Here is a 277,943-nt window from a genome sequence, read left to right on the forward strand (position 1 = left end):
ATAGAATATTATTTGAAAAAACAGAAATTCTGGACCACTCTGAAAGCCACTACGTCAGACTACACAGAGAAGCAATTGAAATCCATAAGCACATGGACAATTTTAACAGGAAGGAAGAAACTATGAAAATGAACAGAACTTGGCTGCCAGTGTTGAAAAATACTAGGGTCAAGACTGTGTCAAACCAGCTCCACACAAACACAGGATGACCATAGACAAAAGAAACAAAGGCCAAGATACTTCTATTCAGATGCTCCCACCAGTGACCTTGCTATCTACAGGGTTACTCCCAGGCTATAGTCTTCATTGTTACTCATACTTCCATTCAGATGCCCTCAACTATTGACCTGGTTGCTGCCTTTGTTACTCACAGGCAAGGTTTCCCCACCCACCCTGGACACTCCAACAGATATATACTCCACTTGCTTTCCCAACATCAGATCCTCTGAAGATGCCAGCCACAGATGCAGGCGAAACGTCAGGAGAGAATGCTGCTAGAACACGGCCATACAGCCCGGAAACCACACAGCACCCAAGTGATTCCGGCCGTGAAAGCCTTCGACAATACATATATCCACAGTTGGCTATTAGAATATAAGATTGCATGAAGTAAACATCAGATGACATCTTTTTGTGTGTAAGAACTGCAAAGAAGAGGTGAACCTCAAAGACAAAGGAGAATGACTTTTCCTTCATGTTTTCATCGAAGCAGTGTAACATTCAAAATCTATGCCCGCAAGCAAAAACTGTGCATGGGGAAGTCTGAGGCAGAGAGCTTTTCCTTTCTAAAGAGTCAGTTTGATGGAACGAGCTTTTTTGTGTGTGTCTTATAAAAAATTCTTGCAGGGATGCAAATATGCTGACCACACAAAAAGTCAATGTGAAGCTAGAATAATGCACTTACGAATAGTTGGAGACAGTCAATGTGCTATTCACTGTTCGTTGCCATAGAGATGCAAAATTTGGTTTTTCAGCTCATTGATGTGTATGGAATTTCAGTCCTTTATGCAGAAGCTCAAGACAATTTTAAAAACATGAGAACTCAAATGAGTGGCAGTCTTCTGTGGAGGGCGAATCACCCCACCAAAAAGTTAGAGTACTTTGCCACACAGGCTGTATGACCCCAGAGCAAATACCTAGACTGTGAGCCCTACAAACATCTTTGCTGTTGTTGTTGCTGATATAAATAACGAACCAATACAGAATAAAATAATGATGTAAGTCTCATTACAATTCAGTGGCTGTTCCCTTGGAATAAGGAAAAGGAGTTTTGCATTTAACTAAATCAACTGCAATCTTTCCTTGTGAAGTATTTATCTTCCTCATTTTGGAAGATAATTTTTCAGGCACGAATGAATCATTTGTCCAATTGTACACTGTACTCACAATCAATTATTCCACTCCCTGCTTCCTGGGATTTTATAAAGCATCTTTGAAGGGCTAGCTTGTTCTTGGGCCTTTTTCTTTTGAGCACAAATATTGTGATGCGTCAGAACCTGAGCAGGAGCAAAGCATAATCACTGAGATATTCAAAAGGAAGATTACATTGATGAGAATTCCCTGCCACCCTGCATCTTGTGTTTAGTTTTGGCAATGTCCTGTGCTAGAAAGAAAGGGGGAAGGAATTAAAACTATACACAGAATGATGATGAGAGTTGGGAATAATACCTGAATATCTGGGAATAATACCTGAACTCAGCAGGCTAAACACAGCGAATAATCAGACTTCATATTCCAATTTCCTTTTATGGTCTCCCAGGGGAGACTTAGGAAAACTACTATCCTCCATCTGTAAAATGGGGATGATACTACTGAAATATTATGAAAGGCAATTGGAAGGAGTACAGCTATACAATGTTGGTGTCTCTGAGTGTTCTAGAAATGCTAAATATTGTTATTAACAAACTGGAACTTCAATATAGAAATGATAAGGCTGCCTTCTGTGATTCAAACAGGCAAGCAAATTATTTCCTGACAGACATTTTCGACCTTGAGCAAGTGGCCTCTAGCACTTAGTATAATCCAGTATAATCTTAGTATAATAATCTTCATATTAAACTTGGTTAAAGCCATTTGGTAGTCTTTACATATAGACCCAGAAATATTACATGGTGAAATTAGAACTGCATGTTGCTTGACATGTAGGACCAAGAGATCAGGAAGGAAACTGTATTAACATCCCTAAATCAAGGGGTAGCTGGGCAGGTTCTCTAATCAATCTGTCATTGAAACATTTGAACAGCTGTGAATTTTGTCTCATTTGTTTCGTTGTCCAGACACTGTTTTGGTTTAGAAACGACAAACTGACTGTGATTTTTAATTCTGGTGGTGCACATACCATAATCGCTGGATGTGTGTGTAATGGCAACCTATGGTTTATTGCTACTGAGGGAGTGAGAGGAATTGCAGGAGGGAGGAGAGAGGAATGAGGGAACTAGAAGCTGCCTCTCGTCATGTAGCATCAAACCATGACTTGACATTCCTTTTGCCATTCAGGGTTCACTGAGCCACAGGTGGAATCCCCACTGAGAAATTAAATCTAGATACAACCAGGTTTCAAAAGAAACGGCACCTTTTCATCGAGGTTTCACCATCTCCACTGCAGCATGTTTCTAGTGAAGACATTGATGTCTATCATGGATTCAAACAATGTTACGCTCCCCATGAACACGCGATTGGCTTGGCGGGTCTATCCTGATTGGCTGTCGTACTGTGTTGGGGTGGGAACTTTTTTTAAAAAAAGAACAAATTTGGCATGAAAACGTGCCCATGTTTAAACAGCTTCTGCTCCTCGTGCCCACGTTTAAACAATGCCACGTAGTCTCTGCCAGCATGAAGCCTCCGCCTGGCATCTTCAGAGGATCTGATGGTAGTAAAGCAAGTGAAGTATATACTCCACTTGCTTTACTACCATCAGATCCTCTGAAGATGCTAGCCACAGATGCAGGTGAAACATCAGGAGAGAATGCTACTAGAACATGGCCATACAGCCCGGAAACCACACAATACCCCAGTGATTCTGGCCGTGAAAGCCTTCGACAATACACTCGTGGTATTGTTGGAAGGCTTGGTTGTCAGGGTGAGCTATGTTGAGCTTGAGACCTTCCCAGGGCTGCTTTGACTTCCCACCTCCGCATTGGGAAAATACTAGAAATATGGAGGGTAGAGCCTAGGGTGGGTAGGGTTTGGAGAGTGGAGTGACCTCAATAGGATATAACATCATGGAGCCCACCTAGGGATGCCAGGTCTCCCCGGACCTTTGGTGGTGATGGGATGAGTGGGGGTGGAGAATCTTACCAGGCTTAAAGTGAGGTGCCTTGATGTCTCCTGTGTGATGACATCACTTCCAGAAGTGACCAGATGATAGTGAGGGATGCGCTGATATTTGGGTATAAACTCTATGGTAATGATGTCATCACGCTGGGGAAGTCAAGGCCTAAGCCTCATTTTAAGCCTGGTAAGATCCCCCGCCAGCTGGATGGCAACAAGTAGGGGGCCTCAAAGTGGAGGAGTCCCCACCCCAAGTGGGGATCTGACAACCATAGGTCCACCCTCCACAGGTGCCATTTCCTCCAAGGGAACTCACTCCTGCAGTCTGAAAATCAGTTGTAATTTTGGGAGATCCTCCAGCCCTTTAGAAAACTAATCTTGGACTGTAATCAAACATCTGGTGGTTGATTACAGATGAATGCTTCCTGTGAAATATTCATTCAAAAGCAGCATGTCAGGAAGATACGAGACTATAACTCTTTCCCCTCATATTTAATTTTATGTCTGCCAGGATTTTTTTTTAAATGGCAAACTTGAGTCATGAAGTTCTTCCACCTGTAGCCTGAAGTGGCCCAGTGTTAATACATGATTAACTGCGGGTGTGTAGACTGAGCCCATTCATTTTTTCCCTGCCGTTCTGTTAAGATTAACAACCCCAAGTTGGGAAATTCTTGGAGATTTGGGGGTGGAACCTGGGGAGGGTAGTATTTGGGAATGGGGAGGAGCTCTGCAGGGATGTGATGTCATAGAGTCCACTTCCCCAACCAGCCATTTCCTGTGGGGGAACTGATCTCTGTAGCCTGGAGATCGGTTGTAGTACTGGGAATGCTCTGTGCCCCACCAAGAGGTTAGCAACCATCCTTTCTGCTCTCTATTCTGTTTACATGGTCTTTAGTGGCCTTTGTATCTTTTGGTGATAGGAAGCAGACAGCTATTTCCTCTTGAGTCTCTTGCTATAGTAACACAATCACAGCTTATTAGAGGTTTACAGTAACACTGAGTTTTTATTTGTACACGTAGAAAGGTAGTCCTTATTTGACCTGAGATGTAAACAGGACATGGAAACAAACCATCCTAATTTAGATTTACAATTCGATCTGTAAATTTGCATGGAGGGTTGCCAGCCCCTGGCACCTGTTTCCCACCGTCAACTGCATGGCATCACTTTCAGAGTAAACCCAGAAGTGGCACCATACCTCTCCAGGAAAAACATAAAGAGTTTCCAGTGATTTCTTGAAAGGGCATCACTGCAAGGGAAAAACTGGAACTCAATCTGTTGCCAACTGCCACCCCCTCCCATGCCTCCTGCCTGACTATGCTATTTGTATGGGTATCACGTCACATAATTTGGATTAGAGTTCCCAAACTTCAGGTGGGGGCTGGAGAACTCCTGGAATACAGATTTCCAAACTACAGTGATCAGTTCCCTTGGAGAAAATGGCTACTTTAGAAGATGAACCTAGGTCACTAGACTCTGCTAAAATCCCTCCCCTCCAGACCCTGCTGTCTCTAGGCCCCAAATCTCCAGGAATTTCCCAGTCTGGAGTTGGCAACTGTAATTCAGACAGCCCTTGAAGTAGATCATTATTGTTGTCATTTTACAGATGAAGGTACAGAGTCTTAAATATACTGCTTCGCTCTACGTGTCTGCATATGAGTTTGGATTTAATCTCAGCCATTCTAGCTCTAAATCCTGCATTCTTCCAATTTCCACACGATTTCCACACATACTTCAGAATATTAACAAAAGTTGGCCTCCTAGTGCATTTCCTCCCAACTCCTTCCAAGTAGAAAACAGCAGAACGAATCTGTCAGTATTCAGCGTATAATGTAAACATGGACCTATGTCTGAGTGAAAAAACCCTCTCCTCCAGCATTCTGGTTTGAAAACTCAACAGCAACTCGCTCTGCTCTTCAGAAAAAGGAAATGCTCACACTTCCTTGGTTGTTCTGGTTTGTTGCTATAACAGAGCTCATGGATGATTTGTTGGGGCTGTTATGCAAGAGTGGGTTATCGCCCAAACTGCAAGGAATGGGTATAATTATATCCTGCTGTATTCTGTAGCTTCATATCAGTGGATCTAAAAGTGTGGTAGTTCTTTCTGAACATCAAGTGTTTCAATTATGTTTTTATCCGCCACCCTTGCATTCTGCAGTGCCATGGCCTCACACACTGCAATTTCCGCAGTCATCCAAGAAATCTGTGGGAGTCGCTTCTTGTTGATTATTCCTGTTGCTACTGGCAAGTCACTTACAAAAAAAAATGTAAACTTTTATTATAGCTATTTGCAAATAGCACGATTGTGCCAGCAAATTACAGAGTGTGCTTTCTAATTTACTTAGGGTCTTGCAGAATAGTGAGAATGTGTTGTTGAGGATGCATTTTTTTCTCTCCCTTTCAAGTCTGAATCTTGAGTTGTGATATTTCCAAAAACTGTTTCAGCTTGTGTAACCCCTATGTTCAGAATGGGTTGATCCAGAAAGGGGTGGAGATTCAAAGCAGCAGGAGGCTGCAAAAACACTGCTGTTTTTGCCTATGGTAAATAGCTCAAAAGACCAAGAGGAGGATTAAGGATAATATAAAATAAATTTCAGACAAACTTTTGTGTTAGTGTCATTAATCATTGGTCACAAACCAAACCAAAGATCAGTAATGGCGAACCTTTTCAAGACCGAGTGCCCAAACTGCAACCCAAAACTCACTTATTTATTGCAAAGTGCCAACATGATAATTTAACCTGAATACCGAGGTTTTAGTATAGAAAAAACGGTTGGCTCCAAGGTGCGTGTTACTCGGGAGTAAGCTTGGTGGTAGTCGGTAGCTTTGCTTTGAAGCAACTGTGCAATGCTTCAAACGGGTGAATCATGACCCTAGGAGGGTTTACTCAGAAGTAAACCCCATTGCCAGCAACCGAGCTTACTCCCAGGCAAAGGATCACGCTTTTGTTCTTCCCATGAAAATCAGTAGGGTTTAACAGCACTTAACAGGGTTACCTACACTGCTTCCCCAAAACTAGGTCCTAGGTTTAATGCTAATAATCTCCCTAAAAAAAATTACACTATTATCACACATGGCCGAACTCTATACATGCGTGCGTTCTTTTACGAGAGAGGGCTCTGGAGTATACCGCTGGCACCGTGCCATAGGTTCACACTCACTGCTCCTCGTGCATTTGCTTCTGAAAACCCATGGGAAAAGTACAAGTACCCATGGGATTTTCAGCAATCGTTATGTCACAGATGAATACCAAATTGTCTTGCCAAGTTGCTAGCCCTCTGTTTCCTTTGATCCAGGTGTTACTAATCCTTGTTTGAAATAAAAAGCTATCTTCCCCCACTTCCTGTATAAAATCAAATCATGATGGGATGAGCAAAATGCTTATCAGACCTCCAGGAAATGCTGAACAGACTGGGCATTTTGACACTAGCCACTTGGTTCAGTTTTAGAGCAGAAATAATTTATATTGTTTAAAAGAAAGCCAAACGGTGACTGGAGATGCTGCTCCTTCTTTTGGTCTTATATTGAACTTTATTCTGGTAGTGGAGAAGTGTAGCAGCAGATTTTTGGCCAAATTGGTTGATTAGAAGTGCTTTTTCTTCTAGGTGACATTTCCCTGTAATTACCTGGTTCTTCAGTTATAGTCAAGATAATTATCAGTTTGACCTTCAAGTAACTGTATGGAAAATGCCTTACTAAAAAAGATAGAACTTCCTACTTCTTCATAGTGAGGAAGCCAGATTGGAAGACTGTAATATGTGGACTGTTAAAGACTGTTAAACACAGAATGTCTGTAAACATGATTGAAAGAGGAGAAACCCCTGTGAGAGGGTTGGCAGCAATCATAAAGCATGTGTTGCTTGCTGTCCAGAGGAGAAGACCAGAGAGAAGAGAAGGCAGAAAATGGCAGCCTTCCCTTCTCAGTTCTCTTATGTCCTGTCTTGGGTATGAAACTGACTGGATAATGAAGGGCCAGCCCACAAAACTTCCTTTCACAGACAGATTGTTCCTAAGAGAAAACTTTACCCTGCTTTTATTAAGCTGTTCAACTCCGTTGCCCACAGAGAACATGAACAAGTAACTGAAGCAATAAAAAAAATTAAGAACTGCAGCTTCACAGACAAGTTTGCCATTTCCTTTGGACTGTAATGCAGCAAACAATAGGCAGAATCCCACCATACATTAAATGTTTCCAAGTCCCATTCATTTCTGTGTGAGAAAACTAAGCATCTGTTTATCTCTCTGAAATCAATGATACTTAAACCTGCTTCACTTTGTCGAAGGCTTTCACAGCTGGATTCAACTGGTTGTGGTGGGCTTTCAAGCTGTGTGGCCGGTGAGATGAGCCCAGGATCTTGTTCCTACTGTATTTCACTTCTGCATCTGTGGCTGGCATCTTCAGAGGTGTATCACAGAGGGAAGTCTGTTACACACTGTGTCCACTTTTGTGGTACACCTCTGAAGATGCCAGCCACAAATGCAGGCAAAACGTTAGGAACAAGATCCACCAGACTCTAACTACAGAGTCCGAAAACCCAAAATTCACAACCTGCTTAACTTTGCCTAGATGGGATTCAGTATGCACAATCAGGTCTCATCTGGAACAAAAGAAAACAAATATCCACAGGCACATGCATTGTACTGAGATTGGACTGTCCACATTTCAGGGGTGTATTTAGCTAATATAGCAGTTGGGCCTCACCCTGGGTGCCTCTCCTAGCTGCAGGACAGAACTGGGAATAAAGCTGAACCACCTCCCAGGGCATGCAGATTCTGAACACAAGTCCACAAGGACGGGGACAGGACAGGCAAGGGTCTTGCATGCCAGGCAGAGACACTTAGCATGCAACACTGTGTCCACTCTCACCCTGCCTCTCCTGTCTCAGCCCTTTCAGAGGAGAAGAAGGGGGGCACTGCACACCACAGCTGAGCCTGGGCAAAGTGAGGAGTGACTGGACCAGGGAGGGCAACAGCAGGTTGGGCTGGCGCTTAGCCGCTGTGGGAGGGTGCGGGAGGGACTGACCACCCCATACTTAAGCTCCCACATGATGTCTGAAAGTGGCGGCTGGGGTGTCTGCCCCCTCTGTCTCCCCTAAATATGCCATTGCTGCATGTTTCTTTGTATGTGAAAATATTCTTGTCACATATTTTAATCTTGGCCGGTATCAGATATGAGCTGGTGAGATGCTGGTGTAATAGAACTCTTGTCTCAATTGTGTAGCCCAAGGTGGCCTATTTAATCTGCAACAGAAGATAGAAGGAGGTAGATTACTTTTTCACTGCCTTGATATTGCTTAAGAGGCTCCAGCAGTTTCTCTGCTAAGCTTTTGTTAAATCAGCTGCATTTTTCTTTATACATCATGATGACTTTGGCCATGGTAAATTATAGTCTGCTCACAGCTGTGTGAAGTAGAACACTGAAATGGAAATAACCTGTAAGTGGAAAAATAATTTGCCAGAAAAATAAAAAGTTGCTGAAGTCTCTGGGTTTTTGTGTGTGTGTGAAAGAGAATGATACATATTGGTCATTTATGCATGTGTGGTCTTCTCTTTGCCCAAACATTCCCTTTGGGTTTGATTCTTGGTTATGTTATCTTCCCTCCTTGACACTTGCCCTACTGTTAGATCAGAGAATCCCAGTGGTTTCTGAAAGTTGCTAAAGTGTGACTTTTTCTCTCACTTTGCAGGGAAAGCAAAGGAGAGCGTTATGCATTTAACTTTCCTTGAGTTTTCTTACTCCTTCCCACCTTTCCCCATTCAGACTACAGTAGGTCCTCCTGCTTCTTGGGCCATCATTTCAGAAGGATCAGAAGGGCTTAAGATTTTTATTTTAACATCAAAGGTCGATCACTGGAGTGCTGAATGAACCTAAGTGAAACTGACAAGCTAGTCTAGTGAAGTAATAGTGGACCAAAGGTGGCATCACCCCCCAAAAAGTGGCACACAACCTCCCCAAATGTGCTGCCTTCTGAATTTGACAGATGTTAATTCGAAGATGTTTCAAGTGCTGCCCTAGTGTTCTTGGGATGGCGATTATTATTATTATTATTATTATTATTATTATTATTATTATTATTATTATTATTATTATTATTATTATTAATATTATTATTATTTATTATTATTAGTTATTTATTGTTGTTGTTGTTGTTGTTGTTGTTGTTGTTGTTGTTGTTGCTGCTGCTGCTGCTGCTGCTGCTGTTGTTGCTGTTGTTGTTGTTGTTGTTGTTGTTGGATTTGCAGCATGAAGATGCACTGAAGGATTATAAAATCATTTTGATAAGAAGCTTTTTCCATTTTGCATTGGATTTGCACAACATGACGGCAGTAACAAGAACTTTCAGCACTCTGAATGAATTACATGATCTTTTGATTTAAGAACAAGATAAGGATTTAATGGTCAATGATAAACAAACTAATTACTATGGCTAAACTAACCATCCTTGTTAATAGGAGACCAGAATTTAAGGAAAAATAGGGATTTTTATTTCAATTATAATACAGTGTAAAACCTTATGTAGGTATGTGAGTATTGACCAAGATGTTATGGTTTACCTGTATTCAATTTTCAAATTTTCTTTTAAAATTGTAATAACTGTAATAATCATTATTGCAGTTAAAATCAAATAGATTATTCAAGTGATTAAGATTAACCTTTCCTTCAGTATAATAACTATTATTGCAGATCCATGTAATGTTTAAATTTATTCTTATTTATCTATTTCTTATTTTCTAATTCTTTTTTTTCATTTTTGTAATTTCTTGTTGAATTTTTAAATTTTTTTTTTTTAAAAAAGGAGAAGTTGATCCATCCCCAGGTACCATCCCCAAACTTTCAGTAATTTTCTAAGCCCGGAAGGTTGACAATTCCTAGTTATCACGTGGTGGTGAACCTTTGGCACTCCAGATGTTATGGACTACAATTCTCATCAGCCCCTACCAGCATGGCCAATTGGCTGCCTGGCTACAGGCTGAAAACTGATGGGAATTGTAGTCCATAACATATGGAGTGCCAAAGGTTCACCACCACTGAAAAGCAGGGCTTTGTGATCAGCTCTGAGAGGCAGCTGGACCTGAATGGTTTTTCCCTCAGAACTTACAGTCCTATCCAGGAGATGGAGGGCTGAATCCTCCCATGGAAATGGCATGCGGCTGCCCTGGCAGATATGCCCTCTCCAGGGCATTTGCCCTGGCACAGAGGCAGTTCACCAGTGTACAGTGGCTGCATCCCTCCCCAGTGCTGGGACATGGCGCTGGATGCAGCACCAGCATCCCAATATCTCTGCAACTGCCGCTGCCACTCACTGGCTTCCTGATGGCCATTAGCCACCTCACGCACTGAAGCATTTTAGGCTTTTTTTTATGGCATCTAGTGCCTTAAGTCATGGAGTGTCATAGAACAACTGGTGGCCCTCCAGATGTTATGGACTACAGTTCCCATCATCCCCTGCCAGCATCATGTTGGCAGGGGGTGATGGGAACTGTAGTCCATAACATCTGGAGGACCACGAGTTTGACACCTGTGACTTAAGTCTATTAAGCCCAATGGGGGCTTCTCAGTGGTGGGGAGGGTTTTTTTTTTTGCTTTGCAGGTCTCAAGGTCATTGAGTTAAAATTCATCTCCAAAAAAAATCTGGCACTTCATCTAGCCACCCTTGAAAGAAAGAAAGAAAGAAAGAAAGAAAGAAAGAAAGAAAGAAAGAAAGAAAGAAAGAAAGAAAGAAAGAAAGAAAATGATGCCGTTAGAGTGGGAGAAAGGGATTATGAAACAAGAGGAAGTTAGAAAGTTCAGTCTGAGAAATCTAAAGGGGAAAAATAAATCTTTAGTTATATGTTGAGCAAAGCAACCAAGATAACCCACCAGATGTTGCATGAAAGCAAGTGCTAGAAATCAGGTACAAGCAAGGAGAAATGGCATAAATTAAAGATTAAGAAATTCTATGTTTAGAATGAACATTTGTGCCAGTGGAAATGGAAAAAGTGAGTGGAAGATGAGAAAAAAAATCTAGGTTGTTCAGTATGACAGAGAAGCACATCTTACTGTGATGTGCCTCTGAAGATGCCAGCCACAGATGCAGATGGGATGTTAGGATCAAAAACTACCAGACCACAGTGGTAACATATAGCAGGCTGGTTACATATATCTTGTAGCAATTACATTGAGCTAGGAATGCATCTCAATCACCTAGATACAACCCCCCGATGCAGGGTCCTTGAGTTTCTCCATTGCGAATGGTCTCTTTGGAATGGACTTTCTTACGTTTTGGAGCTTGAGCTTGATTTCCGCTGACTAGATAATGGTCTGATGATCCAACATCTGCCTTTCTGTAGACCCTTGCATCACGCTATGCTGACCTCCACTTCTGACTGATACAGCTGAAGTCGATGCCCATCTGGTGACTGCCAGGTCTTCTTGTGGATCCTCCGATTTTATAAATATATGTTCCCAACACGCAACCCATTGCGTTCACAGAATGCCAGGATTGCTCACTGTTGTCACTGAGCTGAAGAGAGGATGTGTGGGCTCCGATCACATTCTCGAATACTTTCTGGCTGCCACCTAATTGGGCATTGAAATTACCAGTCAGGAGTTTTAGGTTGTGATGTGGGATGTTAGCAAAGATGTCTTGGAGCTGTTCGTAAAATTCATTCTTTATTGCATCATCTGCGCTGTCTGTTGGTGAATAGGCTTGTACGACAGTTGCTTTGGCATGTCCATGCACAAAACCGGCTTTGATGATCTGGTCGTTGGTGGGTTGCCAACCGATGAGTGCTTTTTCAACTTGTTTGCTCTGGATAAGGCTGACTCCACTTCCTGCTAATCTTCATGACCCGCATACAAGATGGCCTTGCCACTGCTGTTGATCTGGCCATTTGTTGTCCTCACTGATACCTAGAATATCCAGCCACTAGTCGTCAAATACTCATAGGAGTTGGGCAAGTTTTCCACTTTGGTATAGGGTTTGTACATTCTATGTTCCAACTCTTTTGGCAGAGAAGATCGTTTGTGACATCGGGTACAGGACACCAGTTCTGGTTTGCTCTGACACCGACATGTTATGTAAAGCCAAACTCCCGCCTGGTTTCCCAGAAATGCTTGAAGTTCTTTTTGTAGTGACTGGGGGGTTATGAGGATGGGTTGCTAGCCTGACGCATAACCCTCCTCCTTTCTCATCCAGGCTTGGGATCGGCAATGGCGAAGTTAGTCAGAATACCAGTTATAATTCTAGGAGATCTATAGGCCTCACCTAGAGGTTGACTCCCTGGAGCAACAGCCTGAAGTCCAGGAGACCTCTATAATCAGCTACTTGACCCACAGAGCTGGGTTTATCTCTTGTCCAGAGTCACAAACTAATCCTTCAGAAGTAGTCAGTCTCATCCAGAAGTGCCCCCCTTGGACTAGTCATGGATGTGACACACTGTCCTAAGGACATTTCAGGGTTTTTTTAATCTGTAAAATGAGCATTATTCAATTCCTAGCTGGTTCTTCTGAGGGTCAGCAAGACTAGAAGGTACTTAAATCTCTCTAAAATCAGTAAGGTTTAAACCAGTTTAACTTTGGCTTGTTTATAAAGCATTTTGTTGTGGAAATGGTTAATAATGATAGTCAGTGCAGTCTTGCTCTTTTGTTCCGTTTATAAGAATTTGCTCAGTGATTCAACAACCAGGTAATTTATACTTTAAATTCATTCCTTATTTGTTTTATCATTCTCGAATATCTTTGCTGAAGGTTTATAGTCAGACTTAATTGAGGTGAAAGTACATTGTGCATTTTGAGTTACACAGTGTTCACAAATGTAAGATTTAAAGTTTAGTTTTAAAGTCCCTTTAAAAAGGGGTATGGAACAATTATAATCTCTCTTACAACACATTGTGGACTGAACATGCAAATGCTTTTTAACCTCCCAGAGATTAAAAGATGGTTTAGGCTGTATGAGAGTGGCTGCTGAGGGAACTTCTTAGGAAAATTGAAGAATATGTAGCAATGTTGTGTTGCCCATAGACCATATGGGGAGTACCTATAGCTTCTATTTATTAAAATTATTTAATATTAATTCAAAATTATATCCACCTTTCCTTTTGGTTCAAGGTGGCTCACAATGATAGTTAAAACATCCGCACCTAAAACCACAATGGAAAAGGCTCTGGTCAATGCCAGAAAGGCCACCCTGAGTGGTGGGATAGCTAACAGATGACTGCCTGATGATCTCAGTAGATGCCCTGGGATTCAGGGAAAGAGACGGTTCTTTAAATATGTGGGTAAAAGTCATGAAGGGTTTTGAAGCTCATAATCAGCACCTTGCATTGAACTTGGGAACGGACTGGCCGTCAGTGTAGCCATTTCAGGATGGGTAACATGCGTTCCTGGTGGCAAACCCCTGACAGCAGTCACACTGCCAGTTGTAGTTTCCAAGTTGTCTTCAAGGGAAGCCCCATGTAGAGCATGTTGCAGTAGTCCAACTATGAAGTTACAAAGGTGCTGATCATCGTGGCCAGATCAGCTGAGTCTAGGTGATGAGAAAGTGACCAAATCAGATGCAGCTCATAGAAGGCTAGTCCAAATGTACCAGAACTTGCAAGTTGGTACTGTAAACTTCCAGTTATTATTGTCAAAGTGGGATCTGGGCTCTCTGGCATTCTTCCAGAATTACAACTGATCTCCAGATGACAGAAATCAGTTCCCCCACAGGAATTTCTGCTCTTCAGCAGCTCTCAGTTATGCAAGCATCCCTTCCATTATTCAAGCGTGTAAATTATGTAGGGCACCAACAAGTGATGCATGTTAATACTATCTGAATACATTTAGCTAGTCACCGAACTTGGATTCTGTGTTCTCAGCTTTCTTTCTTTCTTTCTTTCTTTCTTTCTTTCTTTCTTTCTTTCTTTCTTTCTTTCTTTCTTTCTTTCTTTCTTTCTTTCTTTCTTTCTTTCTTTCTTTCTTTCTTTCTTTCTTTCTTTGGGTGGCTAGGTACAGTGCCAGATTTTTTTTGGAGATGCATTTTAACTCTGTGACCTTAATGATACCTTTAAGGGAACACCATTATTCTGGGACATTCAAAAGTCTATTTCACCTGTACTATGCCAAATTCCCTTTAGCGGCATTCTTAAGCAATCACAATAAGAGTTTGCAATAACGAATAGGCTATTTTTAGATCTAGTGTACATCCAGAGGAACGTGACTGAATTTTTAAAATTTGGGTGAGAATATTGTTCACAGGTTCATGGAGCAATACTTGATCAATACAAAGCACTCCGTTAGACAAACAGCCACTTTTTATGATTTGTGAAAAAGGGACAGAAACTGCTGAAATGCAACTATGTCCAAAACATTAACATTCATTCTTTAACTTTGCCGGGGTGTTAGTATCTGAAGGTTTCATTTGAATGTTTAGGGTTTTTTTCCTATTGTGATTTTTAAAAAATACAAGCTGGATCAGAGCATTTTCCCTTTTCCAAAACACGTCTTCAGACTGGTTGGATTATTTTGGTGTGGCAGAGAAAACTTCTAGTTCTTATAGTTTCAGGAAGATTGGATAATGTAATTAGCTGAATGAAATCTGCCGAAATTTGACAAAGTTCAGTTGCAGTGGGCAGTGCAGAGAACTGCTTGTAAGGAACTGGACTAGGAACCTTTGCTTCCATGGAGATGGAGTCTGAACCCTGAGATGTATGGGAGGGTTTTTTCCCAATAAAGAGCCAACAGTGCAGTCCCAAAGAGAAGCACACCCTTTATCTGCAAGTCGATGGGCTTTGAAGGATTTAACTGTTTAGGATTACACTGCAAAATTTACTACAGAGAACTCTCGTTGAACATCGTTCTCTCTCTCTCTCTCTCTCTCTCTCATGTACTCAGACAGGTCTTTGACATTGGTCCTAATATTGTCCTTTGAAAATGACATAGCTGCAATGGAAGAAGCCCTCTTTCCCCTGATTAGTTTAACATTTCATTGATTTATGTTGATTTTAAAAGTTTTTGTATTTTAACAAGTACCTTTATTTTGATTGCTATTTTATTTTTACTTCTGCCACAAGCCTCTTTGTAAACCAGCTCATTGAGAGCTGAAGAAGAATAAGTTTTCTGTCAAAAATAACAGGGAGATTATGGGAAGGTTAACTAAAATGGATCTGTATGCTGCGTGTTTCTCTCTCTCCTAGGTATCGGTTAATCTAATCAAATATATCTACTTGTGGCACCAACTATGCATGCTTTTTCATCATTTCATCAGGGCTGGTGCGAGCCAGGAGAACCTCTGATGAATTCTGCCTTCATTTTGGAAAAAATAATATTTTCCATTTCTCTTCTGAGGATTAACCAGTATTGCTTTTGGTACTGAGTTTCTCATTATTTCTCAATAGAATCTGGTTGATTCAAATCTGATGCTCTTCAAAGCAGAGACATTCTTCTGCTCACAATGTGCTGTTATGTAAGGCTCAGTTAATTCTTTGTCCACATTTTGCCTTGGGCGGCTGACTGGTGAAGCTCCTTAGAGTTAGTTCCATGTGGTGTGATATATTATTGTCAGACAACTGTGGGCTCCTTTGCCCATTATTTGAGGTGTCAAGATTCTGTCTTTGAATTTTGTTTTGCTCGAGGAATTTCCATTGTGCTTCCATTGCTGCTCAAGATTTCACAAACCCAGTTGTGTATGTGGTGTTTACATATGGCCAAAGAAAACTCTTCCATTGTCAACACTCAAAACTTGACAGGTCCCTTTGTATAGCTTGGTCTGGAACATTACATTGTCTTGGGTCAATTGTTATGCTTTGTGGTGAAATTCTGATTGGTTTCTTGTAAAGTATAAAATTCAATTCTGCTTGGTTTCAGAATGGGATATATTTTTCTTTTCTCTTTCTTTCGTTCTTAAACTGTTTTTCCCCGTTTCAGTCAATTTAATGTTCTTGTGCTAGAAGATCAGTTTGAGAAATGGATTTCTTTCTTTATGAACTGCTGACATGAAATGTTCTGCTGCATTCTTTCTGGAAATAGTACCTACTGATTCTGCTTCACTGGAGCTGGGTGTGTAAACTGAAATTTCTTGGTAGTATTTTTCTAAGGGCATACAACTGTGCAACTGACCTGCTTTCTCCAGGTGGGCAAGAAGAAAAAACATAAATCTAAGCCCTCTTGTGATCTGCACAGCACTTGGGTATTCAACCCTATATTTTAAAGTTACATCAAATGTAGGCACTCTGAATGTATTGCTGGAAAAGTTCCAGTTAGCTTAGGAGGGCAAACATGACTACATCGTAAACGCCAGACTTACACCAGTGCTTCACACAGTAATATAGGTATTCACATAAGTACACACATCTCAAAATCTCTAAGTACAACTACAGGGTGCTGTCACTGAACCAGAGTTGCTAGATATCAAACTATGCATATATTTGTGTATACTGTCTATTTATGTATGCTACTGTGGGAAATATCAACATATATGTGCAGTGGTTTCAGTAGTCCTGGGGCGATTTAGATTCTGAACCTCTCTGATCCTACACTGTAACCTCTGCACCATATTTTCCTTCAGTTTTCCTTTCCCTGGGAAAAGTCTGACCAAGTTGCAAAAGGTATGTGTAGTAGCAAGTCATTCAGGTGAGTGGTGTGGTGCCCAGGCTAGGCCAAGTTATACAAGGTGTGTGGAAGCTGCTGCTGAGTCCAGCTGAGTTGTCTGCATCATGTTGTGCAGTAGCCACTGCGGCATCTGGGTGAGCTGAGCAAATTACATGATGGCAAGTTGCTGCAGGGTCTAGTCATGATGAATCTTCCATCCAAGTTGGGTGGAAGGGCTGCAGGAGTGGACTGGCAGGCCGAAATAGTCCTGGAAAGGGCAGTCTCCTTGTCTTTTTTTGACAAAAATCAAGATTTAAAGGCTGCCAATATTATGGCTGCCTAGCAACCTCCACAAATGCCAATAGCATCACAGAGGGCATTCATTTCTAAAGGTACACGTGCTGCTTCTAGTATTTTGGGAGTTCCCCACCCAGTGCTTTTTTAAAAAAAAAGATTTTTTATTTTTCTGCATACTTGGAGTATCCATAAAGAACTCAGAATCAGACAAATTGATTAATGTACTACAACTAATTAGACCTTGATCTATCTCAATCATTAAAAATACTAAGTCACAATATCAGACAGTTAGATATTAATGAGCTTTTCATCTATGAGAGTTGGGGGAGATAGAGAAATGGAGATACTTCATAAGCTGAGGGACAGAAACCAGTGAAACAGGTGCAAAAGTTGATTTAAAACCTCAGTAATACACATCCCAATTAACAAGGTCAATCCTTAACCTTTTTTCCCTGTGTAGTTGAAGAAGAAGAAGAAGAGGAGGAGGAGGAAGAGGATTTATATCCCCCCTTTCTCTCCTGTAGGAGACTCAAAGGGGCTTACAATCTCCTTGCCCTTCCCCCCTCACAACAAACACCCTGTGAGGGGGGTGGGGCTGAGAGAGCTCCGAAAAGCTGTGACTAGCCCAAGGTCACGCAGCTGGCGTGTGTGGGAGTGCACAGGCTAATCTGAATTCCCCAAATAAGCCTCCACAGGTCAAGCGGCAGAGCGGGGAATCAAACCCGGTTCCTCCAGATTAGAATGCACCTGCTCTTAACCACTACACCACTGCTTCTCCTTTGGGCACACCTTTATCCATCAGCTCCAAGTCCAGTTACGGGGTGGGGGGGGGGAAGTCTTGAACAAGGGAGAAATGTAAACACTAATAGACTCTGCATGAGTACAAGAAACTGACTAATGTGGAGGGGTGGGGGAGCAAGCAAAGATGCTAGAATTTTATGAAAGCTACAAGAGAGCATTTCTTTGCCAATAGAATAGCCACATGTGGCTCACAAACCACAGTTAGGAATGCCAACTTCCACGTAGTGTCTAGGATTCTCCCGAAATTACAGTTCCACTACAGACTACACAGATCAGTTTCCCTGAGAAAATGGATGCTTTGTAAGGAGGACTGTATGGTATTGTGCCCCAATGAGATCTCTATCTTCCCCAGGCTCTACCCTGAAATCTCCAGGAATTTCCCAGTCTGGACTTGGCATCCTTACCCCTTTCCCTGCCTCCATCAGGGGCCAGGGGGTACCTGACAACCCGAGCTGCAGTTTGTACAGATACTACAGTTGTTTGTGGAACAAAGGAAATATGCATGTGTACCACAAGAAGCAAAATTATTGTCCATCTTCAGCCTCAGAATAATAGGCTGAGCTGCTGGACTGTTCAGCTTCACTTAATCTCGTGTTCGTTTTTCAGAAGTGAGTTACTTGTTTATGCTTGATAAAGCAAAATTAAGGGGCAAAATACTTGTTTATGTTTGACATGTGTCAGGACACCAGTGCTGAAACAAGTCATAGTAAAACTAGAGTAAACACTAACTTTTAAAAATGTTTTAGTTGCCCCACATGGCTTCAGATGCCGCAAGGGAGAAGGAAGGGCTTTAGGCGTCCAGAAAAAGCCATAGAAAGGGCTCCCCACAGCGATTCCATTTGGAGAAAATGGCACTGGAAGGAAGCCTGAAACCACTCCTTCCCCTGTGTAGCATTTACAGCCACGGAGAGTGACAAAGACATTTTAATAAGCTTTTAAAGGTTACTTCCTGCCCTGACATTTGACTATAGGTTGAGCTGGGGACCTAGGCCCTGACACATGGCAAATATAACATGTATTTTGGCCCTACTGAGGCATTAGGCTGACAGGCCCCTGCCTAACTTATGGCTAATATATCAGATGCAGACTGTAAGAAAGAAGAGGACGAATAAATAAAAATCCGGAACTGTGAAAATAACATTCTTTTCAGGGGCCTTTTGTTTACACTTAGCCCTCTAAAACTGTTCTTTTATCCCCCTAATGTGTGTCTATAAAAAGGCTGTACATAAACCCAGTAGGGTTGCTGCTTTTAGTGTACGTTTTCCATTACTGTCATTTAGGGGAAAAAAGGTTTCCCTCCTTAAATACATGTCCTGAAATAGACCAGTTTGGGGGGGAAAGGTTGGCAGGTTTTTGTAGTTGCTGCCATTTGGAAAGTAGCATGTTGGCGGGGTGATCTTAGCTGTGGAATTCACTGAAATCTAATAACATTTAATTAAGCAGTTATTCTGGATGGAATTTCCTTGACAAGGATAACTTTAAGTGCTATGCACAACTTACCGGTATCTAAGAAACGGCGCAGTATGTGATTTACTATGTATTCCAATTATTTATCATTTTTTCTTTGATGGTAAGTTTTTTAAAAATAATTGATTGAGAAATCTTCAAAATCCATGATGCTGGCAGGACAGAAGAACTTACCTGTGTGATTTGGCACATACCACCTTCTTGATCAAAAATGTGTTATTCTGCTATAAGTGCCATATTAATATACCAGTATAAGACCTGTAAATCTCTTCCATGATACTGATGCACATAGACAGGCAGAGGGCCAACAAGGAGCTGGATCCAACTATCTGTTCAACTGGTGAAAAGGAAGGGGTTTCCCATTTGACCATCAAAAAGGCTATTATCATGGTATCAGCTTAGAAGTGGTGGTGAACCTATGGCACTCCAGATGTTCATGGACGACAATTCCCATCAGCCCCTGCCAGTGTAACCCCCATGCTCAGAATGGGTTGACCCAGAAAGGGGTGGAGACTCAAAGCAGCACGAGGCTACAGAGCTCTTTGAAGGAGACAAGGCTACCAGACTCGGACCTTGATTTCTATAAGCCCTTAACACCTTGTTAAGGTAACTGCAATATTGTTGGGAACTACAGGGAAGGTAGTTGTTTATTTTTTGCTATGTTGTAAATGTTGGAGTTTATTGTTTCAGGGTTTCTTTTTGTGGTTGTAATGGGTGAGAGTTCTCCTGGAAACCTTCATCATGTTGAATCCTGTTCATCAAGCCCTTGGAGTCTTCAGGAGCCAACCCACTTGCAAAGAAGAATTGGACTTGGCAGTATCAGTAGACTGTAAATATAAGGACTTGAAAATGCAACCTGAACAGGACCTTGAAATGTTGATGTTATATGTTAAGAAAGTAAACCATTTTGTTTTTAAAAATTTGTTGTTGCAAACTCATTCTACGTTCTGCCCCACAGAACCCACAAGCTGAGGTTACACCAGCATGGCCAATTGGCATGATGCTGGCAGGGGCTAATAGGAATTGTAGTTCATGAACATCTGGAGTGCCATAGGTTCGCCACAAAATAGGAAGGGGCTTTAGTCAGGAAGAAGATTATGCAAGATGGAACAAAAAAACTTATTGGATCCAATCCAAGGTAGTGATATATACAACAGCCCAACATTTTATTATTCTGTCCAGCCCACAACACAGGCTTTATGTGCTGTTTAAATTAAGCTTTACGTGCAAGTTTAAAATTAAAAATTTGGAGTGCTCTGCAACAATTTTTAGGTGTTAATATTTCAAATATTGACCCCAGCAAAGCACACTTGCTCCTTGCCAAGTAACAACCATGCCTAGTTACAAATGCATCTATTTTGTGCATCAAGGAGAGAGGGAGAAAAAAAATTAAAGAAGCAAAACATATTTCACCTGAAACAAATAAAAGCACAAGAAAACAAAAGAAAGGGTCAGAGAATGAAATATTAAGAAAAGTAAAATAATAAAAATACAAGCACACAATAATCAAAACAGAACATTCATACTGTCCTGAGATGTATATAGAGTTGAGTGTATAGGTTTGGAGATAGGTAGAGGGTTTTGGGGATTTTTAGGGGTGATATTTTACCAGAAGAAGCTTGGGGTCCAAAAAACAGAGTCCAGCAACCTGCACTGGGCTGCAAGGAAGTGGGGTAGAAAGCAGATGGCATGACCAGCAACTGAATAAAAGGCTGCTCAGAAGTACTGAGTGTTGGAAGAGGAACTTAATCTTCCTGGACAAAGGAAGGTCCTTGTCTTCCTGGGGAACATAAGGAGGAACATTACACTTAAGTGCTGGGTAGTTAAAACTAATGGCTGAATACAGGACTTAGTTGGCTAAGCTTGGGAGTGCCCAAAGGTGGGAAGGAAGCTGACTCAATCACAGCTGTAAAACAACGGCAATGCAAATAAGGTGGTCTAGGAGAGAGTTTAGAAGAAATTAGAAAAGTGAGATTAGTTTTCTCAAAGAATAGATGGCAGGAACTTCATTGACACAACTATATTAGCATGTTCTTTGTCTCAGGGAGACAGATAGACCAGGGTTGGAGATGGGAACTGGCTGTTTCAGCTGAAGGCATTGTCTCTTCTATTCTCTTTAGGAAGGGAGAGGCAGATTGTTTTGCAAGGCTGATGTGGGCAAGGGCAAGTCCAGGCCCATTTTATTGTCCTCATGGGTAACATTGAGTTAATGCAGAGAATGGGCACCCCATCTTGGCACTGCACTGCTAGGCACCCCAAAGTTCAGAGGGATGGGTAGGAGCACATACTTTGAAAGCATAGGGGCCCCCCTCCACACAATAGTTTGGTCTAGTAACAACCTGATGTATGTCTAACTATGAGTCATGTAGCTTGACCCTTGGGTAAATTATTTAAGCATGCTATGGCTTTTATTGTGTTGATCTGGGTGGCCCAGGTTAGTCCAATTTCATCTGATCTCAAAAGCTGAGCAGGTCAGTCCCAGTTGAGACTTGGAAGGGAAACCACCTGGGAGGTCCCAGATTGCTATGCAGAAAAAGACAATGGCAAACCACAAAATACTATAGGGTTGCCATGTCAATTGTAATTTGGTGGCACTTTTCATCAGCATCACCACAACTTTCATTGCAATAGTTAGATCTTTTCTAGAGGGACTGGATCACAGGTAGCTGCCATAAGCTGTAACATTTTGTCAAAACTATCATTTACCATTTTACAAATATTCCTAAGGATTTAAAATGCCTTTTAAGGGGCCATTTGTCAGAATCCTATTTTGTTTTGCTTTCGTTTAATACTGTAACTTTTGATTTAGATCGATTATGTTGCAATCAGATAATGTGCCAAGTAGATTGATGTGGTATTACCTTCTCAGCATGAGAGATAGTGAACAAACCATCATCTGCGTTGTGGAGAATCTCATAATCCCTGTTTCCATGGTAATTTCTGCCCTATCTGAACATTGGCTGACTGCACAGGTTGGGGGTTGTAACACTCAAATAAAAAAAGAGAACAGGAGATAGCTCCGACCTGTTCTCCTGTCCAGAGGAAATGGACATTTCAGCCCTTCGATTGTAACATAAGGAAAGAATCACTGGTTTATAAACATCAGAGTCAATTGAATGGTGTACTGTATGGCCCTCTCTTTTAGTAATGTATTCTTCAAATGAAAAACGACATCTTGTGTTTCTTCCCTCACCAAGCAACAATTTCCCCCGTTCTCCATGAAGGCCCTAGGGTTTCCAAACAGGTTCACAGTAGGCAACATTCAGGTCTAGAACTGAAACCTATGGTGATAATATCCCCATTTTACAGATAAAGAGTTGAGGTTGAGGTCATTTGCTCAGCACTGTTGTATTCGTGGCTGAGAAGAGTTGAAGAATATGTCTCTGTGTTGTAAGTTTGACCTATGGACCACTGGACCTCAAATTCTCTACTTAATGAAATAGTTTTACTTTGATTAATGAATAGCTGAGCAATAGCTAGAACATTAATAACTATGTGTGGTGTGCAGAAGCAGCCCCAATTTTGGGAACATAAACTTTGTGATTACCCATTTTCTGTATCCACTTGAGTTGCTTTGTGTATGTATGTTAAATATCTATCAACAATGTGCATATTACGTCATTCCTGCGGCATAGTTTTTCAACCATTATTTACCTTGGTAACTTTGATATCTCTTGCTACTGGCTTTTTATCCTATTATTCAAAATTATTTTTATGTCAGAAAGCTAAGATGTCTATTTAAACTTGTTTAGCGGGTGTTTGGTTTGAAGGTCACTTTGGGTGAAGTATTTCAGCACACAATCTACCAGGAACTTTTCTTCAGCAGTGTGTGTCCATTTACTTCATGTTAGCATAGGAGACTTTGCCTGGAGTCATCCACAGAACACCTGCAAGAGAAACAGATCTGGTAATTTGGTGGAAGGGAGTTGTGTTTTTCTGCAGACAAATGCTGAGTTTCATGCTGAGAAAATATAATGTCCCCATAGAAACTACACTGTGAAGAACAAAAGAATACCGACTGCACCATTTTGCTTACTAATCATCTGAAAAAAACCCTCAAGTAATACACCAGTTGGCATATATATTGTAACTTTTCCTGGTAGTATGTTATGAGAACATGCAGGGGCAATTAGAGCCACAGGCTAGCTGCTGATGGTTTTACTGCAGGGTTGCTGTCATAATTTGAACTGGTGACCATTAGGGATGAGGCTGATGGTTGTAATAGGAGTTTAATAGGGTGTTTGAGTCATGATGTCAACAGCATCCAGTTCCTTTTTGTTATATTTACAATTAGACTGGTAAAGTCCACCCAACTTCTCTTGTCAAACCCAATTATAATGATTTCAGCCATTTCGTAACAGAAAGCTAACTATATAGGACAGACTGATGTATTTTTCACTTCTAACATTTCAAAAGAAGGCATATCTAAACATTAATGAGCCACAAGCAATGTATGAGTAACCTGGTATTAAAATGTAGCAATGCCTTTTATTTTCTGGAAAGATGTTCTTGTGCCTGAATTAGAACATAAAATTCACATTGCTGCAGTGTATTTAAAACATATTTTAGATGCATGCATTTAGTATCTGGCATGGAAGAATTACCGATCCTTTAAAGACAGAGCTTTGCTTTTGTATTCGAAGTGAAAGTCTCCTGTGATGGAGAAAGTCTGATGCAAAAGTCCTCCTTAAATGGATGAAAATTGCTATCATCAGCTAGAAGCAACTCACATGATTGCTACTGCAGTTGGGGCGGCTGATGACCAATAACTGTAGTTTTCATTTGGTAATGTACATGCCAGTGAATACTCAAGGCTGGAGAGGGTTACTGGCACAAGTACTAAAATCAGTGCCTGACCCAACTCTAAGAGATACCGTTGTCCAACTGTACCTTCCACACTTTTGGGGTACTTTTGTCTAACATATGGTAATATCCAACCTGAAAAAGAGTCCTGCAAAACTCAATAATTGTTTTGTAATATCTGGTTGGGCTCACAGTATGAGCTGAAGTAGCATCCTGTTAACATGCCCGCATACCCTGTCAATGTTTTGATGTTTAAAAAATTCTAATGAAACCAACACAGCTGTGAAAAAGATGTAAATACTCATTCACTTTAAAGCAGTGTTTTTCCTTCTTGCAAATCAGTCAATTTCTCTGGCAAGTTCACATTCAATAGATAAAATTGCTAGATGGCTCAGCCTGTCATGCTTCATAGTAAAATGTCTGCAGTGTTTGACGAGTGCCGGTTTACTGAAAACTCTTTCACTTTCTGCTACAGTCATGAGCAGCGTGCACAAAATCTGTAGGGCTACGTGCATGCCACTGTAAATCAGTTGCTTGTTTTTGGGCGGGGGGGTTGTAAATCCCATTTAATAAGTGTGGATAGTTCTTATGCTTTTTAAAAAGTAGTGTATTTCCTCAATCAACCTGCTGCATAAAAGATCTTTGTTCTGAAACAGAGGATTGATTGGTAGTTTGTTTGTTTTAGGTTCCTTTGTTTAACCTTTATATGTTGCTTGCTGCCTCCCTTGTGCAACTGGGAGACACAACAGTGTGATTGGTGTGAGTGTGAAGTAATACTCGCCAACAGCCGGCAGCAGTTCCCACAGTTCCTGGGAACAATGTCCTGATTATTATGGTATTTCATCCTCTCATCAGCTCTCCCTCCTTTCTGCATGTGCACAAGGAACTTTGGGACTGGTGGTGAACATATCACATGGGGAAGAACAAATTTCTCTGTCTTTGAAACTGCAGGCCTGACTTTAATTGCCCAAGGATACTGGTTCTGAAGGGTTTGGCCACACAGCCCGGAAAACCCTCCAGACCAGTTGAATCCGGCCGTGAAAGCCTTCGACAATACATTGCTCAAGGATAGTTCCTCTGTTCTAGAAAAGAAATGGGCCCAGGCCAGGAATTCATTGTTCTGAACATTATTTGTTCCGTTCTACCCTGTTTCCCCTAATATAAGACATCCCCGAAAAATAAGACGTAGTAGAGGTTTTGCTGAAGTGCGAAATATAAGGCATCCCCCGAAAGTAAGACATAGCAAAGTTTTTGTTTGGAAGCATGCCCGACGAACAGAACACAGAAAAATAAGACATCCCCTAAAAATAAGACATAGCGCATCTTTGGGAGCAAAAATTAATATAAGACACTGTCTTATATTCGGGGAAACACGGTAATACTGCTTCTCTGGCTCCAACAAACCTCACAAGATCAAGGTAGCCCATATAAGTATGTGTCATAGGCACAAGGAAAAATATTTCCATAAATATAATCTACAGTTCAGTTTTATGTTTCTTCTTCATAGTAATGGGGTTATAGCCTGGACTGGCAGAGACTTCTGGATGGATCTCTGGCCCCCAGTAAAATGTATTTCTTCTTCAGCTCCCCCCACGCTAGACTCCTGATTATGATCACTGCATGAGGGGGATACACTGAAAACCATAAGCAAGGAAGATTCCAAATTTTGCTTTTCAGATCCCAGATGATCCTTAGGGCTGCAGGGACTGCACAGAAAAGTTGTTTGACAAAATGAGATCTGGGAACCTGTTTCAGCATGGGGCCAGGCCTCTGCTTAAAACCCAAGACTGGGCAAACAGAGAGACAGTTGAATACTGACACGCTCTCCCCTCCTGCCCCCATCTTTTCACTTCTCTGCTTTCTTTGTCACTCAGGGTTTCCCTCCCTTTGTCCTGCTTCTTTTGGCCTTGAGCGAGCAGCTGGCTGACCTTTCTCTTGGATAGGCCCCCTGCTGTGCAGCCAATATCTTTGGTCCAAAGGGGCCTCTGATATCTTTGTTACAGCCACAAAAAATTACTTCCAGCCTTTTCTTTTTCATCTGCTTCCTCACTGACTTGTAGTCATCAGCAGACTTCCATGCTGGGTCCTGAGTCATGTCAAAATTATTATCCTGCCCATCTTTTACATTTGTTTAATAAGCTTTCCATCCTTATTTCTACTCTATTGAAAAAATAGGATGTGGAAGATTCTGTTCGAAACTATAAGAGGAAGCCACACCCATTTACAAATTACAGAATATACAATACTATTGCCAGCCCTGCCCCCCAGCTGGTATTTCCCACCCCATGCATAACATTTTAAAAAATGGCCATCAGTCAATCGTATAATGTCACTTCTGGAAAAACCCATAACTGGCTTGTTCCTTTCAAGGAATTTGCCAGAATATGGTGCATTCTGCACAGCATGTGTATAACGGGTTGCAGTCATTAAAAAAGAGACCCATTTTCCTTTTTCCCGTTCACATGAATGTCCTTCACCTGTTCAGGCAGAAATTGGTGCCCATGGAAACAATCCAGGTTGCTTTCGCATGGAGACGCTTCTCTCTTTAAAAAATTTCCTGCAACACATGTGTAGCTGTGCAGGCATACAGAAAGAAGCCCCTGCAGCCATGCCGATTGTCCCACAATACGACCAGCTGCACCTGCATAGCTGCGCATGTGCAACACACAAAACAAAGAAAAAGGGACCTCCCTGCAACAGCGGGCAATAATGAACGTGTTGCTGTAGATCTGTCACACTCACTGCCATGTGGAGAAAATATGCTTGGGGGGACTTTGTACCCTGTTGGGCACTCAGAGAATCCGCCCTCAATTTACTGGGCGACCTGCACAGAATGGCAGGCGGGTGGATTCTCTTTGACAGTGGACAGTGTGTTAGTGAACGGGTGGAAGGGATGGGAAAAAAGCATCTCTTGCCTGTTGTGTTCGCGCAGGAGGTCTCCAACCTGGGATAGAGCAAAAGTGATCTTCTAAAATCCCAGATTGAGGGGAAGAAAACAGGCCAAACTTGTTTTGGGAACAGGACTTGTGTGAAGTCTCCTTCTCCAAATGGTTTATATAACATCCTACAGCCATTATATATTTGGCTTGTGCGGAATCCAACGATGATAAAACCATCGTTTTTGGTGATTCCTAGAGGTGACTGATGTTATAGCCACATTTTTCCAGAAGTGACCATCACACCAATGTCCAAACAGGCAGCCTGGAAGACTCCAGTGCAGTTGTATTTCAGTAAATCGGGTGTGAAGATTGGAGTGTGGAGTGTTTCTTCAAAGGGGTTGCCAGCTCTTCACCCAGATGTTTTCACACCTCACTCTCTCCATTAAAAACAGCCACAGCCAGATTACTAAAACATATATTAATAAAAATAACAAATAGTATAAAAAATACAACAATCTGACTAGCAGCAGACAGAAAATCCTCCCAGCCAAATAATAAAATTCAGTAAAAAAATATAAAAGTATGTACCAATTCAGTAAATTGCTGCAGAGATGGTGTGTACATCTTAATTACCTAAGATGGAATACCAATGATTCCCCACCAGTGTCTCAGCTCACCCTCCAGCCTATCATGTCTAGCAGGACTCTTGTTCTTCCTACAGGGGGAAAGGACTGGGGGAAGAATGGTGCAGGGGACATGGTAGCTACATCTTGTCACTGCGCCAGGAAGCATTTAAGGATATTATCCATGTCTTTAGGAAAGCCCCTTGTGACCTTGTTTCTCAGCAACCAAGAGCTGTGTGCTATCAACAAGCACAGTAATCTTCTTTCATAACAAGCTCACACCTTGAGCTACTGCTCTCACTTTCCCCTTGGTTGACTTTAGTCTCCAAGCGCTTTAGGTATCATCTCACCAACAGCTTTTCTTGGCCTTTTAATAGTTCACAGGAGAGGGAGGGCCAGGAGATACAGGAGATACCGAAATGCCAGGTATACCTGTTCTTTTTTCACATCATTTGTTACCATGTCTAGTTCTTTGGATAAACATTGCTGTGGCTTCAAAGGGAACTGAGGCCATGAAACTTGGAGTCAGAATCAATAGGCTTAAACTGGTGGAACAGACAACGCTTGTGAGGTTTTTGTCAATCATTTTTTAGATTTCTTCGATTTCCACTGACTAAATGGGATCATGGCATTCATTTTCTCAGTAGAGAAATGCATATGGTGCTGGGAATTCAGAGGAAATGAATAATCCATGTGATGACGATGATTAAATATATAAAATGTTATCCTGCAGTATCTCTCTAAGCAAAAAGTGATTTTCTAAGCAATCTGATTGTTTGGGGAAATAATAATTTTCCAAACAATCTGAAAAGCAGAAGTCCTAAAATCAAAATAGTTGTCAATATTTTTTAAAAATTTAGAGCAAAACATTCACAATTATAGTTCACATGAAATTTCTAGACTGGAGAAGCAAAGTCTGTTGATTGAAAAAGAAACATCACATTTCACTGGGGCTTGGGTGGCATTTTCTTCAGCAGGGACCTGAAGCGCAGTGCACCTGGGGGGGGGGGGGATTCTCTGATGCTAAGACCTCCTCGCTGTCCTTGGAGCTAAACCTTGCTTGCAGGCTCATGAATATAATCCACTGGCTCCTTGCAGAAGAAACCGTTATAAAGCATCCTTTTTGAAACTTCCCAGGAACTGCAAACAGTTTACTCTCGAGTAGCAAGTTATACTGTATCAGCACCACCACCAAGGTTCTGATCTGGCTTACATTGCCCTTAAAATGTGATAACTGAAACAGAGCCTCCACTGCACCAAAATACATAGCCTGCTGTTCATACAGGATGTGCTTAGCTTCTGAGATCTGACAAGATTAGGCCAGCCTGGGCCATCCAGGTCAGAGCATAATTAGGCAAGTGGAAAAGCAAAGGAGAGGCAAGGAGAGATGGTCTGAAGACTGGATCTGATACATGGAGCTAGATAAATGGAATGAGGAGCGGTCTTTTCCATCTCATGCGATTCCTTAGCAACTTTCAGAATTACAGATAGGGTACCCCAACTGCAGGTTACTCCATCTTAGATTGTTGTGTCATGATCAGGATGGCTTTCCTGCAAAAAGTAAAATCAGGATTTGATCTCTGGCGCACTGCTGTTCAGTGAATGACTCTAGTTCAGGGGTGTCCAACTCTGGCTCTCCAGATGTTCATGGACTACAAGTCCCATCAGCCCCTGCCAACTCTAGCTCTTTCCTCCCTCCTTCTCCTCAGTTTTGAGTCCACATTAATTTGTATCTTTTCAGGTGGAGCAATTTTCTACAAACTGCTGCTTCCAAAATCTATTTATATCGATCAGTCAGCAATATCCTCTACTGTAGCATTATTGTCATTAGCAACACAGCAGGGACGTTAGAATGAATGACATTTCATAGTAAATCTTATGAGAAGCAATCATAGCTTGATATTTAAGCATATGTTCTATATAAAAGGACAAAAATAGATTATTTTTATTGCTTTTAAATGGCTTTATGCAAACTCTAAAAACAGATTTCAAAATGCTAACAAACGTATTTAAAACAAGAACTCCTTCATGGATGCAGATTTTCATGAGGTTCTTGACCAAATGAGATGTCCAAGGCCCAATTCCTGCATAATGTGAGTTCTATTAACCTCCATTTTGGATTAGTGCATTGTGAGATACGTGGGGGCGACATTCAAAGATGCTTTTGAAATACCATTTAGTTCAAAATATAGCAGCAAGACTGCTGGCAGAGGTTGACTACAGGCAACATACCTTGCTGCAGTTTAGAGAACTTGTGTGTGTGTGTGTTTAATGCTATGAAGTTGCTTCTGATTTATGGTGCCCCATGAGTTAATGACTGAAACAACTTAGCTGGCTGCTAATGCATTTCCAGACTCAGGTCAATCAGCTAGTATTGACTTTTTGAAGCTCAGCAGCAAGGGTACCTTGAGGACCACTTAGAACTTGTCCTGGATGAAGCTTCCCAAGCTTCTGAGATCTTCATGTTCCCTTTCTTTGGAGGTAAGGTGGGTAGCAGTGAAAGATACAGCATTCTCTATTGTGGGAACTCATTTGTAAATGTCCTCTTCTTGATTATTTGCCTGATGCTAACAGCGCAGGCATGAACAGAGTTACACCCTTCTACTCCAGGTGGACTTAGAAGGGTGTATGTCTGTTTAAGAATTTACTGTACATTTGTTAACCTTTCAGTGCCAGGCCAAACGATCTCTATTCTCCCATGAAGGTAATTTCAAAGAGTAGCTGTGTTGGTCTGAGAAATCAGAACAGTTAGATTTGAATCCAGTAACATCTCACCAACAAGAGACCAACAAGATCTTCCAGGTATAAGCTTTCAAGAGTCAAAACTCTTAAAAGCTTATACCCTGAAAATCTCATTTGTCTCTGAGGTGCTACTGGACCCACATCTATTTATTCTCCCAGGCATCTTAAACTAAGGTTTTAAACCCTTTCTGGGCATTTCTGAACACCTTTCTTTTAAAACATATGCTGTTTTTATAAAGTGTATATTTTTATTTATCAAGTGGAAACCCATGATACTCGCACAAGGAGGGATCTTTCTCCACTATTGCTACTGCCATCATCCAGCTTCCTCTTTGCTGGGAGCGGGGGATGGTGGGAGTGAGGCTGCTCCACCTCCACACCTGGTTCCCTGGTTACTGGCTGGGTAGCAGGGGGCAGGGAGGACCTTATGCAAAATCCAAACTCTACGTGAGTAACCCCAGGTCCCTCTGTTTTATCTCCTGATCATACTGCACTGACGAATAGATACAGAGGCATAGCAAAGGGGGAAAGCGCCCGGTGCACTGGTGTGTCCTCCACCCCCGTCCCACCCCGGAACGCCCCCGGAACGTCCTTACCACCTCCCTACAGGGGTGCATGCCCAGTGCGTTGTGCATCCACCCCGGCCCCCTTGGAGCTACGCCTTTGAATAGAAGGAATTTCTTATGTGAAATCTAAATGTACATGTCAGTGATTCCAAGTGCTGAGTCCAAACCCAGTCTTAACCCTCCTTATTTTTTAGATACTGTAGCCTTTAAAAAAAGCTAAGTACTGTAAATGTGTTATTTTAATATTTGTACTGATATTTATATTTTAATGGTTTTAATTATTGCATAATTAATTGGTGTTGTGACCCACCCTGAGCCCTGTGGGGATAGGGTGGGATATAAAACAAATAAATAAAATAAAAATGCTCCAGAAATGTTTTTGAGTGGTTGGGAAAGAGATTTTCATGATACCATTGGTATCAGCCAAACAGTGTGGCCAGTGTTTGCTCCAGACTTCCAGAATCAGTGTTTTCTGAGCTTGAAGCTAGAGAAAGTGATTTGTGGAACTACAACAAATACAACTTCATCTGTCAAGTTTTATCTGTATGCAGCCAGAAATTCAATTATAACCAATGGTGGGCACAGTCAAAGAGAAATCTGCCTCAATTGTCTTGGAATCCAAATCTGGTTAAATCTGAGTTGGCCTAATGATTTGATGCTAATTGACTGCAAACAAACAAATAATAATAATAATATTCAGTTCATGAGAATATTCCCTTTGTATATACTACAGATTACGTTTTATCGCTGATCTGTGTTTTTAGTGTATTTTTGGTATACATATAGTTTATGCTAATGCACAAGTGTCAAACTCACAGCCCTCCAGATGTTATGGACTACAGTTCCCATCAGATGCTGGCAGTGGATGATGGGAACTGTAGTTCATAACATCTGGAGGGCCGCAAGTTTGACACCTATGTGTTAATGGTACTGTGGAATTGATGCATATTTGTTTTGTTGTACTAGTCGTTGACTGTAAATAAATGATTGAAAGATTGAGATTTGAGGCTGCTTGAAGGCCCGCCTCCTGCTGTACTGTCCAACCTTTCAGTCAAGCCCCTACTCCCTGTCCCTGCCCTTGGAGGTGACTAGAGACAGGCCTTTTTCTGTGGTGGCTCCTTTCCCATAGAATGTCCTTCCCCTTGAAGCTTGCCTGGCATCTAGCATACTATCTTTCAGGTGGCAGCAAAACATTGCTTTTTATCAGGGCTTTTGGCAGATGGGTTTGAGCTTTTAAAAATGAACGTACAGTTTGCTTCTAATCTGAGTAGTGTCTTATGAGGATCTTTTAATGCTGCTAAATGTTTTATGATGTTTTTGTGCTCTGACTGGGTTTTTAATGGTTATTAATTTAGACTGTTTTATGCGTTATGGTTTTAATGCTTTGTCAAGCCCATCCCTGGCAAGACAGCATACAACATTTTTAAAACCAAGTAATTAAAATAATGGAGGCTGTTGGACCATATATAATCACTGCTGACAGAAAAGGTCCATTAATGCACTTATGTTCTGCCTCAAGCAAGCTTACCTTTCCTTGCCATATGTCGACTTCGTGCACTGTTTTTGCAGTAAAAAAGTGCCTTTGACCTCCATTATCATGCACAGATTCGGCTTCACAAGTAGTAAATGAGGTGGTAAAATAGATTGTGCAAACTGTAAGTGGTGACCCACATGATGATTGAATATTCCTCCAAACACACAAACAAAAAATGTACATAGAAAATTAAACATCAATGAAAAAAGTTCTAACCTCACCTTGTTCCTGACAGACTCAATTTTCTATGACTAGAAATTCTTTCATGTGAGCTATGTATAACCCATGGGGTACACAATGGGCAGCACAATCCAGATTATGGGGTGAGTACTGTTGTGGCCAGGGACCTCTGAACTCTCTCTGCCCCATCTACCTCACAAGGTGTCTGTTGTGGGAAAAGAAGGGAAAGGAGTTTGTAAGCCACTTTGAGACTCCTTATAGTTGAGAAAAGTGGGGTATAAATCAAAATGCTGCTGCTGCTTCTACTGGGTGGAGCTCTTGGTTTCAGTTTCTAGTTCTTGTTGGCTAATGCTTATGGTTGTAAGAGGTGCTTTCCTTCCAAATAAAAGTTGTTTTGGACCAGTTTGTCTGTGCTGAATGGACCTGAAATGAGTGCCGGAATGAGACCTCCACCCAAACTCTTCTGTAAACAGAAAACCACAGAGGAAACCCCACTGTGAACCAAACAGCCTCGAGGCAACTAGTAAGTGCGCAAAAGCCCTCCGACTGTTTTTAAAATCACATGACCTTGTTTCTGCTCTGTCTTTCTTTTATTTTGTACACTCCTATTAGTTAAGTTATCTGATCCATTCTTATGCATCCTGAAGCGACATTTGTCAGAATACCAGTGGCATCAGGTGTTTCTAGGTTTAAATTGTCTTAATGAGTAATGGAGAGATGCAAACTTTATTGCCCATTCATTTATTTCAGGGACTCATGGCGACTTGTCTGTAACATCACTCTTACATTTTCCCTGTGGAAACATACATGTCCCTTTGACTTTCAGAAATGGATTGTGGTTGGATGCACTGCAGCACCCTCGGAGAACTCAATTTCTGTACAGTTCATCCACAGTTGAAATAAGTTTTGATAGCACCACTCTGCATGAACTAGTTCTTTAAAAGATTCTTTAACTTCCATTGATTTTGACAGGCAGGCCAGGCTCTTTGACAAGTTGAGCCTGAAGGTTGCTGTGTTACAGAACAAGTAAGCAAAACATTTCTCTTTGATGAGTGAAAGCTTGATCCAAGACCTCTTCTAGGCAGCTCTGTAGGGAAGGACTTCCATGAATTCCTGCCTGGTTTTGAAAACTGCTTTTATGTCATCAAATCTCGAAAGGTTACTGACGTCTCACAACATCTGATGTGTTTTCCCCTTAGGGTTTCTCAACTGCAGTCCTGAGGCTGTGTATTTTGTGAGATGTTCCACTGAAATCAAAAGGATTTTTTTGCCAAGTAAAGGTATTTAGGAGTCAGTCATTAAGGATCAGGTGATTAATTTTTTGCATCGGACAGGCACGCTCTGCATTTGAATAGATTAAATGATGATTGTTCAGTCTACCATCCTGACAGCCTCTTTGTTGTCTCCTTGGCTGCATTAAGGTACAGGCAGGATTCTTAACATCAGGTCTTATTCCTTGGTCCCTCCTCCAGCAGATGCTCTGTCCTCCATCAGTTTAATGTGGTAGAGGGACATAGAGGGACATAGAGGGACATAGAGACTATGCCTTTCAGAATGAAATTCAAAGTCCTGGTCAGATACACTTTAAGAGCACTTACAATTCATAATAACTTCAAACAATGTTCTTAATAAAGAACAAAAAGATGTGTGCACAACCTTTCTCCATTTCCCGTTTTAGCACATAGGGACTTTCAGTTCCATATGACAACCGCCATTCCAAACAAGAGACTGCATTGGCCTGGGATACAGGTGAACTTAAGATGTGGGCTGAAACATTGTGTAGGGGTACAAAATGGTGTTGCGGATCTCAAATAATTTTTTCAAAAGAAAGAAGAACAACTGGTAGGGAGCAGAAGTGACATGTCTTATACATCATGTGTCATATTGAGCAAAGGTCTGTATCTATTTAAGGAAGCAGTAAATGCTGCGTAGGTGGGGAAAGCAATGGAATGTAGATCGGGGTGGGATGTGACATCAGGTTTTGTATTTCAGATCCTAGCAATGAGATGAAGATGGTGATTTTGGGACATTTTGCTTCCTTGAATATGAATTTGCATTCTTAGTTTCCATTAACCATTGCAATCACTTTAAAACCTCTACTTAATGACTGGGCTTTGTTTCTGTGTAGAACAAGTTAAAATATAGTCTCTAGTAGTCTATCTGTGCCAGTGGTACCTTTAAAAAAAGCTTTTCCCCTCATTGCCACTGCCCTGATTACATTTGGAGTACCCTGTGGTTTCGTTAAAGAACAGAGGCTCAAACACAAGGAAATGTCAGCACAGATGTCCTGTAAAACTTGTAGCTTGATTCTTGCAGGTGGGTACAGAGGTTAAGCTAATACTGTCATGGAAAAAGTAGCATGTTGTGGAGGGATTTAAAGGAAAGTATTTTGGGAAACAGTTTTGGCAACAAGAGGAAAAATAGACGCAAAATAAATATTGATTTGAATCTTCAGAAAGCATTTCAGCCTCCTAGGACACTCCATGGAAAGTCTTCAAAGGCAAATCAACAGAGAGGGATCCATGTTAGAATTAATTAGCAAGTCTGATACTGTGGAGTTTGACCTCATCGCAATTTGGGAATGGCAAGTTTGGAACAAAAAGTGACCGTCTCATTCTTTAGATATATGTTTATATATTTGTATTTGTTGCTAAGGATTCATCACCAGCAGCCATTAGTTGGAAGCAGGTCAATCCCACAGTGATTGAGTCATATTTACTTAGATTTCCATATTCATTTGTTCTCTGCTTCGTACTATGACACGCCTATAGATGTCTTTTGAATTGCTTGATCTTTTGGCGTCATTTAGTTAAAATCCTCTCTTTTCTTTTCTCAATCAGAGTGCATATGCCTATCCACCTGGGTGATTTTCAGTGCCATTCTAAGTAGACCGATACTCTCTTAAGTCCTTTTAAATCTGTGGGCTTAGATGGGTGCTTGTATTACAGTATTACAATAGTGTACTACAGATACATAGATACACTTGTATTACAGATATTACAGTAGTGCATTCCAGGAGCCTATCAATCATGTGTGTTGGGATCACTTCTTGTGATGCTCCTCATACAGGGACATTGTGTTGTCGGAGAGGGGCAAAATATAGATTCTGCACGCATGAACAGACTCTGGACCTGCAACAAAGACCCCTGATTTTTTTTAAGACTTCTGATTCAAAGCTTTGTATTTCCCTTTTTCGTCTACACAGCAACTGTACTCTGTGTTCCCTAGCTTCCTGGTACCAGTAAATATAACAATGTCTGGAAAAAGCCCTCATTATGCATCTTATGAAGAGGGTTCCATTCTTTGAAAGCTTACAAAAGGTGCCAGAAGACAGATATTTTTTGCTACAACAGACTGCCCCCTTCCAAGGTGGAACGGGGTCTTAAGCAGGAGACCCCAAGGCCGCTGCAGATGGTAAAGAAAACATTTTTAACTCTAGACATAGCACATTTCCCACAACGAACCTCTTAGCTTTTGAGTATTACAGGCAAGATAAGCCTTTGGCCAGCATTAAGGAGAATCAGTCATTTAGTTTCAACCCAAAAACAAAATGCCACATCTGTTTTCGTTACTGTCTCTGCTTTGAATCCTGACATGATGTGACATTTCCTCTATTACCTGTGCAGGACAAAAGCAAATGAGGTCTCTCACTGAAACCGTGTTTACCACTGTGTTTTAGAGATCTAATTTTCCATATGCAACAAGGAAATACTGTTTCTTATGTGCTGTTCTTTTCCAAGTGCTGGTTGTGTAATGAAAGGAAGGAAATCCAGCAACGTTTTTGATTTATTATAGCAGCTGGAAGTTTCTTATCCAGCCAAGGCAGGGGAGTGAAACAGAGTATAGAAGAGAGCAAGTCAAGATGAGAAGCCACAGCAATGTCAGGATTAGCACCGGCAAAGAAAGAGAGCAGATTTAGGTGGCTGCTGAGTTCAAACACAATACAGACGACATTTGTCTCCTCAGCTAAATAATCCTCATGTGAAAATGTCGGAGTAGAGAAGGTCCAGACTGTGAGTAGTTTCTTCATAACTCCTCTGTTTCTTCAGAACGGGGAGTTCACTGATCATTTTCTTGCACAGAGTTTGAATGGACAGTCATCACAATCCACACTTCATCAGCCCTTCTTTCACTCCCTTCACCTGCCCACTGCTGGGCTCTGTGCCTGATTCAAGCCACTGGGAAAGTAGAATTGGTTTAAACCTTAACTGGTTTGGACTCCTTTCCTTCTAAACTAAACCAAAGCTTGCCCCTGCCAGAGGAGCTCCAGGAGTGGCTTCCGCAGTAACAATACAATAGTCCCTGGTTTAATGTATTGTCGAAGTCCCTGGTTTGCCTCTTTCCTGTGCGTGTGTGCGCACGCATGTGTGCAAAAGAGGGTGTCTGGCTCACTCTTAACTATCTCACTTGCTCCAACTTTCCTTGATGGGCTTTTCTGCATTCTCATATTCCTTACCTTTAATATCCTGTTTCTGGGGGGGGGGGGGGGATGTTGGTTCTGCTCCTTGCAGTGGTCCTTTTTGCTCCTTGCAGTGGTCTATATGACATCATGCAGTTTTAAACAGAACATTAAAAAACTTAAATCAGTGGGGAGATATGCAGCATTTAAAACCACGTAATGTCAAACCAAGTACTAAAGGGATCAAAATTCATGTGGAACTGGACACCCCCGCCCCATCCCGGTCATTTGGAACTTCTGTTTTTATGCCATATGCCAACGTGGTGGTAACATATCCCTTTTATCTAATTGCAGATTAGGAGTTTCTGCCATTAGAGCCAATGTCAACTTTGGGCCTTATTCTCCAATTACCACCTCAAAATCGTTCACCAGTAATATCCTCAGGTATAGATTGTAAGCTTGCTGGCCTCACCCCCATTTTAGTGGGACAATTAGCTGTTGGTGCCTGAGAGGCAAGAGCAGGATCATCCATCAGAGAAAAAGGTGACAGCTAGCAACTGTTTCCCTGACGGTGCCCTGGCCTCCCTGGGACATGCATCATACTTAACCGGCTCCTTTCCCCCTGGAGTACCGCTGGGAATTTGACTTCCCAGTTCAGCAAACAAACATGTCTTTTACAGTCAGAGCAAATCCCATTCATAACAAAAATAACTCCAGATGATGGTCTTGGCTGTTAGCTCTGCTGCCAATCCAAATGGTTACATGTAGCAGAACCAATTTTGCCAGTACAAAAAACCACCTGGGGACAATTTCCTCTACAGAAGGAAAGGTTTGGTTGTAAACATGCTTTTTGATTATTCCTAATAGCATTCTTCCATTAGGTTTATGTAGAAAATGGCACCCCACTGTAGATGACAAAGTTCACAATTAACCCGCAGGGTCGTCGCAAGGAATAGGGCGACGCTGAGGAGGGGTTTCATCTACGGAGAGCCGCCAGCAACAGGAAGCTGCCAAGTTTTCATGATCCTGGACAACTCTGCTCTGCAGCTGGTCTCGCACCTTTATTAGGGTTTCATTGTGGGCGCAAAGGAGGTGGGTAGGAGATGAGCCGGAGACCGAGACCTGGAGATCATCATGGATGCATGATCTCACCTGGCTACGTAATGAGAGGGAGCTGCAGCTGCCTGGAGTCAATCCTCACCTGGGGGCAAGACCATTGTCCCCACTCGTGACTGAGCCAGACAGTTCGCTATGACCCGCGGACTCATAGGGGATGAGGGAGTGGGGCGCGGTGCGACCCAGCAAGGTCAGAGGTCCATTACGCCCCAACGTTTCACCACGGTGCTGCTGGGTCAGCAGTGCATCACTACATCTCCCTCCTTTTACATTTGTGAAAAAGGGGACCCAAATGCTATAAGTGATTTAGCGGGACGGGCTATTCTCCGGCCATCTGGTCAAGCTGACCAAGCTGCTTGTGTAACATTAGGAACTGGCTGGCGGGTAAGGGAAATTGAGGGGCTTCTTGCACATCGCTACAGGCAATATTAGACTTTCACATTGAACTAAACAAGATCCGATAACAAGGCACACAATTAAACCAATGTAGAGCTGTCAACACTCAACCATCCCCCGCAGCCAGCTCCAGGAGGGCTGACCACCAATGGGCAAAACATCATACTTCAGATTAGATACAACTTTGCAGCTCACTTGTATTTCATATGAACCAATTGGGAATTATCAGAAAGATTAAAAACAACACATACATGTACATTCTCACAACCTTGGTGATGTAATAACAATAAGTAATCAATAGCTGCACGATTGTCTAGGGTCGCTGACGAAAGTTCCTGCTGCCTCGAGGCCAGAGCCGCCCAGAGCAAATGGAGGTAGAATTGATGGGCTTCACAAGAGGGCACAGGCCAGCCGCCAATAGTCTTGGTGTTACAGGGAACAAGTCCGGGCTCCCACAAGGAAGCTGCTAGGGGACAGGTCTGCCTTGAGAGGGCTGCACTGGCCAAGCCACAGGAGGGATCGAAGGCAGAGCGAGCCGGGCGGCGGGCGGGCGTCCGGGTTCTGGGGTGGAGCCTGGGTAGCAGAGAGTCCCGGCAGACAGACAGGTGGGAAATGCAGTAAATAACAAATAACATAACTTCAAAACTAGGGTATGCACAAATTTAAACAACAAACATGGCTAAACGATACATAGGCTGGATGATGTATGGAAGGGAAGGCAAACCCGTATTGCATAATTGTCCAATGTAATGGCTCCTTGCTGTTTGACTCACCAAAGCTAAGCAGAGCCATGACGCTAGGAGTCCATGGATTTCAAGAGCCGAGGGAGAGCTACTGATAGTCTTCTTAGCACAGGTTCAGTGGATTCCCACGAGCAAGGTTGGTGGGAGAGAAGCGTGTTCCAACACTATTCAAGCTGGCTGAAAACAGCCGGAGAGTTCCAAGGGTTAATCTATCAGGAATGTTCCTGGCTGTACTCCCAAGTTTCAGCCAGGGGGGCGGCAGAGAGGGGAGAGAGAGAATGGCGGCTGTAGATGAGGAGCAGCCACACACAGCCAACCTTGAGCCATAGCTGGGTCCTAATGGCAGCCTGGCTATGACCTCCGGAAGAATGTGGGTGTACTTGTTCCCGAGAGGTTCCTCCCATCTTGGCCCAAGCGGGAGGGTGATCGGCTCTCAACAGGGCGGGCGGGCTGGATCTCTCCAGGGGAGGCCCCCCCCCCGGCTTCCATCTCCTCGGGATGGGCTGGCTCCGGCATGGCGGCTGGACCCTGTATAGAAGAGAGAAAAAAACAAGCCACGCCCCAGGGTTTTGTAGAAGTGGGTTGGCTGAGTTAATTGCCTATAGATGACAATGGAAAGCCCCGAGCCCTGAGTGGGGGGGGGCGGCAATTTTGGATAGAGAATAGAGAAGAGTACTTTGATATGGTCTGTTGGATGAGACCTTGATTGGGTCAATAGGGGAACCACTCCCCTTTTCGTTTGTTTTGGCCATTGCTTAGGCTGAGTTGGCCCATTCCTCGGCCAAATCCATCACTCTTGCAACATTCAAGCAGAGATAAGGCAGGGAATTGCCCGGTTTAGGAGAAGGGAGAGGTCATATCCAGGTCGGATGTTTGTTTGAAACAATCCCACCACCGCTCTGTGTGGGTTTTTTGCAAAGCAACTTGAACAACAATTCACACCATAGTCATATTCAGAATATAGCCGCCTATAGAAAGATATAGAGAAGATGCAAAGAAACAGTTCCTGGGCTTGAGGTTTGATCACAGGAGCAAATTGAGAGGGGTTTGCAAAACCCTTTATCAGATCCTAGATCTAGAGGTGGGCAAAGGCCAGCCCATTAGAAAGAGGGAGGGTGGTGCAGAAAGGAAGGTGCAGGGGGGAAGGGTTTTGAAGTCAGCTCTACCTTCCCCGTAAGGGGACTTTGTCGGCTTGAGCTCTTCTACCTTCACAGCGGAGGGGCTGTGTAAGATAGGTGTGGTTGAGAGACCCCTTGGCACTGTGACTAGCCAGGGAGCCAGCAGAGAAATGTGGGAGCATGGAAAATGATTTTGGCTTCATAAACTCTGCTTCACGCCAATGTGGCAGTGTAGGCTCAGATGGACTAAGGAAAAGGTTCTCAAGGAGAGGTTTGAAGAAAAGTTTTGAAGGTTTAACCAAGATGGAGGCGTTTTAAAGCAGGTCCCATCGGTATCCAGGGGAGCACGCACTAGCTGTGTCCCGCTTATGACAATAAGCTAAGCCTTTCAAGGCATTGGCACAATATAATCAGAAGGAGAAAAAACTTTAATTGAAGCACAATAAGAGCATAGCTTAGAAGTAATGGAAAATCCCCCCCATGAGGGAAAAAACTTTAGGGGCCCTTTGAAAGGGGCAAGACATACAGAAACATACATAGGCATACAGAAAGCACATATATAAAGTAATCGAGGAGGATTGCAACTCTGATTTGAGATTTTGCCTCTCTGAGGTGCTGGACGATTTTTTTGTTGCCACTGGGAGCCTCGAGCTTAGGGCTTTGCACAGGCTTCCAGAGGCTATGAGATCTTGGTTTGAACCCACAGCTGGAGAGGGCCAAGGGGCTTCTTCACGGCGGGACTTTGGCTTAATGTCATTAAAGTGCTAGCATCTTCCCCTCCATGCCTCTGCTATTGTCCTGAAGATTGGCTAAGGGCATTCTCGAGGGAGGGCTCTCAAAACGGTGCAGTCCCCTTCCGCCGGGGCATTCCTTCTGCTGCAATTCAGTGACCGTGGACTCTGTAGAGATTTTGAAATGCGTGCAAGCATTCTAAAATGGCACCATGGAGGTATGGTGACTTTGGAAGTAGAAGGCTAGCAGAGCAGGAAGTATAGACGAGAGGGGAGCGAGCAACCAGGGATTTTAGATTTGCTGAACTTCTAGATTAGACTCAAGTGAGAGCATAGAGGCAGGGTGTTCCCGTGAACTTGGCAGTTTCTTGCAGGATGTTTGTCCATACTTGGATGTGATGGTTCTCTGGTGCATGTGGGATCGATGACCCCTGGGATGATGAACAACCCCTGTTCAGCTGGGCGGAAGCTGGCGCAAGACCAGCCTAATGGTCTCCGTGGGATGGGGATCATCACTATACCGAGCTGGCAGCCAAGATCCTGCATGGGGAGCCCGGGGAAGGGCTTCCGAGGCGCGATCTTTTTTTTTGGTTCCGGCTGGGGAGATGCCCCGGGCTAAGGCCTCCCCAGCTGGCATTGGGAGCCGCCTGCCCTAGACTTCCTCTGGGGGTTCCTCGGGCCTCTGGGGAGAGACCCTCCTCAGGGCTTCGGTAGGCCCTCGCTGGCAGCCTACAATTCCTCGAAATGTCCCGCTTGCCGCAATTGAAACATTCTCGGTTCTCGGGCTGCCCTCATGGCAGCTGGAGAGGGCGGGCGACTAGGAAGGCTGGCTTGATGGGCTTAAAAAGACCCGACATCCTGGCAAGCTTTGGAGCATTGCCGCCAGCTCGGGTCTCTTCCTAGGCCCGCGGATCGCTTGGCGGGCACTCCAGCCGGAGTATGCTCTCCTGGCAAGGGCGCTTAAGGAGTTCGCCTCCTGGGCCTCCTCGCTGTCAACCTGCCTTGAGGGCCTCCTCGGAGCCTTGGTTCACAAACTCAGCATAGGGTCCTTGAGGCTTCTGCCGGGTGCTAGAAAACTTTGGGTTGGCTGTCCGGGCATTGGGGACTTTCGCTTTAAAAACGCCTTTGTAGGCTTATCTTCAGAGTATTTTACCGTAAGGGTGGCCACCGCAGGACGCATCTGATTGTTAGGTTACTTTGAAGGCATCAAAGCCGTGAAGTTGAGCGGCTGGTGTAGGCGCCGCCAGAGGCGGGCTGCCCCTGCTAAAAGCATTGTCATGCGAACTGGGCTTCCTCCCAGATCACAAATTGCAGGGGCTCCAGGAGACGCGGAAGGTGGCTATTTTCCCCAGTCGTCCGAACCATTAAGTGATCTCCTCGCGAATCGCCTTCTAGCGCACGCCTCCCCACATAGGGCTGGTGACTCTCACGCCCCGCATCAGCTTGGCGGAGCTCCAGTGAGAGGATGCTATAGCTTAAAAGGGCTTGCAATTTAATAACCCGTCACATGACGCCACCCCTCCCCCCTCAGTATCTGTGAAGTGGACGGGCACAACGCAAGAATCTTCGGCATCGTCTCCTCGCCAGGGTTTTCTTTCGCAGATCGTGCGATCACACGCTCTGGGCGAGTTTTGAAACCAAGGCCATTAATGCGCATGCTGACGGAGGTGCAGTGGCTTCGGAAAATGAAGGCGGAGCAGTAGAGGGCTGAGCCAGCGTGAGAGTTTGAAATTGGGGTGAAGGAGCCAGGGGCAGAAGGAGGACATCTCAATTTAGCGGGATAGAGAAAAATCTGGGTTGGAAATTGAAGGTGAAAGATCTAAAGCGAGGGCGGCTCTACAGCAAGGGGAGCCATAGGTCTGCAGGCTGATGGCTTACAAAACATTGTCTCCCACGTCAGTAGCAGCTGCACATCGGGCGCTACGCAGGCTCCTGTGCCAAGAGTGCTCGGGATGTTTTCCCAGTCCTTAAGATTCAATGTCCCCTCTGGGCACCACATGGACACTCGAGCTTCACAATCTCTCAACCAATTTGGCGCGAGTTCTCTCTCTCCCTTACGGGACCCTGTCCGCGATTTCGTTAACGCTTCAGTTCGGCCAACGCGTTTGGTCATAAGCCCTGCTTTTGCAAGCTCCCCATACTCACCGTGTTCCGGCCGGACGAGAGAGTGTCCTAGGACGCTGTAGCACCTTCTGGATGCTCGCATCCAGAGTGACAGGGCGATAACCGAACGGGTGGTCCCTGGATGCGCCGATCCAGCTGGACTTCTGGTATCGCTGCCCTCCCAGGCGACGGGTGAGCGGTGGGTGGAGGTTCGGAGATTCCCGGTTTCTGCACCAGTTTGTGGTCAACCCCGCAGGGTCGCCGCTAAGGAATAGGCTGCAGGACGCTGAGGGAGGTTTCATCTGGCTGAGAGCCGCCAGCAACAGGAAGCGCTGGGTTTCAGCGATCCTGGACAACTCTGCCCTGTGCTGGTCTCTTCGTGCACCTTTATTAGGGTTTCATTGTGGGCGCAAAGGAGGTGGGTAGGGAGAGCTGGAGACCGGGAGACCTTGAGATCACTCATGTGATGCATGGGCGATCTCACCTTGGCTACGCATGGAGGAGGAGCCGTAAGCTGCCTGAGCCTCAACTCACCTGGGGCAAGACCATTGTCCTCGTACAGCCTCGTGACTGGAGCCAGACAGTTCATGACCCTGACTCATAGGGGATGAGGAGGGGTGCTGGGTGCTGCAGCGACCAGCAAGGTCAGAGGGTCCATTACGCCCCAACGTTTCTATACTCACGGGGTGCTGCTGGGTCAGCAGTGCATCACTACAAAGTCCTAATTAATAATTTTTTGGGCACCAGTCTTTATGCTGCCACTGTTGAATGGGAACTAAAATAACTGTTATGGTTTGAATGCAGGCTGAAGAGAGACTGGAGCATGCAAAACGTTGGTAGGAGTTGTTAATCACTAGTGAAGTCTAATTCATCATGTGGGTCCTTTTTTAGACAGGAAGGATCCAGCCACAGTTAGGTGAATTCTGATTACCTCCAGAGTGGACGCGTGCAGTGCACTCTTTGTGGGATATTTGGAGAGTGTTTGGAAACTTTATTAAGAAGAAGAAAAGTTTGGATGTATACCCCACCTTTCTCTCCTGTAAGGAGAGTCAAAAGGGCTTACAAACTCCTTTCCCTTCCTCTCCCCACAACAAACACCTTGTGAGGTAGGTGGGCTGAGATGGATCTGAAAGAACTGTGAATAGCCCAAGGTCACCCAGCAGGAATGTGGGGTGACTCAACAGAACCAAATCTGGCTCACCAGATAAGCCTCGCCCACTCAGGTAGAAGAGTGAGGAATCAAACCTGGTTCTCCAGATTAGATTCCACCTGCTCTTAACCACTACACCACACTGGTTCTGGTCCAGATTATGGCTTCCTGGTTGTTAACAGGACTGTCCTTAAGAGAGAAGTGCACTTTGTATATAGTTGCTAGTAAAGGGGAAACTGCTGTTTTCAAAGATTTATGATACTGGATAACATCCAAAGAATGAGGACTTCTTTTTCATTGTGTTGCTCAGATTTGCCAATTGTCTAGCAATCACAGTTTCCAGATTCAGTTAGTGCTATCTTAACGCATGTTTACCTGTAAGTAAGTTCCTATAAATTAAAAAGACTCCTTCCCTCCCAAGTGAATGCGTAGAGACTTGCAGCAGGCTATAAGATTTTAATTAATTAGTGGCTAAATTCTGCACCAAGGGGAGTACAGGATCATAAGTTAAAATTACTTAGCTGAGCTGCTGAATTTGTTCAAAATCCGTGCCGCATGAAAACATGCTGAGACCCTAACCATTGTCAAGTTTAAGAGACCCTGTAATATTATTTAAAAAATGCAGTTTAGTAATTTTAGTTACTTTTCTGTATTTATAGACCTCTCATAGTCTGAATCCCTAAAATGTGGTTTATGTAGCATTTGTAGAAATCCAGCTCTGGATAAAAAAAGGCCAATTTAATATGTGTGTGTGTGTGTGTTTGTGTGTGTGAGAGCTCTTTCCTCTCTGCAATAACACCACAAATCTCTAAAACAAGTGTCCATGTCACATCACAAATGCACTTGTTATGTCAGACCAAAACAGCTCAGTAGTGAACTCTTCTTTCCTCTGCAGTTTGTGAACAGCAACTTCTACGTGTGGCTTTGGCCACCAGTAAACTGGTTGCAACATTTCGACAAAGACTTTCACAAAGGAAAACTGTTTCTCATTGCCAATAGTTAATTTGTCTGTAAGTGCTGGGAGTAATGGAAAGTACTGTGCCAGAAGTGAGATGGGGAAAATAAGCACAACAAGCTTGTTTCTGGATGTGGTCAATTAAACAGAGCTGTAAAAAAAAAAGTGAGTGGCTGGGGGTGGGGGGGAGGAAGCTGTCAACTTGCCTTCTTAAAATAAAAACAGGCAATTTGTGGGCCAGTTTATGTAACCACATTATGCAGTGCTGTGATGAGAAGGCTTACTGCTGGCAAAACAGAGTGAAAACATTCAGAAATGTTAACTAATAGCCGCTTTTCAAAAATGACCTAGTATACAAGAATGGGAAGGAGCTGCTCCAGAAAACTACCCTGTTTTATTTATTTGCATATTTGTTAATAGATCTCCTCATGGATTTAAGGCAACTTATAGACAAGGGAAGAAAAAAATGGAGGACAAAACATTTTTAAATGTCTAAGAACTTTAAAGGTGAAGTTAAAGATGGTTTGAGAGTGGTTTTACTTCCTTCATCTCTTTCTTTTGTTCATTTGTCATATCTGCTCAACAGGTTTTGAAGGTATTACCAGAGGTGAAACTGAGGCTAGTGGACCCACCATGAGCCACTGTTCCTTCTTTCAAGAGGCCTTCTGCTCTCTTAAATGGGTTGGCCGTCACATAGGGAGCATGGGTCACAACTAAGCTGCACTGAGTTTAGACATGCTTGTTTTCCCAACGGTTCAGTTTGCATCAGGATTGTGTGCCACTATCACAGGAACATTTGATGGGATGTTTGGCTGCATTCAAGGAGGTCAAAAATGTTTGCCTTTTTTTTTTTAGTTGACAGATCATGCACAGTTATCAGTTCTAGTATCCTGGCTTTGCAGCCACAACTGCTGCTAACTGAAAAGGCAATTGGAAAGAAATCTAGACAAAACCCTTTAACATCCCATATTCACCAATTTAGTGTCTGGGTTTGTGTGCCTTAGACAGCTTACTTCCTGTCTAGGAATGGCAGCCAGATGTTTGGATCCAGAGCAATTCTGACATGTGTATCCTTGCACAACCTCATGGGAGTTGTAGTTTCTTTCCTCCTCTCCCAACATCCGTGGGGGGGTGGGGGGTGGGTTACACTTTTTAAATTATAAAGCCAGTAAAGGGAAGCATTGCACATGTAAGGGAAGGCTTACACTGATTACCGAAGGAAAAAAATACCATAACAGTGCAAAGTTCCTCTAGTCTAAGCCCATTGACTTCAGTGGACTTTGGCTGGAGTAACTCTGCATAGGATTTCTGGTGTCTTAGTCAGCCCCAGGAACCCAAAACCAGTCAGTTTATTCAATGCAGGTCATTTAAATGACGTTCATCAGCAAAGATAGGGCAAATTGAGTGATTTGTGCTTGAAAAGTAGGTCATTTTTAAGATCCCATCATGACCCTGGAGGTAAAAATTGACTTTCCTTCCTGAGCAAGTGCAAAAATGGCCTCAAGCTGCGACACATAAAATTAGCTATGACTCCAGATCACTGCAAAGCTCAGAATTTCAAAGGGACAGTAAACAATATGATGATCCTTAGCAAGGGTGTTGTATTGCAATGAATTAACAGAACAAATAATAGGGCAAAGATGCGAGTGAATTGTTTTATAGAACTTTACTAGATATACTAGATAACAAATGAATTTATACTGTGGCCAAATCCCCACCGGGAAATTCAATCTAGATCAAACCAAGTTTGAAAATTTTCATCGAGGTTTCAACCTCCCCACCGCAGCATGTTTCCAATGAAGACATCTAGGCTTATCTCGGATTCAAGAAATGTAACAATCCCCACTACAATGCAATCGGCTTGGTGGGTCTCTCCTGATTGGCTGTCGTGCTGTGTTTTTTTTCTCCTGCAAAAACGTGCTCATGTTATGACGTCATCACGTCAGCATGTCTCCCCACCCAAGTTTCTGGTTGGTTATTGTTCTCTTGTGCTCTCGCAAGAACAGCACCACGTGCAATGATTGGTTATAAGGCATTTGTGTCATGCTCCACAGTGGGAAATTTGAACCAAGATTAGATCCCTGATCCTCCCCTTCAAACTGGACCGAAGACATGTTTTTTTTTTTTAAAAAGTAGTACTTTCAAGCAGGTTCGGCAAAGACGCGGGATAAGGGAGAGAATGTTCGCCAGAACCAGGATGAATCCTTGTTCGTTGATCAGGCAGTAGGGAGTTCTTCCTGAATCCTTGATATTTCGCGTGAATATCACGCAATTAATTGACCGTGGGGAATCGGCCTATATATAGGAACAGGAAACTCTATCTATGCAAATGCTCAGTCTGGGTATCTGTGCAGTCCATCTGTGCCTATGTAACTGCCTCTCCTCTTTTGCTGGAAGAAGAAATAAAGAGATCTTTCCAGAAGCTCATGTGATTCTAGGCATGTGGCTTCAGCAGTTAGCTCTTGCTTGACTGAATGAAGCCGGCACTTGTAAAATCCTAACAAAGGGTCAACTCTAGTGTGGTGTTTAAATGACGTAATCAGTGGTTTGATCAGTGATTGTGTTTGTTATGAACTTCTTGGTATTCCTAATTTGCTTATGTTTCTCTCTTCTTTCATGAAAAGCTCAGAGTAGTTTGCATGATGATCCTCATGATCTACAATCAGTGACAGCGTTCTGGACCAAGATTAAGGGTTATTAATCTTATTGATGCTGAGGCCATCACAACAGGTGCTCCCAGATCATTTACTGACCCTCAAAAGATTGATTTTGTTATCTTAAAATTGCAACCTATTTCCACATTTTCAGTGGAATTTATTACCATATGTATGTCCCTGGTGTTCCTTTCTTGCTCGTTAGTGACAGATATATCAATGAAACAATGGGCGAATCCCCACTGGGAAAATAAACCTTGTTTCCCCCAGTTTCATAAAATACAGCACCTTTTCATCCCAGTCTCTGCCTCCCCACCACAACATGCATCTCTTGAGGGGGTCAAAGTTAATCCCAGGATCAAAAACTGTAACTATTTCCATGAGCCCGCCCCGCGATGTGCTCTGCAGCTCTTTCTGATTGGCTGTTGTTTGGGGGCAGGAACACGACCCCGCGGTCCCTCCCCTCTGCTTGAGGAAGACTTTTTTAAATTTCTGGTTGCGCAGCTTCATAGGAACATAGGAAGTTCTACTGTTTTACTTTTTGGCTTCGTTAGTACGCACACTCAACGCTAGTTCTCCTTCTCTTTGCAGGTTCATGCCTATGAAGCCACGACCAGCACAAAAAACCCAAAACCCTTCGCACACTCTGTGCCCAGCCTGCTGCGTCGGATTGGTGCGTGCCTCCTAGGGTGGGAAAAATAAACCATATTGGTTTTCTGCTGTCTCCCCACTGATTTTTCAAAAAGGTGTACCTTTTTGCTGGTTTTTGAAAAATGCGGGCTGAGGAGGAGAGTGTGTGCCAGAGCTGGAATGGAGCCTAGTTGGGCACTGAAGCCGTGGGGGTTCCTCACCCAAACCGGGACTTTTAGCATGAGTATCACGTGCTTTTTGGACCATGGGGAATCGCCCTATGAAGGAAATGTGTTTGAAACAAAAGTGTAAATGAACAGAGAAGTCATTTCTATTGCCTTTATAAACTGGGTGCTGATAAACTGGGTACTGATTGTTACTGGGTCATATTTCTTGGATTAAACTTTAAAACCAGGCTATTCTTACTGCTCAAAATCATCTCTTTGAGAAACATTTTCTTGATAAAATTGCCTTGTTATCCAGCCAGTCTATAATGGTAAGTACAAATTACTTGGCTCTAACAATGGAATCATTATGGCTCCCTGGGAACAGAAATCAGTGGCATTGCTAAAGGTGGAAAAATGACTTGTCTGAGATTTTTTTCCCTTATAATAATGCTGCATTCATAGAATTAACTTCCACCTGAGTTGATTTAAACAATGATCCGTTCAGTAGCAGATCATACACTGTGAATGGAAAACAGTGAATTGTTACACTGAATTGTTTTATACTTGTATTCAAAACCTTCATTACCTGAAATGGCATTTCAGTTATGTGGTACCACAAAATTTGTTTTTTCCAATGAAACTGGGTGTTTTTATTGGGATACTAAATTCACTTATGTCTCATCTTGATTTCTTGATGTGAACAAAATCAATAATACCATTTTATGGGTGCACTTAGAAGGGCATAATTCTGTTCAAGATTGTGGAAGGGGTTCCCTAGGAAGATTGGGGTGCCATTGTTAGCAATTTCAGGTAAGCGCATCAAAACCAGGGCTTTTCATGGAGTGTGTATGTGTGTAAAGTTCTGTCAAGTTGCTGCTGTCATGGAATTTCCATAGGGGTTTCACGACAAGTGATAGAACAGAAGTGGTTTGCCATTGCCTTCCATTGCCTTCCTCTGCAAAGTCTTCCTTGGTGGTCTCCCATTCAAGTACCAATCCTACTTAGCTTTTAACATCTGTCAAGGTCAGGGTATAATATACCACTCTACCACAACCCTTAATCTATATATATAAAAAGCTAACAGTGACTTTGTTAGTCACGCCCTAACGCCGAAACGGCTGGACGGATTGCCCCCAAATGTTCACATGACGTCCCTCCCTGTTCTGGGCAGGTAATCGGACCTTCAAATCGCCGAAAGTCCATACCTGAGCCAGGTAAAATGTATTTTTCCTGGTGCACCAGGCCATGAAGCTGGCTGTGTTTAACTGTCACCTTTAGAATGTTCGTGCAACACTACCATATAACAATGTGAATTGAAAAGGGAAAGAGGGATTCCATTTGACCACCCCAAAAGGCTATGCAGCGGATCATTGGACCTGCATGGACATCTGTGTGGGTTGTGGACTGTGATGAGAAGGACAATTGCCACAGCAACACGTGGCCAGGCCCCGCTAGTGAGATATAGAATGCAGGAATCTTTCAAGGTGAAGGGGTGAACTGGAATTTCTGCTGTTATTTATCTATGGCTGCATATTCTACTAGTCTATGCAGCCATTCACTTGTTGGAATTTGAGAAGATTTCCAGGATGAATTGGTGGACATTGCCCAATTAGTCTGGATTCAATATATATCAGAGACCATCCGCAATATCAGCAATTAATGATAATTCAATGACTTTACATTTATTAAACTGATTAACAACTGTAATGCAAGATATATCTAAAGTCCTTGTTACAACTTCATTGGTTGTTTGGGGACAGAGACCTTGCCTAAAAAAAAGTAAATCCTAATCATGCTTCTAAAATGTTAAAAGCCTTTTTAAAAATTAGGGAAAGCCTTTTAAAAAACTCTTAAGAATAAGGATTTCCCCATAACCTAAGTATTCTTGTAGCAAACCTGCCATGTATCCCAATGTTCTCCTCAGTTTTAATTTATTTATTAAAATATTTATTTCCTGTCTTTCCCCATGTCTTTAAGCCATTGTTCTGCTAAACAGGAAAGAGATTTTGGTTCATGATAGATAACTCAACTAAAATAGCAGTCCAGTCTGTGGAGGCAGTGAAAAAAGCAGAACTCACACGTAGGGATCACAAGGAAAGTTGCCGAAAATCAAATGGTCAGTATCGTAATTTGGCATATAGCATGCACTTTGGTTCTCCCAAAGGAGATGGGGAAAGTGAAATTAGAAAAAGTAGAAAAATGTGTAACCAAAAAAATTGCAGTATTGTACATTTGAGGAAAAGCTAAAGAGTTTAAGAACGTTTAATTTAGAAAAAAAATATGGTAAAGGGATGGAACCTGGGGATGGCGGGGTTTGGTGACAGCAGGAACCTCATCAGGAAATGCCACAGAGTTGATGCTCTAAAGCAGTCATTTTCTCCAGGGACACTGATCTTGTCCCCTGGAGATCAACTGTAATAGTAGGACTTCTCCAGGTGCCAACTGAAAGTTGGCAATCTCATTTGCTGTCAGTTTACCACTGTGGAATATGTTGGCTTACGCAGCAGCGCCCGTTGGTGAATATAGCTGCAAAAGGGGGATTAGCCAGGTTCATGGAGCACAGAGCAGAAGGTCTCTAAATGGTTATTGGTATTGATAACTAAACAGAACCGCCTCTGGCTGCCGATTGATGAGAGACGGGTGGGGGACTTGTGGGCTTAATTCTGGCCACTGTTGGGTGCTTGACTGGATGGTCTGAATTGTTGCTGCATTTGGGGGAAAGGGTGGGGGGGGCTGCATAGATTTGCACAGGCAGAGATCAGGCAGGCGGGTTTCAGAGCATGTTCACCCTCCCTCCCCTGTCCCAGGCGGGATCCCGGCTCTGGAAGGATGCCGAGACTGGTCCCCAACGTGCGTCCGAGTCTGACAAATGACCCAGTGCGACGCTCTCTGGGAGCCTCGGCGCGGTTGCTACGACAACCACCCCTGCTCTTTTGGTTTGCATCGAGCCATGTGACAGTGACTTTGACGTCAGCCGGGAGGCCGGCTCTCCGGAGCCCAAGGCTCGTGTGAGGATCTGGCGGTGGATGCTGGGCTGGTCTCGCCGCCGCCGCCGCCGCTATTGCTGCTGCTTCCTCCTGGGCTCGCCGGAGCATGGAGTATTAAGACGCGCCTTTCTGCACTGCGAGGTAACACACACACACACACACACACACACACACCCCGGGAAATCAGGGGCTGGCTGATTCCCTCACCCTGATTTCTTTCCCCGGTTGCAGGCGGAGTACTGGTCGCTTCTCCCTCCCTGCAGCGCTGAGCGTGTTTCCTTTGGCGGCGTTGCAAGTTTCTCTCCAGGAGCAAAAGCCGCTTCGGGGTGCTGCGCGGGGGGAGCCGACGCCGGCCGCTTCCGCGGGCTGCAGCCGCGCTCGTGCGCAGCCAGGGGCAGCGGCGGCGGAAATGTTGCGCCGGGCGCGGGTTAGTGGAAGGAGAGGAAAGAAAGCGTGGGGCGCTCAGGCCAGGAGAGACAACATGCAAGGCGGGGCTGGGGGTCGCTTTCTTATCCGCCGTCGGTGCGGTCTTCTGCTTCGCTTCGTGCAGAGATCCAAAAAGCGTGTTTCCTAAATATTGCACTTTCAATCCACTTTCACAATTGTTTGCAAGTCCATTTTGCCATTCCATACAGCTGCAAAGTGCATTGAAAGTGGATTGAAAGTGTATTATTCTGCATGTGTGGAAGGGGCCGGAGGCGGTGGGGTGCTGTGCGCCCGCGCGATGTTTAATCCTGGCCCCGAATTTATGCTTCGAAACAAGCGTCATTCATATCAGTGGGATTTTTCTTCCTAGTGAGTTTGTTATCCGGACCCTTCCCTCCCAGCCCTCGCTAGAACCAGCTTTGGGGGAATGTGGCGATGTCTCCTCCGGACTTCAGTAGAGCTTAACTTCTGAGTAAGAGGCCACCAGCAGTTATGATGAGCAGTTAGATCGGTGGGAGCTGGGAAAGTCTGCACATGAATCTTATTTTTTCCCCCTCCCGTCTGCGTGAAGTTTAACTTCTCTTGCACATGGCCGAGGACTGCTTAATGGGAGCCGTGGAAAGGGTCAAGGCAGCTGAGTTAAAAACGCGGCCGATTCTTCCTCCCCTTTCCCACTCCTCCCTCTTCCTCCAGTCGCTGTTTTTCATTAATTCGTATCCTGAGGAGGAAAGGAAAGTTGCAGTAGCTAAAAAAAGACCTCTTGTTTGAGCTGTATATTCGCAGATGGAAAGAAAAAGGTTGCTGGACACCGGAGGGGAGGGAAAGAACACATTGTAAAGTGATGGTTATCCTTGTACAGAAGTCATTGGTTATCAAAAACTTGGATGCGCTTGTTTTGTTTCCATAGTATGCTGCAGGGATGGGTCACCCACCTGCTGATACTGCTCTGATACATCATCAGAACTGATATTGCTGATACATCTTCAGAACTGGGGCAACCTTTGTACATATAAACTTTTAATGGTATGATCTGTCATGTACTTTCGATCCAACCTATAAGGCATTATTGTTGATTGTGACAGTCACTGCCCTTTCAATGAAACGGTGTGCAGCCAATGTTTTTCTGGATCTGTGTTGTGCATTTAAAATGCAGCGATTATTTTAAAACACACCCATTAAACTGATGTGGGAAAGCACTCTGATTTTCACACCCTGATGGCTCAGTTCTGTTCATGTTGACTTGACAGGAAGTCAAATTTACTCTCCAATATATGTGCACAGGTTTGAAGCTTTCCCTTTGAAAAATGACTGTCAACAGACTTTATTTGTCTAAATATGATGCGCTTAGTATATGGGAAGTTATCAGCAGAACTGATATTCTGTGGGGTAAGAGGAAGAGAAATAAATGCATCTTCTTAGGTAAGCATGCTTATCCTTAGACTTGGGCAAACTACTGTATTATTTCATGTTAAAGCTTTCTGGATTTTTTTTTTGCTACTCAGTGAATATTTAGGTTATGCTGTCCATCCTATAGACTTAGGTAAAATGTATAGCGGTCTAAAAAATTGCAGCAACTTTGAAAGTTCGATACAGGCAATGTAATGTCACTAGTTGGTTAACATTCTACATGGAATTCCTCCTGGTAGGAACAAAGCATTTGAAACACCCCACTGTGTATATTAATGAGACTTTAGGCTTGATGGCTAGACTTGGAACCCTGTATGCCCCTGAACAGTAGAAAAGTATATATTTCATTCAAGAGAAGTATTTCTGTGGATAATTGCAGTAAACTCTAGCAGTTCATACAGTGTTACAGTCTTTTAGTGTCTGGAGGCACAGTGGTTGCAATTCAGAACCCATTATTTACTACAGAATAGGCTTGTTTACTGGCACCCACAACCTGTTATTTACTCTGAAGTTGTCCTGTCATGAAGTAGTGGGTTGTGCTTGGCAGCCCAGGTTGAGGTCTCTGCAAGATTCATACTGTCATTTCTTGGATCTGAGGTCAGACCTTGCAAACTCATCCAGCTGAACCTGGCTGCGCTGCAAATGCATCGGCCGTTCAGGCGAGTTATTTAAACATGCATGTTTGTAACTGGCTGATGTATGTTTTGAAGATGTAGAAAGAAAATTCCTGAGGAAAAAAGTATCCTCCACAAAAAGATGTACAGAGGTAAAGACTGTCCACCCCTGAGACTGGAGTGACGCTTTGGTTTTGTGGCTTGAGCTGAAGCTTGTGGCTTGTTTGCTTAACAATTTAGGCTGCTGCTGTTGCCCAGAAGTCTTAGGTTTGGTGGTCAGGAGCTGGGAAGTCTCAATTCTAAAGACAAAATTAGCTCTCAGGATCCAGAAACCCTTCACAGTCTGTATTGCGAAACCTAATGGATGGGAGGTGGTGGGATAGCTTTTTGAAATTTTACAAAATAGTAGAATGATATTCTTATGGACATGGGGAGGTGATGCAGTGATACAAAGCTGAACATGTTGCACTTCTGCCTGATTTGCAGGAATGAAAGTGGTGACACTACTTTCCACTTTATTGTGTGGCAAGGCTGGCTTGCTTGAACCACCTCTGGTTATTTTATTAAGATGAAACAAGGGTCGAATTTCACCTTAAAGACTATGAATATTTATTTCAATATGAGCTTTCAGTAAACACGGGTCACTTCCTTAAATACATGAGGAAGTGATCTGTGACTTATGAAAATCTGGTATTGAAATGAATGTCAGGTGCAGCAGTGGCGTAATGGTTAAGAGCAGGTGCATTCTAAACTGGAGGAACCGAGTTTGATTCCCCACTCTGCCACCTGAGCTGTGGAGGCTTATCTGGGGAATTCAGATTAGCCTGTGCACTCCCACACATGCCAGCTGGGTTACCTTGGGCTACTCACAGCTTTTCGGAGCTCTCTCAGCCCCACCCACCTCACAGGGTGTTTGTTGTGAGGGGGGAAGGGCAAGGAGATTGTAAGCCCCTTTGAATCTCCTATAGGAGAGAACGGGGGGATATAAATCCAAACTCCTCCTTCTCCTCCTCTTCCTCTTCTTCTTCTTCCTCCTCCTCCTCCTCTTCCTCTTAAAGGTGCCACATGACTTTTGCTTCATTTGGCTTTAACAAACACTTGTACCCCTTTGCAATAATCCTATAGCTGATAACCTGCGCTGAGCATCAACATGGAGACTGTATCACACGAAAGCATTTTTCTATGGCATCATTGTTTTCTATGAAGATACCCTAGTCTAATGTGCCCTCTGCTTGTGGCACAAAACTGCTTATCATGTACGCTGCTTTGATAAGTATGTTTCAACCAGTTGCAGTGAGGATGGTCCTGCTTGAATTTCTGGAACCTGGTTTCCATGACAGTGAGCTCTATAACAAATAGTACATGTGCATATGTAAATAATTATTATGCCGAGTTTTGGTTTAGTAGCGCATGATGGGGGTGTGGTTTGATTTATTATGCTTATAAGGCAGAAGTGCTTTCTGGTGAAATGTTGCCCACAAGGTATCATATTTAAAAGTAATTTGAAAACAAGCTAGTTGGCTACGTATAGCAGGCACAACCAACCAAATGATATGCAAGTGTCATTTACTTCCTTGAATCCTTTTGGCATAAATCCCATTGAAATGGAAGTTGTTCAGCTGCAGTACTAGCTGGTTACAATCTAAAAGCTGAATTCTTACGATTGTCCTGTCAAATCGCACTGATAATTTTGCAGCTCTGCCAGAGTCAAGTGTGCCTAGAATTTCAACATAACTCATGCTAGTTATGGTCTCGTTACTTCTTCCTATTGCTCTCATTAGAATGAAGCAGTATCAATCCAATAATGATAGTACAGGGCTGGAATAATTCTGGGTGCATAATAAGCCCCACAACTAAACTTGCAATGCCGGTGCCTTGGAATTTGAAACATCAGTTCCATAATAGACAGGGTTTAGCTCTAAAACATTCAGGGCTGGCTCCCAGAATTTTTGAGTTTCTGCAGCCTCAGTAAAGAGGAACATCAACAGACATCAGTGCTAGCCAAGAGAGACAAGTGTTGGCTGTAGCCGGAGTCCTTGAGGTAGGAATATTAGTGCTGCAAGGGTCTCATATATCTTTTGTGACTTAACAGTGTCATCTTGAAGAAAGCTACATCCATCTAAGCCAGTTCACTACAATGGATGTTGCAAATGATGTAGAAGTAGGACTGTTCTATTCAGCTGCTTGTGAAAGACGGGACGACAGATGTTCTTAGCTTGAATTGAAAGCGTGCTATGGATCCCCCTTTGAACATATGTTCAAACTTCCAAACTAAATCAAGCTCAATAGTAACTGGGATTTTTTTTGTTTCTTGGATAATCCAGTTGTGCAGATGGCTAGAACTGGCTAGCTCTTGTGGCTCTCCCAACTGATTTGCAGAGGGTAGTTAGTAGGCCTTGGTAGAAATCCCAAAAGCCTACTCCTAAACCAGTGCTTCCAGTAAGCAACAAAAGAGGCGTACTTTAAAATAAAACAAGGATGGAGGCAATGGATACAGGTAAAAAAGATTACCCCTATTAAAACTGCTTGAAATGTGGAGATGGATGAAAATCTACAGCGAAATTGTAGCTGGGGACATATGGCAGCTGAAGAGAAAAGTAGAGCTCTCTCTGCAGCAGAAAAACCTGTACCAGCAACTGGAGTACGTCAGTCATAAGCTCAGATTTGTCTTCATTGTTGGTTCCTGCAGCTCTGGTGTAGAAGAGCCATTGGACAAATTGTGCTGGTGGTGTTTGGGCTAGGAAGCTCTAGCCATTGTTTTCCCCAGCCCTGCCAGTTTACTTTTTCTTTAACTTGGGGAGGAGGGGGATTTAAACCTCCCTCACCTTTTTTTTTCAGTTTTCATACTTTTCTGAAAATGTGGGCGTTCCACTCTAGTTTGCTTCTAAGTCTGAATATGTGGTGGCAGACGTTTCTGATAAGAGGATTTCAGCATGAAGCGTAAGACCAGTATGACCCAAAATATACATACCAAAAAGAATCTTTGAAGATGATAAAGTTGAAGAATGAAATTTCTTTTACCTGAATGTAACTATTTGAATAGAAAATACATTCCTTTCCCTTGCAGCTTTCCTGGCATTATTTTCTCCTGGGGTTATATAGGGATTTGGCACGTGTAACTCCCATTAGTCTTAATGTGAGATGCACATGTCAATCCTTTGCACGCGGTCGTGGAGGAAACTGTCTGCCTCATGGACAGCCTCCTCTCTTCATCCAGAGAGGCAACTGGCTCTCAGCCATGATTTGAAAAGAATCAGAGTACTGTGTACAGTCATTTTACTCTAAACAAAATCTTGGCTAAAAAAACTAGTATTAAAGTACATCTGAGCTGTATTGATCGAATTCATTTGAAACTGGCTGAATTCACAACCATGTTGAAATTCTTCCTGTAGGTTTTTATTTGATCACTTCTGGGTGTTTCTGCAGGTGGCCTCCCATAGTCTCTGCTGTCTTCACTATAGAGACTAAGATGCAATCCAGAACAGAGTTACTCCAGTCTAAACCCAATGAATTCCTAGAGTGTCATTATACGGCACACATTCCTCCGCTCCTCAGTTTCTCAGGAACAGGAAATTGAAGTGAAGGCTGGTCATACTCTGCCTGGATAGGTAAACAGGAGACCTAGTAATTGGTACAAAATAACGTTCAAAATTGCATCTTGGTGAAATTTGGCACAAAGAAATGGAATATTGCACAGAATAGACTCCTGGAATAGAGTTGCACAAGAGAGAGGGAAAATTGAAATGGGGATTTTCAAGTCAAAATAGACAAGGTGAGACATTGGATAGCATTTCTAGTGCATTACAGTGCACCTGGGTGTATCACGTGACTGGATAAAAGTTAGAACAAGGCAGTAATTGGGAAGGCTTCAGTAGCTTCCTGTCAGGATCTGTTCCTGTATGAAGATAATGGATTGTGTTCAGGATTCTGTTTTTGTGCATTGGGTCAGACAGTTTTTAAATGAATTTGGAACACTTTCAAACGTCTTGTTAAATGTAGAAAAGGCCATCAATTCTCAGGTTGGATGAATCTTTTTGGACTGTCATTATTTTAAACATGTATAACTGTTCAGGTGTACACTGGATCAAGAGACCTAACAGAATCAGGCAGGTAAATCACATTTTGGGGAAGGAATGGTAAAAAGCAGGTGTTTAATGCTTTCTGCCAGAATTCACCAGATAAATAGCAATTGAACCTTTGAACATAAAGACTTAAATTATAAATCAATCCAGATGTCATGGACCTGGTATTGTTAAGGCAGATTCTCTCGCTGCTTTATGATCTTGCTGAATCTTAAACAAAAAATCCAACTCCATAATGTTTTTGGCATTTGTTTTCCCAAGAGACCACTAAAGTCTTGACTGCAGTTGCAACAGCACACTAGAGAGGGGAAAATCTGCTTGAATTATATTCTTACTGCAGTTTAAATTTATCTTTCTAAATAGCAGGGAGTAAAAGTTGAAGAATGAAGAACAGTAATTTTGTAATTATTTTACACAGATCAAATCACTTCTGTAGACAGATTTCCATCTAAGTCAGGAATACGTTAGGGGAATATAATTAGAAAGTAGAGTTCAGGAGTTATGAAAAAGAATGTGCTCTTCTGGAATTCCTTTCATTTGCCTTTCAACTTTTATCTTCATCCTTTTGGTAAACATCATTTCCTCACGAAAAGTATATCTTTTTTTAACCATTGAAGGATGACTTCTTGGTAGGCATTTGGCTTTCTGTTTGTGACTGGATAGATTTGCCCTTAAGTTAAGATCTACTGGTACTTCCTTTTTTGTGTGCCTATGTTAAGCAAGGTGAGGTTGGTCAACATACAGGGGAGGGCTTTTTCAGAGACCTCCAAGTTTTGGAATTCCTTGGCCATTCATGCACTCTCGTTCTGCCTCACAGCAAGCACACTTTCCCTTTGCCATTACACAACATTTTTCACCCCTTCTAAAGCCACCATGTGGCAAATCGGAGAAGCTGCATAGCTTTCAAATGTGGGCAAAACACAACATTTCCTGTCACTTCACTTTCCCTACCAAGCTAAACAGCATGTTACTCTTTTTCTGGGTTTTATCATTCTTATCTTCCTTCTCCTGCCCATCCAGCTGCTCTTCTGGCCATGCTTCTCTTTGTTTTTTTCAGGTAGCTAATCAATTAAAAATTCAACAGACCAGTGAAATCTCTTGAATTTTTGCTACGTCCCTGCCCCCAAGAAGGCAGCAAGCAACTTCCCCCAGAGGAATCTTGAACTTAGATGCAGGTGAAAGCAACCAGCAGCCGAAATGGAGAAAGCGTTGCCACAGGAGGCTCCTTTAGAACGGGTAACCATAGGGGAAACCTCAGAGTGAGGCACCCTGTCATGATGCAGCAGTAAGTGAATTATAGGTCTTTGCTTCATGAGGCTCAGACAGACTGCTTAGTCATGGTTGGCTGTCCAGCACTTCCTAGATGCAACTAGTTGGCCATTTTTTGAACAGAATGCAAGACTAGATGAGAAAAATCTTTGGTCTGATCCTGCATGGTCTTCTTATGCTCTTCAAAGCTGATGAAGACAGTTCTTTTTTGGAAGGTCTTTGAAGGTTGCTGAAGAACAGGAAATGATGATTTTAACGCCAACCTCTTTTTATAGTTTATTTCATTTCTTCTTTTGTATTCTTGTTGCTTATTGGATTTTATGGGGAAGTGTCTTCTGGTGGATTTTTAGGTTTTAGCTGTCTGGTTTCATTGCTCTTTTTGTGGGTGTTCTATGGAGCTATACATGTTATAGTTTATTTAAAAATGCTATTGATTTTTGCTGTTGTTACATGTGTTCCTCTTTTGCATTTTAATGCTTCAAATTTGGAACTCGGAAGAATGATAATGTTAGTAGCCTATATTAGTGCAACTGTATGTCATAAAAATCTTTCTAAAATGTGGTTTTTTTCCTGCATTAATTGCTCACTTAGAACCTCACAAGATGTGGTGGTGTCCTTATGTCCATCATGGGGACACTATAGCTATTTTGAAACTTAAAATGGGCGATTAAGAGTGCCATGAGGGCCTGATCCTGATTGGTCCTGCAACACAGTGAGACAAGGTGCTCTTATTCCCTCATGCCTTTTCCAGTGCTAAAATGGCCACAGGGAGGGGGTTGACATTTACAGCAGCATGGGGGAAGGGAGAGGCAAGAGTGCCTTACTCCGCTGTGCTGCAGGACCAATTCGGATTAGTCAGTCCCTCACAGGACTTTTGAATTGTCCATTTTAGACTTTAAAATTGCTGCAGCATCTCTGTGGCCGACATGGAGTTTTCCACCTCTAATTTGGCCCTTATTGGTGATCTGGATAATACTTTTCTTTCTGGAAATGGTAAGTTAAGATGCTATGATAAGCTAAGATGCTATGTGTCTGTGCTGCTGGTTTGCATTCCAGAGGGATCCTATGATAGCAAGGCCAGTTCCTAAGGGTCCTGGGCACATGTTAACTGTTTTTTATTCAGCCATCTTATGACTAACAACTTGGTTTCCACAAGTTGAATCTGCTACTACAGCTTGCTTCAACATTGCTGATGACATAGTACAGTGATGGCGAACCTTTTCGAGGCCGAGTGCCCAGCTGCAACCCAAAACCCACTTATTTATCGCAGAGTGCCAACACGGCAATTCAACCTGAATACTGAGGTTTAAGTTTAGAAAAAATAGTTGACTCCGAGGTGCGCGTTACTCAGGTGTAAGCTTGGTGGTAGTCGGTGGCTTTGCTTTGAAGCAACCGTGTAACTCTTCCAACGGGTGAATCACGACCCTAGGAGGGTTTACTCAGAAGCAAGCCCCATTGCCAGCAACTGAGCTTACTCCCAGGTAAAGGATTGCGCTTTAGTTCTTCCCATGAAAATCAGTAGGGTTACCTACACTGCTTCCCCAAAGCTAGGTCTTAGGTTTAATGCTAATAATCGAGTCCAGCTTAGATGTTGGGGGGAGGGGGGGGACTCTGTTTGCGCGTGCCCACAGAGAGGGCTCTGAGTGCTACCTCTGACACCCGTGCCATAGGTTCACCACCACTGGCATAGTAAATTAACCTGATGTGACAAAGAGTCCAGTCAACTGATTTTCAGAAGTTGAGGAAACGGGTAGTAGTAGTAGTAGCCATCAGTATGCGAAAATCAGAATATAATACACCATCATTTTTAAAAGCAGTCAAGGGAGGCCAAAAGAGCAGCACAAGATAAGCATTCTCCAGAGGCTCTATTAGGTAAAACACCTCGCTGTTCTCTTCCATTCTAGGCAACATAACACACGCAGTGGACCTATGTTTGTATTACAGGCGGGGAGCACAGTCTAAAGAAAGTGGATAAATATAAAGTAGGGCTACACACATCTGAATGAAGTCTATCAGCTATGTATCATGTGTTTCCATTTGCTTAACATTTTGCCTCCATTCTTATTGCGAAACGGGAAATGCATGAATGCCCTGGTTTATTACACTCCTGTCGGTTTGCTGATGGTTTGATGGTTCAAAAGTTTTATAGGTTAGATTTGCACCCCTTGGAAATCCTACCTTGACTATGCAGGGCACAGAACTTTGAGTAGATAGCAGCTGATGTAAAAGTTTCTATGATGCAGCTGGAACGCCTGATGGGATGCTGTTCATGGCTTTTTTTAGCCTCACTGTATTTTTTTACTGTGCTAAGGGTCTGGTGAAATCCCATGTGAAACATAAGACTGACTGCAAGCCACAGGAAAACTTCCCAAACTAGTAAACTTTTATAGCTTTTTATGAAATTGCAAATTTAGAAATAGCTCAGTGGTATCTTGCTGGGAAGTTTAAAATAGCAATGTGAGTATTTGTTCCAGAAACACTAGTAAACTCTTGAACATAATAGCTTTAGCAGGTACTCTGGAAGAATCAAGAATCTATCTTTGTGTCTTGTTTGCTTTTTAAAAAAAAAAGGAAAGAAAAAAGACTGTGTACCACTTCCTATTAGAGGAGCCTGTAAAATATGTTTGATTGCTGGTGCTTGTGTCAATGAACTGAGAAAGAAAATATAAAGATGTGGAACTGAAACTGTACCTGGATTTCATTTTCATTTTTTTGCTTTTAGGATTCCTTTGTCTTTCAAAGGCAGCCAAGTGAAACAATGCTTCCATTTTTAAAAAGACATTTTAAAGGTGCTCATGTAAGTTGAGGCTGGGAAATGTCGTTTTCAAAAGATCGGTTCTACGTGAACTCGTGTTGCACAAGAAATTCAAACAATGAGGGGGGGGGAGAAAGATGCTGCAGGCACTGACTCATTCTTCGTCTCCATTTTGCTTCTCTCAGGTCACTGTTCTTATATGCTGAGCGGCAATGTGATGGCTGAATTCTCACTAATTTTGTCATTTTGGATAGCACTGGTCCAATTAGAGCAATTACGTTTCAGCAGTGAAGCTAAGCTTGGCCTTCTGTCAAGTCTAGATCCCATCGTAGTTATTTATTTCCCTACAATGTGATAAATTGTTTTACTCTTATTTATTCTCATTGACAGATTTGGTTAAGCCATTATACATGGTCTTCTGTGGCCATTGATCCAACTCGTTCAGTATTGTTTACCCTAATTGGAAAGTACATAGCAGAGTCTCAGGCAATGATGTTTCTAGCACCTTCTTCCTAATATTCTTTACCTGGACTTTCTTCATGCAAATAATTACACCTGGAGGAAGAATAATTTTGGAGAGCAATTCTAAGCAGTTCTACACCAAAATAAGCCCCATCCCATGTTTTTCCAAGAGGCTTGCCCTAAGGAAAGTGGCATAATTAATTAATTAATTAATTAATTAATTATTAGGCTTGTATACCGCCCTTCCCCGGAGGGCTCAGGGTGGTTCACAACATACATATACAACACAAATAAAGATGGATAAAGTCGGTATGTTTAGACCTGAGTAGGATCTGGAGTAGATCTGCTGAGGATTGTGCTCTATATTCAACTAAAGCCAGTTCACACAACTTTTCTTTGTGTTTGCTCCAAACTAGATGATTTTGATTGTCAGCCAGGTTTGAATTGGTTTATAGTGATTTGACAAGTGATTAGATTTTCCCAGTGTTCATATCTAAGGAATAGACATAGGCAATGGTGCCAGTTTTTGCACATGACTTTTTGCACATACACATGCACAGAAGGCATTCTGCTGACCAGGGCATCTGACAAACCTATTTCCGTGTTCATAAACCCAGTGAGTAAGTCTGTGGTGTACTATGAAAACCAGGCCAATATGGAATTAGTCTCTTCCCGCAGGCTGTGTCAGTTGTTCTTAAAGTTTGCTGTAATGAGTAACAGAGAACATTCCCTGATTATGAGCAGATACTCTGAAATACAACTAAATGTTACATCCTTTTATTATGTTGCTGGGCTTTAAAGAGTGTTATTGAGAGAGAAATTGTTGGTTTTTTTCCTAGTTGCAATTTAGAACAATGTTCTTTGACATTTAGAACCACTACTGGGTATTTCCGAATGCACTTGGGTACAGAAAAGCTTTGTAAAATCCACTCAGTTTATGACTGACTGTCTCAAGAAGAGCTTCGTGGAGTCCCTGAAGCTTGTTTTCACACCCTGCTGGGAATGGCCAGTTTTTCCATTCTTTTGTAAGATTGGCCTACAGCTGTGCCTTTTTGTTAACTCTGTCTCACACAGCAATGTCACCATCTTCTTTGTGAGATTAATCTTATCAAGAGGCATGGTTCTATCCATGGCTTATGACTAGTTCTTATATTAAAGTTTTCCTGGGTATATTGTTCCTTTTTATCATTTTTTTTTCTTGGAGGCAATGTGTGGTTAGGGTTTTAGACTAGTACAAGAATCCTTGTGTGGTGTGCTGGGCGACTTTGCGTCAGTGTAACCCAACTCACAAAGCTGGTTCGAGGTCAGAATGAAGAAGGGAGGACAATGTATATGGCTCTGAAATTGGAGGAGAGGCAAGAGAGAAAGTGAAAACAAGGAAAGAGTAAATCTCTTACAGCACAACACTGCTATTTAATTTGGGTTGTGCTTGTGGTGAAGCAACCCACAAACCTGGCTTCTGTGATTACAGCATTGGCAGTATTGTTAATAGCATAATCAAATCTTGCATCTCTGTACCTTTTCCAGTCCTTGCTGCGTGAGTGAACATTATGAATGCCTGGAGGCTTTTTAGAAGTGTGTCTAATTATTTTGCACTTGATCACTACTATGAAAATGGATACCATAAATATCATGTGTGTATGTGGGATTTTTGCTTTTAGCCTACAACTTTTCGTCAAAACAGCATTGGGCAGGATAATACATTAAAGGGAAAAAAATGAGAAGCGGGGGGGAAAGTACTAATCCCTTCATTGGTATAATTAGTGGATATATTTGTCACGTAGATATGTTGGTTACTTGTCCTTTCAAACCAAGGTCATACAAAATAGTTTTATTGATTTTGTATTCATTTTTCCCTGCTTAGTATTAAAGGGCATCCTGCAGTGGACAGGTGTTCTTGTTCATCGCTGAAGCATCTCATTCTTTATATTTTACAAATGGTCCAAAGCCAACTACTTTTTACAGTTTCCCCAAATACAAGAACATTCCATACTATAAGGGTTTCAGATTTTCCTGATCTTTTGCACTGATTCGGTGTAATCCTAGCGCATCATGCCCAGACTTGCTTTAACATACTTTATAGTGAACAAGTAGATGGCATGTATAATCTACTGCACTGTGTTAGTGGACTTTCATGTCTTTCTAGTCCAGTGGTTCAGTCTAGAGTGAAGTGCTGATGCCCAGATATTCTGCCGGTCAGTGCATCTTAAAACCAGAATGCTAATTAACGGGCAAAACATGGGCCTCCCTGGACATATGCAAGTATTCCAGTGTCTAATAGCTGAGGATTGGCCCCATGCAAAGAGGCAAATGTGCACAATGGGGCCAGCCACAGCTACAATATAAGATTCTACAAATCTGGGAGGAACGTCTCAGGTTTGTAGAAGAAATGTTTTTTCTGAGTCTCCCTTCCATCAAGTGAATAGCAGAGTCTGCGAACCAGTAAGCAAGGAAAAAAGAAAAACTGCTGGAGTTGGTGTACTATTTTGGGATTGTTATGATATATAGTGATTTGTTGACACTTATCTATTTCAGCTTAATAAAACTGTTAAAGTGAAATAGCACAAGCATGATGAAAGGAATCAGAAAAGGGGGTAGAAAATCATCTTAGCAGCTGTGATAATTGTATCAATGCAGAGTTATTGTGGAGAGAAGAAGTGGAAGACAAACAGTGGAAAGTTCTTCTATATCAGTGGTTCTCAACCTTCCTAATTCCGCGACCCTTTAATACAGTTCCTCATACTGTGGTACCCCCAACCCTAACATTTATCCATTTTGCAGATGGAGAACACTGATGCAGAGAGTCTTGGGTGACCCCTGTGAAGGGTCGTTCGACCCCCAAAGGGGTCCCAACCCACAGGTTGAGAACCACTGTTCTATATCCACTGTAACTTCTTCAATGCTTATATGAAAAGCATGCTGCTAATTTCTGCCACTCTCCTGTCAGTTTTCCTTTACTCATTCCACTGCCTAACTGCTAAATTCTTGTCTTCATCCTTGTTCCTTTTCTCCTGATGCTGCAGCTTCTCTCTCTGTCTCTTTGCCTAGAACAGCTGTCTCCTCTTGCAGTCCAACTTTGTCCACTACCTTGTATTCCCTATCAAATATCAATTTAAACCTTCTTATTGCATAAAGCTTTTCCATGCTGAGGACAGACTGGCCCTTTCTGCTCTACCCTTCATTTTCCTTCCCTGCTTGATGTTCCTCAGACTGTGGTGTAGTGGTTAAGAATTAAGGCCTCTGATTTGGAGAACCGGGTTTGATTCCCTACTCCACATGAGTGGTGAACTCTTATCTGCTGAACTGGTTTTGTTTCCCCTCCTCTATGCATGAAGTGACCTTGGGCTAGTCACAGTTCTTTGGAACTCAGTCCCACTGGTGGATTCCGCATGGGCCAAAAACAGTGGTGTGAAAACGGTGTGAACGCTTTTACACCAATTTAAACCATTTTAAACCATTTTCACACTGCTGTTTTTGGCCCATGTGGAATCTGCCTTTGTAAACTATTTGGACACTCCTTGCAGGAAAGAAAGGTGGGGTATAAATCCAAACTCCTCCTCCTCTAGCTGTCATCATATTGCCTTATTAATTTTACATGGAATTACAGACCTTTGTTTTCCAAGTGTTGTGTAAAAAATAAACAGAAGACTTGTTCCCCAATAAAGGTTACACATTTTACTTCAGTATAAGCTTTCACAGACTAGATCATGCTTCTTCTGATGTGGTGGCTTGAATGAAATTTCCTGAATTTTCTACTTGTAGAACATGATTTCCCACCTCCTCTTCCTTCTATAGTCTTGGGAAATTGGTAAATATTGCCCCTTTGATCACATAATGTTGAATCACATAAGATTCAACCAATGGATTGACATTTTATGTACAAAATATGAAATAAGAAAACAGCATCGTCTAGGGATCATGGAATGCAGCAAGTATAAGGTGAAACATAATATTGAAAAATGGCAAATCTAAATAAGAAAAATAGAAGCTATTCATTAGTTTTGGTAAGCTAGTTAGTAGGTTGAAATGTAAGTATGAAAATTTAAATCTGAACCAGAAAAATAGAATTTTGGTATGCTTTTTAACTGGTGGTGGTGGTGATGATGATGAAGAAGAGTTGAATGTATGTCCCCATTTCTCTCCAGTAAGGAGACTCAAAGGGGCTTACAAACTCCTTTCACTTTCCCCCGTCCCACAACAAACACCCTGTGAGGTAGGTGGGGCTGAGAGAGCTCCAAAGGACTGTGACTAGTCCAAGGTCACCCAGCTGGAGTGTGTTGGAATGCACAGGCTAATCTGAATTCCCCAGATGAGCCTCCACAGCTCAAGTGGCAGAGTGCAGAATCGAACCCGGTTCCTCCAGATTAGAGTACACCTGCTCTTAACCACTACTGCACTTCTGCTCCTGAGGAGTCCCAGGTTTTCCCATCATATCTTAACATTCTGCTGGTGTTCTATCAGTGCTTTATAATGTCAGCAGTAGAGAAGGCAGTATAATATTTATTAATTTTTATACAAATTGCTCTCAAATTTTATTGAAATTCTCTGCGTTAACTCTCATGATAATGAAGAAAGTTCTGGAAACACCAGTATCTACCATGCTGTGTTTAATAAATGGCAGTGATACATTTGTTAAGTAGTCCTAAGCAGAGTTGCACCTGTCTGAACCCCTTGAAGTTGATGGGATTAGAAGGGTGTAACTCTATTTAGAATTGTACTGCTGGCCACGCAGCTAGTTCAGCTTTCTTTATATTTCATTTCTGCTAGTATTCCATTATTTTAGTACTCCATTTTCTTAGATGTTTCATTTTGCTATGGCATCCCTGTTAAGTTGTCTGATGTATCCAAATAGCAGTTGTCCACAATTCACTGCTCCTTCCTTAATTGTCTAATTTTGCTAGTGAATAGTTTTGTTAAAAATGTTTACCAATGCTAAATTTGGACATGTGAACTAACCAATGATGTACTGCCGCCTCACATGTGAAGATAAAATTAAAAAACAATTTGCTTCTTTTGTCAGTATATCTGAGACATAGTAGTAACACTCTGGTAGGGGAGGAATCTTCAGTTGCCATGTGAGGCTACAGAAAAAGATCACTGACAGGCTATAATCCTGCTTATATACCCCACTAAACATTCCCTTCTCACTGGACACAGTGTGTAACAGACTTCTCTCTGTGATATACCTCTGAAGATGCCAGCCACAGATGCAGGAGAAACGTTAGGAACAAGATCTACCAGACCATGGCCACACAGCCCGGAAAATTCACAACCACCAGTTGAATCTGGCTGTGAAAGCCTTCGACAATACAATGCTTATTTTTGTTCATCCTAAGACACGTTTCTGTGTTCTGTGTTTCTGTGCATGACAATTTGTTTTATTTATTTTAAATATTTTGCCCCTGCTTTCCATAATTCAACCAAGGATTAAAGCCACATTAAACAAAAACACTGTGCAGTTAAACAAAGATGAAATCTGTGCTGTACAACTCAGAAGAAGCATTCCCAGTGACCCTGCTTCTAGCAGACACCAGAGCCCAGCATAGCATTACTGTTCTGGAGCCCTTCGGAATACATTGCCCCCCCTCTCCCCCAAAGGCCAGAAGAATGAAACAAAAGAGACAGACTGCCTATCTGGGGGCCTGCTAAAGACTTGCTCCTTGTTTCAGCTGGCTTTTCTTCTCAACTGGATAGATAGAAAAACAAGAAGGGAGACAGAAATGGGAAAGGATACTCCCTGCGTTTCAGTCCATCAAGGTCAAAGCCAACATTTTGCCCGGAAGCTAACTGGTTACAGGAGTAGTTCTGACAAAATCAGTTTCATACAATTGTATTGATCTTTCCACATCAAAAGGAATGCAGAAACAGTTTACGTTAGCTGGTGTTTAGTGTTACAGGCCAAATAGTGAACTTTAATCAGTCTTCTCCCCATCTGCAATATATAGCAATGTCAGGAGAAGGGCCATGGCTTAGTGGTATAGCCTCTGGCTAAAAGGTGGTGATTCCTGGAATCTATATCTATAAACGCGAAATACCACTGACTGACTCACTGACTCATCAACAGAACTCAAAAACCACCGAAGCCACACACATGAAATTTGGCACATCTGTTCCTTATGTACTCCAGGTGCTCACTAAGAAAGGATTTCTCAAAATATTCACTTTCACTCAATTTATTACCTATTACCTGTTTTAACCGCTCATCTCTGGCCATCTGCGCAAACATTCTAAGGACAAACCAACTGCTCAGTCCATCGACATGCTGCATGAACATTCTAAGGGTGACAGTTCAACACCACCAGCTTCACCAACTGCACTCTGCCACCGTCCTCCACAACGCATGTGAACCTATTTGAAAACAAACCCATTAGTCCACAGACAGGCTGTGAGGAAATGTGCTGCATGTCACCCCAAAGTTTACAAACAGGCTGCAAAGAAGTATGCTGAATGTCACCCCGAAGTTAACAGACAGGCTGTAAAAAAGTACTCCTCCACCCACCCTCACGTTAGCAACACCGCTACAGCCAAATACTATCAAAACAAATTAAAAACCACACTATCCCCTTGGACTACTAAACATGTGTCGGGTTTTGCATATGGACATCAGATTGCTTACTGTGGAGACAAGTTTATTGCTCTCGGCCTCCGATCACCCTGTGCTTGGTGTCATGCTCTGAAGTGGTGGGATGAGTCCCCAGGAATGTGCTGCAGTGGCGGTACAGTCCAGCTCCCTGCCCTTCAACCCTACCCTGAACCTCTTCACAGCCTTCTCACTCATCAGCATCCAATAGCAGAACACTTCCTTTCTGCATCCTGAAAATACAACGGCTGCTTCCAAATGATGTCTTTTGGAGCCCACCAGATGAAAGAGAGAAATTTCATGCCAACATTCAAAGTGCATGGACAGGTCTACTGAATGCTGAATGTCACCCTGAAATTCATAGAGAGGCTGTGATGAAGTATGCGGACTGTCACCCCGAAATTCACGGACAGGCTGAGAGGAAGTATGCTGAATGTCACCCCGAGGCTAACAGACAGGCTGTGGAAAAGTATTTCTCGACCAACCCTCACGTTAACTAGACCACTACAGCCAAATACAATCAAAACAGATTACAAACATATTACAAACCATGTAGCAAAGCACGGGCATCCTGCTAGTAGTCCATAAAAATGAATTAGGTGGCGGAGGGTGAGAAAGACCACTCCTCTCTGGAGAGCCGCTGCCTGTCAAAACAGGAATCAGTATGAGGCAGGCTCATGTCCTCCATACCTGTCTATTTATTTATAGTCTACCTTTCTCACTGAGACTCAAGGTGGATTACACAGGATAATTCAGTTCACTCAGTAGGATGGGACATCCAATGAGCAATGTAATATGGCGAGGGCATGGAAATTAAAACCAGGTACAAATCTGGAACAAAGAGGAAACAAAGCTTAGGTAAATAAGATGGTATATTAAACAATGCAGAAATTATATAACAGGATAATACATGCAGCAACAGATAGTATATTCTGTACACAATAGTGGAGTTCACAGTCCCTTTCCCTTTATTAAAACATTCTTTCTGAATCAATTCCATTACAGTAAAGTCTTATTAACTTTGTAAAAATACCATCCTGGATAATTCATTTTTGCATAGTTTGTGAAATGTTAGGACAGTGAGAGTGTTGGACAGGAATTGGGAGAGGCAAGGAATTGGGGGATACAGTCAGTGAGACAGAATTCTACAAGGGCAGAGTGGCCATTATAGCCACCAGAGAATTACCTGGGTCAGGGGCCTCCCCCGCTTCCCAACTTAGTCTGCTCCAGCCCAAGGAAGAAGAGCCACACCAGGTTGGAGAAGCTCACTCCTGGGTGAAGCAAGCTGTACCTGGCCCAGGGAAGGACAGGGTCATTTGGCCTTCAGAAGATGACTCCCACCTGTTCGAGTCTTATCTGGCCCAAGGAAAGCAGCTCCCAGCCTGGGGAGGGCTGCTTTCAGCCCAAATGAGTTAGGTGCCAGGCCTCCTCCCCTCAATTATGGGCAGGTCCCAACCCAGGGCCACGTTTTCCTCCCAGTCAACCCCTGGTTTTACCATGGTTTCCAGAGATTCCTGGAGAGCTAAAGTCACTTGTGGATTTTCCTCAGAAGAGCCATAATGCTGTCACACTAATCATGATTATTTAATCTTTTTTTTCCTCCCACCCGCTGCCACAGTGCTGATGGGAATTAGACGCTGGGAGTGGGGAAACTGTCGTTGCTAAGCCTTCCCGACCTCATTATTTCGTTCAGCGGGAGCCGCAACAGAGAACCCAGATGCTCTAATTTTTTCCTTTATCCCACTACAAGGCAAAAAGGTGCTAATAAAGCTGCATTAAAAAATTCTGAATGTCTAAATGTTATTGTTTCAAATTTTATTGAGCAGCTGAGACATTTTTCCACGAAACAGACTTCCTGAAATTGATTGCGTTTAGGTTCTCTAAAGGGGACACTGGGTAACTGAGCAACAGCTTTGCTAAAGAGACGTTGGCACTGGTTCTGTTCGTTTACTGTTTTCATGACTGCTGTTTAGTTAACAGTTGACAATATTTTTTTCTGCCCTGCAGGAGTTCATAAATTATGCCAGTGAGGATGTTTTGTGGCATAACTACCCCATCATCAGATGCATCCTTGGCCTGGTTTAATGTTAATACTTGGATTGATTCCCCTTTAAGTCAGTGAGACTCAACTGCCTCAAATACTTGAGATGTACAAATACCCACAATTTCGGCTTGTGCCCTCTTTGCCAGTTGCAGACAGACCCCAATGGATGATCTGTTTGATCTTGTGTCTCTAGATGAGTGTTCAACAGGTTGTTTTCACTGTGTTCTGCCTTAACCATGGAATACAGTGCAGTTGGCTTTCCATGCATGTTTGCTCTCACACAACCTAATTAAAGTCCACTACCTTTCCATCCTTGCTGCCTAACTGCACAGCAGACAATTGTTTAAGCAGACAGATTACTCTCAAATCATATAAATCAGTTACCTTCCCTTTGGTGCTTGTTTGAGTAGTCCTTGCTGATGTTAATGGCTACCAGTCAGTTTAAATCAGCAGCATCTAAACACACGATGCACAATTTTGGGAAGACCCAATTAAATTGGTTTGGTAGGCATTCGTAGCTGCTCGGCATGAACCATAAGACTGAGTGATCAGCTGACATCTGATTGCCATCTTGAAACTTGGTAAGTTTGACCCTCGGACATATTCACAGTGAAATTTGCAGCATTTGTATCAAATGCCAGTAACCTCTTTTAAAGGTTGTCTCATGTTGGCTCCATATCCTTGTAAAGTAATGGTATGTCTCATCTGTTTACATTATATGAGTTTTTGTAAGCCTGGGAAAGAATGCCAGGCTGAGTGAGGGCCGTTTATCTGCTGCCTAATGAACTTGTGGAAGATTTGAACGAGAGACTTCCTGTTCGTTAGTTCAAGTATTTCACCACTGTTGTATCATTTTATTTGTGGATATTTCAAATTCAAAGAATGAGATTTCAGGGAAACACATAATAATGCATTTGTACCTTGAATTGGCTACTGCCTGAAAATAATGATCTGTCCTCTTATTATTTTGAACATTGAGAAAAGCATTAGTTTCTAATTATTTGTATATTCAATTCCATGTAAAATGTTTGGTTGACTGAATGTGCTGGGTTTGTCATTTGAAACCGTTTAAATTTATAACTAATGCAATTCTGGCAGGAACTATGGTTTGCTTTTCCAGTATTATCTTAGGTTAAACCACATCTTTCTCCCATGGTAGTCTTGTTTATTGACCACTGGAAAGCAGGTTAGCATGGTGGCCAGGGGCACCTTCTATCGACTGCATCTGATTTGCCAGCTCTGTTGTTACCTAGAGGCAACTGATCCGTGCTTCCATAACCTCATGACTAGATTACTGCAGGACTCAGTACATGGAGCTACCCCTGAAGACAGTCTGGAAACTACAACTGGTCCAGAATGTGGCAGCCTGATTATTGTCAGAGACTGGCACTGGGAATGTATGTTGCCCATTCTGAAACACTTACATTGGCTGCCATTTTGTTTCTAAGTTCAATGCTGGTGGTGACCTTTAAAGGGGCTTAAGGCCCATGTATTTAGTGGACTGTGTCCTCTCATATGATCCCATGCACCAACTGCAGTCTTTAGGCAACTACCTGCTGGCTGTTTCCCCACTCAAGGAGAGACCCACCTGGCATCAATGGGGGGCCTGTTGCAGCTCCCTCTTTGTAAAATGAGGCTCCCTGAGGAAGTGAGGGGAGCACCACCATTAGAAATCGTCATCAGATGCTTCAAGTCCATTTTGTTCCCCAAGATTTTGATGGTGTGTAAGTTGCAGACATCTTTTTGGAGGTCATCTAGAGTTTCGTTCCATTGATTCTAACTTGTAAAGTTTTAACCGTTACATATAAGCTGTCTTGAGCCACAAGGAAAAGCAAGATATACTTGAACAAATATTTTTATCCCACCTTATCTTTTTGAATTCAGGACAGTCTACCAAATGAACAAAATGGCATAAATGTGGATAATGCAACCTGTACAGATAGAACCACATGTGATGAGGCTGGATTACATGGTGGGGATGGGGTAAGACTGAGCATAAAAGTTGGCTGGATCCATCCTGTTTTTAGATTCCTGCTCTGTAGGCAAGAAACAGTTCTCAGTTTGTTAAAGCATTTGATTCAGACTCACCAGGAAGTCTTCATTCTTGGTGTAGCATTTATGGGAAGGAGGTGGGCCCTGTGCCGAGCCAAGAATCTGGTGGTTTGTTCCTACCATGACGTCTGCCTCTGTGACCCGTTGACTTGAAAGGAAAGTGAAGTACCCAGCTGCTTTAGCTGCAACTGAAACTCCATTTCAAACAGTTGAAAGATTTACCTAATGAAGTGTATAACTGAGTTACACGGATGAAATTTGCAAAACTGTACAACAGCAAAGTCGCCTTCTTGCTAAAACTGCAGAGGTGTGGATAAAATAGCACTTACCCATATATGCAGATGCCATCTAGCTGAAAGCAAACACTTTAAAATCCTGTCAGTATTAAGCATGTGCATAACTATCTGTCATTTCGCTCAGTGGGACTCAAACATGCTTGAACATTGGCTGGATTGGGCCCATTTTCTTTTCTTTTTTTCTTTAGAGACTTGGACAATTGCCGTACGTAAACTGTTTCAGTGCCAAGGTTAAGGGCAGCCTGGCTGTGTTTTTGTTTGAGATTATCTTAAATCCTAATTTCAATTAAATTTTGTACTAATGGCATTGCTGCCTCTAATACTCTCTAATGCTTCAACTGACACAACATGGTGACTCTTTTGACCTTTCTACTTGAATTCTGGCATGCTGTCATTCCCTTACATAATCTTGTTTCTGCACTTCCAGTGAAAAGCTGCATCTGTTGGCTGGTAATAATTAAAAGCCTATCTCTTGCAGGATTGGGGCAGTGGTGACAGCAACTTCTAGTGCTGGAAAAGGGTAATATTAGACAATTCAGGAAGCATTGCGTAAGATGCCCTGTGTTTAAACCCTGGCTGTTTTGCAGATAAACGTATCTCTTGTGGTTTCCCTTTTGTTTTGTGGTCTCAAAAAGAAGAAAAACTATTGAAGATTATTTGTCAAGTTATCTCCCAGCACAGAAAATATTTTCTTGAGGTTGTATGTGATTTCATTTTTAAACTTAGGAGTTGGGGCTCTACGTTAATTACCACTAACACAAACTACTAGTTCCATCCAGTTTTTCTTCTCTTCTCACCATTTACCAAATGTTGCATGTTTATTGAAACCTCTTTACATTTTTCAGTCCATCATCTTTTAAAAAGATACAAACTTTCAAAACCAAACAGAATCAGCCTGTCGCTGGTTCTTTAGGTACCCAAGTCCCAGGCATAAGTTTTGGGACTGAGCAACTCCAAAACTAAATAGTTGTACCTAAGTAAATCTAAATCCAAATTGGGTTTCCTAGATTTTAAAAGGATGCCTGGAAGCAACATGGAGTTCTATGACATTGTGGATTGATGGACTGTTGGGAAGGTTTTACTTTTATCTCTAAATCTGAAATATACCAGCTAGGGCCATGATCCAATGATCAATGGGCATAACAGTGATCTGTATCTTAGAGTTAGAGTGGTGCAATGGTTAGTGTGTTGGAACAGGATTTGTGAGATGCAAATTCCTACTCTGTCATGAAGAAGAGTTTGTCAGTCACTTCACTTTCTTGTTCAGGTTGTTGATCAGGGTTAGGATAAAATGGGGATGGGAGAATCATGTACACTTCCCTGACTTCCTTGGAGGATGGGTGGGATTAACAGTACACCAGACAGACAGGTGAAAAGCTGCTTATTTTACATATTTTTAGCCCACCAATGTCAAATCGACCCTCAAACAATAGAAAAACAGGTGATGTTGACATTGGACCATCCTAGGTTATGCCTTCTCATTTATTTCCAGAAAGGGGACACTTCTCCAGGACACTCAATATTGAATTGCTCTGCTGCTGCTTGATATGCCAATACAAGCCATCAGCATAGAGGTTAAGGGCAGAGCACAGTGGGCACTTGAGTCTTTCAGTAAAACCAGACATTCAAGTTCTGTGTATCTGTGACTAGATCCTTCCTCTTTCTATGGTTTCCTAGACATAGTACTGTACAGCTGGTCTTCCCACTTCCTGTTGTGTTGGCAGAAAGGGAAAATGCGGGCCCAGTCTAGTGGGTTTCTACATAGCTGACAACAGAACTTTGTTGTCTCTTGTTTTTAGAATAAAGAATCATCAGGGACTGGTTTACAGATCTCTTAGCGCATACCAGAGTTCCCATTAGTATGTTGTCTTATCCAATGAATAGAGTCATCTTGTTCTCTGAAAACAAAACAAAATGGCCACAAGGCTTCCTAAAGCTGCTGAGCTTTGACAGCTGAATTGATGCATTCAGGGAGAAGCACATCATTGCTAGAAGTTCCCTTTCTTATTCCCTCAGGACTGAGTGATTTGTATCTTAGAGAAGAACCAAATGAGAAATCTGGCTTTACTTTTGAAGGAGAGTTGTAGTATTGTTTAAGCACACGTGAATGGTATTTTTTTAATGGTTAAATATAAAGCTATCAAAAGTCACTCTCTGTTGACAGAATGAGTTCATGTTTCAGTCCACTGTCAGCATAGTTACAATATTCAGCTGCTCAGCCAATACATTTGCTGGCCTAATTTTTAGTCACAAAAGCTTCAGTTAAGGGAAGGGATGGGGGAGATCTTTCATGAACCACAACTTCCTTGACTCCTAATGCTTCAGAAGAGCAGTAAATTCAGACTTCTTCCAGGTAGATCTGAAGTCACTAAAATGTTATTTTTGTTGTACTGAGGGAAAATGTAAGCAAATCTCACAAGAGGAAATAGAGCAGCAATAAAAACTTCCCTCCCTTCACATTTAAACATCTGTTCTAATTTCTGACAACTCTGTTGCAAAAATAAAATGCTGTGCAGGGATAGCAGTGGCTGTCCTAATAATGATAAAAACTATCCCAACATCCATTCATTCAAATTAACTGAGATGGGGGTGGGTTTTTTTCCTAGTATAGGAGCACCGTCCACTTTTACATCTGGTCATCGCCTCTGAATGGCGTGGTCTTGGCCCCCTCTTGAACAGACATAGTGGCTCCTCTGAGTAGCCAGTGGTTTCAGTCATTCCAGCATGCGTTTTCTGCATCTGAGTGCAGGCAAACACATCCCTCTGACAACTTACCTTTGTGAATAGATACTAACTAATGGCTTGACTACAGACTTATTGCTGCTCAGACTTTCCTAACTTTGGTTCTTGGGATTTGTATCACCTTTTTACCTGCCATCTCTTCTTAAAGCTGCTGCTGAGTGAATCTAATATTTACGTCGCAGTGGAAAATTCTGTGCCAAAAAGTTATCTCTAAGGCTGAAAATGCTTCCTAAAATACAGATGTGGAAATGCATACACATAACCAGAGAAATCGTGTTAAAATGCAACCTCGTACCAATCAATTCAATACACAAATAGGGAATCAGTCCAACTGACACACGGTCAATTAGTTTGCAACAGTGTTTGATAGAGTTGGATGGGAGAGAAAGCAATGGAAAAATAACTTGGCGAGAACGAGGCAATGGTGATTGTGTGGGGTGTGTGTGTGCGTGCACGCCTGTAGCCACCAAGGATAAGTACAACTACAGGGGGGAACTAGTCATCTGTAGGCTTAAATCACTTGCATTTGTCTTTCCTGGCATCTGCTGACTTCCCTGCTTCCCAGCCCCTCCCGTTCCTTATTTGTTTTTTATGTTTCCTCCTCCTCTGTTCTCCTTTGCTCCATTCACATGCCCCCTTGTTCCTCAGTAGCGTTGCTCACTTGGGAAATTCCTGGAGATTTTGGGGTTCAGCCTGGTCAGGGCAGAGTTTGGGGAGGGGAGGGACCTCAGAAGGGTATAATCCTGTAGAATCCACTCTCCAAAGCTGCCATTTTGATTAGGGGAACTGAACTCAGTAGTCAGGAGATCAGTAGTAATTCCAGGACATCTCTGACTTAACTGAAACTTTATTTTAAAACATGAAAAGGGTTAACACCCCCCCCCCTTTGCAGCCATTTTATGTCACCTTTCCCAAAGCTACAGTAGTGCCCGTTGGCTCAACACGATTGGGGACCTCTGTCATAACATATGCATACAGCATATTATAATGGATGAGAAATGGGTGAAGCTACAGGTCAGCAGTTCCTTACATATCTGGCATTACTCCACAGGGAGCTTACCAGTGACCAAACTGAGGCAAAAGGTTATCTGTGGTAGGGTACAATCTGAAAGGAAAATCATTATGAATTCTCATTCCCAAGTGACTGGATTCTTGAACACCCCAGTCCTAAAGATTTGCATCTAAATCTTTCCCTTTTCCAATCTTGAATGACAATGTTTGAAATCTTCTAGACTTCCCCTGCATCTGTGGCAGGCGAAACTTTAGGAACAAGATCTACCGGACCATGGCCACATGGCCCGAAAAACTCAAAGCAACCAGTTGAATCTGGCCTTGAAAGCCTTCGACAATACAACGCTGATAAAATTTCCCCCAGGCTTGGAAAACCATAAAGCAGCTAGAAAAGATGGTTCCCCTTTGTTAGAAGTTTGGATAAAGGGAAATTGTTTGGCCTGGCACTTAAACGTCCTTAGTATTTTCTTTTTCTCTTGCTCTGTTAATTATTGATGTGATCTAGAAGTATAGTCTACAGTACAGATTGGTTAAATGAGAAAGAGATCTCAGTGGGATATAATGCCAAAGAGTCCACCCTCCAATTCAGCCATTTCCTCCAGGGAAACTAATCTCTGTAGTCTGGGGATCAGTTGTAATTCCAGGAGATCTTATCTGGAGAACCAGCATCAACCGCCTGCCACTTAGTGGGTCAGTTGTAAGGGAAATGGGGATAATTGCTGGTGAAACCATGACAGTGATTTAACAATGGAATTTTGGGGAAATGCTAGGGGGCCAGCTCTATGTAGTGATGTCACTTCCAGGTTGTGTCAGGTGTATGCTTGCTAATGTCCAAGTGGTGGCTTACGATCTTCCACTTTTACAACTAATCTCCAGGTGACAGAGATCAGTTCATCTGGAGAAAATGGCCTCTTTGGAAAGTGTACTCTATGATATGATACCCCATTGAAGTCTCTCCCTTCTCAAAACCCTGCCCTTCCAGGCTCCAAATTCAAACTCTCCAGGTATTTCCCAATCTTGAGCTGGCAACCCTTGCCAGAAGTGATGTCACTACATCACGACGACGCTAAAGATGACGCACTCCATTGCACTGGTAAGTCTCCTGCTGTGCCTGTAAATATACCTGACAAAGTGTTACATCTGATTAGTCCCTGAATCAGCACATCAAGCTGCTTATAATGAGTCAGATCACTGATTTGTCACAGCCCATGCTGTCTACTCTCCAGGCACTGAGGTCAAGGTCTTTCATGTCACCTGTCAGTTGCCTGGTCCTTTTAACTGGAGATGCTGGGGGTTGAAGCTGGGACATTCTGCATGCTAAGCTGAAGTTCTACCAGTGAGTCTTGGCTCTCTCCCTGCAACTGATGACGGCGAAGTCTGTGGCCCTGCTTCACATCACTGAATTTGGTGGCTGCATCAGTCAGTTTCATGGAGCCTATCTATATGAGGTGTCCAAAAAGCATATATTTTAGCTATAACGTAGGTTACCACCATATCAAAGCATGATACATCTTTTTTTAGGCTTGAAACAGGAACTTTTTGTTCTGGTTTTATGTATAATTTTCTCTCTTTTGTATTCATATTTAATGTGATTGGGATAATGAAAAGGGATTATTAAATTGCTAATAGTTTTTTTCATTGTGTTGCAAAGAAAGGCTTGCATTTATTTATTTTTCAGTTCTTTTCTATACCTGGGGGAAATGTGAGATTTTCTCCCTTGAATTGTAACTGCAGTTTTTTCTCCTTGTTATTGCTAGGCTCATGTGTCTGTTACTATGACAACAACCTTCAGCATATTGTGCTTATTTTACAGTCATTAATAAGAGCAAAAAAAGCAGATGTATAATTATGCTGTTCTTACTCAATCCATTAGATTGCAGATGGCATTATAAAACCCTTTCATTTAGAAGAATACATTTTGACTGTTTGTTTATTGATTTCCCTACAGACATATGATTCACTGAGAGCCACAGATACTTGTGGAGAAATTTCTGTGTGCAGTGTAAGGTTAAAAGGGTAATGGAACCTACATGAACTATCCAGAACATTAGAGCACAAGGATTTAAAAAAAGAAAGAAAATTAAGACTTAGAATTTACCAATATTTACTAGATAGATGGTCTTACCATTTTGGAGTCGAAGGTTGCAATCCTAAGAACACTTTCCTGGGAGTAAGCCCCATTGAATCAAATGAGACTTATTTCTGAGTAGACGTGCTCCCAAAGTCACTTAGAATTTGAACAGCCTCTCCAAATCCAGTAGATGGTTATTTCTCCAATCCAGGTGTAGTTGCAGATGTTGAGTCACATTCAACAGCTGGTTGATGTTCTTCCCCTTTGCATTAAAAGGTGCATCCAGCTGTAAGGCTTTGATAAACACTGAATTCAGTAGAGTTCAGATGAGCAATCTACTTTGTACATTCAAATTGGTTTTGCTTCAGTGCACCAACAACTTGCAACCAATGAACTGAAAATGAAGCTGTCCCATAGTTCCGATGTAGCTGTGGACATACTTTCAGAATTATGTCCAATGTCTGGGTCAGAATCCTTAATCACAAATAGGGTTATATCCCTGCTAAGTCAGAGTCAGAAAATTAGTATCAAGTCATATGGCTACAGCTAGGTAGGGCACTGAAAGGTGGGCATGACTAGTATTTACAAACTAATAACATTTTAATGGAGAGAAACATGGTAATTCAGTTGAGCTCTTCCAGCTTTGAGTGGCTATGAACTGGTCTCCACATTACAGTCACTATGAAAGGCTTCTTGGGATACCTTCCTGTGGTAGATGATCTGCATAGTAGTTTGTAGTGTTTACAGTGGCTTGCAGTGTAGAGCACTGCATTCATACGGAGTTGTCCTGGATCACTGTTCCACCTCAGATGTTGCTGTAATATCTCTCCGGCCAATAGGTGTGACAGATATGTATGTATGTGCTTTCAAGGAGCAACTAACTTATCACAATCCCAGCAAGTGGCTTTCAGTGCCAGGGAGAAGCAGAGGTGGTAGAGTCTTTGTGGTTCTCCCATCCAAGTTCTGACCCTGCTTAGCTTCTGAGATGTGATGAGATCAGACTATACAAAACCATTACACATCCCAGTAGGTGCATTAAAGATGATTAGCCAGGATTCTGGGCCTTGCCTGAGCATTCTCCCCATGCAAAATACCTTTGCCATGTACCATTTTGGCTTATGTTCTTTCTATATGTTCTCTCCCTACCACGCAGAGAAGTCTACATACAATAGTGTGCTAATGATAACTGCCTATGTAGAAATGAGCTCCTGACAACAGATCTGGGGTTAGATCCCATGGAAATTTTCCATATACTCAAGGAATTTCTTCTGATCCAGTTTCAAAACTAACTGATACCATGTACAACATCTTTGTACATTTCGTTGCTCCCGCTACACATTTTTATTGCATGAACATGTAAACGTGCTGCGTGTTGTAAGGGTTGTTGAACTACTGCTTGCACTAAGTACATTTTTCTTTCTGTTCCTGCATTTCTGGATCCAACCCCAGGCATCCCCCTTGCTTGTGTAGTTGTAATATTAGTGGTAATCCACAGGAGTTTTTTCCCTTGGCTTAGCTTTGGCTTCATGCATTCCTGTCTCAGTATGGTCTGGTGGCTTAGCAGAAGCCAGATCTGGGAGGAGTCAAATAAACCCATAAAACAGTCACTTATTGCTGCAGCGTTAATACAATAGTTTCCCATGTGAAAAATCTGGAACTGAATCAGAGAAATAATCCATCCTTAGGCTGTGCTAAAACATAACTGAGCGATTAAATTTGGTCAAGGCTCTCAGCTCATGAATTAATGCATTTTCATTCTCTAGTAATTTCTCAACTAAAAGTGCATTCCGCCATAATTAGTCTAATCTGTGATGATGCTGCCACGAAGTAGAATATGATGGCCACTCCAAAACAAAGATTTCAATCTCCATTAAAAAAACATGACAGTCTGTTTTCTAATTATTACATTTTTCCTCTTGGGTGCTGCATGGGACTGTTGCCCCTCCAATTTTTCTGCCTCAAAGCACCAGAAATCTTGGTTTATCAGTCACTTTCACTGAAATTAACAAGAGATTGTTCCCAGACTTCTAGTTCCCTTTAAAGGTTTAGCATTTAAGGCGCTATTTGTTAGGAAAGCAAGATGTATAAGTATTTCTTAATGATGGCACCTGTTTCCCAGTGGGTCTTGCAAAATGCTCTAAGGCACAGTGCCTCTAGAATATTCTAGAATATTATATTCCCCGTGTCTGTTGTTCAATGAAAGTCATGTGTTAGGGCAATCCATACTATTTTGATCCCAGATTAAACTGGTGAACCCAACTTAGGTTGGGGAAAGGTGGAGGTAAAAATTAATTACGTAATAATGAATACTAGATTGCCAGTATCATCCAGGAAAAAAAATAAAGCGAGGCCACCACTAAAAACTTGAAAATTCTTGTATTGCTTTTGGTTTTGTGTTATTAGTTTCCTTGTATTATAATATTGTATACCTCTTGGAGAAATTAACATTCATATATTGCACTCCCAGTCGGTGTTATAGAGGGGTACAACTTTGCTTAGGATATCTCTGTCAATTATATGTGACTAGAATCAGAGTTCAGAAATCTAGTTTTCGGGGGTGGGTGGGTAGGTGTTGTATATTGCAGTGGTCCTAATGGAGAGAAAAATATATCTGCTAATGATATAGGCTAAGGAAGAAAATAAAAAGGAAGAATAAAGAGACCATGAGTGAAATTTTAAGCCACAATACTCAGAATCCTACTTAGGTTTATTCAGTGGAGCTGACTCCCAGGAATTTGCTTTTAGGATTGCACTGTAAGTGTACGTAAGGTGACTAGGTGCAAAGGAGGATAGTTACTGGTATATGAAGGAGATATTTTGGCAGGTAATGTATATTTTCAAGGCCTTTTCAAACACTCACCTGTCCTACAAGTGTAACTGTGCTACACGTTGCCTAGTGACTTGTTTTCAGCAATGCCTGCGTGGCATAGTAGTTAAGAGCAGTCTAATCTGGAGAACCAGGCTAGATTCCCCACTCCTTTATATGAGTGATGGACTCTTATCTGGTGAACCAGATTTGTTTCCCCAGTCCTACATTCCAGCTTGGTGACCTTGGGCTAGTCACAGTTCTCTCAGAACTATCTCAGCCCCACCTAGCTCACAAGGTGTCTGTTGTGAGGAGAGGAAGGGGAAAGAGTTTGCAAGCCACTTTGAGTCTCCTTACAGGAGAGAAAAGTGGGGGCGGGTATAAATCCAAACTCTTCTTCTTTTCTGATACATCATTCAACAAATTTGTCACTTTCACTGCCAAAACTAAAGTTACTCCCTTTCAAATGATCATATGCCAAGACGAGGGCACCTCTACTTTTCAGTTAAAGAGGGTATATGTGACTAAGTGCAGCCGATCACTTGTATGGGGCCTGCTGAAACCTTGAAAGGAACAAGGTCCGTTCTCCTTTGCCATTTGTCCACCATTTCATCTCAGGAAAGCTGCTCCGTTCTCCCGCCCATCACCCAGTCATTGAGGATGAACGAATTCCCTCTGCAGTTTTTCAGGATTTTCTGCTCTGCAAGTGCAGCCCTTTGGCAGATCTGCAGCTTGAAGGTTAAGGCTCATTCAGCTCTGGAGAAAGCAGCTTTAGCTGTTAACCTCAGACCTGCCCTCCTCCAGGAGATTTATAAAAGCTTCCCGGGTTTCTCTTCTCACGCTGGCATGGCATGACTTCCAGCGCTTGGCACCCGGTCAGGGCAGCACGGAGCAGATTTTGACAGCTAGTGTTCAAGTTCTCTTGCTCTCCAAAGTGTCGTTAATGTCAGTTCTTTCTTTCCTTTGCCTTTTTCCTGTTCTTTTGCTTTTCTAAGCTGTCAGACTGGGGTGGACCATGTTTCCTTACCCATGAAGAACATGCCCCAGGCTTAGTTTTGTTGCAAGGGTAATTGACACAACGAACGTTAAGAGTTTATGGTACTATGCAAATGCTGCTGCTTCTGTTGTCATCCATTTGCATTAGTCAACTAGAACTCTTTCGTCTTTGCGTGCGGCCAGAACATGGTGCTCTTCATTCATGCCTGCTCTTTATTTGGGATTGCGTGGGATAAAATGAGTGGCGCAGCCATTTGTCCAGGTGTGCACGCTTCCTCCTGCCCCACTGATTTTATAATCTGCAGCGGAAACAGGCATGAAATTTATGCTGCAGTCCTAAATAGAACTGTGCATTTCTATCATTTGAGTGGACTTTAAAGGGTGTAAATCTGCTCAGGTTTGCGTTATAAAACAAGTAGAGCCTATGCAGTATTGGGCTTCTACAGTGGCATGCAGAAGAAAATTCTGTATGTTATGAATGCATGGAGAATGACTGGAAAAGCTCCTACTGGTCAGCTGTGCTTCCAACTTCCCTGTGTTGATGGGCTCTATTATCTACGCATACATAGACTTTGTACACAGAACCTGTATTCTGCAGCAGTTCAGGGTACTGGTTGTGCATCGTGCAGACAATGTTAACATAGGTTATATTCAGAAAAGGCCGCCAACATGTGGAGCTTGGAGGTACAGGTAAGTGGGACAAGTCCTGTTTGTTTTTTATGTATTTAATATTATTATTATTACTATTACTAATAATAATATTTATTAATCTTATATACCGCCCTCCTCCGGACGTTTTAGGTTGTTTTGGAATGAAAATTTAGTAAGGCAACACAGCTCTAGAAGAGCCATTCTGCTGATTCTCTGTATGATGTATGACTGTTTGCTGTGTAAGAAAGTTTTGAGTTTTAAGTGGAGGTCCCAGATGCATGTCATGAAGGGAACATCAGGCTACCCCACCCAAGATTTTTGGAACTATGAGCGTACGAGTGATGAGGAACTTTGGTGAGAGGGAACACTCAGCAGAAAGCTCTCTACACAAACAGCAAGCACCCAAGGTTCACCACAGCATAGGAATGGAAGTTAAATGACACTTGTCTTCTCTCAGAAACCTGGCAGGTGTTTTACTTCAGGATGCCAAGCATATACAGCCATCAGGAGCCCCAACTCCATCTTGCACCTGGAGGTGTAAGGAGCAAGACATGGGTAAGCAGACGGGGGGCAACTCGCTAGGGAAAAGAAGGCTATTTCTTTAAATTATGACTCCTATTTCTTTAAATTATGATGAAGTTAATTCCTTCCCCCCTCCCCCACAGCACCCTGAGCTGTGCAAAGGTTCCAGAGTGACTTCCTTAACCCCTGCAATGCAGAAGATGTGCATAGGTATAAGACTTCTCCCTCCCTCAATATGTTCTAGACATATTTTTCCCACATAAGGGACACTGAAGTAAGTATGCACTGTGGGAATCAGGTGGGGGAATGTTAACCATAACCTCCACCCCACCCCAGGCAAGCTCACACTGTGATCCCAGGAAAGGCTACGAGCAGCACAGTCATTATTGTTGATAAACATCACCCCACTTATTGGTATTGCTATCAACCCCATGCTCAAGATGTGCTGTCTTGTTTTTTGCAGGATCAGAGCCAGAGAATGTAGAAGTCCTTACCTAAGATGGGTATGTATTGTCTCAGTGGCTACATGAACTCTTTTCAATAGATGAATCTCCATGCATTGGCATTATCATTGACAGAATAAGGAGTGGGGATGGGTCATTTGGAATGGAAGAACACCTAGGCACTCTTTCTCTGTTGTGTTATTATTTCTGCATCTCCCTTTTCTGTCTCTCTTTTGTTCCTCCAGGCAGCCATTCCGTACTCACAAAGGCAAGGACATTCCCCCCATACTTGTATCCTGCAGACCACAAGGGAAGCATACAGCAGCCAAGCGGGGAACCAGATTTTGGCTGTTGCTTCTGTGCCTTTCCGAAGTAGTGCGTCAGTAAAAGAAGGGCAGCAGTATCCAGAAAGGGGATGCAATATGTTATGCATCTTACAGAGGCACAGATATTCTGCACGGCCAACACTCCTTGTAGATAAGATGCTGTTGGAACACATTCCGTCATGAATATCATTCAATAAATGCTGTTAAACTGTCAGCTGTGTTTTATTTCTCCTGATAAGAAGATTGGAAGTCTACACTATATATCTTACTCCCCCCAGATTCCTTCATGATGACTGTATAGTGAATTGAATCTGGCCATCTTTTTCACTTCATCTAACCCATTTTCCCTCATCACATATGCCTTTGTCCATGCATGATTCCTTTCTTTTCCACGGGGAGAAAATCTGGCTGAATTCAATCCACTGGAAGTCAGGCAGTCGCGTAGCTACCATGGGATGGGGCGCCTGCCCCAGGCGCGCGCCATTGGCATAACGTGTGGGGTGGAAAATCACCACTCACACCCCTCCCTCCCCCCCCCCCCGGGCTGGCAGAAGCCCGGAGCAGCCTAATGTGCCCAGCCAGGCTGCTTTTTCTAAGATAAGTGGGGGGTGGAGACCCACGAGGCAGAGGGACTCTGCAGGGGGCAGGGCCTGTGGGAGGTGGGGCCCGGGCACCATTTTGCCCTGGGTGCCATTTGTCCCCCCCCCCCGCCCGCCCGCCCGCCCACCACTGAAGGCAGACATTGATTCTTCTCAACTCCATTCAATTGTGCATTTTATCCTTGGCCTTTTTTCTAAAGCACCAGGGATAGTAAAGAGAGGTGCCAGCAGTAAAATGAACATACCTCTGCAAATGAGTTGCTGTGAATGGATATTCCTCTGTTGTAGGGGAGTGGTTCACTCTGCAAGTGTACCTCAGTTCATAATGAATGGCACAAACATTCCCAGAGGTGTGAGAATGCTCTCCTCCATCTGCATTGAAAGAGTAGATGCAACCACCATTTAACAACTGAGATCTTTTCAGTCATATGGCAATTAAGAGGTAGCTCAACCTCACCTGAATACAACTCATGGTGTAAAGTGGTGATTCTAATTTGTATCTGGGATTTTAGATTTTTTTTAAAGGTTGCATTGCTTATAAGTTCTGGGCTTCTGTTTCCTCATGTGTATCTATTTACACTGTTCTAAAAGGATGTGCATTTTTTTCATAAAATCAGGGCTCAGGCAGAATTGCTATGTGTCTGATTAATGTTAATATAGCGACTCATCTGTTTTGCTAACACTAACGAGGTCTAATGTCTATAAGCATCATACTGTAAACTGTATATCTGTGGTTTTGTATGTGGTTTTGATTAATGAAGTGCATGATTCTGGTGGTCTGATTCATCTCAGGTGGTTCAAAGCATTATAAACATGCTATTATTTCAAACTAATATTCAACATTTTAGGGGGGAAGGGCAAGGAAATTGTAAACCCCTTTGAGTCTCCTACAGGAGAGAAAGGGGGGCTATAAATCCAAACTCTTCTTCTTCTTATACAGAGAAAAAGAGAAGCAACAGAAATCGGGTTAAAAAGAAAACACAGGGTTAAAATAATCTTTTTAAATGTGTTCTGCTTTTGACGTAGCTTGCAGCTTTTCTGCATTAGAAAAAAAAATGAATGTAGCATCTGAGTGATTTTGAACTGTGTATTCTTTTCCCACAATAATAGTATCTTAAGGGCACTAACCAGACACTTTGTGCTTGACATTAGCGAAGTGCATCGTTTGTCTAAAGCAACAAGTTGGAAGAAATTCTGGTATAGGGTTCCTTGTTCATTAATCTTTTCTTTCACTATACAATCACAAGAGAGAACTGTTATTATTCCCACTGGAAAAAATGAGGGGCATACACTGTGAGACCAAAGGTTTGTGTACCCTACCAAGTTATATATATATGAAATACCAGTTTGACAGTCATGGTCTCCCCATTTCCCCCAAGGAATTCTGGAAATTGTACTTTGATAAGGCTGATGAGAATTCTGTTATGGATTCTGAGGCCCTATCACTGGAGTGCAGTTCTCCAAGATTCCTTTGGAAGAGGTAATGTTTATTAAATTAATTTAAAACTATAGCATAAATACAATGTCTCCTCAAGTGTCAAAGATTATGATAACCATGTATTGTCGAAGGCTTTCACAGCCAGAATCATCTGGCTGTTTAGGGTTTTGTGGGCTGTGTGGCCATGGTCTGGTAGTTTTTGCTTCTAATTCTACGCCAGCATCTATGGCTGACATGCCAGCCATACTTTTCTACATCTATCCACAGAATCAGGAAGTCTCACATTCTGTCCCCAACACATGCTAACTAGATCACCTGTGAGAAGGTAACAGCCATTTTGTCCTATTGGTTGGCAGCAACTTAAAACTGGAAACATAATACCTTTGAGCACAGAGGTTCCATTTAGTGCTGCCGTAAGCACCCTGCTAAGCTCATTGACTTCACTGGACGTAGATTATAAAACGGCTTATGATTGTACTGTTTGTTATTGAATGGTCAATATTTTCAGGACTGACATATTGTAAAAACTTGAACTAAAATGCTATAGTATCCATTCATCACTGGCTTTACTGGTTAGATCCTTCTAGTTTAGTTCATGTTAGAAATCATGGTCATCCATATTTCAGTGAATTCAGTTTGACTTTAGGTGACGTAAACCTACCCCCTTGAAAACAACACTTTCTTATTGTTATTTTTTTAATTTTAAAAAGATCTTTATTAAGACAATTACAATTAAAACAATCAATGCAAAAAAACAACAAAAAAGAAAAAACAATATCAATATTTCTACCTTTAACAAAGTATTAAAAGCCATCTACAACATAGGTAGACTTAATACAACATAATGTTCTTACATTTTAATTAAATTATTATTGTATAATCCTTAAAAAAATTTCAGACTTCCAACTAAGCTTTCACAAAGTCAAAGTCAAATATTCCCAAATGATGAACATTCCAACATTTAATACTCTTTCCCTTAATTTTCCTTTAACCTTTAACTTAATTTCTTTTCATAAAGAGGAGATAGCAATTATTAACATTTACAGTGTTTTAATAATTTTGTATATTCTGATCTATTTTCCATATAAGTTATCAATGGTCACCAATCTTCCACATAACCCCTTGAAAACAACACTTGCAAATACATTATCATGAAGCAAAATAGAAAATCAATATCTGAAAGGCAGTGGTCAAAGAGTAGATGTAAAGTTTTCTAATGGAGAGGGGGAGAATACTTTATTTGTAGTAGAGCTATGAATGTTAAGAAATCCACCCCTGGTGTTGGGTGCTGAATTTCCACCAGTATCATTTGGACCAGCCCTCTGAGATTCCACCTCCCCCCCCGCAAGTTTTTCCCATAAGAGAAGCCAGAAGAAACCACGTTTCAAAAGCATCTGTCACTGCAGCCTTGATACACGGCTTTCTTTCCAAAGAATGGCACGGCATAAAGTCACTGCCAGCTGGAATGAGGAGAGTGCTTTTGCCGGCTCCCCTGCTGTGATCTTAACACTCATGCCTGCCTGCTCTTTGGTGAGACAGATGAAGGTACAAAAGTTTTGTGAGTTCCCATAATATACACTGTTAAAGTTTGACAATCTTTTTGTTCTCCATAATTATCAGACTCCAGGAATGGGTTTTGTATTTTTTTAAAAACTGAGTTCTTAACGTCTACAATGCAGGAGTAAGAAAAAATATTTGTATTTATGGTCGTGGTTACACAAAGGCCCTTCCAATATTTCAGCAATGGGGTGGAAGCTGCTTTTCGGTGGGTTCATGCCTCAAACCTCTGTAATGTTAAAAATCCTTCTACCGACTGAGCAAGGCTAATTGATTGAGTCATCTCAGCTGTGTGACGAGTACACGTTAAAGAAGCATGCATTTTGCCTGCTTACATTATATCATCCCTTTAAATGTTGCAGAAATAGTAGCAGTCTATGATCCAAGCAGTTTACAGTCTCCTGCTCTACTGTCTAAAAGTCACCGTACTTTACTATCAGTGCTTGCTAGCTCTTTTAACAAGATAGGTACAGTGATGTCATCCTTTGTAGTGCATCTCCACGAGCAGTTTTCAGATGTTAGACGGTCATGAGAGCACTGAGGTCCTTGTTCTGCCTTTCTGCCTTGAGTCTTCTCATGCCTTCTGTATACTCATTGGGAATACCACTTCCAGTGTGTTGGGAGAACCACACCTGGTGCGTGTGTTTCCCTTGCAAAAGTAGCAGAGCGGCACAGAGGCTGAACACAGGGAAGCTTACCTGGGCACCTGCACCGTGCGATAGCCGTGGTAAGGCTTGCTATAGAGAACTTCCAGACTACAAAAGAAGTCAAGTAGTCGTTTTGTAGTTTCTAATCTAATAAAAAGAGTATTTATTAGTGAACTCCATTCTGGATAGAAAGATGGAGAGACAGGTTCACTAACTAATCTATTCTAGCTGGATGGAGGCGGATGCTCGAGGCATGCATCCTCTTCCTAGGCATGGTGGAAGTAAGATGGAGAAGTTCTGAGAAGGAGATGGAAGCAAGGGAGGAAGTCCCTATATCAGTCTACATCAAAGTTATAGAGTCAGCATGATAGAGTAAAGGTGACAAATTCCTAAGTCCCTATCTAGCCACTAGCTCACTAGTAAAAAGCCCCTCTGTAGGATGAGGCAGGAAACAGCGTAAAGTCCCTTTCTTCCAACACAGTGCAACCTATCAGGAATGATAATACAAGAACCTTGTCTTCATTTCTGATGTTTACTTCTGACAACTTTTTCTCATTTCTGGTATACAAAATGATACAGCTGAAACCAAAACCATGGAGTTGGTAGGATCAAAAGGCCATCTAGCCAAATACTCTGAAGGAAGGCAGGGCCATTATTCAGCCATCTTCTCCCATCACAATGTTACAACCTCCAAAGGACTCCTGTATGACAGAAAATTTATCTGTTCCTGATAAAGCTACATTACGTTGGCCTAGGGGAAGTCATTTCATTGTGTGTCTGCTAGGCAGAAACTGTCCTTTTTTAGAAAGGGTTGTTGTTAGGGGCTCTTCGAGGCAGCCACTGAGGCCGAATTCTGAAGAAGGCAGAAAGGCACACAGTTTCACTCTGGAAAAGTTTTAGCACTCTAGAATTGTCTCTCTGGGGACCCAATTATGTTCCATTGAATTCTAATAGCTCACAAGGACTTCAGTGATGCAGTGATGAGAAATGATGACCTCATCCCAGGGGATGTTCCCAGAGCACTTTAACGTGGATTTGTTGCAATGCTGTCATCATGCCGTATCCACACAGAAGGACATCATGGTCTCTACTGTGATGCTGCAACTTCCCAAATAGTAGAACCAATTGGATTCCAGTATGGCCAGGTTTTGTGCTGCTTTGTCAGAGGGGAAATGATAAAAGCCAGGGAAGTAGGATTTAGTGTCATCTAAAAGCAAAAATTAACATTGATGACCTAAGAGTGGCAGTCCTCGATCAGAGAACAGAGATCACAACAACATGAAGTCATTTGCAAGTTCAGTACCATGGACTTCCCAGAGCTGAATAGGGTCCCAGGATTTTTATCTCATTACAGATGCTCATTTTGTTTAATTATTATTATTATGTTATTATGTTATTGAGTTGCTGTTGATGACAGCCATGTTGTTGAGCCGCCTCGAGCCCTTCGGGGAAGAGGCGGCCTAGAAATCTAAAATATAAATAAATAAATAAATAAATTTTCTGCCCCCAAGTATTGCCTCTCCGTCCTAAACAAGGTAATTACTATGTGCATTGTATTTCTGTATCCTGTGTTCCTTCTTGCAACACCCCTCCCATCTTTTGACTGGGATAAAAGGACTCAGAAATATCAATTCCCACCACTATCTGATGAAGGGAGCTTAGACTCTTGAAATCTTATGCCCCACCCCCCAAATCTTGTTGATCTGTAAGGTGCTGTTGGGCTCAAATCATCCTGGGGTCAAGAATTGGGAAGGAGTGGAGGAGAAGCCCATGTGAGCCTACAACACCCTTTTAAGTTTCATAGGAAAGAGGATTCCACAGGAGAAAAGGCTTTAAAAAACCAGTGGTTGGCCCATTGATTCCTGACATTGTCTTTCAAAGGCAAGAGTGAAAAGAACAGCCTTCAGAATTGTGCTAATGGGGAAGGATATAGGGTTGGACACAACCTGCTTTTCCACTATTGTAAAGGAGGTCTTGTTTGACCATTGACTACACCGAGTATTAAGGGACTTGCCTGGGGGAAAGACATGTGCAGTAGGAAGTGTAGTGAGAAGGTAAACGTTTAATGTAAAATCTGGACAGCTCCAACTCTTGGTACTTTGCACCAAGTCCAGATACAACATATACAGGAAGATAACATGAGTTTGCTTATTTAAATGACAGGGTAGATTGTTGTAAGTCAATACCTCTTCCTAGGCATTCTGGAAATTCCAGATCTGTAAGGAGAACTTTTTTTCCTGCTGTCAAGTCACAGCTGACTTATGGCGAACAGGGTGGGGTTTTCAAGTGAAGAGACATTCAGGGGTGGTGTTCCATTGTATGCCTCTATGTCACAACCCTGATATTCCTTGGAGGTCTCCCATTCAAATACTAGCCAAGGTCGGCCCTGCAAAGTTTCTGAGATCTGAGAAGGTCAGATTAGCCCGAGTTATCCAAGTTGGGGGCGTGAAGGGAGCTAGGGAGCTCTAAAAGACCATTTTCAGCACCAGACAGGAAATTACAATTCTCAGAAGCAGCCGTGGATAACTATGATATCAAAGTGATAAAAAATTAATACTGAAAAATTGAGTTGGCTAATTTGTAATTAGTTGAACAGAGTATAATTTCTCAGCTTTCCTCCTGTTATCATAATGAGGAAATTAGAGCAGCAAAGTCATGTCTGAAGAACCACGCCAAGTCATTATCTCCATATGTCTGAGAGAGGAGCAGATTTTCATGAAATCTGCCTGAACCTTGTGTTGATGATATCAGGCGATCTAAGCTTTGAGCTCTGATAATGGTAATATGTTGGGACTTTTCTCATGATTGGCTTTGTTTTCATTAAGAAGTTGTAACCCGACATGTTCAAGTGTCCCAATTTAAGCTCCAAAACCTAATTACCTTATATACTCGCGTATAAGTCTACTTTTTCAGCACATTTTTTAGGATGGCTGAAAAGCCCCTCGACTTATCTTGTGCAGGTGAGCCGGCTGAGCTTGCCAGACCTGCAAAAGACTTGCTTTGGGGCAGTGGCCCTGCTTAATCCCTTACAGCATGCTGAAGCATCTTCACTGTGTGTAATGATAAAAGCTATCCGTGTTGAAGGAGAGGCCTGTAAGGGACTTTTAAAGAGGGAGAATCTTGTTGAGGCATCTTCCTATGAGAGCTCTGAAGAGATACTGTCTGTGAGAGTTATATATTCCACTTCAGAACTTTTAAAGTTATTGTTGATACCATACTGTTTTTCTTTGAAATAAATATTCAAAAACATTTTAATTGGTATCTATTTTTATTTTTGAAATTTACCAGTAGCTGCTGTATTTCCCACCCTAGTCTTATACTCGAGTCAGTAAGTTTTCCCAGTTTTTTGTGGTAAAATTAGGTGCCTCAATTTATATTCGGGTCGACTTGTAGACGAGTATATACGGTAGATTTGCTTAGAGATCCTGAAAATAGATAAGAATTAAAACCTGCCATTGTCTTTGTCTTTCTGCTTTCTCAACAGAATTTTTTTCTTGGTAGCCTGGCAAAAAATTGAGATCCTTTAGGATACAGAGACTGGACCTGGATGTGCCTTATGAGAGTTCTCTGTTTTGCATTCACTGTAGTTTTCCACACACTTCCTTCTTGTGGCTACCATTTCCCCTGGTTTCCCCTCACCCCCACTACACCACTGGTGGACTTTTAGACAGCTTGCTTCTGGCATCACTAATTGTTACCATTTCCATTTTTTTTTTTTAAAAAGCCTTCTGAAAGTCTTCCGGTGGCAGAATGGGGAAAATGGTAGCTGTGAAGGGGCTGAAGGAAGGAAAATGATGCCAATGAAGGTGAGACAGAGGTGGGATTCAGTGGGATTCAGGGGGTTCCGAAGGTTCTGTAGAACCTGTTGTTAAAATTTCCTCAGTTCAGAGAACTGAGGAAAATAACACTTTTTAAATACTTAAAATATTTTTATTAAGTATTAATATTTTATTAAGTATTAATATTTATTAAGTATTAATATTAATACTTTTTAGCAGTCATTATTTGAATCCCACCACCATCGGAACCTATTGTTAAAATGTGTGAATCCCACCACTGGGGTGAGACCTTAGCAAGAGCACACTTTCTTGCCTATACAGTGTGATAATGCCCTTAGATTGTGTTCTTCCCCCCGCCCCCCATCAGCAAAATGCTGGTTGGAGAAAGAGCATAACAAGGAAGTCCCATTGATTCCTTATCATGTGCTTATTTCTCTCACATTACAATCAATGTAATTGACATTGCTTAATTTGTCTGGAGCATGCCAATTGTACTCCAATTGTATTATAGGGCAGGCCTACAGCTACCCTATCTAACCCGGACAAAATGTTTGCTATCAGAACACCTGAAAGAACACAAAGTTCCCTAGGACCCTGGTGCTGCTGTGCCATTTGTAATCCTGATGCAGAAGCGGGGGCTGCCTCTGCCCCCTCCCTGGCCTCCCATCGAGAGAGCACAAAGGAATGGCAAAGAGGAGTAGGAGACAGCTTGGAGCAGCTGTAGCCCGTCTGTGCCAGAGTAAATCTAAAGGGGCAGAGCCTTCTTCTTTTGATGTTGAAATTCGTAAACATCCCCAAGCTTGTAAAAGATTCCTTACATGCAGCTGCTCCTGTTTGATTTTGACCTCCCTTTTTCTAGGACCAAGAGGTAAGGATGAGGTGGGAGGAGAAGGTTCGTTTTGGGTTGTTCGGCACCAGTGGATGGTTAGGAGATGAGGTACAATTTCATAGCCGCTCCATGTAATACATGCAGGGAAAGCAATCTAGTCATTGCCCGGAGGCCTGAGAATCCTTGGGAATTCTGTTGCATGCATTTCCCCTTCTTTCCTTGCATTTTCCATTCTTTGTTGCAGTGTGACCTACTACAATATCTTGAACAGTTAAACATTTTTCCCCTTTTCATTTTTGTGGATTATTGCTGGTAATGTGTTTTATCTATTTTTAAATCTCATGTTTTAAATGTCTCACATTAATGCCGTGGAGGTCCCAACAACCAAAGGCAAGAGAGAAAGATGTTTTTCTTGTGTTAAAGTCCTGTTGTGTTTTTGCTACCTGGTCTTGATACATACTGTGTTGTCAGCTGAATGCCCTGGGCACATATCATAGGCACATATCATGACTATGACATCTTTTCAGGGTGGGTAGTTGTGTTGGGAGTTAGGTTTATGTCTCAAACCACCTTTGAGACCAACAAGATTTTCTGGGTATAACCTTTCAAGATCCCTTCACCAGAGCTTTGACTCTCGAAAGTTTACACCCTGGAAATGCTGTTAATCTCTAAGGTGCAGCTGGGCTCAAATCTAGTTAATTTATAACATCGTAAAGGAGATCTGACCACACTTGATCAGAACTATGGCAAAACTGAGAAACGGTAAGAAATGGAGAAATTGTCAGATTCTGTTCATCATGTGGCAAGATGATTTAGAATACTCGCTTACCAAATAATTGCATGCGCCACTCAGTAAATGGATATTGACATTCCCACCCCCACCAACTATTGTGCTGGAGCACGGCCTCAAACCATGACAATGACGAGGAAGGCTTACCATATCCACAAAAACAAATGTTTACAACTGGAGTGTTTTATATTTCTTGTGTGGTGAAGCTGCCATGAAGCGCGGCGGGGGGGGGGGGTCCCTAAATTTTACATTGATTTCCTGTAGTGTTTGGAATACATTGCTCTGTTCAGTATGCTTATTTTTCATTCAAAACAAACGTGTCAAATGTCTCTTGCAAGGGAAATGTGAACATCACTAGTGCAATTAACAGTATAAAGGCAAATTAAAAATAAAACATTTGAATAAAAGTCTTCCCGTATTTTCTGGAATTTTGCTTTTGTTGCTGTTGAAAGGACTGTTCCGCAATAGACCAACAGTATAATCCTAAGAAGACTTGGGCCCTTCTAAACCTGTTGAGATTGCCAGATTTAGAAGGATATAACTGTGCTAAGGATTGCACTGTCAGCTAACTGAACCAGAAGACATTAGGCTGGGGACTTAAAGCTGTCCCGCTGATTCCAGTGGAGATTCCAGAATAGATTTGAACAGACTGTGTCTAGGAAATCTCTGTGGACTTCATTTGCACTTTGTTAGCTATGCTTTAGTTCAGTGGCTTCTGAAAGCAGCTGGAAAACATAATGATATCCCAAGATTACAAACAGGGAGAAACTGAAAAGAAGAGAAAACTGGAGAGCTTGAAACTGACTCTGGGAATCTGTTGCAAATTATTTACACACATTCCTTTATATCAGTTCACAAAGTTAATTGTTGACTACAGCTTTCTACGTAGGAAACCAAGACCTCATAGGGCATATCTACCTGTTGGACAAGATGACACATGGTATATCAGCTGTTTCCTGTTGTGCTGGGGTTTGTATTAATGATCAAGCCCTGTGTTCAAAGGCAACAAGAGAGAAAGGCAAGAAAGATTGAAGCAGGATGCTTCATCTGAACATGAAAGGCTTATTCAGCATCGTGAAGCAACTGAAAGCAATTAAATAGAAAGAAGTAAATGGTGCAGTGAAAATGTGTATTTTGCAGGGTATTGGGCCAGTTATTGTTGAAAGGGGTTTGCAATGGAGGAATGAAGGCAATGCACAAGGTGAATGCAAGGTTGATAAAAATAGGCACTTCTTTCCTCAATAAGTAATTAGTAGTGCCATTGAAGGCACAGTTACACACTTATCAATCCATTGAAGTCAACAATCTTAGAAGGATTTAGCACTGCATAGGATGGCACTGCGCATTGTGGAATTCACGGCAAGGGGCTGTAGTGATGGCCCTAACACGAATGGCTTTAAAAAGAGATTAGGGAGATTTATTAGAGGATCAGTCCATTAATGGCTACTAGCTATGGCAACTAAAGAGAAACTCCACCTCCTTACACAGTAGGAGGAAGCAACATTGGGAAAGACCTTGGCCTCCACACCTTGTTTGTTGGCCACACAGATTAACTGTTTGGCCACACTGTGAAACAGGATGTTGGACTAGAACAGTGGTTCTCAACCTGTGGGTCGGGACCCCTTTGGGGGTCGAACAACCCTTTCACAGGGGTCGCCTAAGACTCTGCATCAGTGTTCTCCATCTGTAAAATGGATAAATGTTAGGGTTGGGGGCCACCACAACATGAGGAACTGTATTAAAGGGTTGTGGCATTAGGAAGGTTGAGAACCACTGGACTAGATGGACCATTGGTCTGATCCAGCAGGGTTATTTGGCTTTCATGTAATCTGGCCATGTGACTCTCAAACTAACACAGTACCACCAAGTACAGATATCAGATAACTTTACATTTCCTCCGGCTGTTGGAGTCATGTGTCCATTGTTTTGCTTCTTAGCTTGTGCTGTAGCTCATCTGAGCTCTCAGTGTTACTCAGCTATTAATTACCTCATCTTGTTCCCTTGCTTCTTTACTACTTTTGTGAAAGCTGAGTCCTTTGCAGACATTGTCTGTATCACAACCCAGATGAGAAGCAAGAGTATTTGATTTGCAGCTAATCTACTTGTAAATAAAAATTAGATTAGTGTTTGAGCCAAAGTTCATGATGCCAGAATGTGCTGTTAAGGTAACAGAAGAGTTAGACTACTGAGGAAGTTTGGATGCAGGGAGGAAAGATGAAGGAAGAATATAGAGAATTTAAACACACAACCCATATCCTTTGGACTACTGTCATCCATTAAAACCTCTCTAAACCTTATCAGATAAATCTAGTGAGATTCAAAGACTACCTAATGGTTTTGCTTTCAGTGTCATGTGTCCAACTTGATAAGTGTTTTCATAAGATTTCCATGGATTTGATATCTGCTTACTAGGAATGGTTTAGTCTACTTGTTCATCAGTGAGGGACTTGTGTTATGGGGTTCCACAGAGCTCAGTTTTATCTCCAATTCTGTTTAATATTTGTGTAAGTTGTTGGGAAAGATCATCCCTAGTTTTGGAGTAGAGGGCCATCAGTATACCGTGTCAGACAGCCCATTCTATATTTTTTTGGCTTGTTGAAGCATGACCAACTGCCTGTTGTGTGCACAGGCCCAGAAGGGCTTCTTCCCAAGTCACAAGAAGAACAGCTCCTCATGAGATCCTTGTGTTGGGATATATCAGCTCCTTCCCAGCTTCCCATCTCCAGTGGCAGCTGGAACTGACCTTTAAGGAGCTGTTGTTCAACCATCAGCTTTGTTGCTGGCCCATAGGTTGGCTTCTCAGGCCCCTCCCATATTTCTACCAGCCTGGGAAGACCCAGAGCTATACAAGGCAGTTAACAGGTAGTTAACAGGAGGAGGTAGATAACACAGCATTTCCTTGCTTTGCATATTAGCAAGCAATGACCATACTATGCAGAGTGTGGTACCTGACTGTGGGGAACTTTAGTATGCCAATCCTACCCATGTTGTACTTCTTGGTAACATTTACTTTACTTTGGGTATGTCAAGTATATCATAAGTGAGGACACCATCCCAGGGAAACCAAATCCCAGGAGTGCTATCCTTGGAATTTCTCACAGCTCAAGGAAATTGAGAGGGCATTACAACAGAGTGCATTCTTAGTTCATGTTGTGGTCTTTGTTTGCTCAAGAAGTTCTATTTTCATTCATTACTTTTCATAAAAATGGTTTTCCATACTGCAGGAAATGGCAGCCCTGAGAAATAACTATCATCTGAAGGAACCAAGAATCTGGGAGGTGGGGTTGTGAAGAGCCTTTAGAAAACCTAATTAAACTTCCCTTACAACTGAGCTTTCAGCTTTTGAAACGTTGCTTAATGGCCCAATATTTGCTAGACCTGTAGTGCAATGTGGCATAGAGCAATTTTCTTTGGACAAAAGTAACAGTGGTAATTGAATTGAAAACTTGGTAATTGAATTGGAAACTTGAATTGAAAAATCTGTTATTCAGATATATTGTCTGATAGTTAATTTAAAGATGAGAGACTTTCCAGCCTTATAAATGCTGTACTGGAGTAAATCTTTTTTTTCTTGCACATATATTTTCAAAGGATCTTGCCTAAACCAATTTATAACTACTAATTGGTTTTCATACCTGGTCACGAAAGATATTAAAAGAGTTTTAAAAATAATTTTAGGTTTACGCCTTAAGATTCTATCTTAATGCCATGTTCTGTTTTTTTTTTAACTTAAAAAGAAGTAGTTTAATTTTTAAAAAGTTTTTTATCCCCTTCTATGTACAGTGAAAGTTTTTCTAACATTCCATATTGCAGCCTGCATCCAATCACTGTCTCAAACCTTAAGGGCACTTGTCTTTACAGAACATGGGATAGCAATTTCCCCTTCTGCTACTGCCTATGGTTTGAGGGGGGGGGGGTGTCAATTGGTCCTCAGGGACAACACAGGGAGCAAAGTGGGGGTTGGCAGCAGAAGGGGGGAGCCACAGAAATTGCCACATCATTTTCCAAAAATGTAAGTACTCTGATTGCAGTGGCATAACTAGGGAGGGATATGAGAGGATTTCAGCCTTGGCCACCATTTGGCCAGGTCTTGTGGGGGTGCATTAGTGGGCCGCTCCCCCTTGCAACTGTGCCCTGCCCCTGTATTCCACATGGAGTTCAGGGGCAGACACATAGTTGAACACTAAACTGGCTAGTGTTTATCTGGGCCTGGGTTGCCCAAACTCCACATGGAGTTGATAAGCAGAGCAGGCCCAGATAAATGCTGTCTGGATCAACTGTGCACTTGCTCCCAAACTCCATGTGGAGGGTGGAATGCAGTTGCAGAAGGAAGGGGCAGCCCACCCAGTGTTCCCCATGTGACCTGGCAAGCCCACCGGGGGTGGGTTGCCTCAACAGCCTTGCAGGCCTGACAAGCCCTCTCAAGGGCTGGGAGCAGCCCCTGGATGGCATGTTTAACAACCCTGCTCTAACGCATCCATTTTTTCCAGGGAAACTGATCTTTGTAGTCTGGCGATGTGTTGTAATTCCAAGGGATCCCCAGGTCCTGCCTGGAAGCTAGCATCCCTACTTTGGGATTCCCCATAGACCCCAAGAAACTAATGCAGTGGTGGGATCCAAAATTTTTAGTAACAGGTTCCCATGGTGGTGGGATTCAAACTGTGGCGTAGCACCAATGGGACTGGGTGGGGCACAACGGGGGCGTAGTTGGACATTCCGGGGGTTGGGCCTTCCTGGGCGAGGCTGTGGCAAGGACGCAGCCGCTGCGCCAGTCCTTGGGCGGGAAACGAATGCACTCAGGTGCAGGTTGCCACGCATGCCGGTGCACCTCCTGCTAGACTGCTTCAAGTTCTGCGCGCTACTGCTGAGAGGAGGGGCATAACTAAGGCAAAAATCACGTGGCAAAATCACCAATTAGTTACCCACTCTCGGCACACACAAATAATTAGTAACCTACTCTCAGGAACCTGTGAGAACCTGCTGGATCCCATCTCTGAACTAATGCAATGAAAATGCTGACTACTTACAATAAAGTCATCCTTTATACAATTGCTCTAAACTAAAGCCTACAGTGTTCATCATCAGCCTCTAGTTTTGCATATGAGAAATAAATTTGTTTTTTCCTCCGTCTTTAGATAAGATCCTGACGCCAACATGGGGAAACAGAATAGCAAGCTACGCCCTGAAGTCATGCAAGATTTGCTAGAAAGCACAGACTTTACAGAACACGAGATCCAGGAATGGTACAAAGGTTTCCTGAGAGACTGTCCAAGTGGACATTTGTCCATGGAGGAGTTTAAGAAAATCTATGGGAACTTTTTTCCTTATGGGGACGCTTCTAAATTTGCTGAACACGTATTCCGCACTTTTGACGCTAACGGTGATGGAACAATAGACTTCAGAGAATTTATCATCGCCTTGAGTGTAACGTCACGAGGAAAACTGGAGCAAAAGCTGAAGTGGGCGTTCAGCATGTATGACCTGGACGGAAACGGATACATCAGCAAGTCAGAGATGCTGGAAATAGTCCAGGTATGTGTCGCTTCAAAGAATTTCTGTCTTTCCCACCCCCTCAAAAAGAAATTGATTAGATACTGGTTTTATGAACAACGAAGGAGCCATAAATCCTCGAGCATTCCCGGCCTCTCAAATATTCTCTTGAATAAGAAAATACGTAACATTATAACCTGTCTAAAGTTTAACTACTGGTTGGAATGTAACAGAAAACATTCAATTTGCTTAGACCTCTGGGTGTGCTTCATTTATGAAGCCCTGTTTTTTTAATGCAAACAAGGGCTGTGTCTTATCTCATTCAGAGGGCTTCCTGGTTCTGATTTACTGCACCAAGCCTATGAATGGTGAGGCTCTGCCAGCTGAGATTCTTATTTCTGTGACCTGAGGACAGATCTCTGTCTGCTTTCCAGCCAACAGAGCTCAACCCTAGTACTGGGTAATAGATCCAAACACATGTACTATTAATGACACAAGGGGCATGCCCTTCATTGCTTGTTGGATGGTACTATGTACTGATGTGGTATGTCCATATGGGAGGTATGGAATAATCATAATCACATAATTATAATTCTCAGCATAGCTAAATCTGTGGATGCTTAAATCTAGGAATGGGAGCCATGAACAGGCAAGACAGATCTTTCAACAAACCTGAAAAGAAGTCCTAGGTTTGCAGAAAACTCTATAATCTTAAAAAGAGGGGAGAAAGGGAGGTTCAAAATTCAAAATAATAGAAGCAGGGCCTTTAGCTTTAAGAAATGAATGTTTTCTCATTATGGGTTTTTCCAGGCAACTATTATAGTATTACTGGTCTTCAAGACTTGGTTTCTATCTATACAAGTTAGGGGGAAGCGCCCTTTGAGAAAGAACCCATTGGCAGTAGCCACTGGGCATACGTATTGCCATGTGACTTGCATGACTCACCCAGGACTGGCTGCTTACTATTGTCCAACAGCAGCTACCCCATGAAAGCCAGTGTGGTGTAGCAGTCAAGTGTTTCAGACCAGAATCTGGGAGACCTTGGTTTGAATCCCTGCTCTTCTGTGGAAGTTCACTGAGTGTCTTTGGGTCAGTGACACATTCTCAACCTAACCTGTCTTACAGGGTTTTGGGTGAGGAGAAAATTGAGGAGAGAAGATTGCTGTGAGTTGCTTTGGGTCCCCATTATGAATAAAGTTTCAGAGAGCAGCTGTGTTGGTCTGCAGTAGAACAGTTGGATTTGAGTCTAATAGCAACTTAGAGAGGAACAAACTTTTCAGGGCCTTGAAAATCTTGTTGGTCTCTTAAGGTGTGACTAGACTTGAATCTAATTGTGGGGAAGGGCTGGGTATAAATGAAATAAACAATAAATATAGCTGAAGATGGGAAGCAGATAAAAAGATGGTGGGTACGTTGGTTGGTCGGGTGGGTAGGAGAGAAAGAAGCAAGGAAAGGGTGGGATAAGGGAGTTGCCAGGGGGAGGGAGAAAGAAGAATAGTGTGGGGAGAGGGAGAAAGGGATCCAGAGGTCCCCCACCATGCAACTGGGCCTTGTATCTGACACTGCACGGTTGTCCCTGAGCCAATATCTGGCACCATTCAGTTTGTTAATAGACCCCTTCTGGATAGAGGCTGCTAGAAGGAGGGAAAACTGAAGTCAGGGCAGGTAACATTCGAGTGGCTGGTGTATAGGAAAAAGGAAGCAGTAAAAGGGGAGAGGCTATAGAGGCTTTCAGTAACGGAAGATAAAATAGTATGTGTGGTGGGCATGGATACTGAGCTGCTCCCTACAAGTCTTTGCAGATCTCCTGCTTGTGTGTGGATGCATATAAAATATGGAAACTGCCACATACTTGAGTCTGATCTTTGGTCCGTCCATGCCAATATTGTGTACTCTGATAGGTAGTAACCCTATACTAATGGGGTTATGGTCCTCCCAGATCTGCTGCCTGCAATCATGTAGAGATGCTGGGAATGAAGTGTGTACTTTGCAACTGAATTATAGTGATTCACATAAAGTGTATTGTGACTCATGTTTTAAAATTTTTGCAAGACAAAATATCGGGTGCAGGAAACAATATTTAGAACAAGCAGAGCTGGAGGCTTCTGCACCAACTATTCTTTGCCTGCAGTAATCAATATTACACACAACCTCCAAGCTGTTTGGACCACTGGGGGAATCTATCAAATCCTTTGGATTACTTTTTTTAAAATAGGGTTTGTGTGCCACTGAAATGTCATAGAAACACTTGCCATATTGATATGCCTATAAAAGTCCTCTTTAAATATTACTTTTCCTTCTGAACATGGAGGTGCAATAATAATTCGGTGGCTCTCTGTTACGTATATCTATGGCATAAAGCAAACAAATGTTTTTATGCTATATCTATGGCATGAAACGATGGTAAAAAACACATATACTTTTCCAGCAAGGAGTTTAATCTCATCTACCTACCTATCATTTGAAGCAGCCCTCAGTTACCCTGCTGAGCTCTGAGAAGTATTTTGAGTGAGTTTGGAGTGCCTGTTGGTAGAGTGGTATGTTCTTGAGTGTGTCTGGATCCCTAGAAGACTTATATCTCTTTTATACGTGAAACAAACAATCAAAATAATTAAATTCAAGACTGCAAATGGGTGATTTTTGATTACTCACTCATACTTCCTATTTATACAAAGGTGCCCTATGATTGGGAACTCTGGTAGCTTCTTTATGCTGCTTAATTAATCCCCAAAACGGATGTGCATCTTTTAAAGTCCATTGACTTCAATGGACTGACTTTGCTCGGGTTACTTGCCTCCAGGCGGTAGCTTGAAATCTCACAGGATTGCAGCTGGTTTTCAGGTGACAGGAAGTAGTTCCCCTGGAGAAAATGGCTGCTGTGGAAGATAACTTCTATGACACTATGCCATCCTGGCAGGGGCTGATGGGAATTGTAGTCCATGAACATCTGGAACACCATAGGTTGGCCACCCCTAAGCTAAGCTATTTGATTGCAATGGCAGTTCTTAATTTGTCCTTTGTTCAAGAAGCTGAAAGCCCCTTCTATGTGTTTCTTCACAACAACTCTGCAAAGTGGGTTAGGTTGGGACCAAGCGACATGGCCCACATCACCTAGGTGCCTTCATTGCTGAGAACAGGGAACTTCCACTCACATATGACTTTCTGACCATTGTGCCTCACAGACTAAAGCAGTACAACTGTGTCGCAAGCCTCCTGGTTGTTACATTTAATCTGATTTTTAGAACTGGAAATGTGGGAAAGCAATACTGGGAAAGGGATACAGGTTGCCATTCTTCCTGCCATCGAGGCTTCACTGCCAGTGCAATTGATCTGTTCAGTGTTTACCTGCATTTCATGGGCTCACAAGGCTCAGATGCGCTGGACAAGAAAACCTGAGAGCCACAAAGCATAAGCAAGTGTGGAAGCCCTTACAAGGCCCCAGTGGGCATCACAGAAGCCAGGCTTCTAAACAAACATTCTGAAAACCCTGGGTTTTTTGTTTGGTTTTTTAAAGGAAGAAGTGCTGTTTGGCCCAGCTGTCATGGCTAGTCAGCTTCTCTGGCTTGTTCTCGTGATGAAGAGGGAGTTAAAAGCTTAATGTTGAATTTCATTACTCTTGACAGCTTAGGTCAGATCCCCAGTGTTTCTCGGTGGAAGTCTATTGTGTCTGAATTTCCTGCAGTAATGTCACGATCTGGAAGAGGAGCAGAGGGGACCATCTGTTCATGTCTAGTAGGTTATGGCCTGAAGCTTCAAACCACTATATTGCTATAAACTCTGTGGTGTTTGGCTGCCTAATTGGGTAATTAAACATTGTATAGCAGCCGTAAGTTGCTGAAACAGGCATACACGTCTGGAGAAGCACTGTTACGTCCTCTGAGTAAATAGACTCAAATGCAGTCCAGTTATTCACTTGCGGTCTGTCTCGCATTAAGCGTGCATTCCCTTTGGGTTGGATTCTCAACTCTGTCCTCATTTTCGCCTCTTTGGACACAGTCCATTGCATTATTGATGGATTCAAGCCAGCAACAAACAAAAACACACACACACACACACACACACACACACACACACACACACACACACACACACACACACACACACACACACACACACACGGCAGCTGGTAATCTCCCCAGAGGGAAGTTGCACAGAAACAAAAAGGAAGCGGTGGTAGGAAAAATGGCAGATCGGATTGGTGCAGCTGGGGACACTCCACAGCTGAAGACTTCCCTTGCAAACAGAAAATCATGGGAAAACCACATTGCAAAGCAAACACATTGCAAAGCACTACAACCAGTAAGTGCACAAAAGGCCAGTGAGTATTCTGAGATTCCCCATTATTTTAGTGACAGAAAAAACTTCATATAGTCCTGTGCTATTCATGTGGGGCTATGGAAGGGAATGAAACTGCTTGTGGGGTGGGAAATTCATTAGAGTCTCTCCTACAGTCAAGGAAGATCACTGCTTTTGGGGTGGTAGAGTTTTATCATGTTTCGGCATCTTCCCTGCAATAAACAATGGATTGTTTTTCATTGCAGTATGTTGCTAACAGTTCTTTGTACCTCACTGTCAGCAATTAACACTGGCATTTGGTTTGTTCATCCCACACTATTTTCTATAACTGCTGGATGGCAGAGTAAAATGCATGGCCATAATGTCAATAGCAGGAAAGGGAGAGAGAGAGAGACTTGATTACATTAAGCAAACATAAAAATTTCATTAAACTAGCAAGTGCCTTTCTGGATGCAGGACTGCGTGCTCTGTTTAAAGGTTAGGAGAGCTGAAAGCCAAACTGAGCTCATTAACAGAAATAGCGTATCTGGAAATCTGGAGGTGAATTGTCTGTGTCCTGCAAACAACATGAGAGGAGTCTCCGGTTGCCGCTACAGAGCTCTCTTTAACAGTGTTTGCTTTCATGTGTAAACTCTGCGTTTCCCCAATGGATCAGATGGAGGCCCCTGGACCACTTCAGATTGAGAAAATGTTGGAATTGAAATGCCTTCTGCGCGTGCACCACAGTCATAATCCGAATCAGGCATCACATGTGGGAATTGAGAAGAATCCCCCTCCCCACTTGTGACCATTACTCAGGAAACGGGGTGGGGACCCCAGAACCTGTGTACTAATTTGGTGCATTGCCTCTTCCAGTTGGGAAGACTGGAGGAGGGATGATATGGGGGTGGTGAGGAGTGGGAGATAACGGAGTGACATTTTTCACAAAGTCTGTGGGCATTAAAGCTGTCACCAAATTTTGCATGAAGCTGCTTTGAGTCTCTGCACTTGGAAAAAGATGGTATGCAAATATTTTAATGGATAAATAACCAAGTATTTCTATGTGGTTGTTTCTGCTCAAGCAAAACATCAGAGGATCTTCCAGGGAAGCAAAAAGATAATCAAAGGTTTTCGGAACCTAAGCTGCCCTCATGTTTCACCTACAGCAAAATTTTAAAATGACGCTGGAAATTCCTGCTGCAGTGAAATTAATGAAGGATTTCAAGGAAAATTTTTAAAAATTATAAAACAGAAATTTCTCATGGGTGTGGGAAAGTATTCATATAGCCTTAGAACTAGGACAGACTCTCTCAAATAAGGAAGAACTAATACATGCAAATGTAAATACTTATAATCAGACCATCACCATTAGGATAATAATAACCTAAATGCACTGCACTGAAAATTCTCAGAAGTAGAGCCATATACACACAAATGCTTAAAAGAGTTTGTTTTTTTAACAAAATATTTACCTCATTTATATTCCCTTTGTCCTCCTAATGGGGACCCAAAGAGGTTTACAACATTCTCCCCTTTTCCGTTTTATCTTCACAATGACCCTATGAAGTTCATTAGGCTGAGAGAGAATATGACTGGCACAAGGTCGCCCAGCCAGCTTCCATGACAGAGTGGAAATCTGAACCTGGGGCTTCCAGATCCTAATCCAACACTGTAACCACTACACTCACTAGGTTTCTTTACACTTCGTTGAAACACTTAAAATTGATATAAATCTATACCCGAATGAAGTATTTTGGTAAATGTGAATTCTATATAAGTCAGTTTTACCAATAACACCTTGGAGTAAATCACAGTGCATTGAATAAAATGTTATAATTCACACTCTACTAATGAGAGCTGAATTCTAAACCAGCTGGGCACTCATTTATTTGTGAGATAATGTACAGTGTAGAAAACAAAAATAACCAGTGATTATAAAAATTCAGGGGAAAAATAAACAGTATGCCTGAGAAGTCACCAAAACTAAATAGAAAGGTATATTCATGCCAATCTTGGTTTTATGTGGGGTCTAGGACTCTAGACTTGGAAGGCCCAGGCTAGCCAGATATTGGAAGTTAAGCAGGGTCAGCCCTGCTTAGTTCTTGGATGGGAGACCACCACAGAAGCTATGCAGAGGAAGGCAATGGCAAACCACCTAATGGTCTCCATGAATTGGCTATGACTTTCCACCACCAAGAGTAGCCCCTGCCTGCCAGTTTGCCTGCTAATTGTCACCCCAGGATGGTTCAGGAAATATGTGGGTCATTCAGATCTGGAATGATGACAATTACAAATACTTTCTCATGTTCCATTTCTTAGGCAATCTACAAGATGGTTTCTTCAGTTATGAAGATGCCAGAAGATGAGTCAACCCCAGAAAAAAGAACAGAGAAAATCTTCCGTCAGATGGATACTAATCGAGATGGTAAATAATCTTTGGGATGAGTTCTTTCTAACTTACTTGCTTCTGGCTGTTCTGGTTTTATAAACTCTGCAAAAGAGCTAATCCAACTGAGTAAATAGAAAGATGTCACAATATGTAAATAGCAACTTGCCTCCAAGGACCTCTGAAATGCTTAGTGTTTATATAGAGATGTGATAATATATCAGGACAAGTGATGCTTTATTGTTAGCTCTGCAAACTTCTAGCCTGGCCTTTAATTCAGGCAATTTCACTTTGTAGTTGAAATTAAAGCCAATCCATGGATTGGGGCTATGCTGCCATAATAGTACTCTGCACAGATACACCCTTCCTTCCTGGCTCTTCCAAATCTATTCTCAGCTCCCAAATCCTGTAGAGAGAAGTCTTTCACTCACTGTCATGCAAAGCAGAAACATATGTTAAAATTATGGAAGAATGATGAGCTTTTGGGAGACTAATTCAAGCAAGCATTTTATTTACAAAGCCAGTAATGTGGTAATTCATCCAGAATTGTATATAACATTCAAAATATATGTGCCCATGTGAAGATGTATGACTCGTTACCCCCAAAAAATATTGGGTGGTTTTTGTAGTGCCTTGCTTGAGTTGAAATACTATTCCCCGTTGAGCTATAGATTTTATCTCCAATGCAACAGATCTGTACCGTATGTCGGTGATCCTTTGTGAGAGATCCCTCCATTTTTTAAAAAGTTTCTGTGTACAAAGTTAACACTCCTAAGATCCTCTGTCCACACTCACACATCTAGGGCCCAAGGGTGAACAAAAAGACCAGAGTAATATGCTGATACTGTTTGCAAGTACTAAGGTTAAAGTGATAGTATCAATTATTTGCTCGGTAATTAGAAGAAGAAGAGTTTGGATTTATACCCCCCTTTCTCTCCTGCAGGAGACTCAAAGGGTCTTACAATCTCCTTTACCTTCCCCCCTCACAACAAATACCCTGTGAGGTGGGTGGGGCTGAGAGAGTTCCGAAAAGCTGTGACTAGCCCAAGGTCACCCTGATGGCGTGTGTTGGAGTGCACAGGCTAATCTGAATTCCCCGGAGATCTTTGCGTATAGCAGAGGGCATTCCAGTCATTCTGGAATGTTGCGTTACAATCACTGCTCAAGTCTTTTGGCCTGTTCTTTCCCCACCTGCTACAATAATCAGGATACTTAGAAAAAAATGGGCTGAACTATGCTGCCCATTTCCCACTTTAAAGAGACTGGAATGGAGAATAAAATGAGGAGTGCAGTCTCTGGGTTTCAAGCTATCCAACTCTACCATGAAAACATCGGTGAACCGAGGTCTTATTTGTGAACTGAATGCTGATAACATATCAATTCATTTTTAAAATGTTTTCATGGCAGCTAAGCACTGGCATTACTTAACTCAGTGGGATGTGGGGCACTGTAACCGAATGTCATGATATCCTGAAAATGGTTGAATTCAGACTGTACATTCCTTTTTTTTTTATTAAATAAAGAGCATTCAAAATGTTCAGGCAATTAGAAGACTATATAATCAAAAGGTTATATTGAGAGGTACAATGGAGGGGGAACTGTTCATAAGGTTAGCGAGAAACTTTTGTGCCCATGAAAAATAGACAATTGTGGTTTACATTCTCTTTCTCAATAACAGCAGAAAAAAGAAAACATGTAGGGCAATCAGCTGGTAAAAGCCTGTGCTCAGTGTATATACTGTGGCTATTTTGGAGTGCTAAAACCAACCTATTTATTTTGTAGGAAAACTTTCTCTGGAAGAGTTTATCCGGGGAGCCAAGAGTGATCCATCCATCGTCCGTCTCCTTCAGTGTGATCCGAGCAGTGCTGGGCAATTCTAAATCAGTTGCTTGGATTATTTCATGTCTCTGTTTTCATTTCTCTTCTCTTCTTGCCAAACAACATTCATGGTGGTGTTGCCTCGATATGGCCAACTATGCCTTCTTTTGTGGCATCTTTAGCTTAGTGAGAGATCCATTAGGAGTACTGCACAGTCTCTGAAACTGGTCCTGGTTGCAGAGAGTGCCATTTGCACCACCCATGTCAATTATGAAATTGCTGCAAAATTCTATGGCCTGACCTAGGAGTAAACCCCATTTTGTTAAAAGGAACTTGCTTCCTAGCATGCTTTGGATGTAAACCTTAAGTTTTGTTTTGTTATAGAATCCAAGTTTTAAAAAGAAATAGGCAAGGGGCATGAGCCTTACTCCAAAGCTATATACGGTTCTGATATGCATGTGGAACAGTGTGGAAGAAATGTCCGCCATAGTCACTTCAGTACTGGGAAATGCTGATGAAAATCCACAGACATTGTAGTGAACAGAGAAACTCAGTTTCTGTGGAGCTTCATTTGTGCCCCAGTCTTACTGGATCAGAGCCCATGCTTGCATTACAGACAAACCCAGGATAAATTATGTTTGTACCCAACATAATTTTGCTGCATGCCACTTGAAGCAGGCTGCAATGATTCTTCAGTAGGTTTTTGCCTGTCACTAATACCATTACCCCCAGCTTGGGGATAGGGCTACAACTGTCTAGATCTCAATGCAGCCCCTTAACTCAGTAGTTCAGCAGCAATTAAAGGGTAAATGAAACATGCACAAGCCCTAAGAAATCCTCCACAATCTGTGCCTGGGGTGGAGGGGTGGGTCTAAATGTTGTTGTTCTGATAAAGAATTCCACCCACCCCTAGGGACTGTTGGCATGGCGGGTACAATTTCCACTCATCCTCAAAGATGTGAATCATTTGATAGGTTGGGACCATTTAGCAGAGATCGGCAATAGCTACTAGTCAGTGAGAACCAATCATTTTCTCAGCTAACACACTTCATCCATCTGTGATATCATCATAACACTGCTCACTGTTCCTGTAAGGTGAATAAAGGAGGAAAAGACTGTTCCGCTGTCTTGAGCAGGTGATGCCATTCGATCTTCCTAAAACAGAGCATCCATGTGGGAATGGGGAGGATGGGAGAGAGTGTCCTTTAGAGGGCCAAGCTCTGTTATCATTTTGGATAAGAAAATTGGGAATGTGTGTAAAGGAAACCATCCTTAAGGGGTAGGGATGTTTTAATGAGGGACTGCAAGGCCAATAGCTTGAAGCCCATTCTTCTAGAAGAGAGTGATGACAAAATGCTGGGATTATGTACATGAATGGGAGAGAAATGTTTTGGGAAAGTGGGCTTTTTTCCTCTCCTGCATCATTAGATAGATTTTTAAAAAATAGTTAAGGAGAATCAGGAAGATTCACATGTTATAGCAGCAAATATATGTGTTTTAAATACATGGCCTGCAGAGTTAAAGTAAAGGTGAGTAGGGGTTTGCAGTAGAGAATCAGCACAAAAGATGCTTAACCCTTGTGCCTGCCAATTCTCTTCTACAATGGCCCTTAGATCCTCCCCCCCCCCCCCGCCCCAAGTCAGACTGCTTGACTGAGAGAAAAACAATCGGGAAAAGATCAGAGGGGCATTTGAAGTGAAAATTCAGCAGGCCAAGAAAAACTAAGCACTCATTAGTCGCACCCTTCAAATTTCTCACTTCTTGCATTAGTGTCAAAAGAAACCTGGGGCCAGGGGCCAGAGTATGGTCCTGCCCTGTAAGCAATGCTGAGAGGTAGAGGGGGGCCAAATAAATACATAAATATTTCCACTTTGCACTTCCAGTGTTTCACAGATGTAAGTAGTGGCACTGCAGGAAGCATGTCAGTTTGACCTTAACTTTGTGTGTCCACCTTAAAGGAGGAAAGGTCACCAAGAGATGATTTGTCTTCCCAGTTTTCAGGTAGCAGTAAGGTTTTGTAATGGTGATTCGTTAAACTCCTTCTATGTTTGAAGTTTGAGCCAGGGCTGCCTCAGGGTAAAGGACTGACTGATCTGATACTGCTCATGGCTGATCCAAGCCACACCCCTGTGATGTTACTATAGCAACTTGGCTGGACCCAGCCATTGGTGGCCACAGATCTAGAAAACAACATCTGCCACTTCCTGCACTGTCATGAGCTGAGTCTCTGACTGATTATACACTGCTGCTCTACCCCACAGTGGGGGAACATTTCTTTCAGGGCAGAGATTTTCTTGCAGATGCACTCTTTGCTGTGGCGCCACAGATTCCAAAAGCCCCCAAAGTTAGAGTGGGGAAATCCTGATGTTTCCCCTTGCTTCAAGGTTTCTATTCCTTCTGCTTTCTTCCTCCCCAACTCCTTGCTGGCATTTCCAGGGGATCTATGGCCAACTTGTGAAAAGCACAAAAATATCGATATAACACAGAAATGTCGATATAAAAACTAAGCTGGAAATCATGCAATGACCAGGAGCAACCTAAAAGTCGGGGCATACAAGTCGCACAGGAGACAATAGGGTGCCTCCTCATGTGTAAACAGAGAAACACAAGGAGACCCACTTCAGAGTGAAGAGCCCCGAGGAAAGCACTGAATGCATAATAGGCCTCTGTGATATTTCAGCACCCTCCCCACTGTGTCCCCCCAAACCCATTCTTGAATAGCTCAGTCAGAGTACTGGCCCTGATTAGAGTTTCATGCAACCTCATTATGTGGTTATATTTTCACAATACAGTTTGAATCACATCTTGAAAGTGAATCAACCATGAAATGATCTTCAAACTGAATTTTTCATGCTGTATTTTAGTCCACAGGGATTTTTTTTACAGGGTGCAGGGAGGGGAACACTATGATCAAGTACTGTTTTAGATGTAAAATTATAGAATTCGTACTTCAGTATAGCTTGTAAGCCTGTACTGAAACACAAAAACGCTACCATTTGTGATATATTTATACATACACATATATATATTAAATATTTTTTAAAATATACAAAAAGTTATAGGAGAAAGATGTTGAACGTGTTATCCTTTTGCCTTGAGGCAACTTTCTTTTTTTATCTTTTAAAAAAATGTCCTGCTACAGAGCTAAGATAGTTGTATGGGCAAGACTGGAGTCAAATAGCACAACTAAATCTCGCAAACATGATTTTTTCTATTTCTGTAGGATAATTTATGCCTGGAAGATTCAGATCCAGTGTTAAGGAATAAGCTGGTGGAAGTGGAGCTATTTGTGAACTGAAATATACCCATGTCTGTACTTGGTACTTCATATGGACCAGAATTCCACCCTCTTGTTCCAGAAGGAATTCCAAAGTTAGTTTATGGCTCACATTTCTAGGAGGAAAGAGGAAGTTGTAACAAGTCACATCCTTTAGCCACTTTGGTGCATTTAATAAGCTTAAGGGCTAGGGTAGATGTAAAGATAGTGTCTATTCCTCCTTTCAGCTGCAATTTTAAGAATAATTTCCTGGGAACTTACTCCTGGGTAGACTTGCTTAAGATTGCTTTTGTAGTGTACAGCATTTGCTTCGCTGGGAAAAGCAATGAGAGAACCCACAGTTACATGCCCTTGCTCCTAGATATCATCTCATTGGTGACAATAGGGAGATTCTCCAAAAGATGAAAAGGCCTGCTTCTTTATTATTATTATTTATTTGATTTGGTATACCGCCCCATCCCCCGAAGGGCTCTGGGCGGTGTACAACATAAAAACAGCATACATAAAATCATCGTAGATACAGTTTTCATAAATACAATTAAAACAGCTGTTGTTTCCTAAGATAGGAATGTATTGGACCATAGATGGTGAAACAGCTGCATATTTTAAGTTGTTTGGGTTAACTTTTTATGCCTCATGGTACGCATGACACACTTCTTTTTAAATGAAGATATTGCTGATTTGCCATTTAGCATGTAGAAATGCTGGCCTGGGCAGAAATATAGGAGCACCGGAGAAGTCATTATTTATGATCTGAAATACATTAGGCAGGGTGATCCACCATTCCTTCGCTTAATGGTACCCCTATTTCTTCCACCTATATGTAAGGTCGACCCACTACCAAAATAGCATATCAGTTGTCACTGTAGTACTAGAACTGCTCCTTCAGATAAGAGACTGAGGAGGACTTTACAGGTAAAAGCTCATTCCAGGTGAGCTTTAACGTAAAGCATCCTGGTGAGAATAATATTGCATTCTTATTAATATTACTTATGATTAATATCAGGCTGTGTAGGTAGAGAATTAAGGGTGGAGGACTTAAGCAGAAGGTTTAAATAGATGGTGATCAGTTGATAGCAAATATTTTACACATGTAGACAGAACAACACATCTTCATTCATCTCTGAAGCAACTGAATCCCAAAAGAAGTGCCCCAACACAATTTGTGTTCAGTATAAGAACTGCACATTTTCTGGATCTTTGTAGTTCAGCATTCTGGTTCTCAGCAATTGGCAGTGGAAGCCACTGGAACCTCACAAACTATGAAAGCCTTGCTGGTGTCTTCTGTTGTCTGGCTTCAGCACCTGAAATTCAGAAGAAAGTGTCTCTGGACAGGATGATCCTGTTGTAGCAAACAGAGGCAATACCTTCATTAACTTGTCTTTTTATAAAACCATCTAAGCCCACAGACAATGGGACCTCTAATGATAGTGAATCCCATACTGAATTGTGCCCTGGGGAAGTATTTTGTTTTTGGTATTTCCTGAACCGATCGCCAATCAGCATTGCTTTGTTCAGGCATTGTTACTGAAGGATGTTCACGTTTCTCTTTGTTTCACCATTTTGTACATTCCTCTTATGTCCCATTTTTTTTAAAAAAAGAAATCAAACAGCCTCCAACACAGCAGCCCTGATCCAGAGAATGTCAGTTATGCTTGAACCCCAGTGAAACAGATGTCAGTTATCAATAGTACATTTCATTTCAGAGGGAATGAAGCAGGAATAGCGTTCTCTGGATTGGGAGCCTTGCTTTGTAGGAAAAGCATTCCAAACCTTTGATCATTTTCATTGCCCAATTCTGCATCTTTCCTAGTGTCTTTTTAAAAACCAAAAATATACACACCGTTTCGAATAGTACAACCCTACGCAGAGTTAGGAGCTGCGTGGCGTAGTGGTTAAGTGCTTGAACTGCCACTCACAAGGTCAGGAGTTCGAGCCCCCTGTGGGTCAAATATCCTGGCAGCTGGCTCATGGTCAACTCAGCCATCCATCCATTCCTTGGTCGGTAAATGAGTACCTAGCACATAGCTAGGGGGTAAAGAATAGCCAGGGAAAGCAATGGCAAACTACCCCACAAAAACGGCTTGCCTATGAAATCACTGCTTGCAGTGGTACCCCAGGGTCGAACACGACTGAAGGCGAAACTTTACCTTACGCAGAGTTACTCTGGTGTTATGTCCATTGATGTCAATGGGTTTAGCAGAGAGTCATGCATTGGATCTCCCTGTAAATGGGGCCATAGAAGCCGAAATGAAATTTGAGCCATAGCTCATCGACTAAACTCTGCTGCCACGCAGCCTTCATTCCCAAGAGTGGAGCTTGTGCAAAGATGACTGATGGACTACGCCCACTAATATTAAGACCGGGCAAACCGCAAGGCAAAAATCAGATATACCACTAAGCACATTTCTTGAGATCAATTGCTAATTGATCTCCAGTCTATTCCTATTTAAAATGGCCACAGTAAAACCAGTGGATGTTGCTGCTTGCCCAAATGACTGTTTGGTGGATGAAGTCATAGGCAGTAAACCTACATACAGATGTGCAAATATTTGTATTTATTCCAAGAAGTGGCAATCATTTTGGAAATCCCAGACTACCATGACTTCTACATGCAATCATGACGTAGAGCTGAGTCCTTAGTTAGTCAGACTCTCAGAATGAACATTTGGGCAAGCAGCAAGAGCTGAGTCCTTAGTCAGACTCTCAGAATGAACATGGCCATCCCAGTCAATGTATGCAACAGGTCCTCTTTTGAAGACAGATCATTTTACTGGAAAGTGTGTTTTTCCATTGAAGTAAAATACTCAGTTTTATTAACACTGTTCAATGTAAGGAGGACAACCTTTTCACCTTCAGTATATCTCCAGTGGAGCAACAGTGACGTAGGAGGTTAAGAGCTCGTGTATCTAATCTGGAGGAACCGGGTTTGATTCCCCGCTCTGCCGCCTAAGCTGTGGAGGCTTATCTGGAGAATTCAGATTAGCCTGTACACTCCCACAAACGCCAGTTGGGTGACCTTGGGCTAGTCACAGCTTCTTGGAGCTCTCTCAGCCCCTCTCTCAGCCCCACCCACAGGGTGTTTGTTGTGAGGGGGTAAGGGCAAGGAGATTGTAAGCCCCTTTGAGTCTCCTGCAGGAGAGAAAGGGGGGCTATAAATCCAAACTCCTCTTCTTCTTCCATATGCTTTAAGAATTTCACCAGCAAAGAAATGGTTCAATTCAGTGGTGGGATCCAAAAATTTTAATAACAGGTTCCGATGGTGGTGGGATTCAAACAGTGGCGCCGCTGCACACATGCACCTCCAGTCCTTATTGGGCAGGGAGGTTACTTTAGTAACCCCTTCTCAGCACACAATAAAAATTAGTAACCACTTCTAGAGAAGTGGTGAGAACTGGTTGGATCCCACTTCTGGTTCAATTCCATCTTACGTGTTGGGGGCTAGAATGACAGAGATTTGTTTGTTCCGTAGGACCAGTTGAAATCAAGAGCATATTTGCCAGATGGCTCACATGCCCTAATCATATTGAGTACTGAAATGTTCAGTGGGTTTCATTTTTAAACAGAGAAAACAAAATGTTGCTCTACTAGACCAAGGTATTTTCCCCAATTATAAGTTGGTGTTTAATTAGCTTCGTGGCAGAATTTTAGGTGCTGAGATGAAGTAAACCGAAACAGGCATAAAAATTGGAAAGCAGAAGCTGTGCTAGAAAAGGTTCATAAATTGTCTTCCCAAGACAAGTAGGAAATGAGAAATATGGGAAGAAAGCGTGGCTAGATCTCACCCATGCACGTAATTCCACAAACATTACCAGCCCGTAGCATTTTAGAAACTTGTTTTCCTACCTCTTATTCAACAGTGGCACATTGACAGCTTGAAATAAAAGAATAACTAGCTAGGAAAGCATCGCTGGTTCTCACATACCACAAGGCACAGCTATTTACAAGTAGGCTGTTACTCCCAACTGTTTCTTCAAAGGAAGCGAGTAGAAGAAAAGTTCACAGGTTAAATAAATAATGTAGAGCTATGAGTCGAATTCAACCACCTTCTGGTGAAAAAAACCCAGAGTCCCTTGACCATCTTTGCTAGGGATCATGGGATCTGCATGGACAAAAGGTGTGTGCAGTTGGAGCTAGAGTAAAACAGAGGATTGGGCAAGATGGAGAGGAAAAAGCTGGCTGGATTCAGTCCTTTCTGAAGATCTGCTTTCCTGCATGTACAACATCTGGGCCCGTTCTGTGAGAAGGGGATTCTTTGATCTCATCTCTAGCTTGATGCTGAGCCATGTTTGAATAACGTGGTATTGTGCACATCATTGCTAGCTCGCTCTAACCACCAGGGTTGCATATACGTACATGGAAAATTGGTGACTTGGGATTGGTTCTATGGTCTTTCCTTCCTCAAACAGCTCACCTGCTTCAGCACTATTTGGTTTGGCTTGTTTTTGCTGAGTCTATGCAGTTTGCATCCATGGCTACCATACACATGTATAGTTGGATTAAAGTACATGTTGTTAGAACATCCAAACTGTATACTTGCAATTAAAATATTTGCCTTTTATTTTTTGTCATCAAGTCACAGCTGACTTATGGTGACCTTTCAAGGCAACAGGCATGCAGAGCTGGTTTGTTATTGCCTGCCTCCACATCATGACCCTGGTATTCCTTGGAGGTCTCCAATCCAAATACTAGCCAGAGCCAACCCTGCTTAAGTTCTGAGATCTGATAAAATCAGGCTATTCTGGGGCTATTCAGGTCAGGATTCATAACTGAACATGACATTTTCACTCAATAAAATATCTCCTTAGCGTGCAGATCTTAACACTTGAGCTTCAATACAGCAATTGGTTCTACCAAAGTAGGTAGGTTTAATGTGGATCCAGGCAAAAAGTTTTGCTTCCAGTGAACTATCACATTTATAATCATCAAGTGGAAGAAACACAATTGGACAATAGCAGGAGACATCATGGAGGGGTTTGCTCCTTGCTTCAGGTGGGCAGTGCTCTCTCTTTTATGCAACCTTTATAATGTGTTCTTCTCTCTGGGACCTTTCTGAGCTGCTGTTTTAATTTTCCTGTCTAGATTCTTATGGCCAGTTTGCTTGGAGAAAGTGATATGAAATGTACAGTGCAGGTAGCAATGTGTCATTTTGGTAAAAACACAAATGCAGGGTTGCCATATTTTGCAGTCTCCATGTGAGTTTTGCATTACTTCATGTTCAAAAGTATCTCCAGAGTTAAACCATTAATAGGATCCTGGACTAGAAAAACCACTCATCTGATTCAGTAAGGGTGGTCTAGCAGAAGGCAAGTGGGGAAAAAGTGTTTTACTGCTTACCAGCACTTTCCTCGGGCTCTTTCATTACTCTCTCTGTTTAGGGTTCTCTTTCTAGCCTGAAATCTCCTGGAATCCTCATTCCCAAAAGGAAATAATTCCAGTTTATTTTTTAAAAAACTGAAGTGGTAATCTGGCGAGAACAGGTTGTGAATAAAATGTGAAAATAAGAGATGTTCTTTTGCATAGTGCTGCAACACCAGATCAATACATGTATTGAAGAGAAAAAGAATACATTTCTCCCAAAATTTAAAGAGCTGAGGGAAAAGCTGTTCTTATCTCTAGAATCCAGTGTTGTGAGCAGAGGACAGATGTCCACAGCTCAAACTGATCATATTCCTTCCTGTCTTCTCCTGTATTGGTTCTACTGTCATTCCAGCAGTGCTCCCTTTCCACTAATAAAACATAATTACATTGGCATTTTGAACCTCAGTAACCTGATTCATTGCTGAACTTTGGGTCTGATTCATAATCATGTTCATTCCAATGTGACTGACCCTCTCCCATGAGTCTTAGCGGAAGCAGGATCAGAGATACCATTGACCTTGACCCATAGCAAATCATCAAACTTTCGTAGTGGCAGCAAACAATGAAGGACAGTATTTTAATTTAATGTTTGCTGAGGAGACGTTCCACTGAAAAGAAACCCACACAGGCGCAGTCCTGAGCAATTTACACAAACACGCTATTGAAGACAAATGAGATTTCTTCACTTTTGTATGCATGCTTTGGTCTTCTTGTCAATGAATATTAAATGAAGAATACTGAGGGCATTTGATTCTTCATAGAATATTAGGACAACCTTTTTACAGTCCCGCAATTCATAATGAACTAGATGTTTGGTTTGGTTTCTATTTGGAGGGGCATCCAATACTCACTGTGGTCTCTGGTGTTATGAGGACCAAATGCAACAACTGAAATCACAGAGCTGCAAAAGGCATGAGGAACATTTTCACAGGTCGCAGCAAAGCAGGATTTCTATTTCAGTGCAGCGGGCACACGTGCCCTCCTTCTTGATACCAATCCAGAGAAAGTTGCTCGTGATCAACTCTCACTGAAGGAATTGGGAGGGGTGAATTGTTATTAGCACAAATTCCATTGATTTCCATAGATTTCCTATATCTGAATCTGCATTGCAAATCAGGCATGCCTCCATCTGCACTTGGTATCCAGTCTATGTGGCATGGTGCCCAGTCCGTCCAGAGAATCCACATGTGCAAAGTGCTTCTATAGATGCATCCCTTTTCTTGGATCAGGGCAAAGACGATGTAATTTTTCAGATAAATGTCCAGCATGATGAGTTATGCAAACATGTAAAACAAGCTCAATTCTGGTCACGAACCGAACAGATTTGACAGACTGTAGCAGATGTTGTGTTCTGAAGCATGGCTGATGTTAAGTCCTTTTCTAAGCTTTTTACTCGGGCGTTTCTAGATTTCTCATCAGTGTGAAAGGAATATACTTTTCTTATATTTGCAAATGCAACTGTATTTATTATTCCGAGAATTACTTTTACCTGTGCTGACTATAGTTTCCTACTGGTTGAGATCTTCCCCTCCCCCTGTACATAGAACGTTCAGATTTTGTGGAAGTCTTACCAATGTCGGTTTGCATCTTTAAGGCCTGATTTGTGATAAAAGTGTCTGTTGGTAGTGGCAACTTTGGTGTAAAATGTAAGGGGGAAAATACTTAAAATTGGATTATTTTATTAGTGTTTGGCTTATAAAAACAGTATCAAGACGTGCATTGTTCCCACATTCCCCCTCCCCATTTTGCTAGTTATACAATGATGCAATTGATTCATGTTGTACAGGAAACTTGCATTGTTTTATCTGTTTTTACGTTGGGAGTTAGTTATGATCTTCCTGAAAAGTCTATTTGTATTTATCTTTGGTGTTTTTTTTAAACCACACCCACTTGTAGCTGCTCTCAGTGTTCACTGCCACGCCCCTTCTGAGAAAAATTTGACCCTAGAGTTGATCATTCTCACGAATTCCTACCCTGTTTATCCCATATAAGCCATTACTTAACACCTTTCTTTTCATAGCACCCCTACAAAACTTCTATCAAGCCTTCCCTTTCCCTCTTGTCTTGGTCTGGTTCCCTCATCACCAGGTAAACCTCTTGCTTTGCATGGTTCACAAAGGCATTCTTTATAGTCATTTTGAAAAAAGAGTGGGTGTTATCCAGTGTAGAATCAATGAGAAGATGTATGGCTTTAAGCTAAATTTAATCATCTGTTGACATAAGTCATTATAAAAGGTTTTTAATCATTCCGGCCCTGACAATAGGGCTGAATACACTCTTGTGTGACAAGAGTCGATATTTATAACATCCAAGGTTAAGTATATTTGAATCTGTTTTGTTAGACACAGGTACTTGGTAGTAAGCCCTTTTGAACCAAGTGGTTCTTACTTCATGGAAACATGCACAGAGTCATAACACAAGATCCACTCAATTCTCATTGAGCACAGAATACTTCACCTTTCCATTACAAAATAGCTCATTTGACAGGCTTACTTAAAGCAAGCTTACAAAAAAGCCCATTTGACAAATATTTTGAGGCAAGTAATTATCTTGTGCAGGTGACTGAGCAAGGAAAATATGCAAAAGTGTGTGTTATTTTTCTCCTTATAGTTCATGAATGACTCACTAATATATGTGTGGACCAACAACTTACTAGCAGTGTTGTAGATTAGTAGAACCGAGGAACATACTGGAAAGGCTGCTTAACTTTGCCTGGATTGCACTCAAAGGCTCAGAATAATGGGTTGAATCCTATGAATTTGTTTCACTAATGGTAGTCTCTTCCCTTTGATGCAGTAAAGCACCAGGCACCAGAGGAAAGTGCTACCACCAGTGGAACAAATCCATAAGATCTAACCCATAACATTAATCAAACATTGTCCCAATGTGGAGCATCTGGAGCAAGGGTCTGCAACCTGTGGCTCTCCAGATGTTTATGGACTACGAATTGTAGTCCATGATCATCTGGAGAGCCGCAGGTTGCAAACCCCTGATCTGGCAGGGGCTGATGGGAATTGTGGTCCATGATCATGTGGAGAGCTACAGGTTGCAGACCCCTGATCTGGAGCAAATGGCCAAGAAGCTTTACAGCTGGATCTGAGAAATGGGGCCCAAATTCACTTTATGAATTCACTTCGACAGTTGTTCCTGCCAAGAAATGAGAGAGTGATCCATATGTTCAACTCCTGGGAGATTTAGAGACAGATTTGAGAATGGGCCATGCATTGAATTTACCTGACTCTTCCTGCATAGGAATAGTATTCACTTTGGACAATATGTCACTGCTAAGCATAATGTATTCTTTCAAAAACATTGATTCAGAATACAGTGAGGTGTATGTTTCATACATTAAAAGCTGACAAGTGTGTTGGTTAAAAAAAAAAGAGACACATCTGTGATAATGTCTTTTTTCAGTGCCAAACATATAAACAGTATTGTTTGAAGAAAGTAAGGATTTTTTTACTGTATTACTGCTGAACAAATATTGTTTTTAAATGTTAGGTTTTGAATAATTTTGTATTGTAAACTGTTTTGTGACATGGTGCTTTTTCATACTGGAATTACTGAATGCACCTAATTATTATTCTGTTTTCTTATAAAAAATATGTAACCTCAAAAATCTTTATGAAAACCAGTATACGGCAAATATCCAAGGATTGCAAATGAAGCCCCTCAATGTCCTTGCCTATTAATAAATATTCTGCTGCAGCAAAAGTGTTCTGGAAAGTTCCACTGTGTTGCTTCTAAGGAAACAAGAAAGATGGCTATTATGAGGAATCTTTTATGTATCTCTCACAATTCTGACCTTGCCCATATGTAATTATGAGCAGCGGGCAGGTAGTCAGTGGAGAACTCTTGTTATGATTGAGTAGTTCACATTTTAAATAAAAGAACTCTCTAAAACACAATTATTTTCAGAACAAAATAGTTACACAGTCTAAAAAATGTTGCTATTTTTCAATTTGAGTTAAAAATGTTAAGTCTTGGTGCCTGGTACCACATTCTTCCTCTCATTGACCATGGGTTTGATGCAGTAGCATCTCCAGTATCTTGATGTGTTATCCAATTAGTTCTTCAGCCCTTTCAGTAGACCTTTCTTTTTTCAAGCCATGGTCATTTATCACTCTATAGCCCTTTATAGTTAATGCACGTGCAACCCGTCTGTCCATGCATACATCTGTTTGTAAGAGAGCCAATGTACTTTCACTGTATGAATGAAACTAGGGACTGGTAACCAGATAAATGTAGGACTTCTACCACATGTTGAGATATACATGCAGTGACTATAATATGAGAATTAAACAACACACATATAAACAAAAGTCAAGTGTACACTGAACACAGATTGCCATGTGTGTTCACTGTAACTTGTGAACACTGTAACTTGTGGCCAAGCTTCTCTACTGGTCTCAAGCAAAGAAAAATCATTTCCCAAACTCACTACTTGAGTTCCTTTTAATGGGAGATAATAAGAATTAAACCTGGAATCTCCCACAGCCCTTCCTGTATACACCCTCCCAGAGGCGTAGCTCTAAGGGGACGGTGGGGGCACAACACACCGGGCGCATGCCCCTGTGGGGGTGTGGCAAGGGTGTTCTGGGGGCATGGCGGAACGTTCCAGGATGGGGGCGGATGCTCCGGTGCACTGGGCGCTTTCCCCCCTTGCTACGCCTCTGCACCCTCCTCATATTTCCCCAGAACTTAACAATGCAGTTGGTACAGTCATACAACTGCAGTATTAATACCAATTCATTTAGTCACATTTTTAATTAGAGTGAAAAGAGACATTTTTTTTGTATTTGGTTAATACTTGTGAATTAGCACAACTAATTAAAAAATGGTTCCATTCACACCCTAGGTGTTTGAGGCTTTTCATTTTTAAATATCTCATTAATGGGCAGTTTGGAGTTATAAGGAGGAGGCCAGACATGGTTTTTCACTTCAAGTATGAACCAAACTTTGGAATTTGCACTACAAGCAATATCTGCAATGCAGTTTCTAGATCAGTGGGGTGTTTATTATGCCATGTTAGCTCTCTGCATACATTTTTAATCATAGCTAGATTCATCTTTAACCCTCCCCACGCCAAAATATCCTCAAGTGCTGTAAACATTGCAAAACTGCTTTGGGAGTTGTGGAAGGCTTGGTGATGATAGAAGCAAGAGACAAAATCTGTCTTTCCCCTGGTTCAAATGGAACCATCCTGAAAATGTCCAAAACTGGGGCAGTGACAGTGCTATCAAAACCACCTCCATCGTTCTTCAAATAGTTTTTCTGTTTTCATCCGATGAGTCATCTTGTTTCCAGAAGTAAAATCTTCCTGAGGTATGTTGCTTAAAAGTTCTATAACTGAGTTGCGAGTGGCCCCATTTTCTGAACTGGAATTTTACAAGCTTATGACATCAACCACTCCAGCAACATCCCAACATTATAAGTATCATCTCCAATTTCTTAGAACAGTGGTCCTCACTCCACAGCTCCCAGAGAGCAACATTTGCAGTTATCATCAAGCAAGAAAGCAAATTGACTAATGTATCCCATATTCATCGCTTTACCAAATATGCACACATATGATATTAGATATCAGTATTAATATTAAATATATAATCATACCCTTTTAAATTACCAGAGTACATCTGTGTGTATAGGGTGATCTCTCCTCACCACCGCTGGACTGTGCCCACCTGTAGGTATCTGAGGTGAGAGGAAGAACTTATCCCGTTGTCTTCTTGCTTTCTCCTCAGCATGAGGCACAGTAGGTCAGGCAAGAGAGTGAGACTGCCAAGATGTTTAGAGGACCAGCTTGCTGTGGAGAAAAGGGAGTCAAGTTGCCACAACCCCTCTGCGGCCAGACTGCTCACTTCCTAGATGGCTGCTGTGGTACTGGCTTTATTATTCTCTATAGCCAGCTTGGTCTGCTCCAGACACCTGCCTAGATACTGAGATGCCCAGAAGGGGGATACTGGCAACCTTGAGGCCTTCTATCCCTGCCACATGGCCCATGGCTCAGGTATGCTGGCAACTTACCTGTCCCCCAGTCCCTCTAGTGTTCCAAAGTGGAAATCACCTGCAAGTCACAAGTCCTACCAGGAAATGGCCTAGTCCACTTTCCCTAACATAGGACAAATGTCATATTGGTGAACAGTGCTCAGAAAAGCCATGGGTGGCTTACAATTTGTTAAGAATCACTGCATTAGAACATCTTTTGCTTCAGGAAGCAAGGGCTGTTGTTATCCCTACCTGGCACTGATGTCTCGTCAAAATGGCCACATTAGCAGTGGCAGGAACATATACGTCTCCAGGACTGGAGGAAAACTGAGAAGGGGTGGAATGGGAGAGCTGTGAGTGGGGTTGGCATTACTACAAAGTAGCAAGAAGTTTTTCTTCTGGAAACAGACTAGAGTGGACCTTCTTTTCCCATCTCCAGTCCCATAATTCAGAAAGGAGTGTGTATATGCTGTCAGCGGTTTGCTTCAGAGGAAGAAAAGGCTGAGGCAAATACCGCCAGGAGGAAGCAGGCAGACAGCTCCTTGCTGAAGGCACCCAATACCCCTTTTCAGGAGGCAAGTTTTCATTTCCTGACAACAGACCAGATAGTAAATGCGTTGAGATAGTGTAGAGTCCCCCGAAAGGCCAGCTTCTTCAAGCTCACACCAGCACCCCAAAGATTCAGTGCAGAGCTGAATATTCCGTTGAACATTAGCAGAAACTCACATAGGTAGTTATATCTTATGAACATTTATTTCTTTCCTTCTTAAAAATGTACAAAAAATAAAATAAACCTGTATTTATATGTTTATAGATTCCCCTCTCCCATTTACAAAACTATTAAGTTATGTGAACTATTTCCTTATAATAAAATAACACACATTGTTTACAGAGCTTCCTTGCTTTCCAGAAATGGGGACTGCTCACAGATTATTATTTTTTGCACAAACATTCTTGTTTGTATCATGTCATCATTTTCCAGATAAAACATTGCATGGACAGGTGGGTGGGTGGGGGAAAGGTCAGGGTTGAAGGAAGTTGCAAACATTTTTCATGCTCCACGCTTTCGAAAAGCTGCAACATCTCTCTTCACTCCCTGTACTGTGGCATAACCCTGGCTGAATCCATAACAACAGTTTTGTAGCTTCCTTTTAATAAGAAAACAGAGCTGCAATTCTTGAGCTATTCTTGGAGCACTCTGAAGAATAACCCAAAAAACAAACAGGGAAAAATGTTGGGGAAACAGCTCAATAAATCAAAGAACAGTTTATATGGTCACATCAAAGCAATTTCTATTTATTAGCAAATGTTTTGTGCTCAAAAATAACAGGCAAGAAAATTGCTAAGCCCAAGAAGAGATTCCTGCTCTTTCAAGCCCATCTAAGGGGTAAAAGGGGGTTTCAAATTCAGTGGGAAGATTGCGGCTGTATTCAAACTTCACAACACGCTGCAGTTAATGTCCCCCACAATAAGTTTGCTGTGGTGCTCGCCTGCACCCTTTGCTCTATTCACCTGCCAGTGTGGTAAAATGTAGGGGACTCTAATCTGGAGAACTGGATTTGATTCCCTCCTGCTCCTTCTTCTCCACTGCTAACATTCAGAGTGTCACAGAGTATTGCCCAGCTTGATCAAAAGGGGCAGTTTTGCATCATGCTACATGCCTCGAAGGAGGAGGGTGGTGGGAGGGATGGGCAAGAAGAACACAACACCCAATTATATTTGTGCCCAATCCAAATTTCATCTCAGATTACTGCAAGAATGCAACCCATATGATTTATCCGCATACTCTCTCTGTGTATGTAAAATGCCGTCAAGTCACAGCTGACTTATGGTGACCTCAGCAAGAGGCTTTCAAGGCAAGAGAGAAGCAGAGGTGGTTTGCCATTGCCTCCCTCTGCAGAGTCTTCCTTGGTGGTCTCCCTTCCAAGCACTGACCCTGCTTAGCTTCCAACATCTGACATGACTGGGCTATACCATGCTGCCTGCCCCTTCTTCTGTATATTGTGCACACAGGAAAGAAAATGCTCAAAAGAAGGCCAAGCTTTACAATTGTTCTAGCTCAAAGGTCTCTTAGTTCTTATGTGCTAGCAATGTACAGCTGTTTCTGGAGTGTCTGAAACACTAATGTAACATCTACAGACTCCTGAGGTTCCTTCCAGCTCTGTTTCTATAGGGTTAAATCAGAACATGACTAGCTTTAGATGCAAAGCACCCTTCTATGACCACAAGGGATACTTTATGCATACATAAAAGGAGTCCCTATCCTTTTTGCATATACTACATATTTAGGATAACTTTTTTATGGGGTATGGGGTTCTTGATCTAAAAAGACAACTCCAAGAAGTTGTCTCCATGAAACCTTATATAATTTTGGGGGGCTTGAAGCAAATTCTCCTCTTACAATAACTTCTCTTCTGTCTCATTGGCCAGAAAAAATGTGTGTTCACTTACACTATAAAAATTTGAGCATCAGTAGCTTCTAAACTTGGTCAAGGTAATTTATATTCCGTGACCCTTTTAAAAAATATTTATAGCACCATTTTGTGGCTGTCTCAGAATTCATACAACCCACCCAAACCTCACCTATTTGTGCTTTGACTGTTCCTCCCAAATGGTGTTATTAGGATATTCTTAAGGCTATGCATGTTTTTTTAAAAAAGTTCTTTTCCATCATTTTCCCTTTTCTGAATTTCTACACACAGGTTGCAGCTCTTTGAAATTAATCTGAGAAAGAATTTGCAAGTTTCATTTCACATTCAGGTTCAAGTGAGCTAAAAATGAGTTAAAAAATAAAAGATGTTTTCAGTTTCTCAGCTCAACCTGCAAGGAAGCTGATGGACAACCCAGTACCTGCAGTCTCTACACTACAGGAATGCTATTATGATCTGTACAGACTTTGCAAACTTCATTTATTCTTGTAGTGTAGCAAATACCAGCAGCCCCATCCATGGAAGTGCAATTAAAAAGACTCCTGTCTGCTAGATACTGATGAGACAGCTTGAATAACATAATCATACTACAAACATCTATAGCCAAGATTTATATACATTTACACCTGTCAAGTAAAGAGCATGTACAGTTTTACATTTACAGTCCAGCGTAACCAATCAGTAGACACTACCAAGTTTTCTTAAATGAATGAAGGACACAGGAAAATCCATTCATAACAAGATGATTCTTCCATTCCTGCCGCACTTCTTGAAAAAAATGTATTGATACAGAAACTTGCACATCTCAGAAAGCAAAAAATCAAGATGTGCAGCAAAGTGAGGACAGGTAGAAGACACAGAAAGGTTGTAGCAGCGAAGGAAACAAATAGAGGGGGGAGGTCAAGTTGAATCACCTTATCTGGGTGTAATCAAAGCATTTACAAGTGCGCAAAAATTGTCAACGCCAATCTGGCCTCCCAGGACTTTGGCATGTAGCTCCCTACAGAAGTACTATTGAGAAAAAGCTATTTTCCCATGCAACCTCTGTCAAATTCCCATTCTGTCACATGCAGTTACTTTCCTGGCACAATTAACCCAGATCACTTTCATGCCTTGCAGATACTGTGCCTGAAACAAGGAAATCTGCATATTGTACAAATGGATCTGAGTGATTAGTTGCTTGCTTTAATTAAGACAATTGAGGAAATACCAAAGCAGATGTCCTGTGCAAATTTCAAATCTGGTCTGACCGAAATCTCGATATACATTTTAGACCTCACTGCAACCAGAAAAATATTATTCAGCTTAATCCAGTTTTGGCTCTGGCTTGAAAAAGGGACCAAAATCATGGCAAATTGAAAAGGGAGCCTCTTCTGAAAACCTAATGTCAGAAGCAGAAGCAGGCATGGCAGGGGAGCCCATGAACACCTGAAGGTGCTTCATAGTCAGGCAAACCAGACACCCACCAAGATCAACAAGACAGAACTGATCTTGGGACCTCCGGCTCACAAAGAAGAGGCTTTACCACTGAGCTCTTCCTCGTATCTCTGTGCACACACCTAAGACACACTAAACAACACTGTGTGACTCTGTGCACACTAAAAGACACACTCTGTCCAACGGTGATACAGGAAAGAACGGTGAAAATTCACGAATGCAAAGAAAGAATGAAGGTAAATAACGGCAAATGAGAAGTCCACGAAGAATCATTGCATAGAGAATGGGAGCTCAAGTGCAACCCAAGAATCCCACGGCTTCTCCACACTTGTGGAGGATGTATCCAGTGTAACAATGAGAGAAATAACAGTATAGTATAGATGGATAAGCCATGGGCGAAAGGTACAGAAACAACTTCTCTGCACACTGGACAGCGATCTTCTCATTCCAGCATGCAACAGAGGGGCAGTAAACACATCCACACAGACAGGAAGAATATATTATTACATATTATAAACATTATATACAAAAGGTTAAAACGGATAGTGTTTTACTTACAAATTGCATGACATCTGAACGCCTTACTTAACAGTCCCCATTGCCCTGGGCAGGGAAGTTCTGGGGGATCTACGAGGCTAAGCTACACGCCACATTCAACACCTGGTGGAAGTTTTGCACAAGTGAATGTCATCAGCCACTTTCCCCATCATTACCTCTGCATGAATTGCATTACCAGACTCTCTAGCAATTTATTTTGGATGGTGCAATTGTGCTTGCATGGTCCCAGGTGGATGAACACGTTTCCTCCAATTCGTTTTCTTCCATAACGAACAGCTGATTTTGTTTTAAAAAGTCACTGTTCACCCTAGTAGAGGATGAGTTGGTGAAGTCCAAGGTCCGCTGATTATTTACACAATGCAGAGTGAGGAGCAATAAATAAGATTAACAAGAAGGTGTGTCAGACTTGTTTCCTGGAGCAACAAGAAATACGGTTCTTTGCCATGAAGTCCTAGAACACCCTCTTTTCTCAGCCTTAGGGAGCGATCAGGGCTGTAGAGGAACTGTTCCCTTCCTTTTTAAAACAGTAAGATGCTACACAGGATTAGATCTCTGTCAATGTGACCTTGAAGCCTTCTGCCACACTCTCTATGTTCAGGATGAAAGTGTCTTCATTGGAATAATGTTCAATTATGTTATCATCCATGTTTACCAAGATCCTGGAATTGGAAAGGGATGCATTAATAACAACTCCTATTTCAGTTATCAGAAGATAGGTTCAAATTAGCAGCCAAGGCTGCAAATCCCCATGGAATAAGCTTGCAAATCCCCATGGATATCATGAATGAGTTTTTGAGTGTGTGAATGTTTAGATACAGCACAAATTGCTGCCTCCTGGAATTTTATTACGCGATTATGGGAGGGGAGACAACATGGTATAGCCCGATCTCAGAACCTTAGCAGGGTTAGTACTTGAATTGGAGACCACCAAGGAATACACTGCAGAGGAAGACAATGGCAAACCACTTGCCTTGAACTAACTTCCTTTAACGAAGTTCCGCAGGACCTGTAAGACAGAGCTGTTCCGCTGGACCTTTTGTTGGGGACAGCAATGGTATTAAGCCAGCTGACCTCCCATCCTCCCCTGTCCTGTCTTGCTTTTCTGCTCCTTTCCCCTTATTATTAATATAATGTCCACCCTCCAATCGTTTAGTATAGAGATGATTGGATTGGATAACTGTTGATATATTCCAGTGGTGGCGAAACTTTGGCACTCCAGATGTTATGGACTACAGTTCCCATCAGCCCCTGCCAATTGGCCATGCTGGCAGGGGCTGATGGGAATTGTAGTCCATAACATCTGGAGTGCCAAAGGTTTGCCACCACGGATCTATTCTTTGAAGCTGCCCTGAGCCTGTATGGGGAAGGGTGGCCTAGAAACCAAATAATAATGTTAAAAGTAAATAAACAATGCACTTATGAGTTGTACAGTATGCCCATTATGGGAATACCATTGCAAGCAACATCCTTGATATAAGGTATTCTCTTCCCCACCAGGATTGTTCACCAATCTGAGGCAGCAATACCATGTTGTGTTTCTTGCATCCCACTTCAAGCCACTGGCTACACCTAGTGAGAAAACTCACAGCGTGAAATCCCTAGGGCAAACTTCAACTGAGGCCTGGAGTGGGTGGTGCGAAATAGGAGATGTCAAGATTAGGGTATACTGCTCATCTTAGGTATATAACAGAGTTCAGCAATCCAGATTCACTGTGAGCTCCCCACCACAGTCTACGCTAGCATAGCCTAGTTATGTGTGATTCAAATGTTCCATGATCTTACCCTTTTTTACTCTTCTTGTAAAGCTTTGTAATCTTCTCAGCTGGCAGGCCGTACTTCTCAGAAATCTGGTTTTTTTTTTAAAAAAAGAAACAATTGAAGGATTTAGGAAAGGAAAAAAAGATATCCAAAGCAGTCTTACCATATTCAATTGACAAATGTGGCTAACACCGACTAAAAAGCACAGATGCTCAACAGGACTTTCAAGGTAGCATGCCAATCATAGAGCAGGCAACAATAATATCCAATCAGAGAACCAGAAAATCGGTACTGCTTTGAGAATTTTTTGTGGCTTTAAATCTGTGCATATGCATTTTTTAAAAAGGGTGGGAGAGCATTTTCTGTGCGGAGGAGCCAAAACATTTTACATAACCTGAAACGTCAGAACGTTTTGGTTTGGAGCAATGCAGAACAAAAACATGAAAACTATTATTTTCAAAACATTTTGCAAACATTTTGCAAACATTTTAAAGCCTTTGTTGGAATGGACCCGTGAGATGCTATCACCTCACAACAGATCAGCCACCATCTCTGGCTGTCTGTTGCCAGGGCAACCATAACAGGAGCCAAACACTTATAAGCCAAACCTGCCTGTTCAAACAGATAATTGAGGTTGCAAATCCCCATGGATGTCATAGATGAGCTTTTGTGCATAAATGCTTGGACACAGCATTTGATCCTGGGTCCTTTTTGCTTTTTCCATCAAAACAGCTTTTCTGACACAACAGGTAAAAGAGGGTGGCTTTCCACTTTCCCTCTCCCTTCATGGGTCCACACTGGTTCTGCAACCCAGGGAATAAACTTTCCAGGGGCTGGAAAGGACTGCTGAGGGAAGGGAATCCGGGAAAAGACTTGAGGTTCTCAAATCTGTGGATCTCTGGATCCAACCCTTTTCATATCAACTGAAATGTGCCTGTGTCCCACAGAGCGCTTCGTAAGGATGCTAAAAGAAAGCCTTGTATTTTTATTTACATAACATTGTCCTTTACAAAAAATACCAGCCAAATGTTTCACAAAATATAAAACATGCATATAAGACTGAAGCAGAAACCGAAGCACACTAGACAACACGGAACAATTTGGATCCCAAGTGACAGCTCAGCTTCTTTGGGCAGTTCAAACAGATGTGTTGGAACAGACGAATTACAAAAACTCATTAATTAACAAACTGTAAATGTTTTGTGTGGATGTGTGAAATCATGAGATACCTATTTAAGGAGTTGAGCCTAGATTAATAAGGGTATCTTGGAAAAGTTTTTCAGAGCAAAAAAAAAAGCTACACAACTATTTTTTTGAAATGTTTTGCTTATCTTTCCTTTGCCCTGTTGTCAGTATTCTTAAAACAGTTTGTTTCACGTAGATGATGCTCTACCATCAATTTGTGTTCATGAAAATCTGGAGCAGATAAAGTTACTAAATATGATAGATCGTTCAACTGTCCGTTTCAGGGCTCCGTGGCATTTCTTCTGAAAATCTCTGCTTTCCTCCTAATTTTATTACAGTAGCATATAAGAAACTTGCCAAAATGTGGACAGAACACATCAAAAGAGGCTTGTTTGTTGCAGATTTGTCCTTGGCAAAAGGATACGGAAATATAACAAAAGAAATGTCTTTTTCCTTTACAGGTCAGAATCGAATTACAACACAATTGAATTACAGACCTCGAAAGGATTAAAGGATCACGTACACAAAAAATGAGTCAGTAGATTGAAGCAAGGTATTTTCAAACTTATTTTTAACCGTGATAGCAAGTGTGCTCGCCCCAAACAAGCTGTTCATGACTATAAACAGTTCCCCTTTTCCTTTACAAATTAATAGGATGGTAGGAGAGATAACATTAAGGTTTTGGATTTTATGTGTACCAAATCTGTAATATCTATCCATTGTGAGGAAATCTTTTTGGATGGATCTATTCCACATTTTTAATTTATGATTATCGCAGACTTGCAAATAAATAAAAGTTATTAGCCTATAAAAATGTGTAGTTTTCCTACCAGTGCATATGTGATATATACCTTGGGCAGTGAAATCTTAAGGGGAGGAGTTAGAGGCATAGCTAGGTAAAATGGAGCCTGGTGCAAAATCTGAGTTTTGTTCCCCCCCCCATGTTTGTTTGTGTTTTTGGTATTTTTAAGTGTTTTTTCAGTTTTCGGCCTGCAGGGGGCGTAGTTTTAGGCTAGCAGCACCAAAATTTCAGGGTATCTTTAGGAGACTCTCCTGATGATACCACCCAGGTTTGGTGAAGTTTGGTTCAGGGGGTCCAAAGTTATGGAATCTCAAAGGTGTAGCCCCCATCTCCTATTAGCTCCCATTGGAAACAATGGAGATGGGGAGTCCATAACTTTGGGAGTCCATAACTTTGGACCTCCTAAACCAAACCTCACCTAACTTGGGTGGTATCATCAGGAGAGTCCCCCGAAAACTCCCTGAAATTTTGGTGCTGCTAGCCTAAAAACTGTGCCCCCTGCAGGCCAAAAACTGAAAAACACTAAAAAATACCAAAACCACAAACAAACATGGGGGGGGGGGGGCAACAAAACTCAGATTTTGCACCGGGCTCCATTTTACCTAGCTATGCCTCTGACTCCTCCCCTTAAGATTTCACTGCCCAAGGTATATATCACATATGCACTGGTAGGGAAGCCACTCATTTCTCAAATGTAAAACATTTTTTTCAGCAAAGCTGTGCAATGCTTTGAGGCGAGTATACATATTTCCATGGTCCCAAAAGCCTTTAATCCATTACAGGGTTTGTTGTCATTCTAGCTAGAACTTGTTTTACTGATCAGAAACATGTGAAGTTAGAAGTGTTAGTGTTAGAAAAAGTGCCTGTTTCTAAGTTTCTAAGTTTTCTAAGTGTTAGAAAAAAGTGCCTGTTTCAACCACCAAATAAATCTAACAAGGCTTTCATGACCATAAAATATACTCAACAGAAAAGCAATTTCCAGGCTGTTTGCTCTTAAGGTATCTGCAGCAAATGCAAGCAGCTAGCTAGAGTTTACTTCATCCCTCTCTGTCTCAGGACAAGGGAAAAAGGAAAGAGAAGACAATAAATGCTCCCTCCAAAGACAAACCTGAAGATGACTTGGGAACACACCAACTCTGACTTATTTTAATTTACTTGGTCATGAATGGTACAACATTTTGTCCCTGGGCAAAACAAAGCAGGAGACTTCTGATTTGAACGTACTGGCTCGGGAACTGATGCAGTTTCACAATGCAATTGTTCCTTTTTAAAGGAGGGATGTGTAGAAATCAAGGCAAATCAGATGCTCTCAGTTACCAGCCATTTAGAGAAATGTGAAAATTGCTGATGTTGCAGATGAAACATTGAAGACAAGGCTGAATTATTCAGTCTTCAGCATTTTCTATGCCGCCACGTAGAAACGGACTTACGATCACCCTGTAGGGTTTTCAAGGCAACAGAGGTGATTTGCCATTACCTGTCTCTGTGTAGCAACCTTGGTATCCCTTGGTGGTCTTCCATCCAAGTACTAACCAGGGCTGCTCCTGCTTAGCTTCTGAGACCTGACAAGATCAGGCAGTGGTGGGATCCAAAAATTTTAGTAACAGTTTCCCATGGTGGTGAGATTCAAACTGTGGCGTAGTGCCAATGGGGCTGGGTGGGGCACGACGGGGGCATGGCCGGGCATTCCAGGGGCAGGCATTCATTCCTGGGCAGGGCTGTGGCAAGGATGCAGCCACTGCGCCGGTCCTTGGGCGGGAAACGAATGCACGCAGGCGCAGGCTGCCATGCACGTCGGTGCACCTCCTGCTAGACTGCTTCAAGTTCTGCACGCTACTGCTGAGAGGAGGGACGTAACTAAGGCAAAAATCACGTGGCAAAATCACCAATTAGTAACCCCCTCTCGGCGCACACAAATAATTAGTAACCTACTCTCGGGAACCTGTGAGAACCTGCTGGATCCCACCTCTGAGATCAGGCTAGCCTGAGTCATGCAAGGGTTCTTATACTAAGTTTTAAAAGCAAAAACACAAAGAACCTAGTACTGGAATGTTTCAGTTGCCTGGAATGAATGCCTCTGACTTTCAGACAACTTGGAATGGAAGACTTCAGATTTGGAATCCATAAAGAAATGTGATTCCATTTTTCAGTTTGCTGATAATGGGGGAGGAGCTCTTGTTCTACAAAAACCAAATTGTCCTTTTTTAAGCTGTGCTGTAGGGATGAGATGTTTAGTACTCAGAAGGCCTTCAGAGTGCTTCTTGCATTGTTAATGTGCGCAGTCTTTCTAAACACATCTGATGGAGACCTCAGTTGCCTATGAAACCTCGCGGCACAACAAACAGTTATTCTCAAAGGTGCCTGTTTGTCTCCAGGAAAAGCATAACATGAAAGATAAACTTACTGTTCTTTTGGGAAGTGATTGTAAGAGGGAGAAGAACCTTTAAATACAAAAATGTATAATCAAGTGAAATGGAAAATTTTAGGGAGGCTACGGAGTAGAATGTGATAAACGAGCGAAAATGTGCAAATTGTAAACACTGAAACTTCCTTTTTAGTATGTATGAACTTCTTAGTTTGAAAACATTAGTACTAACTTTAGTAGTACTAACTTTAGTACTAACTTTAACATTAGTACTAATAGTACCGCCAAGCTCAAGTGTTATATCCTTCTGAACTCATTGACTTCACTGGACTTAGAAGGATTTTGCTTAGGATGGAAGCGCAATTGTGCTACAAAGCCAAGGAAGAAGAAGAAGAAGAAGAGTTTGGATTTATACCCCCCTTTTCTGTCCTGTAGGAGACTCAAAGGGGTTTACAACCCCATGCCCTTCCCCCCTCACAACAAACACCCTGTGAGGTGGGTGGGGCTGAGAGAGCTCTGAAAAGCTGTGACTAGTCCAAGGTCACCCAGCTGGAGTGTGTGGGAGCGCACAGGCTAATCTGAATTCCCCGGATAAGCCTCCACAGCTCAGGCGGCAGAGCTGGGAATCAAACCCGGTTCCTCCAGATTAGATACACGAGCTCTTAACCTCCTACGCCACTGCTGTTCCCTGATGTCCATAGGCACAAGATGCAGCAGCTTTGCTGAAGGTAAGCAGCTTTAAGTCTGGCCATCCAGTGCCTGCATGGAAAACATCTTGGGAACCTAATGCATGATTCCTTCCATTCCACGATAGAAGAAAGGTGGAAGAAGAAAGGTGGGATATAAATGAAACCAATAGCACTAGGAGTAATACCATTAATAATAACATTCTGAATTTTTGAACATGGGGAGTCCTTATCAATGCACAGAGGAAGCCGTTGTGAATAAACTAGTGTAAAACAGGAATAAATTAATAGCACTGGAATGCCATCATTTCGTAAATGGCATTTTCATTTCTCTTAGTCGCCCTTTTCCACAATGCATGTACATTACTGTGTTTTCAGAAATGTATAGGGGGGGATAAGGAGGGGGGGTCACACATCAGCTTCCTTAGCTAATTGCTTCATTTTCCAGTAGCAGACTCTAGATAGGTCTCCTGTGAAAATCCATTTCTATTTAAATGCTGAGATCTTTAAAGGCAAGGATAGGGTTTGTGCCCACTGATGCATGCGAAAATCTCCCTCCCCCATCAGCATATGAGCAGTGCTTTCATCTTCGCCAATATGGCTCCCCTATTTGCTAGTGGGTCTCAGCGCCTTCCTCCCTCCCTTCCTATTTCTACAGGTGATCAGCACTGTCAGAGAGGACAGCACCCCTTATAAGATCCATGAATGCAGAGGAGGTGAAAAGAGAGAAAAGAGCTTCATGTCTATAAGCACAGACTGGGAACTTTCCCGTATCTAGGAATCTACGGGTCTGGACTAAGGAAACAATCTCCAATTATGGTTTTCCTTCCACTGCTACAAGCATAGAGAGAACATAATAGTATATGTTCTAATCTTTGACTGGCTTCCTTTTTACTTCAATATTCATTTTACATTCCTAAATCTATGTTTGAACTGTGAAGCTATGAAGACCAGGAGCTCGTCATTTTGGACTCATAAATAGGCATGACAGAACAAACAGTTTCAGGCTAAAACTCATACTATCTATGAATTCAGGGAATTAAGCAGTACAAAGAAATCCAAGGTTGATTTTTGTCATGTTTTTGGAACTGTTTTGCTATTTCTCTTAGATTGCACCACCACATACTTAGAGGAAGATTTTTCTCCCTCTTCCATGATACTAGAATTCAGGCAATCCAGTGACACTGTTGGGAAATAGGTTAGGGATAGACAACAGTAAATACTTGTTTACTGATTGAGTAATTAAACTGTGCAATTCACTGTCAGTGTTCTGCACTTTGCAGGCTGGTCCAGCCAGGTCATCTCTAGAACAGTGTCTTTGGGTCTAGATAGTGAGGCTTAGGACCACTGGCAGATGCTGGCAGTCAAGAGCTGGAACTGAAGGCAAAGACTAGAGCCAGCACACAGGCCTGCACCCAATTGACTGACTGATCCAGCAAAGCAAGAAACATTTAAACTGAACAGTGCGTTCCTATGCAGAATTAAACCCTTTTAAGCCCATTGTCTTCAATGGGCTCAGAAGGGTCCGAATCTGGTTAGGATTGCATTTAAGGACCCCAGTGCTAAAAGATCGGTTCTTCTGGATTGCTGAGTTATTAGGCTAAAATAAAAAAGGAAAGTTCCTCTCTTGACTTGCAGAGGATAGGAAAGAAAAAAAAACACTCAGCGCTAGGTTTTCTCAGTAACCAAAACCAGCTCCTTAATCTCAGAAAGAACGTCCACAAAGGATTAAACACCATAATTGGCCAAAATCAGCAGCCTGTGGTTAAAAGTTAATAGAGGAGTAAATGGCTGGGGTGACAATGAAAGGTTAACAAAGTTCTACCATGTTTCTTCTCCACGGAGGTCTGTTGCAAAATTAGATCCTTCCTCACTGCCACTTCTGACATTTAAAGATGTGCACTCCTCAAGAATAAGTTTTAATAAATCAGCTCTATGGGGCTTGGTGACCTGCAGATAATGCTGGATTCAGACCCTGCTTGCCTTTTAGATAAGCAGGATTTCCAATGCATTTTAAACAGGGTTGCTGTGAGGATGAAAGAGATCAGAATGGTAAAAATTTCAATCCAGAAATGTGCCCATAGGATCTAGGCAAGAAGAAGGAAGCGGATGGAAGAATGAGAGAAAGATGGCCGAACAAGAATAATAGAATCATATTGCTGAAAGGGTCCACACAGGCCAATACACAATCAGCCCAAAGCAGTGGTGGCGAACCTATGGCACGGGTACCAGAGGTGGCACTCAGAGCCCTCTCTGTGGGCACGCGCAAATAGAGTTGCCCCCACCGCCCCGCACACATCTAGTCTGGGTTGGGCCGCTGGGCTCAATTATTAGCATTAAACCTAAGACCTAGTTTTGGGGAAGCAGTGTAGGTAACCCTGTTAAGAACTAAAGAACTAAAGCACAATCCTTTACCTGGGAGTAAATTTGGTTGCTGGCAATGGGGCTTGCTTCTGAGTAAACCCTCCTAGGGTCGTGATTCACCTGTTGGAACAGTTGCACGGTTGCTTCAAAGTAAAGCCACCAACTACCACCAAGCTTACTCCTGAGTGATGCATGCCTCGGAGCCAACCGGTTTTTTAAAACTAAAACCCAGTATTCAGGTTAAATTGCCGTGTTGGCACTTTGCAATAAATAAGTGGGTTTTGGGTTGCAATTTGGGCACTCAGTCTCGAAAAGGTTCGCCACCACCGGCCTAAAGCCTCCCTGACAAGTGTTCGTTCAGCTAAACACTAGAAGATTGCCAGAGAGGAGGAACTCACAACTTCCTTAGGTAGCCAATTCCACTGCTGAGCTACTCTTATTGTAAAATTATTTTCCCTAATATCCAGCCAGTACCCTTACACCTGTAATTTAAGCAAGATGTGATGGCATCCTTATGCCCACCCAGAGGGTACTGCTGCTGCCAATTTAAAGTGGTTTAAAAATGTTGAAAAGGCACAATTCTGATCAGACATGCAGTGCAGGGCTCTTATAATTCCTGCCTTTTCAAGTGCCAAAACAATCATGCGGGGGGGGGGGGGAGGTGTGACCATTATTGTACTTCTTAGGGTATGATGGGGAACAAGAGCACCGGGGGGGGGGGGGGTCTCTGTAGGTAAGAACTCACTTGATTCACAAGGGTTGGTATGACCAAGTAGCAGGGATCTTGTTTAGCCCCCACTTACAAAGAATCTGAATTCCTTTATTTTCTTCCATGTAAGTGCACCGTTACCATTCACATCTATACAAAAATGTAACATGCTGCATTTGGAGAAACTGCCTGCAAAACCTGCCTTCCATCCTTAACACCAGGTGACCCAATCCTCAGCAAAGGAGGTTCTGTAAAATCATGGTTTATGATCATCATGATCAGCACAGCATTACCATCAATCTTCATCAAGAGAATTGTTATACAAAGTTTCTGGGTACTTTAGCACATGAGCCTTAAAAAGAATGAAAGTCCACATTAGCCTTCTCCACTCAAGATTCTTCATTTAAATGGAACTACCACCTTCCTTATTTAAAAGTATTCCCAGGACTCTTTCTCGACAGCGATTTACCATCAAGAGCATATCTGTTAGCTCATTTGGTTTCCCCTCCCCTTCCTCCAAGTCCAAGAAAAGAGAAATCTTTGTTCTAATTTCAAATCTCTGGTCCTATACCTGGAGCCAGTATGTGTCCCTAAGTCATGCCTGTTTGGTATTGCTATGAGCAGTGAGTTACAGGATCAATCAATCAATCAACAACAACAAATACAAAACCTTTAATGGCATATAAAGAGTGGTAAAATACAGATTATGTTACAATCAATCAATCAATCAATCAATCAATCAATCAATCAATCAATCAATCAATCAATCAATCAATCAATCAATCAATCTTGATTAGTCATAGTCCAGAAGTTATCAAGTATAAAATACAAGATCCACATTTACATTTCCAGACTAAAATTAGAGAATAAAACCGAGGTAACAAAATTTCCAGTAGCCTGTTATTTAAAACCTTAATGTAAGCTCAAATCAAAAGCTGTAATAATATTTAAACAAGGTATAAAATTAGTAATCCAGACTCCATACCCTTATTACCCTATTTGACCACACCTTTTGACAACATAAGCGCTGAATTTTGCCACCACTCTGGTAATATCAGGGTTAGCATCTTCTAATAGCCTTTTCATGGTGCAAAGAGTTACAGGGTCTGGTTGAATTCAGTCCAACTCTATATTGCTGGCTCAAGACCATCACTGTACCTTTGTCTGGACCACTGCCTTGGGCTCTGACAGCACATGCTTCTGATCTGGTGCAAACCCCTTCTGACTGTGAGGTGGCCTAAGCCTCCCCCATGCCATGGAGTTGAATGGATCTTACCCAACCTTTAGATTAATTGGCTGCCCAGATGTTAGGGACCTCTGGCCCAGGACTCAGATCAGTTCCTTGTACTTGCTTGTGTGACAGGTGTCTAGTGTAGGGGGCATGTGGAATATCTGCAACGTAATATGGATTCTAGAATGTGGCTATGATCACTGTAAGTCTGACGACTGCCGTGTTAATGGCCTCTATACTTCCAATTGCATGCTAAGGACCTTGTCACTTTGTCAATCACCCTTTGTTTGCCATTTGTGTTCGTCATTGCTAACACAAACCAGCACCTCATAGGAATGAGCGCTCATGGAAGATTTGCTCTCATAGACTCCAGCTGTCCTAAGAATGACTTTGGCAGCCCTGCCCAACAAGTAAAGGGACCCACACTGCCTCTTATAATTTTGGAGGACCAGGCTGGTTTTAACTGGTTTTGAATTGCAAACGTTCCTCTCTGTTGCAAAATGTTCTTAGAGTAGTAAGCGTCAAAGTGCAGGAATTTAACCTAGTCATGGCTTCAGAATGCAGTCGGAATTCTTTTTAAACTTTCAGAAGCAAAGAGGCTTTCACTGATTAGCCTCTAGGCTGGAACCTTTCACACACACAATTTCATCCACATTTGCCTACTCTTTCCTAAGGGTCTTGGTATGAAGTCTCCCCATTATGGGAGACAGGCCTCAAACCAGGTATTCCGTCCTCTCCTAGTGGTAGACTTAAATCACTCTACCATGCTACCCAGCAAAGCTACCTTTCAACTGTTCTCTTGCTGAGGTAGATCCAACTGTGACAACTTCCTGAGGCAGACCAGAACGTTCTCCTGCTGTGCTTCCCCCCCCAACATTCTGCCCCCAATCAGAAAGGTGATTGGATGCTGGAGTAGCACTGTCATAGGCTCAGGGATGAAACAGCTATTCTCTTCCTTCAAGGGGCAGGAAACCATCTTCTCTGCTGTAGAGCCAAACTGTAAATTGAGCTCCATTGACATGAACTCATATCCCCCTGACCCTCACATATGTTAGCAAAACTCATAATATACTCATTTATTTGGTCTCCTGCTCGACCTCCAGCAAAGGCAGAGTATACAGGTTTCCTTTTTAATTAATGGCATAAAAGATAAATAAGATAAGGATGGCATATACTTACCGCTTCCATGAGTCCTTTTACAGTGGGGCACTTTAACATCAAAGCATCAAACACTTCATCGGATTCTTTTCTCACGTATAGCAGCACTGAAAAGGACAAGAACCAAAGCTTAGAGCAGAGATATAAGACACTCCGACAGTTGAATTATTTCCCATTTGGTCCAAAACCTATCCCTCTTAAAACAAATGACAAGTGAAGAAAGCCAGAAACTATCATTAAAAACAAATCTGTCCCACGTTATGAGGATGTTATGGAAGTAGGGTGAGTATCTGATGATTTGGAAAAAAGTAGAGATAACTGTGTGTATTTTTTCTAGGAAGAGATACTTGCATATTGGCAGCACCTGTGGCTCATTCCTAAATACCTCCATTAATATATTATTATAGGTAAATGGTAGGTCTAATCTATTACAAATATGCTTTGCAATACTTGGACCCGATTCCCTCTTCATGTAAAGAAATATCATTTACAAAAATAGTTACTCCTATCAAAAGTCAGCATCCTCCCTTGAATGGGTTAAAATATAGGAAACAGCAGAAACATGTAAGAGCAAAACAGCATATCAGCACTTTAAGATACTACTTGCACATGAATATTCCCACTCCATATGCCACTTTCATTGCAATGCTCCAAGAAGACCAACAAACTGTACTTTCTGTGACATGTGCAACAGTGCAGTTCTTAGACTGAACCTGCGGTATGCTGATTAGTCAAGTCTGGAGGCAACGCACACAATCCACAGTGTTGTATGATGATCCAGTGTTGTGGAGCAGTACAGGGTTGTACTATAACTGGGGGGATCTAAGTTAAAATCTCTGACTCATTGAGCTCACTGGTCACCTTGGTTCAGTCACTGGCCTGTTTCCTGCCCATTCCACTCAACCAATCAGAAGACTTCTTCTAGCATAAGAAGCCTTCCTTCTTAAGCCACGATAGTGTAGTGGTTAGGAGAGGTAGAGTCTAATCTGGAAAACTGGGTTTGATTCTCCACTCCTCCACATGAAGCCCGCTGGGTAACCTTCGAGACTCCTTAAGCTTTGAGACTCCTTAAGATAGAGGAAAGCAGGGTATAGAACCAACTGTTCTTAAATGGCTCTTAAATGGTCACACACCCTCCACTATAAATCACACGGGCAGCTGATCATACAGATGGAATCTCAGGATGACTGAATCTCAGACAGCAAGCTTGTTCTGTACCCCTTTCAAAGGGGTATCTCTGACTATGCAACATACATCACAGATTGATTTTGATGAAAGCACATACCTGCAAGGAAATCTTAACATATTCAATAATAAGTATTCTTTGTTACCTGGATTTATCCTGAGGCTTTACAATTATAATTATTCCAAGCCTTTTTTATAAAATGTTAGCTATATTTAACACTTCTTGGCCTGAATTCAGTCTTGAAGATGCCTGTTTGTTTAGCATACAGACTGAGAGCAATTCTGTGAAATCCAAAAGCCAGCTCTCTATTTGATCACTTTAGTTGGTCCTAAATTGGTAACTGTGTCACAGCTACTTGATTTCAGCCCTTAGCTAGATGGCCTGGGCTAGTCCGATTGTGTCAGATCTTGGAAGTTGAACAGAGTCAACACTGGTTATTATTTACATGGAAGTTCTAAGAAATCTAAGTTTGCTTTGTTTTTAATTTGCCTTGAAAACCCTACAGCCGTGGTGGTGATCCTATGGAATTCCAGATGTTCATGGACTACAATTCCCATCATCCTGTTCAAGCACGATGAAGATGGGAAATGTAGTCCATGAACATCTGGAGTGCCTTAGGTTCGCAACCACTGCCCTACAGGGTCACTATAACTTGGCAGCGACACTTTCCACCACCACCTGATCTTACGCCTGTTCACTTGGAAGTAAATCCCGCTGACAGCCTGATTCTTAGTATTCTATTCATGGTCCACTTTAGCAGAAATGCCCATGTATTCCCTACATTTGGTTACAGTTTAGCATGGTGTTTCCTTGGTAATAGAAGTTATTGTTGAATGTTCATGCTGTGCTTTGTGTTTGCAGTAAGTGAAGTATTACACATTACTTCAAGGGTGGAGAGAGAGCTCAGTGGGCTGGATCCTGTGAAAGATTTTCATGGATTGAAGAGGCATTTATCCATTTCCCCCCCTCCCCACACACACCATACCCCTGTCCTCTAGGAGCAATATTTAGGTGGGCACTTTGGCTGCAACAGGAGTGTGGTGAAGTTACAGCAGTGGCCTTTTCTGCACACTGCATTTAACCCATATTTTAGATGTTGCCAATCCAATTGTTTTCCACAAATTTCGTTCATGCATCTCTCTTCCAAATATTGTTTTTGTTCAGTATAGTCAGCTTCATCTTGTTTGCACAGGAGATAATTTGTTCGGGGGGGGGGGGTTTCACATCAGTCGTGACATGGGGAATGATTACTCTTTTTTGGGGCGCAGGCACTCTAATGATGATCTGACCTATCACATTGTCACTGATGCATCCACATGACCTAGCTCAGCTTGCCCTGATTGGTCTCTGCAAGCATGGCTCTGTTTTAAAAAAACTGTCCACATTCTTTCATGAGATTCTCTGATGTGCATTTCTAGCCTAGCACCCATTTTTAGTGCACATTGAATAAACTCTCAGTTGTGAGTATGTTCAGTGCATTCCCTCCAGACCTTTTGAATTTGGAAAAGTTTGGACTCAAAATGGCATGATCCACCATATTGCACCTCAAGCTGAGGTACGATCCACCATTATACATATCTGTATATCCCCTCCCAAAAACCCAGAGACCCAGTCATCAAGAAAAAAAGTGTGCAGGATGAGGGAAATGGGTGAAAGACCAGGAGCCTTTTACTTCACCAGTGTTAACTTAGCACTCACTCATCCATTTGTACCAGCACTCCATCGGTAGTTTCACTTTGAACATTTACAAAAATGTGAGGGGGGGGGATATGGAGGGGAGGAGAAGTGCCTGATCAAGGGAAAGAAAGAATTGGTGAAAGAAAAGATGGGCTGTCACAAGGAGAAGGGAATGTTCTTTGTGAAACTGACAAAGCTGGTCCGAATCATCCAGCTTCTTTGCATCTCTGCCTGAACGTTAACTTTGGGAATTCCATGTGAAATTGACAAAGCTGGTCCAGCCTGAGAAGGCAGGAGAAGGGAGAGAAAAAATGGCTGAAGGGGAGATTGAATGATTTCATGGGGTTGTGGATGAGAATCTGAGGTTTGGCAAGATGGAGAAATAAACAACAAATCGATATGATTGCATGCTAAAGGAAAGGGAGCTCAGAAATGGATTAGGCAAAGCACTGCAGAAAAAACGTTGTGAAAACAACAGAGAAAAGGCTAACTGGAAATGCTTCCAAAACCAAACGAGGGGGGAAATATGTGGAAATCAACAGAAAAAAAGGTAGCATTTGTCAGCAGGTTACTAGTGACTTATGCAGAAAAGCTCAATGTTTGGCCAGATCAAAGCAAGTAAGCCCAGAGTCTACGATTACTTCACTGTACCACTGGAGTTCCTTCAAGTAAACAGCAGCCTGATTCTATTCACTATTTGCTCAAGCTACATTGTAAACAAAACATTTTCAGATACACCAGTACCCCCATCTGATTTCACCTGCCTTTGTTTACAATTTATGTGTTTGCTCTCTTCTTTAAATTGTACTCTCTGTCTTTTACTCTGCAATTATTACAGTCCAGAAAGCATATCTCAAATGACAGCTCTGCTGCTAATAGGATAATAGCAAACCTGACTCACTGTTATGTTTATAAAGAACACAGATTTGTACTTCTGAATTTCTTCAGCAGGCTAAATGGACTGCTGTCACTGATCAAATCAAACTGGTCAGATCTGATCAATCATTCAAAATCACGTGCCTGCTGATATGTCATTTAAATTGCTTCCAAACTATGGTTGCACCACAAAATTATTGGCAGAATAGAGACTATATTGAACATTAGGTCTCCTTGCGACAGATGACCAGCAAATACCCTTTACATGGTAAGCCACCTTTGCCTCATAGGAGTTTGGCTCCCGTTCTGGAACAAGCAAGGTGTGACTCTGGCTTCCATTCATAAGATCTGTACTTTCGTCAGGTAGTTAACAGCACTTCTATAAGCTTAAGCCCCTGCATCACACCAACCAACCTCCCTCTTTCTCTGACTCCATTTTATCCCTCACAGGAGGTTTAATCCCTCCTAGAGGCTCTCTGATCCAACCTCCTAGTGGCTGGTGAGCTGCCTGTCATGCTCTACCAGCCTGGGACTGGCTCTTCAGCTTTCCTGGCCCTTCTCCTTGATTGCAGCCTGGTTGGGGCTGTGCCGACCCCAATACATTCTCCAAAGTTACAATGGGCTGTTGATTGCAACTTGGCTAGGACGGTGATATTCCGGGGTGGGGGTGAATACGTCCCGCGGGAGGGGGGGGGAGCGGTCGCTTCCCACCTACAACTCCGTCGTTGCTGTCCGACCCACTGTCAGATGAAGTTTGGTTCCCTTTCTGCCCAGCCATACTGCGAGTAGGTCTGGGTGTAGAAAAGGGGATCCACTGAGAGTTTTGGCTTAATGTAAGGGTCTGGTACTCCAGTCAGTAATAAGACTCAAGGTAGGTTCAAGAGCTTTATTCAGAACTGTGTCAGCCCATCGGCCAGAAAGCCGAAACTGGCTTTTGGCTCTCTGGTCCTCAGTATATACTCAAAGGTTACAGTTTGTCTTATCCCAGAATTCCCCCCATCCTTGCATTCCCATGATATCAGAATTTGAAAAGACAGTGAGAAAGAGATATTGTTTTTGAGATAGGCAGGTTACTCCCTCAGGAAAGACAGATAAGGGGAACCGGCAGGAACTATTGCTAGTTACTTGCGAACAATGAGAAAGAGGCCCCATGGCCTTGGGCAATGGAAATGCATGGGCCAGCTGTAGAGGGCTGTTGACATGCGAACTGCCAGGCCAAGGATGGCACAGGCCTGACAAAAGCCTTCAATATATCTACAGATTTGAAACAAATAATAGTATTCTATCCAAAACTGAAAACTATATCCTTACAAATGTAGTCTAGGATCCCAATCGTGAAATCATAAGAGTCTTCCTAAATCACCTGGTTTAGCACTGTTTCCCAGCAGGTCTAGTCAGGTTCCCCCAGAAAGCCAACAAAGAAAGAATTCTGATTCACAGAGTAAATGAAAACCATAGCTTGTCAGTTCATATGCTAGATTTACCACAAAAGTTGAAATTTCCAATTAGCTGACCATTTTTGTAAGGGCAGAGGAGGGAGGTCATGAGCCTAATACATTAGAACTAAGCTAATGCCTTATCACAAGACATTTGGATTTTGAATAAACTGTAGTACCTCCCTAGCCATAGATTCAGGAGTTTACCTGCCCTTGTTTAGGCTTAAACCCAAAGTCTGGTTGAATGCCATATCTGAGCAATGAGATGATGATGATGATGATGATTATTTAAAAATTGTCTCTCTCCAAAGACTAATCACGTCTCTTGGGATTTTCTGGGAAGGAGTTTTAGACCAGAGTACATGATCTATAGAAAGGCACGTGTTCTAACACTTCTCATTTTAGAAATCAAGGGCTTCTTGGAATGGCTCCTGATTTCCCACATTCTGTGTCTGAATTTGCTAAAAGGCTTCCTAGAAGCAAAGTCCACCCAGGGAAGCTGAGAGATACTTGGCGGTTTCCTATTTTGAAATATGAGAAGAGTGTGTTGGTGTTAACACACATACCATTCACAGCTCCTCGGCATGTACCATATGTGATCATGAAGTTAACATTTATTCTTGACAAATTGCAAATGTGTGCATAATTATATACATTGGAGTGGGTCTTGTAACTTTATATTTGTTAAAGGACAGTCACTGACTACAAGAAATTCACATCCGAAAAATAACAAAGGTAGATTTCTAGTTTTTCCCTTCCAACATTTTATGAACATCCTGGTGTGTGCATGCAGGGGAAACAGGATGCAACAATTTGCAGCTCTTCAACTTTGACTTTCTCTCAAATATTAGGTATATTCACAATTTTGCTTGCCATCCTGAACACAGTTACATTTTTTACTGATGTCAGTTGTGCTTAGAAAGGTGTAACTCTTCTTTAAATGGCACTGTGAGGCATATATTATTTTAAGTTTCATTAAAATGTCACAAATTGTACAACTCTGCATGCCATCTAAGTTATAAATTATGCATTTAATGTTATTTCCACCCTTTTCTCCCTTCCCAACCCCGCCCCCAAAAAACACACTTCTCCACCATCAGTGGCGTAGTGCCAAGGGGACAAGGGGATGCACCAAGCATGCAATGGTGCGGGGGTGTTCTGGGGGCGTGCCATGGGCAGGTGGGGCATGGCAGGGGTACAAGGCACACGCTTGCCCTGGGCACAGTGTTCCCTAGCCCCAACCCAGCCCACCATGGCTTGAAAGTTCTGGAAATTTTATGTCTCTGAGCCCGCCCCTCTTTTGTTGCCCGCTATATATCTGACCATCTGCCTACCCCCTCCCGCCCAGGGTTTGTCCACTGGGGTTTGATCCCAGATGCCTTTTATTATCATTCATTTTTTGTAGGTTACTGCTGCTATAGTTTTAATAGTTTTAATAGTTTTAAGGTTTTGTATTGTTTTAATTGGGGCTATTCGATTTGTTTTATTGTCTTGTTATTTGCTGTTGTACACCGCCCTGAGCCCTTCGGGGGTAGGGCAGTTTATCAAATCGAATAAATAAATAAATAAAATATCAACAGTTAAATTAATAACAGCATATACTTTTGTGGAATAGAGCTCAGGTCACCAAATGCATTAAGTGTGTTCTTAGATGGCAGATATAAACATGCATTTGTAAACACATAGACATGAAAGGAAATTATAAACAACTTGGCCAAAAGGTTGTGAAATACAAAAGAGACATTCTATGGTTTTTATACAAAGATCGTACTTATATAAGTACATCAACCATTTGTGAACTGTAATGGGGCAATCACTGTTGAAGATAAACCTCTCACTTTTTTGATCCAGTTTATAATTTTTTCTCTATGCCTTTGTACAGGTGCACCTGTATAAGTATGCCAAATGAAGAAACACTCCATGCCTCTGATGAAGTGAGCTCTAGTCGATCAAGACTTCCACCACCATCAATCTTTGAAACACTATTTTATCATTGGTAATTGATTCCAGTGGGATCCACTGAAAAAGTAAATATTTTTGACTGATTTTATATGTTCTAAGACTGGGAATTAATAAATTTAGTACTCTGTAGATTTTATATTTAAATGCTCTGGACCATGGCATCCCACAAACATGTTTCCATACAGAACCAACCATTATTTTCTCTTTCCCATAGAAGCAAAGAAAAAGAGGCACAGTGCCTGAGAATCAACAGATACCTCTTTTGGCTCCTTCTTCTTTTATTTGCTTCAGTGGTGGTGGGCCAAACTCCTCCTCAACTGGCCGGAATATCCTTTTTGCCAAGAGGCCTCTGTTGGAGGGTAAAATGAGATGCACAAGCTGTTTAATACTGAATCTAATCCCGTATTCTGCATTACCATAACTGAGCACTTAATATAATCTGTGATGTTCTGTGATTATGCTGAACAAGACTACTTTGAGGGTGTAATCAGACAATTTGCCTAACATGTGATGCCAGTCTGAGTAGACAATTCTGACCTTGATGGACCAAGCATCTGATCCCATGTAAGGCAACTTCATGTGTTCATGCGCATGTCTGGTCATGGGAGCACAACTGGACTCACACTCACAGGCATATCAGAGGAATTCATCTTAAAAAGTGCTTGTTCATTTGGTACTATGAGGGAGTGCAGAAAGGGAGAAGAAAGGAGGTTTTGGTTTCCCTCCCTGCCCACTTTTACAGTAGAAAGGGTGGCAACAGATGAGGTATTACCTCTTTCCTCTGGCTTCACATATCCCAGGGAGGACACGTGGAACAGAGAGAAATGGTGAAAAGGCCTGGTGCCGCCCTTTCCACTGGTGAAAACAGAGCCAGAGGAAAACCAGAAGCTCCTTTTCACCTTTTGCTGCACACCCTCATTGAACTGAGTGAACAAGCACTTTTAAAGGAGAGGTCCCCTAATGCAGTGGTGGCGAACCTTTGGCACTCCAGATGTTATGGATTACAATTCCCATCAGCCCCTGCCAGCATGGCCAATTGGGCATGCTGGCAGGGGCTGTTGGGAATTGTAGTCCATAACATCTGGAGTGCCAAAGGTTCGCCACCACGGCCCTAATGTCTGTATGAGTATGAGTCCGGTCACTCTCCTTTAGCCAAGCATGTGATGGGCGCATCATTTCGCTTGGTCCTGGGAATAAACAAAAATCCAGTGGAGGAGCTCTGTGTTTTTTGCTTTTTTAGAATCCCTGCAGGATAGAAACAGCAACCACACACATTCTTTCTCCTCCTTCTAGCCAAATCCCAGCTAATCTGTAAGCAGTACCAGGCACTTTTGACCAGCTGATCTAAAAACATTACTGTTCAATTTTTAAGAGTCAGTGTGTTGAACTGAATCAGCATCGCAGCCTTATTGTCTGATGTATTAATGCTGTGTGTATTTCTGCAGTTCTGTACAAGCAGCTCGTGGACTTGGCATAAAAACTGGAATCCTGGAAGTCTCAATTAACACTCTTTGAAAGCAAGTTGTGAGGTTACACTCCCAGAAGCCTGAGAAAGAGGAGGAAATTAAGCAGAAATTCCAAAAGACCAATGGCCTACAAAATGCAAAAACAGCAAAAAACAACAACAACACCCCACCCTCAAATATTCTACATAAAGATTTACATAATAATAGCTAGGTTAAGACTGTAGTTTTCCCAGATATGGAATTTAGGCTCTGTCCCTACAGTGTTTTGCTATTGTTTTAAAGCACAATGTACACAGAACCTATCCGTAAGCACATGCAATATCCTGTACAATAAAAATCAACTTGTTTTTAGACACAAATATGACTTGTGTATGTGTTAAGTGATGACTTATAGCAACCCTGTAGAGTTTTCAGGGTGAGAGACTAACAGAGGTGGTTTGCCATTGCGTTCCTCTGTACAGTGACCCCAGTATTCCCTGGTGGTCTCCCATTCGAACGCTAAACAAGGCTAGCCCTGTTTAGTTTCTGAGATCTGACAAATCCAGGCTAGCTCGGGTCATTCAAGCTATAACAAAGCAAAGAATCTAGCTCCACCAAGAGAAAAACATTCAACTTGAAATGGAATCGAAATGTTCACCCCAGATCCCTCCTGGCAGCAAAGCTTGTGAAGCCATAAACGCCTTACCCTTCTCGCTCATCGTCTGTATTGTAGTAAATCTGTAAAAGCCAACAACAACAAAAAAACAGAGAGAGAGATTTATTATCACAATATCATGAAAAGCTGCTACATAAGGGATCTGAGGAAGAGATGCAGTGCTTGCATCTAACGCTCTGGTTTGCGCTGGCTCTCTCTTCCCTGTCAAAAAGCATCAACTTATTGGATCCAGAACAAGCAAGTCCTGCTCATCATTCTAAAGAGATCTGCACATGAAAAAGTCCTGATTGGACTGCATCCATTACTAGTCTGGAGCCCCAAGTAAACGGTATGGAATGATCACAATAAAAACACGGCCTGTTTGGACCCGATGAAACCGGTGAGTCTCAAGGCACCCAATTCTGTGTTGAAGCGTGGCACACATGTTAGAGAGATTGACCATGGTCATATGTTCACAATGGTTAAAACACATTCTACCCTTTACAATTATATGAATTGGCCCACTGGACCACTTCTAGGAGCAGCAGTGGCATAGGAGGTTAAGAGCTCGTGTATCTAATCTGGAGGAACCGGGCTTGATTCCCAGCTCTGCCACCTGAGCTGTGGAGGCTTATCTGGGGAATTCAGATTAACCTGTACACTCCCACACACGCCAGCTGGGTGACCTTGGGCTAGTCACAGCTTCTCGGAGCTCTCTCAGCCCCACCCACCTCACAGGGTGTTTGTTGTGAGGGGGGAAGGGCAAGGAGATTGTAAGCCCCTTTGAGTCTCCTACAGGAGAGAAAGGGGGATATAAATCAAAACTCTTCTTCTTCTTCTTCTTCTTCTTCTTCTTCTTCTTCTTCTTCTTCCTCTAGGACGCAAGCCAATGTATCTTAAGATGAAGCATTATTCTAGCTGAAAGGAGGAGTTGCAGTGCAAATGAATGTCACATTTCCCTTCAGAAGAGGTCAGCTGGTGGGAGTAGGAGGAGAAACAGTGTTGACATTTGCTATAATGTTGAGCCTCTCCTGTGCTGGAAAAATAATTTTTGGTGACAGCTATTATCAGAATGTCTACGGTACGAACTTTCTTCTAAATGATGGCTGATTAAGGGAAATTATGGTAAAGTCTACCCTTGTCACTTGAAGCTTCATTACTTTGAACAATCTAGTTCAAAGACTGATAATTCTGCTCACTGTTGTGACTGTCTTAATATTATTTAGATAAATCATGTTCTCATCACACTCTGACGCAGATATGAAGGGGACGTGCAATGACAAAGGAAACAAAACTGCGGAAGTGAATGCTGCTCTCTCTAGGGAAGATGTCAAACGGTCCAAACAGCTCAACATCAATTCCAACTATTACCCTTAACTAGTGTCTCCTGCTAGATGCATTGATGCAATCTAATAATGTCCATCAGGAAATGTGGGTAGAAAAGGTAGGAGTCATTGGGTCGATCCAGCAATCTCCACTCATTTTCTCTCCCTGTTGCACTCCTCCCTCACATCAAGGTCCCTTGTCCCCTGTAAGCAGCACCTGATGGAGATCAGTGGGCTGAAGTAGGAGGTAGAACATTTCCATTCTCCTATTGGGAAATTTAGTCCGGATCCAGCCCTTTGCTATCTCGGCCACATAGTGGCCAGGGGCCAGGGGATGACTGAACATAATTACTTCTGTACTTGCATGTCTGTTCACCATACTTAGCTCAAATGTCATCTTTAAAACAATGGCTTTAAAGATGGGGCATGGTTGTGAAGGTCTCTTGATTGGACAGTGCTGTTTGAGAACCTTGTGTTCTCAATACTGGAATGCAACAAATGTGATCCTCCTCTGGATTTTTCTGACTTTAAGCTACATTTTGAGAAAGTGAAAAAGTGTCATCCTAGGAAAAAAGACAAAAATCACAAGGTGCTTCTGTGCACACTTCTGACACACTAAGACTCCTATGTTAACAAAGCTTCTGCTATAGGTCACACACCCTTAATGAACATCTGGCTGTTCAGGCTCACATGAAGTCACAGAAGAATTTCCCATATTGTCCTTGTGCTCTCCTTTTAAGAAGGGAAAATAGCTTCATTTGAACGACATTTTCAAAAAGAAATAGGGAGGATGTACAAACTAGGCTGAGATGCTAACTTGTGGTTTTTGATAGAGTCGGCAGGCAGTTAAAACTCTGCATATTGTTCTAGTCCAGTGATGGCAAACCTATGGCATGGGTGCCAGAGGTGGCACTCAGAGCCCTCTCTGTGGGCAAGCACACACAGAGTTCATCATGTGGGGGGCAGAAAATCACACACACACACCCACACACACCTAGACTGACCTGGGTCACTGAGTACAACGTGCGCGCACCGAGGTGAGCAGGGAGGACTCGGCTGGCGGGCCTGGTGCCTGTGCTCCGGGTGGCTGCTGCCTGAGGGAGGGGGCGCAGAGGAGGCAGAGATGCCAGAGAAGCGAAGCCACCAGAGCGGTGCGTGTGGGACTTGCTGGAGGCTAGAGCAGGCTGGCCCCTGCTTGAGCAGGTGGGGTGGAAAAAGAAGGAGCCAAATGTTTTTTTCTAAACTAAAACCTCCGCATTCAGGTTAAATTGCCGGATTGGCACTTTGGGATAAATAAGTGGGGTTTGGGTTGCAATTTGGCCACTCGGTCTCGAAAAGGTTCGCCATCACTGTTCTAGCCTCTTGCCCTTTGTTCTACTGAACAAATGCAGTGGTTCATTGCAACTCTTCATTCATTTCAACAAGGCTTGATTCACCCAATGAAGTCAGCAGCGCTTTGCTTTGGCTGGCTGTGCTCATCCCATGATGCATCAGTGCTGCAGATGCAAAGAGAAGCATCCGCCAAAAAAGCCCCCTGGGATTTTATATACTACCTCATCATGGCAGTGATCAGAATCAGGCATTTGGTCTTTAAGCCGCTTCCTACCTGTCCAGTCCTTTGGAGATTCCCGAAGTGAACATCAGGTATGAAAAGAACAGGCTGGGAGTCCAGGTCAGTCATGGTTTTGAAGTAGGTGATGTCACTCTTCTTCTGGAGGGGGACAGCAGTCAGTTTCCCTTCCGCTGTTGATTGGCAGAAGAGGGCAAAGTGAAGAATCGGCAATAATAAACTCTGCTGAGCACAGACAGCTAATAGGGGCGTGGCAAGGGACGGGGACTTTTCCTTACCATTGTTACATGGAGGCTGCGATAGCTGGCCTTTCACTTTCTTCCTGTTTTGCTTCCTCTCTTCATCCCGAATCTTCCTCTCTGCGCCCTGTCATGAGAAGGAGTTATGGCAAGTGCAGCTACTGTGCGTGGGACAAGGAGGGAAGTCTCGCAGCTGCCCAAAGGGGCACGGCACAGGTTTGTACCCTCATTCCCATTTCTTCACGTCCTCTCCCCAACCCTTCATGCCCCTGCCGTTCATGTTCAAAAATAACCAAGTGTGCAGACAAGGCCGACAACCTCCAGGGGGGGCCTGGAGAGCTCCTTGAATTAGAATTGATTTTCTGAGCACTGAGATCCGTTCCTCTGGAAAAAAATGGTTGCTCTGAAAGGTAGACTCTATGGCAGTGGTGGCGAACCTATCACACTCCAGATGTTCATGAACTACAATTCCCATCAGCCAATTGGCCATGCTTGCAGGGGCTGATGGGAATTGTAGTCCATGAACATCTGGAGTGCGATAGGTTTGCCACCATGGCTCTATGGCATCATGCTCCATAAAGGTCCCTCCACTCCCCAAAATCTGTCCCCTCCAGGTCCACCTCCGAATGTCATATTGGGCCCTTGTAACAAATGAGTTCAACACCCCTGCAATAGAGTTTTCAAGGCAAGAGACATTGGAAGGTAGTCTTCTGTTGCCCACCTCATTTCCTGCCCCTGTGATTCTCTGGAGATCTTCCATTCAAATACTAACTAGGGCGGAACCCACTTAGCTTTTGAGATCTAACATACTGACATGTAAATTCTTATCTGGATTGTCGAAGGCTTTCATGGCCAGACTCAACTTGTTGTGGGCTTTCCAGGCTGTGTGGCTGTGGTGTGGTAGATTTTGTTCCTAATGTTTCGCCTGCATCTGTGGCTGGCATCTTCAGAGGTGTATCATAGACAGAGGCAGAGCAAGGGGGAAACTACGTCCGGGGTGTGCGCCCCCCCCCCCCCGTGCCCCTGCTGCCTACCCCCGGCCCTGGAATGCCCGGTCATGCCCCCTTGATGGCCCAGCCATGCCCCTGCCACTGCTCCGCCCAGGACATCCCCCCCTCATGGGCACTACACCATTGATCATAGAGAGAAGATATACTTCTCTGTGTTGTACACCTCTGAAGATTCCAGCCACAGATGCAGGTGAAACGTTAGGAACAAGATCTACCGGTCCAAGGCCACACAGCCCGGAAAGCCTACAACAACCAGTCTTATCTGGATCCTTTGTAACCTGAGAAACATGACAGTTTTCTCTAGTTGCCAGTCATAGATCATGTGTTTGGGGAGTAATACAATGCCTGAGAATGCCAGCTTTTACTTTCATCTTTCGACACAGAAGTCCACAATCCAGCTTTAAGACTAGTGTACTAATATTTAACAGCTGGGGAACAAGGAGTGAACAAGTATGCTGCCCTTCTTGATTAAGTATTTGTTTATTGTTCCTTAATACAGGTAGAAAGTGGAGCAAAAATTCATGGGAAGTCATGCATGATGTTAAGATTTTATGGAGTTAAGATGCTAATGGTAGGGGGGTCACAGTGTGGTTCTGTAGAACAGAGTTTCTTTCTTGCTGTTTGGCTGACCCTTTGAATGCTAATATCGGTCACGGTCTGCCAGACACCTAAGCATTATCTTAATCATTTCAGACCCAGCATGATAATACCAAAAACCATTTTTGCTTGGCGCTCATAAGCACACACTCTGGTCACAGCAGTTTCCTTTTTTTAAGCTATTGCCTGGCATTGCTATGCATCCAGGCTCTGCTGAGAGGCTATTATTTGTATTGACAGTACAGATAGTACAGTCCAACACAAAGCTACTGCATTCTGAGCCCACTGAAATTAAAGAGTGGAGGAACTTGGCATAGGATTGCACTGATAGTGTTAAATATCTGCTTTATTTGCTTCCACAGGGTACAAACAGGATCTGGAAGGTGACCAGCCTGGTGTCTGCCATTATATTCTATCCATTCTGCTCAACGACACCCTCCTTCCACCACCACCCCACCAGACACACACAAGCTTTCTTTTTGTCACTGCTATTATAACAGCCCTTACTGTCAGGAAGTTTTTCCTGATGTTTAGGTGGAATCTCTTTTTCTTCACCTTGAACCCATGACTCCTGGTCCTAGTCTCTGGAGCCGCAGAAAACAAGCTTGCTCCTTCACCAACACTGACATCCCTTCAAATATCTAAGCGTGGCTATCATGTCACCTCTTAACCTTTCCATTCACGGCTCTTTTTTCCTGGTTCAAAAAAAATATCTTCGCCGTTTAGTCACATGGTCCCAGCTCCTGTACTATGCCTCTGTAAAGCCATGATCCTCGATAAAGGTATTCTAATTTGCTCTGAGCTTGCTACTATCTGTCTGAGTATCTTCTGTGAGTCTGAGGGCTTGATCTGACAATAGGAATGGAGCAGTTTGAGTTTTGAAATGCTCTCTGCTCTGTTTGTCAGCAGGGTAGGAAGTGGAAGATTACTGTATCATGAGATGAAATGCTGCAGTTGTTTTTAAGAACATTGCATATCTACTATTTTAGAGAGCGTACACACACACACACACACACACACACACACACACACACACACACACACACACACACACACACACACTCTCTCTCTCTCTCTCTCTAATTCTAGCCTACTCCCTGAAATAAATTCACATTAAATTGACTGGGTAGTCTGGCAGCAGTTTCCTTGACAACCTACTTATGCTATTTAAGGCATGAAAAAAATCTATCATATGATAATAAGCAATAAATATTCTCTGGAGGGTGAAAGGGCCCAAGAGATGTTAACTCTGGGAGGAAGCAGATCTCAGTGTCCGTCGAGCACCTGACTAATGTGGCAGAATCACGAACACCTGCAGAATCAAGCACGGCAGCACCTGTTTTACAAACGGATTTTGTGTTTGTTTTAAAAAACTGTCTCCACCGTTCTCATATATACCTATGCATATTTCCCACACACAAACACACTCCTTCCTTCCAACTGAAGGTTACCTTGTTTTAAAAAGACAGACCTGATTCTTATGCTACACCAGTAGATGGTGCAAGCAATCTTAAGGAGGTGCAAGAGGTGGAGTCAGAGTGGGTCACCCTGGCATTAAGTCCCACTCTCCCCTGCTGCCTCCCACCTGGAATCCAGGTTAGTATAATTCAATTGCCTCTTGCAAGTCTTTCAAGACTTTTGTTTTTCAGCAGTCAGCTTCTGGTTCCAGGGCCCCAGGCAGCCCATTCATCTGTCACTGCAGCCTGGACTTATACAGCCTGGACACCTCTCACACTGCAGCCAAGCTACCAGGGCAGGGAGCTGATGCAGTTGCCAGAAGGATCTTCCCTTTGCTTCCATAGCCCCAGCTGAAAAATGCATAAGGAGGAGGGTGTGTGTGTTCAATCTGCAGCTTGGAAATGCTGTAGAATTAAAGAGCAAACAAATCCAGGCATCTGCCTCTCACTGTTCATGCAACAGAATTCATGTTCTATATGAGTATATCTAGGGATGTGCTGTCCACAATTTTTGTGCCCTTTTTATTTGATTCTAATGAAAAGCTATTTGCACTTCTCTAGTGATAAAACAAATTATACTCTGTTTCAGATAAAGATGTTAGCACGGTCAGTTGAGGTGCAGTGGTTGAGAAAATTGTATGTTTTCACATTAGAATACAGTCCTGAACGAATATGAGAATTATCATTCTTTTTAATCACTGCCTTGGTCACCTCCAAATGACATATGGAGCTCCTTTATACTGAGTCTGACTACTGGTCCATCTAGCTCAGTCTTGCCCACTCTGACAGGCAGCAGCTCTCTAGCATCTTAGGCAGTGAAAGGTCTTTCCCAGCATCTGTTACCTACCCTTTTAAGTGAAGATGCCAAGATCGGATCTGGGACCTCTCCCACAACATGCAGGGCACTGTTTAATTTTCAAAATCGGAAACATTGGAACAGGCTCTTTCTCACGAAAAAGTCTGTCAATCCAGGCACTACTATCATCTCTGGGAAACTGAATCCCAAAGCTGAGAGAAATGGGCTTTGGACCAGTGTTCATCATTGTTAATGCTCGGGGAGACTGCCAAGCACACTGTGGTCTACCAACCGCATTCTTAAGAAATCCTTTTTATAAACTAAATTTTACAGCAATATTCTTCATAGCAATGTTCCTCACAAAGGCTCTCCGCTTTGATCCTTAGTGGGCGGCATGAGCTACAAGTATAAATAATGATGGACCAGAAAACATATTTCAGGTAGAAATAATGCTTGACCGCTGCTTCCAGGCCAACATGAGTGATTATATATCCTATTTTAAGTCTTCCTAAGCCATCCAGACTTGATAGGGGTAACATTTTAACTCCCTTTGTACTTTTTTTCTGCATTTTTAAAGATGTTTTTGATTAGATATGTCAACACTGATTTCCTGGTCCCCTATTATGAAACCAGAAGTATCAATTTAACAGGGAGATAGTCAAAGCCGCAAATATGCATAATTTCAAAAGCTCAGCTCCTTGTCATCTATAGGTCACTCTTGATGAAACCCAGGCACTAAGATCTTTCCCCCCTTCCACTCATTGCTTTCAAAAACTGGCAAACAGGAAAAAATAATAATCAAGCATGTACTCATTCCTTTGATATTTACTAAGCTTTGAAAATGTTCCTGTACCTTCAGATCTCTGCAAATATTTGCCCTACAAATTACCATAGTAGCACTCAAGATTCATGACTTGCAACGCTTCTATTTGAAAAATAGGCTGCTGATCATAGTTTTTGTCTCCACTGCTTCCTAATCTGTTGGGTTGACCTACAGAAAAGGCACACCTTAGATGTGAAGTGGGGAATATCTGGCTTTTTATTAAATGAGCTGTTAACCATAGCTGGTATCTCTCCTTGTAAGTACTCTAATCTGTTAGTTGCCTCTAGGCAAAAGGATGCCCTACAAATGAAGTGAGCAGATCAAAGGGGAAAATTCTAAGATTCTCAAACCTTCCTCTTCCACAGCTCTACCATTTGTCCCTGGTCCTCACTAGTGCATCTCATGAGTTCACGGTTGCTTAACAACCAGTAAATGATCACTTCCTTTTTTATACGCACAGTAAAAGGCTGAATGGGAAGCAGAGGAGCCTTCTGATAGTGCTGTGGCTTCCGCAAGTTCCCATGAGTAGAAGAACATTCCTTCCAGCCGAGCTATTTCAAAGCTGGGCTTCAGACCCTCAGCCATCCTTTGAAAATACGCTGAGTGGCACTGCCAGGTTTGTTTGACTTAATGGAAACATCACATGTCTTAAAATACTTAAAATATAATTTAAATTCTACACAATATTTTAAATTCATGTTCTCCTGTCTCTAAAGAAATGTTAAAGCAGTGGTTCTCAACCTGTGGGTTGTGACTACCACGCCGCACGGCTCCTAGTGCAAGGCCTGGACTGCCACAATTATGAATTACATGTAAGCAGATTTCATGAGCAAACAGCAATGCCTCGTTTTTTCCCCACACGATTCCTGTAATTCCTGTCGTAATATTGAACCAAGCATGGAAGTGTAAAGAATCATCATCCCCACCAAAAGATACTGGCTCCATTCTGTTCTTTTCTTTCTTTTCCTGTATAGCAGTCCTCTCCATCTTCTTTTTGTTTTGATTGTATCACTATGCCCAGTACACAAGCTCTTCAGTACTTAACAAACAAATTACCATCGTCACTGACCTTGTCACAGAAAACTTTGATCTGGCAGAAGGCACGATGGATGGGCTTGTTACTGCGGTTGTTGTAGCTGTATGTGTCGATTTGGATCATCAAAGGAAGCCCCTTCACTCCTTTTTGAGAAGAGAAGTCTGTGCTCAGGCAGTTCACAGTGATGAAAATCTGATTCAGAGAAAAAGAAGTTAGAACGGGCACTGACACAGACATGGCCTTTCCCTTCCTCAAACCGTGTTTTGAGAAGTTCCACCTGTATCGAATATTTAAATTCAGCTCCATCTCTGTGAAATGCAAAGAAGTTTAAGCTACCTAATGAATATATATATTTTACATTTTAGACCTTTACATCAAAGTAAATCAATCTGACAAAACCACCATTACTCTTCTACTTAGCTAATGTGATGGGAGACAGGGGTAGGGTTGCCAAATCCAGGTTGGAGATCTGGGGATGGAGCCCAGGGAGGACAGTGACCTCAGTGGAGCACAATGCCATGGAGTCCACCCACCAAAACATCCCTTTTCCCAGTGGAACTGGTCTCAGTAACCTGGAGATGAACAGTAATGTTATGAGATTCCCAGGGTCCCACCTGGAGGCTAGCATCCCTACTCCCAACAGTATGTTGTCCTTTCTCCAATTCTAGTGCCATGAGGTATCTTCATATCCCTCTCTGCAAGTTTAGCATCTCTCTCAGTTCTGTGTTTCCTCTATTTTTTTCCCCATCAAGCTTCTCCTAAATCAGGGGTAGGGAACCTGCGGCTCTCCAGATGTTCAGGAACTACAATTCCCATCAGCCCCTTCCTGCATGGCCAATTGGCCATGTAGGAAGGGGCTGATGGGAATTGTAGTTCCTGAACATCTGGAGAGCCGCAGGTTCCCTACCCCTGTCCTAAATGCTTTCCTTGGGTTCCTCTTTCTCAGTGGCTAATTAAGTGTGCACCATTCCTTCAGACTCCGGGCTGCCAGCCTCCTCGGATTTCTTCCTAATCCCTTGTCTCAAAAAACTGCTCCTATTTCTTTTACTTGTTGGAGGTTTGAATCCTAACCACACAGACAGTTTCCCTTCCCTCACAGAAAGTGAATAGCAAACAGCTGACTCTATTTTATGCTATATCTCTCATCCATTTATTTATTTTATGCTATATCTCTCATCCATTCATTCAGACTATTTGTAAACTCTTTCCATAATGCGAGATGGTTTACTAAATAAAATAACCTTATGGAAAATCCAAAACTTCCTCCCAAAGGTAACTGTAAAACCAAAAGGTTCTGAAGCAGTGAAAAGAAACAGCTGCACATAAAAGATGGGCTTCTTGAATCACTATCAGAAGTCAGTTTGACCCGACTCCTTGGGAACTTTCAAGAGCCATGGAGCCCCTGCAGAAATGCCCTGCTGTGCCCCACTGTTGATCAGACATACTTGGATGGTGGTAATCTAAAAGCAGATCTACCCACTGATCTTCTGGTTGTCTCTGAATTTCACTTGGAAGCCCGATCATGACACTCGCCTGTGGAGTAACCATTATTCTCCATAGGAGTTTGCAAGGATTCTGCCTTACTAATACAGGAAAAAGTTCTTGCAGCTAATAATATCTGCAATATCTATCACCCTTATTTATTATTAATTTTGTTATATCTGAATGCTGAAAAATAAACACATATTAGTAAATTCTAGTAAATTATTTCTTTTCATGGAACATATGCTGCCTCCCCAGAGGACCTGCTCTAGGCTGCTCACGGAGTAAAACATTATAAAATAATAAAGCATACAAATTATTAAAATTAACAAGCTATTAAAAACTCAGCGGTTAAAAACGCAGCCATAAAAAATTTAAAATGAGCACTTTGCTCTGCTGTTTTATAGTTGTTTTAGTACAAATATAAATATTGTTACATGCACAAATATTTAAATATAAAACATGGGAAAGACAGAAATTAAATAACATTAGGAATACAAATTAATTAACACTAACTTAAGATACACAAAACATAATTCAGTGACCCATTCCGGCCAGCCACTAGAATATAAACTGTTTATCCTAGATCAATTCCTATCTCTCCTCCATGCTAAGAAATCTTACTTCTGTTCGATGAAAAGCCTCCTAATTGGTAGAAAAGTTCCTTAGCTGAAGGATGGCTGGAACCACCCCAACATTTTCATGGAAGCCATAACTGCAGTCATGTTAATGTGCTCTATCCCATTCACATCCAGGAAAAAAGCAATAACAGCATGACTTAACATGGAGAGTTTAGCAGTTTCATCTGATCATGAGATTTAATAGTATGGCTCAGTATTTTACGGTGGAGCTAGCACAGTTTGTTTGCTCAGTTACACTAATAGCACAGCAGCATTTCTGTACTTGATGATATCACAGTGCAGTGCATACAATAAAACACAGTTGAACTTTAACTGGTACAAGAGCAGAGAGAGAGGTTGGAGGAGTTCTACTTTAACCTGATTTGGAAACTGATAGCACTTCCAGTTTTAATATGCAGAAAAACCTTTCCCTCCGCCCTAACAAAACACAACAGTCCTTCATTTTGATTCTTTCAGTAGTATACGCATTTGTGTACATCAGTCAGTGGATGTAAATGAAGCTTAATTTCTCTCTGAGAAGGAAACGGAGAAAATCTAGCTTCTAGGTCCTTGACAGTTTCTACAAATAAAAGTATTGGGAATTATTTGACAAATAACATATTTGATGAGATTGCCTCTTACTATGATCTGCAGAGATCAGAAGAAGAATGAATCCCTTCCTCAATACTAAGCGTAGACCATATAAATAGCAATAATTCCTGTCACTTTGAGGTGAAAAGCATAGAGGCAAGAATAAGGCGAGACCCTATTCTCCTTTTTAAAGAAAATTCTTCATTCCCATTCAAAAGCTATCACAAATATAAGCACCTGGCATGAGAAGGTAAGGGATAGGCAGCCTCACAGGGGATGTGGGCTCATTTCCTACCTCTATTCCATTTTTGAAGATTATTTGTGACATCACCAGCTGCCACAGTCAGCAGCATTGGCAGATCATGTCTGTTTATTTACAGGTAAGTCCAAAGAAGAAGATAGTCCAGTCCTAAAATCTGCCCTCCAAGTGATGGCATCAATAATGTTTAGCCATTCCAGATCACTATGCACCCTTCCAGACTTTTGGGGAGGATAGATTCCTCCTCAGGCAATGCACAATACTTGCTAAAGCCTCCTGGAGCCAGGGAGGAATCTTGGAGTTCTGCTACAGCTGTACTCTAAGCCAGCGTGGTGATTCTCCATCTGCCCCCCAACCTCCTTTCACCTCCCTTCTTTTACAGTCCTAGGTGTAATTCTGTTCTATTGCAGTGAATCAGCAGAGTAAATAATAGGGCAGAGATGCGAGTGTGTCATTTTGTAGAACTTTACTGGATAACAAATGAATTTACAGTAAATATAGGAACAGCAAACTCTACCTATGCAAGTGCTCAGTCTGGGTTTCTGTGAAGTCTATTTGTGCCTGTGTGTCTCTCTCTCTTCTTTTGCTGAAGAAGAAACAGAGAGATCTTTCCAGAAGCTCATGTAAGTCTTGTCATGTGACTTCAACAATTAACTCCTGCTTGACTGAGGGGCTTTCCGCACTGACAGAGTTGTACTGGTTTCTATCTAGGTTCACCTCAGTGTATCCGCACTGCAACTGAGCTCAACATTGTTTTGTCTCAGTTCCACCCCCTCAGAACTGTGACATCCCTGTCGCAGTTATGAACTGCACCTTTCTGCTGGAACAAGGTCAATACCGCTTTGAAGCTTCGAAGTGCGGACGCATCGAAATGACACCTCATCCGTTCAACCAATCAGGAGCCGCTTTTGTGGCATGCACAGAACGGGAGAGTCGTGGTGGGCATGTAACTGTAAACTGTAAAAACTGTAAAAAAAAAAAAGAACGCTCCCGTTTCCCATGGTAACACAAGCTCCAATCATGATCGAGGAGCGAAACAGGCACCAAGATGATCTCGCCCACTTAGCTCGGTTCCAGGGGGCCAAGTAAGTTGCTGTGCGGACAGCCTGGAATCGCCCCCCACTGAAGGGAACCGAGTCGACCTTAGCTCCCTTCTGTAGTGTGGAAAGCACCTGAATGAAGCAGGCACTTGTAAAATCCTAACAAATTCCCACGCAGCCACCACACACATTATATCACCTCCATCCTAGGAATGTTTACTTCTACTTGGCCCTAGAAACACCTCCTCACCACAACCAATGTGATATGGTGGTCACTGTTGATTGTGGACTGAGAAGATTTTAGTGGGGATAGTTGCTGATTATGCAGAGAGCGCTTACCTCAGGATTCAGTAGGCTTGCAGAGGGCTCTCCTCATGTTTCTCTGTTTACATGTGATGAGGCAGCTCAGTGAGGAGGCTGCTTGCTGAAGTCTCAACCAGCCTCTCCTTTTTCCGCTTCTCTTAACTTTGCCCATCAAAGTTTGCCCTTAAAGGCAAAGATCTCTTCCCATACCTCCCCTACACACACTCTCTCTCTCTCTTTCTCTCTCTTTCTCCTGTAAGGGAGAGAGGCTTGTTTTTAAAATAGAAGTTTGTCTGAAATAAAGTTAAACACCCGCCCCCCATCAGGAAGGGCGAAGCAGAATGGGGGAGGTGGGGTGAAGCCATAAAGAGACACTGTTTTGCAAAAAGCCAACTCTCTTTTATTACTATATTAATGTGCTGATAAAAGCATAAAAGTAAAGTGGGAAGGGGTTGGCAACAGGGAGGAGAAGGAGGAAACGTGCAAAGTATTATGAGGGAATGGGGGTGAGACTAGGTGGGTTGGCTGTGGGTGGAGGGAAAAGGTCAGGGGCAAAGCTGTGCTGACTGGAAAATCTGGCAGCTCTGGCTGCAAAGCAAAATTAAATTTGTGCCAGAAGCCGTCTTACTTGCCAGGGGGGAAATAGAAAGTGAAAGCGGGGCTAGTGGAAATACATCTGTAAAAGAAAACTTGCAGCGATGCAGATTCGCCCACACTGCACAGCAGATGCCTTGTGTGTAATCAGCCAGTGTTGTGATAGACTGGTGAGGCTGTATTGGTTTTCTTAATAGATTTCAACATTATTTTGTTAAACTTCACTGTTAGCTACTTCAAGTTTCTTTACAAGGCAATATTCTTTATCTAATTTAATTCATTTAAATTCCTATTCAGATATCAAGCTCCCTGGGTAAGTCTGGGCAAGTTGCTTATTTTCAAGCCCAATTTATCTCTTGTGGTTTAAGAGTCATAGGATAATCCTGTGTGTGTCATCTTTAAAGGAATTGGAAGTACAGAATGGAAATACGTTAGATGTAAATCACAAGAAGAGACTGTGTAGATGAAAAAACGGAGCTGCGGGCGTACTGAGAGGAAGGCAGGCAGGATGGTTTAGCACAAATTCATCAGATCTTGGAGGCAAAGCAGGGTTGGTTATTTGGAAAGGAACCCAAGGAAGACTCTGCAGAGGAAGGCAATGGCAAATCACCTCTGCTTCTCTTGCCTTGCAAGTCTCTTCCTGGGGTCACCATAAGCTGGCTGTGACTTGATGGCACTTTATACACATAAGGGAGTTCAAATTTTGGAGCATGAGGAGAGGCATTTCAGGACTCAGCTTCTTACCAGCCACGCTGCTTGGTCAGCAAAGTAAACAATTGGGCTGAACACACATTCATGACCTATCTGTTTCCAAAAGAATAACGGCATCGTTGGAGAAAACCCTTGGAGGACTTTCCTGTGTATTGTGCCACATCTTCTGAGCCAGAGTTTAGATGCATGAAAGGCAGTACAGCCCTAAGCAGGTCTACTCAGAATCCTACTCAATTCTTCAAGCCTACTCCATGAGTGCTCTTAGGCTTGTACTGGTGGTTATTTAAGAACATAAGAACATAAGAACAAGCCAGCTGGATCAGAACAGAGTCCATCTAGTCCAGCTCTCTGCTACTCGCAGTGGCCCACCAGGTGCCTTTGGGAGCTCACATGCATGATGTGAAAGCAATGGCCTTCTGCGGATGTTGCTCCCGAGCACCTGGACTGTTAAGGCATTTGCAATCTCAGATCAAAGAGGATCAAGATTGGTAGCCATAAATCGACTTCTCCTCCATAAATCTGTCCAAGCCCCTTTTAAAGCTATCCAGGTTAGTGGCCATCACCACCTCCTGTGGCAGCATATTCCAAACACCAATCACACGTTGCGTGAAGAAGTGTTTCCTTTTATTAGTCCTAATTCTTCCCCCCAGCATTTTCAATGAATGCCCCCTGGTTCTAGTATTGTGAGAGAAGTATACTTATTTAAATAAGTATACCCTGAAGATGGATAGTCAGTCTTTTAAAGGAAGCCAAAAGGTTAAGAAACACAAGAGACAGCAACAGGCATTTCAGATCACAGCACAGAGTATAAACTAATAAAAATCTAATAAAATGAATTTCAAGTTTTATTGTGTTATAGGAAGAATTCATCTTGAGACAGGAGAATAAAATTAAGGAGCAATCTGCAGTATCAGAGCATTATATTTATAGCAGATTCTCTAGGTAAATATAGTCCCCTGGCAAGAACAGGGCTATTACTGACTCATGGGGTGACATGACATCATGATGTTTACTAGACAGATTATCTTTACAGGATGATTTGCCATTGCCTTCACCATTAATTCAACAAAAGAACTTTTGTCCAAAGAATGTCTTATATATAGTCTTCTACTTCAGTGGGCAAGTTTTCTAGAAACTAGAGAATGAGGTTTTTGTGAACATTATTTTTGTAAATCAGCCAGCCTCAGAGATGGGGCACTCACAGGGACAAATGAGGTCACATGCGCACGCCAGCTGGTCACGTGGAGGGGTGGAGAATCGCCCCCACCCCTCCCCTTAGCCCCACCCCACCAGGCTGCTCCTTCAGCCGGTGGAGGCTCCATTGACTGAAGGAGCAGCCTGGTGGGGCCAGACCAAGGGGTGGCCTATGGCAGACTCCTGCCAGCTAAGGTAAGTGGGGGGGGGGGCACGGATGCAGGGGCACCCGGAGCAGGTGTTGCCCTGGGCACCTCTGACCAGCCTTTCCCCCAAATTTAGCACAAGCTAATGGACCCCCTGCATTGTGACCAGAGCTTTTTCTCTTTCTATCAAACCAACTGTTCATCTTCGGGTACCATAAAATACAGATACGTAGGATGTAGAATATAAGCATTGCCATCAAGTCATCTGAAAATGGCATGGTCTGCTCCTTAAACGTAAGCAACATAAACAAGAAGAAAATCCAAGCAAGAAAACTATAATTAGCTGCCCTGGGGTTGGGAAGGGAAAGATATAAATTGGCTAAATAAATTCAATTGTGCCAACCTTATCTTGAAAGAGATGCAGGGAAAGGACACAGGCTATCACTTTACAAGATTGAATATCCTCATTTTGACACTTTAATATATTGTGTCAGTTTAACAATCAATAATTTTATGCTCCTGACATATGTGCACACAAAGGCGAATGCTGTCATAGCTGTACTGAAATGCTGTGTTATTTAGCACCGTACATGAAAGTGACTGGATTAGAATTAAAGGAGATCAATGGTGTTTGCAAAGCTTTCATGCCTGAGTAGCCAGTTCTATTAGTCTCTTTTCAAACAGAAAGCCCAGCATTTAAATTGAAAACGCAATGTACAATGATGACTCTAAAGCTATAACGTTTGAACACATTTCTAATTATAATTGTAGCTTCACTGCAAGGGTGACAGCAATGCCAGGATGTATTTGCTGCTCGAAAACAAATGACTAGTTGTCCATTATTTGGATGCTCAGGAGTCTTTCAGTGATGTCTCAGAGCATCTTTTGTTTGCGCAGGGCTTTTTTAAAACTTCAGCCAGCTGCCACAGTGATGGATACTCTGGAATTGGAGAGGTTGGTGAGAAGGCAGCAAGGATCACAACAAATTATGCTGCACCCCCAGCCGCTCCTCAGCAAATGCCAGCAAATGAATAAGGTAAATGCCACGCAGCATGCAAAAAGGTGACCCTTAAATAATTACATGTCCCGAAGCAAATGACTTTTCTCCTTTGTTCTACAGGAAAAGAAGTCTGTTGTCACCTTTTTAAAAATCTACATAAATGGAAATTTACTGATCCACAGGAGGGGGGAGATCTAAAAGAAACAGTAGAGTTTCAGATCTTCTGAAGATGCCAGCCACAGATGCAGGTGAAACGTCAGGAGAAAGTGCTGCTAGAACACGGCCATACAGCCCGAAAATCACACAACACCCCAAACAGTAGAGTAATGCCTTTCTTAGAACAAATAACCATTGGTCCATGAAGGCCAGCACTGTCTACTCAGACTGGTTCATTCACTGGCTGATCTTCTGGTCCATCTACTCCAAGGGTCTGCAACCTGTGGCTCTCCAGATGTTCATGGACTTCAATTCCCATCAGCCCCTGCCAACATGGCCAATTGGCCATGCTGGCAGGGGCTGATGGGAATTGTAGTTCCTAAACATCTGGAGAGCCACAGGTTGCAGACCCTTGGTCTACTCAGACTGGTTCATCCACTGGCTGATCTTCTGGTCCATCAAGGCCAGCACTGTCTACTCAGACTGGTTCATCCACTGGCTGATCTACTGGTCCATCAAGGCCAGCACTGTCTACTCAGCAGTACCTCTACGGGGTTTGGGGTGGAGGCTTCCACATCACTTATTGCGTGCACTTTTTAAAACTGGAGATGCCAGGAATTGAACCTGTGACCTTCTACCTGTCTAGCAGACCCTCCACCTCCCCAAGATCAATTAAAACATCAAAAAGTAGTAAGCAAGCTTTTCAGTTGCCCAGAAATTTCCATCAGGGTAGATGCTAAGCAAAATACTTTTTTTTTAAGTGGGAAGGAAAGAAAGAAGCATGTTGGGCTTCGTGGAAAGACAAGATTGCAGATTTTAAGAGACATAGAACAGAGTAGAATGGCTGCGGTGCAGATTTGATCTGATTAAACGACATGGAGTGCAGGAATGATCTCAGCTGCACCAGTCAATGACTGCTAGGACACTGGTGCAATAGAAGCTCAAAAATATAGAATCCAGCAATAATTCAGATTTCCCTCCAGTGCTGATTGAAACACCCTAGTTCCTTCTACAACAGACAACAGGACTACAATTTAAAGAGTCGACCTTACATTAGCAAACCTGTCTTTTGAGGTTTGGGTCTACAGAAGAGTAACAAGGAAGCCATTAGAGATGGACTGCTTTGGACAAAGAGAATTGTTGGCATCCATTCAACAAACACAACAGAGTTGGCATCCATTCAACAAACACAACGACTCTCAATGGCAGGATGGGCATTTGATCCCAGGTCTCTCCAGAACTTGTCAAACATTCTGAGAACTATAAGACCATACTAGAACTCCAATGTGTTTTTCACCTTCATTTGTAACAATCTGTACCCTATGATGAAAGTAGCATCTGTGACTGAAAATATAGGTATTCTCTTGTTTGGTTTAATTTTTTTTACAGGGGCAGCTCAATCCAGATTTTGGGGGGAAGCACTTAGGGACCAGTGGAGAGCCACACCAACATGTTTGCCCCCTCCACTGGTGCTGGGGGCACCCCCGCTGGCAGACAGGGCAAAGGCACTAATGGTCTGCCACCCCTCAGCTCCGCAGCACTGAAATCTAGAAGTTGGGGCAGCTGCGAAACAGTACTGGCATCCACTTCCTGGGCATTCCAGGGGTGGAGCCAACATTCCAGTCCTGAAAACCTGACCCCTGAACCTGCAGACTTATACTACACAAAAGCGCAGCATAAGCCTGTGTTGCCTATGGGGCAATTCAGGAGACAGAAGGTTTTTTTGTTTTCCTTCCCTTTTGCGCCAACTGAAGCCCCTTTGGAGGAAGTGTGGTGCTGCCTTCGTCACACCACCTCCACCTCCGGCTGCCATAGCACTCCCCCCTGTATGGAACTATTTGTTTGTTCACCCTCTTCTCATGCATTCCCAGCACTCCAAGAAACTCAGTCAGGGGCCACAGAGGTTCAATTGCTGAGGACAAGCTGAAGGTCTGTCCTCATTTAGTCTTCTTCACCAAAGGGTTCGTAAACAGGGACTTTTGCAAACACAATCACAGCTCCAAGCTCTATTGTCCAAACGAAGTTCAAAGATTTATTAGCAAAAATTCCCAAGGTTAAATCATCAACTCCCCATATAATACATTGAATCTTAAAAGATAGCTAATGCAAAATTAACACTCCATGCCACTGAGGCTTAGGGAGGAAGGACGGAAACAATGGCTCTCAGTTAAAGGCAGCCTCCTCCTCCCCTCACCTCCCAACAGTTCTTAAAAGTCAATGACTCCGCTTTAGGACAGGCCACCCCTTCCATCACTGAAGCCTGAGATAACCATTTTCAGGTGTCATTAGGGAAAGAGCAAGACTGCAGGAGACAGTTCGTCTGGTAAAGTCAACCCTCATATACCAACCCCCTCCCCTTGAGTGTTTTGAGGATTACATGCTTGGGTGACCAGTGTTGTAATACAAGTCTTTTAGCTGCAGTAAAGGCATGGAGAGTCCATTTTTTGTTGATCATCAGTTAGACTCCAAGAGAAAGGCAAATAGTTAAAAAGCACATAAGCATCCTCAAAGATCAAAGAACATCTTCAAAAAAAATCAGTGAATCTTCTAATACAGAATTGACATATTACTTCTTCCCTTCCACAAATATGGACGAGCAGCTTCCCATATCAGAAAGGGTTCTCTAACACAGCCATTGTCCTATCAAAACAGAGCAGTGTTTAAACAGAAAGGCATTGATAGGCTGCCTTTGTAATCTTCTACATTAAAAAAAAACCCTGAGGAAAAACACTTGCAACCAAATCAGCCTTATGGAGTTGTGTAAGCATCATAATGTTGAGGCTCTGTTCACGTGTTTACAAAGCACTTTAGAAGTACTAAATTATTCTGAAACCAATTTAGGAAAAAATTACCATTTAACATGTACCCATTCAACATTGAACAGGCTGATTCTATCTTCTGGAATAATATAGCAACTGAATGTTAAGGTTCAACATGACCCTGCACTCTTGGCTTGCTAGAAATCTGACAAAATTGTTTTATTCCGGAAGATGTCTGGTATTTGATCTCTCTGCTGTTATGGAGCTTCAACCTGCCCTGCCATTTTTATTTGCTGACTGCTTTTTATTCGCTTTCATGCTTTTATGAGTTTTATTTCTATGTAGTTTCGTATCTACTGTTATTTTATTGTTGCTTTAGTTTACATTATGCTGCTGCCTTTCTGATGCAATCTTTTAGACCCTTTCTGTTTTAGACCTTATATGAATATTTGCAAGCTTTAAAAACTTTGTTGTTTTAATGATAGAATATACAAGTTTTGAAATAAATGAATTCTACAATCACTGAACACTACAAAATGGATATGCAGCTTTACAGGATTTTCAAATGCTTACTGTATTTGTAACCTAATGCATTATTTTTAAAAGGGACAAAAATTAGATGCTGCAATTATCCAAAGATCTCGAGATAGATGCAGCAATTATCCAACCATTTCTATCTCCTGGAGCGAAGACCATCTGAAACAGCAATTTCCAATGTTACAGTGCAATCCTAAAAAGAGTTATCTCCTTCTAAGTCTGTTAAAATCAATGGGTGGGATCCAGATTAAATTAGCAATTACTACTAATTCCCCTTCCCAACTGTAGACCCCCACCATATCTGGAACTTCATCCCCAATGAGCAACATTTTGTGGAGATCAGCTTACTGCAGTGAGAGGAGGGAGGCAGGAAAGTTGCAATCTGCCATTGGAAAATATAGAGTGGATCCACCCTACGAGTTCAGAAGGGTTTAAGATCGAACTAGATGTATATTTGTTGTACCCACAATAACAAGAGTTTCATTGTGCTGTAAAGACAAACAAATTTATTTCAGCATAAGCTTACTGAACATAATACTTCATGAACCTGATGGGAGCGGGTTTTGGCTCATGAAAACATAATACATTTGTTAATAATATAATAATTAAGTGGCACCAAGTTGTAACTGACTTATGGTGACCTCCTTTGGGGTTTTAAAGGGAAGAAATTAGCAGTTGTGGTTTGTCATTGCCTTTCTCTGAACAGCAACCCTGGTTTTCCTGGGCCACCCCTGCTTAGCTGACAAATCTGGGCTACTTGGGCTATTGAAGCCTCCATATACATTTGTTAGTCTGTATTTATTTAACTCTTTTCCCCCAGCTTTTCTCCCCAGGGGGAATCTAAAAGCAATTTACAACATTTTCTTCACCTCCATTTTATCCATTTAATCTTTAAAGTGCCTTTAAGGTATTATTTAAGCAGCAAGGAACTGGATAATAGCCGATACAAGGACTAAAAGAGAAGATAGAATTTGCCTTCACAAGTGACTTTTAACATGCTTAATGCACACTTTTCTACAATAAGTATTCAGATAATGGAGTATAAGGAAAACAGCTATTTTTATTCAAGCTGGCTACCTAATGTAAATGACCATTTTCCTGTTTGTTTGAACAATAAAGAAAAATTGCACTTAACAATGGCACAGCCTAACCTTTCCTGCTGCACAGAGATCCAAGAGTGATTTCTACAGCTGGAGCTCATGCACCCTCGCCCTTAAGGTGGAGAAAAGGGGTGGTACGGTATAGATCATTTTCGCTCCCCTCAGTGGCAAAATAAATAAATAAATCCAGGAGTAGCACTTGCTGGACTGGTTTCCTTCGGAGGAGAGTGCTACAGATTTATGATGTGTAGTTTTGCTTCTATGAATATGTAAGCAGAGCATAGGTGGCAGCAAAGAGGCAACTCCTACAAACACCAGGGGGAGTGAGATCCTGCACCCTCAAGGTGTTTCAGTCAACTCATAGCATCTTGTCTCCTCTCTCTGTTACAACAAAGCACTCAAAAACTATTAGGGAGGTGTTGCAGCTACACAGTCATAGAGGCCCTGCTTTGCATGCAGTAAGCCCCACGTTCAGTTCCTACCATCTCTAGCTTAAAGGATCAGTTAGTAGGTGATGTGGCTTTGACCTGAGTAACCCAGACTAGCCCGCTCACAGAAGATGCTGGAAGCTAAGCAGTATCAGTCCTGGTTGGTACTAGGATGGGAGACCACCAAGGAAATTCAGGTTTACTACAGAAAGGCAGGCAATGGCAAACCACCTCTGTTAATCTCTTGCCTTGTAAACTCCACGAGGGGTCACCATAAGTTGGCTGTAACTTAATGGCGGCAATAATAACCACAACAAAAGTAGATGATGTGAAAGGCTTCTGTCTGAGAATTCAGCCAGTCGAAGCAGACAACAAGACTGACTTTGATAAAGGCTCAGTTCGCAGCAGCTTCACGTGGCCCCCTCTTTTCACGTGGCCCCCTCCCCCAAGCCTTGATGTGTACTTGAACAGAGCCCCATTGAGGAAACTCAGTTGCTAAGGAATGTTAACATTCTTGTCACAGGATCCAGTTTCAGTTCCGTTTACATTGATGGGGGAAAAAACTCTCTGGGAAGAGCTTTGGATGCTTGATTTAGCTGTAAAATCCAATGAGAATTCTAATGGAACGTGATTGTGTATTTCTATCCTCTTGCAGAGCGGACTTTGAGGTGTTTGCCCTGAACAGCAATAATAAAAACAGCAGCAACTTATGACACTGAGTACAGTATCTGCGGGCCACTTCACACAACATTTCTGAATGTGCATATTTAAAATGTCACATGTCGTGCTTACACATTTAATTTAAAAGCAGATATTGTTGAATCCCAGTAGTTGTTCCCCTGGCAAAAGTGGGAATGGGGCACCTTTGAGCCACCTAAAGGCAATGCTAGGGATTATGAGATCCACAGGAATCAAACGCATGTGGGATGAGGGAAGAACTGGGCAAGACTGAGTAGAAAATCCGGTTAAGATTTAAGCTCTGAGTCTCTCAGACGTCCTTGCTGCCTAAGACACGTGCTTCTGTTAGCATCTTTGAGTCATAATATATAAGCAGCTCTCTGTGCAGTACAACCGGCACAGCAAATGTACAAGCTTTGTTGAACACAAAGGATCTATTCCGAACTCTTCAAACAGTTCTGCTAACAGAAGGATATATTTTAAACAAAAGTACACACTTGGAAAGAAGTATATACAATTCTGGAGAGAGATACATCATACCACAAAAAGAAATTTAGAGGTTCAACACTATAATTTCATTTTTAAAAACACTCCCTGTACTAATATTTTTATCCCTTCTGTTTCTTTCTTTCTTTCTTTTCAATGTTGCAGCCTGTTTTAAGTTTTAGGAATTGTGCAGCATAGAGCTTTAAGTAAATAAAACTAGTTTGTGCAGCGTAACTACAGCTTTTATAGTTTCTTTTGACATCAGCTGCCTCATAAATTCCATGCAAAGGGAAGGTCTTTGTTCCATAACCAATGTCTCCAGCAAATATTTACATTTCCCTTTAAGAAGCTTCCTTAACTCTGTACCACGCCCCAGCAACTACATAAAAACTCAATGCGTAGCGAATGCCAGCTTCACCTGTTTAACCATTGGTATACACAGCAGTTTCCAGAAGTGCTGCAACCCTGGTGTTTCATTTCAAACTCCTCAATTATACATGTGATTTAAAGAGCTCTTGCTCTCAGCAAAGACCACTTCATCAAATGCATTAGGTGTGCACCCTTAATTGGCAGATACATATACAACAAAGGTGCAGACTGAAGAATGGGGGGAGCGGGGTTTAAGTCAGAAAGTCCAGTAATACAAAAGGTAGGTGTGAAACATAAAGTATATGAAATTGGAATGCAATTGAACTTATGCTGAAATAAATTCTTAAGGAGCTACTGGACTTTTCTATTTGGCTACAGTAGACTAACACAGTTACTCCTCTGGAATCCCGTTTGGAAAAATACATATGAACACTTTTTGAATTCTGCCAGACAGCAGAGAATTGTGTGCCATTGCTAGGTCCGGGGACAAGGGGATGGATTATGTTCACAGAAGGGGAAGGAGCCTAATTCTACTTTGTTCATCAACTTCCATGTGAACTTCCATTGGCGTCCCATTGTTATGTGAAGCTTTTGGAACTGAAGACTGGATCCCAAATATGATGATGCACAAACTTCTCATCAGACGTACAAAATCTGGTACATTTTTCTTTATCATACTCCAGAAGCCCATGTAATCAGCTCTACCTTCTTTGCTGTCGTTTATCCTATTTGACTGTAGAAGGAGAACAACTGAATAGGAAAGACAAATGTGACCAGGTGCAAAACAACAAAGGCATCAAGTACATAAGGACCCGCTGTTTCAGCTGGGAAGTTTCATTAGATTTTCATTCTTCTTCTTTTAGAAAATGCAGTGTGATAAAAGTTTGACAACTCTAGTGTAAGAAAATATTTATTCCACTGCACAACCAAACTCCAATGTTCTGTTGAATTCTGCCTTGACTTCAGTAATAGATATCATTGGCTAAATAATGTTTATTTTAATGACAATACTGAGGGGAAAGATATAGTATTGAGCAATGGTTAAGAGCGGAAGACTCTGATATGGAGAGCTGGGTTCAGTTCCCCACTTCTTCACACGAAGCCTACTGGGTGACTTTGGGCCATAGTTCTCTCAGAACTCTCATCCCAATCACAGTTCTCTCAGAACCCTCTCAAACCACCTTCAAATTTCCCTTGCCTTGAAAACCCTAGGGCAGGGGTAGGGAACCTGCGGCTCGAGAGCCGCATGCGGCTCTTCTGCCCTTGCACTGCGGCTCCACGAGCCAAGCCGCCAGCCCCATTCTTGCCCACCCTGCAGGCAGCAGGGTGGGCGCACCAACTGCGGGCTTCCCCACTGCGGGCTTCCCCTCTGGCCCATCCCGTTGGAGCGGGGTGGGCGCTTTCCTGGCGGCCGGCGAGGCCGAGCCACTGGCTTCATCCTTGCCCGCCCTGCAGGCAGCAGGGCGGGTGCACCAATGGCCCGTGGCCAGCTGGGCTGCGCCGCAGGCTTCCCTTCTCGCCCGCCCCGTTTGAGCGGGGAGGGCGCTTTCCCAGCGGCCAGCAAGGCCGAGCCGCTGGCCCCATCCTTGCCCGCCCTGCAGGCAGCAGGGCGGACGCATCCATGCGCTTCTCAGAATGAGCGGAGTAAAAGGTTAAAAAAACGCCAATATATAAAGTGTTATCTTTATTTTAAATGTCAAAAATTATTTGCAGCTCCAAGTGTTTTCTTTTCCCGTGGAAAATGGGTCCAAATGGCTCTTTGAGTGTTAAAGGTTACCTACTCCTGCCCAAGGGGGTCGGCATAAGTCAGTTGTGACTTGACAGGAAAGATGGTGGCCTCAGTAGAGAGATGCAATGGAGCTAGTTTAAAAACTCTCCTTGGTCAGTCATTAGAGCTTCCACCTCTAGAGTGAGACAATGGTAAAGGGTAAAGTAAGCTTCATTGGCAGGTCACCAAGTTGTAATATGAACAAGTTAATGGAATACAAATTGATGTTCACACATGGAAATTGCTCACCAGGCAACTTTTCAAGATGTCCACAGCATGTGCATGTATGCACTGGTAACAGTGCTGCAATGTAGATAATGAACTGGCTGGCACATGTTGATGGGAGTTTTCCTCCTGCCTGCTACTGACAACCACAAATTATTAACAACAGGTTTATTCTTGCTGAAATGCCTGTGCTGTTAGTGTTCCACCTGAAGTCAGAGATCTTTGATAACCATGAAAAAAAATACATTCTCATACATTTCTATGCAAAGCTACTACACTGACAGTTGGTCTCTAGATTGCTCCGACTAGCATGTCAAAATGAGCAAATGGTCTATTGGTCTGAAAATGTACCTAGCTTTTTAAACTGTTGGACAGTTTAAAGAAGTTGGGCAGAGATCAAACTGTCGAAGGAAGCAAAACGGTCTTTAAGATATTCTAGAGAAAATATGAGGCATTTTCTATTATGGGAACTTTTGGCCTGTTGTCCCTTCCTCATTTGCCCTATTGCCTTTGTGTAGAATGTCCCAAAGGATTCTCTATGTAGAATGTTCCAAAGGATTCTCTATGTAGAATGTTCCAAAGGATTCTCTAAGACACCACCTTGGGTAGGTATTTCATGCTTGGACAAAGCATCACTCTATCTGAGTGGATCTTCGTAAAGGGTGGATGGCACATCAGTGCCCTTAAATCCCCCACTCTTCTAGCTGATGCGATAACTATTAGAAATGCCACTTTGTACGAAAATTCAGCCAAGTCACATGATGCCATTGGCTCAAATAGCTTACTAGTCAAATAGGGAAGCACCAAGCTCCACTGAGCCACTTGATGGTCAAAATTAATTAATTAATTAATTAATTAATTAATTAATTAATTAATTTTCTTTATCTAATATATATGTAAAACTTGATGCTATTCAACTTGATGCTATTCAACAAATAAATACAGAGGACATCTTCTTTAGGAGGGAAGGGAGTTATTTCGTACGTCTTAAATTGTGATGTTTTTAATTGTGATTTGTAAGCTGGCCTGATCCATACGGAAAGGAGGGATACAAATATTTCAATTAAAAATAAAGGTGTACAAGCATCAGTTTATATACTGGTGGAACACAACACGTATTGTCTTTGAAATATATGCATCACCAAACTAAATGCGATGGTGTTCACAGAGCCCAACGGCCCACGGCTGTTTCAGCACTTGAAAAGGGGTGAGTGGCAGGGGGGACACGAGAACACCTTGGGCCCTTGCAGGCAGCGTTTTAAATCATTTTTAAAATGTTGGCAGCATTCATAGGTTGAACCTTTGGATGATATCATGTCTAGTTTGGCCCTTTTATGATCTCTGTGCAGGGATGCTAATTTGTCGGGAATAGGTGGAACAGGATCATGGTTTGGCTCTTTTTCACATTACAACCAGCACAGAGAAAGTGGTGTGAGAATCACAATAGCGTGACTCTGATTAATGTTTTGTAAAGTCCTTCGCATTGCTTTAGCTGCTTTTATTGGAGGATGTCAAATGGTTTGCCAGTTATTGCTACGAATGTGAAGGTTTAGACAAATTCCTAATGAAGGATGACTTGAGGCTTTCTGTAGATCAGAATGGAGCCAGAGGAGAAAACTATCCTCAGTCCGAGGATAAAGACCTCTCAAAGGGTCACTGTACTAAATGTGCCATGATACTTTATGGCCGTGGTGGCGAACCTTTGGCACTCCAGGTGTTATGGACTACAATTCCCATCAGCCCCTGATTTGTAGTCATAACATCTGGAGTGCCAAAGGTTCGCCACCACTGCTTTATGGGATTTCCTGGCTCGGGAGAGAAGGTCCATTATGGCACTAGGAGCAGAAGGACGACTTTAATACTAGCAGAAGGAAGTCCATTTGTTGAGCAGTTCAGAAAGGCTTTCATCAATAGCCTTTGTGATTTGGGGCTATTGATGTTTGCTGATGAAAGAGCACATCCTAGCAGGGCTTAGTGAGACAAATCCCCTCATTGTGCAACAAGCCATTTGCCTGCGGATGAATTTCATTAAAAGATGTTAAAGGAAGGAAGAGTTAACAGTGCAGTGTGTCCATCGCACCCAAACATTTAAAGCTGTTTTTACCAAACCCTCCAAATTTCAGCATTCAACTGATATATATTTGCAACAATTTATTCTGAATGCATTTTGAGGGATTCTAGATCATTGGGAAAAGGCATGGAAGGGCAGAAAGTGAGGAAAGGAGGAAGAATTTAAAAGCTCAATTTGAAAGCTGCCATATCTTGTTACAAAGTGTTCCTGTGAATTTTCCTCTACCGACCCATTGTGGCTATTCACTTTACATCTATTTTGATTTATTTCAGATAGGTTCCTTTAAAGCACAGGTGTCAAACTCGCAACCCTCCAGATGTTATGGACTACAGTTCCCATCATCCCCTGCCAGCATGATGCAAAGTAAGCTAAAGAGAAGGTACTATGATTCTCAATCAAAAAATTTCCCCAAAACCTGCAAATTATGGTATAGGCACAGAAAGTATGATGCATCTAGTACAGTATCTGATTTCTGGCTTCGCTTTAAGACCACCTTTAGGTTGTGCTTTCTCTGATCAGAGAACTAGTTTTAGCAGAAGTATGTGAACTATAGGACCTAGGACTAGGATGGTTAATTCCTAGTCCCCTACTGGTACAGTTGAGAGGCAGGGTGGTGTAATGGTTAAGTTGCTAGACTTGGACCTGGGAAACCCGGGTTTGGATCCCCACTTCCATGGAGACTTACTGGGTGACCTAGGGATAGTCACATGCTTTCAACCTTGACCCTGGCAGATATTTAGATGGGAGACCTCCAAGGAATATCAAGGTCATGGTGTGGAGGCAGCCAATGGCAAATTGCCTCTGAAGTCTCTTGCCTTGAAAATTCTATGGAGTTGCCATAAGTCAGCTGTGACTTAATGGCAAAAAATGTCCTGGTTTAGTTGGATCATTTTAGATTTTGGGCTCCTTATGGTGAAATATACTTCAAATGCAAACTCTGGCTTTTGTGCCCCATACTGAGTGGCTGAGTTGGGGCCCTGAAGTTATGTCACAAAGTCTGCTCTTGGCAATATCACTGATAGTTCCCCCTAATATCTTTCCATCAGGGATGGAGCAAGGGGGGAAAAGCAGCTAGTGCACTGGTGCGTCCGCTGTCCCCTGCCACGGCCCCATATGCCCCTGCCACACCCCAGAGCGCCCCGTCACACCCCCACAGGGGGCGCGCCTGGTGCATTGTGCCCCCATCCCTTTGGAGTTATGCCTCTGCTTTGCATCCTCCAACAGTTCCTCTGAAGAAATTTGTAAGGGTGAGATGAAACATCTCAAAAATAACCCACACATAAATGAAGAAGAAAAATTTGGATTTATACCTCGCTTTTCTCAATCATAAGGAGTCTAAAAGCAGTTTACAAACTCCTTCCCTTCCCTTCGCCACAACACACACCTTGAGAGGTAGGTGGGGCTGAGAGAGTTCTGAGAGAAGGTTACCCAAGCAGGCTTCATGTGTAGGGGTTACCCAAAGCAGGCTTCATGTGTAGGGGTTGGGGAAAGATTACTCAAGCAGGCAAAGGTTACCCAAGCAAGCTTTATGTGTAGGGGTTGGGGAAATAAATGCGGTCCTCCAGATTAGAGTCCATTGCTCATGTAGCGGAATGGGGAATCAAATCCAGTTCTCCAGGTGCCACTGAAAACAGTAAATTTTCCGCATTCTTTATTTCCTGACTTCATTATGTTGTGTATTCCCTCCCCCTGTATCGTTGCTGGTGAAAATCAGGATATGAACAGGGCGTAGTTCCTGAAGTGAACTGGGAGAAGTATAGTACAATGATGTCAGGCCTTGGAGTAGATTTTTATTAAATATTAAGGTTGCAGAGGAGGCAACTGGACATAGGCTGTCATTTTCCACAGTTTCCTCAGTTTTATTTATTTATTTGTAAAATTAGATTCCTCCCTAAATATGTGTTCCCAAAGCCCATATTTTTAAAGGGACACAAGATGCACAGTGGAACCAACCCCTTCTCTCTCTTTCATCTTCACAGCTTTATCAGCCTGCTGTCACATTGTCAGTGTTTGTCTACTGAGTTTCTGTTCAGATTACTGCAGTTTGTAGGTACATTCTGACTGATTCAATATGTCACAGGAGACATTGGCTTGGATCCAGGTAGTAGTCCCTTCTCAATGCAGGTAAGAAGATGGCTGTAGCAGAAATCTTTTTACTGCATGGCAGTGAGCCAAAACTTTCTGGGAATATGCAAGACCTGTTCTGTTACTGCTGCATCACTGTTTATCCCTCTGTGAATTTTGCATGCCAATCTTAGATGACGATGCTGATGTATAATTTAACAAGCCTAATTTTCCTGCAAAAACCTGTAACATTTGAAGCTTGAACTGGTGTCACTTGTATAGTTTACAAAAAATACTCCCTCCCTTCCCCAGCCCAGGGTGAGTGTGGATACAGATTTGGGTCATGCCAGGCTCCAGAGATGCTCAAAGTGTCTCTGAAATGCAGTATTTACTCCAGTAGCCTTCTCAACTTCATGTTTGGAGAAGAAAAGGATCTTGCCACACCTACTAGAACAAAATGAGTGAATACATAGACCCTGTATATGTCCTGTCAGTCATGGCATGAGATACAGTGTTCTGTGCATAAATAAATAAAAGTTCTGTCACGGCAATCCCATTTTCTTTACGATCTGGTCAATTCAGCTGGAAATGTTTCTTCCATTCCAACCCATTTCCTTATAGTTACATGTCCTTGAGGAGTAGATTCTGCAACTCACTGACTGCAACTTTGACAATAAAACATGGAGGAACAAGGAGACATGCGGCTATCAGACCCAATCAAAGTGGATAGACCAGCTGCTCTGCACAAGGAGTTCTTAACTGCAAATGGCTAGTTTGCTGCTGAAACCAGTGCCAGAGAAAAGTCATGGCTTAGTAATGAAGCACTTATGTCACACGTTCATGGAGCTCTGGTATCTCCAGTAAGAGGTGGCAGGATTGGGAAAGGTTTTTGTCAGATACCTGGATTATGTTTCTGTAATTAAAAAGATGCTGGGGGAATTAAAAAGATGCTGCTTCTGTAGACTAGTTGTATTGTTGGAAAAATCCTACTCTTCCTTCTTCCTTTGCTAGATTTCCAACAATGGCCTCTTAAATCTGATTCTGCAAAATACACCATTCTAATTAGTCCAATAAGCAATGTGAAGCGGCAGACCAAGTCATGTTGACCAAGGCTGCCATAATGCAGAGAAAAAAATGCTATGAGAGAAAAAATGCTATAGAACCCCAGTCTTCTGACAAACCATGTTGCCATTTGCAGAAGTTAACATGTTCAAAAACAGGTTGTTTGGCTGCTCACAACATAATCTGCATGGATGTTTCCCAAGCCAGTTGCTATCAACATTGGTTTGAAAAGTCAGTCTGAGCCAAAGAAATAAACTGGAGGAGCTTAAGCTTGTAAGTTCTTGAGTCCACTGGCACATTTTATGTTACAGTGGAACCTCGGTTATCGTTGACATCGTTTTTCGTTTGTTTAGGTTTTCTCCGATTCTTGGGGCAAAAACGTTGTCTCGGTTTTCGTTGGGTGCTTCGGTTTTCGCTGGTTTTCGTCTGCACGCGCACGCCAATTTCACAACGAAAACCAGTAACCCATGCAGGCTCCATTGCTTGCCAATGGGAGCCTCGGTATTCGTCGGTTTCGGTTTTCGGCGAGGTAATCCAGATGGATTACCGATGAAAACCAAGGTTCCACTGTATATATATTTTACCATCAAGTCACAGCTAGCTTGTGGACTCCTGGTGGAGTTTTCAAGGCAAGAGACATTCAGAGGCGGTTTGCCACTGTGTACCTCTGTGGCCTGACCCTGGTATTTCTTGGAGGTCGCCCATCCAAATACTAGCCAGGGTCAGACCTGAGAGTGTGACTGGTCTAAGGTCACTCCGCAAGCTTCCATGGCATGAGTAAGGATCAACCTGGGTTTCCCAGGCTTTAGTTTGACACCTTAACCACTACACCTGCTGGCTCTCAAGAAATTACCTATATGAGAGAAAAGATAATGTTTTGAAGTAGAGAGACTCTCCCACATCAAGAGTCACTTGAATTTTAGTAAAACCTCTCAGTCACAGGCCTCTCAGCCTTAATCAAGACTTTTATTTCAAAGAATCCACAACTTCTGATTTCTTCGGAATATAATCGGCACTACTAGCTCACTCATCTCTGCAAACCAGCTCTGAGTACTACACCATGAATATGTCTTTAACAAGCATATTGCAAGCTGTTGCCTTACCTTTGCTTCTTCGTTGACATCCCAAGTAAAGGACACGGCATTGTAGGCAATTTCTTCAATATTCCCAATTGTGTTGAAGCTCTCTTTGTAATCAGCTGCAAGAAAAGTGTGACAACAAAGTTCACTGATGCTTTTGTTAAAAATAAGGCTGCTGCATGTAGTTGATCTGTTAGTGCAATAAAACCAAAGCGAAACCAAAGGTATAGTGCCGTCAAATCAGATTCCAAGAAAAAAAAACTATACCCAAGGCTATAGAATAATTCTAAGTGGAAATGACTATGCAGCAATGACTATACAATAAGTATTGTGCATTTAATATATATTCACAGAAACTGCAAAACGAGTCCCCGGGTCTTAGTACGCCCATTTTGTGGAAATATTAAATCTACTTCCTCAGTGTTGGTCTCTGATCATTTAGTTACAGTAATGGAAAAGAACAGTTTGATTTACTAAGGAGGATTTCCTGCACATTTTTTACATATGTTCATGAAAACCACAGGAAGGAGTTCCAACACTGTGAGAAACAGAGCAGAGAATGCTTGGGAAATGATCTGTGAATCATTTGAACACAGAGAAAGCATTTTAAAAAACTTGTCTCCTATAAAAATTTATTCAGATTTGATTAATCAACTAAAACCACAAGACTAAATTGAACAATTTAGCAATTCTAATTCAATCTTAAACAGAGTTCCATCCTGCATCAGGGTATTTAGGGGTAATGCTGCTTTTGATGGCCCTGTAAGATGTCTTTAATTGAGTGGCAAATGGATTTCTCCATTCTCACTCAAGCCTATTTTCCCTTTTCATCCAAGCATATTTTCATGTTATACCCCACTGGTTTTTGCTATTCCTGATATTTGCCATTTCTACTCTTCAGTATAGTTAACCATGCCAGATGCTTTTTTCATTCACTGGATTAAACTAGCCAACATTTTGTTGGAGATTTTATTTGGTGGGGGCTGGTTTTGAGCCCAGAAAATTATTATGTGACATTAATTAATGAAAAATGCCAAACAACGAAAAAGTTATCAAAGTTACTGGCATTGTTCATGGTTACTAACTTTGGCTAGCTTTAAGTAAGGTTTGACAAATTGTGTCTAACCCTGGTTTAAAAAGCTAACCGGGGTTAGTATTAGCCACGGTTAGTGCCAGGGTAATGTAATTGTACACCATGTGTATCAGTAACTGGAAAAGGGAATGGGGGGTTCATATGAGTGAGGGATAGAAGAAGCTTTTGTCATTCTGGTTAAGAAACTACTAGCTTTATGCTTATAGTATGCTTCTACATTCAGGGGATTTTCTTTTCATATAAATTGTTCACAGAACTGGACTTGCTTCATATCAACTCCAGCTCCTTGTGCAATTATGCAAGTACTACAAGCCACCATGCCAATTTTTTTCCTTAAAAAAACTTCACATTCAAAATAAGCCCTGGAAAAATAAATCATTATGTCTAAATCTGAACTAGTTCTAGAATGTGGATCAAACATTCATACATTGGGGACAGGGTCAGGCAAGAGGGATTTTTCCTTCAAGCCTGGGACAAGTTTCCACAGACTCTTCCAGCCTGTGCTATGAGGAGAAATACTAGGTAGGTGAGTGGAGGAGAAGGAAAGGGATAGAGCTGTGAGGGGAAAGTAAAGCTGAAGATAGGAGGAGAGAGAATTGTGGGGGAACAGCTGCAGGTGCTGCTGGGGGAGGAAAAGAGGAAAAGCAACAAGGACAGAGGGTACTGGGAAGTGTCCTCATGGGTCCCCCCACTTGTCATTAACCTATTAGCCATTAAATGACACGGCTAAGAATTATACTAGCACATTAAATGACACATTAAATGACATGGCTAACAATTATACTAATGCTAACGTGTCATCAATAGAAAAAAACTGCTTTGTGCATGAGAGGAGGAAGGTGTTTATTCTGGGCTGACACATGGAAAATGCCTCTCCCATTCTCTTGCCATCTGCCTCTTTTTTTGCCAACCAAACACATTAACTGGAATTAACAGGCAATTAATAATTTCAATCATATTTACATGACATAAATCTGACTGACATAAAAAAAATTAAATGAGTTTCAAAGAGCCAGGATGCTGTCAGGACAAGTGAAGCAATGCACCTGGAATGTCTGAAACACTGTAGGGCATAGAATTCTGTGGAATTTTCAGACAGGAGAAAGTGGCTTTTCATAGGAGATGTGTCTAGAAACTATGGCAGGAACATGAAGCAGTACTAGCCAAGGAAGTTAATGTATGTATATTAATGTATGTTGAATCCTCATCCCCACATACCTTTCTTCCAAACAATAATATACCTGTGCCATGGAAAAGGATGACTCCGACAAATGAAAATGCAATTTATGAAATGACAGCATATCTGAGTGACTAATTTGTATCGGTTTTACACTAGTTTAATCACAATGACTTACTCTCTGGAGGATCTAGGGAGTGTGTATTACTAAGAAGAATTGAATACATTAAAACTTAAGGACTAAACTGAACAATAAACTGTACAACAATATTCATGCTATTAGAAGAAGAAGAAGAGTTTGGATTTATAACCCTCCTTTCTCTCCTGCAGGAGACTCAAAGGGGCTGACAATCTCCTTGCCCTTCCCCCCTCACAACAAACACCCTGTGAGGTGGGTGGGGCTGAGAGACCTCCAAAAAGCTGTGACTAGCCCCAGGTCACCCAGCTGGCGTGTGTGAGAGTGTACAGGCTAATCTGAATTCCCCAGATAAGCCTCCACAACTCAAGCGGCGGAGCTGGGAATCAAACCCGGTTCCTCCAGATCAGAATGCACCTGCTCTTAGCCACTGCTCTTAGCCACTACGCCACTGCTGCTCCAGTCTATTACTGATAGACATTCAGTTTTCTTTGTTATTGTTATAGCCCACCATTCTTCTGTCATGGAATGGAGAGAATCAGGCATTGGGTTTCCAAAGAATCTTCCATGCAGACACTGGTAGGCCAGACTCTAAATCTGCTCAGCTTCAGCAAGGTGGCTGCATCCTGCACCGATGGTCTATGGCAGGGGTGTCCAACTCTGGCACTTCAGATAGTCCATGAACATCTGAAGCACCAGAGTTGGAACCCCTGGTCTACAGTCTTGGCTTTGTAGCACAACTGTACTGCCAACCTGGGCAGAGTTACACCTTTCTTTCTAAGCCCAGTGAAGTCAACAAGCTTAGAAGGATTTAACTCAGTTTAGGATAGCACTGTTGGACATATGGAATACAGCTATGTGTGTCTCTTGTTTGCTGAATTTGCAACTATTTATAGATAAATGTGTGAACATTATACATTTGTTGCATTTTATGTTTTAACTCAAAACTGAAAGATTTTTAAAAGTTGGGTCAAATACAGGAAAGAGGATTGAAATAAACGGGCTACTTTTCGTGCTAGGGTTAGGGAATATTCCCTAGTGGAGTTCACTCTCCTTATAATCTGAACTGAAAGCTGTTGATGTAGACCACAGGCGTCAAACTCGTGGCCCTCCAGAGGTTATGGACTACAGCTCCCATTATCCCCTGCCAGCATCATGCTGGCAGGGGATGATGGGAACTGTAGTCCATAACCTCTGGAGGGCCACGAGTGACACCTATAATGTAGACCAAGACAAGTCAGCATGGTGTAGAGGTTAAGGCATCAGGCTAGGAACTGGGATATCTAGGTTCAAATCCCCACTTGTGACATGCCGGTTTTCTGGGTGACTTTGGGCCAATCACACAGTGTAAGCCCTGACCACACCAAGTATTTAGATGGGGGACCTCCTAGGAAAAATAGGGTTGTGATGGGGAGGCAAATGATGGCAAACCACCTCCCAATGTCTCTTGCCTTGAAAAACCTATGGGCCACATAAAAGTACAAAGTACAGTCATCTAGAATGCTGAAACTGAGAGTCAGGAAAGCAGAAAACTGCTAGCCCACTGTGGCTTTTTGCAATGCGTGGCCATAAAAATGGCAATAAGTAAACCAAACACTTGATAGTGTTTTGCATTGTTTAGATTTAAGGATGTAGTCAGGTGTAGGATGGTTGAGTTGAAATATGACACAAAAGTTTTACAACGAACACTATGACAGTAAAGATTGATTATACAGGATACAAGCCTCTTACTACAATGAGAACACCTGACAGCCTGGGGGAAAGGTGATTATGGAAGTGTATCATATGGCAGAATTGCTCGTGTATTTTTAAAAATTGCTCTAAATGCCATCAGGCAACTTTGAAAGGCAGACAGTGTGCAATTCCAGTCAGCTTCTAGGTGTCACAAATTGTCACGGGGTATGGTTATTGGAGGAAGAGGGAAAAATAATGGAAAGGAAGTGAATAGGAGGGGGATTACTCTATTGCCCAGAGCAATCTCAAATTCTTAGCCTATTTTTATGGAGAACAGTGCTGATCCTTGCATTGCAGCTACAGCAAGAGACTACGGGTAGAAGTGGCAGGAAAGAACAAGTAGTTGTTACTACTGTTGTTTTTAGCATTGCTGTTAACAGTTGTTGTTGTTCGCCACCCTGAGCCCTGTTGGGGAGGGCAGGGTATAAATATAAATAAATAAAATAAACAAACAAGCAGGCTAAATATTACAACATTCTTCAAAGAAAACAGAACTTGCTTGAGTGTTAATGGTAAGGCAAGACTCATAACTCTGTCATTCAATGATGTAAGTTAAATCATAGAACTGTTTTAAGAAAAGGAAGAAGAGAGCAGTAAGAAAAATAAGAAACAGAGAAAAACCAGAGAAGAAAGAAAAGGAAAACAAAAAGCACAGGGATGGGGTTGGGGGCATTAAATTGCAAGCTGCACCCAAAGGTGGCTCTTGGGCCTGAAAAGGTTGAAGGCTACTATACTAGGACACAGTGCTGACAATGACCAGACTACGGTCCAGTGTGAGATTCATGGGGAACAGCTACCCCTGCTCTAGAACACAATCCACTTCAGGTAGAGTTGCCAGTTCAGGATTGGGAAAAACCTGGATATTTTTGGGGTGGAGCCTGAGGAGGGTGGGGGGAAGGGAGGGGAGGGACTTCAGTGGGGTATAATACTATAGATTCCACCTTCCAAAGCAGCAATTTTCTCCAGGTGAGCTTATCTCTGTCAACTGGGGATCAGTTGTAATACCAGGAGATCTCCAGCTACTACCTGGAGGTTAGCAACCCAAACTTTAGGAAGTGCTGCTCATTATTCCTCTGCCATGGGCCACAAAGTACCAGGCATCGTGTAAACTTGCCAGGTTCTTTACGTACTCACCAATGTCAAGAACCCTCTGCTTAGCTGTGTGTTGTCGGGAATGCCAGTATTTCCAGTGCTTCAGCTGTTCATCTCGGTTTTTATCTTCACTGAATACAACCATGACCACACTCTGCAAGGACCACAGGACAATCATCATGTGGGTTTAACGGGGCAGGTTAAGCCTAATTACTAAGAGAAATATTCTTTGCAAACCTACCACCCGCTTCGAACATCCCTCCTGTAAGGGGAGGGGGGGATCTAGCCAGTAAGCGCTAGTGATTGGCTGAGACACAATAGGCAGGTACGTTTGGGCAATGTGGATTTGGTCGCCGGGACAATGCTTCGTGCGCAACACGAGCAAATGGTCCCTTTAAGGATTTCATTTTTTGGCGCCCCGAGTTTCCGGCTCCACGCATGCTCTGCATGGCCAGTTATGATTGGCTGGGTGACAACGTGCTGTGATTGGTCTACGGGACAGTAAGCTCTGATTGGCCAGAAAAAGGAACAACACGATTGTCTGGAGTGCCGAGCCGAGCCGGGCTCAACAGACAGTCCGCGAAAGCGTGAGGTCGACACGACTTCTTCAAAAAATACTGGGTCACAGCGTGGATCAAGAAGACCCGGCTCAGGCAAGTCGAAGGAGTGTCGGACTTGCATCGACATCTGTGCCAGTGCGGACAACCCAGGCTGGACCCAAGTCAAGCTCTGCTGGGAATGCGCTGTGCAGAAACACCCCTAGAATGTATTTTGTTGTTGTTGTGATGGGAAGCAAGAGGTGGCAACATTGCACGTGGTAACTCAATTTTTTTTTTTTGCTGTCAAGTCACAGCTGAGGTATGCTGACCTCATAAGGTTTCCAAGGCAAGAGATGTTCAGAAGTGGTTTGCCATTGCTTTTCTTCTTATCATGACTCTGATATTCCTAGGGGGTTTCCCATCCAATACTAGCCTGGGTTGTCTCTGTTTACATTCTAAGATCTGATGAGATCAGGCTAGCCTGGGGCAACTCATTAAGTTTAACAAAATCTAGTTGAGATAGACATGACATCAATCTGCCAAAGAACCAACATCTGTAGTGCCTTTCAAGAAAATTCAAGGCCTTGGTTGCAATGTGTAAACCTTTAAAAAAGATCAACACACTTATTAATTAATTAATTCTTATTTATCCTTGTAACCCAGAGATGTCCAATTCTGGTGCTTCAGATGTTCATGGACTACAATTCCCATCAGCCCCTACTGGCATGGCCAATTGGCAATGTCAGCAGGGGCTGATGGGAATTGTAGTCCATGAACATCTGAAGTGCCAGAGTTGGACACCCCTGTTGTAACCTAACATGTCTGAGAGTGCATAGTATCAAGAGGTATCAACAGAAACTGGGAAAAGAGCCGGGGCATCAAGTGCATATAAAGCAATTTTCTTGCCTCTCAAAACCACAGTAATAACTGTATTAATATATGCAAAATGATAAGTATTACTAATATAATTACTGAACCCCAGCTTTTGAACTCCCTTTCCCAGAATGCCTTAGAGAAAGTGTATTTCATTAAAGAGCTTGAGCATGTGTTAGAACACAAGACATTGTACAATACTGTGCTCCAAACAACAGAGCAGCAAGCAAAAACCAATAAGCCACAAGCAAGCTAATATTTTCAGGAAATGCAACCATACCCTGACTTTGCTGATTGGGTGCCTGAAACACTTGTTGTCTCCAGTCTCACTCAATGTGATGGCATAAAATTGCCCTTTGTTTAAGTAGGTCATTGGTCCCTCTCCTTGCTTTTGACGCAGAGATTTGGTAGCTTCCAAAGTATATCGAAATGTGCTGTTGAGAAAGAGAGAGGGAATGGGCAATTAATTACATTTTCATGAAACAAAGCTTTCACGATCAAAAATTAAGTTATAAGAGAGGATTGAGATATTTATATCTGACATAAAACAATATGAATTAAACGCAATGACAAAGACAGGCTGATGCAGTGGTTAGGGTGCTGGGTTTGCAAATGAAGGTGTGAAGCTCAGTTGGTAGCCTCAGCATGTAAGAGAGCAGTCCTAAGCAGGTCTACTCACAGGTCTATTCAAGACTGTTCTGTCATTCTATCAATCTTATTTATCCCACTGTGCAACAGAAAAGCATCACGTCAAGCATTCATGAGCTCAATGCAACAAAATTAAATAAAACCTCTAAGTAAACATCACCACATTTACAACTGAGCTTGAATATATAGACCTGCAAGATTTTCTCACAGTGAGACTCCTGAGAGAGTTTGCGGACAGCAGAGCAAACATACCACTCCCTTTCTCCAAAGGCCAGACATTCGGCAATGTGGCATCATTGACCCCCATTCCCAGCACCGCCAAACCTGCCCCTTGGATTCTTTGGACCAATAAAAGCATCCTGCATGTGTGCATCTGCATGTACAACTCTTGCCTCAAATATCACCACTGTGAATATACAATATCTTACAAACACAAAGGTTGTGCTCAGACATCGTAACAAACCTTCTGGTCATGAAGGGCGCAAACATAGTTTGTTGCTTATAGGTTCTCTCCCTCCCCTCTTTCCTTCATGCACAGTCAAAAGCCTTCCTGGCTTCAGAAAACTGACTCAGGCTCCCGTTTGACTAGGCATCTACATTTGGACTTCATGGCAAATAGGATTTTTAATGCAAACGTTTTTGATCAGGTTCAAAGAAAAGAGGAGTATGGCAGCACATCAGCACAGCAAATAAGCTCCGCTTATTCGCCCACACAAACAGAAGTCTGACTGCAGCCACATCTGTTATCTCTTACATTTAGAAGCTTTGCAATCACCCTCAATGAATATTAGAGCTGCGATGGGATTTGAACCCCCAGCCAAATCCAACGTATCAGCCACTGAACACATCAGATAAGCTAATAAACATCTTGCAGGCAGACACGCTTACAGTTCAGCATGTTTTCAATACAGATAAAAGCATTTGTCCCCTGTTTAAAATACAGTCCAATAAAGAACAGGCTCTAAAGAGTCCATTCTTTTTTAATCATTTATTTTGCAGCCCCAGTCCTAGGCACAAGTGCATGTTTTCAGTATGCCTTTATGCTATCTCTGGAACACCAAAGCAGCATGACTTTTTTGATATTATATCACCCACTCAGTTGTTGTCATAGCCCATTCTAGGATATGATGTGCTGGCACAGCATGTCTTAGAGCTGGGCTGCGGGAGTACAATGAACAGAGAATTTACACAATTCTTCTCGAGCTTTCAGTCTCCAATGATTTCTTTTTATATCTTGGCATCACCTGGAAAGGCAGCTTCTGAGTCAATAGATCATGAACTGGTAAGAGGCAGCTACTGGCAAGACAATAACAAGTAACTCCAGCTGTCAGCTGTTGGAGAAGGCAACGAGCTGCTCTCTTCTAAAGTGGCTTGCTGTTTTCCTGCCAGGAGTTGACTTAGCACTTGGTAGATGATCTTGACGCTGATACAGAAAAGGAACTCTAAAGATGCTGCCATGTGGTGAGAAACAGTATCAGGTAGGCCATTGAGTAGGGTGGTCTTCTACACTGGGTCCCACTAATGTTCGGTGGAGCACTGGGAACAAATTTAAGGGGGACGCCAGTGCTGCAACAATGCCATGAGGTCACTTCTGGTGTAAACCAGGAAGTGATATCACCACGTTGAAGTGATTTGCTAGAATGAATCCAAAGGTTTTGGGTAAATCCTAGAGCAACGCCCCGACATAGTGATATCATTTCTAGGTTTGCACCAAAAGGGACACTGCAAGGTCAGTGCGATGCCATTTCCATTGTCTCCACAACCCAGAATCTCCTGCCTGTTAAGAAGAGCCAGTGATCCACCTAGTCCAGCATCCGGTTTCACTGAGTGGCCAAGCAGTTGCCCCAGAGAACAACCAGGGTATAGATGCCAAGGTCCTCCACTTATGTTGGCTCCTAGCACTGGCTCCTACATCTGAAATGTAGAGGTTACCCCAATGGCTAGTAGCCATTGAGGGACCTCTCCTCCATTAATCTGTCTAATCCCCCTTTACAGATCCACTTAGCCAAGTAGAGGGAAGCTAAAATAAATGGACAGGTAGAGAAGGCTGATGTTCAGGATTTGCTCCTAAAGCGTTGTTTTATATACAGGTCCAAAAATTTGGTGACTGCATCGTTTACATCACTACTGGAGCTGTCCAACAGAAAGGTGATCTTTTGCAAGTCAGATGCATACTCTTTTTTGAGTAGCAGAGGTGACAGGTGTTTGACTCTAGGTCCTGTGTAAAGTGGACAATAAAGTAGAATATGATCTATAGAGTCTACACAGTTCCCATTGCATATGCATAGCCTTAGGTGGTAAGGGGTTTTAATGTATCTCCCTGTCGATACGGCTGATGGAAGGGCATTGCAACGGGCCAGCATCATTGCTCTACGGAGCGTGGGCACGGTTATCTGGTGCAGGTATTGAGCCCCCTTATTACCAGTTTAGGTGATGCCTAGAGCTAAAGGAGAGCAAGTCCTGGAAGCCTTTTCGAGTAGGGTCTGACGTTCCTGGTCAAACAACCTTCTCCTCAGAAGCTGGAAAGTCTCTTTAGAAGGTAGCATGGCCAGATAGTCCAAAGAATAGCCTAATTTGTTAATTTTTGTTTCTATAATGCCCCACCATTCCGAGTGACAAGAAGTCTTGAGGGCTTTATATGACAAGGAGGCTGCATCACGGTTGAAACAGATGCGCAGCCAATATTTGAGCGTGGCAAGCCATGCTCTTGTCTCTAAGAGATGTTGCCCGGTTTCGAGGCACAGGGTGGCGTAAGGCACGCAGTGAGGCATGCCCAAAAGTTTAAATAAGAAGCGAGATTGTACTCGCTCAGCTGTGTTGGACCAGGAGCCTATCCAAAGTGGGACTCCATATAATAGTTGCTGGGCCACCTTGGTGTTAAAGACTTTTAATGCTGCAGGCACAAATTGATGGCCCTTGTTATAGAAAAAACGTAGGATTGCTGATACACTGACCATGGAGTTTGTAACAGCATGGTCTCTGTGGCTGGCCCAACCCCCTCTATAATGGAGGTGCACTCCTAAATATTTAAAGCATTTGACCTGTTCCAATTCGTGTCTTCCTAGCACCCAACGAGATGGCTTCCAGGATTTTGAAAACACTACAACCTTTGATTTTTGAGAGTTGAGTGCCATTGATTGTACAGTATTCGTTGCAGGTTGCTAGGAGTCGCTTCATGCTGATTTTGGTGTACGACAGCAAAACTGCGTCGTCGGCATATAGCAATAGGGGGATTGGATGTCCATCTAAGTTTGGGCAGTGTGAGTTTACAGATTTAAGTTTGCTTGCTAGGTCATTTAAATAAAGATTAAAAAGAACTGGTGCAAGGACACAGCCTTGTTTTACTCCCTTGGAGACAGATATTTTGGGTGTAATCCCCCTTTACAGTTATCTATGCTTGTGGCAATCGCTACCTCCACTGGCAGAAAATTCCACAGTTTAATTGCACATTAAGGAAAGAAGTATTTTTTTTGGTTTGATCTGAACCAGTTTCCTAACCATTTCATTAGGTGACCCTGAGTATTATGGGAAAGGACGAAAAAAGTCTATCCACTTGCTCCATCCCTTGGGTAATTTCATAAATCTCTATCTCTCTTTAGTCATCTTTTTTCCAGCCTAAACTAAAAAAAACTCCAAACAGTTCAGCCTCTTAACACAGGAAAGATACTTCAACCTGTAACCATCTTGGTTGTCCTCCTTTGTACTATTTCCAATTCTGCAATGTCCTTTCTGGGATACAGTAACAAGAACTGCTCACAGTATTCGAATGTTGGCTGTTTCATTTTCAATCCCTTTCCTAATAATTCCTAGCATGCGGTTTGCCTTTTTCACCACTGCTGCCTGCCTGAGCTTTCCACAAAACCCCCAAAGTCTCTTTCAACCTCAGTCTCAGCCAGTTCTGGCAAAGTGTGAAGCAGCACCTCATTCACAGAATACAGACAACATGGGAGGGTAGAAGAAAAAGAGTTGATTTTTATGCCCCCCCTTTTCTCTATCTTTAAGAAGTCTCTGAGTGGCTTACAAACTCCTTCCCTTCCCCTCCCCACAACAGAGATCTTGTGAGCTAGGTGGGGCTGAAAGAATTCAGCGAGAACTGTGACTAGCCCAAGGCCACCCCATTCATGTGCAGGAATGGGGAATCTAATCTGGTTCACCAGATTAGAGTTCACCACTCTTAACCACTCCACCATGCCAGCTGGTAAGGGAGAAGTGGACCTTAAGATGGTCCCGTCTAGAGCAGGGGTCTGCAACTGGGGCTGAGGGGATTTGTAGTCCATGCACATCTGGAGAGCCGCAGGTTTCAGACCCCTGGTCTAGAGAGAAGCCATCTTAAAGGAATTTTCCAGTTTCATTTACTGTACCCTGATGCTGTGCAGGTGTTAGCCACCCTTATGGTGGTGGCTACTCATAAAGGACATCTTCTCAGGCCTGTTAATTAGCTCACACATTTCAGCTGTGAGTCTGGTTTGGGAGGGGGAACTCACACTTACTCTGAAAAGTTCCACAATGTCAAGTTGAGGTGGTCAAGAGGTTATGGTCAGCAATTTTCTATAAACATAGCTAGTGAATCCTTATTCTTTTCCCCTTTCCTTCCTACTATTCCTTGCTGCCAAGAAGCCACTTATATTACGCTCCAGAAACTCTTTGTCTTAAGAACAAACTGAGCTGTGTTAGGACTGCAGTAAGAAAGATAGCTAATTAGGTGTGTTATATTGGTGCATTTCACTGTACTATATACCTTGTTTCAACATCCTTTCTTAAATTTCTTCTGTAAACCCTTCTTTTGCTTTATGCTAGGAAGTAGTGGAACCAAATTCAGATAAACTTGGATCCTCTGAAGATGCCAGCCACAGATCCAAATGAAACATCAGGAGAAAATGCTACTAGAACACGGCCATACAGCCAGGAAACCACACAACACCCCAGTGATTCCGGCCGTGAAAGCCTTTGACAAACTTGGTTACATTACTATACCAAGGCAGGGTCAGCCTTGACAGATCCCAAGCCATGAAGGACTTTTAAAGTTAAAAGCAGAACTCTGAACTGGATCCAAAAGCATGCTGGCAGCTAGTGTTGATGATATAGTACCTGGCCAATAGGCTCATTTCTCCCAATATTCATAAGGAGATAGGCAGCCATATTTTGCCCAACTAAAACTTCAAAGTCCTCTTGGCCAATGAATCCATCATAATACAACAACAGAGTACCTAGGTGCCCCTGCACATAGTGTAGATTTTCTTCTCCAGTGAATAAAGATAGTACACCTTAACAGCTATCTGGGATTAAGGAACTGGTTTTGTGTGCAGGCAGCATGGCTTCTAATGGAAGACACTGATAAAAATTGGTTGACTGTCCCCGTCTGAGTATCTCAGGACTGGAAATCAGTCTTAGAATTCAGATTTAGATAAAAACAACGTAGGTCTTACACATCCTAAACATGCACTTTGCCAGGAGTACTCCAAAGGAAAGCGGCAGCTGCTATTTCTAAGAGGTACTGAGTTTACAAGGAGCATAAGGCAAGATATGGTTTCCAAGTGAGCAGGATACCTATCCTGTACTGGCTATCAGAATCTGATGTTAGTGTAGGCACAGAGACGTTTCCATATGAAACATGCCTTATTAAGAGGTGAACACAAGGATCAGCTGTGACAATAGCACAACTGAACAATAATAAAACAAGCTTCTATCTTGATGTGCTGCATTCCGATAACCCTTTCTCTCAAAAATAAAGCTGTTAGCATGAATGTTTAAGGAAAACAAAACATCACAATACCAGAAAATGAGGAGGAAGTATTTCTTAACTTGAATTCTACTGTTATCCATCAGCCCCAGAAATGTTAAAATGATTCTCACTTTTTTTTCTGTAAAGTAAAATCAGGCTGAAAAGTAATTCTTTTTTTTAAAAAAAATTGTGCTGGTCAATCAATAGCAATGCAGCATTCTGTTTATGAACAGAGATGATTGCAAAACTCAAACATAATACACCTAACCAATTTTGCAATATCTTTCCTAGACCACAGGGGAAATTTTTTTCCAAGCATTCAAATTGTACCCTGGAGCAGAAATGAATGTAGGTATAGTTATTATACAGACCAATTTCTGATTTGTATTCTTTTGCTCTAGCTGCAATTACACTCAAAATCAATAGGAAAAACTCCACTGATCTTAGTGAGTGCTGGATTCAGACATTAGCTATATGACATCCATATTTTTAAAGCGATGAACACATGTGAATTTAGGAGATAATAAAACCTAAAGCTTTAAATTTTAGATTTTTTAATCTAGCAATATTGTAGCCCCCTTGAATTCAACATAAATCCAATGCAGATCTAATTCTGGTGCCTTGGTAACTATTGAAAACTACCCTTCTGCGGTACAGCTCTGTATCACACTGGTAATGTATGAAATGATGGGTCTCATGCGAGGCAGTTTTCCTTCTCAACTTGGCAGTCCACATTGTTTTCTCATCATGCGATACAGACTTCCAGGGAATATGTGTGAATGTTGAATCAGAGTGCCTGAAAGCTTTCCGCACAAATTGAACAGTTGCTTCTACCACTGCAATTCTGCCAGTGATCCATCCAGTTCAATACTGTCTATTTTGATGGGCAGCAGAACTACCGGTCTTTCTCAGCACCTGTTACCTAAGATCCTTCAATGGGAGATGCCAGACTAGTTCTGGTGGTTTTTCCGGGCTGTGTGGCCGTGGTCTGATGGATTTTGTTCCTAACGTTTCGCCTGCATCTGTGGATGGCATCTTCAGAGGTGTATCACAGAGAAAAGTCTGTTTCACACTCTGTGATTTTCTCTGTGATACATCTCTGAAGATGCCAGCCACAGATGCAGGTGAAACGTTAGGAACAAAATCCACCAGACCATGGCCACACAGCCCGGAAAAACCACCAGAACCAGTTGAATCCGGCTGTGAAAGCCTTCGGAGATGCCAGAGTTTGAAGCCATGAACATGTGCCCTCTTGTGGCTCCGTCCCAGAGCTCCACATCTTTCTTCTTGATGGGGTGGCCCATCTTGGCATTTAGATGCATCCATCCCATGGTCTCTGCTGGAGGGGTAAAGGGGGCCTGTGTCCTCCCTGCCCCAAATCTCCTCTTGTACAACTAGAAGCCAGTACACTCCAATCCCTCTCCCTTTTAAAGGCAGCACTACAAATGGCACACACCTTGTTGCAGCTTCCTTCCTCTCACTACCAGAAACATCTTAAGAGAAAGGAGGCCAATATGCAGATCAGTGTGGCCAGCCCCTGCTCTCTGAGCCCCCAACTAATCAGCTGTGACTTGGGCAGTGACTTTTTAAAATGGCTGCTTGCCACTCTGCTGGACAGGGGGTCCTCATAGGATTATCAGCCAATGGCAAGCAATCAACAAGAGTCTAGGGGCAGGGACATTGGGGGCACCATTGAGCAATGGCGCTATGTCACTTCTGGGGAAAACCTGGACGCAACATCACACCTCTAGTAACAGCCAGAAAGCATAGAGTTTCCAAGGATTCCTAGAGTGACAAGACATCACTTCTGGTTTCCCCCCAGAACTGACATAATGCCATCACCTGGTGGCAATTTCTCCCCTTCCTGGAGTGTGGAAAAATCAGGCAGCAGGAGTTGGTGAGATATTTTGCATCCCCAGAGGGTACATGGCAGGCCTTCCTCCTGGGTACAGATAAGTCATTGTTTGCATTGATGAACTGATTGGTTTTGAATTTGAGTACCAATATTAAATATGTATTGTTTTATTGCAAGACTTATGTGGCGAGTTGTTACTGTGAACATGTTTATGTAGACATTAAATATACTGTCATTTTGCACTTACAGTTTGCTATTCCTACAAAGTGTAGGCAAGGTATAGTATTTTTTTTGGATGCTGAAAGCCTTACTCCTGGCCTGTGTCAGAGTCTGCCCTGTCCATGACAGTATGGATCAAAAATAGTCACTCTGACAATATAATCTATGGAGTTTCAAGGAAGAACAGTAAAAATGCTCAGTTTTCAGGCTTTGATTTTCAATTCAGCTTTCTGTAAATTGAAGGAGTGCTTCAGTAGTTTTGACACCTTAAGTTCTTAGGACTTGCTGGGAGATAGATGAGGACAAGAAATGCCAAAAGATGAATCAGTGGTAGGGCTGCCACTAAGTATGGTACTAACAAAATGGTGACAAATTCGGAGTCTGTGGTCCATATATATTAACCTAAGGTCTGTCAGCAGAACTGTGCTTCAATTTTTCACCCTTACTACTACTTACCTAGCTGTTTGTTCATAGATATATTCCTCAGGCCCCACAGAGCCACTGCGAAATTTCTGGGGGGAAAAAACAAGAGAAATATGGATTTAAAAGTATCATTCAAATTATTCATGATATGATGACACTAAAAATTCACTTTTTAAAAGGCAACAAAGAAGAAAATGCTAACTAATCTCAACAGTTCTTGTATGCTTTTTACATTCAAGGATGACTCAGAGAAAAAACAACTTCCTTTTCCTTTCCTTACTTTTCTCCATTTCCTTCTTTCTATCTCTACTCCTGGAGGGCCTATAAATCTTGAGTCATTGTGGTCATCTGTCTGCAAGATTATAGACCAACCCATCATTACGACAAATCAGTATTATCGAGTAGATATTATAGTAGACTGCCATCTTTTAACTTAACATTAGTGATTATAGTTTTAATTCTGTGTTTTAACCTATATTATATCATACATATTGTTGTTGGAAGCTGCCCTGAGCTCGACTTGCTTGGGAAAGGATGGGGCATAAATTAAAATTTAAAATATAACTATAATTCACACAGAACTCCAGTTGTGTCTCGGTCCACCAGAAGAACTTTCAGTCAGATGTATGCCGCTAGTTCCATGGTCAATTTCAAGGTACACTGGGGCCCAATTTGATTTGGGCGGTGGAGTGTGGGGCAAGGGTGCATCCGTTTTCTCCCTCACACTGTTTTCCTGACTTGAGATGGTTTTTAGAGCCACTATTTGCCTCATAGCAGGTCTGAGGAAAACGTGATGGTGTACATGGAGGTTTACCTGATGGGGTAAACTGTGGCCTCAGGTCAGGAAAACAATATTTCATAACCTTCCTCACAGGATTATTGTGAAGGAAAGATTGCATTATCCCACCCAAATATACCATCCTGTGCTCCTCGAAGATATAAATGTGGGGACATAAAGTGTGAGGATCGAATAAAACGTGACAAACTACATCTACAGTGTCCCCATTAATAAACATACCTCTGCGCCGCCATCTTTGAAGGTATCACTGTAAGTACTATCGGGAGTACTGCGTTGGTCATCTTTCATGTAAGTCGTGTGGGGTGTGATGCTGGGCACTTCATACGGTGCATGCTCAAATATAACCCCCCGATGCTCTTCATTTTCACCTCTTGTATAAAGCACTGATGGAGCCATGTAAACTGGGGTGTAGTCTTCTGCTTTTACCACCGTCACAGAGACAGAGGTTGGGCTTCCGGACACGCTGGTGCTGAACTGCTCCCGTTTGGATGTCTCCAGTTGCTCCTGATTCAAAGAGAGATTCACAGGGACCGTTTTCAACACCTGGACTCTATTTTCACCATTGCTGTTCAGGTTACTCTGAGCTTCACTGGTGACAAGACAGCTTCTGAAAAAACAACAACAAAGTATCATGGACTGAAACCATTTCTGTTTTTGAAAAAAAAATCCCATAATAATTATTAGCAGAAACCATTTGTACCCAGATTACAGACTTGTGAGACTGCTATCCCAACTCTAAACATGTTTATTCAAATATCCCATTGATTTCAGTTAGACTTGTATGTCAAAGATTGCAGACTTGAGATCTACTATGTGCCTTCATATGGAGGACCAATCAGGAAATATCCCTGCAGCCTTGCTGTCAAAGTGAACACGAATAGATAGCTGCTCAGTACCAGATAGCTGCTCAGTACCAGATAGCTGCTCAGTACCAGATAGCTGCTCAGTACTCAGTACCAGAATCCTCCTGGCAGCCTCATCTACAAATGGCCACACTGTTTTATGCTCTCTGCCAATTACTTTAATGTCAGTATCTTGAGACCACTTCTTAAAGCTTTGCAAACTTCACCTTTTTCTCTCTGCTTTTCTTTTTAGCAAACATCACAGCTGCTTTCTTTCACAATATCGTTTCATGGTGTTTTGTTTTGATTTCTGGAGGCAAGAAAGAAAATCCCAAGCCATTCTCCTCCTTCCCTATATACATGCAGTAAAATTTTATGTATGCTCTTTTGAAATACTGTACCTTTTTTCTTGATCTTCTTGACTGTCACTCACTTTGTTAACAGGCAACAGTCTCTTATCTCTTGGAACCTGAAACAAGAGAATAGACACTGTATAGCTTCAGTACAGTCTTTTTTAAATCAATCTTTCACTGAGATTTGGGGTGGTGCACCTAGATTACAAAAAGAAATGGAGGCCAAACAACCAGACCCAACTTTCCAAACAAGCTTTATCTAGTCTTTGGTTGCCTGCAGAACTTTAAATCAAATTAGCATAAAAAGTTTGCTCATCGTGTTGCTTGTAAGGAAAAGAAAAGTATTAAAGATGTAAAAGAAAGAAGTCCATATGTTCATGTTGCTTCTCTTTTTGTGAACAAAGAGAGTAATGGTGTAGGACAACTGAACAAAATCATTGCTCTTCCCACTGTACCATTTGCTCTTTTGGGGGGGGGGGTGTCTCCGTTTGATGCAGCCCTCTTCTCTGGTATTTTGCTTCTCTCCTTGGCAATGTCATAGCGAATGGAGCCCCAGTGTTATGGGGCACAAGATCTAGACAGCACTAACTTTATGCACACAGACTTGTCATCAAAGTAAACATGGCTAAGTAGCTACTTTTACTAAAATCTTGGCAGTCTGTGAGGAGAAACTTGATAATATACTAGGAGGCCAGTTTGCTCGGCCAGCTACTCTTCTGAATCCTGGACAAGTAGCTACACAGCTTGGCCAGAGAACAGAGTTGCCTCTTATGAATACAAGAGGGGGCTATTCTTGTTATAAGGTGATATAGAATGAACGACAGGGAAGTAGATAGTCCTGTCTTCAGGTGGGGACTTTAACGAGAAAGCTTTTTAGACCCTTCCAGTTTCATGATTCACATTTGAAAAACATTGGCTTCCATACATCAGCATGTATCCTACCTGAAGTTCTTCCAAGTCTAAGGAACCTTCCTCCAATTTGTGGCTCTTTTGTCAGAGTCACTTATATGATAAAAGACTGTTCCTTAGGCTGGTAAAAGACTTCAAATTTTGCTCAGTGGAGTGGTAGGATTCATGACATCCCAGCTATAGCCCTCATAGAAGGCCACTGAGTTCATGTTTTGTGCAATTTCTAGATAAAAGATGTTGGGTAGAAGGGCCAGGAAAGAAGGAGGCAAGGTTAAGTTTTACACTCCACAAGTCCAGTGGTTCCCAAGCTTTTTTGGTATGGTAATCCACAAGTCCAAATTTACTTAGTAAATTTACTTGGTTCCATTTTCTACAGTGGCTAATCAGATGTTTTTGAGAAACAACTATGAACACCAAGTGAGTGGCACATGGACATACATAGCATTTGCATAGGAAGATTACATTTCGGCCCCTGATTACCCTTCTCTTCTCCATTATACCCTCCAATCCCCCCCTAAGACTCTAAGAGGCTCACTCTAGTGACCATCAGGACATGTTTTACTTGATCAAAACATATATGCAATGAAGAAAAAAATATCAACCAATATAAGACATGGAAAATACTGTTTCCAGAGTCAGATTTTGGTTTCCAAAGAGCAATAGAAAAAGCAGGGGGTGGTCATTACAGAGGGCTGGCTCACAACCCCCCATCAGAGGCTTCACAATCCACTTTTGGGTTCAGATCCACAGGTTGGGAAACATGACACTAGCGGGTCTGAGGGCAAAGTGAGAAGTGACAGGTTTGGCAGCAGATTACAGCCCCAATAGAAAGCAAAACTACGGCTTGGCAGAGGACCCCATCAAATTGTATGACAGTTTCAGGGTGGTTGTTTGTATGTTTGTTTTCTGGAGAAGCCATATCCTGGAGACTGGCATGGGGGAGGAAGACGGAATCGATTTCTTGGATTCATTCACAGTACAATAATCACCCCCAGAGCAATTTTCAGTGCACAAAACACTCTATACAATTGTAATGGCCTTCCATGCAATATTCCTTTATATGCAAACAGAACACTGCTGTGCCAAGTAGTCCTGAGCTGGCTGTGCACTAGCAAGGAAAGAATAAAGTCCACACAGATAATGCTGCCTTGGGAAGAAACTGATATTTTTCATTGTTAAAGAAATCCATACTGTGATAGAAAAGGAGAGATGGCATTCTAGCTATCAAATTCAAGAATGAAGAATTCAAAGGTGTCGCTCCCTTGAAGATCAGAGAGAGAGAGAGAGAGAGAGAGAGAGAGAGAGAGAGAGAGAGATATGGCTAGAAGGAAGTCCCTAGGTACAGCAATCTGGGATCAAAGAGATAGGAGCAGAACCATCAAAAGGAAAGAATATAGAAGGATCTGACCTGTTTGCCTTATTAACTCTATTGCTCCCTCTACAGTACTGGTGTATTAGGTGTAAATAGAGACTGCACTGTCCTTTCCTTCCAACAGAGTCTACACAGTCTCTTTCATCTGGGACCTTCAACTTGAGAGGAACTTAGACATGCTCTCATTGGAGCATGTATTTCATCTTTTGCAGTTTTTTAATCCTTCAGTTTTCCTGTACATAAACAAGCAATCACCAGTGGCGTACCAGGCTGAAATGGTGCCCGAGGGCATTGCCGGCTCCCTAACCCCACCCACGCCGCCTGGCTCCCTGCACCCCACTTACGGCAGCCAGCAGGGAGGCCGGGGGTGGGGCTCAGACGGGCACCACGGCGGCAGGCTGGCTCCTGGGCCGTTCGCTGCTGAGCCCCACCCCCATCCTTCCTGCAGGCCGGCTCCTGCCCTCCCTGGCCTCCAGCCAGCCGGCGAGCAGTGCCCCGGCACAGGAGGAGCCACTGGGCGCCTGCCCACATGACAAAACGTCATGCGCCCAGGGACATGGGATACTCAGAAAAATTGCACTGAAAATAATAAAATTACCTCCAATAGAAGTTAGTTGACTGCACCAATGCCTTAAAATTCTGTTTACAGCCATTCTAAACAGTGTCTTAAGGATTTTCCCTTTACAGTCTGTACTTCAGGCCCTTTTTAGCGTGGCCACTAGTGCAAAATATGTGGTCATGGAGATGTTAAAGCCTTTCCTTACACAATGATATGGAAATGTATAGCTGTTGGCCTGTCTTCATTTGATTTGATCATTTTGTCGTTTGTTTTTTTATGATTGGGCCTCTGGTGCAGTTCCAGGTTCCCTGCTCCATGCTTCCCACATTTTAATCATCTGCACATAGCACAATTTACCTGTGTTTTCTATTGTTCTTTGACCCTACCCACGTGAATGCAGTTGACGAAAATAGGGGAAGGCAACCTAAAATTACTCCAGTTGGCTGCAAGAATCATCTCAACAATGTCAGGGAAAGAGAAGTAAATTACTGCAAGTCCCTACCTTATAATAATCATACAGTAATCCAAGAGCAGCAGCACTGTCCTCATCACCATTTATGCTCATCATAGCCTTAGTGGCTGCTGTTAAGGGATTCTCCAAGTAAGACTTCCAGGCTTCATCTTCACTTGTATAGGCTCTTCTAGAATTGAACGGAGCATCACTTGGCACAATGGTCACAAGCCGGTTTTTACTGTAGATTTGAAACAGGTGTGGTCATGTTAAAGCATGCAATGGTTCCCCAAAAGACTTTAACTGCAAATCCACAAATCACATTCTTAGATAGGATGAGAAGACAATATGACAGTCAAATAGATGGACTTTGTTGTTGTTTTTAAACAGTGAAGAAGTAGACAGGATTTCATCTACACAAGTTTCTACTAAAACACAAATAGATATATACTGAGATATATAGATATATATAATTATTGAATATAATGGATATATATAATTATATATTGAAAATGAAACCCCCAATTTGAGTCTAGAATACATACTGGTAAACTATTAGTTTTCAAACAGCTCTATTATATTTATATTACACTGTTTTGGCCATACCACACTGGAGGTGGATTTTTCATCTGGACGGTTGTCTGTCTACATGTTATATGCTTTCTATGTGGTTTCTATGTGGATACACAGTTTGTACTGTATGACTTCTTATCAGTGTATTTATAATATCTGTGCATCCACATTATGATGCTTGGTTGATTGCCTATAGTCAAGGTGTAGTAGACTGCACTGTTAAGAACTATTAGTTTTCACCAGCTATTAACTTCTTCACCTTTTTTTCCTGAATAAATGTAGATTGTAAAAAAGCCCATTGTTCCTCAGGCTTCAAAAGTGATTGGTTAGAAAACCAGTATAAATTAGCTGGTTTCTGAGAGAATTTTCTTGCTTTTCTCTTCTTTTATTAAAAAAAAAAGCATCTTAGCAACCATTGTGCACATTCAAAACTCACTCTGGACAGCTGGAAGAGATGAAGCATGCTTAAGGAGGGTAACTGAATAAAAGCTGTCCCATTTCTTTACCACCAATTTTAATGGTTTGCAGCAGAAACAGTACTGCAGATCTCTGAACCATGATTCTTTATGGCATGTATTCCTCTTTCTTTGCCATGCAGTTTGGTTAACATCAACCAAGGTTCCTAATCTTAACCAGGATTCACAAAACCAGGGTTTGAAGTATAAATCATGGTTAAGGGGGCATCTCATTAGAGTTAACTATGGTTAGGTTTGTGGCACATCATGTAACATAAAACCATTGTTTAAAATAGACAGAAGTGTTGTGGCTCAGCATTACAGCATCTGTCTTGCATTCTGAAAGTCCCAGGATCAATCCCTGGTATCTTTATATTACAAAGTAGGCAGGAGGTAGTATAAAAGACTGCTCTTTAAGGAGACCCTGGAGGGTGGCTGCCAGTTAAGTAGACTGTACTGACCTACACAGAATCATATCGGAAGAGACCCCAGGGGCCATCCAGTCTGACCCCCTGCCAGGCAGGAAAACACAATCAAAGCATTCCTGGCAGATGGCCATCCAGCCTCTGTTTAAAAACTGCCAAAGAAGGAGACTCCACCACTCTCCGAGGCACCCTCCAAGGGTCTGACTCCGTGTAAGGCAGCTTCATGTGCTTTAGATACAGACACTACAAAGCTGCCAGTCTCCTACTCTTGGTTAAAAGGTTGCCAAATCTGCAGTGTGCAGTTTTTACCAGTTTGTGGCATCATCTCATTTAATTGCGGAGAAAAGAATGCCCCTTAAGCAGAGAAAAAGTTGACTTCAAACTGGTACCAAAATCCCAAAACTGTTGTTAACTATTAAAGTCACCCATGTAAACCAAATGACCCCTAACAAACAATGCTACTTGTTGCATTATTGATGATAAGTCTGCACCAATGTTTTCCCCATTTTGATTTTTGGATTAAAAAAGGCATCTTTTAAAGAGGGTAAAATATTTTGTCCAAATTGTGAGAATGTTCTCCCCTATAAGCAGCTGTTTCGGTGATTGGGGCTTCTTTCTCCCTCCTTTAAATCATCCCAACCAATCAGGGATCACATGGCGAATTATCGTGATCATGACATCACAGTGCTCCACAGCCAATCAGATATTGCTACACACTGACATCTTGGAAGGAAAACTAAACAGATTCAGATAAGCAACAATGCTATCTGAGAAGCAAAACATTTTTGTTCCCATCTGAGACAATTACTTAAAATCACTGAGAGCCTGGGGGCTGCCAAAAATTTGAAATTAACTCCTAGCTGGTAACCAAATTCTGAGTCACACAGAAGTGTGACCACTTGAAAACACTGTCATGTGCAGGCTGTTCCATATGGCAAAACATTTGCATGTGACAGGTCCTCACACCTGCAGTAATTTTTAACATGCAATCCCTGACCCCTCTTTTTTGTGGTAGCATTGAGAATAATTGCTGAATATATATGAGGAAACGCTCATATGATGTGTTCACTATATTTAACTGCCTCCTTCCCATGGCTGCATTTTCAAGTAGCTGTCACACCACACACTATAGATGTAAATCAGGCCCAGAGTCACAAGTTGATGCTGCAAGAGGGGAGGTTTTCAGGGTCAGAGATCTGAAGGAGTCTAGGAAAGGAAAGCTTGGTAGAACATGTTGGTTGGCTCAGAGGTGAGCATGCAAATAGTATAGTGGAGTATAGTGGACACAGATTCTAAGAAGCACAGAAGTAGCAGCTGTCTGGTGGCAGCAAGGTCTTTTGTAAAAGATGAATCATTCAACCTGAAGGCTCAGGCTAGAGTCAGAAGCTTTATGGGCCCAGATCCCCACAGGTTCAAACTGTGGTCTGTAAAGTTAAGTTATGCGGGAAAAGTACATCAGATGAACCCGCAAAAGAGCCCTTGCAGAGGCATGTCTAAGTCTTAAGGCTTGTTCTAGATCCGATAAATGCTATTCTGGTGTCAGTGTCTACAGAAAAGGTCCACTCATGTTTTAACTATCCATTAGAGTAAGTTGCCTGTCATTCCACTGATTTATTTGAGGGTAAATACAGACTTCATGTCAACCTCTGAAGAAAAACCCAATTTTCTTATGGAGGAACAAGAATTCATTTTCCATAGAGAATCCCATTTCTTTGGTAGATAACACTGTCATGTTGCATTCCTTAAAGAATAACATAATATTCCCCGTCACATGAGTACAATATATGAAGAATTATATTGACAAAGAATAATTTCATCAAGAGTCAATGCAATCCAAAAGTTTGTTTTAATTTAATTTCGCATAACAGTACAGTTAAATGCTATTAAATTCCATAACAGGTGCAATGTAATCATATAATTTTGGTTATATTCTGCAAAGACATTTTATGTACGAACTGTTCCTCAAACAGGTTCAGAACCTGAGAAGTCTGAACTGGTGCTTTGAGTGTGATCTCACTCCATTTACTTGGAGTGATAGCTTGATCTAACCCTTGCCTAAAATAAAGGTGGCCCATGCGAAGCTGACTTATACCGAGTCAGACTGTTGGGCTATCAAGGTCAATATTGTCTACTCTGATGTGGCTCTCCAAGTTCTCAGCTACTGCCTGATCTTTTAAACCAGAAATGCGAAGGAACTGAAGCTAAGTTCTTCTGTGTACAAAGCAGAGCTTTGTCACTAAATCAGAGTCTCTGACAAAATGGTGGTTGAAGATGATAGCCAAGTACGACTGTGTAATTGATAAAACCCACCTAAAATAACATTTCCTGTAAAGCAGTAGAATGAACCTCAGTGATGCCTGGGAGAGAGGAGGTTTCAAGATTAATATTGCACCATAGGTAAATTACGACTTACACAAAGCTCACATGAATTAAAAATCTGGCGGGTGGGGGGAATCACAGCCCTAATTTGACTTCTTAATTAGAGACTTGAATTCTTAATTTCTCTTGATTACTTTAGTTAAGGTAGCGATAGTTAAGGGTAAGTTTTGTAAATTCTACATTTTTATACTTCGTCTTTTCCCCAAAATCCCTAAATTTAATGGAACTTTTAAGGGGAAACATAAACAAAATATAAATGTGAGCTGATGGAATAAGAATCAATTTCTCAAAGTTCATTTCAGTTCAGCTGCACTTGGCCGAGTCTGAAACCTTCCTCCAGCTGAGGAAGACTTCCTCTTTGGGATGGAGGAAGGGTTCAAACTTAGCTGAGAAGAGTGCTGCGACGGATTCACCCACATGAGCCCAGCCATTTACTCTTAATACCTGTAAGTTATCATGAGTACAATCATCCACTGATCTTCCAAACTAAGTAGTTAGTGAAACAGACAAAGAGCTGCCTTCCAGTTCTTGGATACTAAAGATGTGTTAGATTTGATGCAAACAGGTTTGGAGATCCCCTACAGGGGTCTGCAACCTGCGGCTCTCCAGATGTTCATGGACTATAATTCCCATCAACCCCTGCCATCATGGCCAATTGGGAATTGTAGTCCATGGGCTGATGGGAATTGTAGTCCATGAACATCTGGAGAGCCGCAGGTTGCAGACCCCTGCCCTAGAATTACATCTGACTTCCAGACTACAGAAATCACTTCCTCTAGGAAAAAAATGGCAGCTTGGTAGGGTGGACTCTATGGCATCACATCCCTCTGAGCTCCCTCCCCAAACTCTGCGCTCCCCTGGCTCTGATCCCAAATCCCTAGGAATTCCCCAGCCTCAGATACAAAGGCTTGGGCTAGGATAAGGTGACCAGATGGTCATCTTTGTGAACCGGGATGGGGTAGGCGGCCGCGCGCACGTGCGCAGCCGCAGGAGCGCACTGCCTTCTGGGGCGCTGCTGTTTCCCACCCTGTCACAGGGCGAGAAACGGCAGCACCCCAAAAGGCCGTGCGCATGCGGCCGCGCACGCGGGAGGCTGCCGCCCTGCCTTGCGCCCCAGAAGGCAGTGCGGCAGCCTCCCAAATAATCGGGACAATGGAAATAACCCGCGGACAAATTGCGTGAAGGCGGGACTGTCCCGCCAAAAGCGGGACGTCTGGTCAGCCTAGGCTAGGAGCATGTTCCAGTGCACAGCCTCAGTTTCCATTTGCAGAGCTGTGTGTCCCTGCTCCAGCAGGATTTTCTAGCAACTAAGGATTATATTTTTAAGAAATACAAAGGACTCTAGGAAAGGCAGTGTATACTTTTCTTTCCAATTATCCACTTCTGACTCTCCTTGACATTGATGAGGCAGGGAGTTTCCTTTGAGTTTCAGAGGCAACTGGAAACAAAGAACAATGAAGGGGTCTCCTACTTCGTCATCTGGTTATGTAATCAACCCAGACAATGAATACATGCTGGTTTTGGAACTGTATGTTTTTGCTTCGCACAAGAGGCTATAACTGCTGGATTGTTCTTCTAATCCTAGAAGAGCCACTTCCCTCTAGCTGAGTAGTTTTTGTTAGAATTCCTCTCCTCTGAACAAAGGCTCTGCATTAATCATGTGCAACTATGATACAGACAGCTGCAGATTGTGAATGCTGTATCCGAAGTACCCACTTAGTTTATCAGCAAGGGCTGTAGAACTGTTCCAGATTGTCTGATGGGAGAATTCTATGTCCTACAAAGGGCAGGCCTTAAATTAATCCTGTGATCACCCTCAAAAACTATCCTCAGTACCTAAACTTGGCCTAGCAGCATGTACAAAGAGAAATATCCTCCGATAGTACGCAGAGCTCGAACAGTGGTCACCTCAGGAACTAATGATGAGAGCTAAGAAGATCAATTCACACAACTCTTGGATACACAGTTCAAGCATTCATCCCTAACAGCCTGAAAAACTGCAGTAGCAGTTGGCTACCAAACCCTGATTTCTGCTAAGTTCAACAAAAGTTGCCTGTAGTCACAGTGTGGCTGAAAGTCAGTACAAGCTGACAAAAACTGCAGGTGTCACTGGTTCACAAAACCATGTGACTAAGTCCTGAATCAGTCCTCTGTCTGACTATAACCACAGCTACAGAGGTTGGTGGCACAAGCAAAAAGAGCTTGAAATTACCATGGATCACTCTACAAAATCATATTTCTGTGCAGTGGCATTGAATTCCTACATCAGGCATTATTAGGAAAGAGGCTGAGCTAATGAAGCCAGTATCATAATGCCATTCCACAGATTTACAGTATGGCCACAGTTGGAATATTGTACGTTGTATTGCCGGAAAGTATAGAAAGGTTGAGCAAGATGATGAAAGGAACAGAACATATTTCCTGTGAGGAAAGGCTGGGAGTTTTTTAGCTTTCATTTTTTTAAAAAAGAAAGGGAACAGGACAGAGGGTTATAAAATTTTGCATAAGGTGAAGAAAGCCGACAGAGAAACCTTTTTCTCCCTCTCCCCTAGCGCTCAGTGAAGTTGATGGGCAGTATGGACAGATAAAAGTAGCTCTTCTCCACTTGAAGAACAATCCACTTGTGGAATGCACAGAGGCATAAGGTAACAATGACTAGTAGTCAGCCAGCGTGGTGTAGTGGTTAAAGTGTCCGACTAAAATCCCCACTCTGCCATGGAAACTTACTGAGTGACCTTGGGTCATTCACATACTCTCAGCCTCAACCCTGCTAAGTATTTGGATGGGTGACCTCCAAGTAATACCATGGCATGACACACAGGCAGGCAATGGCAAACCATTTTCCAGTATCTCTTGCTCTAAAACCCTTGCCCTAAAAACTCATAAGTCAGCTGTGACTTGATGGCAAAAAAGGAGAGAAGAGTTTGGATTTATACCCCACCTTTCTCAACTATAAGGAACATAAGAACATAAGAAAGAGCCAATTGGCCATGCTGGCAGGGGCTGATGGGATTTGTAGTCCATGAACATCTGGAGAGCCGCAGGTTGCAGACCCCTGATCTATTCCAGCACTCTGCTACGTGCAGTGGCCCACCAGATGCCTTTGGGAGCTCAGGGGAGAGGGAGAAAGAGGAGTCTCAAAGCAGCTTACAAACTCCTTTTCTTCCTCTCCCCAAAACAAACAGCTTGTGATATAGGTGGGATTGAGAGAGTTCTTACAGAAATGTGACTAACCCAAAAATGTAAGAAAGTTGAGAAAGTGGACATATTCATGGAGGATAAGTCTATCAACAGCCATTTAGCTATAATAAGTAAATGGAAACTCTACATTCATAGTTTATGCCTAATAAAGGTTTTGGATTTGGATTTTGGACATTCATAGACAGAACCCATTTGAATACTGGTGCCTCATCACAACAGCAGGGGAAGGCTTTAGCCTTTGTGTCCCATTTGGTAATCTGTCTAGTCAATGCCAAATCAGATGCTGGACTAGATGGACTGTTGGTCTAATCTAGCACAGCTGCTCATATATCCTTAATTCTGCAGGATCACAGAAAACTCAGTTCATTAGCATATACCACTTATGTAAATATAGTTGATGTACACTAATTAGTTTCTGTAACTTATGACCCCATCCTAAGCAAGTATGCTCAGAATCCTATTTGGGGCTATTCAGTAGGGTTCGCTGCCAGGAAAGAGTATGCTATTACTCTGTTTTTTCTATTCATAAAGAGAACATAAATATTAAAAAGAGCACTGACTACACACATTTTAATTCAACTGTAATGCCTGTATTTCAACAGAAGTTGCCCACAAACATACAAGAATATCTGCATGCCCACAAAGGGTAGAAACTTGATTTATTAAAAAAAAAAAAGCACACAGGAAGGTTAAGATTCTCAGTACCCAACACAGTGTTGTGGTTTTCTCGGGTACTGAACTTGAGTTACCTTGGTATGGAATTATTTTATTTTTCGTGCACAGAACACACCACTCTTCCCTTAACTCTGCATAGCCATTTCCCCCAGAAACAATATCCACTTTTTCTGGTTACTACCAATTACTGAAGCTCTTCCTTGGCCTTTTTGAAGAGCATTCATTGCTGCTTATCTGAACACTACTGAAATAACTTTTTATAGGCACCATTTCCAGAAAGTGAGTGGCAGAAGGACTACGGGGGAGGGAGATAAGGCACGGGAGGAGAGGATAAAATGTGGAGGAGAGTCTAATGATTACATTTTAAATGGCACTCTTCAACTGTAAGGTTCAACAACTCTGCCAACTGGAGAGAATGCACCCAGACGCTCTTCCCCTCCCCACCTAAAAGTGCTTGCTTCTTTTTGTAGAAAAGTGTGGGTAAGACTAGCTATCTTGATGTAACTAACCTCAACCTAGCCTTGACCTTTTCCTGAGGCTAGGCTTCATTGACTTTGATGTAGCAGCTAATTGAGAATGACCCAGAAGGCAGATGCAATCTCTAAATTAAGCAAATCTGAAGCAGTCAAACCTGAAGTCACTCAAAATGCAAGATGGGACCTGTCCAAAGGTGGCAAGGAACTCGTTAGATAGGGTTGCCAACATCCAGGTAGTGGCTAGAGATTTCTTGGGATTATCACTGCTTTCCAGGGGAAAGAGACCAGTGCACCTGGACAAAAAAGCTCCTTTGGAAGGTGGATTCTATGGCATTATACTCCATTGAAGTCCTTCCCATTTTAAATAATGAGATGGTGAAAGGGATCAAAATGAATTCTTTCTGGCTTCCTTCTAATATCATGAACAGGAATTCTACAAACAGCTGGAAGAAGGAAGTGTCCTTTGGGTCAATACCTGGAGTCAAGAAGTTGACCTTGGAAGGAAAAGAGTAGAGAAAAATGGGGTGGTACCCATGCTAAAAATTGTAATATCCATTTGTTCTGATCCACATTCTTGGATGTGAAAACAAGATATGTGTTGGCAGAACAAGTAGTTTACAGGGCAATCCAGAACAGAGTTACTCCAGTCTAAGCTTATTGAACTCAATGGGCTTATGCTGGAGTAACTCTTTGGGATGGCACTGATCGCGACTTGGATCTTGTGAATAAGTTGGGTGCGCACTAGATACTCCAAGCCATGGAGCATGCTTCCTCTTCACTAAACCTTCTGTTTGCACATGATCAATGGCTTTCAGTGGGCCCTTGAGCAAATGGAAGTGCTTATACAAGAGGAAGTAGGCTCATGGTAGATACTCTAGCGCAGGTATAATTCGTTCATAGGATTTAAGCCAATGTGTTTGAGACCAATGTGAAGAAAGAAGGACAGTTTTAAGAAATTAATCATGGCATGTTATGTTATATACACAGTTCATTTGCTTTTATGGGGTAGTACCCACATATTAGAATATTTGTCCTCATTCAACTGGTTTGCTTATAGTCTCAACAAGAAAATAGCCCATAAAAGCAAATCAAGCAAGCTTGCACTGAGAAAACATCCAGATCTACTCTGCTTGGACGTAGCCAAGTTACTGTATTCGTACAAAGGATTATTCTTGAAGAAACTGTAAAGCAGAGAGTTGGGACAGTTAAATCTATCTTATTTTCAGATTTGTAAGGATCTGCAAAGACATTTTAGAGGGAAAGAATCCTCTGCTAACTGTTTTAGTAATTACCTTAAAAACATTTTCTGTCAGATGATCTTGAGGAGGCATTAGCTGATATTTAATTGCAGAGCGAAGTTTTGAAAAACAAATCCCCCCCCTGTTTTCTGTCACCATAATTATCCAGAAATTATAAAGATAAATGGAAAATCTGTCAAAAGGCACCAAAAACATTTCTGCCAATGAAGATCTGAAAGAGCAAGATGAACACCATCCATTGTGGTGCTGTGTTCAGGATAAGCACAGAAAGCACAGACGCAGGCTGGCTCCATCTTTTCTTTTATCAAACACTAAGCCTCATTCAAAACTGGTCATATGGAATGTAAGCAAATGCACCTCAGACTAGATCTAATGTGCATGTCTTTCTTTGCTACTAGAACCTCATCACAAGTAAGTCTTATAGTAAGCCTAAGGCAGTGGTGGCGAACCTTTGGCACTCCAGATGTTATGGACTACAACTCCCATCAGCCCCTTTCAGCATGGCCAGTGGCGTGCTGGAAAACTGATATTGTAATCCTGCTTGTATAAGAGCTCCTCCTGAGCCTTCTCCTGTGGTACCCTATCTTTGGAAAAGTTGAAGGGAGCAGGAAAAGAGGAAGACCCAACATGAGATGGATTGACTCTATAAAGGAAGCCACAACCCTCAGTTTGCAGACCAAAGCAAGGATATTAATTACAGGATATTGTGGAGGTAATTAATTCATATGGTCAGAACCAGAAGTGACTTGATAGCACTTAAAACCCAAAGAGTGCACCACAAATGCTGACTTTATGTCACTTTGTGGATTTGTGTAGGTTTTTGTAAAACTGTATATTGTCAAGATGATCCACCTAGCGTCCACAGAAATGTACAGAAAAGTAGTGGGGAAATCAAAGCAACAGAGAAAAAGATAGCAAGTATATCCTCAAGGGCAGTTTAGCAAAAGATGTGAGAATGTCATTTGTAAACACCTCCTGCCTGGCCATTTGCTCGGGAGCAGCACCAACCCAGGATTCTTTAAAAGGATCGCTTGTTTAGTGATTGGGGGAAATCACACAGGGCAGACTTGTTTTGGGGGTGGGATCGGTGTGAAGTCCCCCCACCAAAACCGGTTATTTAGCATCCCACACCCATGTTTATTGGCCCGTGCAGAAGGGGCCTGTGTTTAGACAGATAGATGGACAGACATACACATACCAGTGCCATCCGCATATTCAGTAGCTCAGCCACTTTGAACCATGTGGAAAAGCCAGATAAAAATGTTTTAAATGAAATATGGAAATATTTGGTATTACTAGAGACAAAGCAAATGATAAGTAACTTGAATAATTGAAATAACCACAGCAGAGAGGTGCAACCTTATACAAGATTGATTCTGCTACCTGCAAGAGGCACCCTTGACAAACTGGATCAAGAGTAGTCAAATAAGAGTCCATCTGCTGCTCTCTATAAAAGTAGGCTCCAATTTCTCCATAAAACATAAGACCATTCTTGTTCTTATACTATGATGATGTCATTGTCACTATGCATGAGCGAAATGGAGGACCTCCTTTTAGATAACATGAGTGATCAACCACACAAGCGAAGAAAAGTGACAATGGAGTGCTGTGTGGTTTCCGGGCTGTATGGCCGTGTTCTAGCAGCATTCTCCCCTGACGTTTTGCCTGCATCTGTGGCTGGAATCTTCAGAGATCCTCTGAAGATGCCAGCCACAGATGCAGGCGAAACGTCAGGAGAGAATGCTGCTTCTTAAAAAACCAATTTTAAAAAAATCACTAAACAAGCGATCCTTTTAAAGAATCCTGGGTTGGTGCTGCTCCCAAGGTAATGGCCAGGCAGGAGGTGCTTTACGTCAGGTGAGAATGCTGCTAGAACACGGCCATACAGGCCGGAAACCACACAGCACTCCAGTGATTCCAGCAGTCCAGTGATTCCAGCAGTCCAGTGATTCGACAATACAAAAGTGACAATATTTTAAGGATGTCGATAAAATTTAAGTGGTGCAAGGATCCCAGAATCCTCTACAATGTCACAAGGGACTATATATTTAACAGTAAAATATACTGCGGTTGTTAAATTTGCTTCAGTCTCTTTTCCACTCTCTCTTTGATGTTGGCTCCCACACTGCTCCATCTTCAAGTTTTAAACAAATAAATTGAAATTGAAAAGTCCTCCAGACAGGGGCCGGTCATTTGTTCACATTACTGAGTCAGGCGCCATAAGCAGTGGTGGTATAAAAGTCAGACAAACATTTAAGAAGTGTCTTTGGCTTCTTGGACTCAACAAAATATTCTTCAAACCTCAATTTTAAAAAGTACTATCTGGATTATGGAGGCACCAACCTCCCCCAGCAATTTGGAACTAATCAGGGATGAGGAAACAGCGGGCTGAGAGCAGAGCATTCTTCCAAGCAAAGAACCTCTTTGGCCAGAGGAATATTCTGCTATTAGCTGAACTTCTGCTATTAGCTGAGGTAAAATATGCCCCACTACTTCTGAGGGCAGACTAAATGTTACAGTTTTTAAGGAGTCAGGCCTGGGTCCCCTGGACACAACATGTTCCTCGCAGCCGGGAATAACTCACCCCACCCCCCATGGAGTTTTTGCATGGGAAAAAGGCTTGAAGAGAGGAAGTCACCCTTCCTTTCCCCATGGTAATGTTCCAAGGTTTTTTTCCTCTCTCTCTCTCATTTTAAGAAGCCCTTCCCTGAGGCTGATGTGTGACTACAGGGAACAAAAGTTGGGTCTGGGAAACTCAGACACAACTTTGTAAAAATTGTAATGTTTAGTTTGGCCCTAGGAAGCGGAGCCAGAGTTTGGTTGATGGTTTGCAGTAGGCCACCACACCAGTCCTGCAAGTCTGTTTCCACTAGCAGCAATCAGGACAGGGACAGTCCCTATACGGGTTGCAATTAAGAGTGAATAACAATACACAAAGCTCTTTGTCTGGAAGCAACAAGAAGTTGGAGTCATCCCTTCCCACTGCACTGCCTTTCTACTCTTGCAGGAGTCAGGTTTAAATCTTTAAATCTGTGGAAGGAATTCAGCCCAGACAGGTTTTTAGACAGAAGGGCTCCAGCAAAACAGATACAGTCAAAATAGCTTTAGGGGTAAAATCATGTTTCCTTATTTTAATTGTGAGAAGCAATTTCTCTTTTAGGTTTAGAAGGCTTTTGCATTGTCATCAGGCTTGTCAACCTCTATGGAAAACTATAATGAAATATTGATTTTAACTGCAGGTTATTTGTGCATGTTAAAACTTCTTGGCTACAAATAAAGTTGTTAACTCGAAAGAGTAAGGTGGAAGTTATTTATTGGAGACTAAGAGTTTGGAAGGGGACATCAGAATGTCAACATTTTCAAACTCTCCAAGTCGGTGTATACAGCACAGTTGTGAGATCCAGTTACCAAACAAGACAGAGAATACTGTGCTGGCTGAATGGATACAATGGGGGCAGGTTAGTCCAAACATCAGAACGAGGAACACAATGCAAAACAGTTTTTTTCTGTTAAATAGGGCCAGTTGGAGAGTATGCAAAAAGAAAACACTGTATTTTAACCTATTTTGTTAATTATAGTTCTTTAAAGTGGCAGTCCTATGCACACTTGCCTTGAAATAATCTCTATGAATAATGTGAAACTTACAGTACACTACTTTCAATTTATACTAGTTGATGCAAATTTTGTGATGTTGTATAACTGGATGTTTACTGGATTACAGCCTGTATTTTTAGTTGTACCAGGCTCCACCCTAATAACAGTAGCAATTATATTTGTGCCACCACAGAAAATTTCTACAGGATTTACAAAATGAACTCTAACATAAACAGAAGATATGTGAAGTTTCTGGCATAGGGTTTTTTTTAAAAAATTCTGCACTAAAGAGAACGTATAAAACATGTTGAATTGCTTGCAAAACATACCTCTGTAAAACTTTTCCTGACCCAATTGCTGAATGGGATACAGAAATAACTAACCATGATTTCTTCTCTGCGCCTGGAGTATTTCAAAATACATAAAGACAGCCCCAATTAAATGGACATGAACTGACATGATGCTGAACTGCTATTCCCTCTTTTTCAGCTTTCAAGAATTTCGCTTGAAACTATAAAGAAAATGCTGCTATTTGGAAGAGAAAAAAGATCACCTCTACCAAAATACATTCTAACAAGATACAATTACTAGAATCCAATACATAGAAATGGGGCGGAGGGTATTTTTTTGCTTTACTTTGATTAAAAGTTAATCTGTCTCAGCCAACTTTTGTGCTTCTCTTTTATTTATACTGACAACACATGGAGACATGTTACGTCCACTTGTAATCATTGTGAAACTACCTTATATGGAGTCATACCACTAGTCCAGTGGTGGCGAACCTTTGGAACTCCAGATGTTATGGACAACAATTCCCATCAGCCCCTGCCAGAATGGCCAATTGACCATGCTGGCAAGGGCTGATTGGAATTGTAGTCCATAACATCTGGAGTGCCAAAAATTTGCCACCACGACACTAGTCCTATCTCAGACTTCAATCTATCCAGACCCAGGACACATTTTAATCCCAAGGTGGCAACTTGGGACCTACTAAGCTCCAAAGCACATGGCATCACGGTCGTGTGAAAGGAAGGGGATAGAATTATGACCTCATCGGGCTAAGCCAAAGGTAGCAAACACAGGCAATGCAAGCCCAAAACCAAGGGGTGTATCTGAGCATGGAACAAAGCAAGGGTCAGAGCCATGGGGAAATCCTTTGCTAATGAGTGCTTCCCCACTGCTTCTCTCAAGTGGCTTGCAAAGAGAGGCAGAGGGCATGGTCTCCCTCTTAATGCAAGTGGTCTTTTCAAAGAGCAACAACCCCCCTCCAAAAAAATACCCAGGCATTTTCATTTTCTACAAAGATTCTTTGAATGGAATGCCACAAACTAAAGCCAGGGATGGCCTGTGAAAAACAAAATCAGAGTGGCGAATCAGTGTTCCAAGTTGTCCTATCTTGGCCACAGGTCTGCAATCAGAACTTGAGTCCTGCTGAAGCCAATTAAACTTCGTCACTTGATGGTGTAGCAAAATCCCTGAAATTTTCACTGTATGCAAGTTTGCCTAGGACAAGCATCCAATGACAGCACCAATGACTTGGCTCTCGCTTCCTCCATAAACTTTCCTTTCTCTGTGTCCATGATAGTTACAAACAGGCCATTCCAGGAGGTCCATGCAATTTATTCTACAGCAAAAAAATACCACATTGCACCCCAAAAGTTAAATATCAAGCAGCAGCCCTCCCCCATACAGTTAACTTATTCAGTAGCTCTCCATTGATTTTAGCGATAGCTAAATCCGGCTGGATTGGTACCTGCAAGCATAAGCACTGTGGACATTTTAACAGTCCCAAATCCACAGAGGATAATACTGCCATATTTGTGTGACTGTCACTCTCTAACAGCATTTTTCCTACAAATGAAAGCATATTATGACAACACTGTTCCAGTTAAACTCACAGCCCACTAGACAACAACATACTGCTATGCTTTATGGATCCTCCTCTTGTCCACGATGAGTTCAAAAGCAATGTTTTCCCCTGTGGGGAGTTTTTAAAACATTTCCCATGTTGGAAAAACCACTGGAACAATCTTGGAAACCCCAGGTGCTATTTCTTAGGGGGTGGGGAATTCACAAGCAGGGGCTCAATTCCCACCAGCTCCTTCTGGCGTCAGATTTTCCTGGGATTTCTGGCCCAAAGCAAAGTTTTTCTCATGTGCATAGCAACAAGGCTAGCGTCTGATCTGCTGGGATGAAAGCTGGAGACTTGGGGCAGTTAAATATTTTAAATTCCCATTGAATTTAGTGGGGGGAGAATGAAGCAGATGCTTAACTTTATCCATTGAAAATCAATGAGACTTCAAAGTCCTTCACTTTGGTCGCATTGTCTCCCAGGTTTACTTTCTTTGAGTTTAATTTCTTGAGTTTAAAGTGACATTGATTGCCAGGTCAACTTGATGGAACAAAGGTACAAGGGGGACAATTAAAATGGGTAAAGAGAAAAAGGTGTGCAAATGCTTCCATCCTTATGCTGATTTAAAAACAAACCAGTAGAAGAGCTCATTACAGACCCAAGCCCTTTCTCTGTTTTCCTTTCACTGATTCCAGACTGAAGGTTGCCAAATTGGGTTGATTTTCCAAGTTCCATATTACACTTCAACAACAATCAAGTCACTAAAGAACACCTCTCTCTTCTCCCCAAGTCCTTTTCTACTACAGCTGTCAACTCAGCAATGGTAGCTCAACGGGGAATGTTGCCTAAAGATGTATGTGTCCCATAGAGCTTTCCAAACACCTGAGGACCTGGGGGGGGGGGGACTGGGGCAACAGGTTGGGGTAACAAAAGAGAAATGGGGCAAGAGCAAGACTATGAAGGCAGAAGCTGGAAAGCGTTACCACCTCATTGTAGCATCAGCCCCGTAAATCACGGAAGCTTTGGAAACCTCCAGCATATCTCAGCATGAGATATCCCCAAGCATTCTTTTAAATACACGACATTTTAAGAAGCTTCTCAGGTGCCATCCCCACCACTGGATTTTTCCAGAATATCACATCACCATGAAACATCATCATCATGATTTAATTTGAAATGCAACACACTTAAATAACAGCATCTTTTCTATTCAGATGATGAAAAAAATCATAGCACTTTTTTTCGTTAAAGAAGCAGAAAATGGCACTGAGGTCTCAGCCCTTCGGGGGTAGGGCGGTATACAAATATAATTAATAATAATAACAACAACAACAACAACAACCTGCCATTATCACAAGCTGCTTCTCGTTGATAAGAATGACATGACCATATGATAAGACATAATTAGCCCCCTTTCCTGTTCCCAGACACTTTATGGGAACTATCAGTTTCATATTCTTTAACAACATGTGTTTGTGATGAACAATATAATATCTCAGTACTGACTTGTCCCCTCTTCTTCCATTCCTCCATAGTCTATTCAGAAGAGGAAGGCAAACAGGGTAAATGTGGGAAGTCATCTTCTACTATTATCCCCTTCTGGATTGCCATTTTTTTTCCTGGCAGGGCTCCTGTGCTGTTTAAACTGTGTATAACAAACTGAAATTCAGCAAGTGAAACTTTGCTTTGTTTTTGTCTACGGATACAACAAAAACAACTCTTAGTACATCTTGTTTCTAGCTGTTTGGTATTATTTATAATGGAAAGGCAAGATAAAAATCTGCTCAATAAATAACAAATGTGATGCTTCCTGGGACTTTCTGGCATGATGACAAACCGTGGTTATTGTGTTTTAAATATTTATATTATACTTTAGCCAGCTTGCTGTGGTGAGTAGAGTCAGACTGAGCTCTGGGAGACCCAGATTCAAATCCCCACTTTGTTATGCAAGTTCGCTTTTTTGCCTACCCTTGGGCATAGAGCCAGAGTCACTGAGGGGAGTGGGAGGGTAGCTGTGAATCTCCTGCATTTATTTTATTTTCATTGGATTTATATCCCGCCCTATCTCCATGGGGCTCAGAGGGTTGGACTAGATGTCCCTTGGGATCCCTTCAAACCTTTCACTTCTATGGGTGGCCTTCAGCCAGTCACTTTCACAGCTAAACGTACTTTATGACATTGTTGTCAGGATAAAGACAGAGGAGAGGAAAATAATGTTGACAATTGTGGGGGCAGGGGAAAATGGGGTATAATAACCATCTAGAATGAAAAATCCTGGTTTGAAGGAAAAAGAGCAAAGTACAGTTTGTGGTTTCAAATGTAAGAACAAATGCCGGTTTGGCATGAAATGAAAGGTATTAATTTCTGAGATGCGTCAAAGTGGAGGTGGGTGGAAGTATGCAAGCCGGAGGATCCCCCAGGCATGTTTTTGTAATGACAAACTACAGCCAGTCATTCCATCACAAACTTAGTCGGGGCTAAGTTTGCTACAGTAGACTAACACATCTAACCCTCCAGAATGTATCATATAGGTTGGAAATTTACCGGTTTCATAGCATTAGGAACACACACAGGCAAGCAAAAATGATTTACTCAGCTGGTCAGCAGCCATATTAACTGAATCCTAGCTTTATACTGAATCAAATCGATGGTCCATCAAGGTCAGTAAAGACTACTCAGACTGGCAAAGCTTTCCGGGGTGTCTTTCACATAACCTGCTACCTGATATATCTGAGATATATATATATATATATATATATATATATATATTAATATATATAATTAATATATATATATTAATGGAGATGCTGAGATTGAACCTGGGACCTTCTGTATGCCAAGAAGATACTTTGACACTCAGCTCCTCCACAAAAGACTGAGTGAACTTGGTCTTCAGTCTTTTCAAAACCATGTCTTGGGTAGTTCTTTTTGGGTTAATCATTGGCAAACAAATCATTGGCAAACACAGAAGCACAGTGAGGGCAAAATAAAGACTATGGCCCCTTCCGCACATGCAGAATAATGCACTTTCAATCCACTTTCACAACTGTTTGCAAGTGGATTTTGCTATTCTGCACAATAAAATCCAGCTTCAAACTGGATTGAAAGTGCATTATTCTGCATGTGCAGAAGGGGCATGTGATCACCTTGAAATACACAGAGACCAAAAGAGTAGTCCATATTATTGCACCAAGAAAATTCTGGAGGTTTTTTCAAGAGCAAAGGGAGGCAAGGGCTGAATTAAAACAGCTTCTGCATTCAACTCAGCACTGGATCAGTCTGAAAACAGTAGCATTGTGGTTATAACCCAGCAGTGCCTACCACCAACTTAGTTCTCCTTTTTCAAATTCCCTGCATTCAATACAGAGGCATTAGAAACTGTGTTTTGATTCAAAATGTTTTCCAACAGCTATTCCTGTATAAGGTCATGTAAGAAAAGGCAATGCCCATCAAACAAGGAAGAAGCAAACCAGAAGAATGATTGATAATCCCTTTGTTCTGGGGCAAGCAACTTAAAGTAGGCAGTGTTTACCATAGAGATCTCAGTGGGTATGAAAACAGGCTGTATAAGAACTTTTTTACAAGGTTTACTGGTTTAGGAATATACAGAGAATTCCAATTTCCTGGTTTTTATGCAATAATTTTAAGTATTTTGTAGCCTCATTACAAATATTTGGTGCTTTTGTGTCATTAAAAAAATTAATTCAGCTAGTACAAAAAAATAAAACTTTGCATAAGCGCTCTGTTATGTCAAATAAATTACACCTTACATGCTTTATAGGACTCACAGCCCTATCCTATGCATCTTTATTAAGAAGCCAGATCCACAAGTTCAGTAGACCAAGCAAGCATGCAAACATGGTTGCACAGATCTAATTCAGCATTAAAACTGTATCATTTTGATCAGTAAAATTATTATTCTCTGCTCAGGTATCCCTGTAAAAGTGGCCCCTGAAGATTGAAATGTACAGCATTTCAAACATCAGTTACTTCACTTCCTCCACAAGGTGTGCAACGGCCTATGTCTAAACATGCAATAAATTTGGACTGACTAACCGACCCAGGCATACGCAAGATCTCTGATACAGATCAAAACCCTTCTTTCAAACCATTGTTTTTCAACCAGAATATAATGGGCATTCCTTCTTTCACAAGACAGCAGCGCAGAACAAAACCTGCACCTTCCAACAATCCCAAGAGGGGATAAACAGAATCACAACATTTCATTTTGGGTTAATCAAAGCAGAACATCTAGCCCCCTTTGCTCTGTACTAACAATTCCTAGCGTAATTTTGAATGGTCACACTGTAGGGCATGTCAGTGTCCTCTGAATCACTTTCCTTAAAATGTATGATCTTGATATACTTCCTTATTTATTTTGATCTGATCGTTATCTTTTAGACCAATAGTCTCTCTGCCTGGAACCCTTCTCCAAATAGCCTCTGCTCTCAACTCCAATGAGTCTCTCCTCTCTGCCACCCACCTTCTCACATTACAGAATTTTCAGCTATGCCCCCCGCCCCTCCATCAGTGGTCCGCTCCCCCACTTTGCTTCATTATACCTTCCTCTTTTCTGCTTTCCCCTTCCCAGGTGTATCTTGTAGGTCAGCCTAGGGCATGAAGCGTAGAGTAGTACTTTCTTGCACGTGTGTGCAGCAGGGATTTGCACAGGTTCAGAAGACAGGATCTCAAGTATCGATCTCAAGAACCAACCCCCTAAACTCAGCCAGCCTGTCTCCATTCTGCACTGGCATGAGCTGACCTGAAATTTATCAAATGAAAAACGAATAACTTCTGAAAGCAACACTGGAGGGGGGATACGTTTCCCGAAAGACTTCCTACTCTCCCCGTCCTGCACATGTTTGGGTGCAGGAAAGGAGCTAAAGGAAAAGTAACTGTACATAGCTAATCTACGGTGCGTACACATCAGTCCCCGGAGCAAGTTGTCCTTCGGCATTGGGCTGTGAAGTCAGAGGCAGCTTTTACACAAAGTTAACATTGCTTGGTTTGTAACTTAAAAACATACTAGGCTGCAGAGCGCTTATTTCAAACCCTCCTTACAAAGAACACAACCATGTGTTTTTAATATCACTCATAGTCTTTAAATATATAGCTGAGAGCCCTTTAGAAACGATCTTTCAGCTTGTTACGGATCACAAGGGTTTTAAGAAACACAACCTGTTGAGGTTTCATTGGGAAGGGGAAACCTCCCATTTCATTGCAACTTTTCCGAACTTTTTTTAATGGCAATTTAGTTTTTAAAAAATCAAAACATTTGCACAAAAATAATTTCCTCCTGCCAAGTATGTGTTGGGGGCAGTCCACATATGACACATTTTTGCACATATCCTTCAAGATCTTTTTCTGGTTACGGGGACAGAATTTTTCCCCTGCGATACAAAATAAATGTGATTTCCCGTTTTGTCCCACAACGCAGGTACAGAAGTATATGGAGGAGGAGAAGATGGCCGTTTCTGATCCAGCATAAAAGCTCTTTTGTTGCATTCACACAAAAGCCAAGAATCGCTTTTCATCTCTAGGCCCTGAAGGAAATGGAAGGCAACAGTCTTGATCTACAATGCGGAGGAGAATAAGAAGCAAAGAACTCCCAAAAAGTTCGGGAAGGGCACTGAGAGTTGGTGGGGTGGAATAACAGTGGGGAAGGAATGGGGTGGGAGAAAAAAAAACCCGCAGGTTGGAATCCAACAACTCCTCCGTGGATCCGATTCAACCTCGTTCTACGCCTTTTGATAGAGAAGGAAATGTAATCCCAGCGGGTCCACCACCGAGATATGTTGTTCTTTTAGAAAAAAAAATGGGGGGGAAAAACACAACCAACCAGTTGATCCGTTCGGGAGCTGAAAAGTAGCGAGCTGGCTGTGATCACTTACTTGTCCGTCTCTTGTGACATGTTTGATCCAATGAACTCTCTCCCCTTTTCCAGGTGCCTCAGTCTCTCTGGTGAAACTGGACTTTCAAGTCTGTGCAGGTGTGTGTGCGCGCGCGAGGGAGAGCGAGCGCCCGGGTCGGCAGAACCAGAGCTACTGGTAATTCTGCTTTTCTTCCCCCCCTCTACTTTTCCCTCCGCCAGACTCAGAGGGAGAAGTGGGACAGGTAAAGCCCCCTTCTCCCCGCCCCTCGCAGGTGGAAAGGAGACTGGCTCGCCCCGCCGCCCTCCCCCTGCTGCGGAGGGCACCAAAGCAGCAAAACCGAAAGGCGCCCGCAGGTAACTTTCCCCAGAGAAGTTGGATTCTTTCACTCAAGGAGACGAGGCAGAGGGACGAGCTGCGAGCTGATTGGGCAGAGCGGGCCTGCAGGTGAGCAGCCATTGGAAGAGGCGCGCTCAGGTAAGGCCCGGGCTTAGAACTCTGAGCGAACTCCGCCAGCGACTTGGCCGAAAGCGGAGCGGGCCTCGTGGAAGGAAAGCGGCGCAAGGCAGGGCGGGGGCTCCAAGGGAGTCACAGCCGGACCGGGCCAGGACAGGCCTGACTCCAGGCGCTGCACTAGCTGGCTGGGGATGGCTGAGAGGAAGGGGGCGGGAAGGCAGCCTCTCGGCTTCGGCCTGCTGCGACAGAGCCGGGGGAGCGCGCCTTTTTCAGCCCCTCTCTGCGTTGACTCTGCATTGACACTGCAAGGCAGTGAACAGTGGCCCACCTCCTCCTCCGCAGCCCTGGCAAAGGAGAGAGATTGCCGCCAAGACGTCACAGAGAGCTCCATGCTCCAGCCCTCGTGTGGACCTGTGAAGCCGGAGCCGAGGGCCAAGGCAGAAGTGGGCCGCCCCAAGTCACCTTTCCACCACAATTGCTTTTCTCTTCCCTCGTGGTTTTGGTTTTCAACTGTGGCAGCAGGATTTGCAGGCCTCAGCCAAGGACACTTCTTGCGTTGCTGCAAAGCCAAAGTTTGTGTAGGTTTCCTTGCTCTGAGGGCTTTAGAGAATGGTGGGTGGGGCAGGGGACAGGAAACCAGCCTGTATTATTCCCACCTCCCCCTGACAATCTCCTCAGTTAAAAGGAATAGAAAAGTTGCCCATTGAGCAGGTGAAGTGTTTCCCGAGGAACGCCTAGCGCATTTCTCATATTCTGCATTTGTTCACCTTCATGGAAGTGCAACTCAGTTGTTTCTGCCGGCATGGGAAAGAGTTGGTCCTCGGGGAATGTTATTTTGGTGCTTGGTTTATGATATTTAGTGCTTAGTACTCTTTGAAAAAGTGATCATCGGTGGCAGGCAAGCAGTTGTTCCCACATCTGGAGGGAAAAGTTTCGCTCCCTGCCGCCAGATGTTATGGGAGGGAAGCCTTTGTAAACCGTATGAGGAAGGGGTCTTCCTTGCAGGTGGCTGATGTGCTGCAGATTTTTGAAAACTGGTTTGCATGGTTGGATGGGCTGGTGGGACGTTTTTGTGGACTCGTAATTTCGGGGGGATTGTTTACCAGGCCCATACAATTAATTTGTGGCATTAATCAGCATTAGGTACTGCAGAAGCTCCATGGCTTTTTAAAAGAAGGCAGCTCCATACATGATGGGCAACTAACAGCTGTTAGCCATGTAGATAACTACACAGAACTTCTATTTTCAGGGGCAGTCTTCTTTGGCGTGGAATGCTCTTCCCTTTATGCTTAGCTTGTGAGTTTCAAGGAGCTTTTAGCTAACTACTGTTAGAGGAATCACCTTGGGGTAGGTGAACTCCTGGTATGTTCTTGCCAAGTCTATGTTCTATAACACTACGGACATTTTAGTCTGAAACATGTTTTATTTCATGATAATTCACACTGACTTCCATTAAACATGTTTCCAAAGAAGTGGGCTTGTGTGTAACACCCTAATCCTAAACAAATTGACACAAACGAAGCAGTTAACGGTCGGTTGGCTTCATGCGTTAGCTGAACCGGCGAACAGTTGAAGGTGAAAATCTAGAAAGTCCAGCAAAATTTCCAATGCCTTTCCTGGCAACTGCCAAGTCTCTTTAACTTTTTTCCTATATTTGCCACTGATCCAAGTGGAAAGTGAACCAAAAGTCTTTATACTGCAAAAAGTACAGAGATAGATCAAAGCCTTATCACTCTACCTAAAAACCTAGGATTTGCAGCTAGAACTCACAACTGCGTTTTAATATGGATTTAGGTGAGAGGAAACCCCTTTCAACCCTGTATGTCTTGCTTTTAAATAGATATGCATAAGAATAGAGGGTGCAAATTTTATTTACTGTTCTAGTCCATAGCCATTTCTCATACTTTCACATTGAGAAACCTGTCTGCATTTACAGCTGTGATTCTGCTCTGGCATTGTTTTGCCATGGTGAAAGGCAATAGTTTACTTCATGGGTGCATATTTTGCTTCAATAAAAACTAGTAGTTGCAATGTTTGGACTTGCCAATTGAGGACGGAGGATAGGTTATTCAGATAGGGCTTAACAAAGGTTACAAATTGTAAGTGCTTAACATTATGTGTTATGGGAACTGCTGCAACAAATCTATGGGATGAAAGATGCTGATGGTTTGCATTTTGTGCTTGCTGTTAACAAGTGCAGTAGAGGGAGGGGGACCTTCTCTGTGTACATTTCTATATCACTGCTTTCTGTTGTGCCAGGACTCTAGCTGGAAGACCCAGATGCAAAGCCAGCTGCTAATTTTGCAACAGGTAGCACTTATTCTTAATCCTTCCTGAATGCTAAAAATGGCAGTCATCTTTTTACCTTTTCAGATAGGGGCTTTTTTAAGGCTCATTAGGATGAGGACTGGGGGAGCTAATACTAGGGCAGGCAAATTTGGCTAAATTCCTTGAGTTATCTGTGCTATATCATGTTCACGATGTGCCTTGTATTTCCATTTAGACTCGAGCCAGTATGGTGTGATGGTTAAGATGTTGGACTAGGACCTGGGAAAACTAAGTTCAAGTCCCCATGGAATCTTGCTGGGCTACCTTGGGCCAATCACACACACTCAACCCTGACTTTGGCTAGGAATACCAGGGTCGTGATGCGGAGGCAGGCAATGAGAAACACCTTGGTACATCTCTTGCCTTCAAAACCCTATGGAGTTGCCACAAGTCACATGTGACTTGACAGCCCAAAAAACCCAAACTCCATTTGAAGGATTCCCGATAGTAGGTGCCCTGACCTGGATAGGCCAGGCTTAGTGATGAAGAGAGGGGGAACTGCACCCGGGGCATGAGTTGCCCGCACACCCCCTCCCACCTCCGCCCCACCCCCGACATGCCCGATCCCTGACACACACCCAGCCCTCCCCCAACACGTGACAACAATGGTGGTGCTTGGGACAAGCCACCCCGGATGTCCCCATTGCCTCTACGCGTCTGCCCGTCCGATCTTATCAGATTTTGGAAGCTAAACAGGGTCAGTCTTGGTTAGTATTTGGATGGGAGACCACCAAGGAATGCCGGGGTGCCATGCAGGCAATGGAGAACCACCTCATTATTCTCTTGCCTTGAAAACCCCATAAAGGGCTGCCTTAAGTTGACTGCAACTTGACAGAACTTTACTCACACACACACACAGAGGTAGCAGATACTGAGAAAACACTGGGACCCTGGAGAAGCACTGCCAACCAGGGTAAACAGTAGTGAGAGGAATTAAAGCCTAGTAAAAAGCAGCTTCATATGTTTATATAGTCCTGTGGAAGGGAGGAAGACTTGGCATCGGTTGCGTTTCTAAAACAGTAGGCAGTTGACTTCTGTGAATTTATAAGATCTCTTCCCCTCCTCCCCACTTTTCTTTTTTATTAAACTGAAAAGCCCCAACCCTTCAGCCTGTCTTTGTAAGAATGATCAGAGTTTGTTTGAGGCAGTTTTGTGTGTTCATACATTCAATCCTGCCAAAGACCTGCGATTCTTTGAATGAATTAGCATAAGGGCATGGTAAGGAGAGCTTTGCTGGGTTTCTTGGAGTAGGAGATTAGACTTGATGGCTTTGCTATGACCTGTCCTTGTTATATTGACAGATGGTGATCTATTGACTATAATCAACAGAGGCGTAGCTCAAAGCGGGGGATGCGACACACCAGGGGGCGCACCTGTAGGGGCGTGGTGAGAGCATTCCAGGGGCGGGGTGGGGGCATTCCAGGGCGGGGGCAGAGGACGCAACAGTGCACCGGGCGCTTTCCCCCTTGCTACGCCTCTGATAGTCAATTGCATGTATGTATGACTTGATGACTTCCCAGGCTATCATTCTATCTCAGTGTTTCCTTACAGAATTATCTCTTACTTGACTTTCAGTAAAACTTCCCAAGTGTGCTTAGACTGCCCTTTTACTGCATTGAGTCCATGTGCATCAGTCCAAATACACTCAAGAATTAAAGAAAATGTCTGCAATAAAACACAGCTTTTCATTTGTTTAAGTTAAGCATTCTAATGAAACCATTACCACTTCTATTTCTAAGGCTGAGAATAAAAGGTAGCAAAGACAGGTGTTATCATACTGAGGATATTCAAAGCTTTAATTTGAGTACCAACTTGATAAAGAGAAAAATACCCTTCAGGCTATAGTTGATGTTTGAGAGCTTAAGAAATGGAGATTTTCACTGTAGTCATAAACAGAATTATAACATTATAAACCCATAGACTTCAGTAGATTTAGAAGGGTGTGACTTTGGTTCGAACTGCATGGTAAACCTCAGGGGCTTTTCATTCTCACCCACAACCATCCAGGGGTCTTCAAACTACGGCCCTCCAGATGTTCATGGACTACAATTCCCATCAGCCCCTGCCAGCATGGCCAAGTGGTAGGGCTCATGGGAATTGTAGTCAATGAACATCTGGAGGGCCATGGTTTGAAGATCCTTATGCTAGAACAGGTTCAGACAAAGTGTTTTAGTAAAAATAAAAATGAAAACAAAGAGAACAAAGATACCTAGTTGGGTTTTTTTAAGTGAAAGCAGAGGAGGAATTGTGGAAAGTGTCAATAAACCTGCTGATTTTGAGCATGTTTGTCTTTTCATACTGGAATAAGGAAGCAAGTCCTTCAGCACACTCCTTGTTTATTGACAAAACAACTAAAGGCTTTGGACAGTTAAACAAGCAGGCTGATGTGTTCAGAATGCCCTGTTATTAAGCAGCACTCATCCTCAACTTGACCCTAAAGAAGATGGCCTGTTCTTACCAGAACTCAGAAGCTAACCAGGGTCAGCCCTCGTTAGTACTTCGATGGTGGACCTCTAAGAAATACCAGGGTCACTATGCAGAGAAAGACAATGGCAAACCACCTCTGAGAGTCTCTTGCATTGAAAACCCTACTAGATTCCATAGGTCAGCTGTGACACATACATACTGCCTTAGCCTGACTGAAAGCTCTGAGACTTGTAATTGCCTGAGAATGCTCCTCAAGGGGTAATATTCTGCTCCTATGATATGCTGCCCAGGGATGCCACTTAGCACACTGGGGAGCAGGACTGCTTCTGCCTTTGTGAAGATGTGTGTGTCCCACAAGAATCTTCCAGGTGATTCAGAATCAACAATTGAATTAGAGTCATCATGAAATTTCAGTGTACACCAGCAAAAACCATAAAACATTAGTATTGTAACCAGAGTTGGCAAGAGACTGAATATCAGTCTTACAATCAATGTGATATATTGGTATATAATCTTATTTTCTCTACAATAAGTCAGTGCACAGTTTGGTTTCTGGGCCACATTAGAACACCATTACCAGAACATGGGTAGAGAGAGGAACATTGTGGCACCTTACAAGTATGAATTGCTAGTTCTGCCTTATCTTTAAAACATGGGCACTCCTTAAGAACTTGGTTTTAGAATTCTTTCATCTTAATAGAGGATGCAAAGAAACACACACATGCAGCCTGTATTGTCAATCCTACCTTGAGGCTATCCACTGATTAAAGGCTTTTAGACACTAATTGGTGTGCATTTAATCAATCCTGTGATGACTTATTTAAAGATTATAGTGTCTGTGCAGGTAATGTTTGGCAGCAAATCTAGTATCTGTGCTCACCTAGCTTTTCATTTGTGTTTCTTTCAATAATGCTTTTCACTTCTATTCTGCCTTTCCACCAAGGAACTGGGTGGTTACCTAGTTCTATTCCCCTTCCCCATTTGATTCTTATCAACACCTTGTGTTAAGATGACCAACTGTATCATTTCAGACACTGAGGGATCCATTTATTGGAAAATGCTCCAGAGTTTTACAAGTGTCAGGTGGTTACCTTAGAGAAAGCCTCCAGCCCGAATTGCTCCTTGAACTACTAGCTTTCTACTTACAGGGAGGTTTTTTATATGGGGGTGCTGCAAACCATGTGCTGCCTAGGGCCTTATTATAACTCTAAAAGTGACAGAGTGGAAGGTGTTTGAGAAGCTGGCGTGAACTATGTAAGTTCTAGTCTATCAGTGAACTGATTGAAGAAATTCTGGAATTTTCTCATAAAGGCAAGACTAAGTAAGGATTCTCAGATGAATGGAGCATGTTAGCAGTCATTGTTTGATCCTTTAAGACAGCCCTTTTAAAAGGACCTGGTTATAATTTTCTTTGAATTGCTTTCCAGCCTCTATTAACAAAAGTCTTCCATTAAGTTCAGAAGTCAGAGTGCCTCAGGGCCCTGTTGAATATTATTTTGGCCATCTGGGAAGATACGTTGCCTCAATGGCGTATAAATGGGAAAAGAAACTAGGAAGAAATAGAAAGAGAGGTGATGTAAATGAGCCCACAGAAGAAACATGGCCTGGGTGGACTTTGTGGCTTCTTTTTCTGAAGCAGAAATTAACAAATTTTGCTACCAAATTAACAAATTTTGTTGCCAGCTGCCTAAAACCATCAGGATATTCTGCACTACAAACTGGTGAATGTTTGATGACTATTTCTTTAGTAAATTTCTATCCCACTTTATTCCAAGGAGCTGAGGATGGCTTGCACAGTTCTCATCACCTCTATTTTATTTTCGCAATAACCCTGTGAGCCAGAGTGACTGGTCTGTGGACATCACACAAGCATCCTGGCAGAGTGAGGATTATACCTGGGTTTCCCACATCCCAGTCCTAAACACTGACCGCCACACCACAGTGGCTGTCTACAGTAGTATAGGCAGGAAAGACATGTGCTTATTTGTTTTCAGTATAGATTCTAGTTGGATCAAGCATGTGCAATTTGCATGCACGAGCATGGGTATTCACGAGTTGTTTAGACTACACTGCTTTTTGTCTGCCACTCAAAGACATAGACTTCTCCTTTACCTTGCCACTTTTTGAAGACACACACATTGTGAAATAGGGTTTTTCCCCCAAAAGAAAAATATGCTTAAAGACTGAGGTGGCAGTAACAATAACCACTGTGGTCAGCACCCCCTTATAGATACATGCAAAATAAGATAACATTGTCCCCATTGCCTTCTAACCACTTCACAGAGTGGCAAGCAAAGTAAAGTAAGTAGTTTTGACTTAGAAGTGTGTGATGTCTGTTGCAAAGGCTGGTCAGAGTGAATGGGTGTTTTCTGTCTTGATCTATTTCAGTTGGCTTTGGATCAATAAAACCTGGTCCCGGGAACGCATCCAAGAAGAAATGGCTCCTAATCTGTGCAGAGGCATTCTGCTAGTGACAGCAATGAAGAAAGACTCTGAGGCTGTACTAGGAGTTTGAGTTGCCGTGGGCACCTCTGCAAAGCCAGTGGAATTGCTGTGGATTTCTATTGGACAGTACATGGACCCAGAGAGTATTCAGAGAACCGTCTCTCTGAGTTCCTCACTTCTTCCTCACTTAATTAGCTGTTCCCTCAGGAGAGCTATAACAACTCAACCACTTTGCGGTGCCTTTAAGGCTGCCATTCTGAACACCCTTACACGAGAGTAAGGGTTATTCACATCAGTGAGGTTTACTTCCAAGACAAAGTGGCATGTCGTATTTATATGTGTAGATATTTACATCCCACTTTTCTGCCCAATGGTGTGGGACCCAAAGGGGCTTTTGACATCATTCTCTCTACCTCCATTTTATTCTCGTAACAACAACAATCATGTGAGGTAGGTCAGGCTGAATGATAGAGTGACTGTCCCAAATACACTCAACAAGCTTCTATGGCACAGCGGGGAATTTGAGCCTGGGTCTCCCACAGCCTACTCTAATCACGACACCACTCTAGGAACTTGCAGAGGTAACAAACAGCACTGCATTATGGTTAGGCAGTGGCCATTTATGCACTTGTCTCCTTCCCATTGAGCGTACATCCCCTTTGGGCTTAATTTATGGTGACCAGACGTCCCGCTTTTGGCGGGACAGTCCTGCCTTAAAACAATTTGTCCCAAGGTCCTTGGGTTTTTTTTTTTTTGAACTCACAGACTGCCTTCTGGGCACTTCCCAGAAGGCAGCGGAAGCCTCCCTGCAGGCAGGCCTCAAGCCCCAAGCTTCCTGTCCCAAGGGATTTCTGAATTACCTTCTACATCAACATTGTTTGGATGTGTGAAAAAACATGAGAGAGAAGCAGGGAAGCTTCATACATCACAAATAAACCAGATTTGAAGTTTGGTTAAGAATCCTGGGAAAGAAAGAGACCTCAGATTGCTGCATTCCCATGTCACACCCATTTGAGGCTGGTTGAAACTTTGGGATTGCATCTCAGCATGACACATAAACCCAGGATAGCCTGATGTCATCAGGTCTCAGAAGGTAAGCAGAGGTGGCCCTGGTTAACATTTAGATGGGAGACACTAAGGCCAGGGTTGTGACATAGAGGCAGGCAACAGTAAACTACCTCTGTATGTGTCTTGCCTTGAAAACCTAGCAGGGTTGCCCTAAGTCAGTTGCAACTTGACCGGGGGGAAAAGGGGAGGTGGAAAGACCAACTGTGGCGCATGTTCATACCTGTTGCAAACACTCTGGCTTACTTGGACTTCTGAAGAACACAGGCTCAAATGCATTGTGTGGGTCCCCAGTGGAAATGTCCCAGGTTTTAGCCCTGCAGCAAGCAATGATCTGCCCAGAGGGGGTTGAAAGCCCAAGCAACCCAAGCAGCTTCTTGGGACATCAAAGTGGCAGGTGTGCCAAGATGGAGACTGGGCAGGGGGCCAATGTGGTTTGGGTCAGTTGTTGCGCCTCAACACATCCATGCCATTGCCACATTGGTGCAAAACAAGTTGCAGGGGGTGGCATGTCCTCGTGCTGCTGTTAGGCTGTAAGAGGGGGGCTACAGAATTTCCCAACTCCTGCAGCCCATAGACTGCAATGTAGACATCAGAGCACCTCTGCAGCTCACAGATGTGCCACCAGTTACTTCTGCTCCAAGACATGGAGCCCAGTGAAAAGAGAAAATCTCTTTATTTTATTTATTTGTTAAAACATTTATACCCCACCTTTCCTCATTGTTCAAGGCAACTAATCTCTTTGAGCCAGTCTCGACAGGGGGACACAGATGTAACCAGGGGCTTAGCTTTATAAAATGGCCCTTGGGTCTTACCTTGGGTTCCATGCCCACAGCTGTGCCCCGATCCCAAACTCTCTGGCCCAGGGCACAGCTGTGGGAAGGGGGAGTAGCCAGCACCCGGGGCACTATTATATAAAACTATGCCCCTGCTCTCATGGATAAATTCCCTCTTCCCTTTTTGCAACTAGCTATGGATCTTGACATGAACCATCAAAAGAAGCTGCAGCGCGCAAGGCAAGGGCATGTAAGGTATGCAAGCGCAAGGCAAGGCATGCGTATGCGCGCGGCGCGTGGGACTTGCTAAGGTCACCCAGCAAACTTCTGAGGAGGTTTCAGTACAGACCTCCCAGATCCTCTAACCAGTGCTCTAACCACTCCACCAGGCTGGGTCTCTGAAGTCCTCTCCAGTCTAAGCCCATTAATGTCAGTGGCTTAGATTGAAGTAACTTTGCCTAGGATTGCATTATCAGTCTCTTACATTTTAAGGGGCTATATTGTTTTGCAACAAACTAACATGAAAAGCCCTCTGGAACGTGAACAAATTCTGCTCACTTGACAACACCCCATGCAAATCTGACTGGCTTGGGCCATGTGGACAATTTCTAGGCAATAAATTTGTGGATGTAACCCAACTGGATTGATGTATATTAGCCTTGGGAACTGGGAAGGAAAAGATAAACTTACACATGCTGTTCAGAGCATTGGGTGTTATGCTGCTAATTGGGAAAGTCACCAAACGATGCCTTCATGATGTGTGGGAATTTCACTCAGCAGGATTAGTCACTAATTAGTCTCTGACAGTTGATGTGAGCCCTTCCCAGTCTCCGCCTAACCCAAGTGAAGCGCCCTCCAAGAAGCCCCATGTGACCAAATATGACTGCTGCTAAGAGCAATTAAGCAAAGGCATATTGGCAACAGAAAACGATAGTGCAGTTCTGTGAATATTAAACATGGGTTATAGTGCCCATCTCGCAAAACCACGCAATTAGACATGGCTCTAAAAAGCTTACCCCACCATTTTGCAAATCTGCAATCATGGGGAATGTTCAGCAGCAACCTTTTTAATCTGCAGAGCCAGATCATTCTTTTCTCTCTTGCTTGAAAAGAAAATATAAACAGAAAAAGTCCAAACCCCAAGTGCAATGCATTAAAAACTTTTGCCTTTTAAAACTGAGTTGTGACAGACACTTGCAAAATCTCAACAGCTGTCCATGATGCATTTTATATTCTTAAAACTCTAAAATAAGTTTAAGATGGATGGTAACAATAAGTATTGCATAGATTTAAATTTCCCCCCAAATGTCATGGGCTGATTCCGCATGGGCCAAAAAAAGCAGTGTGAAACCGGTGTGAAAATGGTGTAAAAGGGCTTAAAACGTTGTAAAAGGGTTTATACTGTTTTCACACCGTTTTCACACTGCTGTTTTTGGCCCATGCGGAATCAGCCATGGTTCTTCCCCCCCTTAGCTTCATAGTTTCCAGAAATGTTGCCTCTCAATACAGAATTGAGTATTCATGGATGATTGTTCCGTCCCCCACTTGACCGAACAGGGGCCTGCCCGGGGGTTTTGTCCCCGCCCTGCCCCATGGTAGCTATGCCACTGGATCTTATTTCCACATTTAGGATCAGATGGTTATTGAAATCCACATTCAATTGCAAGTGATCACTTCAAGCATTACTTATATATAATTGAACTCCTGCTTACCTGATGGTTGTTTTATTTAATTATTTTCCTTTTTACTCATTGGGAACCACAAGGGGCTTATATTGTTCATTTTGTCTTCATAACAACGCCTCAAGGTAGGTTAGGCCAAGAGAATGTCAGTGGCCCAAGATCACCCAGCAAGCTTCTATGGCTGAGTGAGGATTTGAACTTGGGTCTCCCACATCCTAGTCCAACTACTGTACCACACCGGTTCTCTTGTGCTGCCTCTAGGATAGCTGGGCAAATACAGTTCCTCTTAAGAATATATATTAGCTATATTTAGTACATGTTTGCCGCACCCTTTCCCCAAGGGATTCAGGCCAGTGGTGTCCTTTTTGTTCCTCCCATCCTCCATTTCATCCTCTCAACAACAACTCTCTGAGCAGTGGCGTAGCCAAGGGGCACTGGAGGGCTAGAGCTCCAGGCACTACTCCCTATGATCCCATGGGGGTGCATTGCAGGGTAAACTCTCTGGATTTCAGGGCGGGGGTGAAATTGAATGCCGACCATCAGAGCTGGCCCTGCCCACATGGAGTTCAGGGCAGGGCAGGGCAGGGCAGTGCAAACCCGGTGGCCCCCCGCTCCTGAGGTCCACCTGGAGTTTGGGGACGGGGCTAGTCTTGCTGGTAAGCATTCAACTGCGCCCCTGTCTCTAACTAAACAGGGAGCTTAGGGGTGAGGCACAGTTGTGTGTGGGGGTTCCCAGGGTAAGCCCCAGGTGCTGTTTTACTCGGCTATTCCCCTGTCTGTGAGTAGGTTGCACTGAGCAAGAATGACCAGTCCAAGTTTGCCCCATAAGCAGCGTGGCCCAGTGGCTTAATCAAAGCTTAATCTTCCATGTCCTTATCTCATCCCAGAATCATACATCCCCCTGGCTCTATCCATAGCCCTCTCACACGCAAATACCAGCATCCCTGTTCACAGTTGCATGGATGGAATGCACAGCAGTGTTCAGCATTATTAAAAGAAAAGAAAATTGGCCTATTTGTTTACTTCTTTCCATCCCTTTTGTGTGTCAGCTTCTCCTGAGTGAGGTTATTGCTATGTCAGCAAAGGTGGTCTGTGATGTTATAATGTACTCTTTGTTTAAAGGAAACCAGAGCAACATTCTGGATCCCTAGCAAAATCAGGTGAGGGGAGGGGAGCGTGTTGTGGAAGAGATTATGTTTTGTAATACCTGTTTGGGCATAACTGCAGCGGCATTAGACATTTCCCATCTTGTCTGATGTTTAACAGTCTCACATTATCTCTCGTCCACGGTCTGATATAACCCTCCAGAACTTGTGTAAAAAACACACACACTTCACTTATCTGACCAAGAGTAAAATCCCCTTCAGATCTTTTCCCAACTACCTGGAATCATTTGCCTTAGAACTATTCAGCTCCAGAAGAAAAATGTAAATGTACCACCTAAGTCTGCTGTTTCCCCCAACAAAATAGGCACCTTCCTTATACTCATGCAAATTAGCCTTGACACAGGGTCATTTACAGTACAATCTTAAGCAGAGTTACAGCCTTCAGGGCCCCTGAAATCAATGGATGTGGAATAGTGTAACTTTGCTTAGGATTGCACAATTGCGTAGTCTCTATTACATAGGAACTACTCTGTTTTATTCACTTACTTAACTTACTGTTCTTCATTGATAGTCCGCCTTTCCTGTTGCGACTCGGGCAGATGAAAGAATGAGAAAACAATGCAATAAAAGCAATGTAAAACATGCTACAAACAATGCAATAGAATCACATAATTAGAAAACAAGGCAATAAAACAGCAGCATCATAAACAATGCACAACAAACTGCTTAAACATTGGATACATCTATTTTTATTTATTTATTTCCCTGTATATCTCGCCAACTCTCCAAAAGGACTCGGGGCTCACCATAAAATATAGACTCTGTACAATAAATAATATAAAGCCTTTAAAACATCATAATACAATTTGTTAAACTCATTACATCCCATTACAGTTCAAATAGATGGCAGAGACCTAAATGGGGAGTACAACATTTAAAAACGAATATTAAACTTAGAATCCTGCTGACTTGATTAAACTTTATCAAAATGCCCTCCTGAACAATTCCTGGGGTTTATTGCTTATAAAATACAGAGGCATCCATGAGCCCTTGGAGCTGCCTTGTGCTGATCAGACCCTGGTGCATCAAAGTCAGTATTGTCTACTCAAGACTGGCAGTGTCTCCTCCGGGGGTCTCAGGCTGCGGTCCTTCACATCACCTACCACCTGGTCATTACTGGAGATGTCAGGAACTGACCCCAGGACCTTCCGTTGGGATGCCTCCACTCAGCCACAGCCCCTCCCTGTAGGCATACGTTTACAGGAATGGTCTTGCAGACTCCCCGATACTTTTTCTTTAACGCACAATCTGAATGAATGCATATTTCTGAGTGGTTCACATATCTTTACAGTGGCATGAACCTAACATCAGTAGCTGTTGGATTGTTCAATGAAAGTTTTCACTATGTTGAAGTTATTTAGACCCCAGCATCTTTGGTGTCCTCAATCTGTCCCCCCGTTACCTCTGTCCATTCTCCAGACTTTAAAAATATAGCGTGCGTGTGTCAAAACATCACAGAAAAATAGATCATAGGAAAGGAGAATTAAGTGGTCACGGAGAAAAGATTTACCTGTTTTTAAACCCACTTTGTATATCTACAAGAAAGCCAACACGGTGTAGTGGCTAAGAGTGGCAGACTCTAATCTGGAAAACCTGATTCGATTCCCCATTCCTCCACAAGAAACCTGCTATGTGACCTTGAGCCCTTCATCACAGTTCTCTCAGAACTCTCTCAGCTCACATGGGGACAGGCAATGGCAAACTACTTCTAAATGTCTCTTGCCTTGACCCCTACGGGGTCACCATAAAATCCTACGGGGTCACTTCAAAGCAATTTCCATCATCACATATCTAGAAGAACCAAAAAAGTCATTGAATTAAATCATGATTTTGCAATAAATTAAGGTTGAATTAATTAGTTTACTGTAGGTTTACATCCGCAGCTACTTCAAATGTGCTTCGTAGTTATAGAGTTAATGTTGACCAAGTAGTTTGAAGCTGAATTTTTGTGGAAGAATTGGAAGTTGTTTTCTTCTGTTTCCTTTGGGATGGAGGAAGTGATGCGGGCTGTATTCCTGCAGAGGATGTTGGTCTTTGATAGACGTTTTATAACAAGGGTGTCCAACTCTGGCCCTCCTGATGTTCATGGCCTCCAGATGTTCATAGACCCATTGACCATGCTGGCAGGGGCTAATGGGAATCGTTGTCCATGAACATCTGGAGGGCAAGTCAGACACGCCTGTTTTATAGCCTTTCATTCATCCCCCCAAAAGGCTAACTTGTCTTTCCTCATCCCTCCAGACCTTCATTCCTGAACATTATCCATCTGGAGAATAGGACTGGAGGACTTAAAACCAATTAATTTATTTAGATAATTTACACCTCAATTTTTCCCTTACTGGCAACCCAAAGTCCCTTACAACATTATTCTCCACCCTCCATTTTACCCTCATAACATCTTTGTGAGGTAGGTTAGACTGAGAATTTGTGAATGGTCCAAAATTGCCAAGCAAGGTTCCATGGCAGAGTGGGGATTCGAACATGAGACCCCCTGGTCCTAGAGACTCCCAGTGCAATATTGGGCAGAGTTACTCCAGTCTAAGCTAATTGAAATGAACAGATATCTGGGGGGGGGGGGGTGGCACCCGGGCCAACACTTTCTCCCGGTGCACCTGCCCCCCACACCCTCCCACCCCTGCACCCCTTCTGTGACTTGGATGGGCACCACAGCAGCAGGCTGCCTCCTGGGCTGGCCTGCTGCCGCAGTGCCCCCTCCCCCTGAGCCGCCATCCCCCCAGGCTTCCTGCAGGCTGCCTCCGGCCCTCTCTAGGCCCTGGGGAGGGCAGAAGCCGGCTGCAGGGAGGTGGGGGGGCAGGGCCTGGGGAGGAAAGGAGGGGCTGCAGCTATAGGCCAGCTCCTGGCAGCAGGCCAGCTTTGTCTTTAGGCACCTCCCACATGCTGACCCAGCTCTTCCAAGCCAGGTCAGCGCAGGGGAGGATGGGATGGAAATTATTTGTGCCCCTCCCCCATGGCATTGTGCTTGGGTCATTTGACACCACACACACACACACACACACACACACACACGGTTCTCTGGGCAGCACGCCACTGGAAATGAATGAGCTTAGACTGGAGTAACTCTGTTTAGGATTACAGTTTTAGTGAGGCTAATCCCCATTTACAATTAGTTTCTTTACCATACCCCTACTCAAGCCAGGAAGTCTGCCAGCCATGGCTTTATAAATTGGCCTTGAACCATTTCCTCCACACACACCAGTAATTTGGTACAGGACAAGGGCCAGTCTGTTCTCTTCTGTGGTGCATCTCTCTGTCTCCCTACAACACCTTCAGCTTCTCCCCACAGGGATCCTTTTAGTGATGGATATTCCTGGAAGTATCCTGTGCCAATAGAAAAAAAATCTCCCCATGCAATCTGGGAGATCCACGCAGCGATCATGAACAGATATTGCAGCAGGGTCAGGCAAGTTACCCTGCCAAAGTAAGTTGCAATAGGAATAAGGTTAACACATAGACCAGCTGCAGGCTTGTAAGATTGGAGGCTGCCCAAGACATAGACTAGATGGAGCGAGGCAGAGCTGGGTGCCCATCAGTAGCATCCTGGTCAGTATCTTCATACCGAGGTTGAATGGAAGTGGAGATGCAAGGGACAGGATTCCAAAAGAAGGTCTTGACCCATAAATGCTCTTCATGGAGCTTCACTCTTCCCCACTTTCCTGCCAGGAACTGTTCATTATAAGATAAATATGCACAATGGTCTGAAATAAGAAGAAGAAAAATGGAGAAAAAACAGCAACTCTAAAGTTATTGTTGATTATAGATTTCCCGGGCTGTGTGGCCGTGGTCTAGTAGATCTTGTTCCTAAAGTTTCACCTGCATCTGTGGCTGGCATCTTTAGAGGTATATCACAGAGGGAAGTCTATTACACACTGTGTCTAGGCGAAACGTTAGGAACAAGATCTACCAGACCACGGCTACACAGCCCGGAAAACCTACCACAACCAGTTGAATCCAGCCATGAAAGCCTTCAACCATACATTGATTATAGAGTTTGTTCTGGCTATTGTAAATCCATTATTAGAGATCCATATGTTTGTCACTATCCTGTTTTTAAAAAATTCAACATAAATGTAAGATATCTCTCAGAGACTCTTGGCTTGTAAGGTAAAGACAAAATGTTTTCAATTGCATACACATGTAGTAATTTAAAAAAAGAAAGTTCTGAAAAAATCGAAGACTCTAAAATTATTGCTTGTCTCTGGTAGTTGAACTGCACACGGGATTGGGACCTTCAGACCATCTGGGGCCCACCTTGCTTTCCTCCAATGGCTGGATAGTTTAATCATTTCCCTGAGATGTATTTATATTTTACACATCAAATGGAAATTAGCTGCCCGATGCTGTTGTATGAGCCTCTGCTTGGGAAGGCTCGCTTCTCCAGAGTACATTACTCCTGTTATTCTGCTACTTTCCAAGGGGACAAGCCTGAACAGAATCAGAAAGAACAGGAATGCTTGTTCTACCTGTCCCCAGCACAGTTTTAGAGCAGAAGCTGTTTTGCTGCAGGAAACTTGGCCTCTTGGCATCCCTGTGCAAGCGAACCAGTGTGGGGATCAACCATCAGTAACTACCCCCTTCATATTGTTACCGCCACAGGAAAATAACAAAATATTTTCCTGAAGTCAGGTTGCCTGGCTACACTGGCTCCATGCCCGGACGCGGAGACTTGTGTGGTACAGCGGTAACAATATGAGGTCCACTTTTTGAGATGTCTGCTGTTACTGGATGCAGTGAATGACTGCTCCTTTCCAGAATGCGGCAGTCCTTCACGATGGGAATTATTGTGGGCAGGATTTTTAAATTTATTTTTTGCCACAGTGGGAAGGGAAGCCCTTTGTGCTACTGGTGGAGAATGCAATCCTCTTTTTCCAATCAGACCTAGTTAAAATAATTTGTGGGCTTGCACTGAGGTCAAAGGTTGGGAGGTTTAGGATTTCGTGGGAACATGCGCTTGTTTAGACTTGGTCCAAGAGCTTAGTTTACCTGTTTGACAGGTAGCAATTAGAGAGTAATAGCTTGCCAAGCTGGAATGTAGCTGCTGAGGCCCATTGCCGAGGATCTGGTTTACCTGTTCAGCAGGTGTGGGCTGTAGGACTCAGATAAGTATGTGCACACACAGCATTCCAAAGAATCAATTTTCTCTGAAAAGACACAGCAATGGCTTCAGGGCACAAAAGGGCTGGGCTCAGCCTGCTGGAAGATGGTTGGTTATTTGCACGGCAAAGAAGGAAAATAAATAGTGGCGCATAAGATAAGCACAAGGTAGGGGGTGGGTGGGAGAGACTGACAGCAATACAAGGCACTTTCTGCCCGCCCCTTCTCTTTTCCCTCTTGTCTGGGGAGAGGAACAAATGTTTGATTTAGTGAATGGAACGAATGATAAACTCAGACTGCTTTTCATAGACTCTGCACTGGATTTACCTGGCACTTTCTTCTTCTCGTCCACCAAGGATCTGTGAATGTCTTTTCTCAACTTGGAGCCTTTCATGTTTAGGGGAAACTTGTCATAAGAATTCCAGAAGGTCACTCATGTGACCCTTTGAAATGAGGAGCAAGAACTGAAATGTGTGCCAGGAACACATATTCTGTCAAGTGTTCCTTTCTCAAACCGGCTTGCAAACGTCCAGTGTCACGTATTTTTCTGATTCCATTTTTCATATTTCCATTTATTAGTATTGCTGGTTTGAGGGCTGTAGGGGAAATGCAGGTTGATGCTGATAATCAAAAACAAAATATACAGTTTGAAAAGGACTTTACAAGCCTCTTGTTTGTTGATGGAACTAGGCTCATTCCTACAAAAACTGATGCCACAATAGATTTCGTTAAAATGTAAGGTACTACCAGAACCAGATGTTTTCCCTTCAAGGGGCCGGCATCCGAAGATACTTCAGGTTCAAAAAGTTGAGTGAAGTTCTGCCAGACTTGCAGGTTTGTTGCTGGTCTAGTTGGAATCCAGTTTTACTAGAAATCCCAACCATCACCAAACCAGGTTTGGAAGGCTTTGTGGAAAGGGTGGTAGATGAAGATGAAACCCTTGAAGACAATATAAAAATCCCTGACTGGAGAGACAACTGTGTTAACCAGCTGAGCCAGTAAAGCTTGCAGATTTTGTGCATATAGATTTTCTTGGCTTTAAACCCAAAGATTTTCTTGGCTTTAAACCTCCACAGGTTCACTTATGTACAGTGCATTTGGGGGTATACAGTCAACTGGGGATACCACTAGATCAGACAGAAAACAAGGTGGCTTCCAGGGACCCTACAAATAAGTATTATCTCCCTGTTGTCAAACTAGCTAATATATTGAATCCCACACACAGGATAGCTTTCACTTTGGCCTGTCTCAATATAGATGGGAAATTCTGTGGTGTGCTGCTTCATGAGTGTTTATGTTTTTGTGCTACTGGGAAAATTAGAATGACTGAATATGCACTTCTGCATTGCCCTGTCTGTAATGATCTTAGATATATCTTTATAACACCCATCCTTCAAAAAATCTCAGAAAGATTGGAGGAATTTTATTCATTCATTCATTTTATTCATTTGTACCTTGTCTTTCTCCCCAATGGAAACCAAAAGTGGTTTACATCGTTCTTCTCTCCTCATTTTATCCTCACAGTGATCCTGTGAGGTAGGTTAAGCTGACAGAATGTATCTGGGCCAAGGTCACCCAGTGGCATAGCGCTCAAGGGGCGGAAGGGGGCATCTTTCCCCAAGCGTGTGCCGGGGCGTGGGCGTTCTGGGGCATGGGCATTCTGGGGCACAGGGCACACACACGCCCCGGGCACAGTTCCCCCTCACTACTGCTCTGAGGTCACCCAGCAAGTTTCTGTAGCATGAGTACAGATTTTAACCAGGTCTCTCAGATACTAGTGTGACACTCTTGACCATTACATCACACTAGTATAACTTTTATTTATTTATTTATTTATTTATTTATTTATTTATTTATTTATTTATTAAATTTATATACCGCCCGATCCCCAAAGGAACTTCTTTCTTCTTGCAGACCTGAATCAGGAATCGGGAGTCTCAGACAGAAGTGCCAGATTTTGTGCAGTTTTCAGAGTGAGCTGAGGTCTACAGTGTTGATTTAATGGTGCGTATTGATTTAGTAGTCTGTATTTTTTATAAAAGAACTATTATATATGTATTCTTATAACCAGTCTGCTAATGTATGTTATATTCTGCTGGTCTATGGCTATGACAAATTATTGATTCATTGTATTGTCAATGGCTTCCATGGCTGGAATCACTAGGGTGTTGTGGGTTTTCTGGGTTGTATGGCCGTGTTCCAATAGCATTTTCTCCTGACGTTTTGCCTGCATCTATGGCTGGATCTGTGGCTGCATCTTGATCCTCTGAAGATGCCAGCCACAGATGCAGGTGAAATGTCAGGAAAAAATGCTACTGGAACACAGCCATACAACCCGGAAAACCCACAACACCCTATTGATTGATTGATTGATTGATTGATTGATTGATTGATTGATTGATTGATTGATTGATTGATTGATTGAATGATTGATTGAATGAACAAATGAATGAACAAACGAACGAACGAATGAATGAATGAATGAATGAATGAATGTCATCCCCTTCATGTATGCCAGAACACAATCCTTGGTATCACCACAAAAGTTCCAGGAGGTACTTTCAATCCTTGACCCCCTCCTTGCCAGAAGATGCACAGCATTTTGTGGGGAGATCCATGACGGATCTTGAATATTTTAATGTTTATTTACAGACATATTCCATTGTGGGGAGCTTTGCCATTTATTGAGATCAACAAGGGAGGGTTTTTTTAAATATTTCCTCACAGGGGTAGTGCGTCCTATGACTGATATTTGCCCCCTCCCCAAGTTCTCCTTTGAAATAAATAGCAGTTAAAAGAGGAGTGGCATTCTGATCCAGAAATTGGCACAGAAGGGAAGGGTTAAACTTTCCCCACCCTCCTGCTGTTCCAAAACAAATTGGATTTCCTATAGAACTTGCAGTTGGGCTCTAAACCTTTCAGACTGGTCTGGATTGACCAAAAAAATCCCGTAATATTTTTACATGTACATTTGAGAACTGAAGCAAACCACAGATGCATTTAATATTGCCTCTTGAAAGCCTCTTGAGACTCGGCTTCACCGTTTAATTGCCTGACAAGAAACCACAAGAATAACTGTTTGCTTTGCTCCAGAAGAGAGAACTTTAATTACTTCTTTTCTGACTTGAGCTAATGTTTCTTCAGGCCTCTTCTTACGGCACATTTTCTACTGTTTCCCAAGTGCAAAACAAAACACTCACAAATGTATCAATGATACCTCCTCAGGTCTAGAAGAGGCAGGGAAACAGTAGAGGTAGAGTTGCCAACTCTGGGTTGGTAAATGTGTGGAGATTTGGGGTGTAGCCTGGGGAAGGTGGCATTTGGGGACGGGAGGATCCTCAGTGGGGGTCTTATGCCATGCAGCTCCCTCTCCAAAGCCGCCATTTTCTCCTGGGAAATTTATCTCTGGAGATCAGTTGTTATTCTAGAAGTTCTCCAGGCCCTACCTAGAAGTTGGCAACTGTAAGCACAGGTGACGAAAACAGCCTTTGTTGAGGCAAACCAGGATTGGATGACCATCTGCACACCCAATTCTGAGTTCACAGCCATAGTTTTGTGTCCTGTCTCAACTGAGGCACGTCAACTCTGAACACTGATTTCAATCAAAGTCTCCAAGTTATGTGCATTTAGGCCTAGGATTACAGTTTGGAAATAAGTACATTCTGGTCAGTGGCAGTGCTGTGTAAATGAATGGCAAATTAGGCCTGGTAACTTGTGAAGAGGAGGCTGCTTAAGAGCTCACATCTCCTCCATTATTACTAAGCCGGTAGCCAATGGACCAGGCTTGTAGCCAGCGATCTGTGAATCTCTAGGCTGCACATCACACTCTAACTACAACCTAGAACTATCTGTGCATTGCTTAATAAGTCTTTTTTATTACCTGGGTGTCACAAATTGGACAAGCCTGAACCTCACTAATGGAATAAGTGGAGAGAAAAAAGCAGCAAGGAGTCAGTTGCTTTTACAATAAAGTATTTCTTTATTATTTTACAGAAACTGGCAAATCTGTGCTGTGGTGGTCCTAGAATTCACGCAGTTTCAAGTGGGCTAGTTTTCTTTGGGAAAGGAAAAAGGCTTCCCTTTCACCATTGTTTCACCCCTCCAGAAAGAGATGAGTCTAATTGCTTTGTGTCCACATTTATTGCAGGCTACAGTTTTGCTACATCGCTCAAAGAGCCATTGTTCTTTTAAGAACAAAAGAAAGGGGCCGACAGCAGCAACGAAGGAATTATGTTTTCATGGAAAGATAAACATGGGATGATGCACAGCAAAGAGAGAGGAGAATATTTGAGGAAGGTTTGGTCTGAAATAGGTTGATCCTGGCAAGGTGTGGCTCCTAACTTCAAGGAGGACATAGACTAGCCTGGGGCCTGATATGCAGAAAGGCTTCACCTGGGAATCTGGAAGGAGAGGCAGACACCTTTTCACTTGCAAAACCATTTTAGGATCACTGTAAATGGACAGATCTTTTCATAGTGGTGTCTCAGAGAGATCAAAGAAAAAGCTCTTGAAGGAACTTTCCAGCACCTGTTATGAAAAGGGATCAGAACTTCATCAGATGCATTTCTGAGTGTTGCAGTACAATAGCAGAATGCTACACCAGTTCTGTTCATTACCATCTGCACTTCTGAAGTCTGTCAGCCAGGTATCCAGTCCTATAATCTGTGGGGCTTACATTTCAGAGATGGGAGAAAATGCTTTCCTAGCTGAAATACTTTCTTCTACCCATAATTCCAATGAATAGTCAGAAATTGCTATGAGAACAAGTTCCAAGGGTGAATAGTCAACTAATTTTTCATGCAAAAATTGTTGTAGTCACCAAGGGGTGAGATTCCAGTGTAATGAGGTAGTTCAAAGGGATCTGATATGCAATGTAGTGATGGCCTAGAGCACAGGGAATTAGATTAGATCGATGGCTGCGAGCTACAATGACTCAAGGGAACCTCTACTTTTAGAGGCAGTAAGCCTTCGAATACCAGCACAAGGAGACGACAATGTCCAAGGAAGACCTTAGTGACTCTTTGACTTCTTCGTTGGCTTTCCAGGGTAACTGGTTGGCTGCTGTGGAGTACAGAATCCTGGACCAGTAGCACCACTTGTATGATCCAGCATGACCATGTTCTTATTGATTTGGTTTCTCACTGAGACTCAAGGTGGATTACAAGATAGGCAGAGAGAGAAAAAATGAAACATAAGATGTCCAATGAACCAAGAAATAGAAGAAGAGTTGAGTTTGGATTTATATCCCCCCTTTCTCTCCTATAGGAGACTCGAAGGGGCTTACAATCTCCTTGCCCTTCCCCCCTCACAACAAACACCCTGTGAGGTAGGTGGGGCTGAGAGAGCTCCGAGAAGCTGTGACTAGTCCAAGATCACCCAGCTGGCGTGTGTGGGAGTGCGCAGGCTAATCTGAATTCCCCAGATAAGCCTCCACAGCTCAGGCAGCAGAGCTGGGAATCAAACCCGGTTCCTCCAGATCAGAGAGCACCTGCTCTTAGCCACTATGCCACTGCTGCTCTAAGAATGCACACTAAGAACTAAGAATACACACACACACACACACACACACACACACACAACTCAAAGAGGACAGCAACGTGGAGAACAGCAAACTGCCTAACAGCCCTAATCCAGAGCTGTTGGGTAAGCAGAGATGGCGTCTTTCTGGCACCACCCCACCTCCTCCAAAGGGCTTTCCCACGGCACAGAAAAGCCCAAAAAGTATTTTTAAAAACCTTTCGAATCCCACAAAAATCTTGTTGTATCTCTTAGGGCCTACGTGCCGGCAGCAGGGGCTAGAAAGACAGTGGAAACTGACCATGATTGGCTCTACCCCTGGGAACACCCCTGCCACACCTACCTGGCTCAGGAGCACTGACGCAGAACTAGGCACCATGGCTGGGCGTGCCAGGCCATGCAGCAGCCAGGTGCTGACAGATTTGCCCCTCTGCCAAGCAAGTGTCCTGGGGAGTGTGAATCCACTGATGCAAGCCCACTGGATTGGGCTTCCAGGCAAGGCATTGTGTGAGCTACACAGAATATGGGGTTACAAAGTATAAGACAATGCAGTAAAAACTGGCTGATACCTACAACGATAGGACTGCCGTGGACTGTCAACCTCTTCCCATATGAGGGTGTCTTTCCTGATTGTTCCATCTGAATATATTGTAATGCCCTCCTAAACATTTATGTTTCACATAGTAAGCCCCTGTTGAGAGCTGGAGACTGTGGAATCACTCAAGGGCTCAGGCCTTCTTTGGCCCAATTCTTTTTTTTTGTGGTGAGTATGGCCACTGCAATACTTACAAGAGTTGTCCACCTTTGGAAACATGTTTGGCTGAACTTTAGCAATGCTTGCCTTTGTGGTCTTCTACATGGGCAGTAACAACTCAAACACACTCATTCAATCACATGGTGACCGTATTGCATACTAGGCAAAAACTGTTTTATTGCTTAGCCCAACTAGGATAGCTCTTGTCCAACCTGCATATAATTACACAAAGGTGTATGCGTCCTCAATCATAAATAACTTCTCCATCTTTTGGAGGTGGATTTTCACCAAAGCAACCAGGTAAATTTTCAATTTTGTATTAGTGAACATATATATCTCTTCTGTGGCTCCATTAAGAAAGCATGTAAAGGTTTATTAACTAGTGCTTTCAAGTTTATCCAAAGGACATAGAATGAAACATGTCTGGGATGCAGAAGGAATCTACTGACGTGCTCCAACTTGTAGTCCACAGTGCCTACAACAAACCAAACTTAATGCAAGCAACTTTTGTCCACATGCAAAGTTAACCCACAGTAACACCAGAATGGAAAGAACATGTGATTCTTAATGACCATTTTCAAATGAAGGTCAATGCATCGAGTCCCCCAATTCCATCTGTTTTTTTAATTTTTATCTACTTGCCTTGATTTGTATTTTTAATGGAATAATTCATTCCCTCTGATAATAGAAAGACCCGTTTCCTTCCTCTGCATACTTAATGCCTGGCAATATTTTTTTTAAATGTTCTTTTCCCAAAATCCAAACTGTGCTCATGAAATTTACTGCCACAAGACGTTTAAATGTCTCAGATTTAAATGTCTTTAACAGAATTAGAGAAATATATGAAGAATATGTGTATTTATGACTATTGATCACAGCAGCTAAATAGAATGTGCATATTATATTTTTTAATCTGATGTTCATTTTATGTATTTATATATTTATTGGATTGTAATCCTATATGTTATATGGTGTTAGCTGCACCAAGCCCTGTGGTAGATTGAAAGATGCAAAAGAAATCAAATTAAGTATTCCAAGGGTGTGTGCCCTTGCAGTTACAGGGGATGACTATTGCATTTATGATCTCTTGTGAGTTTCCAAGAACCATACGGCTGACCATCATCAGAAATGGGATGCTGGACCACATTGACTCTTGGGCTACTTCTACATGTTGGACAATTTCAACAGGAAGGAAGAAACCATGAAAATGAACAGAATTTGGCTGCCAGTGTTGAAAAACACTAGAATCAAGACAGTGACAATGACTAATCAGCTCCACACAAACACAGGACAACTATAGATAATAGCAATCAAAGGGAACAAAGGCCAGGTTACTTCTATTCAGATGCATTCACCTATTGACCTTGCTATCTTCATTGTGACTCACATGCTACAGACTTCATTGTTACTCACATGCCAAGCTACTTCTATTCAGATGGTCTCACCTATTGACCTCACAGTATATATACTCTACTTGCTTTCCTTTCCTACATCAGATCCTCTGAAGATGCCAGCCACAGATGCAGGCGAAACGTCAGGAGAGAATGCTGCTAGAACACGGCCATACAGCCTGGAAACCACACAGCGCTCCAGTGATTCCAGCCGTGAAAGCCTTCGACAATACTATAAATGAATGAATTATAAGATCGTAGAAAGTTATGATGCTCCAGTAGACTTCAGTAAACAGTTCTCATCCATAAGGATGATGGGTTGGAATATCTTTATTTAATTCATTTGCACCCTACCCTCTCCCCAGTGGGGACCCGAAACAGCTTGCATCATTCTCCTGGCCTCCATTTTGTCCTGCAAAGGCATCTTTTCACTCGGAAGAAGTTTGTGGAAAGGTACCTTTGGATTCATCTCCATGGCTTGGTTTCCCTTGTTGTGACAGGAGTTCAAAACTATGTTTAGAGAGGCAAACTCTATAAAAATCTTTCCAGAGGAAAGGCTGTTCTCTTCCCATATAACAGTGTCACCACTCCCCTCTGTGAGGAGAACCTGCTTGGCAGCTGCCAGCTACCGGCCTGGGGAAGACCAGCTGCCATCAATGGCCGAGCAAAATACAGCAGCTCTTGTCAGCCTATATAGGTTGACTATGAGAACTCAAGCTCTTTAAAGTGCGGTTCTTTAAACAAGCAAATAACATAGCAGTCAACAGGTTAGGGGATTCAAGTAGTGCCTCAAAATAGTCTGGAAATAAAAATAGAAAATAAAAAAACCCTGGATCTATAAATCATTCATCTCATTCCAAAAAATACAAGGGCCAGGGTAACAGCTAGAACATGTTCCTAATAAGGGGAGGAAGAGGAGCCAGCCCTTCTGGCAGTGAATTTTATTAGCAGAATCCTTTGAAATGACTAAATAGCTCAAGGAAAAAGGTGGCAAGGCTTTGATTTAGAAAACGAGCGAGAGGCAGCTTCTCAGCATTGCTCCCAGAAGGTGGCCTTGGAAAGGGCTGGTCTCATGCGCACCTCATGTACTCCAAGAAAATATTCCTATTTACCTATATTAGAGAATTGTCAGGTGCCCTTCCAAAAGGCTTCCTGCAAGGGAAGCTGCCCTAAACAGCCACAGTTGCCAAGTTAGTATCTTTTCACAATACAGACAAGATTCAAGTCTGATAGCACCCTGAAAACTGACCAGGTTTCCAGGGTGTGTGTTTTTAGAGAATACAAGCTCCTGTTTTTAATATATTTGTCTTGTTTTTTCCCATTTTTCAGAAATAATCCACTACAGTCATAAAGATCTCAAAAAGTAATATTCATAGTCTGGAACTAAAATATGTTTAGTTTTTAACCGCTGAGAAAAGCCTTTTGGTCAAAACCTGTTTGGTCAAGGGTTGAAAATTGAATTTCATGTCCATTTTGTGTTATTTGTGTGGAAATATATTTGTAATGTAGGCTATAAAAAGCCCCACCTGTGTTGTTTGTATGTATGTAGGTAGGTAGGTAGGTAGGTAGGTAGGTAGGTAGGTAGGTAGGTAGGTAGGTAGGTAGGTAGGTAGGTAGGTACGTACGTACCCACCCACCCACCCACCCACCCACCCACCCACTCTCCATAGTTTATACCCTGGTTAGTGTTTGGATGGGAGACTCCCAAGGAAGTTGAGGAAGTCAACGGCAACCACTTCTGTTAGTCTCTTGCCTTGGAAACCCCATGAGGGGCTTCCATTAGTCAGCTGTGACTTGGTGACAATATACACACACATACCCAACTGATTGTGTGACTACTGTGGTGTGTTATGGCCAAGTGGTGTGGACACAGGCCACCACTTCCTGATTTGTCCCACATGTCAAAGGAATTACTTGCTGGCATTCTGGATGTCAGAACATTTATTACATTTACCCACCTAACTTTCCTATGGCCACAGATCACATCTCCCCAGCTTATACCATGCAGACTGGGATCATCCATCCCTCCACTCTGCATTCTCAGTGGCCACTGGAAACTTTCATTGTCATGACCCTGAGATGCCTAGTGAGTAAATGGCAACCATGGTGGCCTTGGCTCTCATCTGAGTGGCCTAGGCGAGCCTGATCTCATCAGTTCACAGAAGCTAACCAGGGTTGCCCCTGGTTAGTACTAGGATGGGAGGCCATCAAGGAAGTCCGTGGTCACTTTGCAGAGTCAGGCCATGGCAAACCACCTCTGTTAATCTCTTGCCTTAAAAACCCTAAAGGGTCATCATTAGTCAGTTGCAACTTGACAACACTTTACACACACTCACACACACTCACACAGGGTGGCTTGGGCAGACATCATTTTGCACAAATATCTTTCATGCAGTAATCAGAATTTAATTGGTCTCTGAAATCAAACAAATAATGTCATAGCTACACAAAGCTTGTAGGCTTTTGTTTGTTAAACTGTTAGCTGTCGGTTTAGATGAGTTTTCATCTGTTGCCTATGTTGGGTCCCAGTTGCCTTGTAGAATGGCAGCCTTGCAAAATGTTCCAAAAATACTAAACAACCTTTGCGGTTTTATTTCAGGGAACCATGTAAGGTGTGCAGCAGAAGCCACCCTACTTCTTATGTTTCATACCATGTTTTTAATCTGCTGTATCACTCCTCTAGTTCTGCAGAATGAGTATTACAGCAAACAGTAGATCTGTGACAAATTGACCTACACTGATAACACTGCAATACATGTTATAATGTATTTAACAAATTACTCAGAACTAATGTTCCTAAAATACACTGTTTGTTTTTTACAATATAAAGTGGACTATAACCCCAAGTGGCCTTTAATCCTTATTAAGAATCCTCCCTTTCCCCCAATAATAAATTTATCTACTTCATAATATTAATGCCTCCCCATTGAAGTCTGAAATAGCACCCCAGCTTCATGCATCTAGCAAAGTAGGCTGTGATCCATAGAAAGCTTCTACCCAATACATCTGTTACTCTTCAAGGTACACAAGACTCTTGCTTCTGGATTCATGTAGTTTTCCTTTAATTTTGCAAACAAGCATTCCAGTGGTTTCAGTTTCTTGGGCTGCTGTAGACAAAGAAGTTAAAATACTTGACCCCCAGCCTAAGATTAGATTCAGATGAGATTAGTGGTGCTGACCCCCTGCCTGCCTGCATTCATATGCAGCAGAGGGCACAATTAAAGGCCAGGAAGCCAATTTTGTGCCTCCAGAGTTTCAGCTGGTTGCATTATAGAGATAAAGGTTCCGTTATCTTACCAAATCTGCAGATATTGCAATCTGGCATTAGCACTAGAAGTTCCAAGAGGAAGGGGGGGGGGGGGCGTTGCTTTCATGTAAAACAACAAATTGATACTAGAAACACAGCCCACAGCAAAAAGAGAGGTGATTAAGATGAAGTTTTGTTTCCACTTGCTTTTCTCCCAGAGTGCTGGGGAAGGGGGAAAGCAATCAGAGTTTTCTCTCTCCAGATAACTATTTTTGTTTTAACGTTGTCCACGTGCATATATCCAGTCAAAGGTAATTCCTGTCTTTGATACAATTAGACATTTGGGGGGACAGGGACGACTAGTACAGTAAAAATCTGTCACATTCATACCGTGCAGCTAACCCCTGTCAGCCAAACCTTAACTCTCAATATGTTTTAGGTTTCTATGTGTTGTCAAATGGGCTTTCATGGCTGGACTCAACTGGTTGTTGTGGGCTTTCCGGGCTGTGTGGCTGTGGTCTGGTAGATCTTGTTCCTAACATTTCGCCTGCTTCTCTCTCTGTAATACACCTCTGAAGATGCCAGCCACAGATGCAGGCAAAACGTTAGGAGCAAGATCTACCAGACCACAGCCACACAGCCCGGAAAGCCCACAACAACCAGTTTAGGTTTCTAGTTTCCAGGAAAGACTGTGAGATAGTTTGTGAATGCCTCATTACCAGGTTCCATTAGTTTTTTGCTTCCTAAATGATGGGGAAGTAGGATATGATGCACCAGTGAGTCACACACCTTGATTACTATTTCTAGCTTCTGACATAACTTGGGAATTTCACGTATCTCCTCCCATGTTGGGAGCACACCTGTCCCATCAGGCAGAGGGGCGCATTTATGCAAAATGCTGGAAACATGGGAAGAAGATGCCCAGCTCACCTGCTTTTCCTCTCCGTGGATGACTACATCTTGTATGGAGGCTCTGAAAGGCTCCATCAGAAGACTGGACATTGGCATATCCCATATTTTAGACCAGCTTTTAGCATATTGGATCGGATGTGAAGTACCATGTGCAGAGTTCTCAGGGGCGTAACGAAGCAGCCCTGGGCAAACTGTAGCCCTGGGCAAAACCTGAGTTGGATGCCCCCCCCCCCTTGGGCGGCCACTCCACCGCTTAATTAATTTTTTTTTTAAACAGGACACTGGGTGCCTGCACAGTAAGTGTGCATTTTTAGGACATATCAGCCACCAAGATTTCAAGTATATCAATGTGAGACTGTCCTTATGCTACTCCTCAAGTTTGGTGAGGGTTTGGTTCTAAGGGAGTCTGCAGTTAGTGGACTCCCAAAGGGGTGTTCGATCCCAGTCTACATTGTTTCCAATGGATTAGCTAATAGGAGATGGGGATTTCTGGCAGTTTTGAGGGTCCACTAACTTTGGCCCCTGCTGCACCAAACTGCACTCAAACCTGGGGGGTAATATCAGGGCAGTCTCCCTGATGAGATCTCTGAAAGCTTTGAGATCACTGTGCCTTCAGGGAATGTGCTCTGTAATTCCTGTCATTGACAGAATATTATATAGAAATCTCACGAATGACTTTTGGCACTTTGGGATGTTCCGGCAGGGGGGTGCATTTTGATATTAGCACTGGGCTAGGGTAGGTCATCTGAAAACTGTCGTTATGGCAAGCCCTGAAATTCTTTGGTGCAGTTTGGTTTAGGGGTCCAAAGCTATGGGACCCTCAAAGGGGTAAAATCTCAACCTGTTTCCTCCTTTGCTAAGGAGATGAGGGTTACCTCTTTTGAGGGTCCATAGCGTTGGACCCCTGGGAGATCCAAACTAAACTAAACCTTAAAAGTGCCATCATGACAGTCTCCAGACAGAGGCTCTGAAATTCTGGTGCTGATACATTCAAGAATGCCCTCCCCTGTAAGAAAACATCCCAAAATTTGCCTCCAACAATCTTTTTGTTCTTGCATTGAGTTTTCTGCATTGCTGCCACAATGTGGGGTTGCAGGCTTAGGGGACATTTCTGAAGGCACAGTCTCAAAATTCAGTTCCATCAAGAGACTGACCTAATGATACCCCCCAGGTTTCATGTCTGGTTCAGGGGGCTAAATGTGCTATGGAATCTCAAAAATCCAGCCCCCATCTCCTCTATTAGCCTCTGGTTGGTGTACCAGGAGGGGGGGGGTATTCCCCTGGGAGTCCATAACTTTGGACCCCAGAACCAAACCTCTCACCAAACTTAGGCAGTATCATAATGACAGTCTCGATGATATCATTGAAATATTGGTGCTGCTAGCCTAAAAACTGCGCCCCCTGCAGGCCAAAAATGGAAAACCACTAAAATACCCAAAAACGAACCGAGCATTTTGATGCCCCCCACAAGGTGATGCCCTGGGCAGCTGCCCACCTTGCCCAATGGGCATTACGCCAGTGAGAGTTCTGTTCATTTAACGGAACGTTTCCTCTTGTATTCTGAAGCACTCTCTGCCCCCCTTCCCACAAAGATATGTGGGTTGCAGTGCAGGGGGGCAAGCTGAAGTTCATGTTTGGAGATGTTCATGTAGAGCAGGGATCCCATACGCGGTGCCCTGGGACATCATCCTACCCACCAACTATGGTTGCTAACATCCAAGTGTTAGCTGGAGAACTCCCACTATTACAGGTGATCATCAGGTGGCAGAGATCAGTTCACTTGGGGAAGAAATGGCCACTTTGGAAGGTGAACTATATAGTGTCAGGCTCCACTGAAATCCCCCCTCCCCAAACTCTGCTTTCTGCAGGCTCCATCCCCAAAATCCCCCCCCAAAGTATTTTCTGACCTAGAGATAGCAACCCTACCACCAAGCCATTTTCTTTGCACCCACCAACTGTCTCTAGAGTTTCAGGTGGGAATGCTTCCAAACAGACTCCTGGTTGGACACTAAAGATCTGATTGGATGTGCAGATTAAAATAACAAGGTTTCAATGCAGCTTCCACGACAGCGTTTGTTCTCCTTCACCCCTCTTTCCCAGTGTATTTTTTAAATTAGCCCTCTCCTTCACTGCTCTTGGGCTTCCTCAGTGTGTGTGTGGCTCTGCCTCCTGTATCTACCAGCTGTTTTGTGGTTGCGCTCACCACCCGGTGTCAGAATTCCAAATGTGCCCACAGATGTAGAGGATACAGGATGGGTCTTGGAGGGGCTCTTCCACAGTTCTGAGACACCTAGGCCTGTAGAGACTTCAGTAGTAAATACCTGAGGATTGCATAATTGTTCAGGTAATTTCTTCTCTCCCAGAGGCATTCTTCACTTGTGCCCTATCCTACTTTGCCAATTTCCCTCGCCTCTTATTATGCATACCTGGGCTGTTCATGTTGTATCATGATGCCCTCTACCAGTTTAGGGTTGTTGTTTTTTTGCTTCTGTGAGCTCTTTCCCAGATGCACTTAAAATCACCCCCCTTGCTTAAGCTGGATATAATGGGAGGAAAGCTCAGGGACAAGCTGGGATCTGCCTAGTTAGAGCCTGCCATTGAAGTCAATAAGAATTGAAGTCTGTGCACGTACAGTTTCAAAGGCCTTTTTTCGACAATCACTTAGTTGACAGTTACATAATGCTTACACATCTTCCGTTTGGGGTTTTGTTTCTGATAATTTTTTGCTAGTTTTTGGATATTGCATTTTCCTAAAGCTGGGCAGCAGATGCTTGGTATTTTCTACATGGGAACATGAGCCCTTCGGGGGAGGGCGGTTTATAAATATAATAAATAATAATAAAAAAATAATAATAATAACATGAAATTCTTCCATCAGTAGCAGTAGCTGTATGTAGACTCTGATTGTTGTGTAGGATTTGTTTGTTTGTTTGTTTATAAACTGCCCTCCTCCACAGGGCTCAGGGCGGTGAACAACAAACAAAATTAAGGCCGTTTCAAAAGTGTTACACATAAGCACGCCAGCCAAGAGTTCTGCCGGGCGGGGCTGCATGCCCGCTTCAAGCACGCAAGCGTGCGAAAGCAGGCCAAGCAGAGGGTTCTCAAGAGGAGAGGCGGCTCCACACGGGAGCCGCCTTTCTTCACCACGATAGCCGCTTGAAGCTGAAGCTCCGGCCCACGCTGCCCTCCTCCGACCCTGGAGGTCGGAGGACAGTGTGGGCTAGCTTCCACTGCCAGCAGGCGACTCCACGGAGACATCGTGAGGTGGGGCGGAGAAAGGGAGACAGTAAAGCCTTCGGGTGGCGCTGGGTTTGCACCAAGGCCACTGGACAAGACGTGCCTTCTCCAACAACAACCCTTTAAAGGGTTGTTGCTTAGGGTGGCCTGATGCCGCCTGGGGAGCGATGCCACGGTAGGCCAAGGCGCTGCAGCAGCGCCGCTTGTGAACGGGCGCCTGGGGGCGGGCAGCCACTGCCCCCCAGGTCAAGCTGCTTTGGGCCGTGCGGAAACGGCCTAAGAGAATACCTGGGTCCCTACTGGTTTATAAGTGTCATAAGGCTAGTATTAAGTGCCAGCAGTCAAAAGACTGGATTAGAACCCTAGAAAACTAGGTTTGAATTTCCACTCTACCATGGAAGTTCACTGGGTGACCTTGAACCAGCCAGCCACTCAAACTTGCCTGGTTCTTAGGCTGTTATTAGAGGATGTTGCAGCTGGGGAGGTTAGGGGGAAGAGCTGGATTTCTTATACCCCACTTTTCTCTAAGTTAGCTTACAATCACCACCTTAAGTTAGCTTACTGTACAATCACCTCCCCCAATAGGCTCCTTGAAAGGTAGGCAAGACTAAGGCCCCTTCCGCACATGCAGCATAATGCACTTTGTTTGCAATTGTTTGCAAGTGGATTTTGCTATTCAGCACCGTAAAATCCAGCTGCAAAGTGCATTGAAAGTGGCTTGAACGTGCATTTTTCTGCACGTGTGGAAGGGAGAGTTCTAAGAGAGTTCTGAGAGAACCGTGACTCGTCCAAGATCATTCATTCCCCACTCCATATGTAGGAGTGGGGAAACAAACATGGTTCATCAGATGAGAGTCCAACTCTTAACCACTACACAACACTGAAGGAAACTGCTTTGGGTCCTCATTGGGGAGAAACACAGTGTGTAATGGCAGAATTCCTCCCCCTCCCTCATCTGCTCTATGTCTTGACTCTTTCACATTTACTAGGGCAAGGAGCCATTTTACCCAAACGCCAGTGGTGTCTCCCAGTGGAACCATTCAAGCACACCAAATGCTCTGGGCAATTAAACACTTTGTAGTGAAGGTCGAATCTGCCTTCCCAGTCCCATCATGGGAGTGTCTGGTCCAACCTTCCCCGTCCTCTAAAAACAGGAGTTTCCACAGGAGTTTCAAAATTCACCCGACCCTTATTCCAGAGAGCATTTGGTGGAGAACAAATGGTTTCCGCAGATTTGGTTGTCCTTGTTCTACTCTTGGATTTTTGTTAACCCTCAGTGTTTTAAATTTTGACGACTTTTAAATTGGTAATTTGTGTTAAGAAGAAATGAAAGACTGAGCTATGGATCAGGAAGTCTCATATTAGAACAGAAGCAATCTTCTTCTCAGATTGAGGATCACCTCAATGTTACTCATGCCCCCTATTATTTGCAGTACTGATGAGAATGGTAGTTGTTCTGGTAATCATCAATATAACAGATTTAAAAGATGAGGAAAGCTGATGGTTCAAGCAATCGACGCTGGAAATGATTCTCAAGCACATCAAAGAAAACTGATTGCCCAAAGCAGAACCTACTATCCATACAGGACTGTTAGTATGCAAATTGCCAAGTGAGTCATTTTGTTCGGATATGCACACCCATCAGGCAGAGTAGCCACAGGTACCACAGACTTTCTGTGTTATCTCAGTCCAAACATCAGCAGCAGTTAAAATACAAACTAGCTGGGAATCATGAATCTAAATATAACCAGAGCAACCATTTCACACCACTTATACCTCAGCTGCGCATATGAGAATGCATGAATTAAATCTGCCGTCCAAAGCATGCTTGCTGTGGTTGATGTCTCATTGAGAAGGCTTGCTTCTAAATAAATGTGCATGGGGTAAATCATCAGTCAATGGATAGTGGGTTCAGTGGTAGGGATTTATGGCACTCCAGATGTTCATGGACTACAATTGGCCATGCTGGCAGGGGCTAATGGGAATTGCAGTCCAAGAACTTCTGGAGTGCCATAGGTTCGCCACCACTGGACTAGGAACAAGATAACCCAATGCTTTTATGGATCACACACCAGTGCATGCTATAGTTTCTTCTTGAAGAACAGCAACCAGGAAAAGCTTTGCTTATTTACTGGGTGCAGCTACTGAGCAGGGCCACCTTATCCAGTAGGCACCCTGAGAGGCACAGTGCCCAGGGACCCATGCAGTTCGGTAAGGCCCACAAAAAACAGGATAAAACAAAAAAACTACAGGAGTTGGGGAAAACAAAAATTCAAAAATATTGTTCTTTTTTAAATTTTTGCTTTGCACCCTTCCCCACTTTACCACTGAGAGGTATGAGATATAAACATGAGGAGAAAAGGACAGACAAGGGCTAAGGAACTGGAAAAAATTTTGACTTCTGGTTTTTAGCAGAGTCACACCTGACTAAGTGCATTGAAGTCAGCGGACACTGAATGGAGCTAACTCTCTGCAAATGCACTCAGGTGCTGTGATGTCTGATGGCTAAAACTGTTATTTCAGCCAGTTTGAAATGATATAAACTACTCTGGGTCCTCATTGGGGAGAAAGGTGGGGTAGAAATCAAGTTAATAATTTAATAAATGTGTTCCCAAACCTTTTGTGTTTGCTACAGGTGCAGTTCTGAGGGATCCTCGCAAGAGAAGATCACTGCCACACATACCTCACCAACATCCGGATTAGACCACTATTACACACTATTGAAGACAGTCTGGAGATTTCAGAAGGTACAAAACAGAGAGCGCATTAACACGAGGACACCATAATGAACATGTCACACCACTGTTATATGAATTGCACCAGCTTCCAGTCTGTTAGAAGGCTTACTTAACAGTGCTTTTTAATATGTAAAGCCCTTCATTAAGTTGGATCCAAAGCACTCTAAGCATCATCTCTACCCATGTGAATTGGGCCAGGTCCTGAGGTTACCTGGTGTGCTTTGTTGCAAGAACCTCTCTCTCATTCCGCACATGCAGAATAATGCACTTTCAAACTGCTTTCAATGTTCTTTGAAGCTGTGCAGAATGGCAAAATCCACTTGCAAACAGTTGTGAAAGTGGTTTGAAAATGCATTATTTTGCGTGTGCGGAAGGGGCCAGAGGTTCATTTGGTGTGGATTCAACAGGTCAACCTTCTTAACTTCCATTCCTAGATTGTGGAAGTCCATCCTCCAAAAGATGCTCCTGGCATCCTACTTCAGTTTTTAGAAAAATGTAAAGATCGATTTGTCCTTGCAAGCCTTTGAAGAAGATTGATTTTTGCCTGAGGTCTTAATTGTACAGTATTTTTTCATGCTATATATTATTTTTATTATTCTGTTTTGTTCTTTTATTGCAAGCCTCTTTAAGCATTTGTAGAATGGAAATGCAGTGCAGAAATACATGAATAAATATAATACTTTGTACATCATTATCACTAGAGGTCAAAGTGTCCTTTAACTTCACACTTAATTCTGTGGTAAAAATGTTTACTTGGCTTTTTCAGTTGTTTCACCTTTAGTTTGTTTACTTTATTCATTATAACATTTATCCAACCTTTCCCCCTCTACTTACCATGAGGCATGGGATTATTTGCCAAGAAGCCAACTTCAATAAGGTTGAAATGAGAATTTCACAGAAATTGAATGTGTTATTTCAATTTTCCCCCAGTTGCTGTTTCTGTCATTTTAAGATGTTGGATTAAGTTTCTCTTGATTTATGGATTAATTTGTTTAGCCTGTGTAATTTAAGTTTAGTTGCTATAGTCTCGAACAACAGACAATACAAACATCAATTCCCTCTCCTTCTGTTTCTTTTTCCCTCAAGCAATCTTGCATCCTGAGTTTACATCTTTTTCCCTTAAGCAGTTTGACAAAACAATACTCTTTAAAAACCTCATTTCCTTGCTTTCCTCCAAAGGATCTTTAATAGTCCTTTACTTTTGAGAAAAATTACCAGCTGATATGACGGCTCCTTCACAGACTATACTCCACTACCACAACCAGAGGAGGAGATATTCTGAATTTACAAAAGACATGAAAGGGCAAGAGAATGAAGCAATCATGGCCAAAGGAAAATGGAAAATGTTCCTCGCTGAAACTAGCTTACAACCATCACTATTAACTGCATTGTTTCATAATTTGTAGACCGCTACTGGTGTTTCAAGCATGATCAAGAAAGGGTCACATAGATCAGGCTCCCCAAATGAAAGATTGCATTCAAGTTGCTCAAAACTGTATGCTGTGAGCCTGAGTTACTGAGGTTCTGTAACTAGAAAGCTGGACCTTGTTAGGGGAGACCTGCACCATTGAGCAAGCAGAGACTGTTCCTCATTGTAACCTATCTCATACGGACAATGAAATGGAATAAGGCATAGCATGCCACCAAAAGTCCTTGAAGAAAGGGAAGGTTCTTAATATGGTGTGTGTTTCCATATGCAACACAGGAGCAACCACAGAGATAACAACAATCATGCCATGAAGGATATATGTAAAAATCACACCAGTTAGTACTATGGATTTTTCTGCACAGTAAATAGTGGTTTATATTTAGGTTTCTGAATTACATTTTGGATAATAAAAACTACCTTCTTTTTATGGGTTTCCCATTTTGGATGTTCTTAAAGTGAAACTTCTCTAGGTTGGCCATTCGCCTACCTTCATGTAATTGCTCAAGCAACGGCTCACAGGTGTTTAGCTTCTGAGCCAGTCATTGTCTGACAGAATCGCTGTGAGAATAAAATAGGATCACCTCCACATATGTCAAAAAAGGTGTGATGCAAGTATGATGGCTAAATATAATCAAATTCACTTGTCTAAACAGCTTTTGGCATGATATTTTGGATCATTTGGATTACAGCAGCACGGATGTTCAAGATGCACAGAACTCCTCTTCCAAGGAATTTTTTTGGAAAAATTAGAAAAGACCTAGCAACAAAAGCCCAATTAAAAACAAGCCTAATTGAATGGGGGTTAAAAAAACAGTGATTGTTGAAGGAGGGTTGGACAGCTCTTCATGTTCATTCTATGACTCCATTGTTGATAGTAAAACACACATATGAGAGGGAGGGGGAATAACTGGTATGTTTACATGAAACGGTTGCTATTTACTGCTGCTTTTGGGGTCATGTTTTACTTAAACCAGAACTATGGATAAAGAACCTGTGATAATCCCCTTGTGGCCAGTTCATTAAGCAAGCCTGCCAAATAGACTTAGTACAATTCAAATGAAAACTGAGGGGCTGGGGAGATAGATTTTGAGAAATGATGACTCACGACAGTTTCCACAGACTAAACTCCTTTTAGTCTCACTGACATGCCTCAGAACTCCCTAAACCATCAGTCTGGGACCACCACCACACAAAGGGTCCACAAAGGGTCCACATTGTAGGCTGGAATGAAGCCCCAGAGCCCAAATGTGCCTGGCCTTGATGCATGATTTATTTATTTTAAAAGTATTAATTGGTGCATTATTGTGTATGTTCTTATTTTATGATATATAATAGTAGGGGAGGAATCCTTATAGACTTCCAGAGCATCAGTTTTCACCAGCATACACTCACATGCTGGCAGGGGCTGATGGGAATTGTAGTCCATGAACATCTGGAGTGCCATAGGTTTGTTACCACGGGTATATAATAATAAATACTTTTAAAAGGCAGCCTCATAAACAGCTTGTTACTGTGGTTGCTAGGTCCCCCCTGGCCACTTCAACAGATAACAGCATTGTCTGCTCATGCGCCAACAATGATTTTTTAAATTGGGGGTGGGGAATTTAAACTCCTCCAAAGCACAATGATATATCCCACTAATAGACAAGTCTCAATATAAATATAAAGTGCACAGTGTGTTTGTGGTGCTAGTGTGATTCCAAACATCCACTATTACCGGCAATTCGGATTCAAGTCAAGAGGGACATGCAGCTGAACAGCTTATGATACCCTTATCAAATGATTGACTGTCTTATTCTGAGCTTCTACTGAAGAAGATGGCTTTTTGGAAAACGTAAAATGATACCACGGATTCCGTTTTGGACGCTCAGACAGAGAGAAGAGAGACACCTATCTATTTGGATGGTCTTCTTTCCCAGTTGGTTTATTTCTCTGAAATAAGTTATCTCCCTCAATTATGACATTCCAATCATGAGACTCATACCACTAGGTTTCAGCTCCGCCCACAAGATCTCCAAGTATTTCCCAACCTAGAGTTGACAACCCTACTGCAGTTGTTGTGAGAGCCTTCTCCAGGAACAACACTGTCAACTGTGTTAGGTCCCCACTGTAGAGAAAAGCAGAGTATAAATATATTTAAATAAGTAGCAGCTGTCAACATGGTAATAGCTGCTTTGGTTATATCTGTGTATGAGTGTGGGGGTGAGAGAGAGAAAGAGAGAGACTCCATTTCATAGATGTAAATTTGTTTATATTCACAGATAAACCCAGACTCACCGCTCAGAAAAGATAGACTAATAAGGTCCCATAGCCTGACAAATGGGTTCCATAACAGCATTAAGCAAACAGTTCTGTTTATGTTCTAGTTCAGTTTGTATAGCGGCTAAGCCCTCTAGGCTAAGCAGGACTGAGAGACTGCAAACATCCTCTATTAAATCCGAGCAAACCTTCTGAAGCAAACATCTTTGTTTGCATTTCATAATAACTGCCCCCAACAATGCAATAAGCCAGGTGTGGTTAACTGACAGCAATCTGCCAGGGGACAACGTTGGAATTTCCAGAACTGTCTTGTGCAAGCAGAGAAGGAAGCATGAGAAGAACAGATCTCCTGTCGTGGAATGAGGAAGGGTCTTCCAAGACACTCTGGGTTTGCCAGGGAAATGGTTCAACTGTCATTAAGCAAACTCAATAATATATTCACAGGAATAATATTCCATGGCTTCGTAGAAATGCATCTGCTTTACCAGCAGTCCCTAGGATCTCCAGTACCGATGGGTAAAAGGCCTGAGATCCAGAAGAGCCATTGCTACTCAGAGAAGCCAACATTGATTCAGAAGGCAGTGTCCTAGGCAACACCTCCCCTTCTGCCAACACGCAAACATTCATCCAAGTTCCTGGGTAAAAACTGGGTTTTGGGATTGTGCACCTTTGATCCTCGCACATAACATATTTTTTTTAAGCTAAGGAAAGGACTCCACATAAGACAAGGCATAAGACACTGGAAACAAATATCCTATAGACCAGGGTCACTGTTTGCATGATTCACAGATGATCCATGAGGTATTTCCAAGGATAATCTAAACATGTTTAGCTTTTGTGTCACTTGCACAAGGAATCCAGGAAATGACTGTGCAGGCTGAACCGATGGGCAGAAGCCCTCTGCAAACACGATTTCTGGTGCTTTGGATGAGACCAGTGCCTAATGTGCAGGGTAGCGGGATGAGCACTTACTCCTCTTCCCTTCCTCTCTGCCCTGGTTCTTGGCAAGGTAGGGTAGTAACAAGCCAGAAGCAAACGCATCAGGTTGACAGCAGGGGCAATGAATTCTCACAGCGGCCTTGGATACAGTACTGTTTTCTCTCTCTGTTGTCTGTGTTTCAATTTGTGCCTCCAATCTCCACAGGCTAAATAGGTCTGGCTTTCTGAATTAGCAAAGCCTGAGAAAATAATTATTGTATTGGGAAATAGTCCCAAGGCATCCTGTGCATATTTTTCTTCCCACTCCCTTCCACTCTTCCCTCTTCCCTCTCCTGGTTTCTACCTCACCCCTTTGCTCCTCTTCTCTGTGTAATGAATGAGTCACACACCTTTCTCCTCATTCCCTGGACTGTCTGCACAGCGCCTATTATTACAGGATTGCTTGGTTTAAGAAGTTTTTGATGAGCCACCTGATAGATGGAGCAATGGAAGAGAAAGTTCTCATAACCTAACAAAACTACTTTTGCCCCCAAGGTGCTAATTAGGCAGGGCAGGAGACTATCCCATTGGAAAGCCAGTGTGGTGTAGAGGTTAGTGAGTTGGATTAGGATCCAAGAGACGTAGGTTCAGATCCCCACTCTGCCGGGGAAACTCACCTGGTTGACCTTGGGCAGTCACTCTCAGATGCCTACCTCACTTGGGGGTCACTGTGAGGACCAAAGGAAGGAGTGAAGAAATTTAGGCCCACACTGGGGGGAAATAAAAAAGGTAAAGTTTCCCCTTCAGTCGTGTTCGACCCTGGGGTACCACTGCAAGAAGTGATTTCATAGGCAAGCCGTTTTTGTGGGGTAGTTTGTCATTGCTTTCCCCAGTTATTCTTTACCCCCTAGCTATGAGCTAGGTACTCATTTACCGACCAAGGAATGGATGAATGGCTGAGTTGACCATGAGCCAGCTGCCAGGATATCTGACCCACAGGGGGCTCAAACTCCTGACCGTGTGAGTGGCAGTGCAAGTGTAACCCCCATGCTCAGAATGGGTTGACCCAGAAAGGGGTGGAGACTCAAAGTAGCAGGAGGCTGCAGAGCTCATGTAGTTTGGAGGAGACAAGGCTACCAGACTCGGACCTTGATTTGTATAAGCCCTTAATACCTTGTTAAGGTAACTGCAATGTTGTTGGGAACTAGTGGGAAGATAGATGTTTATTTTTGCTGTGTTGTAAATGTTGGAGTTTATTGTTTCAGGGGGGTTTTTTGTGGTTGTAATGGGTGAGAGTTCTCCTGGAAACCTTCATCATGTTGAATCCTGTTCATCAAGCCATTGGAGTCTTCAGGAGCCAACCCACTTGCAAAGAAGAATGGGACTTGGCAGTATCAGTAGACTGTAAATATAAGGACTTGAAAATACAACCTGAACAGGACCTTGAAGTGTGATGTTAAATGTTGATGTTTGATGTTATATGTTAAGAAAGTAAACCATTTTGTTTTTTTAATTTGTTGTTGCAAACTCATTCCAAGTTCTGCCCCACAGAACCTACCGATAGAGGTTACACAAGCACTTAACCACTACGCCATACAGCTCCTGGTATAAAGAACGTTTGTGCGCATTAAGTATCATCAAGTTTCTTCTGACTCATGATAACCCTATGAATCAAATGTCCTTCAGAACATCCTATCATTAACAGTCTTGCTCAGATCTTGCAAACTGAAGGCCGTGGCATCCTTTATAGAGTCAATCCATCTCATGCTGGGTCTTCTTCTATTTCTGCTGCCATCAACTTTTGCTAGCATCATTGTCTTTCTCAGTGACTCTTATCTTCTCATAATGTATCCAAAATATGACAGCCTCAGTTTAGTCATTTTAGCGTCTAGGAAACAGTTCAGGCTTGATCTGATCTATCAAACCCACTTATTTGTATTTTTAGCAGTCCTTGCTATCTGTAGAACTCTCCTCCAACACAACTTTTCAACCAAATCTACTTTCTTCCTGTCAGCTTTCTTCACTGAAGTAATGAAAACAAATCCCTCACTTGCTGCAGATCGGATGTGGTATATCATTCTATCCTGCTCCTCCTCCAAGGAGCTCAGAGCAGCGTACGTGGTTCTCTACTTCTCTACTTTAGCCTCACAACAACTCTACTGAGTAAGGTTAAGATTGAGAGAGAGAGAAGAGGGAAGGAGACCAGTCATCAATGCCTTATGGCCAAATAGGGATTTGAAGATGTGTCTTCCTGGTCCTCAGGAGCGCAGCACAGACTGGTTGGATCCAACAAGCTTTTTCACTCAGTTTCACCCAATTCCGCTTCTGACCACATGTCTCATTCCACCTGGTCTTTTTCATGCAGGACCCATGATCCTCAGCCCAACCTTTTTTAATGTTCAAAGAGAAACCCTCCTTCCTTTTTCACCAGCAGAAAAGCTAATTGGCTCCAACTCACTGCATACCATCCTGTGCGTGTCTAAGGAATTCCAATATTTCCGCTGACTCTACACATTAATAGAATGTTACAATACAAGTTCATGTACTGGACAGGCGTTTGAAAGACACAAATCCTTTTTGTTCCCCTGAAGGAATGGCTGTTCCATTAATTCTGAAGAAAATCACCTGTTCTATGTGATTAAGAGGCACCTTAAGGATACAGAAAGATAAGACAATAGACTCGGATGGACAAAAAACTTGCTCACCTTGGTATCATCAGCTGGTACCTTTACAGGGACCTATGGCTCATTATTTCACATCCTTAAAAATCCCAGCTCACCAATGAGCCTTTCTGCAGGCAAGACTGAATATTATTCCCTCTGCAATGACAACTGACAGATATAGGCAAACCCCACGGTAGACTATGTCCATGTCAGCTAAGGGTACCAGAAATTGCTACATTGTCCAAGATACGGTGGCAGGCGAGTCCAACAAATTCTGCCGTTGTTATAAGAAATGCACTGGTCAAATGAAAGAAAAATCAAATTTCTCCTATCAGATAAGAACACTGAAATAACGAAAGTGGCGGAATTTTTAGCATATGTTGCTGTATGATAGAATCTGAATCATTGTGCTGTACGACTTTTGTATTTTATACTGATCTGATATGTTCATCTGTTATGCCATTCAAGGCATTTGTTCATTGTTGACTGTTTTGTGTTGATGATATTTTTTATAGTTTTTGAGAGACCAACATAAAACTCAATGGAGTTTAATGCTAGGAATGTCTGCACTGGATTGCAACCCAGGTCAATGGGGAAAGAAAGCTAGAGAATGTATTTTGAAACTAATCAATATGTTTGTTTTCATTTTATTCCTATTCATTGTGATAATCCTTTGGCCAAAGGCTCTTGTTGAGCTACTAGCACTTTAACAAATTTTGAAAAAAAAAAGTAGTTTATTTCCTTTTGAAGAAGGGTTACCAGCTGCAGGAAATACTTGGAGGTTTGGGAGGGTGGAGCTTGAGGCGAGTAGAGTTTGGGGAGGGGCAGAATTTCAGTGAGGTATAATGCCATAGACGCCACCTTCCAAGGTGACCATTTTCTCTAGCTGAACTTGTCTCTGTTGCCTAGAAATCACCCCAGGAGATCTCCAACTTGGAAGTTGCCACTCAATTTAAATAAAGTGATGGGGTGGAATCAAACTGTCAGAACATCGGCTCCAGCTGCTCACCTGCCTCTTCTGCTGCAAGTTGGTTCAGACAAAGAGCTTTGCACGGCTATAAGGAAGCTGGAAACCACAATTCTGATTCATCTCTTTTCATGCACAAAATACACACAACACGCCCTGCTAGAAGAATTGAGCTATCCTGATCCCAAGGCCAGCAAGATGAGCCAGCGCCTGCATTGGATGAGGCAAGGCCAGTGGTGGGATTCAGCCGGTTCGCACCACTTCGGCAGAACCGGTTGTTAAAATGGTGCTTGTAAACAAACAGTTGTTAAATTATTTGAATCCCACCACCGGAACCGGTTGTTAAATTATTTGAATCTCACCACTGGGAAAGGCTGTCCTTGAGATCAGCGCACCTCCTTTCTTCTCGCTCCCCCTCCCTCCCTTTTCAAATCACAGGCTCAGTTGCACAATCCATACAATATCTTTTACACGGAAAGTGTGTGCGGGGGGGTTCACCCACTATATTACTGCCTTCTTTGGGAACCCTTTAGGACTTTGCAGAATCTGAGCAGCTTGAGTTTGGTTTTTTTAAGTGATGATTGAAAGGCGAAAGCTGGCATTTAGTTTTCCTGTTCTGCCTTGGTGGGAAGAAATGTGCCAAAGTTAAAGAGCTTGCTGTAGGAGTAAAACAAATATACAGAACTGTGATTTCATAGGTAGTATCACAGAGGTGTCCAACTCTGGCGTGCCAGATATTCATGGACTACGATTCCCATCAGCCCCTGCCAACATGGCCAATTGGGAATCGGCCAATTGGACTGATGGGAATCGTAGTCCATGAGCATCTGGCACGCCAGAGTTGGACACCCCTTTAGTAGCAGAACTAGGCTCTGTGGTTCAGACAGACCCTCGGAGGGCAATGCAGAAAAGCTTTATTGGCTTGCCAAGCTGAGAAGCCCTTCTCACAACACTGTAAGTTGCTCAGGGATACCAGAAACACACAGAGGGGAGGGGCCTCACCATCTGAGCTGTTTATTTCTCTTTCTAATAATTCAGATCTGTGAACATGCAAAAGAAACTCTCTGTTTTATATCACAATGGGTAGTCCGTTTTACCTCGTTTGACTCCTTCCTTCTAACACATGCTTTTGCATAGCACAGAGGATACAGTGTATTTCCAAAAAGAGCATGCATTTTTCCCCAGGCAATTTTTTACACCTTTGGAATCTGTTTTATAATATACATCTTATGGGAAAGACATGTTTGCATCTAATGAATGGTACCTGCATTCATTGACCTTGCTGCTTTGTTTTCCTGTCCAAGAGCAGGTGAGGCTGGGAAAACATTAGTGACCTGATTATTCATTTATTAATGTTTTAATTCTGCCTTTCTTCCAAGGAGCTTAGGGTGGCATACAGTGCCCTTCCTTCCTCCATTTTTACCTCACAGCAACCCTGAGAGGTAGCCTATGACAAATGTCTAATACATAAACGTTTCTTAGCCTCTATGCAGTAGAATACATTGCTTCCAATAACATCTCTGTCTTCCATCCATGTGTTTAGGAAAGATGGGATTCCCAGATGCCTGGAGAAATGTCCCATCTTTCTTGAAGGGATATTATTTCCTGGTTGGTGCCATGCTATGAAAAGCTTTAGCAGCTCATTCCCAGACAATAAACCTCTATTAAAGGAGCAGGACTTTTTTTCCCCCAGACATGTCTCACCTGTTGATGATGTTGCCCTAGCAATGTAAGTGTCTCAGTGTACGCATAGCAATCCATGCTATGGTCTAGTGTGGAGGATATAAACATCATCTGATATGGCATGGAGACAACACAAAAGCCTCCATGCTCTTCCGAGTGGCATGCGAACAGGACCCAAGTGTGGATACCATATTGGGTTTCGGTAGTGGGGCGGGAATTTCAATGGAAGAAGAATCACAGCGACATCCAAGATTAAATGGTAAAGAGTGTAGGTCTGATCCAGTCAAGTGTAGACACAGCACTTATCTCCAGAGAGATCCCACAGGGCTCAGTGGAACCTGCCATGCTGAAGGGGCATTCCAAGGAATGGGAGATCCTTGTTCATCTCTATATCCCTTATTAGGGTTAACAGAAAAAATGCTTGTCCCTTTAACAGAGGCTTGATGTGTAGAAATGAGCAGCTCATGGCTTGGAGATAAATATGATCACAGAGTAAATAAAAAGCCTCTATTTAAAGAACAGGATTTTTTCTCTCTCCAGACTGATGGCAACCCCATCCAACCCTCCCTCAGTTCCTCTCATCTCCTACAATTGTCTCTTGGACTAGCTGTGCCCTCAGAACTGGGAAATAACAGTTGTCGCCTGCAGAATTCTCCATCCAAGAAGGCTGTACCTACCCACCTGTCAGTCAGGCCTGGTTTGTTTCCAGAGCAGTTGCTATGGTTGTGTTTATGCTTCATAATAATGATAGCAAAGTAGTCCTTAAGTGTCTTCCCCTCAAGCTTGTCCTTTCTTACACATATGCACATCCCATTGTTAAGTATGTTTTTGGCTTGCATACCTGATCTCTAAGGTATTCTGAAAAGCCATGAGTGAGCTGTTGAAACTAAGCAAGTCTGGATCTGGCCAGTGCCTGCAGAGGGGATATAGAAACATGAGTTGGAAGGGACCCAAGAGTCATCTAGTCCATCTAGTCCTGCACAATGAATGAATTTCACAGCTGCCTCCTCCCCCAGTGACTCAAGCACTGACTCATCGCTTCCTGCTTTCCCTCTCACCATCTACCTAAATTTGTAGAGTGGTAGAATCAAAATTGCTGTCAGAAGGCCATCTAGCTGCTACTTAAAAAACCTCCAGAGAGCCCACCACCTCCTGAAGAAGCCTGCTACACTGAGGAACAGCTCTGTCAAAAAGTTATTTTCAATGTTTAGCCAAAAACTCTTTTGATTTAATTTCAACCCATTGATTCTGGTCTGACTCTCTGAGACAACAGAAAACAACTGTGTGCCAACCTCTATACGACAGCCCTTCAGTTACTTGAAAGTGGAACTTATATCACCTCTCAATTGTCTCCTTCCCAGCCTAAGCATACCCAGCTCCTTCAACTTGCCTCATAGGATGGACTCCAGATCCCAGATGTCCAAACTATTTTTGTTGCAATCCTCTGGACATGGTCCAGTTTGTCAACATCCTTCTTCAATTGTAGTGTCCCTAACAGAACACAGTGGTCCAAGTGAGGTCTAACCAGAGCAACCATTGCTTGCATGACTTGAACTTGATACTTCTGTTGATGCAGCCCAAAATTGCATTTGCCATTTTAGCATCACACTGTTGATTCATCGCACTGTTGACATTGTTTAGCATCACACTGTTGACTCATATTCAGTATATTGTTTTCTGCATGTGCTAATGTCAAGGCAAGTCTCCATCTTATAATTATGCATTTGATTTTTCCTGAATCTTGATTCTGAATCTATTGTATTTACTACCATCCCAATTTAATATCTGCAAATTAAATGAACGTTCCCTCTATTCCTTCATCCAAGTAGTTTATTAAAATGTTGAACAACCCAGGGCCCAGGACACAGCAGTCTGCCAGAGACTCCTATATTCACCGCCTTGAGCTTTAAGGAAGAAAGGTGAGGTCTAAATGTAACTAAATACATCATAGCAGCTGAGTGACAGCTGGCCACAGAGATGGGGAGCCATGAGGAAATATTCCTTAGAGTCTGAACAAAAGGGACAGCTTCAATGTCCTGCCACTTTCCCTAAGTGACATCTATAACGTAGAGTTCTGTGTGACTCAATAGATTGCTATGTTATAGGCTAATTCAAACAAAGACACTTATTTTGTACCCTTTGCTGTGATTTCAAAATGTCAACCACAGCAAAGAGAACATTTCAAATATCAACAAAGTATGCCAGAATCATTTAATTATAAGAAATGAGATGAGGTCTGTTTCCCCAACAAGGGCCTTTGCAGTGCAGACTGAATCTTTGCAAATTAGCACAAACCAAGGTTATGCCTTTTCTAGCAATTATCTTCTCAGAGGAATTGTTATGGAAACAAAACTTCAGTTCCAGTTAAAGGTAAAACAGAAAGGGAGGATCCTGGTGATACAATAATGCCATCTTCTGGACAAAAGGGTAAAGCACATCTTCATGGCTACATCAAGTACAAAATGACCATCACAGATACCATCATGCTTTTTCCTTATTTCTGTAGCAGAAATTATTTTTCTTTTTCCAACAATATTAAGTTGCACTACCCCTGACCTGAAAATGTTATGCAAAATAGCAGAAGAGGAGGAGGAGTTGTCTCAAACCGACTTACAAACTCCTTTCCCTTCGTCTCCCCACAACATCTTGTGAAGTGGTGGAGCTGAGAGTTCTGAGAGAACTTTGACTAGCCCAAGGGCACCCAACAGGCTTCATGTGAAGGAGCAGGGAAACAAATCCTGTTCACCAAATCAGAGTTGGCCGCTCATGTGCAGAAGTGGGGAATCAAACCCAGTTCTCCAGATTAGAGTCCACTGCTCTTAACCACCCCACCACACTGTTGTTGATGGATGGAAAAGATTGGCATGCCTCTTGCCCAGATCAGATAAGCACCCTCTCAGTTATTCTGTGTGTGTGTTGAGTGCCAACTTCAACCGACTTATGGAGACTCCAGCAAGGGGCTTTCAAGGCAAGTAGAAGCAGACGTGGTTTGCCCTTACCTACCTTTGCACAGCCTTCCTTGGTGGTCTCCCATCCAAGTACTGACCCTGCTTAGTTTCGAAGGTGTGATGAGATCAGATTATACAATGGCACCTTCCCTACCCTTACAGTTATTACAGCATTACAACTCAAGTAAACTCAGGGCCACACTGCATATAACATTGGGATCTGTGATCAAAACTCCCAACTTGTAATTTGAGGCCAGAAAGAAGAAGTGAGTGGGGGGGGGGGGGGGGTGGATAAGGGTTACTTAGATAAGAAATAGGTGGTTAATTTTCTCTCATGCTCTTTCTCAAAGAGAATTGTCTTCCATGATATTATATGTGGTAAAAAAAGACAGGTTCGATAAGAATGCCCTTTTTTTTCTTTACTAGGTGAAACAGACAGTGGGAAATTTCTCTTGAAGCAACAGTGGAAGGGGAATAAACATTTCTACTTAGTGTGGCATCCCTGGTTGAAGGCCCCTCATGGCTGCTTTTTAAGTTTAAGTTACAATGTTAAGAGACTCTGTGTGGGACTTCTGCATTGCACACATTTTATCCTTCAAATTCTCTGGACTAAATACTGTCAACTTCTAAGGTGCTGCTGGATTCCTGCTTAATTTTAGTGGACACAGTTAAGATTTTTGAAGGCCTTAAAGTGCTACAGAAGAGAATGGCCCCTGCTGTATCCACCCTTGTCCTTGAATACCTGATGAAAATTTGACCTAGGTCAGGGGTAGGGAACCTGTGGCTCGAGAGCCGCATGCGGCTCTTCTGCCCTTGCACTGTGGCTCCACGAGCCGAGCCGCCGGCCCCATCCTTGCTCGCCCTGCAGGCAGCAGGGCGAGCGCACCAACTGCCCACGGTCGGCTTCCCCTCTTGCCCACCCCGTTGGAGCGGGGCGGGCGCTTTCCCAGCGGCCGGCGAGGCCGAGCCGCCAGCTTCATCCTTGCCCGCCCTGCAGGCAGCAGGGTGGGTGCATCCATGTGCTTCTCAGAATGTGCGGAGTAAAAGGTAAAAAAAACCCAATATATATAGTGTTATCTTTATTTTAAATGTCAAAAATTATTTGCGGCTCAGAGTGTTTTCTTTTCCCGTGGAAAACGGGTCCAAATGGCTCTTTGAGTGTTAAAGGTTCCCTACCCCTGACCTAGGTGGTCAGACTTTCTTCTGAAGTCTTGATTTCCTCGAATGGCCTAAAGAAGTCAGTCAGTTTCTTCTAAAACTTCTTTAGGCCATTCAAGAAAATCAACGCTGCAGTACAACAAACATGCAGTTGACGCTCATTCGTTCTGAAGCATCCGGACACATTCTGCCTACAAGGACATACTGCTGTTTAGAGGAATCCTGCATTTTGCCAGCAACATATTGTTGCTGGGAAATTCCCCAAATATTTTGAGTATGTCTGGAATGTGTCAGTGTAATGCAGTGATTAAGCTTTTGCGCCTGTGTTGCTGCTAATCTCTTTGCCGCATGAAAGTGTGGGTGATAGGATTCCCAGAATTGCAACTAACTTCCAGACAGTTCCTTTGGAGAAAATGACTTCTTTGGAGGATGGACTCTATCTATGGCTTGATTCCCAGCCCCACCCTCCTAGGCTTCACCCATAAACCTCCATAAATTTCCCAACCCAAAGTTGGCAACTCTACCGGACAGATGCCCCCCAGCAGGCCATAGCCACCATGGGGCAAAAGGGTGCTTCATCAATCATTTGTCTTGTCCCTCCAATCAGCACTAGGGGTTGGTGCAAAATCTGTCACAAGTCTTCCAAGTGTAAATTCTTTACACGTAAAAGGAAAAAGAAAGAATTGAGGCAAAAAGGTGTAAATTTTGTGAATAAGATTCCAGTGGGGTCACATACATTAGCAAAAGATTTGTGCTAACTTACCTTTAATAAATAAACGAACGAACGAACGAACGAACGAACGAACGAACGAATATTGGGTACTTATCACCTCCACCCCATTCATCACATCTCTATTTAAGGATCTTCTTGGATAGCTTGCAAGGATAGAATTATGTAAAATGTCAGGCCTCTGAGCCTAGACATGCGGTGAGATCAACCCAATGCACACACACAACAATGCTTAAAATAAAGGGCTTATCATGTAGAAATATTTGAACTCAATGGAAAAGAATTTCAGTAATTCTGCCCCAAAGCAGATTTGACACATTGTTTAGCATATTACAAAGAATCAACTTCTCCAACTAAATCCAGCTGCATGCAAGGAATTTTTACTGTCTATAAAGCAGTTCCCAATGATGATAAGCATATATAATTAATCACCCTCCTCTTGGTAAGGCTCATTCACATGTTATCCGAGTACACAGGCTTGGCCTGAGCCTCCCACCTTGTGTAGCCATCACACATGAGTTGCAGTTTCTTCTCAATTGAAACACTTGCGGTGTCCAGCTGAGATCAGGACCAAGTCATACATGGCGAAGAGGCTTCAGCACAATCCAAGAAAACTGTGCAGTCACAAAAACAACCTCTCATGTGTTTTGAAGACATCCACTTCACAGACGCTGGTTTACTACTTAAGTGGGAAACAGGATTGCAGAAAATCATCTGGCAATTACCTTGTTAACAAACTCTAGAGGGTAATTCAGAAGCTGAAAGAAAAATGAATAATTCCTTGTAAAATCAATGTCTATTAAAAGCTTACGCCTGTGAGTAGCCATATACTACAAGCAGTGTACCATCAGGGATGTGCAAGGGGACATCTCATTTTGCCCTCCCCTACTATTCCTCTTAGCCTTCCCTGAAAGCTCCTTTAGCCTTTCCCCTTTTTCCTGCTTCCTTCTCTCCTTCCCCTCTACTAGCCAACCGACCTTTATCTGCTTCCTCCATCTTCAGATGTCCCTCCTTCATGCCCCCTGGCAGCCACTTCTTAGGAAAACTCTGTGCAGCTCCAACCACTATGTGTGACTAGGCCCAGATGCACTGTGGAGAAAGGACTTGTGGGAGTACCTCACCAGTATCCCCCTCCCCACACTGTTTTTTCCCCCTCTTGGCAACCTTTCCTTGCTCCTTCCTACTTTTCCCCTCTTTCCTATCTGCCCTCTATCTTCAGCTTTGTGTATTAACTTCATTTATACCCCCATTACTCTCCAATGGGGACCCAAAGAAGCTTCCAGGATTATCTCCTCCTCCATTTTATCCTTACAACAACCCTTTGAGGTAGATTAGCCTGGTTGTACAATTGGCCCAAAGTCACTCAGTTAGCTTCCATAGCGAAATGGGGATTTGAATCTGGGTCTTCCAGATCCTAGTCTGAAACTCTAATCCAGGGGTGGCCAACCTATGGCGCTCCAGATGTTCATGGACTACAATTCCAATTGTTACACATTTAGTCATATAGGTATAGGAAACGTGACACATTTACAAGCTTCGTTATGAGAAAAAATGATGCCAAAACAATATTTTAAACTAGCTATCCATCGTGGTTTCATGTCAGTGCTGAAATGCAATATAGAATCAAAATCCTTGTCACACATCCTAAGCCCCCTTGATGTTTGTAGAAATCACATCTTGAATGCCTGCTCTCAAGAGGATCCCTGTAGACTTTGCCTTGAATATAATGCATTGACTTTCAGGGAAGCTGTTGGCAAAATAGCCTTGCTGTCAGGGGATAAAGACAAGAAAGGCCATTTAGTTATCATTTTATGACTATGGTCTAGAAGAGAGTCAGGGATTACAGACAAAATATGGGGAATTTGAAGAAGCAATTCCCAGTGTTGTCATTAGGATGGGGATACTTGGTAGCTCACACACATGGTAGCTCACAAAGTTACCAAGGGGTGTCAAAGTAGGGAAGGTGGTAGCAGAAACCAAACTCCTCACTTTCTACCACTGGTGCAGCTTGGCAGAGAAGGGAACTGATAGTCTCATTACCAATGCTGCAAACGGCCAGAGAACTTAGTAGCTCAGTAAGTGACTCAAGTGATCCCCAAAAGTCCATATAGATTAGTAAAGCTTTTAACTCTGTCTTGGTTTCTCAATCAGAGCTGCCCTTGAAATACCTGATTATTATTTATTCAGATCCCAAAATGGTTCACAGCATCGTTCTGTTCTCTTCCATATCAGCCCTACAACCACCACCTTATGAGAAAGGGCAGGCTCAGAGAGTCTGACTGTCCCAACAGCTGTCCCAACAGCAGAGAGGAGATTCAAACCTGTGTCTCCCAGATTCTAGGCCAACTCTCTTAACCACTCTTCCACTCATTCCTGGTTGGAATGTTTGCCTTGAGAGATTGCACATACACAAGGGGCCTCACCCTTCAGAATAGGAAGAGGGACCCAAAGTTGGCAAGAGTAAGTCAAGGTAGATGTCTTCCAAGGAAAGTCAAGAACAGCAGATCAGGTAGAGATCCAAGGCTTATCGGAAGGTAAAGTCAGCGTAGAGGTCAAGAATGTGAGGAAAACAAGAATGCTGGAGAGAAATTGCAGACTGATTTCCTAGCTGGTGGGGGAACTTTTGTACACATACCAAGTTCATGGTAGTGTATGTCCTGTTTTCAACTGTTGAAGGAATTGGTGGGAGAAACTGACAAAAATTGAATGTATTATTATTTTTAAATGTCGTTAAGAAACAAAGAAACTAAGTTCATAGTTAAGAAGTTGGGAGGTATACCAAATCCCAGCCCTTGGAAGATGCCCATTTGATACAAATGTACTTTTTTCTGCTCAGGGCTGACCAGATTTTGGAAGTCCTCAGAGAGATGCTGTCCAGAAAGTACCGTCCAGCTTGGGAGTGAGAGTGGTATAATAGTTAAGACAGGTGGACTCTAATCTGGAGAACTAGGTTTGTTTCCCCACTCCTACACATGAAACCTGTAGTATTCGCAGTTCTCTCAGTCTCACCTACCCAGCTTTCTTCTTTCCAGGCATGGTATTCCTACAGTCCAGATAGAGAGGGCAGGCTAGTGAACAGAAGGTAGGGATCTAGGCATCACTGCATCTCACCCACTCACCCAGAGAAGCAAGCGACTGCTGCCTGTAGGAGGAACAGCCATAATTTTGCATGCCTGTCTTTTCCACATATACGCACACGAAGCTCCCTTATGAGAGAGCCAGCGTGGTGTAGAAGTTAAGAGCAAGATGCACTCTAATCTGGAGAACTGGGTTTGATTCCTCGCTCTGCCACATGAGCTGTGGAGGCTTTTCTGGGAAACTAGATTAGCTTGTGCACTCCAACACATGCCAGCTGGGTGACCTTGGGCTAGTGCAATACAAAACAAAGCCTGAGACAGTATAAATGTCAATCATAAATAGCAAATCCCCTGTCTAGCTCTAATACAGAATTAAAAACTCCATTTTAATATAAACATTTTAAAATACATCAATGAACATACAAACTATACACACAATGGACAACAGCAACAATAATTCGACAACAACAATCTCCACCAGCCAATTTGTTCACCTCACAACCGTGCGCAATTAATTGAATATGATGTTCTCATGGTAGAGACTTGTTGTGTATACATTGGTTCAGAGAATCTCTCTCCCTTTTTGTGCATAAGTGTATGTGGGGTTTCGAATTATTGTTGTTGTTGTCCATTGTATGTATAGTTCATATGTTCATTGATGTATTTTAAAATGTTTATATTAAAATGGAGTTTTTAATTCTGTATTAGAGCCAGACAGGGGATTTGCTGTTTATGATTGACCTTGGGCTAGTCACAGTTCTTCGGAACTCTCTCAGCCCCACCTACCTCACAGGGTGTTTGTTGTGAGGGGGAAGGGAAAGGAGTTTGTAAGCCCCTTTGAGACTCCTTACAGGAGAGAAAGGGGGAAAATAAATCAAATTTCTTCTTCTTCTTCTTCTTCTTCTTCTTCTTCTTCTTCTTCTTCTTCTTCTTCTTCTTCTTCTTCTTCTTCTTCTTCTTCTTCTTCTTCTTCTTCTTCTTCTTCTTCTTCCTCCTCATGCCAAGTCAGAATATTGGTCAGTATTGTCCACTCTGATTAGCAATGATGACTTTCATGTCTACTACTACCTGACCCTTTTAAATAGAGATGGATGGATTGAATCTGGAACCTTCTGCATGCAAAGATGACACTCTATCACTGAGGCTGCCGACTGGCCTAAAGAAATATGCCCTGTCCATTTAATATAGACTTAATGCATTGAAACAGGCAGCAGCAAATCTTCATGACATGGAGGTAACTAACATAACAGCCCATTAAATAACAGCCCATTAAGCCTCTAGTAAAGGCATTACTTTTTCCCCCCTCTGCCTCCAGGCAGTTGAAAGCTATACCTACCAGACCTACTTGGGCATTACTTGCTTGGGCAGGTGAGTAAACAGGAGCCAGTGATATGCCACGGCCTATGCACTGTTGAGGGGGGCAGGAAGGGGACACCCCCTACCTCTCCCTGCAATGGCGATATGTATATCAAGGAAGGAAGGTGTGGGGGGATTGACTACGACATGCTCTCTCAAGGCCCTGAGGACTCAGTTGCTGCCCTACAATGCCGATTCTTGATGCTGGCCATGATCCTTTTTTATTTTTAACATACTGGAAGGCATCATCCAAATCAGTTGAACATACACACTTAGAGGTTTAAATTTAAAGTGGCATTCAATTAAATCTTTCATTTCACATTCCTCCCCACAAATAGTAGCTATGATTGGTGGGAAAGGATTCTTGACCTCTTGTAAGGAAAATAAGTTCACCTTGTGGTTTCCTTCAAAAGGAAGTGCTAGTAACATGCATTTGTCACTCCAAAATCCACTTTTCACCTCTGAGGTTCCCCATGTGCAATTTAGAAGAATGGATTCCACATCTGACCTTTAGGACAAATGGAGGAAAACTATTAATAGTCACAGAATTTCTACCAGTTCCATTTGGTTACATCGTCTTGGCATGATATTCGTACGGCTGTTAAGACTTGTCATTTGTGACATTTAGAAACTGTGGCCAATCTGGCTTAATTTCCTATGTCAAACTAAGTGCAAAAAGATGCAGGGAACATTTCTGCAAAGCTCCCGCTTTCTTTGTACTGTGGGAAGTGCTAGACACTCCAGCAGAGGAGGAGAGCGGCTCGGCACCACAGCTGATCTACATATTGCAAAGACTCCACATGGCA

General features: G+C 42.6%; 2 protein-coding genes and 1 long non-coding RNA gene across 10 annotated transcripts; 2 read left to right on the plus strand and 1 right to left on the minus strand.

Annotated features, from left to right (window-relative positions):
• The first annotated feature begins 51,836 nt into the window (after positions 1 to 51,836).
• On the plus strand, positions 51,837 to 112,085 carry NCALD (neurocalcin delta). 6 transcript variants are annotated; one of them, XM_048508248.1, is made up of 7 exons: positions 51,838 to 51,999; positions 84,580 to 84,677; positions 85,108 to 85,147; positions 85,333 to 85,355; positions 100,188 to 100,584; positions 107,137 to 107,242; positions 108,986 to 112,085. In XM_048508248.1, the coding sequence occupies exons 5-7, from the start codon at positions 100,207 to 100,209 to the stop codon at positions 109,081 to 109,083; spliced, it is 582 nt and encodes a 193-aa protein (XP_048364205.1). In that variant the 5' UTR covers positions 51,838 to 51,999; positions 84,580 to 84,677; positions 85,108 to 85,147; positions 85,333 to 85,355; positions 100,188 to 100,206; the 3' UTR covers positions 109,084 to 112,085. The 6 variants fall into 6 exon arrangements, with proteins under 6 accessions (XP_048364209.1, XP_048364205.1, XP_048364207.1 ...); XM_048508250.1 differs by lacking the exon at positions 84,580 to 84,677; XM_048508251.1 differs by lacking the exons at positions 84,580 to 84,677; positions 85,333 to 85,355.
• A 3,274-nt stretch (positions 112,086 to 115,359) lies between these two features.
• LOC125439236 lies at positions 115,360 to 121,373 on the plus strand. Its single transcript, XR_007245503.1, has 2 exons — positions 115,360 to 120,637; positions 120,705 to 121,373. It is a non-coding gene; the product is annotated as an uncharacterized LOC125439236 (long non-coding RNA).
• A 3,008-nt stretch (positions 121,374 to 124,381) lies between these two features.
• On the minus strand, positions 124,382 to 223,054 carry GRHL2 (grainyhead like transcription factor 2). 3 transcript variants are annotated; one of them, XM_048507774.1, is made up of 16 exons: positions 222,718 to 223,054; positions 201,989 to 202,178; positions 198,695 to 198,762; positions 197,671 to 198,055; positions 196,686 to 196,741; positions 188,066 to 188,219; positions 186,416 to 186,527; positions 181,166 to 181,260; positions 158,453 to 158,611; positions 152,740 to 152,827; positions 152,498 to 152,634; positions 149,618 to 149,649; positions 147,724 to 147,815; positions 140,351 to 140,436; positions 129,854 to 129,918; positions 124,382 to 128,730 (listed from the first exon to the last, which is right to left on the minus strand). In XM_048507774.1, exons 1-16 carry the CDS (start codon positions 222,735 to 222,737, stop codon positions 128,616 to 128,618), a joined length of 1,854 nt encoding a protein of 617 aa, XP_048363731.1. In that variant the 5' UTR covers positions 222,738 to 223,054; the 3' UTR covers positions 124,382 to 128,615. The 3 variants fall into 3 exon arrangements, with proteins under 3 accessions (XP_048363731.1, XP_048363730.1, XP_048363732.1); XM_048507773.1 differs by having other exon boundaries at positions 197,671 to 198,058; XM_048507775.1 differs by lacking the exon at positions 222,718 to 223,054 and adding an exon at positions 221,389 to 221,412 and having other exon boundaries at positions 197,671 to 198,058.
• Between the last annotated feature and the right edge of the window lie 54,889 nt (positions 223,055 to 277,943).

The sequence above is a fragment of the Sphaerodactylus townsendi genome, linkage group LG09 (genome assembly GCF_021028975.2).
Source record: "Sphaerodactylus townsendi isolate TG3544 linkage group LG09, MPM_Stown_v2.3, whole genome shotgun sequence".
Taxonomy (NCBI): Eukaryota; Metazoa; Chordata; class Lepidosauria; order Squamata; family Sphaerodactylidae; genus Sphaerodactylus; species Sphaerodactylus townsendi.

Excerpts from the sequence above, each read along its gene's own strand:
- GRHL2 (XM_048507773.1), bottom strand. The coding sequence starts at position 222,737 with ATGTCACAAGAGACGGACAA. Across the intron at positions 158,612-181,165 it reads ATGTCAACGAAGAAGCAAAG|ATTTTCATCACTGTGAACTG; the intron begins GTAAGGCAACAG and ends TCTCTGAATCAG. Across the intron at positions 129,919-140,350 it reads TAAAAGGACTCATGGAAGCG|ATTTCTGAGAAGTACGGCCT; the intron begins GTAAGTATATGC and ends AAAAAAAACCAG.
- NCALD (XM_048508248.1), top strand. The coding sequence starts at position 100,207 with ATGGGGAAACAGAATAGCAAGCTACGCCCTGAAGTCATGCAAGATTTG. Across the intron at positions 100,585-107,136 it reads AGATGCTGGAAATAGTCCAG|GCAATCTACAAGATGGTTTC; the intron begins GTATGTGTCGCT and ends TCCATTTCTTAG. Across the intron at positions 107,243-108,985 it reads GATGGATACTAATCGAGATG|GAAAACTTTCTCTGGAAGAG; the intron begins GTAAATAATCTT and ends TTTATTTTGTAG.